Source organism: Chionomys nivalis, chromosome 6, assembly GCF_950005125.1.
Source record: "Chionomys nivalis chromosome 6, mChiNiv1.1, whole genome shotgun sequence".
NCBI classification, from domain to species: domain Eukaryota; kingdom Metazoa; phylum Chordata; class Mammalia; order Rodentia; family Cricetidae; genus Chionomys; species Chionomys nivalis.
Genome location: NC_080091.1, coordinates 20,506,630 through 20,794,987, shown reverse-complemented (window position 1 = coordinate 20,794,987; position 288,358 = coordinate 20,506,630). Strand labels below are relative to the sequence as shown.

Genomic DNA, 288,358 nt, shown 5'->3' with positions numbered 1-288,358 from the left:
CCATGAACATTTTACTTCTTTAGGTTCAATGAAATTTTATTTTAATACAAATGTACTAAGATATGACTTGCTAGTTTTTTATTGCTCTGACAAAATATGTCACAGAAACAATGTAAAGGAGAGATGACAAACATCCATAATTCACCAAATTACCAGAAACCACCCACCCCACCTCTTGGGGATATGGGTGTTGTGTTTTCTAGATTGCTTCCTGTTGTCTGGGGGTGACAACATCTTTTGGGGACCCTGAGAAAACTGGTATGATGGTCGAGTCCTACGAAAGCTAGCTGTATGACTTTTTGTTTAGTCTCTGTGTGATGGGAAAGTGGAGAACTTACCTGAAGTCTTGGCTGGATAGGCTGTGAGGCTGGCAACTCTGAAGTTGATCTAGATGCAGAATTTTGAGGAAACTGCTGATGGAGGAAGGTCATTGGTTAAAAAAATAAAGAAACTGCTTGGCCCTCATAGGTTAGAACATAGGTGGGTGGAGTAAACAGAACAGAATGCTGGGAGGAAGAGGAAGTGAGCTCAGACGCCATGCTCCCCTCTCCCGGGCAGACTCAATAGCTCTCCTCTCTGAGGCAGACACGATGCAGCCAGCCGCCAGGTCAGACATGCTGAATCTTTCCCGGTAAGACTGGTGCTACACAGATTATTCGAGATGGGTTGATCGGGATATGAGAATTAGCCAGTAAGGGCTAGAGCTAATGGGCCAAGCAGTGTTTTACAGAATACAGTTTGTGTGTTGTTATTTCGGGTAAAGCTAGCCAGGCAGCCATGAGCTGGGCTGTGGGAAGAGGCCCACAGCTCCCACTACAAACTGCAACCGAGGCATTCTGAGAGGCTGGATCACCTGGGATTCTTGTCTGACTGGTCAACAGCTGAACAGGGTAAAGTTAAGCAGGAAAGCCAAACTGAGAATGCTGGGAAGAAGGGCAGAGTGAGGAATCACCAGTCAGACACAGAGGAAGCAGGAGATGAATGTGCCATGCTAATAAAGGTACCACTATGTGGCAGAGCGGAAATAAGGAATGTGCGTTAATTTAAGATGTAAGAAGCTAGTTAGTAATAAGCTTGAGCTATTGGCTGAGCATTTGCAATTAATAGAAGTCTCTGTGTGGTAATTTGGAAGTGGCTCCCAGGAAAGGAAAACTCCATCTACAAGGATATAAAGGTATGAAAGAATTTAAAAAAAAAAAAATCAAATACAGTAAAAAAAAAAATTCCCATTCCAAAATGGAGATTAATTAGAAAATTAGAACATCAAGGAAGGCCCAGACCAAAGCACTAAAACTCAGAAGGGGCAAAAATTATGCCCTGTAACTGCCCAGCCTTCAGGGCACGTGGGTGACTCCAACTCTTACGGCTCCACCGTTTGTACCCTACACGTCTGGTGCTACTGTAGCCTGCAGTTTTTCTTGGCAGATGTTCCACAAGGCTGGCATCCAGAATTCCCTCTGCCCTCACAGATTCCCACATCGTCCTCTCAGGAAATCCCCACAGGGAACCCAACCTGCTGCATGCTCTCAAGCAGATGAAAGCCCCATGGCCTTCTGGGAAGCTCCTTCATCCCATGACCTGTAAATCCAGCATTGTGGGGAGGTCATAGCATCTAAACCCTGATGAGGCCGGATCTTCTCATCCAGGAGTCTCCAGATCTGTCCTGGACACACCTGAGAAAACAAGAGGTCATCCCCACGGCTTCCCACATTCTGCCACTTACGCTCTCTGTTTCAAGACAGACACCTAGGACGTCACCTTTCCAGACATCAGCTAGGAACAGGATCACAGAGCAGACCTGAGTTTGAGCATCTCAGGGGTAGGAATCTGAAGCACCTGCAGCTATATTCAACTGAGATCTCAGGAAAGGAAGTGGGCTCTCACGGTCTCAGTCCTAACCAAACACCATCCACTTCCAGCTCGCTTAAGCCAAAAAAGAGAAGGAAAGCAGCCTTAGGGTTTCTATTGCTATGAAGCAACACCATGACTAAGGCCAGACTTATAAGGGAAAACAATTAATTAGGGCTGGCTCCCAGTTCAGAGGTTTAACCCATTATCATCATGGTGGGAAGCACGGTGGCATGCAGGGAGATACGGCGCTGGATAAGGAGTTGAGAGTTCTGTAACTGGATCCACAGGCAGCGCCAAGAAACTGAGATGCACTGGCCCTGCATCTGAGACCTCAAGCCCACCCCCTCGGTGACACACTTTCTCCAGCAAGGCCACACCTACTCCCCCAAAGCCACACCTCCTAATACTGCCACTCTGTGTGAGTGCATGGGGGTCATATTCTTTCAAACCACCAAAGCTCACATGGCTGGAAGGCCAAGACAACACAGGTCAGGGGCTCTGGGGCTCACCTGTGTTTCACTGCCTCCTCTTCCCTCCTGCACACTTATTCTTGCCTCCATAAGCTTCCTGAAGGTCCTCAGAGAGATGGCCAGTAACTCCATTACCCCTCCATTTAATTGGGGGGGAGGGGAGAGAAGGGCCGCTTTCCTGCCATAGGCAAGGGGCACTCCCCGACCCCATGACCTGTCTCCAGGAGAAGGCAAAGCAGCAGGCCAACAATCCTCTCCATGGCAGCTCTTTTCAAACAAGAGACTCATCCCATCTCTGGGTAAACACAGAGCCAAATGCTCCAAAGTAGGAGAAGAGTCTGGGAGGTGGAGAGAGCTGCCAAGAACAGCCATCCTGTAAATAAAGTGGTTTGCTGGCACAGACGGGGCCTCCTGAGCAGCAGTCATAGCTGCTGAGGTTGCCTGCCTGCTGGCTGAGGCAGCAGAGAAGGACTAGGCTGTCAAGCCCACTCTCTGAGAGCCAGCCAAAACCGCCTCACTCAGGGAGGCCCAGCTTCCCACAGGCTTTGGGGCTCTCTCCACCAGACCTGGCCCCCTTCCTAGAGGTTACTCTTGCGACAACTCTGTCCTAGCCAGTTGCGGCTCACTCCTGCCTCGGTGGCTGTTATATGCTTTTTTTCTCCATCCTGGCCAGCAGGTCCTTATCCAGACCTCCAGGGATGTGGACCAGCAGCACCACCCTCCCCAGGAGGGAAGACACAGCTAACGTGGGCATATTCTGCACAGGGGAATTGTCGGCCACTCACCCTCCATTTTGAGCTCCTCCGTTTTGTCTCCTGAATCGGGGTCTTGCTCTATAGTCAGACCTGGCTGGTCTTGACCTGGCAGCAACCTTCCTGCCTCTGCCTCCTGAGTGCTGATACAATAGCATGTGCTATTGTGCCCGGCCTTGCTGTGCCCTTCTTGAGGCTTATATCCTTAGTATGCAGAGATACATGGAATGCGACAGCCAGCGACCACTGCGGTGGGTCAGTGTGAGGACAGGACAATAGGCAGTCAAAGTGAGAAAGAGCAGAGGCGCGGAGACCAGCAGAGGCAGTGCTGATAGGGAAGCAAGAGCTAGTCCACTGCTGAGCAGCTGCTACATGCCAGCTCTGGGCTCTACACACACTGGTGTCTTTATTTATCTGTGCATTTCAAATGTCCAAACAGCTCTCATAGTTCTTAACTAGAAATAGAACAATTGTCTTACTGTGAAGACATGCAGCACGCATTATTGGGGACATGACATCACAAATGCTAACGAGATGTGCCGGCACGGCTCTGCGATATTCCTGTCCACGGCACCTAGCCCACTCTCATCACGAGAAGGCCACAGACGAGCCCACACTGAAGAATAGTCTATGAATAACCAGTACTGGCCAAAAACATCAGTCAGGAAAGACTGGGAAGCAGATGGGAGACCAAGGAGGAAACAGAATTATATGTCACTGAAACCTTAAATATGGAGCAGAGGAACCACAGAAGGACCTCAGCGAGAAACACCGTCAAAGCCAACCACGTCTGCAGGATAAGCAATGGAGCTAGAGCCATGCTGGTTTTGCTGCTGGCTGGTCTAACGCTGATTTTGATTGTCAGCATGTAGTTAAAGTTAAGGAAAGCTGGATAGCGGTACACAGATGCTATGTACTGTTTTTACAACTTTTTCCATGTCAAAAAAATTAATTTAAAATAAAAAAAAAAAGTTTAGGGGCGACTGGAGAGATAGTTTGGCAGTTAAGAGCACTCAGTATTCTTGCGGAGGAGCAGAGCTCAATTCCGAGCATCTGCATGTCAACTCACAATTGTAACTCCAGCTCCAGGGGATCTGATACCTCTTCTGACCTACGTGGGCCCCCACAGCATGCAGTACATACATACACTCAGGCAATAGTGAATGCGCGCACACACACACACATTAAAAAAATGTTAGGGGCTAAATAGATGGTTGGACTGTTAAGAGCATACCTTGGTGCTGGAGAGATTACAGAGGTTAGGAACATTCGTTGATCTTGCAGAGGACTTGGGTTCAAGCCCCAGCATTCACAAGGTAGCTCCTAACTGTCTATTAACTCCAGTCAATGTAACACCAACTTCTGACCTCTGTGGACTCCAGGCATGCATGTGGGTGTGCGAACATACATGAAGCCAAACTCTTAGACCCACTAAATAAGATGATAAGTAAATCTTAATTTTATATTTTAAGAGCACTTGCACTATTCCAGAAGACCAGTTTGGTTGCCAGTACCCATGCTGGGTTGCTCACAACTGCCTGTCACTCCAGCTCTAGAGGATCTGACACTCCTGAACTCTGTGGGTACCTCCACACACAGCACATACATGTACACGCACACACACAGCACATAGAGAGGCACGCACATACACATAAATAAAAATAAGATGAAACTTTACATTTTAAATTACTTTTTAATTTAAAGTTTTCCAAATGAGTCACTCAATAAGGCACTTAAGACATTTATGCTCACTGGATTAGTCTACTGGTAATAAAAAAGAATCCTGGGATAAAACAACATGCTTTTTTAAATGTTCTGACTTATTACTTAAAATATGCCACAGGGGGTGGGGTTTTGTTGTTTTGTTGAGATGGGGTCTCACTAGGTAGCTCAGGCTGGCCTTCAAAGCACATACAGCCATGCACCTCGGCTGTTTGCAGCCGGCTGTTTGACAGTTCTGATCATCCATTAGCTAAGCTTGTACTGCAGGGGCAGGAGCTTCTGGAGGAAGGAGCAGTAGAGGGAGCCTGCCTGCCTTCAAGCATGAAGCCCCCTCCCTCCCAGCAGGCTCCCCAAGGGGCTGTTTTACATCTCGGAGTCTCATTGAGTAAAAAGCAAGTTCTCTAACCTTCTAGACAGCACCACTAACCCCCCCTTCATTCCTTCCACGGTGACTCACTTGACAATTTTGCAATCAGATAAATAAGGGCATTCCCCACCAAGTTTTAGCCCGGTAATATATCTGCCAATGTGCGCTACTCACTTCTCGTTTCCCACCAGACAAACAAGAATGTGAGGCTGTTGCTATGTGAGTGAGCAGCTCATGTGCACCCACATTTGATTACTTTCCTTTCCTGTGTGCCTGGGCTCCTCCAGATCACCAGCCAAGAGGCCGATCCTGCCGCCAGAGAGTCTAAGCTCTGGCCTTAGACATGGCTTGGAATGCAGGACTGCAAGAGTCAAAACAAGGCGGGGCTTGTGGCTTGTCCCGTGCCTCTGGAGTCTCTGTCCAGGTAGCTTTCCTGCAGAGTTCCCTTTGCCCGCGCTGTGCTCTGCCAACACAGCTCCCATTTTCAGCCTCCCTCCCTCCGCCACCCAGCAGCGCATACATGTTCATCTCATGGCAACCCTGTGCCGCTGTGCAGTGGGGAAGAAGGCATTCTGACCCTGACCCCCTTGAGCATGAATGAGAGCTACAGAGGATCACTAAATTTAGGGTCCAAGGAGGGCTTGGGTGAAATCAGACAAGACACGGAGACCCTGGCCACTCCCACCCACCCCAGGAAGGAGCAGTTGTACAGGTTTAGGTAACTGTGACTGAATCCTTCTCCAAGACAAGCCCCACCGACTGGGAGCAGACAGGAAGAAAGCTCTGATGCTGGTCCTTCCAGGTCAATTCCAGTTGTGAGCAAAAGGGTAACAGCAAGCAGAAGCCCATCACCCCAAGACAGTCAGAGGAGAGGCAGTTCCTCCTAGAGGATGTGGGCAGCTGACCCCGACCAGCCAGGCGCCAGCACATCAAGAACATTCTGGTCCAAGGGACACACACAGGCCCTCTCCTTAGATAACACGTTCTTGCCTTGATCTGAGGGGACGACCCAGACACGGAGTGGAGAGCACCCCACTCCCTGTCTGCCTACTAGGTAAGAACCCTCCAGTTAAGAGTCAAGGGAACGGGGAGGGTTAGTATATGCTTTCCTGATAGAATGCCTGCCTGGCATCCATGACGATCCCTGGGTTTGCAAAAATAAAAAAAAATTAAAAAAAAAGCAGAAAGCCAGACAAGTTATTTTAAATTAGAAAATGGAACTCCTTCCATCTCCATACCAAGTCTCCTCCTTGGTTACGGAGTGTGAGAAGAGACTGCTGGCCAGGATGGAGACAGGGCCAAAGAGCACTGCTAGGCTGGACAGGGACAGCAGAAAGTTCACAGGAAACAAGTGGGCACCCCCCCCGCGTGCTCCACTCTGAGTCCTTACTGAATTTCAGGAAGAAGCCAGACATTCTACAGAGGTTCAACCACCAAGGGGATGCTGGGAAGAGTGAGGTCATGAACAGAAGGGCAGGGGTGCGGAGGGAGAGCATGTGGGAGGCTTCCTATAGGGCCAACAGCCCTGAAAGGAGGACTAAACCCTGAGACTGCTTCGGGAAGGAAACACAGGAATGTTTTTAAAATGACTTTCTAGGAACTTGTACACGTCAGGTGTTCAGATATAACCTCAAGGAGCCGAGGAGCCCTGGGGTACCCAAGGATGAGGCTGTCAGTGGGACTAAGGAGCCAAGAGCAGGAACAAAGCCCCCAGATGACAGGTGCTACATCAACAAGCAGGGGCTTCCGGGTGGGGTGGTTTATGTTGGGAACCACTACAGATGTCAGGTAGCGACAAGATGACCTGAGCGCTCCCAGCTGAGCAAAGTAAACGGGGGTGGGAAGGTGCCTGCTCCCTTACAAAAATCCCCACCCATGAACAGATCCAAAGACACCCAGTGCAGGCAAAGGCTTGGCATTCTATCAACAAATGGAAGTGTGAACACTGGCCAGAAGATATAGCAGGCCTTCCCAAGGCCTTCCTGGCGTGGAGGCGGGGCATGGGAGGGGGTGAGTGGAAGACTCTTGCCTCTACCTCTGGGGCAGTGTGCCACCCACCACACCCCACCCCAGGTTCACGTGGCCCTTTGATTCCAGGGCTCTGAGTATGATGGGCAAACTCCTTGCGGACTGAACTACACCCCAGCTCCCAGAAAGTGTTTTAAAAAGCAAAACAGAGAAAGAACAAGGTCTACAGCCAGGCAGGGCGCCTCAACCTTGCAACCTCAGTGTCTGAGAAATTGAAGCAGGAAGATAATAGTTTAAGGCCACCTTAAGCCATAGTAAAACCATCAAGCAGAAATTCGATAGAAAGCTAACGTTTGTCAGGGTTCAACTAAATATTGTGGAGTAGATTACAGTAAGAGTATCTGTGTAACCTGTTTCTTAAATTAGTGTACACACTTTGTGAAGAATTGAGTCATCGATAAAGCTGTTTTAGAAAACAGCCCAGCATCCTTAGCTTCAGATGCTAACCTTGAGCATCTCTGCACTCTCCCCAGGGTTCTCCAGCTTCCTTGTAAGCAAATCTGCACTCTCCCCCCACCCCCCAGGGTTCTCCAGCTTCCTTGTGAACATCTCTGCACTCCCTCCAGGGTTCTCAGTACGGTCCATCTCCAGCCCTAGAAGGCAGTTGCCTTTCCTTCTCAGGTCCAAAACTCCTCACACACTAGAAGCCTCACCTTAGAGCATGCTTCTGTCAAGGATAGGGTAGACATGAGTTTTCTAGTCTGCATACTTCTCAACCGTTTTTAAAGAAAGAGGTGACAGAGATGGGAGCTCCAGATCAGTTATTCAAGCCAGTGAAATGGTTTAGACAATATCAGGGAGGACTCCGAAGGGTATGGGGTGCACAGTAGTTGGCAGGATGCAAAAGACAGTGCAAGTCACTGGATGCGAGAGTCTGGCCCTTCTCAGAGACACTTAGGCTGCAAGGCTCTAGGTGATGAGGGAGAGAGAGCACTGGCCAGGATGGACAGCTGCCAGGAAGCCACAAACAGTACCCTCCCAAGTCTCAATTGAGTGAGACCAGAGATGCAGTATGGCTAACCCACAGAGATAGACAGATAGTTAATATAATGGTTTCTGGGAAAGAGAGCTTGGGGAGGATGTGATAAAACACAGGAAACCAAGAAGAGAAAGGTAATTATTACACACGATGATTAAAAAATACACTCACTTTATTGCCACTTTTTCCCCAGTCCCCAATAGCACAGATGAGAACCCTCTAAAACACAAAATATTTCAAGAAAGCATGTTACTAGGTACAAGGTATAAGCAATAATTTGGCAGAACTTTATCATCTCTAGCAGTTCATAATCCCCCATCCAAATTTTAAAATTCAAAAATAAGAGTTAACTTTATTCAACGTATGTTACAGCTTAACATTAAAAACATCATGCCGGGGTCTGGATCTGGGAGGAGTTGGGGGAGGTGAACATGACCAAAACACATTGTATGAAATTCTCAAAGAACTAATTAAAAAATGAGAAAAAAAATAAAATATCATGCTCTAGTTAAATATTTCACAAACAATACTGTATACAAATAAAATATTACACAAACTATTTTTAAGAAAATGTTTTGGTCTTTGATCTGAACAATAAATAAAGACACAGGCACTTCTACACTTGGAAGCAGCACTACCCGAAAGAGCTCCTCCGTCTAAGCGATATGTGATAATATGGCAAGAGGAGAGTCCTGGAGTCTTAAGCTGACAAACCACTTAAGAAAATGCCTTCAAATTCTATCTTTTCATTTCAAGTTCACAAGTCACAAATGCCTCCCTGGCCCACACTGAACATTCGCAAACCCATATGGCTGTCGGGCTACTTCAGGCTTCAGTTGGCCATGAGGGAATCACACTCAAGATCTTCAAAATACTAAAATCAGATTAACTATCATGATGCCACCCAGCAAACCGAACATAAGTAAAAGAAAACCCTCTGCCCTTCTGGCGGCCCACGGTCAGACGAGATAATGGTGCGTGCTGCTCGGTGGGCTTTCCTCTTTAAAGAAAGTGACAGGTTCTAGTAACAATGAGAATACTGCTGGGGTGGCAGGGAACTCTGACATCAGTCCACTTCCTGGACCATTTTAAAAGTCCATCAAAATCTTAATGAAAATAAACAGAATTCCATTTCACAAAAAACACCTGATCATGCCCTGTGCAATCTTGATTAGCCAATCAGCTTATAAACCCTTGGTGTCAAGTCACCATTACAATGGGAACAGGAGCAGACCATTACAAGGATCAAAAGAGACCAAATTCTAATCGCGGCCAAATTCTAAACATGATTCTGAAGAAGGAAAAATTAGAAACTGAGGACCGGCAGCCAGAGGAAGGGTCAGAACAAATCCCCACAGTGAATTATCTTCAGCTTTTCCCTGGCCACAAAGGTGTGGAATTGAAGGGCCTGGAACCCAGGACACTACTCATCATCAAGGCTGATGGTTTCATACAGAAGTCACCCTACTGTGGACGTACAACATGGGAACCAGTCAGGTTAGGCCTTCCTGTGAAATGCAGCTCAGCTGTACTTTAGCATTTTAAAGTAGGACTTTGCAACTGAGACCAAATATCAATCATCTCTTGAGGTTTTCTGCTATGTACTAACATTAGATCTATATATGAACAAATATTTTTTTTATTTTTCTCTTCAATATCAAATGTCCTGAAGCCTTTGTGTTTCTCGGGAACAAGGCCCAGTTTCTGAAGGCACATTCCAGTATAAACATCGTCTATGGGGTAGAGGTGGACACGGTCAGTTATATTGTACAGTCTCAGGGCCAGGGGGCCGGAGTACAGAAATCCACCTCCCCCCGCATACGGTGGGTAGACCCCCGTGTAGAAGACTTCTGGGATGTAGTACTTCAGTTTCTTATCCCGATGAGGCCCAGCATTGTGGATCACATCACCTATAAACAAATCTTTGGCTTTGTTCTTGGATAAGCTATTCAAGTAATTCAGGATGTGATGAGTGTTGACAAACACGTCATCGTCGCCCTTGAAAACGAACTCCACGTCTGGACAAGAGGTGCTCACCCACCTGAGAAACAACACCTCCTTCAGAGACAGGTTGAAGAACGTGTCTCTGTAGTTCCACATGAGAATGTCCTGGTGCTTCTCACTCTCAAACTTCAGCATGTCTGAGAGGTCAGGGTGGTTGTCCTCTGGGGGAGTCTTGCCCAACAAGAAGACTCTCACTACTGTCTGGTTCCCCACGTTGGTTTCTCTGCCCCAAGATTCCCGGATGGCTTGTCTTCTGGCGAAATGCGGAATGAGGGATTTAATGGCCAGCAGCAGGAAGGGTTTCTTGGCGCATTTCTTAGGTTGGTCTATCAGCAGTGAGTAATTCCGGCATCTCAGATACAGGAGGAAGTCTTTAAACCTGTCTGGCAGACTATTAAAATCTGTCACGGCTGTCATGACCCTTGGGTCAGGCTCACAGAAGCCCAGGTGACTCGTGTTTGGAGACGTGGACCAGTCCCCCGTCTGGTTGGCCAGTCTGTTGAGGATGGGGTTGTACCACTTGTTCAGCTTCTCCTGCTCTCTGTTCCAGTAAGCCCGGGGAGGGCTGGACAGCTTCCAGAACTTCTCTTTGGGTATTATTACTCCCCCCTTTCCATTTTTCTCTTGACTACTGTTTTTGGAGACTTCCACAATCAGATAAATGAAGACATTTGCCATCATCAGGATACCCAACAACTTTATTCTCCGACGGCCAACACTCATTTCTCATATCTGGAATAAAAGTTAGGGAAGCATATTAGTTAACTCTGAATTTGAGTTCCACCGTGTACACTTTAGGTTGTTTTTTATTTTTTCAACCTTTCCATGAAAGCTTAATGTGGTGACATATGCCCTTATTTACAGCAACTCAAGTGGCAAATGAGTCACTGAGTCCCAGGCCAGCCAGGGCCACACAGTGAGACTCACTCTTTCTTCCTTTCTTATTTTTAAAGTCTCCCCATGAAGAATGTTTTAGAATAAGGACACCAATTCACTAGTTCTGGTTCAAACTAAATCTCAATTTCTCCATCTATAAAGTGGAATGGCTGTAGAAAACATGTGATGTTTGTATACCAGGCTTTTGAAATCATGCCTGGCCCACTACAACCACCATGTAAGGAATGGCTATCATCAATGTTATTTTAGATGCTCATAGGGCAGAGGCAAACATCACTAAATAAATGACTTCGCGACTGTTCGACTATTTTGCTTAATGAGGTTCGTACAAATCGGTGCACTGCAAACTAACTTGCCCATAATTCATAGTAATAAGCTTTTTATTCTGGGAACCAATATGTACACATGTACACAGTATCACTCACTATGTATTATGTTATACTACATACACTATCACGTCGTTTACTCTGAATCTTGTCACTTCTTTAAAAATGCAGACCCAACCCTGAATTATTTCCTAAGCTACCAATATAAATAAAATACAAATTAGTGGGTTGCTTTAGGTTCACTGGCTTCTAATCGCGAGTCCCAAGGTAAAAAGGATTTGTAGTGCTGGGAACGCTGAGAAACTATTTCATCATGGACAGCCCAGACCATAGGAATTCACGGTCACTTTGTGCCTCTTGTAATATTATCTAGTGGTTTGTATTGAGGACTGTCCAACAGTTCTACTACAGACAGTTTACAGTTAAGCCCTCGGCAACTGTGGAGCTGGAGAGGTACTTCAGCAGCTAAGAGCACTTACTGCCCCCGGAGGACCCAGGTTTAGTTCTTAGCACCCCATATGTCAACTTTCAACCATATGTAATTCCAGTTCTGGGGGATCTAAAGCCCTCTTCCCATCTTCTCAGGTACCAGGCACACATACGCTATGAATATATGCAGATAAACACACACATACAAAATAATGAAAAATAAAAATTAATATGTGAAAGGAAACAAGCTTGTCTGTGCCAAGCAGACAGACACTGCAGACTTCTTTTTGGTACTTTCTTAAGCAATACAGGACTACGATTTCCACAGTGTCCATGCTGTAGTAAGCAAGCATTGTAAGGAAGGAGAGATCATTAGAGCACATGGAAGGAAGCCTCGAGTGGTAGCGTGCACCTCAATTCCCAGTACTTACAACACTGGCTACCTAGTAAGCTCGCAGCCAGTCTGAGCTACACACGACTCTCAAACAACAACAACAGACCAAGCATACCCAGGAGAACGTGCTAGGTTATAAACAGATGGACCATTTCATATAAGACTTGAGCATCTATGAATTCTGGTATCTGTGGGGATCCTGGAACCAAACCTCCACAGATACCAAGGGCAACTCAGTAAGTTAAAGGGTTTATCCTAGGTAGTTTGTTTTGGGAGGCGGAGTCTTGCTGTATTGTCTGGGCCCAAATTCCAAAGCTCAAGCACACAGGGTCCCTCCTGAGTTTATTTTCATTTTCTTTTAAAACAGCTCCCACCACAAACCCCCCCCCCCAGGTCACTGCACATCCAAAAGAGCACTGCACAGGTGACACTCCAACAGGCCACGCCCCCAGCCCAGCAGAGCAGGTGATAGGCAAACAGGCCACGCCCCCACCCCAGCTCTCCAGATATCACCTATGAGCCAGCAAAAAGGAAGGCTGCCTTATACCACAGGAAGACAACCACAAAACATGTCTTACTTTTTCATAATAGTTGTAAAGCATCCCTGACCACATGGCCTAAATAGTATCTAACTGTCCACATCCTTCTCAGAACAACTCTGTCAAGACGAACTTTTTGTAAGTACATCTTACAAAATCTTGCCAGTATCAGACGCTAATAAAGAATCAATCGTTTAATTTAGAAAAGTCACAGACATCTTAAAGTTTGACTGCTTTTTGAAACAGGGTCCCACATACCTCAGGCTGACTTCCAACTTACTATATAAGCACACCAACTTTTCATTTCTGATCTCCCTGCCTCCACCTCCTGAGGAGATTACAGGGGAATGCCACCACATCCAACTGTGTCCTTTCAAAAGACATCACTCAAAAATAAAAAGTTCCCATTCTTTTGTTTTTTTAAAAAAAAATCTTCTATTTTTATTTTTGTGTTTTGAATGTTTACCTGCATGCATTCATGTGTGTCACATGCAAGCCCAATGCCCCAAGGCCAGAGAATGGCATCAGATCCCCCTGGTACGGGAGTTACAGAATGCTAGGAGCTGCCACTTGGGTACTGGGAACCAAATCTGGTCCTCTGCAAGTGCTCTTAACCACTGAGTCATCTCTCCAGGCCCCCAAAATGGTTTTCTTTACATTGGAAGTCCTTTGTGGGGCTGAGGGTGGAGCACTCGCTATGCAAGCAGAGGACCTGGGTTTGAACACCTAAACCCACATCAAGCTGAGAGCATGCAGCATGCCTTCAACCCACTGCTCCTATAGGAGGACAGGTTCAACAACACACAAGAGACCCCACTTCAAACAAGGTAGGAGACGAGGGCCAGCACTAGTACTTGATCTCGTCCTGTACACCTATGCCATGGCAGGTGCGTGTCCACACAAACGTGTGCACACAAAGAGGCCGCTTCCCTCAGAACTATTAGTCTTGTGGCCGTGAGCCCTTTCTCCTCTCAAAGAGGCAACAAGGCTTTAACAGAGAAAACTATCATGAGGACAACCTTTGGAAAGGCGCTCAGGGAAAAGAAATAATACACACAAGCCAGGTAGTGGTTGCACACATGCCTTTAATCCCAGCACTCAGGAAGTAGAGGCAGGTGGATCTCCCAAGTTTGAGGCCAGTCTGGTCTACAGAGTGAGTTCCAAGACAGCCAGGGCTGTCTCAAAAATCAAAAACAAACAAACAAAAAAAAAACCCAAAAGAATAAAAAACAGTACACACTGTGATTACAGGCAAAAGCTGAACACTTAGACATATTTCCAATTTAGAAATATGTCTAATATTAAAATATTAAAAAAATTTAAAATACCGATAAATAAAAGACACTGGATTACAGAAGACAGAGAAGTACACATACTACTTTAACATAGCAGGTCGTGAAATTCTATAGCTAATTTCCTAAGATGCAGTATAAAAAATGACTGCAGATAAACCAACAAGACACATCCAGGTTGTGAGTGCCAGGGATACTGGAACTCAGCCAGAACCACGTGGCATTTCTCCTAAGTCCATCAATGTTTCTTTTCAAAAAATATTGAATTTACTAAATATATATACTAGTGTTTTACCTACATGTATGTCTGTGCACACATTGCAGAAGTCAGAAGAGGCTGAGATCCTCTGGAACAGGAATCACAGACCGCTGCTAGCCACCATGTGGGTGCTCAGAACAAATCCTAGGTCCTCTGGAAGATCAGCCAGTGTACTTGACTATTGAGCCATCGCTCCAGTCCACTAATCCTTCTTGAGAACAGATGAACGCACTTGAAGCTCTCAACTGTGCTTGCTCAAGACAGAGCATCATCCTATTATCCCTGTGTTCTGGTACCACCGCCACCACACGCCCAGCCAAGTTCACAGGATGCCACTCTATGAGTAAAGACAATAGGGATGGGGCTGAATATCACCTAAGACTCAAGGGTGAGCCAGATCCCAGAGTGGGGCTCTTGGTACGCATTCTGGTACAACCTCATTCTGTCCCAGGTCATTGGTGAAGTCTTGGGGGTTGCACAAGAATGAGAAAGCTGGAGGCCTGGAGTCTAGTATTATACCCATCTGTGCGCTAGAGCCTTCAAAGAAAGGGAAACGGGACAGCAGAAAAGCTCCTGGGCCCTTCAGGAAACTCTTCCACTAATTTCAGACAGGCATTCTTCCAGACTTACCTGAGGAGAGAGATGAGCACCCCAATTCTAACTGCATATTCCCCCAAGGCTAGATGTTATCTGTTACTGTGGCTCAGACACTCTTAAGAGAACTTTGCTTTTAGACTCTGAAAGCAAGTGAAGTTCACAGGAGATAATAAGGCAAAGATCACATTAAAAAGAGAAAAAAACTGTGGGAAAAGCTATCTAAATAGTTAAGAATTTTGCAAACATAAAGCCCATTTGTGGTTTCTGGTGTCTTTCCCCCAGGAAGTCACATTGCTTAAAACAAATTTAAGAAACACACCAAAGTTGGAGAAATGGCATGCCTCCCCTACTATGAGACCCAGAATTTTCAAGGAAAAAAATCCTATATGCAAACATCAAAATTTTGACTTTTGCATTTCTTTGAACAGAGATGGACCCTTTTCAGAGACACCCCCTCCCCCGCCTCCCGGTTTCTCTGTGTAACCCTAGCTATCCTGGAACTTCATCTGTAGACCACATTGGCTTTGAACTCAGAGATCTGCCTGCCTTTCCCTCCATAGTACTGGGATTAAAGGTGTGCGCTACCACTCCCGGCTAGGAAGAGACTACTACACTATAATTGAATTTAAACAACAAAAAAACGGAACTAGCCAAGAGCAGAGAGAGGCATTGCAGCTGTGCTAGCCACCCAGACGCCTCCCTCAAGGCTCCAAAACACTAGACAACTAGAAGGCACTGAAGGCCGCGGTGCTGACAGGTTCCTTCCAGTTCTGAAAGATGTAAACACTTCAGCAAGCTACTGGTCAACGGACACTTGATGGTGACCAGGGTAGTCATGACAACCTGTTTTCAAGGGTCTCAGGAACAACAGTCAACCAGAGACAGCACCAGCAACACAATCAAGCCAACCCTAAAGCCTGCATCAAGACGCCTTGTGTAGTGAGTGATATTTCATTTGCATTTTAATAAATAAAGCTTTTTTCCTTGTCCGATGTCTCTCTGCAGCTGCTGTTCCTTTCTCATTAGCATTAAGAAAATTCAAGGTTAATAAAGCATTATGCAACCTATTTCTGGGGGTATTTAAGGGGGTTGGTTACAAGTTAATACTGGTAATGGTCAGGAAAAAAGCTTTATTTATTAAAATACAAATGAAGTGTCGCTACAGCCTTGAACTGCCCTCAACACTAAGGTGCTACGGGGGCTTGGATCCTAAATGTCCTGTGAAGGCCTGGTCTCCAGTCTTGCGACTGCCGAGTGCTGGTGAGACCTTCAGGAGTATGCTCTAGTGGAAGGAACTCACATCCTGATTGTCATCAGGTGACCAGCTCCCTCAGCTACATGTATAAGGGCCACCACAGGCCCAAATGCAATGTGACAAAGTGACCACGCCAACACACAGTGCTAAGAGTAAAAGGAAGGCAGGACCTTTCTCGTGAAATAGAAGCAGTCAGTTCCCCCAACCCAATCGGGCTAAGACAAGGCTAGAAACCCAACTTATGAGTGTACCCAGGGGAAGGAGTCAGAGGTCTCTGAACGGAGCCTTGCTCACTGCTGTTCAAATCCGACCAGAGAGAACAGAGAGGAGCACGCCCTGGCCTGCTGCCTCAGCCTGCTCATTCCCGCGCCCTGCTGCTGCTCCAGGAGCCTGGGGCAGGCCGCTTCTCCAACACCTTTATCTCCCATCTGTGGTTGCTCCCTGCCAGCCATTCCTGGGCCCTGTTCAAACAAACAGAGGAGGACACAGTTTGCAGCTAAGAGGTTCTGTGGGGAGAACAGCTTCCAGCAAAATGGCAGATGGCAGGTTACCAGGGAGGGCGATCAGCAGGGCCAGAAGGCCTGGGCCATTCCTAGAGTTCCGTCCTAATTGGTACTAGAGGCCTGGCCCAGGCTCTTGCCAGGGCTGGGCAGGGGAACCCCAGGAGTTCCCCACGACACCAGGATAGAAAAGTGTGCCTGCCAGTGCTTTCTGTCTGTGAGCCACGGAACAGGCTTAGTCTCAGGAATTGGTTCCTAGTTAGGAGGTTTCCCCTCCAAGTTCAAAATTAAAAGGAAAAGGTACTTCCAATGAGCCTGTTCAGTCACATGTCCCCACAGGTAGAAACACAGATCAGTGTCTCCTCTACAACCCATTATGGCTAACTGCTCAAGTGGAATTTATCATTTAAAATAAAATTAGTCACAGGACTCAGGTTTATCTCGCGGCAGAGCACCTGCCCAGCAAGGAAGAGGCCCCAAATTCTGTCTTCAGCACCACAACAAAACAAAAACCAAATCTACCTCTGTATTTACCTTTAAATAAATACAGGCAGAACATTTAGAAAAGGAGAAGAAAAATAAACAGGTCACCCTTCCCTGTCTTTAATAAAGCTGAAAAGAATTGTATAATCCTCAGTGGGAAGATTGTGGAATTTAAAAACAGTTCTGGCTAGGAGATGGAGATAGCCTAGACTTGTATTCAGGCTAAAATCCAGTCTGACACCTTCCATCAGACTTAGCAGAGCTGAGCTATTTCCCTGGCCTCTCGGCTCCTGCTTCCTTACTCTACGTACAGCTTACGGTCTACATGCCACGTCACTCAGCGGCTCTCTGCTGGGGCTCCTGCTTCAGATACCGTAGACTTCTCCAGTTTCGTCCCTCAGTGACTAAACTAAGACGTTCTCATCCACCCACTGAACCTCCAAAAGAAGGGCCCACGGTTTAACACATAACTCCTGAAACTAGTTTCAGAATGTTTCAGCTCTAAGTTTCTCTGCATTTTACATTTGCAGAATGTTGGGTTCTGGGCACGGGGGAAACCCCTGAATTTCCTTTTCTGCACCTTCCTGCTCTCTACAATCAACCAGGAGTCGCAGCCTGGGCTCCTACCTCCATCTTGTCATTCACGACTCCTCCCGGTCTCTTCTCCATTCATCGAGCCTTGCGCCCATACCCACCCCAAGAACCCAAAGTTCACCGCTCACGACAACGACCGACTCCCAAGCTGATCCATCTGCACGTGACCTCCCTGCTCATGCGGCTCCAAGTGAAGTCAAGGCATTACTGAATGCAGCCTCACTTTACGTCCGCAGCACATGCACACATGCAGGCGCACACACACGCACACACGGACACACACGCGCGCACACACACGCACACGGACACACACACACACACAAACACACGGACACATACACACACACACACACACACGGACACCAGCTCACTTTCCTCACCTGGTCAGGGCAGCCCATACAGAGGCATCTGCCCCAGGCAAGGTCTCTGATGCACCATTACACACCAGGTTCATCCTCTGACAAGGTCACTGAAAACAGTGAATATAAAGCAGAAACTGGACCATTAAATACATACAGTCTTTTCCCAAAAAGGTATTAGAAAAGCCCCTTCCATGTGGGCTAGCAAATTACATGAAATATTTAAATTACAGGAATCTGCTGCATTCTATCAAGTACTGAAGAGCAACAGGAAGCTAAGACTTTCTGGAGTTAGGGGACCTGAGCTTCAGAAGCAGCGTCAGACTCAGAGGAGATCTTAGGAAACATCAGTGTTCCTGCAGCCAGGAGCCGAAGGGGCCTGCCCTCTTCAGGAGAATTCGAAGTCATCACAGCTGACCAGAGAGGCTCAGTGTAGCTCAGGACAGTTCAGGAGGCTAGGCCACTACACAGCCAGCCTGTGGGGCCCAGGAAGGTGTGCGAGTGAGGGCTGAGGGCTGGGTACAGACCACTGTCTCTGCCTCACAGCTTCACTGTGCTGCCAGAGAGAGACACAGCCCTGCCAGGCACTGGGGAAAGCTGTGCCCTGGCAGCAGGGAGGGCGAGAAAAGCAACCAACATCTAGAAACAGAACCACATAGTAGCCACTTATAGACAGGAATTCAGGAAAGAAAATCTCTTCATCCTATCAGCAGAGCAAGAACCACCAACTTACAAAGAGAGTAAGGAAAATCAGCTAAAGGGCCCAGATCCCTTTTCAGAGGTCAGCCAACAGCCGGTGCGTCAGCAGCACAGGCGGTAGGTGAGCAGTGAACCAGTGCAAGTCTCTACACCATCAGCCCAGAGTCATCTCTAACGACAACACTGTTGCTCTTCAAGAGGCCACCAGACTTCTGCACAGTGAGTTAGCAGAGGCAGTCAAAGGCACAGCTTTAACTGACAGCAGGGGTAAGACAAGTCTTGAGGTGTCCTGTGGCAGCGCTAATTTCAGAAGCACAGGGAGCAGCAGGGTGCAGGAGAGTTGGGGTGGAAACACAAAGCAACTATAGGCAGATGAGCTCTGGAGCCTCTAAGACAGTGTGGTAGGAGCTGGTGGGCTCAGGGGTTCTCCTACTTCGAGAAACCTGCTGCTAATGGCTACACAGAGAAGCTGCGACCGGGCTGCCAGACAGCTTACAGCACTGTGTTCTCTCACACCCCGGCTTAAACGTGAAAACTGATCGGTTGTATCGTACAGAGACACGAAGTAAAGGAAAATGAAGGTCTCCAAACTGAATGTCCACGCTGCATACAAACGCAGTTGGCTTTGGGTTCACTGGGGCAGCCTGTCTCCTCACAGCTCTGAACACCCCTGACCACAGGACCAGTCCACTGCTTCACCAACTGCTAACGATGGGAAAAGGGATAACGCGCCACCTTTCCCCATCCTCTGAGTATTTCAGGAAAACGGCAAAGAGAACACAAAATTCTGAAGTCATTTAGCAGCTAATGCATGAACTGTGGCCACATCCAACAGAGGGAGAAGCCAGACTGTCTGCTGTCACACACACAGGAACACGAGGTCACCACTGACTCGGGACACTGTCCTTAACCTCACCGGAAAAGAACACGTCCCTCTGTCCATCTACCCTCTTCCTGAGTTCCCTACTGTCCTCTGCCCAGTAGTCCGTCAGGATGTCCTCACGCCCTTTCATCTTCACAACCAGCTCCCAAAGGTGAAGCGATTAGGTTGAGAACAGAGAGCTAATCCCAGTGGAGGTGAGCTTTGGCCTTTGAACCCAACCCAGAGACTCCTGCACTACCTACTACTATCAAGAGCATCACAGAGGACAGGATTCTCCACAGAAGACAGCTCCTACATGACGGAGAAATGAAATCACAGCATGTGTTGGCACCTGAAGGGGCGTACACAATTCTAAGAAAAAACAAGAACTGAGACTAAAAAAAAATACAAAACAAAACTCAAATTGAGAAAAATAACATAGCAAATGTCCAACTGAGGCCTCTGGACTGAGGCACATTGGTCTGGTAAGAGGCATCATTTATGCCATGGGTTTTATGACTCATAAGCTACTCTTGATTAGTTACTCAGTCACACGAAAGAATGAGAGACTGGCAAAGGCTTAAACTAGCCCAGCCGCAAACATGTTCGTGCAAACCTTCTGTTAGAATTTTTAGCCTTCAGCTCCCCTCCAGCAGCGAAGCCTGACAGGAGGGAACCAGCAAGACCACAACAGAGTCTTGCCTGGCCAAGAATAACCAGTCCTCAACAGAAGGTAACTAGAAGCCGTCCCGGCTACAGCTGCACACACGTTTCCCCACAACACACACAAGGATTTCCCACAGGAGCCCAGCCAACTGCAGAGCAAACAAATTTCTAGACCAGGGCCATAGAGATCATTCACCTCATTTACAGAAAAGGACCAAAGGCTCCAGGGACAAGAGCCTTGTCACCCACAGGGAGAACCAACAAGTCACTGTCAGTGGGCAGTGAGAATTACTGGTGACAAAGACTTTCTCCACCAGCTACAAATTCCGGTTCATTTAAACAAAACAAAACCCTCCATTGTCTTATGCCTCTCACCCCCCAACCCCCCTCTGGGACGGCTTCTATTGCTTCTCCCTCTGGCATCTCCTCCACATTTATCTGATTTCGGGCTCTGTGATAAAGGTCTGACTGACAGCAGGACTCTTGTCTCTAGTCAGTCTGCCACACCACAGACGCCAGCGTGTGGAGGAGAAACCCAGGCTCAGGGACAGGAAGGGACAGCAGGCCTTGGCTGCTGTTTTCAGACAGGACCTCTAGGCTGGCCTTGAGTCCCCACACAGAAATGACCTTGAGAGCGCCTGCTCCCCGGGACTTCACCCCCCAGGTCTGCAGAGCTACCAGTACACACAGCCATCACGGCTTAAAGGGAAGCTCACTCTTTTGACCAAGTTTCTAACGCCGCTCGACACAGGCATTCTTGGTTAAGTTCATACATCGGCCACGCGTTTCCCTCTCTAGTCCTTGGCTGGCTACTTGCCAACCCTATTCCTCTCCATAAGGTCAAAAGCCTCTTGGCTTTAAGGCCTCCCTTTCTGGTACTAGGACATTACCCAGTACCATCCTCAAAACAGACACCTGAAAGCAACTCTCAGGAGACAGTCACAGCTAAGTAGATCTATAAACAAACACAGGCCCAAGGGACAGGGAAAGGGAGGAGGAGGGCGATTAAAAATTAATAAAAACGCACAAGCATAGATTATAGCACTGGACTAGAAACAGAACCCCATTATAAACTGTGCAGTTCTTCTGGAAATAAGCAGGCCACACTGGCCTTGACTTGGTTATCTTGGTGTACAGATAGGCTGGGAGTTGGCTACCCATTTCTACAGACTACACTCAACTCAGTAAAAGCAATTAGGAAGCAAAACTTAAGTAACTATTAGAATGGCCACAATCATCTTGTGCTCCAACGGCTTTGACACCCTCTTCTAGGCACCCAAGGGCAAATGTATACTTACTTTCTCTCTCTCTCTCTCTCTCTCTCTCTCTCTCTCTCTCTCTCTCTCAAACACACACTTTAAATAAAAGTAAATCTTCTAAAAAAGTTAAGAACACTGGTTGTTCTTCCAAAGAACCCAGGCATCTACATGGGGTGGCTCACAACCACTCCTCCAGGGGAGCCAAAGCCTTTTGGAGCCTCCATGGGCATCCACATATGTGGCATGCATACATACACATATTAAGTAAAAACTTTAAAAATTTTATTTTTAAATCACCTATGTAAGGCTAGGCATGGTGTCACACACCTGTAATTCCAATACCTGGGAAGTCAGGAGGATCACAAGTGTGTGTAAAGACAGCCCAGGTTACCCTACTAGACTCTGCCTTAAAACAAACAAACAAGCCGGGCGGTGTTGGGGCACGCACGCCTTTAATCCCAGCACTCGGGAGGCAGAGGCAGGTGGATCTCTGTGAGTTTGAGACCAGCCTGGTCTACAAGAGCTAGTTCCAGGACAGTCTCCAAAACCACAGCGAAACCTTGTCTCAAAAGTCAAAAAAACAAAACAACAACAACAACAAAAAAAAAAACAACACCACAAACCTGTTATTCCCAACAGATACTCTATGTGCAAACTCTGTCTTTCTCAATTTTGACAAATTATATTTGGTAATTCCTATGCCCTGTAAAATAGTTTGAAGGCATCCCCATTATCAAAATAAAAGATACAACCTCTAAAACTCAGGAAAGCACTGTGTAAACAAGCTGCAAGATGGGACTGCATGGAGCACATTAATAATTATCTTCTTTGTAACTTCAATAAATATTTAAACTTATACCGACGACATTCATGGTGCTTATTTTAAGTAACCTAATAAATTGCTGCGGGAAGTCTTAACTTCACGGCTGTTAAGATGAAGCCTTCTGGTGACACATTTCCCCTAGAGAGACCATGTCCTTGGTCACTGTGAAGATGACCGATCACAGTCTGAGACTCCGGAGCTCCTGGTTTACAGCAATCTGACTCCTCTGGAAAGAGGCGTGAGAACTGAAGTTGAGTGGGATGAGCCTAGACTGCATGCAGCCCTGGATTGGCTCCTCGGCACCACACAAACTAGGGTTGGGGGTTCGCCTGTAACCCCAGTAGGAATAGATACTGGAAGAGCAGAAGTCGCCACTACATAGCAGATCCAAGGTCAGCCTGGAACACCTAAGTCTTGGCTCAAACAAGACAAACAAAACCCTAGATATGAAAACCGTAATAGAAGCCTGGTGATCCAGCACAGCAGCAGAGCGCTCGGCTAGCACTGCCCCAGACCTGGGGCTCCATTCGGAGCAAGGCAAAAGAAAATAATAAAATAAGAGAATGATGTCACTCATTACTTCGTTTATAACTTTAGTCTAGGCTTACTTTAAATAGAACATTTTAAATAACAAACTGTACACTTAAGTCCTCAGGCACTGACTGAGCGAGCATTCCTCCTAGCCATAAGTATACCAAGGGCCCAAAGAATACATAAAGCCAGGAAAGCAGACACCAAGTCTCCTCACTTTAGGGAGAATCTGGCCCCTATGATCAGAAACCTGCCTGGGGTTCCTTGAAAGAAGCAGGAGGCAAGAACTAGAAGCCCAAACGCTCTCTGCCCTCCACCCCCAGGAGCAGCACACAGGAGGATGGGGTACTCTGCCAAGGACAGGCCCTGTCCATCCAGGAATGCTACTCTCAAAGCCCCAACAGGTCTCTTGCTTCTCAGCTCGACACCATCCCTGAAGGGCCAGGCTCCATCCCTGCCTTTAATCACCTCTTCCTGGTGCCCAGCACACCACAGAGGAGTCCATACCACTGAGGAGGAAAAGATCCAGCCCTTGGATGTATATTACCTGCCAGGCCTGCTTCTCAAACAGAATGGCTCCAGGAAAGCTGAAACTGGCTCCAAGCCCAGAGAGAGGCTGTACTGTGCAGTCTCCTTCAAAGGCCCAAAAGACGGATGCTCCCCGAGCACCCCACTAGTGCTAGCACCCCATCAGTAAAAGCTTTCCGCGTGCAGCAGCCTCCACAGTGTCACCTCTCCTCCGGGAAGACATGTGACCCTGGAGCAAGCCATCCTTCCCCTCCGCTCCCATCCCTGTTCCCCCAGCCTCCTGGAGGCTGCTTAAATTTCAACTACTTACTGAGTGGTATCTGCAGACTGTTTCAGCTAAGTTTTTTTAAACATAAAAATAAAGCATATTTAAAATACATATCCTTGAAGTAGTGACATTTTGACCTTTCATCCAAAAGTCCTGTTAATGGTGGTTGAAGAAATAGTTCAGTAATCCAACCAAGACTAATGGCTACATATTTCAAGAGGTGAAGCACTAATCTGTCTTTCTCTGGCCACTTGCCAAGAAAAATTAGTGTTCATTCTGTATACGGGCACAAGGCAGAAGAGTCTGGAAATCCAGCCCGCCTCTCTTTACAGGCGCGTCACCTCAGTGTTACACCCCAGCACGTGCAGCCATCTCCAGGGCCAGCTGGCTTGCCTGCCCCACCCTACTCAGGGGCACTTCCCTCTCCCTCCTGCTTGGTGCCCAAAGCAGACAGGATATGGGCAGGGTGGGGCAAGATCAGCAGGATTGCCCCAGAGGCTTCACCACAAACGATTTCAAAGTTTCCATTATAAAGAGTTTTTTTTTTTTAAAGACAACCCACCAGAATCCTGAGAACAAAAACTCAAAAGAAAACATTCAGTTAAAAATAGGAGTATTCGTGGGAGATATTTTAAATTCCTTTGAAGGGAATAATTCCTTATGTGGCAAGAAAAAGTAAAATGGTTGCCTCTCATTTAAAGAATCAACCAAGGTACATCTGGTGCCCATTAGGGAGCAGCCCCAGGACCTCAAGGCTCTCAAAAGACCCCCCCAAAAGCCCTCCCAAAAGATGGCTCAGCACCCAGCATGCCCTACAGAGCCTGGTAGACTAATAAGTGTAAGAGGTACAGGAGAAGCTTTAGCTTTACCTTTAACTTGTATTATTATATTGTTGCATTATTTTCTATTGTATCATTTTCTATCTTTCCCCCCTAAATATTTTCCATTTTTGGTTGAATTTTTCCACTGCCGAGCTCAAAGATTCAGAGGGTGCCATCTGTTAATAAACCCACCTCATCCCTTTTTGGTGTTAGACAAATAATTCAAATAATTTGATTTTTAAATGTCACTGACAATCTAAGGTCAGAGCTAAAGGGTCCATTTAAGCACACAGGCAAGTGCACGCATGCACACACACATACACACAGTTGGTAGAGCATTTCAAAGAACATAAACACTCTCTTAAAACCCTGAAGATGAATTTTAAGTGTGGAGTTCATGGGTCACAGAATCTTGCTCGAATGTTAGCGCCTTCAAAGTCAAGACTTGGAGCGTTCATTCCACCCACCTGTGCGTGAATGTGCCCCAAAGCATCTGAAGACAGGGCCTCACTATGTAGCCTTGGCTGGCATGGAGCCTGCCTCTGCTTCCCAGTGCTGGGATTAAAGCTGTTCACCAGCCAATCTTCAGGTTTATCACGCTTTTACAAAGGGTTAACAAATACCCTTAACCTTTGCCATGGTTTCCAGGATGCTCGTTGTCAGTCACAAAGTCAAAACAACTTGAGCAAAACCTCCAGTGAGCTGTCATGCTGCCTGCCCCAAGGCCACTGTCCTAGCTGTCCATCAGACACCGCTCCCCTAGAGTCAGGGTAAAACTGCACTCTGGTGGTCACAAGCACCCTGTCCTAATCAGGCTCCTAGCCTTCCTTGGGCCTTTCCCAATCCCCTTTTCTTTCTAGATTGTCATAATTCTTGAATCCTGCTGACTTCCAGGCCCAACACTGTTGGCCATGGCCTCAGCCTTCCCTTCCCCCAAACAGCTTCTCTTTCTCCTGACTCTTGGCAGCTTTGGAAACTGGTCAGAGTCCTCAAAATGGGCCACTCAGTAGGGTTGGACCAAGTCTGTTGCTAGGCTGGGACCCTCATAGACACTACCCCAGACTCCACCCAATCTGATGTGCCTGGAGGTTCACCTTCTTCCACATCTTCTTTAATGTTGCCAAATTCCATCCCATCACCCATGAGTTGGTTTTTACACTACTCAAATGTCAAATGCAATGTACACTTTAACCTTGAACTACTCCTGGGGCCCTCAGCTTTTCCCACCCAGGACTAATGAGATAAGCGAACAAATACCAACAGGCAGTGGCTAAAATAGACAACCACAATAAAGCTGCAGCTCACTGAAGAGGCTGGTGAACATGCTGAACAGAGAGGAGTGCTAGCCAGAGAAGGGCAGGACTGACACTACTAACGGAGTGGTGGGCACAAGAGCCAAAGGCCGGGATGGGGATGGGAGGAAAAGGGGAACAAAGGTGGAGCAGTCCTGTAGGAGACACCAGAACTCTCAACATTCCCGCAGGGACCAGAGGAGTCAGCCCGAGAAGTGACCTCCAGACATTGCTATCTTTAAAGGCTCCTCAGCTGTGAGAACACACCAGCAAGGAACAATCAGACAGTCCTGCAGGGACACATATTACACCAGGCCTCTGAGCCACCTCTCTGCCTCAAGTTCATCTTCCTCAACAACTGCAAGAGCATTCAACGGCTCTCCACTACCCCCCAACTCTAACTCCTGTCTCTGCATGGTCACTAAGGCTGTGTCAAGACCCTCCTCATCTTCCCTGTTCTCCAAAGCAGAGCTGTAAGAGAGGGTGTTCCTTCACCTTGCCCACTTGAGCCTCTTGCTGGGTCCTCTCCCTTAGCTTGCATCCCTCAGCCCTCTGGATGCTTTCTCTGCTCTTGAAGTGTTTTTTGTTCATCCAGTGTAGTGCAGTCTCAATACCACTTCCTCAGGAAGCCTTTCTTGGCTGCTCCCACGGTATCTTGTAACACCGTTTGGAAGCACACACTATCGGCCAAGCACTCTGCAGACCCAAAGGCACAGACAGGACCCAGAACCTTTGCGGTTAGGCAAACATAACGACCACGAGCAGCTGTTCCCTCTCAAACTCTGCCAGGAGCAGTGTGCCAGTTTTTGTGGGCAAAGGGGTCCATCCCAAGGAGAGGCCATGGCGTGCAGGGTCTCCAGCCTAAGTTTTCAAAGCTCTCCTATCTATGTCTGCCAGGCACCCTCTAAGGCAAACCCGCAGACATCAAATGTCATCTAATCCAGCACTACTGGATTTCCTGGTCATTTCAAAACTGCCAAAATGCAGAGGTGAGCTCCTAGGAGGGTACGAAAGAAACTGGCGATGGAAGTTATCCTTAACGTGCAGGGCAACCGAAGGCCTCTCCTTTAAGGTATCTTGAATATTGCTTCTAAATAAATATAAGTAAAAAGATCCTTTTAGAAAAACACCAAAGTGTCGTCCAAGTTGCAATTTCGGAACGAGAAGTACCCATTAACAGGCAAGGGACCCGAGGGCACTGACACTCTGAAAGAGTTTAAATGGCCAGAAGGAAGCATACAATTAACACAGCTGGCAATGGGCTCCCGCTTCTCAAATGATCTACTCGCAAAACATGAAGCGGTAAATGCTGTCTGAGCACTCAGGGTGCTTCGTCAGGGCACTTCAGGGGCTCCCATCACCTCACCTTTCACAAGCTAGCTCATACCATGCAGGTGCCCAAACAGCTCTGGGTGGGACATCTCAACATGGATCAAAAGAGGTAAACAGGAGGTCATCACCTTTAAGAACACATCTTAAACTAAATGCCAAACAAGGTATTCAATCAACAGATTTTATTTCTAACTTTCAATAAAAGCCCTCCATTAGCCAAATGTGGGGGGTGCACACTTTTAATACCGGCACTGGGGAGGCAGAGGCAGGGGGATGGGAGTTTGAAGGCCTTTCCTGACCGTCCTATTGAGTTCCAGGACTCAAAACAAGACTGAAGTAGCTTTTTTTTTTTTTTTTTTTGGTTTTTCGAGACAGGGTTTCTCTGTGGTTTTGGAGCCTGTCCTGGAACTAGCTCAGGCTGGTCTCGAACTCACAGAGATCCGCCTGCCTCTGCCTCCCAAGTGCTGGGATTAAAGGCGTGCGCCACCACCACCCGGCTGAAGTAGCTTTTATAATGACATAGCTTATTTAAACAGACATGATCTAATTCCTTTAGTTATCAGCATCTCAGGTGAGGTGCTCGTGTTTTATTAAATTTGCATGTATGAGTACTTGCATGTGCTCCATCAGTCACGGCACACAGTAGAGATCAGAGGACAACTTGTGGGAGTTGCTTCTCTCCGAGATCCAGGGGTTGAACACAGTCAGGTTTGATGGTAGGCACCCCCATGCTCACCGAGGTTATCTCGCCCACCCAGGTATCTTAGCTGTATCATTTGCTTTACTTTTCCTAGCATCTCATGGTTCAGGGAGGCCAAGCAACTCACACATCATCACAGAGCTAGTGTGGTAAAACCAGGTTCAAACTCCACTGTTTATAAAACACTGCGTATGCTATGACTGATTCTAATTAACTAGAGGTCAGGTAAAAGCAACCTACAGTGCTGTAAATGACATTTGCAATGAAATCACCCTCAAGGGCGAGCACAGGAGCCTTTAGTGCAGCGGAAGTTCCTGCTTCTTAACATAAACAGGAGCTCACACTCACCAGTTCAGCACAGGCTACATTATGTCATTAACAAAAAGGAAACCCTTGGTCAACTGACTCCAAGGTCACGGTCCTAACTACCAAACCATCTTTTCACAGTTCACAGGGCCTTGCTACATTCTCAGAACTGATTACCTTGGTTAGTAAGGTTTTTGTTGGTTTTTTTTTTTTTTTTGGTTTGAAGAATCTAAACAAACCTAGTTTAAAATGTCACAGAATGAAAAGTGGAAAGTATCGATTTCCCGACTACTGGGAATTTCCTCTCAAGGAGAAAAAGCAAAACAAAACCAAAAGAAAACACCCTGCTGAAGGGAATATCTATAGAGACACAGAAAATAATCTGTGATAATTTATTACATTTACATAAAATATGGACACCTAAAAGTACCATAAATGTTAAAATACACATGATACTTAATCAGATACAATGTTGGCTCTCAAAAAATTGGGATTTTGTTACAATAATGAAGCCAAGCCAAGCAAACAAAGCTGGCAGCAAAAGTAACAACTTTACAATACTGGCAACATACAGTTGAGACTAATAGGAAACTCAGCAGGGCTAACTTTTTCCAGGAGGAACTACAGCCGGATACTCAGGAACCAGTCCATCAAACTGTAACTGCTTCTCAGGCTCTGTTCAGACTGGCAAAGCCTCTCTACCAGTAGGTGATGATGAAATGATTACATCAATTCTCAAAAAGCCTCACCCCACACACGCACACACCCCTTATCCAAACAGTAATTGCCTCTCTAGAGAGGCAGAAATTCATCCTACCATTTTAATATATTCATCAAGTACCCACTCGAGAAGGGTGAGAAAGACAGCTGGAACTACATCTGGGGTAGGGCAGGGTGAGCTGGGCCTAGGGTTAAGTGCTGTCTCCTTACCTGAGTAATTTCTGTTAAGTAATTAGGAAATATTTACTGCTTTGGAAATAGTTGAGCCTCATTCAATTTATGCTTTAATCTGTACACAGTATAGAATGCCAGACAACTGTGACCCCAAAGCAATTAGAGGAGACAAAAGACTGCTATGGTAAGTTCTGAGAGTTTTGGTAATTTATATACCACTATTTGGATGTTTTAATGGGTTCTATTACCAAATACTAGCCTGGTTGCAAAATCTCAAATTTATGAACTCTACTTAGTAACAGACTGTCTAATAAAGCTGTTTTAAAATGCCCGAAGAGTCAAATAATATGTCCATTAAATGAGTTAGGAAAAATTAATAGCACCCAACCAATGTGTCAAGACAAGTCTGATAGAGACCCAAAATTATGGATTATTTTGTTTGTTGTTGAGATAGAGTCTGTGTAGCCCTGGCTCTCCTAGAATTTAAAAGATCTGCTTGCCTCTGCCTTCTGTATGCTGGTATTAAAGGTATAGGCCCCACACCTGGCCCTAAATTATGGCTAAAAACAAAAAGTAGCCATTTCAAAGTTTACTTGAGAAACAAAGACTCATTCTTTCTCTCCTTCATTTGAGAAAGCCCCCCAAATTTCTAATATAGAGTATCCCAACTTTAAAACCAACCAGCATCATTTTAAGATGAGCAGTATTTGGTCTGGTCTCCTCTACTATAATCCTTAAACATACACACACATCTGAACAAACAGTATAGTGGAAATTCAACAGTAAATTATCCACCCCCCTTTCCCATTTTTAGCGTAACTGTAATATGTTAAAATTAGGGAAATCTAATTTTTTTTTAATTTTTTGGTTTTTCGAGACAAGGTTTCTCTGTGTAGCCCAGGCTGGCCTACAAGGTGGCGATTCGTTAGCCTCTGCTTTCCGAGTGCTGGGATCAAAGATATGGACTACCATACTCTGCTTTGAATTATGTTTTTTAAAGTATATCTTCAAAACCATAAGCCATCTCTATGCCCAGGCCTTACAAAAGCACAGGGACTAGGCGAAAGCAATTCATAAGCAAATTATGTTTGTTTTTCTCTAAGACTACCGCATTCCTTAGGTCTTAAAAACCTGCTACCTCCATCTGTCAAGCTTGGGCGATTTCAGCTAGACAAATCTGAACGGTTCCAACAACAGATCACTGTTTTTGGCAAGTGGAAGCTGAACCAGCGGGATCTTCGCTGTGATCTCTTTAAGCACTTAAGCATCCTATTCGTCTTCAAAAACAATCGTGCAAAGCAAGTACCCCATTCCTGAAACTAAGTAGGGGAAACAAGGCTCAGGCTAACTTGTCACTTAACAGCACGTGGCAGAAACAAGCCCAGTGAAGGGACTTAAGTTTAACGGAGAATTCGGCATTCTATTATATTTGCCATCTGCACAAAAACACTAAATTAAGAGCGGCAGGCAGTGTCCCGAGGGGGAAAGCAGTATTCACTCTGGAAAAGAAGTTTCAAGCGCTCGGCTGATTAAAAAAGACCACCGCGCTGGAAAGCGCGGAAATTACTCAGGCCAAGTTCTACGGGGCTCCGGCACACTTCTTTGGTCTTAAAACCTAACCAAATATAAAGAGCTCTCGGACTGTGCGTAAAAACTCCCCGGTTCGACTAGGTTTCATAATCTCTATTAAAAAGAAACAGAAGTCGGACTAGGACAGGTGGAAGTGACCAGCCGGTCTCGGGCGGGTCCCTCGCGGTGAGAGGTTTGAACCCCACTGGAGCGCACTCTGGGCTGGGCCCTGGTCCCACCCTCCTAGCTCAGTCCCGTTGTCTCCCCCCACAAACCCTGAAAGAATCTGTTATAACAGGAAGCCTATTTTCACCCACTGGCTTTGAAACCTGAAAAGCACGGCTTACGGGGGGGGGGGTTAGAGGGGCAGAAGAACAGGTTTTATAATTCCCATCAGTCTATCAAATTGGGGGTGTTGACGCGAACACCGCAGGCAAGGGAGCAAAGACCAGCCACCCTGCAGCCAACCCAGGTTACAAAATGTGTACAACACTTTTCAAGATGACCTCGCACGCCGTGACACTGAAAAGTAGCGGTCTTCACTGAACTTCCTTTCCACCCAAGACCCCACAGCTCAGGGGACCCCAAGCAAGTGCAATTAACCAGACGCTGGGTATCAGGTCCCCAAAAGGGTCCCCGCCCCGCAGGCGCGCCCACCCGCCACTTGCAGGGTCCGCTCCCCAGGTTCTGTCCTGAGTCTGGTTAATCATTCAACGCGGGCGGCGTGGAATATTTTATTTTAGAGGTCAAAGCGAATGGTTCTCCCGAAGTTTCACAGAAACCAGTCTTTGGGGACCTGAAGGTAACAGTGCCTGCGGCTTGGGGGAGGGCGCGGGTGGAAAGCGGCCGCCAGTGGCTCACAAACACCTGATCTGCCCCTGCGGCACCCGAGCCCGGCGCAGTGCGAGGGCGGGGCAGCACACCGCACTCGCCGCTCCCCCACCGCCCGGCCCCGCACCTCCCGCGCGGGGTGCAGCGCGGCCCCAGGGTGTCACTGCCCTCTCCCTGTGACAGCAGGAACAGCGGAGGCCGAGCAGGTGAGAAGGTCGGGGAGGAGGGGAGAGGGACCGGTAGGTGAGGAGGCTGGGGAAACGATTGTGCGGAGGCCAGGGAAGTGAAGAGCCGGGCGGAGGGGAAGAGGGCCCGAAGGAGCAGACACCGCAGGAGCTTCGGAGGAGCGGCGGGAGTGCAGGGCGCCCGCACCGGCCGGAACTGGCGGCGGGGCGGGGACGCCGGGCCCGTGCCCACCCACCCGGCCCTACCTTGTCCGGGGGCAGCTCCAGCTCTGCGGGGCGGAGCGGGAGACCGCGGCCGCATCCACGTCCCAGCCGTGCCTGCGGCTCAGCCCCGCGACCGCCGCCGCTCTTGCTCCATGCGCCGCGCGTGGACCGGCAGCCCGGCGGGGTCTGGGCGTCTCCGGCTCGCCTCGGCTCCAGCACTTGTTGCCGCCGCTGCCGAGGCGCCTCACTCCCCGCCGCGGCTCCTGGCACCGCCGCCGCTTACGGCGTCCCCCCCCCCTCGGCCCCGCCTCCGCCCGCCGCACCAATCAGACGCCGCGTCACCCGCGCGCGTCACCGCCGGGACGGCCGGGCCCCACCCCGTAGCCCAAGTTTGGGGAAGGCCGACCTCCCACCCTCTCGCCGGTCGGCGCCCGGGCCCGCCGGGCTCTCCGCCCTTCGTGACGCGCTGAAAACTCTCTGCTACACCGGGAAGCGCGATTTCCAAAGATGCGCCCTCCACCCGCCCCAGGAAGTAGCCTCCCCCCACCCTGCTGAGACTCAGGGTCCAGTCCAAACTCCTCAGCTCCCGGGGCCCCTCTGTGCTGTCGGCTTGGCGCTTGGTGAGAGTTTTGATGGCTCTTTCCGGCCAGGACTGGCGTGTGCCTAGGCCTAGACGGCTCCACCTTAGTAGGTGAGGAGAGGGAAACCTGGACCTAAGTGAACCTGACCTTTGCTCGCCGGGCACCCAGTCCCTGATGCCATCTGGCTGCTCAAAGCCCAAGGGTGGTGCCTGTTCAACTCCTGGTCTTCGGGTTGTGAAGACATGGTTCACATGGTTTTCCACGTGGTTCCACTCGCGCCTCCGGAAGGCAGGAATGCAAGATGGGGAGGGCGGGGGCACCCACACGGCGACGCCAGGAGTGAGGGCAGCCTGCCATTCAACGCTGAGCCCTCATAACGCTGCTGGGGTGGGCACTAACCAAACCCACGCGCAAAGCGCACGGGACCCGCGATGGTCACCCCTAACCCAACGCCTTCGCAGCCTCCCCGAAGCGCTGCCTGCCAAGGTGAGGCCCGGTGGGGAAGCCCGCGAGACCGGATGGAGAAGTCGCTCTAGTTTGCAAGGCTTGAGTAGGCCGGCCAGGCCGGCACGCCTTGCGCACCTAGTCGGGGCGCGCCTGGAAGCTCCCCCTTCATCCTTAACGCCGAGGCCTTAGAACGACCCTCTAGAGTTAATCCCGTTGAGAAATTAACACTCCACACCTGTTTGAGTTTTTGCAAAAGACTGTCAGGTGGAGTTAGCCAAAGGGAAGCCATTATTGAGCGCTGGGGGTTGAATTTCAGCCCGCTGGACCACAGCGCTTACTCTCAGCGAAACGCAGCAGCCCAAGAGTTGTTTTGGCTGCATCGAGCCGCGTGGATGGGGTGGGTCGTCCAGAAGAAGGAATTTTGAGTGGTAGCTCTGGAAATGTTGATTGGCAGCCTCCAGACCGTACTGTTTTTAATGTTGGTCACACTTCGCCTAAGAGCGACGGGAAGGCAACAAGTTGGATTTTTGTGCTGTCATACAAACGCTTCGCCACTGTAACCCTGGGCAAGAAAGGGGCGGCAATTGTATGACTTCCTTGGGTCTGAGGGTTCCCCACACACACGATTTTATTCATAATTCGGAAGGCAAATAAAACATTTGAAAAGAAGCAAATTAGAAGTTAGGTCTGTGTGTTTGATTAGCTGCCGGCCCCTGTTTTGACACATAAATACCGTGAGGAGACAAAGCTGGGTTGTTCCCTGCATCAGATGTTACTGTTTTCCCTTCACTGCGCTCTCAGTAGCCACAGACTACTTTCAAGGATTGCTAGCGGAGGAGTTTTGAGTAAAGTCAGCTGGCAAGCAACAGGGAAGTAAAGCCGGAGTCTTCCACAGCTGCCAAGAGCTAGCTGCCCAGGCCCTGAACTTTAAAAAAAGAAAGAAGGAAGGAAAATGGGAAGCATTCTGTCCGTGGTGCCATTGAGTGCCGCTGGAAGCGTGCCAGCCAGCTTCCACAGTGACTTTGGGGGAATGACTCCGTGCTGGATTCCACACCCACTTAGCTGTTGTGCTTACTCTTAGGTTATGACCGGGGTTCCAAATCCGTAGGCAGAGATACACATTTCATAATTGTGCTGTCCAACGTAGGTGCCAAGCGCAGGGCAAAGTACCAGGACAGCAAACATGACACTTTCTCTTTGAGCTCACAGCCCCTGGAGAGATACTTAATAATTAAATGTACTGAAACTAATTACAATTTTGACATGGACGAAAGGAAGTGTAAGAACAGAATCATTTGGAGAGTTCAAGGAAAGTGTCTTTTAAGCTTGGTTTTCTATTGCTATGATAAAACACCATGACCAAAAGCAGCATGAGAAGAAAGGGTTGGTTTGGCTTACAACTCATCAGCCAGGGAAACTGAGGCTGGAACCGATACAGAGACAATGAGGAACCCTGTGGCTTGCTCAGCCTGCTAGGATTGCCTGCCTGGGACAGCACTGCTACCTGTGGGCTGCGCCCTTTCATATCAGGCATTAATTAAAAAAAATGCACTGCAGACAATCTGGGAAAGGCATTTCTCAACTGAGGTTTCTCTTCCCAGATATCTCTGGCTTGTGTCAAGTTGACAAAGAGAAAAAACCACCAGAACAAGAAGTTTCTAGCTCTAAGGGTGAAGGTGTAGAAACAAGCAGGGTCTGGGTGTTATTCCATGAGACATTTGAGGTAGAAATTATATTCTAAAATTTGCACTATAGGTAAGTTATCCTCTGCAATATGAAAGGGGCAGGGCATAGGCAGAAGAGGGTTGATGGAGACAGCAGTAGAGAACAGACACCACCACCACCACAAAGGCTTGGGCAGCTGCTTAGATCTGGAGGACTCGGGGACAGCTGCTTAGATCTGGAGGACAGGGACAACTGCTTAGATCTGGAGGACTCAAAACAGCTGCTTAGATCTGGAGGATGGGGACAACTGCTTAGATCTGGAGGACTCAGGACAACTGCTTAGATTTGGAGGACTCGGGGACAACTGCTTAGATCTGGAGGACTCGGGGACAACTGCTTAGATCTGGAGGACTTAGGAAACTAAGTGGTGCTGCTTCATCCAGATGGATGGCCATTTTCTGAGTCGGGGAGTCTCGCTTGGTCAGGGCAGCTTGTGTTCTGGAGTAGCTGGTGTCACTGTATGTCGAAGAGCAGCCTCGAGGGAATTCATATGTTCCATGGTAGGAGCGTGAGGATTAGAATTATTAAGCCAAAGGAACAGAGATGTGAGAGCATCAGAGGCAGAAACAGAACAGTATCAGGAGGGACAGTCAGTGAATACTGAATCCAAAACCCTCGTTTATTTTCCACACGCTTATATACTTCACTCCGAAAGGAGAGAGGGATGCAACAGACTTCATTAACATGCCATAAGGAATAGACTTGAATACTCCGACCCTTGGTTTAGGTGGAGTGTATCCACCTCTATACCCAAAATACGGGTTAACCACACCCTAGGTCAGAATCTCTTGTTTGTAGCCACATCCGTTGTCAGCAACTTTAAAAGAGCAAAAATAAACTCCCTGACCTCCAGTCCAGGTGGAACAGGCTCACATCCGTGGGCCCTCACAACTGTAGCATGAAATACATGAGGTAGTCTAAGAGAACGTAGAGCTAGACCAAGAGGGGTCCTGAGACGCACCCTGACAACTCTGACCTCAGGCATGGACAAAGTCCGTGCCCATGGTGGGAAAGAGCAGTTGAATGAGGCAGGGAGAAAGGTAGGAGCTTGGGGAGGTGGGCATCACAGTCAGTAGAACAAGCAGACTCAGCGGGGGTGGGGGGAGACAGGAGTTAACAACTCTTAAAACGGCAGAGAAACCCAAATGACATGAGAATTGATACATGCTTGGTTTAGAGGCTTGGACGTTGTTGGGACTTTTGCAGGTCATGACTAGTGGAGCAAAGAAGGGCCTAAGGAGGAAATGAAAGAGAGAGAAAAGCACTAATGGGAGGGGGAGAATGATGGAATTAGATTTTAATTTTTATTTTATATTTTATTTTATTTTTTGTTTTTTCGAGACAGGGTTTCTCTGTAGCTTTGGTGCCTGTCTTGGAACTAGCTCTTGTAGACCAGGCTGGCCTCGAACTCCAAGAGATCCGCCTGCCTCTGCCTCCCGAGTGCTGGGATTAAAGGCGTGCGCCACCACTGCCCGGCAGATTTTAATTTTTAAAAAATGAAAAAAAAAACACAAATAAGAGCAATTACCCCCCAAAATTATTTTTATTTATTTATTTCAGAGGCAGGTGTCAAGTGTACCTAGAACTCTAGAAAAGTTTGACTGTGAAGAGTCAGAAGTAGTCAGAGGCCTGGAGAGGTGGCTCAGTACAGTTGCTCTTGTGGAGGACCCAGGGTCAATTCCCAGCTCCCACATAATGGTTCACAACTGTCCCTAACTCCAGTTCCAGGGCGTCTAACGCCCTCTTCTGACCTCCACGGATACCAGGCACACATATGCTACGCGGAATACATTCAAGCAAAACCCTCATATACTAAATACATCTTTTTAAACATGCCAGAGAGGAACGTTATGTCAGCCATGGGCGGGGACTTATATGGTCATCCTTGTTTGTAAGGTAGAGTAACTTGAGAGTTTGTAAATGCAGACAGGAAGGAGCCCACAGAGAAGAGGAAGTTAGAGCAAGGGAAAGACAGTGGAGAGCAAAGGTCCTGTACGCAAGGAGGAAGATGGAGCCAGGGTTTACGAGCAAAGGCTGCGCTCATGGATGGGGGCCTCATCTATGACAACAGGAAGGGGCTTGCTGTAAAACCTTTACACCTGATGCCAGGGAGGCTAGAGACAAGGCAAGGGCTGGTGCGAGATTTGAAGAGAGGGGGAGTGTTTGGCCCAGTTATCAGAGGGCTTGGGAGGGCCGGAATGATCAAACATCAAGAAAAGTCAGCATGACCATCGATTTGAAGTTGGTGTCTGTGGCCCTCCTTTGTGGTTTCCTCCAGCAGCTCAGCTGCTTGGTCTGGTCCAGACTCAGGTGAGGGAATTGGTAGAGCATAGGAAGAGAGGAGGGAAGAGCCTGGTCCACGGTGACACATGATCAGAGAGAAAGGGCAAGAGACCAGTCAGCTCCAGTCAAGCATGAAGGAAAGGAGGTTGGCCATGAGATCTGGATATTCAGAGGTGAGCTTTGGGGCCATGGGTAAGGCAGAAAGTAGTAGGGGAGAGGAGAGGTGAATGCCCTAGGAATATTGATACCAAGGCCAAGGAATTAAATGGCAAAGTTAATGGATGGGCCGTTGGCATGAGTGAAGCAATCTAGGATGTGGGCAGGAATAAGGAATGCTTTGTGAAGACATTGGCCCAGGAGCTAAAGTTCTAAGAAAGTAAGGGGCCTGGAGATCAGAAAATGGGGAGCACCAGAAAGGGGAAGGGATAGCTGGATGTCATTCTTCCTAAAGGAGTGTGTGCAGGAGTCAGAAGGGTGATGGGAGAAGGAAGGTTCATCCTGCCTCTGGACCCTTGGAGAACATGGATGAAAGTCAGCAGCCTCCCCTCCCTGTTGGGGAATATAAGGTTAAGATGTGCTACTTTCGTTTATGCTGCATTTAACACTATGAAGCTATTACTCTGCCTGTCTAAAAACCTGATGGGCTAATAAAGAGCTGAATGGCCAGTAGCAGGGCAGGAGCAAGGACAGGTGGGCCTGGCAGGCAGAGGATAAACAGAAGGAGAAACAAGGAAGAGGAAGGGCGATGAGAGAAAAGGAGAGGAGGACATCAGGGGCCAGCCACCCAGCTACACGGCAAGTCACTGAATAAGAAGGAAAGAAAAGTATACAGAAATAGAGAAAGGTAAAATCCCAGTGGCAAAAGGTAGTCAGGATAATTTAAATTAAGAAAAGCTGGCAAGAAACAAGCCAAGCTAAGGCCAGGCGTTCATAACTAAGAAAAAAGCTGCTGTGTGTGATTTATTTGGGAGCTGGGTGGTGGGCCTCTCAAAGAACCAAAAGAATAAAACATCACACAACATTTTGGCATCCAACATGGAGCTCAGATATCCATCTAGATCCTGAGAAAGCTGTGGGGAAAAAAAACAGCTCCTTTAAGAATTGGTACTGGTGATCCCTTGAGCAGCCAGTACCTTAAGTAGGAACAAAAAACGAAGAAGAAATGCCTGCCACGGCTGGAGCATCAGCATTCGAATGCAGTCCTGGTCAGGTACGTCCATCCGACCTGTCTGCAAGCTTTGGGCTTGGCTTTCACGACCCAACCTGAGAGCAGGCAAAACCAGCTGCTAGAGCACACGGAGGATCCAGGAACAGCTGGACAGTCTAAAGTTTTCTAGTGTCATCAAAGGAGGTTAAAAATACGCAACAGAAGAGGTCCAGATAGGAAAGAATCCTCTAAACAGGTTCCAGTGTGTTTACAATGTGTGTAGGGTTAAGAAAGAAAACGGGAATAGGCAGTCATAGAAAGAAACAGATTAAAAATAATGAAGTCTTTAAAGAGACAGTAAAAGTAATGTAAAAGAAAGAAAGGTTACCTAAAGTCGGGAAATACACAGGGAGTCTGGATCCTGTATGGGATTGTGTTGGTTTTGAATCTTTTGACTGCTGAAAAGCAAAGGACAGCTGCTGAAAGACCTGGGATTGAAAGAGGGGCTGTGGACATAAACCAGCCTAGACTCTTTAAGAATCCCTTAACTTTAAAAAGGTCATAAACTGTATTCGTCAAATGGAATTCAAAACTGCTTTGGAGAAGAGGTTTTGCTTTTGTTTCCACAGGAAACAAAAAGAGGCTGTGGATTCATACGAGGTTGACTTAGATCTGGTCTGATCAGGGGAGACCTCCTGAGTCTTGACAGGTGATACAATAAAGGCTATAACTGGTCTTCCTAGGACTTGGCTAATTTCTCAGATTTTTTTCCCTGGGGCCCTAAAAATACTTTGCCCACATTCAGCAGGAATCAGTCTAGAGAATACGACACCCACATTCCCAAGAGAAAAGGGGGCGTGGGTGGTCTTCGGTTATTTTGTGGGTTATGGATGCTGTTATAATTTGGGAATATAGAAATATAGGAATACCAGGATAAAAAGACAACTATTAACCTCAGATATTTTGCATTGGCTTGAACTTTGGTATATGGGTACAAATTCAAAGTCAATTTTGTTACTCTATATTTATGTTTTTACTCTTGTTTAAAAGACTTTTGTTTATTAATAGAAATTTAAGGTAATTTTTGTTACAACACATTGTATATATGTTTCTATTCTTGTTCAAAGGATTTTGTATATTGATACCAATTTAAGATATTTTTGCTACAACATATTGTATATATGTTTTTGCTCTTGTTTAAGGTGTTGTACCTATGCAATTCATTTTAAAATGTAACGTAAAATTCTTGTTTTTGAAAACTATCATTATGAACTGTTTAGGATAATCAAGAAGCACAGGTCAGTAGTTAGTCATCTCTAACAATCAAATTTGTAGATATGCTAAGTATGTTTTCCCAGTCACATATAGGTATATTTTAGATAGATACATGACCTTCAAATACTTCAAAGACTATAAAAGTCATTTAAAATGTTATGTTAATTTAAAGTTTGTCATGACAATGAGACATCTGCTCCTGGCAACACCAATTTACTTCAGAGAAGATATGGGCATTGAAGAAACTCCTTATGGAGTTTGCTTTCATTGTGGCAAGGTTAGCCACTGAGCAAAGGAACTGCTCTTGTCTTTGACTGCTGACTATGTGCTGTGCAGACTGGATATGCAGGACCCACCAGAAAGTGACTGCTGCAAAATATTTGCCAAAATAAGGTGGGATAGTCATTCAGGGTTGCTGCTTCACAGAAGAAACTGCCAGACATTCTGCAGGACATAGAGGAAAGTGACTGACAAAATACCAATATAGGTGAGACAGTATTTCAAATTTCCTACTTCATGAAAAGTCTGCCAGATACTATGGGCCTGTAGGCTGAAAATGGATGACCCAACATTGCAAAGGAACTTTGAGTGACTGTCCAGGCAGTCAGATGTCTCTGTCATTTCTAGAGTATTTAAAGTTGTTTGCAATGCACTTTTTGTTTATTTAAATAATATTATATCCTGCTGGTGTCTTTGATGGAGTTGAAGACTAGATAGTTATAGCTGCAGTTTTTCTTAGATATGATATAAAGTAAGTTAGATACACATTTTGAATTTACTAAACCAGAATAGATTACGGAGTATTTTCTTTAAATTTACTAGACACAAATGAATTGGAATTCAGTACATTGTGAATGTAATCTTTATTTGATAATTGTTCTTATTGTATACAGTCTTTGTTAAAGTTAAAACTTTCCGGTTTTGTTTAGAAAGAAAAAAGGGAAAATGTTGAAATATTATTTTAAGGTGTGTTGCTTTTGTTTATGCCACATTTAATTCTGTGAAGCTGTGATTCTTCGCCTGTCTAAAACACCTGATGGTTTAATAGAGCGCTAAATGGCCAATAGCAAGGCAGGAGCAATGATAGGCGGTCCTGGAAGCAGAGTGTATAAATAGAAGAAGCAAAGAGGAGAAAGGAGCAAGAGAACAAGGAGAAGAGGACATCAGGGGCCAGCCATCCAGCTAGCAACACAGCAAGCCATGGAGAAAAAAGTAAAGAAAGATATACAGAAATAAAGATAAAAGCCCAAAGGCAAAAGGTAGTTGGGATAATTTAAGAAAAGTTGTCAAGAAACAAGCCAAGCTCAGGCCGAACATTAATAACTAATAATAAGTGGGAGCTGGGTGGTGGGCCCCTCAAAAACAGAAAAGAGTGAAACATCACACAACACCTCCTAGCCTTGCAGGGAGAGCAAAGTAGGTGTTGGATTCTGAGTAGCAGTTGCTGTTGGGGATGGGTTCACGGACTCGGACAGAACAGCACGTGCCTGATGAACCAGCCTTCGATTCACTTGCTGGAGTCCCTTGCTGAGTGCAGTTTTCTGGGACCCTGCGGAAGGATTTGAGCTCGGCTACTTAGTAGCAGAGTGAGTCCCCTGCAGGAAGAGCAGAGCACTTGTTGGCCTGCTGGCGGGATAATCCCTGAGGGAATGAAAACCAAGTGGATTTTGCCTCCGCTGTTTCTTTTTGAATCTCTGCAAACCAGAGCCATGTTCCCGTCCCTTCCTTTTCCTTCCCAAGGTTTCATCAGGGCAAGGTATCCATACGTGTGTGACTCGCAAATACTAAGCTTGTCCTACCTCTTATCTGTTACCTCTTCCAGACATGTGTTACCTTCTTAGCCTTAGTTTTACTGTCTATAAGATTGGGGCATTAAAATACACCTGTCTCTCGTTCCACACTGTAAACTTCGTTCCACAGTGAGAGAGCTTCCTCGTTCCCAACCCCCAGTTTGCCTCCAGGTCCACCCACGGCTCTCCCATCGCCTTCAAAAGATCGTGAGTCTCTGCCCCAGAGGAGGTTATAATTTTGCTTCAGAGGCAGACAAACACATCCAAAACAATTAGAGAGGAATGCACAGCTGGGCCCGATTAAGTGCTAAATTGTTAGGTGCCTACAATAGGAGCTCTGAGATCAGAAAAGGAACAATTAGCCGGGATTGGGGGAGCCAGGGTTGGGGAAGCCTGGGAGGATTCCTGGAGAGGGTAGTGTGGAAGGTGCCCAGATTCTTCACCCTGCCTGAAGAGGACGTTTGTAGATGGGCCCGCTCCTTTGTGACCACAGTGTGACAAGGGTCTACAGAAAGATCTTAGACCATGGGTTTCACTCAGCCTGTTGCTACTTGTGGGTCCCTGTTCCCTCTCAGGACTTACAGCTTGGGTCACAGGGCGAATCGGGGCATCTTACACTGTGCTTCTCGTATTTGGCTTTCCTGTCACGTTTTTTTAGTTGAAGAAACCTAACAGGATTCTGCACACATTTCCTGTACACCATAGTGCCTACTTAGGATTTTTGCTTGGTAGACAAGCAAGTCACAGGCTAAAATCCCCTGGCCCTAAAGCACATGACTTGCTCCCAGAGTGACTTACACCAGAGGAAAACAGCCCGGTCAGCAGATGTAGATGCTAGGAACAAATGTCATGATTGCCAGGGGACTCCATAGCACACGGTCCTGATGGTGGAACACCTCGGAGGCCCCAGGTCTGTGAAGTCTGACCTGTACATGACATTGTGACGGTGCCCAATGTCAGCCATTTGCAGGGGTATGACTAACTGGCTGTCTCTATTAGGGTCATCATATTTGGGAAATGGAACATTCAGTAAGGAGAAAATGCAAAATCACAGTCTTAATTATCAAGCTGAAACATTATGTTCGAGAGGAGAGGCCTAAAATCGCAGCATGGAGCATGAGACAGCACTGCTAATATGATTATTGGAGCATAAGCCCGCTAGAGAGCTTAATGCCTGATTGCTGGCAGCATCCCTCGCAAAGCTCCCACAGGGTCCAGAAACCGTCTCGAGTGTAAACACAACCAGCACAAAACAGCCATTTCCAAGGGGGATAGCAAAACCCTGCTGGCCTTCATCAAACGCCAAAGCTGCCTGGCTAAGAGGAAAGGGGACTTCTGGAAAATACAAACCGGTCAACTCTAATTGGCCCTTTTGAAGAAAGCATGTCTGGCTGCAAGTCAGAGCAATACATTAGTGGATATGATCGTGAGGTCCAACCACCATAGGACATGAGCCAGCTCACACACAGTGGCCCAGGTATTGGCTGCTTCGAGTGAAAAATCATGATTCCAGGCTCAAATCCCACTTTGGGAAATTCAGTGTGTTTCTCATGGGAATGGTAACACACCTATCTCAAAGAGTTCCAGGAAAAAAAGAAATGACATTATTTGTGACTAGGCACCACTTGGTGTTTAGTGTTTCCATTGCCTTGGCCGTGGGACCATCCTCACAAGGATAAAATACAGGAGGTATCTTCGAATCCAATGGTAGACCATCTCACCGTTTGTCTCGGACCCACAGGGGAGGTGTCGATCTGTTCTCATTCCAGCAGTTTCTGCACTGTGTCGAATGGGAAGCCGATAGGCTATCCCTCAGAGGAACCACCTGTATTAGGAGGATCCCATGGCTTTTGAAACTCATGTAGCAAGTTTGTCTCACAGCGAAACTTGGGGAGATGGGACAGATTCCTGAAGCGTGACAGTAGTCAGGGGAGGGGAGAGCAGTGAACCCCTCGAATAGTCTTAGGAGAAGTACGATAATGTACAACATGTTCAAGCCACAGTGATGCGTGAAAGAAGCCAGCATGAGCCCCACATGTTCAGTTCAACACTAGTGGCCTCTGGAATAAGGACAGAATCAACCGGAAAGAAGAAAGGGGGTAGAGGATTCTGGGCTGTAAGCAGTGCTGTCTCCACTGCATGGGAACATACGTTTGTCACAACATACAAACACATGCTTCCTGGCTGTGCCTTTTCTTTTCCCATTAAAAACAATAGCCCTTTAAATTAGTTCACTGTCCTATGAACACTTGATTCATGACAAAGAAGCTAAAAATATAAAATGGAAAAAGAAAAACATTCAACAAATGGTGTGGGCATAACTGGATGTCAACATGTAGAAGAATCAAAATAGACCCATATCTATCACCATGCACAAAACTCAAGTCCAAATTGATCAAAGACCTCAACCACACTGAACCTCATAGAAAAGAAAGTGGGAAGTAGCCTTGAATGCATTGGCACAGGAGACCACTTCCTAAATATAACTAACCCCAGTAGCACAGACACCGAGAGAAACAATTAATAAATGGGTCCTCCTGAAACTGAGACACTTCTGTAAAGCAAAGGATACAGTCAACAAGACAAAATGGCAGCCTACAGATTGGGAAAAGTTTTTCACCAACCCCACATTAGATAGAGGACTGATCTCCAAAAATATACAAAGAACTAAAGAAACTTGACATCAAAAGAACACATAATCCAATTTAAAAGAAAAAAAAACAAAAACAGTACAGACTTCAACAGAAAACTCTCAACAGATGGATCTCAAAGGGCTGAAAGACATTTAAGGAAATGCTCAACATCCTTAGACATCAGAGATATGCAAATCAAAACAACTCTGAGATTCCACCTTACACCTGTCAAAATAACCAAGATCAAAAACACTGATAACAGCTTATGCTGGAGAGGATGTGGAGTAAGGGGAACACTCTTCCATTGCTGGTAGGAATGCAAACTTGTACAGCTGCTATGGAAATCAGTATGGCAATTTCTCAGAAAATTAGCAATCAATCTACCTCAAGACACAGCAATCTCACTTTTGGGCATATACCCAAAGGAGGCACACTCACACCACAAGGACATTTGCTCAACTATGGTTATAGCAGCATTATTCATAATAGCCAGAATCTGGAAACAACCTAGATGTCCCTCAACCAAAGAATGGAAAAAGAAAATGTGGTACATTTACACAATGGTACATTTACTGAGCAATTAAAAAGAAAAAAGACATCTTTAAATGTGTAGGCAAATAGATGGATCTAGAATAAAAACATCCTGACTGGGATAACCCAGACTTATCATATGCATTCACTTATAAGTGGCTTTTAGACATAAAGCTAAGAAAAACCAGCTTGCAATTCACAATCCCAGAGAACCTAGACAACAAAGAGGACCCTAAGAGAGACATACATGGATCTACACAGGAAGGTGAAAAAGATAAGATCTCCTGAGTAAATTGAGAGCATGGGGATCACAGGAGAAGGTAAAAGGGGAAAGGGGAGAAAGGGAGGGGAGTGGAGGAAAATGTATAGCTCAATAAAACCAAAAAAGTTTAGTTAACTGTATGCATGACAAACACATTTTATTGTTTGTAAATTATTCTGTGGAATAAGAATGGGAAAAATGCCATTAGATGGGGGAGGGAGTGATCACAGGGCAGCTGTGAGCTAACATTCCAAATCAACTATGGGCCGGAGGGCATAGATTGTATCCTATCTGGGCTAAACGTTTAGACTTGAGCCCCCCCATTCCTCTCCATGCAGAAAGCCTTTCATCGCCATTTCCTTCCTTTCTGCCTAAGGTCATCCTAGGAAACATTCTCAGAGTGAGTATCCCACCTAGCCAGTCAGTACACACGTCATTGTGCAAGTTCGGGTCTCTAGATTTCCTACCATAATTCTACAGGGGAAAAAAAAAGGAAGCATGGTTTTGCTAAATATAAAAGACACAAGGCTAGCCATCAAAAGTCAGGAAAGAGTGTGGGTCTTCAGGAAACACAAGGAAAAGGGTACTGACAGCCAGGTTTTTCATCCGGCAGCAACAGGCCTGGCTGCTGGGAGCTAGAACACAAGCTGCAAACTGTAAGAGCAGTTCTGTCTTTGAGCATTTGCATGACAAATCCCTTCTGTGCTCTCAAGGGGAGATTATCCCGCAGAACAGAAGCTGGAGGCGGGGTAGTGTAGTTGGATATTTTTGGGGGGCCTGCCACCCAACTCCCAAATAAACACAGGGAGACCTAGTCTTACTAATGAATGCCTTAGTGAGGCTTGTTTCTAGCCAGCTTTTGGTAACTTAAATTATCCCATCTACCTTTTGCCTCAGGGCAAAATAGCTATGTCTTTCACTATTCTATATGCCTTTCTTTCCTGCTCGCTCCATGGCTGATTGTGTGACTGGCCCCTGGCGTCTTCCTCTCCTTTTCTTGCTCTTTTCTCTAGAGCCTAGATTCTCCCCCCCCCACCCGCCCTTTTATTCTCAACCTGCCAGCCCCACCTCTCCCTCTCCTGCCTCGCTATTGGCCATTCAGCTCTTTATTAGACCAATCAGGAGTTTTAGACAGGCAAAGTCACACCCCTTTACAGAGTTAAAAAAGAATGCAACACATCTCTGCATCATTAAACAAATGTTCCACAGCATAAGCGACTATTACCCATCTTCAACTACTACCGTACAACAGAGTAAGACCTGGCCTGGCGTACGGTAACTCCGGTTCAGCACCATTTCTCTGCAGTTCTCTTGACCTTGTTTTCTTCCCACACTCCTCGCTTCCTACAGCTGCTCAGGCCTCTCATTCTGAGCCAACACTCAGCAGGACAGGATGTCTTTCTTCCCTGCCTTTTTTATAACCTCGGAAACCTATACAAGTTCCTTATCACACATTTCTTCCCATGTCTTCGGCTGGCACTAGAGTTGTAAGATTCTCCTGAAGACTATCACTGGCAAAAGGGAAGGAAGAGTCTCCCCTCTACCACACACAGCCAGAACTCATCTGGTCCAGGAAATGGAGCCTTGCGGGTAGTTTCTGGCACGCAGGGTATATAGAGAGGAAGTTTGCTGGGGACCATTCGACGTAAACACCTGAGGGTGATTAACTGCAGAGAGAAACTGAGCTTCAGTGCAGCCGTGGCCATGGCCTTAGCTGATCTTTCAGAGAGCTCAGAGTCGGTTCAAGTTGGATGAAAGAACCAGGCCTTTTTAACCCTACATCAGCCAGCTGTTAGATGTGGCTGCCCGTAGTGATGTGAGCATGACCTTAGGCAAGTTAGCGCTCTTCAACAAAGGACATTTGTCTCGGAGAGAGGCTCAGTCGATGGTTGCTGCCATCAACACGGAAGAATGATGGGGAAATTATTTCCTGCCCCTTCCCTTCCTTAGAAGATGAGTACCTCCAAATGTCAGTCTTTCCCCGGGTTTTTAAAAGGAGAGACGGCTGCTGTGTCAACTGAGTTTGGAATGGTTCCCACACCCTCAGACACAGGGGCATGATGCCCACAAGAACGAAAATCCACAGGATTGCTCTTGAGCGAGCTGAGAGCGGGCTAAGCCCTGGCATCGGCTGCACCTCCCAGATCACACACACGGGACTGCTCGGTTCTGCGGCTCCTGAGTGTGCGGCTGCCAAGCTTCCCTATACAGCTGACACAATAGGAGAGTCACAGTTGTCAGAGCGATCAGACGTGCTGGCCAAAGGAGCCTTACCTGGGGCAGCTGAAACTTCACTGTGGACAAAGAGTTCGCAAAACAGAAGGAAAGTGGGAGAGGGGGGATGTTTACGTGGAAATATTTCTGTATCACTGGAAATATTAAAATAGCACATTACCCAGCCTCTTTATGCTGGCCTGAACCCCTACCCCCATCTCCTGCTAATTTTCTAGCCTTGAACATTCCTCATCTCTATTACCAGACTGGCTGCGGGGCCAGCTCCCAGCAAGTGTTAGGCTAGGGTATCTGAAAGGAGCTGGGGAAATTACTTTGCACACTATTAATTACCTCATTGAATGCCCAAGCACGAACACTGTGTGCCTGCACAGGGCACACCGAGATTATGTGTTACCCAAACCTCACACCTTTCTTTCAGGGGGTTGTTTTGCTCTTTTCACCTCGAACATCTCAACCGCGTTATTGTACAGGACGCATTCAAGCCAAGCTACTACCGTCCTTCAGAGTTCAGCTGTGGCCACACGCCAAAGGTCATCCATGCCTGCTGGGCTCGTTCTGTTGACGCCCTCCTAGAAGGAAATGTGGGAAGGCTCCAGGACCCTGACCTGAGCATCCAGTCCATCTGTACTGCGTGTGTTTTATGCAATTCCGCCCTAAGTGCAGGTGACCTCTGAGAGGGCCAGGAGGGGCAAGGTGGGGTAGAGGAGACTTCCATCTATTAGGCTATGGGAAAACCTGCTGGGTAAAGACTTTCCAGCTCGGCCTTTTGGGGTGGGAAGAATGCACATCCTGTAAGTAACCCCTCGTCTATGCTGTTAGCAAGCCCGATAAACTCACCGGTGCCCCGTGTAAACTTTGGTGGCATAGTATCTTGGCTTGTCGTTGGGACCTTCGAGAGGCAGGAAGGTGTTACTTACGGCTTCCCAGGGAAGGAATTTTAGCAACACACGTGACTAGGCAGCCTGAGGAGCTTCAGTATTGCCAGCTGCTGTAGAGCCAGAGTTCTCATTCTCAACCTGGGGGTGCAATGACCCGTTCACGGGGTAGCCAAAGACCCCCGGAAAGTACAGATATTTACAGTATGATCCATAGCAGGAGCAAAACTACAGTTACAAAGTAACAGCAAAATGTTTGAGGTCACCACGACATGAGGAACATGGTCGTTACATGGTTGCAGCGTTAGGAAGGCTGAAGCCACTGCTCTAGATCCTCGTTCTTCTCTCTTCTTGCTTACTCCATATAGTGCTGGGGCTGGAACCTGGGCCTCAGGTATGTTTGGGCAAGCATTGCACCCCACTGAATCACAGTTAGAACTCCCGCTCTGTTTAACAGGGAAAGCTGCTTTTGACACCTTGGCCTAGCAATAGTGACACAGAATTTCCTTAGAAAGGCAAAGGCCCTGCTTGTATAGATGTAACAGTTTCTTGGTCCAGGAAAAGGGAAATGAACAATGGTCTTGTTTCCTCCCCCCCTCCTTCACACAGAGACACACACACATTCTTCCACCTCTGGCCTGACAAAGGTCACCCCCTACTCCCTACAGGCCTAAAAATCTCCTCAGCAATTCTTTCTTTTTGCTTGTTTTTGTTTTTGTTTTGCTGTGAAGTCCAGACTGACCTCAAACTCATGATTCTCCTGCCTCAGGATGCAGGGTGCTGGGCTGACAGATACACGCCACCATACAGCCCCTCGTCGCAATTCTTCTCATTTCTGTCTACTGCTATTCCTCACGGCTGCAGATTGAGTGGGGGGCGTGGTCTTGCACATGCTCCAGGAACGTAGCACTGAGCCACGCTTGAGCCCTCTTTGTGGCTCTAACGCCCACAGAGCATTAGAATACTAAAGTTGTTGCACAAAACGGCACCAAAAATCAGATTTACTACAAAAGCAGACAGTTATCTGTGGGATGGTGGCTATGGTCTATCAACACTATTTTCTGTACCCCATGTTCCATTATGTATGTGTTTGATCAAAGGCGTTGGCTGAAATACTTTAGTATGAATGTAGTAAGGCCTGAGGGTGTCTGATTACATCTCTAAAACTGGGGAAATTCTAACTCTAGAATGAAGATTGTGGGTTGGTATTGGAATCTGACAAAAAGATAAATCCCAGTTGAGGTCAGGATAGTGGGTGCTCCGGAACCAAGGCTTAGTTTCAAGGCTTGTGTTGGCAGGGAGGGAAAAGGCATTGTGTACTTCCTGCTCTGGGCACAGCGAATACCTAATGAGAACCACCTCACGTCCAGCCACCTATATACTGGTCTACAAAAAAAAAATAAATCAAAATAAAAAATCAGTACCACAACCTGTCACATCTTTTTGGCCAGAAGCACTTATTTCTGTTATGTGTATATATATACATATACATAAGACATATACACATTCATATATACATGTGTATTTATGATGAGAGAACAGTCTTTAGAAATCAAACCTAGTCAGTGAATGGCTCAAGAGGGCAAATCCAGCCAAAGGAAGACGGGAAGAAGTAGGAAAAACCCTCAGCATGAGAGGCCAGCAGCCGCGGGAGAGCCCCTTTGGCTCAGACCCTGCTCACCTCACAGAAATGATGGCCAGGAAGCAGCCCCAAAGACCTTGTCTCACAGAAGGCTGAGGACATGACCGAAGCCCATTTTATTTTCTTTTAAAACAACATTAAAGAGGGAGTATTCACTGTAGGTCCCCAGCAAAGGCATTTTCATTCACTATATCAATGCAGGCCGTAGACCAGGGGCAAATCTGCTTGCAGAAAGCCTCCCTTTGGAACCAAAGGCTGGGAGAGCACAGAAATGAGAAGTGGGGAATTTGCTCACTGCCGTGAACATGGTACTTGTTGCCAAAAGGAAGAATGGGAGATCTGGGGAATGGGGAATGGGGAAACCAGTATGCTTAGCTGAAAAGAGGAAGAGCCAGGGCGGACCAGGAAGTAGATGAATGCAATAAACACTTACCTCAGCTTTATAGATTGGAGCAATTTATAGAACCCGAGAGAAATGAAATCAATTGTACTATTTCACAAATAAAGAAAGGGGTGGGGGACCCAACAAGAGACTCTCTGCAGAGAACAGCAAAGCCAGGACTCACACGAAGGGTCAGTCCCCAGTCTGGTACTGCTTCCACTATAAATATAAAAGTTCACTATTGGCCATTCCCTCGTTTCCTGCCCATTTCCTTCATTTTATGTCGATGAGATCCGGCTAACAATAGCTGGCAGCTGTTGCCGTGTGCGGTGAAATTCTAGACACGGGAACTGAAGCTCTTCATGGCCAGTGGTGCCTGAAGGAGATGGGGTCAAAGATGAGGGTTTCCTTGCACCCTAAGAGGGAAGGGCCAAGTTCACATCAACTTTTTTATCATTAATTTTATTTGTTTGTTTTTTTTAAATACCAATCCCTTTTCTCCCTCCCTCCACTCCACCGCTCCTCCGCTCCCCTGCCCGCCCCCCTTCCCCACCCCACCCTCCATCTGCCCCTCAGGGTAAGATCTCCCCTGGGAAGTCAACTAAGTCCGTCCCATCGCCTCCACAGCACCTTTTCTATGTGTGGTGATAGAGAAGACGGCGCTCTGTTTTTCACAGTCAGCACAGCAGATGGGAATAATGATTAAAGAGAAACAAGCTCTGTCAGCGTGGCCGGAAACCAGCAGGAATGCCACCGAGAAACCAGACAAAGATCCATGGGAAACCAGCTTCCGTTTCCTTTAGGTTTAGGTTTAGTTTGATTTCAAGGTAAACTTCTTTCTCTCTTCCTTTCCTTCTTTTGTTTTCTTCTTTCCTTCCTTTTTTGCTGTTGTATTTTGCTTTTCTAGACTGAGTTTCTTAGTCTTGGTTGTCCTGGAACTCACTCTGTAGACCAGATCTCAAACTCACAGAGATCTGCCAGCCTCTGCCTCCAAAGCGCTGGGATTAAAGGTGTGCGTCACCACTGCCCGGCATCAAGGTAAATTTCTATGCAGGACCTCAACTTGGCTAGGAAGACACCACCTTTGCAAAACTTAAAAATTAGACAGTGGAAGATGGGCACGGAGGTCCGCATCTGGACCAGTATTCAGGAGGCTGAGGCAGGGGAACCATGACTCTGAGGACAGGCTGGGTCACATGGTGAGCGTGAGGCCAGTTTACTATCCAGAGAAAGACCCTGGCGGGAAAGAGAGAGGAAAACACTTGTGAAGGGAAGAAGCTACATTACTTTAGGATAACAACCAATAAAAAAGCACCGGAGTGTTTACTATGAGCAAGACAAAGAAGGAGCCAGTCCTTGCCCTTCACACATGCATTGTTTGATGGCCGCTCTGTTCTTCCGCCCTAGACTGCTTCCTCGTAGGAGACAATGGGATGTCCGGCCTTCTGAGATTCGGCATATCCTTTCCACTTGGAAAGGTTCCCACACATCCTTCCCTCAGACATTTTTAGATATATTAGTCTCAATAAGGTACCCTGTATTCCAAGATGTCAGAACTCTCAGGGGCTTGGAAAGCCACGATTTTCCCTTGTCTGTAGTCAGTGCTACACGGTTGGCCATTACATGAATGATTGTTCTTCAGATGGCCAGGCACTGTGAGAAGACCAGACCCTCAGAGTTAACAATGGAGGAAGCAATCTGCCTCGAGACCATGAAGTCCTCAGGCCTGAAGTTAAACATGTTATTCTGTGCACAAAGGGACCCCGGGCACAGTTTCTCCCTCTTTAGTGGCAAGAGCCTAACTGCTGTGTTATATCAGAAGCAGAAAGCTATTATAATTTGCTCCCAAAAGGCATGTTTAGGACTCCAAAAGGAACTTTTAATGTCTACAGTTTAGAACACACTTCCCAGTAGCCAGAAAAGACCCAGGAAGTGTGTCGGGTGTTAATTCAACTTCACCTAGATGTCCGGCTGAATCTCATGGTGAGTGAGTCTCCCGAGAACTTGAGAGTTTGACTTGGAAACTGCCATGTAGAAAGTGCAAGCCGGCGCCCTACAAAGGAAGTGATCACTTTTCGTTTCAGTAATTGTTAGCCCCAAATGTAGGACACCCAGAGGCATCTCTTCCAGAAGTTTTTCCTGTGGGCCATAGCCCCAGTTTACACCAAAGAAATTCAACCCCCCCCCCTCCCACCAGGTTCACCCAGGAAGAAAGCCTCTCTGCCGCACACGGCAAGGAAGATGTAGCTCACTCTCAGAAAGGCGGGCATTGCTCCATACAAGACTGCACAGCGTGTCATTCCTTCCGTCCAGTGTCAGCAAACTCAGGTCACTGGCACAGAATCACAGTCACCGGAGCGCTGTGACCGCACTCCACTTGCTCTCTGGCTAGAGCAGGATATTTCTTTGTTCATGGCATCGAGCCCAGCCCTGGTCAGGCCACCAACTGCTGCCAGGCATTTAGGGGAAAATGGAGCCATTGTTCTCAGCAGGATGCGCACCTTGCTAACCTGTCTCACCAGCCCAAACACGGGGTGCTTCCTCGGCCTGTGTATGGGTCAACGACATCCTCAACAAATGTCAAAGTGCTTTGTGTCTTAAAAGAGCCACACGAACAGTCATGCCAAGGTATCCAATTGTAAAGTTATTGTTGTTGTTGTTGTTATTATTATTATTATTATACTATTAGACCAGAGCCCAGCCAGCATGTTGGCCGTGAGTTCCACCCTGTCTTATATCCCCAGAATCTAGGCAGTGACTATTTTTGTCTATGTTCTAACACCTTCTGTCTTCTGCTCATTTCAGAGGCAAGTAGGCTACGAGGACATTTTCTAAAACTGACCTAATAGGAGTTGAGGGTAATGGGGAGGTGGTAGAAGGGAAGGGAATCGCTTCCTCCAGGCCAGAAAACGCAGTTAGCACTGTGGTCCACACCCCGAACTCAGGAGGAGTACAAATTCAAAGCCAACTGGGGCTACCTAACTAGTTCCAGCCTGCTCATGCACGCATGCACGCAATCACACATCAAAACCCAATAAAGATATTGCATAAGAGTCACTCCAGGAAAGCTTTGACTTGGGGGCTCCCTTCCTCCAAATGAAGTCTGGTTCCAACTTTAGGCAGGGAAGTTTTAAATCTGAAATCAAATCAGTTTGTTGGGATCAAAATGCTCTATTCTCAGTGTCTCATGACATGGTCACAAAATGACGGTCTACAAGGTTGTCAGGGTAAGAGGTCCTGGCCTGCCCTCCTCACTCAGCAGTTCACTGAGTAGCCTCTGCAGGGTGGGCTAAGGGCTCCTCTCCCATTCCACTTTCTCCCTGTAATAGTGGTGAGCTCTCAGACTGGAGGGCTGCTAGCCGTATCAGACTCTTGCAGCCCTGGTGTGAGGTTAAAAAGTAAACAGAAGCGGTGGGATTCTTTTTTATTTTACAATACTTTGCCTTCTCTGAACATAGTAATAGGAAGAAGTACATTGCAGATCTACTGAGAAGAAAGTGAGTGGGCTCAAATGATCCCAGGCTTTCTCTTGCCTCTAGTGGTAAAATCTTTTCTCAGCAAGTTGGAACATATTATCCTGTCTGCCTGAGGATCTGCCAGGCAGATTCAATAGCAATAGAAACGTCAGATTCCCTACCTAAGATGCAAATGGGAAAGCATAAGACCTGAGTTCACTTGTGCTTGCCTTTCTCCCCTTCCCTGATAACATTTAAATAAAAACTCTGTTTCTCTAGTCTTGGCTTCTGGCAGCGGCATTTAAAAGAAAGAGTCATACAACAATTATTAATTTTGCATGGGATCAACTCAGCTTTCATTCGAGATGCAGTTACATGAAAACAGACTATGTTAATTTCATCCCTCTGGGGTTGCTTGGCAACAAGGCCTTGTTCCAAACCATCTCTTCTTGGCCTAGAGTGATCTCTTTGGGGTGTCACTCAAGCTAAGGCAATCATCACCCCATCGCTGCTGCTTTTGGATGACTACCCCAATGTTGGGGTAGTCCAGAGCACTGGAAGCTCTGCTTCAGGCCCGCTGCCTGAGGTCTGTGTAAGGCCTGGCTACGTCTGTACAGAGAATGGACTGCACCCGGAGAATCTGGAATTTGTGCAATTTGGGTTAGACAGGAAAGAGAGAGCCTGAGGAAATGCTAAGGAAAATGGGCTTAAACGGGATAAAATTAAAGTAAAACAAAATACATTGTTACATTCGTATTTGAAAGTGCTTTGAGTGAGTGCTCTACAGCTCAACTATGTCCCCAGCAAGATGTACTTCTAAATAACCAACAGAAGGTCCAGTGTGCACAGGATGCTGCCTTCTGAATGTGTACAGAAAGGGAATTAAAACCTTTTACTGGATGTGGTGGTGCACGCCTTTAATCACAACACTCCGGGGTCAGATGAAGGCAGATCTCTGGGACTGCAAGCAAAGTCTGGGCTACGCTATGTAGTGAGACCCCGAGGCTGGAGAGATCAGTTAAGAGCACTTGATGCTCTGGAAGAGGGCCTGGGTTCAATTCTCAGCACTCACGTGGGGACTCACAACCATCTGTAACTTCAGTGTGCGTGTTTGTACACGAGTATGCACTTTTGTGTGTGTACATTATTTCAAAATTAAAAGTTAAAAAAGGTATTGTCAGCATTAACAACCCAGGCACATTTTGTACAAATTCCCTGCCGTTCTTGGTGATGGAAGTCAGTTTGGTTGTTTTGAACTTTCTGAGTGACTTGGTGGATGAACATTATGAGCTACAGAAAAAGCCTCGGGCTAAGAATATTAGCATTAATCAGAGTGTGGTCGCACCCATGTCCCACATGCTTTAGCTATGATTCCTAGAGATGACAGAAGACATAAACAACAGCCTCCCAAGGGACAGACTGAGTGTAGAACCATCCTGATAAGGCAGCGCTCTTCAAAGTAGCCTGACTCCTCGGCCAGACTGCGCTCCCAGTCTCTGCGGCCATTTCCTCCTCTCCTTAGATTCCGCCCCTGGAGGCTCATCACCACCATATATGGCTCTTCTGGCATATACTTTTTTCTGAATAATTTTACATGCACACCTAATTATAAACAAAAGTTCTTTGTTCACATTCTGTATTCCATCCTGGAATCCTTCAACTTCCCCAAAGATTTTAAATGTGCATATATTAAGATTTTCTTAGTCAGGCTTGATGGCCCACACCTTTAATCCCAGCACTCAGAAGGCAGAGAGGCAGGCGGATCTCTGTGAGTTCAAGGTCAGCCTGGGCTACACTGGGGCTGCGCAAAGAAACCTTGGTTTGGAACTGAATGGCTGCAGGACCAGGTGGTTGGTTTGTTTGTTTGTTTGTTTGTTTGTTTGTTTGTTTGTTTGAAAAGATTTTCTTAGGGCTAGAGAGATGGCTCAGTGGTAAAGTACTTGTTTCAAAGCATAAGGACCTCATTTTAGATCCCCATAACCCATGGAAGTTTGGATGGAGTTGTACGCATCAGTAATTCTACTGCAGGTTGGGAAGAAGAGGCAGGAGACCGCGCCCCCAGAAGCTCATGGGCCTGTTTGCCTGATGGTTGGTGTGTGCTGTGGGAAACAAGAGAGGGGACTCTGCTCCAACCACATGGAAGGTGACCTCTGACCTGCACAAGTACACTTGCAAACACACACACACACACACACACACACACCTCTTTTTAAAAAGTACTTTTAAAAGAGTTTTTTCCTTGTACTGTGAAGTTCCTTGGGCCCAGAAGAATGTGTACTGTCCCCGCCCTGAAAACACGCCCCAGTTGACCTACTCAAGCCTAACCGGATCCCCAGCCTCCGGGCACTACTACTGTGCTTGTGTTCTTAGCAGCACCCCGCACACTGTCTCTTGGCTTCCCTCACTAGCTGGATGAGTTCACTGCTCCTCCGCCTGTCGAGCAGCTCTCTGGTTTTGGAAATCTCAACTAGCAGTTTCTTCTATGGTTGATTAAATCTTCATAAGTTAAACACAAAAGTCGCTGGCACTGATTACTCGCCCATCCGACTTCTAATTAAGGCAGAACACCGTTCGTAGCTAATTTGATGGGAAACACGGAAACCTTCGAGGTCTCAATAGGTTTTCCTAAACTACAGTAAGAAGTTAGTGTACAGCTTGGGATCCTTCACTTGCTTCCTGGGTAAACGAATATAAAAAGACAGTGAGTTCTCTCGAAATAGAGTAAAGTCAGCATGTACATATATATGACTTTGAGAATAATTTACTATGTTAACATCAGATTAAAATTATATTCTAAGACGATTATCTTAAATTCAAAAAAACCAATCCCTGTAAAGACCAAAAGAACCTACAAGCTATGAGGTTACTTGATCTCTATTTTGTTTAAACAAATATGTACCACAGTGTTTCAATAAGTAAGGCGAACAACATGAAAGTGAGAACTGCTGTTTGCAGTGTACCGTGTTGCACCGCAGAGGATAAACTAGGCAGTACCGTGTTGCACCGCAGAGGATAAACTAGGCAGTACCGTGTTGCGCCCCAGAGGATAAACTAGGCAGTACTGTGTTGCACCCCAGAAGATAAACTAGGCAGAAGTGGTAGTCTTTCAGCTCAACCTTCAGCCAACGTCTGGACAAAGTTGATTTGCAGCCTCAAAAATGTTTTCTTTTCTTGATGATCTTGCCTCAAGATAGGGTTTCTCTGTGTAGCCCTGGCTGTCCTGGAACTCGCTGTGTAGACCAGGCTAGCCTCAAACTCACAGAGATCCACCAGCCTCTGCCTCCCGAGTGCTGGGATTAAAGGCGTGCGCCACCTTGCTTTTCTGTACAGTTAATGGGAATGGGTTTTCATCTCCAAGGAGCAGAAAGGCTTGTAACAAAAGAATTCAGTTTAAATAACAAAAACAAAAACTCTTCCCACAAAGGCCAGTTTTGTCTAGACCAGCACAGAACTATATGCTCAGGACTCCATGGAGCAAGCACGCTGGCAGGGAACTTTCTGTCCTCCAAACACCTTTCTCCACCCAAGCCCTTCCTGCTCTTCATCCCAGGGGATAGCTATTGTCCTCACTCCAGCTGGACTTTAAAAAAGTATTTATTTATACCACAGCCTACTTCAAAAAAAGCTTTGAAGGAATTTAAAAACTAACATATTTTCTGTATTAAGCAGGACAACAAAACTGAAAAGTAGCTAAACGGAAGAGAAAAGTAGGCGGATCCAAACAAGCCTTTGCCTTGAGGAGCACGTGTGGCGTCCAATCAGAAAGAAAGCGCTCTGTGGCCGGTGTCTGACTTTTCCCACATTATGCTGTCAGAGTTCAGTGTGTGCTGCCATGGTCCCATTTTACTCTCGTGCTTTCCAGCTACTGAGCTCTTGCTGCCATGTCTGCTTAACAAACATTTGGAAAGGGCTTTCCCAGTTGTCTGGCTCCGTGTGGGCTGGACTTTATCAAAAATTTAAGGTGATGCGCTAATCTCCATGATGGTGAAGGTGAAATGAGAGAGAGGGTATATGAGGAACCCCTCCTCTGGTATGAGGGCTGGAAGAAAAACTCCACCTGCAAACCAGGACGAGCCTTTTTAAGGAATTGAAAAGCTGGTACTGTCTAGATATCAAAACCGTGAGAAGTAAATACGAACGGTCTGAGCTACATAGCTTATGGCACAATGCTATAGCACCCACAGCTAAGATGGCAGAATCCAGCAAGGAACAAACCATACATTGAAGCACTCTTGTTAGCAAGTGCTATCTAAGGGCCTTGTGTCTCTTGTGCACTGCATCTGGGGTGTAGTGGAGACTGAAATATTAACCTAAATTTTTGAGTACTGTGGTGCTTTAAATAAGAATGGCCCCATAAGCTCATGTATTTGAATGTTTTATTCACAAGGAAGTGAAACTCGATAGGTTTAGTACAAAGTTTTCCTGCCCCAAATGCCTGCTCCCAAATAATCATTCACAGTAATAATATAAATTATAAATGCTCAGCCAATAGCTCAGGTTTATTACTAACTAGCTTTTACATTTTAAGTTAACCTATATTTCTTATTTAAGTTCTGCCATGTAGTGGAACATTTATTAACATGGCACATCCATCTCCTAGTCCCTCTATATCTGGCTGGTGACTCCTCTGACTTTGCCCTTCCTCATTCCATCTTTCTCAGTGTGACTTTCCCACCTAACTATATCCTGTTCAGGTATTGACCAGTTGGCTTGTTTATTCAACCAATTATAGCGAAATATATTCACACAGTGTAAAGAAGGATTATTCCACAGCAGATAGGGTTAGAAAGATTAGGAAGTGTGGCCTTGTTGGAGGAAGTGTGTCACTGGGGGTAGGCTTTGAGTTTTCAAAAGCCCATGCCAGACCCAGATTACATCTCTGTCTGTCTGTCTGTCTCCTCTCTCTCTTTCTCCCTTCCTCTCTTCCTCCCTCTTGGCCTGCAGATCAGGATGTAGCTCTTACCTACTATTCTAGCACCATGCATACTGCCATGATCCTCTCCATGATGATAATGGACTGACTTCTGAAACTGTAAGCAAACCCCCAAATAAATGTTTTTTTTTAAATAATAATAATAATAGCCTTGGTCATGGTGTCTACTCATGGCAATAGAACAGTGACCAAGATAGAAGTTGGTACTAGGAGTGGGGTATTGTTCTGACAGGCCTGGCCATGCTGCTTGTTGGTGGAATGTATATTTTGGGACTTTGGACTATAAAAGCAATTGAATGCTTTAAGTGAGGCTTAATGAGTCACACTAGCAGAAGCATGGAAGAGAGTGGTGCTGGAAATGATGTAGAATAATGACTGCCTTGCTTAAGAGGTTTCAGAGGGGAGTAATGTTAATGGCCTAGAGAATGTTCTTATATTTTGGTGAAGATTGTGGCTACTTTCTGTCCTTGTCTGAAAAATATGTCTGAAGCTAAACTGAAGAGTTTTTGGACTAATGGTGTTGGCAGAGGAGATTTCAAGACAACCTCATGTTGATTGTGTCATGTGATTATTAGTAATCACTCTTTTAAAAAAAATACATTTGTGTTTTTCTTATTTATGGGGGTGGAAACACACATGCAATGGCACTCCTACGGAGGTCAGAGGACCACCTATGGGAGTTGTCAGGCTTAGTGGCAATCACCTCCACCTGATAGCCCAGTAATCCTCACCCTTATGCAGATCTATAGTGAAAAGGAGAGAGCGGGACAAGGATAAATACAATGCTTATAGTTTGAGGAGAAAAGGAGCACCAGGAAGTGTAATTCCTGGTTCACAAAGAGATAAAAAAGTTTAAAGAAAAGCTTGATACTAGATGGAATATAGGACACGGTACCCTCAGGGCAAGACTGCACCCAGTTGAGCTTCCAACCTGTGAAAAGGCATTAAAGAAAAGTTTAAGCAATGAAGGAAACCATCAACAACAGAAAGAGGATATAAACCCAACTGGAAAAGGAGGCTGACTTCCAGCCCTATCAAGTAGGAGCTTTGGCCTTGAGATTCTGGCTTCAGGGTCAACAATACAAGAAAGGGTTGTGGAATCTCCCTCCACAGACAAGGAATGCCTCTGAGGCCAGCTGTGTGACAGGGGTGTTCGTAGTTGGTTTTTTCACTCTTGGGTACCACCATCCAGCTTCCAAATAAATACATGGATACCTATACTTACTTATGAATGTCCAACCTTAGCTTGGCTTGTTTCCAACTTAAATTATCCCATTTCTCTTTAACTATGCTTAGCCTCTGGGCTTTTTACCTTTCTTAATTCTGTAAGTCTTTCTTTCCTTCTTACCCCGTGGCTGGTTTGTGACTGGGTGACTGGCCCCTGGTGTCCTCCGCTCCTTTTTCTTGTTCCTCTCTCTTCTCTTCACTGTTCTCTTGATCCCAAATTTCTCCTCCAATTTATTCTCTCTGCCTAGAAGCCCCACCTATTTCTCTCTCCTGCTTAGTTATTAGCCGTTCAGCTCTTTATTAGACCAATCAGTATTGTAGACAAAGTAACACAGCTTTACAGAGATAAACAAAGGCAACATAAAAAGAATTCAACACACTTTTGCATCATTAAATGAATAGTCTACAGAATAAAGAAATATAACACATCTTTTTTTTTCTAACCCTAACCCTAACCATAACCATAACCATAACCCTAAACCCTAACCCTAGCCCTAACCCTAACCCCTAACCCTAACCCTAACCCTAAACCCTAACCCTAACCCTAAACCCTAACCCTAACCCTAACCCTAAACCCTAACCCTAAACCTAAACCTAACCCTAACCCTAACCCTAACCCTAAAAATATAACACATCTTAAACTCATATTCCACAGCATGTATCCTTGCATAAAGACCTAGAGAGGCCATTGCATCAAGCTGTGAAGGACAAATCTGGATTGCCTTGGACCCCAAGATGTTGGAGATGTCAAAGTCATATGATACCTGTTGAGAACTGCTAACAGGGAGTGGAACCAGCCCAAGAGAGAGAAGTGTGTTTCAGTCAACAAAACTGAAAGGAGTTGGAGATCTGAAGAGTACTTTGACATCAGACATGTAGGTGCAGAATTTGGAGTTTGCCCTGCTGGTTTTAGGACTTGCTTGTGGTCCAATGTTTCCTCACTATCCTCCCTTTTCTCCTTTTTGGAATGGTGATGTATATCCTGTACCATTGTATATTGGAGGTGTAGTTGGAAGGTTGTTTGTTCGTTTCCAGCTGCCATACCAGAAATAATCACCCAGAAACTATATTAATTAAATCACTGCTTGGACAATCACTGAAGCATATTGCTAGCTAGCTCTTATATCTTAAATTAACCTGTTCATATTATTTTGTATTTACCACGAGGCTCGTGGCCTACTGGCAAGGTTCCAGCTGGTGACTAGCATCTTTCTCCTCTGGTGGCTACATGGCTTCTCACTGAGTATGCCTACTCTCTCTATATATATATCTTTTCGAGTCTGGCTATATTCTGTTAAGTCATTGGCCAAAAGCAGCTTCTTTATTAATCAGTAAAAGCAGCACATATACAGAAGGACTTCCCACACCAGAAGGTATGTGATCTGCTTTTTGATTTTACAGGGGCTTACAGTTGCATGAGTCTAGAGATGTTGAACTTTGAACCTTTAAACAGTGTTGATGCTGTGAAAGATTAAGAGGACTTTTCCAGTTGAACTAAATGCATTTTTGCATTATTATATAACTACAAACCTATGGGAGAAAGGAGTGGAATGTGGCAGTCTGAATGAGAATGGCCTTCATAGGTTCAGATATTTGAATGGTTAGTCATCAGGGAGTGAAACTCTCTGATAGGGTGTGATAGCTAATCTTGATGGTCAACTTGACTACATCTAGAGTAAACTAAAATGCAAAAATGGATGGCACACCTGTGAGAGACTATTTTTGCTTGGTTTGAAGTGGGTGAATCCACCTCTAGTCTGGACCTTTGAGGTAGGAAGACACACACCTCTGATCTGGATCTTGAGGAGGGAAGACACACCTTTGATCTGGACCACACCTTTTCCTAGACACCTATATAAGGACATGGAAGAAGGAAGCTTTTGCTCTTTTGCCTGCTTGCACTCACCTTGCTAGCACACGTGCTGTGGGATATTTGGACACTACATGAAGGTGTATGGCTGTGACTGGTGTAATGAAAGGCAGAATGACCAATAGCTAGGCAGGAGGGATAAGTGGGATTTCCAGGGAGAGAGAGGAAGGAGGAGGAGGAATCTACACACGGGAGACACCAGAAGACACAGAGAGGAAATGAGGTGCAAAATGGAAGAGAGGTAATGCCACATGATAGAACGTAGATTAACACAAATGGGTTAATTTAAGTGATAAGAGCTAGCTAGGAACAAGCCTAAGTTATAGGCTGAACTTCCATAATTAATAAGAAGTCTCCATGTCATTATTTGGAAGCTGGCTGGTGGGGCAGAAAATGACTCATTACACACATACACTCCTTTACTGGTATTAGTGCCTACTTTTGGGGATTACAGCCCATATTGAAGACCAGCTGAGACACCCAGGTTCGTGGACTGAGCAACTACTGGGTTCTGGGACTTTCCATTCACTATCAACCATTGTTGGATTAGCTGTATTGCAGCCTGTAGGTCATTCTAATAATCTATATGACAGCAAGAGATTCATGCTATCAATTCTGTTCTCTAATGAACCCTGACTATTCCATAGCGTTAGAAAAATTAGGAGGTGTGGCCTTGATGGAGGAAGTATGTCACTGGGGGTGGGCATTGAGGTCTCAAAAGCCCATGCCAGTCCCAGCCCCCGTTGCATCTCTGTCTCTATCTCTGTCTGGCTCCTCTCTTCCTCTCTTTCTTCCTCCCTCCCTTCAAACAATGGAATACTAGACAATAAGAAAAAGAATCACACTATTGGTATATGCAGAAAGATAAGTGAATCTCAGATTGGTTATGACAGCTCCATGGATTGAACTGCATCTTTCTCCAAATATGAAATCTTAACTGCCAACATCTCGACTGAAACATTCTTTGGCAATAAAGTCATCGTGGGCCAATTACTAACAGTTCTTACAATTACTAAAGGTACTTAGCTCATCAGCTGTCTGTTGACAAGACAGACAACCTTGGAGAATCTCTTTAAAGAATTAAGGTTTATTTTGGCTTACAGTCCCTCAGCCGGCCATGGAGCAGAGTCTGCCGAGGAAAGCGGCTCACTTCCTGGTGAGTGGGAAGTAGAAGGGGGCACAGAATAGAAGTCAAAATACAACCTTAAAGGCTGATGGCCTCTAAGTGGATCTAGCTCCTCAAGTTTCTGCCTCTTTCCCAAAGCTCCATCGGCTGATATGCCTGAGCCTGTGGGGAACATTTCAAATTCAAATTATAATACAAGGTCATATGAGAATAAAGTGGTGCCTGGTGTCCTTACAAAGCAGTGGTTCTCAACCCTTTAACACAGTTCCCCAACCATAAAATTATTTTCATTGCTACTTCATAACTGTAATTTTGCTACTGTTATAAACTGTAATGTGAATACCTGCTATGTGACCTCTGTGAAAGGGTTGTTTGACCTCCCCAAAGGGGTCACAACCCACAGGTTGAGAATCAGTGTATGAAGGGACAGCCAGGGAGAATACTGTGTAATGACGGGGGCAGATTTCCAAGTTCCACCACTGTATGCTAAGGAATGCCAAGGTTGTTGGTGACAGAGAAAAGAATGGAACAGACTCTCTCCAAAACCTTGGAGATAGTGTGGCCCTCCCCACAGTCCGATAATGACAAGACAACAAATGTCTAATGTTTCAAGGTATCCAGTTTGTGGGATTTTGTTGCAACAGCCCAAGTGAGCTAGGATACGAAATGAAAGAGACTGAACAAAAGGCAGTGGCCTGTAAGTGCCATCCCTACGATGGGCAGACTGGCAGAGATGGGAAGGAGAACAATCAGTGGTGTCTGGGGCAGGAGAAGGGAAGACCTGTAAGGAGAAAGATGGGGTCATGATATTAATTACATAATATTAATATTAATTAATATTAATTACATAATATTACATATTAATTAATTACATATTAATTAATATTACATATTACATATGTATGATGGCATACACTGGGGCTGGGCTGGTGATGCTACTGCATGGGATGGCCTGGTGCTCACGCAATGAGGCCCCAGGTTCAAGCCCTAATACTAGCAAAAGTTAGTAAATAAATCTCTAAATTTACAAGAGTGGATTTTTATTATCTATAGATTTGTACTTCAAAAAGTCTGACTCCTCCTCCAAATCCAAACACCAAAACCAAAGAAATACTCACAGAGATCCGCCTGCCTCTGCCTCCCGAGTGCTGGCATGAAAGGCGTGCGCCACCACTGCCCGGCAATACTCTTGAACTTTACATCCAGAAGCAAAGGCAGCTGACTTCTCTCTGTTTGCTTTAGATATATTTTACGTAAGTGATTGTGGCTGAGTCATTTGAAGTGAGTTGCAGACATCAGGGCAGTTTATCCCTAAACATTTCATATACATCTCTTAAGAAGAATATTTTTCTTCATATCTAAAAAAAAGCAGCAGTAGCACCAATTAGTTAATTCCAGAGCCTAACCTTCTCTATGAAACTCAAAACGTTCGGGGCGTTTTCACTTGTCTTTTGTTTCTCTTTTTGATTCAGTTTCCTTTTTCGAACCAGGTTTCAATGATGGATCATAAGATCATTTGAAGATGGGGGTGGTGCATGTCTGTAGACCCAGCACTTAGAAGGTGAAGAGTGAGAATCATGAGTTTGAAACCAGGATGGCTGTGGGGTGGACACCATCTCAAAAACCCAAAAGCAAATATATATATATTTTTGGTTGTTATGTTTCTTCAGTCTCTTATTCTAGAGTAGCGGTTCTTAACTTTCCTAACACTGTGACCCTTTAACACAGCTCCTCATGTGTGGTGACCTCAATCATAAAATTATCTCATTATTACTTCATAACTCTAGTTTTGCTACTGTTACGAATCATAGTGTAAATATCTGTATTCTCTGATGGTCTTAGGCAACACTGTAAAAGGGTTGTTTGCCCCAAAGGGGTCTCGCCCACAGGTTGAGAACTGCTGTTCTAAAATAATCTCTGCACCTCCCCCCCCCCCATCGTCATTGGTCTGAAACAGTTGTCTTCACACCAGCAGTCTGCCTTCGTCTGAAGCCCTTCATGGCGTTACCAAATGTTACCACCCACCCTAGAGTTCTCCAGGAGACAGGTAGGACTAAGGGTTTGATCAGATTCAAGGTAGACACTTTGCTCAAGAATTAGTCAAAAGTACTAGAGACTTCTTCAGCTTCTATTATTATTACTATCCTTTTGTCTTCCTAAAGACAATTTTCCTACTCTTTCTTCTCTCATTGTGTATCTATGCAAATAAACCATGCAAACAGCCCGGCATATCAGCTAGATTCGGAGGTCACAAAGGTCGGTAAGATAGTTCCTGTCCTAGAGAAGATGAGTGGATGAAACAGCACCCCTTGTCACCCAATTAGTACTTAGTGACTGCTATGAGGAATCAATCAAGACAAACACGGTCCTTGCTTCCAGTGAATTTAGACAGACATTCATTAAAATAGGAAAATCTAGAAATAGCCTATAATATGTCGTCCTGATGAGCTTGATACAAGCTAGAGTCATCTGAGAGGAGGGAACCTCAATTGAGAAATTGCATCAGTATGACCCAGCTATAGGCAAGCCTGTAGGACATTTTCTTAATTAGTGATTAATATTGAAAGACCCAGCCTATTGTGGGTGGGGACACCCATGAGTTCTCAGTGCTATTAAAAAAAAAAAAAAAAAAAACCGAGCAACCCACAAGTACAAGCCAGAAAGCAGCACCCCTCCGTGTTCTCTCAGCACCCCTCTGTGGCCTCTGCATCAGCACCCTCTGTGGCCTCTGCATCAGCACCCTCCGTGGCCTCTGCATCAGCCCCCTCTGTGGCCTTTGCATCAGCACCCTCCATGGCCTCTGCATCAGCACCCTCCGTGGCCTCTGCATCAGCACCCTCCGTGGCCTCTGCATCAGCCCCCTCTGTGGCCTTTGCATCAGCACCCTCCGTGGCCTCTGCATCAGCACCCCTCCGTGTTCTCTCAGCACCCCTCCATGGCCTCTGCATCAGCACCCTCTGTGGTCTCTGCATCAGCACCCTCCGTGGCCTCTGCGTCAGCACCCTCCGTGGCCTCTGCATCAGCACCCCTCCGTGTTCTCTCAGCACTCCTCTGTGGCCTCTGCATCAGCACCCTCCATGGCCTCTGCATCAGCACCCCTCCGTGGCCTCTGCATCAGCACCCTCCGTGGCCTTTGCATCAGCACCCCTCCGTGGTCTCTCAGCACCCCTCCGTGGCCTCTGCATCAGCTTCTGCCTCAGTTTCCTGCTTGGTTTAAGTTCTTGTCCCGGCTTCCCTCAGGGGACCATGATTCAGGATGTGTAAGCCAAACCAATCCTTTCCTCCCCAAGCTGTTTTTGGTCATGGTGTTTCATCATAACAAATTAGTAACCTTCACTAAGATATACACGCTATAAAAAACCAGCTTGACTGTGTGGCAGGAAACTTGAACTGAAGGCCTTGCCTTGAGGACTGAAGGGTGGACGGGGATCACGGAGGTCAACGAAAATGCTGCGGAAGAGCAGCTGGAGAAGAGGGAGGAAGCTCATTGGAGGACAAAAGATTGACTACAGTCCCCTGGGGCAGAACCCAGGAGGAAGCCACCTCTGTGCTAGGCCCGAGAGGCTGCTTCCCTGAGAACAGCAGCTAAATGGTGGCGCACGCCTTTAATCCCAGCACTCGGGAGGCAGAGGCAGGCGGATCTCTGTGAGTTCGAGACCAGCCTGGTCTACAGAGTTCCAGGACGGGCTCCAAAGCCACAGAGAAACCCTGTCTCGAAAAACCAAAAAAAAAAAAAAAAAAAAAAAAAAGAAGAAGCCTGAAGCTGAGCAAAGCAGAGGGGGGAAGTCCAGGGGAGATGGTGACACCCACAGCCTAGGAGAGGGTTGCCAGAATTAAATCTGTGGAGGAATTATGTCTGAGAAAATGATGGCACGTTCTTGACAATGTTTTAATCTTACACCTAACTCCAGGTTTACTGAGGATAGAGGGATTTTACTGAGGACAGAGGGATTTTAAATCAAACCAATCTGAGGAAGAACTGTTGGCCACAGGCTCGCAAAGGGAGAATACCTGCCTGGCTTGCGCAAGGCCCTGGGCATGGTACACATGCACAAGCTCCAACTACAGAAATTTACTCAGAGAATTATTGTCTGACAAAACCAGATAAAAGGAGCTAGAGATCCTTTTATAGATCCATGGTGGTGCACGCCTTTAATCCCAGCACTAGGCAGGCAGAGGTAGGGGGAATCTCACTGAGTTCAAGGCCAGCCCGGGCTAATGAGTTCCAGGACACCCACCCAAAAGAACCATGGGTCCTTAAGAAAAGGGTGTTACTTTATTCCACTCTCCTGAGTGCTCAGGTTAGACTAAGTGGTTCAAATCAACTCTCCACTAAAGTAAATAGCTCAGTATTGTTGCTTCTAAGAGTAATTATTAGAATTCAAAAACAAAAACAAACATCATCAACAACAAAAACCTTTCCCTAAGCCTTAAGAGACAGAGTGAGAAGTCAAGCTTCTGACTCAGGAGTAGCTGCTTGCACTGCCCAGCATGGCCCAGCCACACTCCAGTAGCCTCAGAGTACTGTGCATGGCACAGTGAGTCACAGGGGTACTGTGCATGGGCACGGTGAGCCACAGGGTTACTGTGCGCGGGCACGGTGAGCCACAAGGGTACTGTCAACAGCACAGTGAGTCACAGGGGTACTGTGCATGGGCACGGTGAGCCACAGGGGTAGTGTGCGCGGGCACAGTGAGCCACAAGGGTACTGTGAACGGCACAGTGAGTCACAGTGGTACTGTCAGTGGCGCAGTGAGCCACAGGGGTAGTGTGCACAGAGCGGTGAGCCACAGGGGTACTGTCAGTGGCGTGGTGAGTCACTGTCAACGGCACAATGAGACACGGGGTACTGTTCGCGGCACCCTTGAATCACAGTGGTTCTGTCAAGTGGCGCGGTGAGCCACAGGGGTACTGTGAGTGGCACAGTGAGAGAAAGGCTTTTGGAAACTTAAGTCAATAGAAGAAGCAGAATTCTCTTTAATCTCACTAAGGCTCAGGAGAGATGTCAGCAAGAGGTAAACGACCCAGTATGAATGGTCTGGTTATTTTTAGATACTTGAAGGAGGCCTCACGGCCAGAATGTTTCCTCTCCATCCTTCTCGCCTTCCCTCAGGAAAATGGTTGTGTTCAACAAACAATCATTTGGTTGTTTGATTTGCAAGAAACCAAAGCACCTAGAACCTCTGGGAGAAGGCACAGTGGGGCGCAAAAGAGAAAAGGCCTTCAGGACAGTGAATCTGAGGGGGGCTCCGGAGGCATCAGATGTTTGAGGTGTTGCTGGCCAGAGATTGGCTTCAGTGCCGTGGCCTCCAGCCCGGTTGCACATGACCTTCAGGCTGAAGACCTTGGAGAGTTCTCAGATGTCTGTCTTTTCCATTACACTCTGGGGTGGTCAGAATGAGATCTGAAAGCCTGCATCAGCCATCACCTTCCAAGATTCGGATTTTCAGTAGCCAATTGGAAGATAGTGGTGTTAACTGTCCCTGGGGACTTCCAGTGCCTCCTGTTAAAGGCGAGCCTGGTACCAGTTGCTCTAGAGTTGGGCGGCTCCCAATCACCTATTAGCCACATCCAAAGGAGCCTGGCACCTCTGAACTCTGCGGACACTCATTCATGTGCACATCCTCACATGCAGACACTGAGACACGTGCACACATAACGAAAGTCTTTAAAAAGAACCATGCATTGCTTCGACACATTTCCAAAGCTCTTGTTTCCATCTTGGTGTCCAAAGAAGCAAGGACCCCCCACCCCCACCCCCACCCCGAGCCAGTAGTGAACAGCCATGGTAGAATTCACGTTAGACAATTAGAAAGGGCTTCGGCCTTTTCCCCATGATTTTGGGAAGACAGTTGTTAAACGTTTATCAACACCCCAGTGCCAAAAAAGCATGTAATCCACACTCTAGTTAGGCCTGAAATAGTCTCCAAAGTTTCATGTGTTCAGACTTGGTCCACAGCTGTGTGAGCAGCAGCGGGAGGAGTTGGAGCTTTTAAGGGGTCAAGCCAAGTATCATACTCATTTCTGAGCTAGTGTGGGACTATTTTATCATGAGCCTCTACATCTGGCCCCCAACATAATTCTCTCCCAATAAGGTTTGTCCTCAGGGTTAGGGACATCAATTAGGGATTAATTATAACTAGTATAGGGTTGGAGGTTGGGGTAGAAATTATGTAGGCTCAGGGATCTCTTTTGAAAAAAAAAGGGGTAAACTGGATGGGATAATAGGTAGATTGGAGTGAGCTTACTCACACTAATAATAATAGTGAGTAATAGGGTGAATATTTGTGAGCTATTATTTATAGATAATTTACATTGGTATAGATTCTTGTATATTGATACAAATTCAAATTATATTATATTGAATATGCTTTTATTTCTGTTTACAATATTTGCACATCTATGCAAAGTTATTTTGTCATGATGTATGCATGCATGCTTCTACCCCTGCTTAGGACATTTTGTATATTGATACAATTTTAGGATATATTTATCATATTGCACTATACATTTCAATCTCTGATCAAGATCCTTATACAAGCCGGGCGGTGGTGGCGTACGCCTTTAATCCCAGCACTCGGGAGGCAGAGGCAGGCGGATCTCTGTGAGTTCGAGGCCAGCCTGGTCTACAAGAGCTAGTTCCAGGACAGAAACCAAAAACTACGGAGAAACCCTGTCTCGAAAAATTCAAAAAAAAAAAAAAAAAAAGATCCTTATACATTGTTTACATTTTGAGGTCATTGTCCTCATTTGCTGCACAGTTGTTTAAAGATTGTTTAATATTCTAATATAGAGCCTTAGTCATATAGGCATTAATAATTATAGGTCAATAGTCATCCATGGTTGTCATACTTACAGTTAAACTAATCAGGTTCTTTTAGATACATAGAGATTGTATTCCACATAGATAGATAATCTTCAACCACTTCAAAGAACTGTAGAACATGGCATTTAAATAACTTAGGGTTCTGTTGACATGAGACATGATTGCTCCTGGCAGCACCAATCTATTCCCAAGAGAACGCTGGGCACCAAAGATACTCTACTTGAAGCTTGTTTTCTTGTTGGCAAAACTGGCCATTGGGCAAAGAACTGTCCCTGCCTTGACCACTGACAAAATGCATTATGTCTGGACTGGACAAGCAAGATACAAGCAAAAAGACTGTCAGAACTTGCCAAGACAGGGTAAGATGGTTTTAAATTTTTTTCCTGCCTCTGAAAATGGTCAGTCAGTCACTCTAGGCCTTAGTCAAAGTTGGTTGCCTCAATGTCGCAAATGAGACTTTGGCTTATTGCCCAGATAGTCAGTTGTCTCTGTCATTTATTGCACATTTTGGAAGTTGCTTGATCTCACTTTCTGTTTACTCAAGTAATATTGTTTCCCTTCTCAGGTCTTTGATGGGGTTGAAGACTAGATAGTCATAGTTTCTTCTCATGACTTGGCAAAGCCATTTCTAATACAAGACTTAGACTTAGGGTAGGATAATTATCGAAACATTTAGTATATGTTTCTTACTTAATATTGTTTATGCTGGTTGTAATTCTAATTTTTTTTACTTTATATTTGTTCTTATTGTATATAGTTTTGTATTGGGTTCAGAACTCTCTTATTTAGACAAAAGGGGGAGGTGCTGTGGAAACCCCTTAAGCCAACGGCCTTTGAGATGCTGGACCACTTTGGGTGTGGCCTGGGGCACTATAAAAACAGATGTAGAACCATGTGCAACCTCTCTCTCTCAGCTGCTGGATTCGGTTCCTGTTCCCTGCTTGTGCAGAGGACTGTGATCTGTGAGTCTATCCCTAAATAAAGAACGCTTTATTATACTCAGTTCTGAGCTGGTGTAGGACTACTTTAACGTGATCCTCTACAAAAACAGTGTTCTCAAAGGGGACTGTGTGCCCCAGTGTATTGGTCAGCTTTCTGTCACTGTGCCAAATTACTGAAGGCAGCCAACAAAGGAGGAACGGTTTATCTTAGCTAATGGTTCCAGATGTTGATGGCTGCCTGGTTCTGTTATGAGGAAAAAGATATGGAGGGGGGGTGGAATCTTTACTTCATAGAAACACAGAGGAGCAGAAAGATGATGGAGGAGGGTCATTTGTCTATGTGTTACTCTCATTGGTTAATAAAGAATCTGCCTTGGCTTTTTGATAGGGCAGGATTTAGATAGGTGGAGTAGACAGAACAGAATGCTGGGAGAAAGAAGCAGAGTCAGGCAGCAGCCATGGAGCCAGCCAGCCGCCAGGTCAGACATGCTGAATCTTTCCCGGTAAGCTATTACTTCGTGGTGCTACACAGATTATTAGAAATGGGTTAAGTGCTGAAGAGATGGCTCAGCGGTTAAGAGCATTGCCTGCTCTTCCAAAGGTCCTGAGTTCAATTCCCAGCAACCACACGGTGGCTCACAACCATCTGTAATGAGGTCTGGTGCCCTCTTCTGGCCTGCAGGCATACACGCAGACAGAACATTGTATACATAATAAATAAATAAATAAATAAATAGAAATGGGTTAATCAAGATGTGAGAATTAGTCAATAAGAGGCTGGAACTAATGGGCCAGGCAGTGTTTAAAAGAATACAATTTGTGTGTTGTTATTTCGGGTGTAAAGGTAACTGTGCGGGAGCCAGGCATGATGAAAAGCAGGCCTGCCCACAGCTCCTTCCTTCTACAGAAAGAGAGGAAGGGAAAAGCACCAATATCGTCTTCACAGGTATGTTCTAACATCCATCCTTTCTTCCACTGCCAACCTCCCAAGCAGTGCTTTGAGAGGCCACGCACAGTTAACGGGCCAGCCTGCCAGGTGCAGAGTAGATGTGGCCTTGGAGTTGCAGCCTTAGTTAGTGTGGTGACCACTCCTCTCCAAGGGCCTCCTGGAGGCAACAGGGACTTGCTGGGTCTTGCCCACTCACGGGTTCCTATGCTTTGCCCATAAGGGTTGAAAGTTGATTCTCCAAGGATGCGGATGAGGAGGATTCTCCAGGTCTTGAGGGATCTTCAGAACCAAGTCCCTTAGCCCTTTGCCTGCTTTCTCTGGGCGTCTATAGGGAATGAGGGGTGGCATTTGTTAGAGCGTGCATATCCTCTCTTATTTTGACAGGATACCTGCAGCATTTCTGTGTCTGAAAGGAGCTGAGAGCAGTCCTAACAACTCTTACTTGACTCCTCCAGATTATCTGTCTGTTTTTAACTCCCGACAGTGGCGTGATTTCTCCCTGAATTTCTTCATCTCAGGCGGTGATACAAGTGCAGAAGACAGCTGATAGATGGTTTAAATTTATCATATATTAACCTGTAAGAAGGTTCCTAGGGGCAAAGGGTGTTCAGGAAAGGTTCTCACTGCCTACCCATCCACAGCCACTACAGGCACCATCTTGGTCTGTGTGGGCCATCTGTCCTGGGACTATTTGGAGCCTCATCTAGCCCAGCAGTGTGGATCAGCCTGCCTCTAGGGAAGGAAGTAATGCTATACAGCTGGCTTGCCTTTTTCGGCAATTACTAGCTGCTATTGGTTAATAGGCAAACCTCAACCTACTGAGCAAAGTTCAGGGTTCTGGTTTGATTTGTTGTTGTTGTTGTTGTTGTTTGGTTTTTCTCTGTGTAGCCCTGCCTATTCTGGAACTCACTTTGTAGACCAGGCTGCTAGCTCAGACTCAGAGATCCACCTGCCTCTGCCTCCTGAATGTTGGGATTAAAGACGTGCGACACCACCGCCCATCTGCATTTTTTAAGAACTCATAGTTCTTCCAGAAATTTGCTTGGGCATTATAGGCATGAATATCACAGCTAGAATTAACTCTCTTTTTTTTTTGTATGCTTCCTCCTTTTGTGGATGGCCCCAGCAGTTCTCAGGAAGCAGGAGAGTTGACTGAAGAACACCTTACTTGCCAGCTGGGCTGGAAAGGCCACACAGCTCTATGAAGGCTGCCACATAGTTGCTTCTGGTCTCCTCCCCGGGGAGGATTCAAGCCCTGGGGGTTCACTTCACTAGGCAGCTCTGTCAGTGTTCTCTGAGCCGTTATGTTTAGCTTTGTTTGGCTTCCATGGGAACACAACTTTTTCTTTTCTCAGTTCTCTGCTTATAACAACTTGTCACTGAGAACCTGAGCTTTGTCCAATGAGCTGGACGTGATGCGCACAGATTCGTAAATACCCACGAGGGAAAAAGAAGCGTCTCCCAGGAAGACGGTGACCTCATTCACTCCTGGGAGTGTACTCCTTTCTCATTGGAAGACCCGGAGATGTTATTCCTACTCTAATTTGGTTTCTTTGCCCAGCTATCCTCAGATTTGTCCTATTTTTAAAACCTTGGCTAACAGCCGTTCTTGAAGGTCTGGGCGTAGTGTATTAATAGCACCTCACTTAGGGTGAACAAGAGACCTAGATCTGATTCCCAGGACAGAAAACCAATCAAACCCTCGATCGGTCATCAATCAACCTACTTACCTTCCTACCTTCTAAGTCAAGCACGGTGACACATGCTTGCAATACCAGACCTGGGAGGCAGATTGTACCTGGGGTACAGAGTGGACCTTTTCAGAAATAATCTGAAGCCTCTCCTGTGTCTAGGCCCCCGGTTCTGCATTGCTGAAGCCCTCACGGCAACTGTGGTTTTCACTACTGAGCACTTCAGCGGCTCCTGAGTCGGTTACCTGTGAACACTTCGCGTTGCTGGACGTAGCTCCCTGAAGACGGCTCCTAACAGCGGCAGTAGCAAACACTGCGGTACTGGCTTCCCGGGAGAGACTGCTCGGGAATGGAAGTGTGTTCCCCCACGTAGACCCAGTGACTCGAGACGGGCACTGCCGTGCTAACACTTTTTTGTTTGTTTGTTTCTGTTATTGCTGAGGCAGGTGGATCTCTGTGAGTTCGAGACTAGCCTGGTCTACAAGAGCTAGTTCCAGGACAGGCTCCAAAACCACAGAGAAACCCTGTCTCGGAAAAAAAAATAAATAAATAAGAAAAGGAGTCACAGAGCTGTTAAGCTGACCAAAGTCAAGTAGCTGTAAATAAAAGGCCAGAATTTGACCCCGTTCAGGAGCCCTTCAGTCTCCGCGTGACGCGTCGTCTTAGCTGTCGCTGTTTGCCTTTTTGAGATAGGGTCTCATGCCGCGTTGCCTAACCCTGTACATTAGACTCGTCAGCCCTGTCCTCAGACGAGCAGGTTGGGCTGCCTGAGGAGCCCGAGCAGTGCTGTGATACAGACAGAAGTCTACCGGATTGCGTTGGGCTAGGGAGGCAGCACAGCAGTTGGGAGTGCATCCTGGCCTTCCAGAAACAACACCCCTGTCGGGTGGAAGACAATCACTTATAACTCCAGCTCCAGGGGGGACCCAATACTTCTAGCCTCCTCAGGAACCTGCACACACATACGCATACCCACACATAGATAAACACATGCACATAACATTAGAACAAATAAATCTTTTATAAATTTAGCTTGGTGTGTGTGTGTGTGTGTGTGTGTGTGTGTGTGTGTGGTGCATGGTGCATATGTGTAGGTGTGCACATCTGTGCATATGTGCACAGACCAGAAACTCAGGGTGTTCTGGTCTGTTATTCTTCCCCCTTATCCTGATTTGAGTCAGGGTCTCTCACTGAACCTTGGGCTAGGTGACCCTCTCATCTCTACCCTCTGGGCATACACGGCCATGCCCAGCTTTTTATGCAGTTGCTGAGAACCAAACTCGGGTCCCCATGCTTAGATGGCAGACACTCTTCCCCACCGAGCCATCTCTCCAGCGCTCACTCTGTACGGTTCTTAATCAGTGGCTTTATGATGAAGATATTTTTGAAACAGTCTGCCAGAAATGAAGCTAAGACCATCCTGAGTATAAACAGTTGTTATCTGTCTAGGTTGTCATGAGATGTTGGGGGACAGGGGTCACACATGTCCTTGCTATCTGAAAACTGCTGGCCCTGAATGTGTGAGGGTTTCCATAGAAGAGAATTTGTAGCTTTCACAAATTTTATTTATTGTGTATCTGCAGTGGTTAGAGGACAACTTTGGGGAGTTGGTACCTTCCTTCCGTGACGTGGATCTTGGGGATGAAACAGGTCATCAGGCTTGGCAGCATGCACCATTGCTTGCTGGACACCTCCCTGGCCCTCACTGGATTCTTAGATTTAAATTGCATCTGTAAGGCAAGAGCCACTAAAATGATGTTTTGGAGGTGTATCCACACATATAACTATATAAATGCACCTGTAAACTAAAATACATACACACACTTATATGCACATATGGACATACACTCTCATATCACAGAAGTACCTGGAAACCTCTTAACCGAATGTTAAGAATAATTACTGTGGGGGGGGGTTGGTTTTATGTCGTATTTAGTTTTTATTTTATGTGTATGTATGCGCCTGCAGGAATGTATGCGTACCCTGTACATGCCTGGTGCCTACTGAGGCTGGAAGTGCTAGATCTTGGAGCTACTGTTCCTAACACTTGTGCCCTGCTGTGTGAGTGCTGGAAACTCAATCTAAGTCCCTGGAAGAGCATCAAGTGGTCTCAGCCTCTGAGCCCTTTCTCCAGCATGCTCCCCTCTACCATGTCTTTGTAAAGGAAGAAAAGGAAACTTACTTCTTGCTCCATACAATCCTGCGCTGACTTAACATTTAAACCCTTGCGTCATGAGCCGCAGGGAGCCTTGCTGGGGCACAAGGGTAGAGATGCTGCAGGGCTCACCTTGGACGCTGCTAGAACTCATTAACAGCCCAGAGCTAGGCTGTGTCCGGCAAGCCTGGTTGCCTAGGAGGGATAAGGTCAGCCACCTGCCTGCGTACAGTGGACAGCCAGGAAGCCCCATTCATGTGGTACATTGCCCTCAGAGACGGGTGCCACTGAGTGGGAAGTGAGATCAAGGGTGTCACAAACAGAACCAGGCTGTGTGAAAACAATAGCAGCCTCCAGCACAGAGCAATCTGATATGGACACAGAAAGAAAATGACTGGGCCCATGTCATGGCCTCCTGTGTCAACCGGCATCCTCGCTGCGTGGCGTATCTGGGTCCTGGCAAATACACAGATTTATTTATTCATTCATAATCACATTTCTCTGACAAGGTAGACAGAGATGGAAGACAGCAGCCCCCAAATGTCTTCCTGGCCGTCCTGATCATGCCCTTGTACAAGTCTGCTGCCAATCTATCCAGATGTTCGAGAGGATGCTAAAACAGCCTCTGCCGGTGTCGACATCAGTCATTCTGAGATCTGTGCCAATTCACAGCCTTGGTTCTGGAGAGAATATAAATAATATAAAAACCTCACATTTCTTTAGTATAAAAGCAGTTGCCTGGTGGTGGTGGCACACGACTTTAATCCCAGCACTCAGGAGGCAGAAGCAAAGAGATCTCTTGAGTTTGAGGCCAGCCTGGTCTACAGAGTGAGTTCCAGGACAGCCAGGGCAACACAGAGAAACCCAGTCTTGAAAAACCAAACAGTAACATGGCATCTTAAAAGTTTAGGTTTTTCTTTTCTTTTTGTTTTTTCAAGGCAGGGTTTCTCTGTGAGATCCGCCTGCCACTGCCTCTTCCCTGAGTGCTGGGACTAAAGGCGAGTGCCACCACTGAGCAGCTAAAAACTTAGTTTTTCTAAAACTGCCCTCAGAATCTTTTAAACTGTTTCACTTTATTCTGTCTGTGCAATCAAATTTACTTCCCCTCCTCCAGTCCTCTCCAGAATTTGAGTCTCTAATACCCACAGGAAACAGAAAACCAGTTTCAAGCAGGTGAGCAGAAACAGAGAAAGAACATCAAGACCTAATTATAGTCCCGGGCGAACAAATGATATTAATTCTCATATTTAATCATCTGCTCATGTACAGCTCTGTAGTTTACTCTGATACTTCTGTGCTGAGCTTGTCGGCGATGTCACTCGGCTCCCTTATCATACAGGAAGCAGGCTACAGTGGGTCCTTTGTAACGAAGGCTAGGTTGGCATTTCATACAGCTGTGATACACCAGAGACAATCAGTCACCTCCATATGAGGGGAACCAATCAAACTCAGGTGAAACTTGTTATTTATCTAATTTGAGGGTCAGAGTCCAGTTTAAGCTAGTTAGGTTCTGTTTAGGTTCACACTACTGTGACAAAAATCCCATCTAAGACATTTTTTCTGTAGGGGTGGGGAGCTAGGGCTTAAGGCTGGTGTCCAATCATTTCCCAGCTAACGCAAGGATTCTGTCAGTATCCTGTCCCTGGACTATTAGCTGTGCCCGCCACAAGACAGTTTCTGTCAACATTCATTTTCCTTCCATCTCTATTTCTATTCTGTTCTCCCGAGTTTCAGGCTGTTCTAAAGAAAGGACTTCAATAATGGATAGTTTGACGCAATGTCAGCTATTTAAGATTGCAGGTGCTCACGTCAGCCCCTGCTCTCTTCTGCCTTCTTGTATTTAGGGAGAATTGTGAAGCTTTTTTAAAATTCTGTGACTCTCTGAAGAGAGATTACGCAAAGGGAAGGCTATAGTGGTAGAATTTGGTTCTCAGCTGATAGGAGCCAGAACATCTGAAAGCAGTCAGACCAGAGAGTAAGCCAGAGGAAGCTCACTTGAAAGGTAGTTTCTGGCTTGGCTGGGTTGTTCTACACACGGATGCTAGGTTGACCACCACCGAAGCAGGCGTGATTCCCGTGAGGCCTGGCTCAGGCTGATAGTCCTTTTTATTTTATCCTCCGGTTCCTAACCTCAAGGTGGTCCTGGGATTACAGATGTAGAAAAGCTAGTAGGCTGAACCTTCCTGCCATATTCTTGGCCCGTCCCTCATTGAGAATGAGTGTCCCATACAAAACTCTACAAAAACAACCATTCCAGAAAATACACAGAGAGGGTACTACCCAGGCACCCAGAAGGGAGTGGCCCCGTCATACTGTCTAGAGAAAATGGCACACTTTGGAAAGCCCTCCAGCCACCCTTTCGCAGGCTTTAAAACCACATGCTCTGCTTCTGAAAACACAGGGGGAAAATCACATTTTTCTGGATTCTTCTGGCTGTCTCTGTATGTTTGCTTGATAGGTTATTTAGCTGTTTTTCTTTGTATGTTTCTATATTTTTTGGGGGAGGGGAAGCTTTCGAGACAGGGTTTCTCTATGTAGCCCTAGTTGTTCTAGAACTGGTTCTGTTGACCAGGCTGGCCTTGAACTCAGAGACCTGCCTGCCCCTACCTCCCGAGTGCTAGGATTAAAGGCTTGTGCCATCACCATCCAGCTGTTTCTATATTTTTATAATATATTATAATAAACATTGTTTATTATTGTCTTAAAAAAAATTAAAAATCGGTGAATATAAAATATACCTTGTGCAAAACAAGTTTTATTCAGACATGTGTAATACTGAAAGTGGAGACCATCTTCAGGAATCAGTTTTGTTTTCCAAAAAAAATATTTTAGAAAACTCTATGTACGTTAACAGTAGTTTTTCTAGTGGTCCAGGGTTTGGAGAATTCCTTTGAAAGCTCATGTCATTTGTCCGGCCATTGCTTGCATGGCGACTCGGCAGAGCTTCGACCCACGGCAGTAAGCAGACACGGACTGGTCTTTTTCACTTCCAGATCTCATGGCCTGTGAGTCAGCACTAATGGGGCAGCTGCAACTCTTCCTTCCAGGGCTGAAATCCCATTATCTGATGAAACCCTCTTTTCCTCCACTTCACAGCGGGACACATTACCTACATTCTAGGTTACGTGGGAGTACCGGGAAAACAGAAGACGCTTTTAGAGCTTTTTGTCCCAAACCACACACCCATTCTGGATGTACTCTAAGTATTCATTTGAAGATATTTTCTGAAAGGCTCGGGGAGGGGAGGAGGGGGGAGCAACATCTAAAGCCTTCTGGTCATTGTTTCCTAACTTCTTCCCTTTGATAAGGGAAGGGAGCCAGACGGTTCACGGGGGACACTGGAAGCTTTGAAAGTGTCTCCTAGCTGCTTTAGGAGGAAGGACTTGCAGGAGATCTGGGGTAGACGTTTTAGAGCAGAAAGGTGGTTACCATGGGCCAAGAGAACGGCATTCTAAACACATAACCCCAAACAACTACGATTTCCGAGCGCCAGGATCACATGACACACATGCTCACAGGATTAGAGTTTCTTTGCTGGAATATTCCTGGTGTTTGGTAACTGCCTGCGGAGGTGGTCCTGGTTTTCCCCAAGGGGCCATGAGTGGCCTGTGTTACTATTGGCAGAAGGAAGAACCCTTAGGAGGTGGGAGGAGCTCAGGTCGTTGGGGACGCACCCTTGGAGGAGCCTGGAACCCTGCTATTTCCGGTCTCTCCAGGCTTCCTGGCTGCAGGAAGGGTTTGGCTTTGCTTCTTATATCTCGCTTCCATGATTCTCTGTCTCACCTCAGGCCCAAAACAAGGAGTCAAGTGACCGTGGACTGAAGCCTCCAAAACTGAGAGCCGAGAGAAACCCTCCCTCCCTCCCTCCCTCCCTCCCTCCCTCCGAGGTGATGACTGCTCCAAGCATTCTGCCTCAGTTACAGGAAGTCCATTAACATACTTCGCCACAAGAACAGTTCTCATTAGACTAGTTCCTCTTTCTCTGTGATTACATGTACATTTACATGCATGTGGAGGCCAGAGGTTGATGTCAGGTGTCTTTCTCCTGTGTGTGTGTGTGCGCACGCGCACACCTGCCCCTGTGAGACAGGTGCCCACTGCCATTCCTGGCAAGCAGAGCTCAAGCCCTGGAACTCACAATATAGAAGGGAGAACTAAGTCTCCTTGTCCTCTGCCCTCCATAGGTACGCTGTGACATGTGGCCCTCTCCACATACCCGTATACACGCATTCACAGAAGATAAATGTAATTTTACAAAACTGAGTATCCCTACTCAGATGAAACCCAACCTCTAGATTTATAAAATACCAATTCGGCTCCATCAGTCAGTCCCAGAAGAATCTCGGCAGGCTCAAGCTGGGTGCTGGGTGAGACCCTAGACCTGCCCACCTCCTCGCACGGTAAAGGAGAGCTTTACCTGGAGCTGTTTACCCAGCAGCCTCCTTTGTAATCAGTGCTTTTTATAATTGTTCCTCATAATCTTTACGCGTGGGAACCTCTCCAATGGAGCAGATGTGAAAGAAAAAGAAGCCAGCAAGAGGACACAAGCAAGATTTGAAATGGAGGGGTTTTCTTTTTTTATTAAAGTCACTTTTTAAAATATGTTTTTTATTTATTCTTTGAGACTTTTGCATATGTATGCAATGCCTGTTGATACCACCAGTGGGGACACAGGAGTCACAGGGTCAGCGGCAAGGCTCACGAACACTCCATTCCAACACTCCGTCCAGTTGCACGCACGCGTCAGGCTGCTTGCATCAGCGCGCCGATGCTCTCCTCCACCTCCGACAGTCTCTTCAGGACCTGCTTGACTTTAACCTCATCAAGCTCCAGACACAGAAATTCAGATTCCTGTAAAACACAGAGGGGGCTTCAGAAACCTGCCAGATGGCCGTAGCGGCTTAGAAGAGAATGGCGCCATAGGCCCATCTATCTGTGTGTTTAGTCACCAGCCGAGCAACTGTTCGGAAAGGACTGGGAGGTGTGGCATTGTTGGGGGGTTTGTCCCCAGGAAGGGGCTCTGAGGGTTCAAACGTTCACACAAAGGCCAATCTCTCAGCTAGCTCCAGTGCCACGCCTGTCAGCTTCCTGCCCTGATGATCACGAACTAAGCCTCGAAAACTGTAGTTGAGCCCCAGAATTAAGCGTTCTTTTATAAGTTGCCTTGGTCATGGTGTCTCCTCACAGTGATGGAACAGAAAGTAAGTTGGTGCAGCTACGGCTATCTTCTGGCATAAGCAAGCTCCTGACAGAGGCCCAGGACCCCAGTGCAGTGAACCAGCCTCGGGCTTTAAACCTGTGATGCTTTACCATGCAAAGCAAATCCACACCACAGTGTCCTCGATGAAGCCCAAGCATAAACAGGGACGAGTACCACTTGATCTCATTATGAGAGGCTCTGCCGGGGTTTGATGGGCGCTGCACAGATGTAAGGGAAGTACTTAGGTGTTGCTACTTTGTGGGTGGAAGCTGAGGGCAGGAAAGGTTAGACCCCATCTGAAAAGTTTAAAATGGCACAGTCACATACTAAACTCCCGGCCCTGGCCGACTTCAGAGTTCGTGCTGTCCCCACCTTATATAATAATGAAAGAACTGTGATTAGTCCTGACCAAGTTAGTCTGGGCCAACTGTGACTCCGGCTGAAAAGGAATCGTGATAGGTTCACTGGGAAGAGCTAGGCATCTAAGAAATGACCAGATCTTGAAAGAGCAGCAGATGGTTCTCAGGGGCGACCCCACGCTGTGAGGGAAGACCTCCCTCAGGCATCTCCTCCCACACTGCATCGCCTCCAATCACTCAGGATTGGTGAGTCAACCTCGGGTTAGGTAAGTGTCTGAATCAGTTCTCTGAAGTATGTGGCAGAAACCTTTCCTGCCCCAATAAACCCTAACTCTAAACAGTCTTGGAAGAGACGGGCAAACATGGGTATTCCAAAGTGTCAATCTTTTCTATCCTTAAGAACAGTTACTGAGTTACTTTCCTATAAACGCTTAGAGGTTATATGTTATAACTGCCTTGCTCTCCAGAAAGTGAAATTAAGGTTCCAGGTATGTCAAGTGACATGCCTAGTGGCCCTTTGTCTGTTAAGAACAGAATCATGGGATTAAGACTCTTACCTGTACCTTTTCCTCTCTAAATACTAAAGGAGATCAGAACATCCTACCCCAAGAATCTACTTTGACATTGTTTGAGTTGAAGGTAACTGAAAATCAACAGTAACCTTCTAGAAGTTTCTTCTATCCAATCAAAGCAAAAAACTGAGAAATAAAGACTGGGGGAAATTTTTGGTGGTGAAGATAAAAAGTTGACATAAATTATACAAACTTACTAAATTAACCTATAACTATAATTGTGTTTCTTCCAACAACTGACTGTTCCAAGTGACTTTATTTATCACCCTTCATTAATTAGGTATATAAATCTCCAAGTCTAATGGCTTCTGCAAGTTTTCAGGGTGTGTATCTGAACATAATATTTAAAATATCAATGTCAATACTATTTGTAAACATTTTTTTCCTATTAGCATTTTCGCAGTTTAACCCACAGGAGCCCACAAAGGGCCTTCTATGAGGGAAGAGGTTTTCTCTGAGGGTGCTCCCAGCCCTGATCCGGAGTGGCCGGAGGAGTGTCAGCAAGCAGCCTTACAGGGAGAGCCGTGCTGCTGCCTGCCAAGAATGTTCGGGGGTTGACTTTGAAAACCGACTTTGTTGTTGCTGAACTGCTGCACAAACTGACAGCGCTGACCTGGAGAAAGGAGCACGGAGGGCCAGAAGAGCCTCTTGGATGGAAGCTTCCACCAGGAAAAACAGTTTCCCCACTATTGGAATCCTGTCCTCAAAATTGCACTTGGACAGGAAAGGAGCTTAGGAATTCTGTCAGGTCTTCGTCTAAGAAAACAAGTTTAAACAAGAGAAGAACATGGCGCTGAGAGTGTAGCTTGGTGGGCACGATTGCTTGCCTAGCAAACACAAAGACTGCAGTCCGATCCCCAGAATGTGTAAAATCCAGCATGCTGGAACACGTCTGTAATCCCAGGATTACAGCTTCAATATCACCCATGACTACACAGCAAGTTCGAGGCCAGCCCGTGGAACAGAAGACCCTCTCAAAATAAACAAACAAAGAAAGAAAGAAATAATAAACAGAGGCCAGAGAGATGACCCAAGAGCTAAGAGCTGGACAATCATGACGACCAGGGGTTTGGATCCCAGCACGTGCCTGCGGTTGTGTCTCTGCGCTGACATAGGGCCAGGTCACAGGTGACAGGAGGATTTCCAGGGCTCACTCCTGCCGGTTCAGCTGAGAGTGAGCCTCAGACTCAAGGACAGTGACAACAGACACCCAGCACCCTCTTCTGGCCTGTGTGTGCGCATCCGTATGCAGACGCGCGCCTGCACTCACAGACACAAATAAACATACAAACATGTTAATAATGAGACTTCCCATGTTTCAAACCAAAGAAGCAATTACTTTTTTTCATAAACATTGGGCAGTTTGGCATATGTTTGGCATAATTTGGCAAAATTATACGAGATCTAAGATTTGAGAGACTTTTATCTTTCATTCAGTTTTCCTGAGACCGTTGAGTTTCAAACATGTTTATTTAACGTTTGGCCTTGGAAATGACAGTCCGGAAACTAGCAATTATTAATGAATAAATATATACTTAGAAAACTGTAAAAGAGACTACGACCCATGTTTTCCTCCAGGGAGAGCCGGCTGCAGTGTTAACTCAGTATTATATGTGAAGACACTAGGATCTAGGATCCATCTTGGGAGCCATACCCACACACACACCCACACACACTCTCTCTCTCTCTCTCTCTCTCTCTCTCTCTATATATATATATATATATATATATATATATATATATAAAGCTATGTTATATAGTTTTCTTTAATAATTGAAGGATTTCTATATGTAAGTGTGTATGTGCACATGGCGTGTGGAAGCCAGAGGTCAGCCTCTGGAGTCGTTACGCAGCAGTTCATTGGCCCGGAGCTCACTGAGTAGGCTGGCCGGCCAGCAAGCCAAACACCTCCATCTGTCTCCCCAGCCCTGTGATTACAAGCACGCCACCACACTTGGCTTTCTTTCAGGGGTTCTGGGCACTGAATTCAGGTCCTTCCATGTACCTTACTGGCTGCCTGGCTGGCCTGGAACTTGTTATGTAGACCATGCTATCTGCCTGCCTCTGCCTCCTAAAGATGGGGCTCAAAGTGTGCACCACCACGTCTGGCCTTTAACTCTACTTCTAACTGATAGTGAAAACATAAAAAATCGTATTTATAGAGTGCCATGGGACATTTTGAAATCTGCACATATTTTTGATATTTAAATCAAGTCAAGCGCACCTATTCATTCCTTTAATGGTGAAACATCCAAAGTCCTTCCTTCTAGCCTTTCGAAAGGGCAGTGTCTTGTCTGCAGTTGCTCAGCTGTGGGACATCTTAGCCCACCGAGATTGGGGCTCACCAGTTAAACTCCCCATCTTCCCCTTTCCTATCCTCTCCAGCGTCTGGTCCACCATCACTACTCTACCTTCTGTGAAACCTACTCTGTGCTGAATCCAGGACCTGACGCAAGCCCAGCACACTCTTCTGTGACCTACACCCACAGTGAGATCAGTGCGTGTGCAGGTGTGCTCTGCCATGCCACATGTGTGGAGGGGACAGAATAACCTCATGGGTCAGTCCTCACCTTCCGGAAGTCTTGTCTCAAATGTTTTACGTACTTTTGAGGGTGGGGCACTGCTATATCACACACGGAGGCTGGGGAGGCTTGCAGGAGTAGCTTCTGTCTTTCCCCTGTGTGTGTCCTGGGTCTCACACTCAGGCCATCAGCTTGGAGGCAAGTGCCTTTACCACTGAGCCATCTCCACGGCCAAGTAGGTGCTGGGGACTGAACCTAGGGCCTCATAGCCCCAGCCTTCCATCTTGTTTTGAGACAGGGCCCATGTTTATCTGTTTTTGTGTTATTTGTGCGTGCGTGCGTGTGTGCAGCGCCAGGCTAGCTGGCCCGCCAGCATGCAGGGACTCTTCTGTGTTTCCTAATTCCCTGTAGGAGTGCTGAGAGTATAGATGCTCACGTTATGTGTCTGGCTGTTATATGGGTTCTGGAGATTTGAACTCGGGTCCTCATACTTGCATGACATGCACTTTTACCACTGAACTATCTCCCCAGCCTGAGATTAATGTTTTTGTTTTGTTTCTCTGTGTAGCCCAAGCCATCCTTGAACTCAGAGATCTGCCAGCCTCTGCCTCCAGAGTACTGGGGATAAAAGGCTGTGTCACTACTGCCCGGCTGAGACGAATGTTTTCATATGCCACTTCTGATTGGCAGGCGATACTTTTCTTCCCATGCCTGACTTGTTTCACTTAACATTGTGTACCCCAGTTCCAGTGATAACACAAATGACAGGTTTTTGCTCTTTCTTTCTTTATGACTGACTTATATTCCATAATTGATATGTTTACTTCCCTTATCCACTCATCTGCCAACATATATTTAGGTTGTTTCCATTTCTTGGTTATTGTGAATAATACTGTAATAAACACAGGGGTACAGATGTCTCTTTGACGCAGTGATTTCATTTCCTTCGGACATAAGCCCAACATTGGAACTGTAGGATGATGTGGGAGATCGCCTCTTTTCTCAGGACGTTTTCATGTATGTGTATTGTCTGATATATGTATGTCTGTCTGTGCACCACGAGCATGCCTTAAGCCTGGGGTCAGAGGAGGGCGTCAATAAGCCACGATATGGGTGCAGTGAACTAAACTCAGTTTCTCTGAGAGAATAACTACCGCTCTTAACCGCTGAGCCACTGCCCAGTCTTCTTAAAGTAATATCTTGTACGTGGTCTACACTGGTCATGAAGTCTTAGTCTTCCTGTAGCAGCCTTCGAGGTGCTGAGATTGTGGGCTTGTGACATCATGCCTGGCTTGGTGCTCTGGTGTAACCTGGAGGAAATTTTGTTAATTTGGGTAAAGCGGAGCTAGTTTTCACAGAACAATGGACATAGCACACAAAGAAAAACTGCTGGATAGTTTAAAGCCACCAAGTTGAAGGAGGAGCAGTTTCACTGAAGTCTGTGAGAAACCAAATGTCAAACTCTTAACACACTGGTGACTGGTGACCGGTGACTGGTGACTGGTGCTACTTTATCTAGAAGTTCAAATTGGGGTGCACCATCATTCCTGATGAGGTACACCTTAGGTCAAATTTACCTGCAAACAGCTTTGACAAACTGTAATATTTACATACAAGGAATTGAGATTGTTTCCTCTGCCCCAAATCAAAGCCATTCGGCACAGCTCAACCATCACTGGTGAGGGGAAGCATTATGAAGTGGCACTTACTTCTAGTGCTTGGTAATGTGCTGACTGAGATCAGGAAACACCACACAATACGTCTAAGAAAAGCCGGGAAGGAGCACTAAACGACAAATCCCTCGGCAGGGGAGGAAGGAGGAGTGGTATTAATTGAGTTAATTCTGGGAGGGCAGATTTTCTCCAAGTATAGGGATTGTCAATTTTCTCTGCCAGTAACAGCACTTGCCAGCCGCCAGGGTTCCAGTGTGGCAGCCGTGAGTTACTTACGACTAAGAGGAAACAGGCAGAGAAGTCTCTCTGTTACTCCAGAGGACACAGACAGGAGAAGGAGGGGATGAAACAACCAAGAGGAAGATGATTTTCAAATTCATAAAGTACTGATGTGGGGAGATAAAGTTTTAGTTGCCTGGGGAAAGGGGCAGGGTTGTGGGGATTGAGTCTGTGGAGCTCTCCATGTTTGCGTTCCTGTGTGAGTCTGCAGAGGGTTCTACACTACAACACACTGGGGGCCACGCACAGCACGGATTGATTTCTTGTAGCTTGTGGAGGCTAAAAACCCAAGAGCAGTCGGCTGGAAGGTCTGTTTTCTCCTAACGCCATCTTCCCCCTGACTGCTTCTCTGTGAAAGGCATCCCTGCTGTGGACATCAGACACTTTGGGTTCCAGCCCCACCTATTAGCTTCCTTTTAACTTCTTTCTTCAAAACATCGTTATTTTTTGAGGTCAAAATAAACTTCAGTATAGAATTTAGAGGGACACAATTGAGTTCATTACACTCCCCAGTGCTTAGAGGTCCTGTGTTTATCAAGGATCTGGTAATTTGTAGATGATAGGATGATAAGGTCAACAATCTCAAACTTAATTCCTAGTTTCCTGAACATATTATGTAAATATGAATTTCTAATAGCTAATTCAAAATAAGAAAGCAAGCTCAAAACAAAGCAACACCGTGCTCCCCCAAACATACACACACACACACACACACACACACACACACACACACACTGACATTCTGTGATTGACCAGGGCTACCACATTCTTACTGTCCTTTATTTTGAAGTGTTACTTAATCTGTGAGTACTGCCAGAATAAAAGCTGTCAGGAAGAGGATTAGAAAACGGCACACAAGAGTTTTCTACTCCCACTCTTAGATCTTGCGCCTTGTACCTTGCACGCATGCTGTGTTCGAATCTACACCCTTGCTCTGGCACACCATCCTCTGAGAGAAATGTGAGTCTGAGGGACAGCGAGGGCTTGCCACAGTGGGTGAAGTCAGATGGGGGCTCTCTAGCTCACACAGCTTGCTGAAGCTTTTGGAGGCAATGGGTGGAGGTGGCAGAGAGGAAACTATCTCTACTTTGAGGGTGTGTCTGACATCAGTCGGCACTGGGCCTTTGTCCAAACACAACGTGGTGTCTATAGACTGGAGACCTTTCACACACACGGCCTCACTTGATCCGATAACAGTCCCTGTTAACTCGAAGAGACAAACCCAGAAGTAAGCTACTCTGAACAATCGTAGAATTGGCAGAGTTTGCCCATCTGACCTAAAGAAGATTGTCTGAACCAAATCTGGGAAACTGTCAGAACGTATAAGGGATTTTATGGGCTGTGGTATTTTCTAATCCCACTGATAGAAAATTGAGATCTCCCATTAGCTCAGGCACAGTGTCTCAGTGGGTGGACCAACCCCTCATGGTCCTGACTTCCTTGCTCATATTCTCCCTCCTTCCACTCTTCAACTGGACCTTGGCAGCTCAGTCCAGTGCTCCGATGTGGGTCTCTGTCTCTATCTCCATCCACTGCTGGACGAATATGATGATATTCAAGACAGTCATCAGTCTGACTATGGGACAAGGCCAGTTCAGGCATCCTCTCCTCCACTGCCCAAGGTCCTAGCTGGGGTCATCCCTGTGGACTCCTGGGAACCCCTCCAGGACCAAGCCTCTTGCCAACCCCAAAATGGCTCCCTCAATTAAGATATCTCCTTCCCTGCTCCCATATCTGCCCTTCCTCCATCTCAACCATCCCATTCCCCTAAGCTTTCCCCACCCCACCCCCACTCCCCCCTCTCTCCTTCCCTCTCCCCACTCCCACCCCCATGCTCCCAACTTTTGCCTGGCAACCTTGTTTGCTTCCAATTTCCAGGAGAATCTATATATGTTTTGGGGGGTTTCACCTTATTACTTAGCTTTTCTAGGATCACGAACTATAGGCTCAATGTCCTTTGTTTATGGCTAGAGTCCACTAATGAGTGAGTACATACCATATTCATATTTTTGGGTCTGGGTTATCTCACTCAGGATAGTGTTTTCTATTTCCATCCATTTGCATGCAAAATTCAAGATGTCACCAAATTCAGCTGGACTGGGACTTAATGAGCATGTGATCAAACTGGACCCTCTGAATGTGGCTGACAGTTGGGGCTGACTGAGAAGCCAATGATAATGGCACTGGGATTTGTCTCTACTGCATGTACTGGCTTTTTGGGATCCTATTCTATTTGGATGCTCACCTTCCTAGACCTGGATAGAGGGGGGAGGACCTTGGACTTCCCAAGGGGCAGGGTACCTTGCCCTCTCTCAGGACTGGAGGGGGAGGAGGGAAGGTGTATGGGGGAACAGAAGGGAAGTGGGAGGAGGGGAGGAAGTAGAAATTGATTGGTATTATTTATAAAGTAATAAAAAAAATTGAGATCTCATTTACTTAAAACTGTCCACAACTCACAAACTGTGAAAGACAAAGGCAGCCAGCTCCTAACCAGGGAGGAACTAAGACCCTTTCCTGGCCACCATCATTCATGTAGGAGACTTTGAAAGCTTTGGAAAAAGTGGAGGAAAGAGAAAAGTTTGTGGGGGTGGACACAGGGATTCACTGCTGGCCCCTGGCAGAGAGGAAAAACTGCAGTGAAAGAAACACCAGGGCTGAGGATGTAGTTCAGCTGGCAGAACACTTGCCTCGGCGGCGCATGAGACCCAGGTTCTCACTGCCAGAGACACAGAAACGGGGGTGGGGTAGGGAGTGGGGATGGCAACACATGCCCATAACCTCAGCACTGAGGGAGTGGAGGTGGGAAGATCAGAAGTTCAAGATCATCCTCTGCTACACAGAAGGCTCAAGGCTAGCCTAGGCTACATAAGATTCTGTGATTCCGCTACCCCCTAAAAAAAGAGATAGCAGAAGGGAGGATTGTGGGAAAACGCTAGTGAATTTGAAGTTCAGAGAGAGACAAATTTATATTTAAATAATAGAAAATGGTAACTAGAGGGGCTGGAGAGATGGCTCAGTGGTTAAGAGCATTGCCTGCTCTTCCAAAGGTCCTAAGTTCAATTCCCAGCTACCACATGGTGGCTCACAACCATCTGTAGTGAGGTCTAGTGCCCTCTTCTGGCCTGCAGACATACACACAGACAGAATATTGTATACATAATAAATAAATAAATATTAAAAAAAGAAAGAAAGAAAATGGTAACTGGAATGAGCAACAAAACGCCAAGCCTTGTCCATACTTCATTTCAGATCAGTGAGGATAATTTTATCCAATTTTATAGAAAGATAAAGGATAATTTCTGAAAAGCCACAGAAGTAGAAGAGCCATTTTAAAAAACGTATCTGGCCAGGCATAGTTGTTCATGCCTATGACCCCAGCAATAAAGAGGCTGGGAGAGTCGGCATGGATTGGAGGTCAACCTGGGCTACATCATCCTGGGCTACTGAGAAAGACCTTGTCTCAAAGTCAACCAACCAGCCAAACAAACAAACAAAGCAAACTCAGTTCTGACTGGCTGGCTTTAGAACCTAAACACTTGTCACTTCACAATCTCAGTTAATATTTATACATTTATGTATAACATAAATTCCACCATTGACAGTTACTAGTGTATCCACACCTGAATGCTAGTCTCTGGCTCAGTTAACTTTAATAAAGACTCAAAGGGAAGTTCAGGTGAGGATTTAATTCTGTGGTAGAGTACTTGCCTAGCAAGTACAAGGCCCTGGGTTTGGTCCCATCCAGAAGAGGAGGGAAGAAAGGGGCGGGGAGGGAAAGAAAGACAGAGGAGGAGGCTGCAGATGGGCAGTGACACATCCTGCCTGTGTCTGAGAGCGCTGAGCATGAGAGCAGCCATTTAATGGGGAGAAGGCACAGCAGAGTTAATGTGGGCATGGGACCCAGGCTGAAAGCATGCTATAAGGAAGCTCAGTTCCTATGGCTTTTTATTCTGGCTCCTTCTGTAGTCCAACGGAGTAGGATGGGTAGGGAGGATTCACTATACAGATGTCTGTTATCATCAGCAGGAGAGCTAGAAACAAGACTACCTTTTTCTATGAACCCAAGTTCCAAACTTTTAGAATGAGATTCCTTCTCCTATCATGTCAATTTTAAGCCAGCAGAACCAGAACACCAGCTTGAACCTGGGGTGTTTTCCATCAGCAGGAAAAAGAAATCACCAATTCTGTCTTGTCATCTAAGAAAATCAAATTAGTCATTAAAACCCAGATCAGGTACTTCTGGAATGTGAGAAGACAAATGTATTAAACTGAGCTTCAACTTTTAGTAGCCTTCATCTTTGACCCACATCTATCCTCCAGCTAAGCCAAGGATAAGATGGTGGGCAGGGAGCGTCTGTGAGCATGTCTCATCACAGAATCGAGGCTTGACTGATGACCGTGCAAAACACAGACCTGGCAGCACATACACTGTTATGAATAAGAACACAGCTGGATTCCATTCACTTGTTTATGGTTTACCTGTCTTTAAGGCTAGGGAACAAACAGGTCCTCGTGCATGTGAGGCTAGCTCTCCAGCTCTGAGCAGCATCTCAGCCCAACTCCTACAGCCTTAGGAAGTTTCCTGATCCTACCCGACAAACAAGCCATCCCTGCTCTGAATGTCTAGAAAACTTGATAACTACCACATCCTCCGCCAGTGTGTGGCTCTCTGTATGCTTTCATATCTGGTAAGTAGACATTCCATATCTAGTGAGCACGGGCTCTGAAGCCACACCAACCTAAATCCAAATCTAAACCAAGATTCCACCATTTTAGAGCTGTCTCAAGGTGAACTGGTTTGTAGTTTCTGACTGCATGGCTGCAGTGGTGGTTTTGAACAGGTCTACTGCTGAGGTCTCTGAGGTAACTCAGTGGTTCCCCGAGAAGTAAGCTTATGCAGCACACCTGTCTGTTTTATTTGTATCTTACCCAACACCATAAAAATGGTATTGGTTAGTTATACACTGTTTCTCTCTTCCAAAGGGAAAAGCTAAGTACTCACTCTGACTCACTCTAGGACTCTCCAATATAGTCTGGTCAAGGTACACTGGCAGCCTGAAGTCAGCCTAAGGCTGCCTCTGATACCCTTCTGCAGTATAACTCAGGAAGCACACAGCCATCAGCTAGTGGAAGAATACCAGAGGTGTGGCAGCTGGCTGTGGCGGGGCAGAAACACAAACAAACAGGGCTCCAGGCTGGAGCTGCCAACGCCCTGCTTATGGGCTCAGCTCCCAACTCTGTTCTCTTGCCTGCCATCACTGTCAGTCTTTAGACAGGGGAGAAGACCCAGTTCAAGTATTTTTCTTGTAATCAAATCGAGAAATAATTCTAATACTCAACAATCACATAGAAAAAGCGGGAACTGAGAGTTTAACTTCACATGAGCTGGCATCCAGGGCATCGCCCACCCATGGCGTTGGTGTGATATCCCCACCCTCTCTGTTCCTCAGAAAACGCCAGTGAAGGTTTTCAGTTCATGGTAGATTGACCCTGTCTGTGTCAGAGACACAGAGGGAACAAAGCAAGGGTGAGCAGCTGCAATATTAACTGTGGAGATACCGCCCTGGAGGCTTGGGATCAAATTTATTTATTTTTGTATTATTAACTCAAATATTCTGTCATTTGTCTTTTTCCCTATCTTCAAATGAAAATCAAATACTCCCTGGGGGTTGAGAAATAAAAAGAAACAAGAAACCTCTTGTATCCCTCATTTCAAGCTGCGAGGAAGGGCCTCAAGCAGCTGCTTCCGGTTTCTATCTGCAAATCTGAAGAGAAAAATTCAAATTATCTTTATCCATGAAAAGTAAAATACTAAATATGAACTTTAAAAGGAAATTTCTTCAGAAAGAAGGGTGACTCGGGGATAAGAACAGCACTTGCTGTCTTGCAGAAGACCCAGGTTCTGATCTAAGCATTCACATGGTAGCTCACACTCATCCCTAACTCCAGCTTCAGGGGACCCTCTTTTGAATTCTGCAGACACCAGGCACACATGTAGTGTATATACACACAAGCAGGCAAACACTCAAACACAAAAAATAAAATAATATCTCTAATAAAACATTTTAATAAGAATTTCTATAATTATGTGACTTACAGGGCAGGGGATAAGGGTTGAGACCGATTCTGAGAGATACATTACAACAGTTGTGTTGGGTTTAATTTAACATCCACTGCAGGGTAAATCTAAACATATTAACAACGAAGATGTGGTACCCAGAGATATTACTAGCCTCTATTCCTTAGACTATAACGGCTTACTGGAAATTACCAGAAATATATACATGCTTTTGCAGACGTAGAGACCAGTTCTTCTCGGTTGTCTGTGCTACGTTGGGACCCAGAGCACCGGAAGAAACGCTTCTTTGAAGTTCTACTTACCTAAAGGGCCCATCTTTCAGAAGATTAACTCCCAGGAAAAAAACCAAGAGTTGCCACCACGCCCAAAGGCTTGGTGAAATCTGGCCTAGAAGACTGTCTGTTCTCCAGGCTCAGTTATCACATGTCCCTATAATGACGTGTTCCTCTACAGCTTCTTCCTCCAGAGCTGCCTACACCTCTGTCTTCCCTGGCCCTTGTGAGAAAGGTTTTTACGGCCCAATCGTCTGGTCGTCTTTTAGTCTCACACTCTGTGTGACTCCCGGTGGCCTGCGTGTTAAGAGACATGCATTCCCTTTCTTCTGTTGTTTTGGCAGATCCAGCTGTCAAACCTTCAGAGGGCAGCGCATCCTTTAGCCCCACAACTGCATTACCCCTGAGATCCGGTACCTTTCTAAGTCAGTATACATTTGGAGCATTTTGAAAGTTAGAGTTAAGAAGGAATCTAAACATGCTACTTGTGTGTTTGTGTGTGTGTGTGCATGTGTGAGTGCGTGTATGTAGTACGCTTGAATGAATCATGCTCACACGCGTGAGAGGCAGAAGTTGCTGCACCGCTCCTCAATCACTTGATTTACTCCGCAGCATTTCTAGATGAGTCTGGAATTCACCAATGTGACCTCGTCTAGTCACACCCCCACCCCCACAGGGGGCAACCCTCATCTGTGACTTTTAAATGCTAGGATAATAGGCTGCTGCCAGGCCTGTCCAGCTTTCACATGGGCTCTAGGGATGCAAACAGTTCTCACGCTTACATTATCTACCGAGCCATCTCCCCAACTCCAAATTCTATTTTCTACCCAGTTTCCCTCCACAGAGAAGTCAGGAAGTAACCTTCTCCATCTCAGGTATCCATGAAACCCAACAGTATTGGGGGGGGGGGGTCACTGTTATTTTGAAGGTTATACTGCTCTAATTTAGATGTAGCTCCAGCATTACTGGCTGTGCAATTCTGGTGGAAAAATTAATTTGCTTAAGGTTTCCAGATGAGAAAGAATGGAAGAATGGCTTCTATTTTTATGTGCCTGTCGCAAAGGCTAATTAGCAAATATTCAAGCCTCAGTATTGCATTTTGTATGCAAGTGTCTCAATGTTCTCTCTCTATCCGCCACTCTATCCTGTCTCCAGCCACATTCCTCACCAGCCTCTTTCTTTTAAAACAGGCCCTTTGCTCTAACAGTGAGAAACGGCCATGTGAGGGATTTCTGTCGCCTAACCCTGTACCTGATAAAAACAGAAGGCTGTTCTCACATTGGGGCATCAACTGCATCCGGCAACAACAAAGTCCACAGTAAATCCTGCTTTGCTTGTTTTTACTGTGTGAGCCGTGAGAGTCTATCTCCTTGCAAGGATCAGGCATACTGTTTGCTCTTTTCCTTCTTAATAGATCATTATTTAACAAACCACCCACTGGATTAGAATATGAAGAACTGGTACAGACCAGGTCCAGCCGTAAGGAAACCGGCAAGGTCTCAGGACTGAACAGTGAGGTCTTCCTGCCCTTGAGAACTGGTATTTTCATGCTTCTATTCCCCAAAGCAGCAGAGTTTATTTAAAATGTATTTTCCTCATTTATAAAAGAACTTTTTACCATGTAAAAGACAGTAACAGAAGTCTGTAGTCTCAGATTGCAATTACAAGCTAATAAAGTAGTGCTCCCTATCGCTCCCACTGTATTGTAGACAGACCCCTGGCACCACTGTAAACTCCAAGATAAAGGGACGCAAAAGTAAAGGCACTACTGGGGGGGGCATGAAAGATGCCACCCTAAAATGATGATAAGACCCAGCGTATGTCTAAAATATGCCTCTTTCACATAAAAATTTTGAGAAACACTAAACATAGAAGCCCTGAAAAACACATATATGGGGTTTCTAATTAATCAGTCCACGTATGTGAACTATACCACGGCATGTACAGAAGTTAGCCTTCTCCTTCCGCCTGGATCCTGGGACTCAAGTGCCAGTCGTCAGGCTTGGTGGCAGGCGTCTTTACCTGCTAAGTTATCTCCCTTTACATTTATATTACAAAAATTTCTTTCTTAAGGACAAAGCAAGAAGATCAAATCACTACATATTCATATTAAATCTGCATAATAAATCTTACATTTGTTTTATGTACTTTTCTTGGCTATTTTAGACAGACCTTTTTCCTACTTCCTTCTTGTTTCAGAGAACAATGGGTTTTAGTTTTTAGACCTTGTTGAGATCAGGCTGTGCCCTGTCCTGAGTTACTCTTTATTCTATAAAACTGTTTTTGTTTTTTTTTTTTGTTTTGTTTGTTTGTTTGTTTTTTAAGATTGTGCCTTGCCCTCAGAGACTCCATTTTATGAGCAACATCTGAATCCATTCTGAATGCAAAAGTATCTTGATAGACAGGTGTCTAGGACCACCCAGGAGGCACTGACTGACAACTCATTCCTAATAGTAGAAAGGATGCCGGGCGGTGGTGGCGCACGCCTTTAATCCCAGCACTCGGGAGGCAGAGGCAGGCGGATCTCTGTGAGTTCGAGACCAGCCTGGTCTACAGAGCTAGTTCCAGGACAGGCTCCAAAACCACAGAGAAACCCTGTCTCGAAAAACCAAAAAAAAAAAAAAAAAAAAGAAAGGATGCCACTGTATAAATTTATTGTTATGAATTGGGACTACAGGAGCTCACAGGCATATGAAATCCCTTCAGGAAAGTAGGCTTGAGAACTGACCCAGACACAAGACTCAATTCTCACATTATTGTCTGTCTTCTATAGTCAGTTCCAACACTGCTATCCTTTGGTAACACAAGATGACATCATTTGTTGGGAGATAATGAAGACCCAGTATAAAATTACAGAACACAAGAGGAGAAGCCAGAAGACACGGGCTCTGCACCCAATCCTGTCACATAATATCCTGGGAACGGCAATGGCTCACTTAAACTGCTGGAGCCTGGCATTCTTCATCTATCGCATTTCAGAGATTTTTAGAAAGTTTTAATGATACCATAAAAGAACACAAAAACATTTGAAAACACTGAACAAGGTAACTATAATTCCCTAATCAAATGTCGACAGGAAGACTTGAATGAGCAAAGTCACAGGAGTAACTACATTTTCTTGACCAGAATAAGTCACTGCGTACACACTCCCACCTCCCAAAGTCTACCCTTCGGAGGAAACGAATCCTCCAAATGGCCCTGTCTAGTGACTGCTCTGCTTTACTGGGCCAAACCCACAGGTTTTGACAAGTATGATATCGGGGTTGGAAAGACTGCTCATTCAGGAACATGAAGACCTGTGGTTCCCAGCCGCTGTGTAAAAGCCAGGTGTGGTGTCAACCTCTGTACACACGAACATATGCATACACACAACCTAAAGACAAATAAAATCTTTCCTCTCCTTTTAAAAATATACACTATGACAGTTTCATATCCGTGTAATAATTCTGGCCACATTCATCCTCCTGTCTTCTCTTGTCCCCTTTGACCCCTACCTGGCCCCTCCAAGTCCCTGCCCCACTTTATGTCCCTTTGTTTTCTTTTTAAAAGTCTTTTATCTTTAAAAAAATAAAATGATTTCACTTCTTGGCATTCCACTCCACAATTAAATTCCTTATTTAGAAGTTACTCTTAATTATTTATAACTGGGAGAGAGAAGTCAGTTGAAAATTCCTTTCTTAACTATTAAGACACTGCCTACTGAGCACCCAGATGACTTCTCTACTCAGATGTCCCCGTTCTGTTTTCTTGGGTAGTTACAGCACCACCTTTTTTTAAATTATTATTTATTATGTATACAACATTCCTTTCATGTATGCTTGCAGGCCAGAAGAGGGCACTAGATCTTATTACAGATGGTTGTGAGCCACCATGTGGTTGCTGGGAATTGAATTCAGGACCTCTGGAAGAGCAGTCAGTGCTCTTAACCTCTGAGCCATCTCTCCAGCCCCAGCCACCACCTTTAATTCAAGCACGTGTGGGGGCAGGCAGGCCCAGGAGTGACCAAGTCAGGCAGCGCAGGCAGAAAGCATTGAAGAGCTGGGGTAAGCAGTGAGCAGCTATAATAAAGGGATAGCTGTGTCTGCTTTACCCTCTTATGTACAGGAAAGTGAGCTTATCTTATAGGAATGCTAGGCAGGGGAAATGGGCTATTTGCAGCTAGCTGTTTCCCATGACCATTTAGGACATATGAATGCTATGATCCATGGCCAATAACATCCCTTCCAAGTCAGACAATGGGTGCTTCTCCTGTCACAGACCCCTTTGGGACATATGAATGCCAACATGGTAGCATTCTCTGACATGCGCTGTGCAGTTGACAGTCTGTAACCCCTTACAAATTGTGTGGTCAGTAGCTGATAACACTCTTCGATGTAGACCACAGGAACACACCTTGCACAAACAAGTTCCAAGCCTTCCTGGGTCTTACAAAGCAAAATCAGCCTGAAGCCGGAAGGAAGAAACACACACACACACACACACACACACACTCCTACACCTAGAGACAGGTAAGAACCGGAGGGACTTAGCCCTTTACTGAGATGAGTGTGCAAATGCTCCCAGAGACTTAGAGACCTCTCACCCACAGATCTCTCCAGTCACACTAGTCAGAAAGCACAAGCCTCCCTCCTTCCCTCTTTCCTGGGCAGAACATGCCAGAGCCCTGAGCCCATCTACCCTGGCACTGTTGCTGTCTCACTGAAATGAAGCCTCCACCCCACCCAGCTGCTCCCAAGGGGCCACTACTGAGCCTTCCTGCTTTTTCCAGCTCTTGCTCAGAAACCAGAACTTGCTCTTCACTTTTCCTGGCTGCTGGGAAGAACCCCAGTTTATCTGGCCTGTTACGTTCTTTCAAACTCCAATAAAACTGTCCTGAGTTTCCTTTAAAATGAAACAAAACAACAAAAACAACACAAAACAAAACAAAACCCTCCTATTGATGAGATTAAAAACTTGCAAAGGGGGGTAGGGAGAAGGCTCAGTGGTCAGAGCACTCGGTACTTTCGCAGGGGCTGAGTTTGGGTCTCAGAACCCTCACAGCAGCTCCCAATTGTATGCAGCACCAGCTCTCTGGGAATACTGTGCTCTCTTCCGGCCTTCATGGGCACTGCACATGTGATAAACACACATACATGAAGGCGAAATGTTAATACACATAAAATAAAAAGGCTGAATTGTTTATTTTAAAGAATACTTATTGACATTGTGATTTTATTTATTACCACTTTCTGATAATGGGGAAGTATTAAGCTGGGCCTTGCACGCTAGAGATGGGAAATACGACACGCTAGGTCGAATAAACTGAATGAGCAAAGATCTGGGGTAGAAATCTGCCTGGTAAGTTATGGGGAGGAAACAGTAGAGGGATGAGCTTGCTGAAAGACTAGATTCCTTTAGAGGAAAAGGAACACAATTACCAATCTTTAATAGGCCTGAGGCAGACAATACATTTTGCTATTTGTAGGATGTGACTTAAGAGAACACCCCCACATTAAAATGTTAGTTTACATACAGAAATATCTCTTTATCCAAAAAGTTAACAATATAAATAGCCAGTATCTCAATGAGGTTTGGCTACCAGGACAGCAGACCAGGGAATGTTTACCAAGAAGGTGCTACTTACAGAGCCTGCACTTAGGAAATAGTAAAAACAGGTGTCTGCTGTTTCAGTAAATCTTAAATGGTTTGAAGTGACATCACCTACTGCAAGTGTTTTGTTGGGTATGAAAGGCATAGAATTTCACTTAGAAATTCTCAAGCTCTGGTTATTGCTAATTAAAAAAATTTCCCAGTTGGGTGGTGGTGGTACACGCCTTTAATCCCGGCACTCAGGAGGTACAGGCAGGCGGATCTCTGTGAGTTTGAGGACAAGAGCTAGTTCCAAGACAGGTTCCAAAAACTACAGAGAAACCTTGTCTCAAAAAACAAAAACAAAAAGAAAACCCAACAGGAAAGAAAATTTCATGTCTTTAATCTTTTGACCTGAGAAAAGGTAGTGTAACAACCCTCATAGTTCTATTAAAAACACTATGGACCTGGAAAGATTTAGAAAGATAACAGACATACTTTTCCTAAATTCACCCCCACCTTTGCTTTTAACTCTGTGTGAAGCTCATCTCTCATCTCTTAAAGACCACAGCTACTTCTGTAAATTGGGGTAATGGCATTTGCCTCACCACTTCAGAGGCAATTTGGGAATTATGAAACAATATTCTCAAAGCTCTTTGAAAGGCACAGATGAAAGGTCTTAATTATCACCGATCAGGGCAATTATTCTGACATCATTTTTCCTACTTAGAGTTTTCTAAAGCCTCTTGGAAAAGCAACCAAAACAAACAAAAAATTAAAATATAAATCGGCTTATCTAACCTAGATACAGGCCAATCACAACAGTCACAGAGCACCTGAAAACCACCAGTGAGGCAAGGCGCACTGTAAAAACAACAGGCAGCAATCGGGAACACTGAAAGGGATCTGAAGACGGCGAGATTTCAACAAATTATTTTTCAAAAAGCAAATGAGTCCTTCTGTTTTGTTCTGAGGCAAAGTCTCAAGTTTACAGTCGCCCTTCTGCCTCGGCCTACGAAGTGCTCGGGTTGGAGGTGCTGGTGTGGGCCCCGTGCCTGGCAAAAGAGCCTTTGTGGGTAGAAGAGGTGATGGTTGAGACAGTGTCGCTGTAGCCCTGGCTGTCCTGAAACTCAATGTGTAGACCAGGCTGGCCTTGAACTCAGAAAAATCTGCCTTGCCCAAGGGCTGAGATTAAAGATATGAACTACCTCACCCAGACAAAAGAATCTTTTTAAAGAGATTACAAAAAAGTTTTTTTCAATTATTTTTATTTTATGTGTATAATATCTTGCCTGGATATATCTATATCTGTGTGGCATCTGTGTGGCCTGGTTAGGCACATAGGTGGAGGCCAGAAGAGGGCTTTGTATCCCCTGGAATTGAAATTATAGATGTTTATTTATTATGAGATACCGTGTAGGTGCTGGGAACTGAATCCAGGTCCTCCTGAAGAACAGCACTTGCCCTTAACTGTTTAGCCATCTCTCCAGCCCCTGAATATTTGTAAATGAATTGAGACAATATTGTTCAAGCCCTCTACTTTCCTGACTTATAACAATGAAACTGTGGTTATCAAGAAAAAAAAAATCAAAATAGCCTAGAAGCCTGTTTCATTTATTTGTTTACTTTTAAATTTACATCTTAATGTATTTTTATTGAATGAATATTTTGCTCACCATGTGTGTCTAGTCCCTGTGGAGGTCAGAAGAGGGCATCAGAGCACCTAGAATAGGAGTTACAGGTGTCTGTGCGGCACTATATGGGTGCTGGGAATCAAACATGGGGCCTCAGAAAGAGCAGTCAGTGCTCTTAACCTCTGAGCCATCTCTCTAGCCCCAGAAGCCAAAGTTTTAAATTTTGCTATACTTAGGAGAAAACAGAAAGACACTAATTAAGAATTGTAAAAACTGACATAACTTCAGTAGCTAAGCAGACTGTGCCATGCGATCTGTGAAAAACTAAAGTGCTAGTCCCCTAACTGGGAATATCTCCCCTTATACCCCTATTTTGGTCCCCTCCTCTAGGGACTACATTCTTTAAAAGCCCATGTAGCAATCACAGACTAGACATTTCTTTTCCTCTCCTGGAGCAAAACTTCTGTTTAAAACATTCATTTACAAAATGTTCACAAAATTACAAAATGTTTCACTTCATAGGACACGGACGAATGACTGACTGGTTTGCTGTGTGTTGCTGTGATAAGACACTGACCATTTCAGGCCACAGGGAAGCCAGGGCGGGGACTTGGGGTAGATTACTGAGGCAGAGACAGAGGAGCACTAACTCTTACAGGCCTGCTCCCCCAGGCTCCCTCAACTAACTTTTTTATAGAGTGCTACCCCTCCTTCCTCAATAAGCAATCAAGGAAATGCCCCAAAGACATGCCCATGGGCAAATCTGATGCAGATAAGACAACCCTAAAAACACTGGTTTAGATACAGAAAGATCCAGGAAGAAGAGACTGAGCCTCTGTAGATTAGAAGTTGGCAGCAGGGCTGGCGGATGGCTCAGAGGTTGGGAGCATGGCTGCTCTTCCAGAGGACCAGGGTTCAATCCCTAACACCCACATGGTGGCTCACAACTGTCTGTAATTCCCATACCAAAGGACCTGACACCCTATTCTAGCCTCTGAGAGCACACTATGCAGACACATGCAGGTGAAACACCCATATACAAAAATATATTTAAAAAGGAGAAGGTGGAGGAGGAAGAGGCAGCAAGGATGTCCTTTTCTACATAAATTAAATAAATAAATGAATAAATAAATAAATAAATAAATAAATGAGAAAGAGAGAGAGAGAGCGCCAGGCAGTGGTGGTGCATGCCTTTAGTCCCATCACTTGGGAGGCAGAGGCAGGCAGATCTTTGTGAGTTTGAGGCCAGCCTGGTCTACAGAGAGAGTTACATCAAGAAACCCTGTATCAAAAAACCAAAAAAAAAAAAAAAAAAGAAAAGAAAAAGAAAAAAGAAAGAAAGAAACAAAGAAACAAAGAAGCAGCAAACTTCAGCTGCTAACCAGATCAAATCTGGCTTGTATCTGTTTCCTTTATCAAAGTTTGATTGGAATTTGATTGGAATACAGTCAGGCACATTCATTTTTTATGGTGTCTATGACTACCATCAGGCTAGTATGTCAGAGACAGTGTGGCATACTAAGATTAAATTATTTACAGTTTTTTTTTCTTATAGGAAAACTCAGCTATTCAAAACTGCAAAAAAAAAAAAGTGTCTCCTTTTTCCACATCACAGAGAAATAAAAACCTCATCATTGAACTAGAGAGATGACTCAGTGTTTTAAAACACCGGCTGCTCTTGCAGAGGACCTCAGTTCAATTTCCAGCACCCACATGGCAGCTCAAAACCACCTCTAGCCGGGCGGTGGTGGCGCACGCCTTTAATCCCAGCACTCGGGAGGCAGAGGCAGGCGGATCTCTGTGAGTTCGAGACCAGCCTGGTCTACAAGAGCTAGTTCCAGGACAGGCTCCAAAACCACAGAGAAACCCTGTCTCAAAAAACCAAAAAAAAAAAAAAACCACTTCTAACTTCAGCCCCAGCAAGTCCGTTAGGCACAGGATAGGCAAAACACCCATGCACATAAAATTTTAAAAACAAAACAGCATCACAAAAATTTTTTAAAGTATACAAGCTTTTGAAATTTGTTCTTTTGTATGGGAAATCCTATATCCAATTTCAATTCTCATCCTAGTGACAATTTGTATTAAAGTCATGAAAATCTGGTTAGCTTTGAGATCCAACGATAACTATATAAATATCACACACACACACACACACACACACACACACACCAGGAAAGGAAAATTAGAGCAACAGAGATGGCTCACCAGGTAAGGCCCTTGCTGACAAGCCAGAGGACCGAGTTTAATCCCTGAGATCTACTGGTAGAAGGAAAGAACGGACTCCTGCAATTTGCCCTCTGACCTCCACATGTGTGGGGGACATGTACCTCTATATAATAAGTAAATAATAAAAATAAAAGAGCAATTAGATCCTGATTTTTTACTACATACAAACACATTTCATTAGGTTACAAATTCTGTGTTAATGCAAAAGAACAACTCAAAGAGAAAAAAAAACAAAAACTAAAAGAGGTAGGATGTAGTTGGTTGCCTTTTGTTTTTGTTATTTTGCTCTTTTCTTTTTGGGGACCCACCACCCAGCTCCCAAATAAATACATGGAGACTATTCTTTCTTACGAATGCCCAGCTTTAGCTTGACTCCGATCTCTCTCCAGATTTCTCCTTCTGTTTATTCTCTCTGCCTGCCAACCCCACCTATCCTTTCTCTGCCTAGCTATTGGCTGTTCAGCTCTTTATGAGACCAATCAGGTGTTTTAAGCAGGCAAAGTAGCACAACTTCACAAAGTTAAACAAATGCAGCATAAAAGAATGCAAGCTGCCGGGCGATGGTGGCGCACGCCTTTAATGCCAGCACTTAGGAGGCAGAGGCAGGCGGATCTCTGTGAGTTCGAGGCCAGCCTGGTCTACAGAGCTAGTTCCCGGACAGGCTCCAAAGCCACAGAGAAACCCTGTCTCGAAAAACCAAAAAAAGAAAAAAAAAAAGAAAAAAAAAAAAGAATGCAAGCCATCTTTGCATCACTAAACAAATATTACACAGTATAAACAAATGTAACACAGATTCAACTAATATTCCACAAGAGTAGGACATTTTTAGAGGGGCTCTAATATGTTAGAAGTAGAAAATCTAAAATAAATGTGTATCAAGACTGACACATTAAATAAACAAAATAAAAATCCTTCCAAAGGGGAAGAAAGCATCACTAACAAAGTTTAAACGGTAATAAAAAGCAATACCCAGGTTTAAAATTTCTCTCAAAAAAGCTGTAACTTGACAAAAAAAATTCTAAACAATTCAGTAGAAAGTAACATGTATAAGATGCAGTGGGCAACTGATAAGGGTACATGTCAGCAGAAGCTAGACATATGGCCACATACTCAGCACCACTAAGAGACAAAAGAATATAGAGCAAAATAATAATAGGAAAGCTAGACTGCTAATACCCGCAATGGTGAGGAGGGAGGCAAAAGAGCACTATGCATTGTTAATAAAAGGGAATGACTCCAACCTTCTGAAAAGCGACTCAATAACTGCTAATTAGAAATTAAAATATAGGGTTGGAAGTGTAGGCGGGGAGTAGAGCCCATGTTCATGTGAGCAAGGCCCTGGATTTACTCCACAGCCCCCAGGTAACTCCTTGCAATAAACTCTTGCTTTGGGGGCTAATAAAAACAAAAGTATCAATATGTAAGAATACACACAGATGTACATGATTTTTTTTCTGGAATGTTTGCAGTGGTGCAAACAAAGAAGAGAAATGTTAAATGTCATTAATACAAGAACGACTGACTAGGAACACAATGTATATAATGTGGCTGCTGGAAATAATGGTCGTGCCTGTATCTAATGAGCTGTGGAGTTGCTCAGAGTCTAGCACAGTGGCAAAGCAATATACACAAGCAATATGCAAAACGTTACTGAAGACACCCAACCAGACTACCAAGCCCCGTATGTTGTGTTTGTATCTGCAAGGAAAATGATATGAAAAAGATCGATATCAATGGTAGGACTTGGAGATCTTATTAATATTCTGTATGTTTTTATAGTTTTCATTCTTTCTTTTAAAAATACAGTATGAATTCTTTTGTAATTTTTGAAAGAGACATTAATAAATAACATATTCTTGTGAAAGGAGTTCTTCAACCCACTTAGTGTAAAGAGAACCGAGGTAATTAACCACCATTCCTGCTGGAAGGCAACTTCATTTATCCAATCTTATCAAATTCCCACCAATTTCTCCTCATACCACAACTAGAGAAACAGACATCTCAGACACCAATAAACAAATATCAATTGCTCAAGTTATGTCACACCCGAAGCAAACTCACTGTCAGGCAGCTCTGCCCATCACTGGGGACTAAATCATGACACAAGGTGGGCCCTACAGTACTCTTCATCCTGGAATTCTCCGTGTTTTTGTCTGTTTGGTGCTAGAGTGAGTCCAGGACCTGGTCCGCTAAATACACACCACCACTAAGCTAAAGTCCTGCTGTAGCGATAAAACACCCTGACAGAGGACCTAGGGCGAAGGGCTTATTTCTGCTCACGGTTCAAGGCTACAGAGCTGTGGTGGTTGAATGAAAATGGCCTCTCTAGACTCATACAAAGTGGCATTATTGAAGGTATGGCCTTGTGGGAGGAAGTGTGTCACTGGGGGGTGAGTCACTTTGAGGTTTCCAAAGCTCAAGCTAAACCGAGTGGCTCACTCTCTCTTCCTGCTGCCTGCAGATCCAGACGTAGGACTCTCGGCTACCTCTCCAGAGCATGTCTACTTGCACGCCACCATGTTTCCCACCCTAATAATAATGAGCTAAACCTCTGAACTGTAAGCCAGCCACACTTAGATGGTTACCTTTCTATGAGTTGCTATGGTTGCTCATGGTGTTTTTTTCACAGCAATAGTTAAGCTAACTAAGACAGAGTCCATCACAGTAGGGAAGTTGTCCCAGTATACCTTCCTGCTGTGATGCATGCCATGATCAAAAGGGTTTGTTTCACCTTATGCTGGCAGGTCACCATCCATCACCGGGGCAGGGCAGGAACTCCAAACAGGAGCTTGGAGCACAGACCATGGAACACACGGGTCACTGGCTTCCTCCCTCTGGCCCGTACTCTATCAGCTTTCTTATTCAACCCAAGACTATCTGCCCAGGGGCAGAGCTACCCACGCAGGCTGAGTATTTACTAACATCAACTAGCAACTAAGAAAACGCCTCACAGGCCAATCTGACGGGTGCAATCCTTCGGTCCCTTTCCCCAGGAATGTCAAGTTGGCAACCAAGAGTAACCATCAACAAGTCAAGGGGGCAAAAGTAGGGCAGCGGATCATATACCTGCAACGAAGAAGGAGAGTAATGCTTGCTGCTGTTCAGCTCTCTTCCTCCACATACAGTCTAGTATTCCAGCCAGGGAATGGTGTGACCCACAATGCATGGGCCTGCCCACCCTAACTAAATCAAGCTAATCCCAGAGGCCCAGCTCCCAAGTGACTCCTGATTCTGCCAAGTTGACAAGTAACACTAGCCATTATAGCTACCTTCTGAACCTTACCCTAGAACCCTTGTTAGACATTCTTTGGAAGCATATTATTACTATTTAAAGATTCATTATTCAATTAACACATTAAAAGCATTTGAAGTATGATTCCTCCAAATGACATTTCAATTAAATACATTATTTTACTATAATAGATCCATTGAGGAGAAAAAAAAAGATATTGTTTATGTATTAAATCTGATCTCAATAGGTCCTAGGTCTCAGTTTGAATACTGTTAGGTCCAGAGGGCCCCAAAATGGCAGTGCTGCTGACAATGTCTGGGCTCTGCTCAGGCGACAGTGTCCTGAATGACAGGCTGGGCTCTGGGTAAACAGAAAGACTGCTAGTGTACACACAAAACCTAAACTCAGAATCCCTCACCAGTCTTGTGAAGCAGGTTTCTGTTTGTCAGGAAAAGCCATTACTTTCCTTATCTACAGCCAGTTACCTCCAGCAAACAAGCCTGCAGCAGATCAAAGTCCTCATGCTGGTTCCTGGCTGTTCTGGCTCAGGCATCCCCTGCCCCATTTTCCCCCTACAATGCTACCTGTTCCCTTAACACTGGCAAGAGTTTTCTGTTTTTTGTTTTTTTCCTCTTCTCTGCCCCTGAGGAACAGCTTGGCAGTTTGACTCCCCAATAAACCTTTCTAGTTTGGTGGTTTCCCTGCGTCCTTGCTCACAAATTTGGAATTCCAGGTAAAGTGAGCAAGCCATGTTAACAAACACCAAGATAAACATCCTTAAAACGTATTACTTATTCCTTTTGCTAGTTTAAATATTTTCGTATTCCCTGATAGTTCACAAAGAAAATGAAAACCAGATGCAGCAGTAGTGCCTATGCTCTACTGAGAGGCTAGGATAGAAGGACTGACTGAACCTAGGAGTCAAATCGAGGGGTAGGTGTGGTGGCGCACACCTGTAATCCCAACACTCAGAAGGCAGAGGCAGGTGGATCTCTGTGAGTTCAAAGCTAGTCTGGTCCTCAAAGCAAGTTCTTGGCCAACAGGGGCTACAAAAAGAGGCCTTTTCTCAAAACAGACAAAACATCAGAAAAACAAAACCAAATGTTCAAAACCAGTCTGGGCTACATAATGGCACCTAGTCTTGAAAAAATGATAGAAAGAAAGAAAAGAAGGAAGGATGGACAGACAAGACAAATGGATGTTTTCATTAACTCATTTCCTTCACTGGTCTTCTTCTCTGAAATGGCGTCCTTGGCGTTGAGTCAAGCACTTACTATGAATATGTAGTAAGGCTACTTACTGGTCTTGCAGAGCATTGCAGTGGCTTCTCACTCATGCCCATGATATGTGTGCATACACAAACAAACAGAAATGTAAAAGAGTGGCGACATGCTTCCATCCATAGACGTGGGGTGAAACTGCATGGCTTCTCTTTCCCTGCCAGCGCTGGCTGCTTCTCCCTGCTTAGCCACGCCCAGAGTTTGGGCTTCCTGAAGCTGAAGAGTGCTCTCCAGCATCACAATGTGTGAGCATCTCCTGAGCACTCTTCTTTAGTAGATAATTTTTGATTCTGTCATAAAAGACTTGCCATTAAGCAAGAGGAAAATAAGACTTTTGATTAAATTGTGTCAGTTATGACACTAATTCTAAAGAATTATTGTTCCTTAAAGAGAGAAAGAATCTCAGGTTTCAAAAGAGTCTTGAGAGGACTTGATGTATGCCATGATGTTTCACTCTTCTTCTATGTCCCTTGGCTGTGTTGCTCTGAGTTGTGGGGAGGAGGGACATCTGAGCCATTTCTTGCTACGTGCCTATCTTTATATGAGTTATATGGCACAGACAGGCGCCAGAGCAAGTCACACAACTCCAGACATTACTACAGAAGGAGATCTGAAGTTAACTACTTACATTTCCCAGGAAATAGAATTCTTAAGACGTTTTTATTTTATGCCTATCAGTGTTTGCCTACATGTGTATGTGCATGATGTTGGTGCCTGCAGAAGTCAGAAGAGGAGGCCCTGGACTGGAGTTACAGACTCTTGTGAGCCACCATGTGGGTACTGGAAGCCAAACTCAGATCCTCTGCAAAAGTAGCCAGTGCTCTTAGCCACTGAGCCAACGCTCCTGCCCTGAGAAGTAGAATTCTTTGGCGTGATTTCTCAAGGTGTTCTGGAAAGCCTGCATCCTGTAAGAAGTATCATGCTTTAACTGAACTCTACAACAATGACAAAAGTGGAAGAAAATACACGGAAGCTTAATTGTATTGTGCAGCAGCTTCCTTCCATCTCGGATGAAACTTCTTAAGACAGGATGTTTGCAGGAAGGTGAAGCCGCAGTCTGTCCTAAGTGTAAGCAAGGCACAGTGAAATCACCAAACTGAACCATTCTGTGGGCAGAAAGAAACGGTTATTGGAGATCAAACTGTCAAGGCTGTCTCTAGGGAGACAGACAGAAGCAAAATTGTGGAAGAGCAAGCAGATTTGATGTGACAATCAGCAAGATGGGGTCTTTGCGCTGATACAGGCTGTTTAGATTGACCATTGGGGTTCCTGTAAACAGAAACCCACCTTTAGAGATTCCTAAGGAATGCCAAATTTAGACTTCTGTTCATTGTCACTAGGACTGCCATTTGGTGGTCCCTTTTGGATCTAACATGATGGTGAGATTAAATACTCCAGGGAAGCTCCCTAAAAGTAATAGCTTCAGGAAGTCCCCAAAACTGACTGGATTCACTCAGACTCTCCCTCCCCAAGAGTATGTAAATAGTAAAGACTGTAAACTCTCAGACAAGCAGGGACCAGCCAAACTGCCTACAAGAAACAAAGACCAGCAGAGCTGCCTGGAAGAGGCTTGTACTAATCGAGACAGCTGGGAAGAACACTCTATACTTGTTGGGCTACCTGCAAGTTGTGCAGTATGCAGCTGGTTTATAGCTTACACGAGCTGTCATACAGGGGTGGACTTTGGTAATGCATCTGTCTTTGATTTATGTCTGCTCTTACAAGCAGCTCCTCACCGATATTTCTGTAAATAATCCCAATAAAACTCATTAGTTTACCAAGTTGGACTTTGGTCCAGGCTCCCTGACTGAGATGAGCAGACAATGGTTCACATCTCCACAAAGAAAATCTGTCACCCAGAGAAAAATCTACGCAACTGTTTAAAATGTTGGAACAAGGCTAGGGATGTGGCTCAGTTTGTAGAGTGCTTGCCTGGAGTTTCAGCACCACACGAACCATTTATAGGCTCATGCCTATAATCCCCAAACTTCAGGTGGAAAGAAGAGAATCGGGAGTGTAAGTCTATTCTTGGCTCACTTGAAGTTTGAGGCCCCATTGCCCTCACACACACACACACACACACACACAGAGAGAGAGAGAGAGAGAGAGAGAGAGAGAGAGAGAGAGAGAGAGAGAGAGAGAGAGAGAGAGAACATGTAACAAATGTTGAAACAAGTTTCCCATTTTGGTGCCATGACATGCACAGCAGTGACTCATTCTTGCTCAAAGCAAGAACTTTCCTTTGGGATTCTAAAGCCAATTTGTTCTCTCTGATTGCGCCTTTTGGTATAGTAACGTCGGGGCTTATAGAGCTTTGTTCTACCTTGAAAATCAGCAGTCAACCCGGGAAGAGAAAAAAAAATGTGGAGTTGCCTATTCTTTGCTTCCTTGCCCCCGTCTTGTCGGGTCCAATCCCTGGAAGCTGTGCAGGGCCGCAACACCGCCCTTAGTGCATCCCGATGACAGATCAATGGCAGAGACATGCCACCATGGAGCCGGCTGCAGGCAGCTCAGTCTAACTCTACCTTCTCTTTCAAATTTGAAACCATCTGCAAATAATACAGACACGAAAAACTAAAGCAAGTATCTCTCTATGATCAGAATATTTTAAAGTTTTCATGGGGACTCTTTTTAAATGTTACTCTCTCATAGATGTTCTTGCCACTGTTTCTTTTCATTCAGATATAGATGTGTACATGTCATCTGCTATGGACATACTGGCCATAATTATTTCACTTCCTTTCAGATAAGGTTTAACCAACTTTGGTTTTGTTCTGAGACAGGGTCTTGCCATGTAGCCCAGGTCCACGTTGGTCTTGAATTCCTAATCCTTCTGCCTTCCCCTTCAAAGTGCTGGGATTACAGGTATGCACTACTTCATCTAGTTTCAGCCAGCCACTTTTTAGCCTCCATCTAACTGCTAAGGCACCCAAATTCCCCTCAAATACCCTGCCAACACAAAACTTGATTTTCTTGGCATGTGCCCTACTTTCTGGATCTCTTCTTTTCCTCTCAGTACTTTTACTTCTGACTCCCATTCTGCAATGCTTAGACCAAAGACATCCTTGATACACAATCCTCTTGGGTGCCAACCCAGCTCTCCTCCTCAGTTTGGTCTCCATCAGTGTCCATCTGTCCTTCCTTCACAAAGGCCACACTTGGGAGTATCGTTCCTCTCTCTGCTGACTGACGCATTACTTTGAATATAAAAATGGTTTCACAAATTACTGACTGACTGACTGACTGACAAAAAGGTAAGTTCGTTCAAACCCGAGTCAGAGAGAAAGAGAAGTCAAATCCACTGCACAGGCCCTGAGTGCAACTTGAGTAACCGAGACAGTGGGACGGCCACAGGACTGCACTGGTTCCTCTTATCACCACTATGACCAGATACTGAAAGAGCACCTGAGAGAAGTGTATTCTGGTCCACAGTCCATCGGGAAGCAGAGGCAGGAGCAGTTCTGCTTGCTCACATCTCTCTGGTCAGGAAGCAGAGAAAGAGGAATGCTGATGCTCAGCTGGCTTTCTCCTTTCCCTATTTAATTCGATTACACAGTCCTCAGTCCGTGGCTGGAATTTCCACCCATGCCCATAATTATCTCTCTCTGGAAACATCCTCACAGACTCACTAAAACCCTAAAGCATTTCTTTCTTTTCATTTTCCTGTTTTGTAAAAGACAGAATCATATATAGCTCAAGCTGGCTTTGAACTCGTGTATACAAGAATGACTGTGAACTTCTGATCACCCTGTCTTTACCTCTTGAGTGCTGGGATTACAAGTATTCATCAGCACTCAGTTTATGTGGTGTCCAACACCAAAACCAGATCAAACCCAGTGTAGGGAGAGGAGGAAGCCCTGACTGAGAAAAGTCCTGAGTAAATGTGTGTTGTTGACATAGGCACAGCCCATGGGAAAATGGCATGCACGCATGCGCATACACACACACACACACACACACACACACACACACACACGTGCGCGCGCACACGAAGCTCACGAGGAAAACTGAAAGACCTCTCCTTCTGGCCTATATGTGGATGCTGATAGCATGTGTAGGGGATGTCCACCATAGCTGTCTCCCCTCACCCCAGGATATTTACAGCCTGAGACTGCTCCCCTACAGAGACTGCTCCACTAATTAGCTAAGCCTGTCTCCTTCATTCAGCTGATCACCATAACTCCACCTCTGTGTTTATCTAGATGTAATAGCCTCCCCACTCTGTTCAACATGGCTGAGGCTAAGTGCAGGGGTTGAAGACCACCCCAGCCTTTTGTCTGTGTGTCCATTTGCTTGTCTTTTCTCTGTTCCTCATAGCCTGTGAGGTATGCCCTGGCACCATGCTGGACAGCAACCCAGGGTTTGGTGTAAGCTAGGTAGGCAAGCACTCTACCAATTGCCACAACCCTAAGCCCCTGGTGTTTCATAATTGCATCAAATCAACAATCAATACCGACCATCACAGGATCCTTTCCACTCTGCTTTTCTTGCAGAATTCGAAAGGAATTTGTAGCAAGAATACTGTCAGATTGAGACCATCCAGCAGTCAGAACTTCCAAATCATCACACGTGAGACAACACATACTTCATGTCAATCAGATAACGACGGCTTCACTGCTGAGTTTTCATTTCAACAGACTTTAAACATGCTAACACACTCATTGAGCAAGAAGTTATACTAGACACCTAAACAGGCAATCTTAGTATCTGAAAATTCAGTTTTCAGAATAGGCCTGGATGGAGCTCGGGATAGGTGGACAGAGCTATAACCAGTAAAAAGAATGAGACAGCCCCATGGTAGTGGTGCATGCCAGAAGCCCAGCCTGGGCGCCCTTACAGAGTACATATAGAGTGAGTACCAGGCCAGCCTGGGCGCCCTTACAGAGTACATATAGAGTGAGTACCAGGCCAGCCTGGGCGCCCTTACAGAGTACATATAGAGTGAGTACCAGGCCAGCCTGGGCGCCCTTACAGGGTACATATAGAGTGAGTACCAGGCCAGCCTGGGCGCCCTTACAGGGTACATATAGAGTGAGTACCAGGCCAGCCTGGGCGCCCTTACAGGGTACATATAGAGTGAGTACCAGGCCAGCCTGGGCGCCCTTACAGGGTACATATAGAGTGAGTACCAGGCCAGCCTGGGCGCCCTTACAGAGTACATATAGAGTGAGTACCAGGCCAGCCTGGGCGCCCTTACAGGGTACATATAGAGTGAGTACCAGGCCAGCCTGGGCGCCCTTACAGAGTACATATAGAGTGAGTACCAGGCCAGCCTGGGCGCCCTTACAGGGTACATATAGAGTGAGTACCAGGCCAGCCTGGGCGCCCTTACAGGGTACATATAGAGTGAGTACCAGGCCAGCCTGGGCGCCCTTACAGGGTACATATAGAGTGAGTACCAGGCCAGCCTGGGCGCCCTTACAGGGTACATATAGAGTGAGTACCAGGCCAGCCTGGGCGCCCTTACAGAGTACATATAGAGTGAGTACCAGGCCAGCCTGGGCGCCCTTACAGAGTACATATAGAGTGAGTACCAGGCCAGCCTGGGCGCCCTTACAGAGTACATATAGAGTGAGTACCAGGCCAGCCTGGGCGCCCTTACAGGGTACATATAGAGTGAGTACCAGGCCAGCCTGGGCGCCCTTACAGAGTACATATAGAGTGAGTACCAGGCCAGCCTGGGCGCCCTTACAGGGTACATATAGAGTGAGTACCAGGCCAGCCTGGGCGCCCTTACAGGGTACATATAGAGTGAGTACCAGGCCAGCCTGGGCGCCCTTACAGGGTACATATAGAGTGAGTACCAGGCCAGCCTGGGCGCCCTTACAGGGTACATATAGAGTGAGTACCAGGCCAGCCTGGGCGCCCTTACAGGGTACATATAGAGTGAGTACCAGGCCAGCCTGGGCGCCCTTACAGAGTACATATAGAGTGAGTACCAGGCCAGCCTGGGCGCCCTTACAGAGTACATATAGAGTGAGTACCAGGCCAGCCTGGGCGCCCTTACAGGGTACATATAGAGTGAGTACCAGGCCAGCCTGGGCGCCCTTACAGGGTACATATAGAGTGAGTACCAGGCCAGCCTGGGCGCCCTTACAGGGTACATATAGAGTGAGTACCAGGCCAGCCTGGGCGCCCTTACAGAGTACATATAGAGTGAGGAGTACCAGGCCAGGCTGGGATGCGCAGTGAGACCCTGACCAAAAGCAATAAAATAAAGTGGTAATTCTAGATCTTGCATATATTACGAAGTTTTGGGAAATTCACTTGGGAAACTCATTTATAAGTTTTCATTTTCTTCAGGTTGAAAATGAAAGAAGAATTACATCACATGATTACATAAGAATGGATCAAGGCTTATCTACCCCCCTCCCCAGACTCTAAATGTCGGTTCTCCCACCACAGACTCTAAATGTTGGTTCTGTTTTTATTTTGGAGAGGGTTGTTGCTGTTTGTTCAGGTTTGATTTAGGGGTGTGTGTGTGTGTGTGTGTGTGTGTGTGTTGAGAGAGAGAGAGAGAGGAGACTAATAAATCTCAGGCTGACCTTGAACTCACTATATTGCCAATGGTGACCTCAAACTTGTGATCCTCCTGCTTCCACCTCTCCAGTGTTAGGATTACAGCCATGCACCAAGCTCCAGGGATACAGCTTTGGTGACTTGTCACACAGGCTTTCTGGTACTGCAGCTTCCTTTCAGTCACCCACCCTCCCGTAAGTAACCCCGACAGGCTCACCGGTTCGCCATGCTGGACTTGGTAGATTGCTGCTCTGGTCTGTGTTTACGTGCCACAAGATGCAATGAGAGAGGACAACTTGTCAGTTCTCACCACGTGACGACCAAACTCAGGTCATCAGGCCTCGTAGCAGGCACCTTTACCACTGAGACATCCTTCCAGCCCATGGTGGTTTGAAAGAAAATGGCCCCAAAGGGAATGGCACTACTGGGTGTGGCCTTGTTGTTGAAGTATTGTTAGAGAAAGTGTGTCACTATGGGGGCAAGCTTTAAGGTCACTTTCTCAAGCTTCAGTGTGACAGTCAGTCGACTCCCTGTTGCCTGCAGGATGCAGTACTCTCAGCTCCAGCACCACAACTGCGGGCACACTGCCATGATCCCCTTCATGATCATAATGAACTGGACCTCTGAAACGGTAAGCGAGCCACCCTCAATGAATGTTGCCACAGTCGTGTCCCTTCACAGCGATAGTAATCCCTAACTGAGACACAGTCCTATTTACACATTTAGACAGTGCTACACTGTTGGTGTTAGAACTTGGGAACTGCCTTTCTTAAAGAAGAACAGAAAACATTTATGCCCCTGAAAGCTTATTGTCATACCTTGTAGGCAAGGAACACAATCAATAAGGCTCCATCCTCCAGGCCCTAGTAGGACGTGTTACGATTGACCTTCACCCAGCTTTTCCTTCTGAGTGCAGTATTGGTTGCTGCCGTCCTCTGTGGACTTGGAGCTCCAGCTTCTTCAGCCTCTGAATGCAGACTCACACTGCAAAGTCTTCAACCTCAGAAGAGGGATGCACTACGAGTTTCGGGCTCTAAGATAAGCAGCTATTGGTTCCTGCAGCTCTCTAACATGTAGGTGTGCACGGTTGGGTCATCCAGCCGCTGCTTGTGGCACCCAAGCTAAATTATCTCCCTTTATAATCATCCATTCTATTGCTTCTGTCTCTATAGAGAACCCTGACATCTACAGCCAGTTTGTAAGGGAAGATACTCTTTATTTTCAATTGGTAAATAAATATATAAGAGAACTGAGTCATAAGGTGTGTGTTCAGCTCCACAAGCTTACTGCCACAGCCTGTAAGCTAAGAAATTCAATCTATAAGGGTTTGTCCTTCAGGCTCAGCGGCCCACACCTTTAGATATTTGGGAGGCAGAGGCAGGAGGTTCATAAGTTCAAGGCCAGCCTGGGCTACAAAAGTCTGCTTAAGAAGAGAGAAGAGGCTCCAAATCATTTCAAACTACTACTATAGCATATTCCAGCTGGACCAGGAATGTATAAGAGTTCCCATGGCTCAGCACAGTCAGCACTGGGAGAAACAATTTCAATGGTTCTAGCCATGCTAATGGATAGACGGTGCCATGTCCTAAAGCCTGACGATGCTGAGATCTCGTGTGTGTGTGTGTGTGTGTGTGTGTGTGTGTGTGTGTTCATCATTTGTGCATCTTCTTTGGTAATTTTCTTTACCCATTTCTCCCTTTGCTTGATATTACTGAATTTTGACAACTCCTTATTCAGTCTAAATTTTATATATGTTCTCTGCAAATACCTTCTCCCTATCTTTGATTTTTTCTCTAATAGATATCTCACTTTGATGACCCTGTGACTGGTCCTCCTGTGTAACTGTTCTGGGAAGGTCTGAGAAGGTACATCTTTTCACTGTAAAAACACAACCACCATGTTTATGAATATAAGAACTTAGCATTTCTTTTATGGCTCATGGGGTTTTTGTTCTTTGATATCTTGGTTTTCTTTTCATAAGATCAATCTCTCTTTCTCTCACGCACACACACACACGCACAAGCACATGCACACACACGCGCGCGCGAGCGCGCGCATAAGCACACACATACCCATCCCTGTTTCTTGTCTTACTCTGCCAAAGACACCAAGAGGAGAATGAAAAGCCAAGCCAGAAACTGTGGCAAACACTTAGAAGAGGCTTCATGGTTTATGACCCTTTTGAACTGGCTGTTTTATGCGGTTAAAGGTTCATTTTCTTGCCATCACACAGATGGATATCAAATTGTCTCACCCTCATTTCTTAAAAAGAAAAACATTTTTCCACTGAATCATCTTTGTGGAAAATCAATTGACCATGCATCTGTAGAGTTCAATTTTGGACTCTAATTCCTCCCCCACTTCCTCTCTCTCCCTCCATTTCCGTCCCTGTTCTTCCCTTCCTCCCTCCCTCCCTTTTTTCTTTAATTTTTAATTTACATTTACTTATTTGTGTGTGGGGTATGCTATGGTGCATACATGGAGGTCAGAGGAAAACTTGCAATTGTCAGTTTCCCCTGTGGGTCCTCAGATTTGGCAGCGGGGCCTTTACCTGCTGAGACATACTCAGCAACCTAGTTTCTCATCCTCTCTCCCCACACGAGACTCTGCGTGTGTGTATCAGGTGCTGTTCCAGTATTACATTTGACTGTCAGATGCTGATCCAGAGGGCTTCACAGATATGACCACACTCTCCCTTGGCTCCTCTCTCCTCTGGGTATCGATGAGGAGTGGTCAGGCCACAGTCGGATGTGACCCTCCTCTTCCCACAGCTCTCCCAAGAGCCAAGTCCCCCTCGACAGCCACTACAGCCAGGTCCTTAGAGGCAGCAGAGCACAAAACAAACAGGGTTACAGTGACCACAGTCTCCCCACAAACCCACCTCACCCTGGTCCAGGAACTGTTCTCTCCACAAACCTCATCTCACCCTGATCTAGGAATGTCTTTGGGCCTTTAAACACCCACTTTAGTCAGAAATACAAGAAAACATTATGTCTCTAAGTCTACATGGGTGATATCAGATGACTTTGGACCCATGTCCTACCGACACTGGTGCATATCCCCCCCTCCCACTCCCTCACAGGGGGCCTTAAAAGAACTAATTCTGCTCTCCCTGGGCAAGGCAAGCTTTCCTGGAGACCCTGCTGTTTATTTTGCCAACTCTAATAAACCTTTTCCCTGATGGTCAATCTAATCCCCCGCCCCGTGCCTCAAACGAGGTCTCTCCAACCCTAGAATCTAACCACTATATACTAGTACAAGCTCTAAAACACTGATGACCATGTCTAGCTCAGAACTCCCTGGCACATGGAGCATTCGAGCTGGAGGAAGATGGGGAAAGCCAACAGCAGAGCCTTCTCTGACCCTGTGTCTGTGAAGAGGGCAGGTTTCCCGCCAGGAGGAAAGAGGATCCACAGAGGCCAAAACAGTCTGGAAAAGGCAGACCATGCCCAGTCTGTTCTTTTCTCCCACTTTCGTCTAATTGTGCTTCTGTGAATTCCCTTTCATCACAATTATAAATATAAACACACAGTTCTCTTGGTTTTAGGTATTCATTTCTGAAATACAGTCTTATGGTTTTCTGTTCCGAATTTGTCTTTTATTTTATTGAAGCATCAGAAATGAACCTTGCGATGGGTGAGGAAACCTTTCTGCCTTTTCTTCTCAGAGATCACACCCTTTCCAAAGGCCTTGAAGAAAAAAAAAAAACAATGAAGACCGCTGAACGCGAATGGAAAAAGCAACAAAACAAAACAGGCCTTGAATGGATGGATTACATAAATTGACTCATTCATTCTGATCTTATATTTAGAAAACTAATGGCTATAATCAGCTAACTTAGTGCTGTTGTTTAGTACACTGCTCAGAGAGTGTATAGCAGTGACAGAGAGCCCAGCAGGCCGATTTTAAATGACTAAGTTCAACCGCCTTCTCTACCTCTCGAATATTGAAGCTTGAACCCGAGACTGCAGCAATAATAAACCCTCTTCAAATCTGTAGATATTCCATCTTGATTTGCCTCCCTGAGCAGTCATTATGTAAGTAAAGCAGCTGTAGTCAAATCTCCCCTCACCATCCCCTGGGAGTGCAGGCATTTTCATAATCACTTTCATGGAGACATTCTGCCCTTTCCTTCTTCCTCAATCTACTGCACAGATATTTAAATGCTAAACAAAGCTCTTACTAACTGTTAGAGCACAGCAAAGAAGACTGTGCAGAGCCTGGGGGAGGGTTCTTATAAGTAAGTCATTTTAGGAAATAACTGTGAGATCAGAAATGATAAATAATTCAAGAATCTCCAATTTTATCTTTCAAAAGAAACGAGGACAAGAACCCTTAGTCAATTCAAATGAAGCCTAAGGATGTCGGTTTCCTCGCCTCTCATCAGCCGTACTGAGTGGGAAATTCTGCTGCCGTTCTCTCGTGGGCGGGAAACGGAAAAAGCCAGCGCAGACACCTGGGCACGCCAGAGGCTCCTTTTATTGCGGCTAGTTCCTGTTTTTATTTCTCTCTTTTTCTCTTATTTTCTTTTGCAGCTTTTAAATTGAACTTTAGTAATTAAAGTGCAGAATCCAAATCATCACAGTGTCGGTTAGTTAAAGAGCTGTTCTTCTCCTCAGTTATCCTGGGACAGCAGGTTAATTGTTGCCTTGAGTTACTCCATCACAAGCTTTACCCATAAGACTTGTTAAAAAACAAATGAACAATTATACTAAATATCATTCCATCATTTAAATGCTGTTCCCCAAAGGACATCAGGAATAAAAAGGAACAAATTCCAGGCTCCCTTTCAGGCTATGCGTTAGAATATCCCTGCGGCGCTCTTCTAGGGCGCAGCGTAGAGAGGTAAGTAGTTGTGATTCGCATATTTCAAATCTTGGCACCTTATTAATTAAATCAAATTTTATTATATACTTGCCAGGTAAAACAGTAAAGACCCCAGCACTTGGGAGGCAGAGGCAGGCAGATCTCTGTGAGTTCGAGGCCAGCCTGGTCTACAGAGTGAGTTCCAGGATAGCTAAGGTTGTTACACAGAGAAACCCTGTCTCAAAAAACCAAAAACAGCAACAACAAAAACAGAATATTAAATACTTTCGCAATGATGAGTGCTTTAAAAAATAAGCCAGGTGTGGTGGACAGGACTGTAATCCTAGCATAAAAGTATACAAAAAAGGGTGGTCTTTATTTTATATATGTGTAGCCAGCTGTGCAGAATAGTTTTAATAATACTATCTTGGTTAAAATAACTAGAGTCGTAAGTTTCTGAAATCATAATTATGAACATCCCCTGAAACATGCCTCTTACAAATGTTGGATAAATAAAACACATACGCTTTTGAATAAATGGAAAAGCCACAAAAAAAAAACAAGTCTAGAGGGAGGAACCGAGAGGGACTAGAAAGAGAAAAATCATTAGAGTTCCTGACCATCCAGGCAGATGACAAAGCCTGAGGCCGGCAAGATGGGGGTAGAGGCACCTGCAGCTCAGAGACGTCTCAGCAAGAGATGCACCTGAAAGTAGCAGAGATCTCACAGTGTTCAATCCAAAATTAAAAGTGCAAGCAGCAAAAGAGCTGCTCTTAGTGAGATTAAGGAGAAACTGACTCAGACCTCCCAGCTCCACAGAAGGAACCGTCAGTCAAACACCCAAGAGCAGCAGCTAATTCAGAGAGGTTTTGAAAGAGCCAAATAAGATTCTAAGAAACAAAAATATGGTCACTAAATTCAAGTGGCTGTTCTAACCTCAAAGAAAAGCGCTACAAATGCCCCCCACTGAAGTGGGAGCTTATCCAAACAAGCAAGCAGCCCGAGTACTTTCCCAGACAACGCTGGCCAGCAACGCTGCTGTCAGGACTACCGTTCTGAGCTCCCGACAGGAAAAGCCATCTTGGTCACTTCTTCTGTAATTTAAGAACTATCCACTCTGTCCTCCTATGCTCTAGGCAAGTATCTTTTTATCATCTGTCAATATTAAATAGAATTGGTAATTCTCGGTTGAAAATAAGAGTTCAATTTTTGGAAGGTCAAGCTTCAAATAGATCAAATGACAATAAACATAAGAAAATATGAATACTGTCATATATGAAAAAGCTACGTGGAAATTTATGAAGCAAAGAAGCCTTGTCTCAATTTCTGACTTGTTAAATTGTAACACCCCTTGCTCTCTTCACTTCATACAAAGTATGAGGCTAATACCAAAATTTAAATATGCTAAGGAGATGTAAGGAACTGGCCAAATCACATTTTTAAAAGAAAACAGAACACAAGCATAAACCAACCCAAAATATGTTCAGGTGATCTGTCCTGGACCTGTTGGCTATGTGAAATTATGTCTTAAAAGAACGTATAGCACACCAGCATTGCGAGGTGAGTTCACACAGGCGCTCTGTGTGTCTGCAGAGCTTGTGAGCAGAGGTGTGAACCGCTTTCGGAGACATCGGCACAATGAATGGTTTTGGGAGACAGAGGTGTCAACCTTCAGAGCAGAGGTCAGATTCTCTGCCAAGGCTCCGGGCTCCTTTCCTGCAACACCCAACTGTGAGTTAAACCTCTCTGCACCACTCTCGCAGAAGTGGGGCTCAGTCAAAAGACGCAGATGCAAATGCCACAGCTGCAGCTACAACTGATAAACTCACTCTTTCCTCCTCCTCCTCCTCCTCCTCCTCCTCCTCCTCCTCCTCCTCCTCCTCCTCCTTTTTTGGAGACAGGGTTTCTCTGTGTGTAGCCCTAGCTATCCTGGAATTTGCTTTGTAGACCAGGCTTGTCTCGAACTCACAGAGATTGCCTGCCTCTGCTCCTAAATGCTGGGATTAAAGATGTGCACCACCACACCCAGCTAAAATCACTCACTTTTCTTCTAGATAGTGTCTACTGCTGCCCCAACTTGCCTACATACTTACTTGAGAGGCCCATCAAGTTCAGCCTGCAGCCAGCATCAAATCACAAAAATTTGGTGCCCACTTAAGTTTATAAAATGAGCTGTGACCACTGAGAAGAAAACAGCAGTGTGCCACAAATCACATCTGCCAGGTTCTGGGAGATCTGAGTATGTAGATTCATCTCACAAACACATGACCAGAAGCTAAAACCCAGAGACCTACAGGTGTCCGTCACACAACTCACAGTGCAGTTCTCCACTAGAGGAAGCCTATCACCCGGGGGCCGTCCAGCTGTGATGAGTTTCACCTTGACTCAACAGCTGGCTGACAGGCGTGTCCTTCACGGTCAATGCTTTACTGTCTAGTAGATAAGGGTGACACAAGAGTACAAGAGGCGGCTGCAGTACGAGCACAATGGCCCAAACAATGCTGAAGACCTTAACAAATCTCATAGATTCATAGGCTCTGCCGCCCCTCCCCTCCCCCACTGTGAAACAAGCTTAGGCTAAAGACTGACTTGACTGATATTAGCAACATCCATCCAAGTGACGGGGTACACACGCACTTGGGAATGGTGAGGCTGTGGGCACCCACAATACTGTGTTGTTTCTTCTTCAGAGAGTAGTTTCTACTTCCCAATATTCTACTTCTCACTTCTCAGTAGCTACTTGTTTTTCCTATTGGTCTAACTAAAATCCTACGATGTATCAAAAGCTGTTTCCACACCAACACAAAGGCCACAAGGGGCTCAGCGCCACAGTCCCCAGGACCACAGAACCAACAAATGAAATTAATTAACATTAATGTAACCTCAGATTTTAAAGAAACACCACAATACCAGAAGGCACATAGGTAAAGCCAAATGACAATACTGTGAAAGCTGGCAGTTCAAACAACACATTTCTAGAGCTTCAGATGAAAAAAAAGTTATATTACCTAGAAATTATAAAAACTATTTGGTCGGCGTAAGAAAAGACAACAGTTCGGATCTCTCCAGCCTGTGTCCAGCCTCTCTAGATTATGCTGACATCTAACTCTACTTTTAAAGATGGATGCAAACACCAATATTATCCATGTTTAGAGTTAACCAAAGGACACAGCGGCATGGCATATAATCAACTTATCTTCCACAAAGGAGAGCTATAAAAATTACAGATTCAGTATGCACTGCGTCTATTGACCAACTTAACCTAATTGACGTTTGTAAAATACTAGCCCCATAAGTCCACAAAATCTAGCCATCTCACTCCTGGTGCCTACTTCTGTCTTAGTGTGGGTTTTCATTGCACCCATGTAGCAACTTACACCATTTGTAAATATAGTTCTAGGGACTCTGACGCCCTCTTCTGACCTCTGCAGTCACTAGACAAACATGGGTGGTAGGACTCAAACTCAGGACCTCAACAAAGAGGAGCCAGTGCTTTAATGTAAACTGCCCGCATAATCCATAGGAAATGACACTATTAGGAGGTGTGGCTTTGTTGAAGCAGGCATAGCCTTGTTGGAGGAAGTATCACTGTGGGAGCAGGCTTTGAGCTTTCTTATGCTCAGAATACTGCTCAGTGTCTATAGACTTTCTGTTGCCTGCAAGATGTAGGACTCTCAGCTATTCCTCTGGCATGTCTACCTCATGCTCCTCACCATGATGATAACGGACTAGACCTCTAAACTGTAAGCCACCATCTCAATTAAATGCTTTCCTTATAAACATTTGATGTGGGAGTGATTTCTTTATAATCTGTTGCTTTCATTGGTTAATTAATAAAGAAACTGCCTAGGCCCATTTGATAGGCCAACCCTTAGGTGGGTGGAATAGACAGAACAGAATGTTGGGAGAAAGAAGCCGAATCAGGGAGTCGCCATGATTCTCCCACTCCAGACAGACACAGGTTAAGATCTTTCCTGGTAAGCCAGCTCGTGGTACTACACAGAATATTAGAAATGGTTAGATCAATATGTAAGAGCTAGCCAATAAGAGGCTGGAACTAATGGGCCAGGCAGTGATTAAAAGAATACAATTTCCATGTAATTATTTCGGGGCATAAAGCTAGCCATGCGGGTGGCCGGGTGCCGGAGACGCAGTCCTGCCGTTCCTATTTACTACAGAGTGGCGCCCAACGTGCTAATGAACTCCATGTAAAACCTGAGAGGGCTTAAAAAGGAGAGAGAGAGAATTTAAGACAGTTTTTTGCTGTTTGTGGGTTGTGTGCCGCAAATAAATTGTCCTGACTCAACAGCAGGAAAAAAACTGGCTGTTTTAAAATGCCAGCTTTCTGCACTGTGCCGCCATTGCAATCTCTGTCTGGCTCCTGCGGGAGAAAGAGTCTTTGAATGGAGCATTTGGAATAAAGTGCTATAATTTGTTTGATGGCAACTAGACTCGCTGTGTGCCTAAAAGGAAGTCACTGTGTGCTGTGGCTCAGGGGCACCAAATGGCTCTGAGGCAGGAGCGGCTCAGCTCCGCCATGCTGAACTGTGCTGGTCTCAGGCAGGAACTACTGTAATTATGTAATAACAGCACAGTTAACGTTTCAACTGGGCAGGACACAGGTGGTACCATATTACCCCTACATGGTGCAACTTAAGTTTTTGAGAAATGCTTAACATTTTAAAAAATGCTCCTGGATAGTAAAAAAAATTACAGATTCACAATAGTACAGATTCAGACACTGTTGGATGAATGTACGTAGGCTTGAGAGAGAGAAAAAAATATATAAACAATAAAGTTAATGTCTTAAGAAAAGGGTAAAGTCTTTAAAGAGACAGAATACAGATAGTTATAGATTAAAAGAAATAAAGAAAAATAAGCCACGTAAAAATGGAAAATTCACAGAGTCTGGATTCTTTGTATTATTGTGTTTTGTTTAAAATTTTTGGCTGTAAAGGAGCTAAGTGCAGAGAGACATTTCATTATATGGGCTGCCAAGCTAAACCAGAATGGATATAAGGGTATTATGATTTCAGAATATGGGTCTAAGGATATGATGCTTTGGAAAGGAGTTTCTTCTTTTGTTTTCACAGAGGACGAGACCCTGTTGATTGTTTCTATCCCAATATGGTATGATAGACCACACCCTCCTCAAAGGTTGCTGTGAACACCCTCAAAAAATTACTTCACTCAACTGCCAACTGAGATGACCCTGGCACACAGGTTATACCATGGAAGACCTAATTAACGACGCCCCCATTCAGCAGGAAGCAGTTTGGAGAGAAAAAACTGCACCCATGTTCCCAAATATAGTTTATAAATGTTCTTTTACATTTAAAGGGGGATATGATATAGATATGAATAATTTGCATTGGTGTGGATTTTAAGGTTAATTTTGTTATAAGTATATGTATTTCTGATATTAATTAAGGTATTGTGTAGTTCATTTAAAAATGTAACGTATATAAGTTGTTAATGGATAATCATCAATAATAGTCAAGCTTGTAGTCATGTTATTTAGATTTTCTAGATGTGCATAGATATATTTTAGATAGGCATTCTTCATATCTTTCAAAGACTGCAGAATATGGCATTTAAAATATTTTAATAACTTAGGGCTTTTCATGACAATGAGACACATCTGCTCCTAGCAGCACCAATCTACTTCAAGAGGAAGATGGGCATCGAAGAGGCTCCTTATGGAGTTTTATAGCCATTTGGGCAAGAAACTGCTCTTGCCTGGACTGATGCATAAACTGGACACAAAGAACCTGCAGAGAGGACTGCTGAACTTGCCTAAAGGTGAGATGGTCTTTCGGGGTTCCTGACCTATGAAAGAGTCTACGAGACATTCTGCAGGACACAGCAGAAAGTGAGTGAACTGCCGGGCGACGGTGGCGCACGCCTTTAATCCCAGCACTCGGGAGGCAGAGGCAGGCGGATCTCTGTGAGTTCAAGACCAGCCTGGTCTACAGAGCTAGTTCCAGGACAGGCTCCAAAGCCACAGAGAAACCCTGTCTCGAAAAACCAAAAAAAAAAAAAAAAAAAAGTGAGTGAACTGCTTTAGAATTTCCTGCTTCATGGAAATGTCTGCTGGATACTATGGGCCTGAAGGCCAAAGATGGATGCCCCAACGGTACAGAGGAACTTTGGGTGACTGTACAGGCAGCGAGATGTCTCTGTCATTTCTAGAGTTTTGGATTTCTTGTTTACTTAGGTAATATTATATCCTTCTGGAGTCTTTGATGGAGTTGAAGAATGGTTAGTTATAGTTATAGTTTTCCATTATTATGATAGAGAAAAGTAGATGTAAATATTGTAACTGTAATTCTTGCTTGATTACTGTTTTGTTATATGTAATTTTACTATGTTAAAGTTAAAGCCTTTCTTTTTTGTTTAAACAGAAAACGGGGAAATGATGTGGGAGTGATTTCTTTATAATCTGTTGCTTTCATTGGTTAATTAATAAAGAAACTGCCTAGGCCCATTTGATAGGCCAACCCTTAGGTGGGTGGAATAGACAGAACAGAATGTTGGGAGAAAGAAGCCGAATCAGGGAGTCATCATGATTCTCCCACTCCAGACAGACGCAGGTTAAGATCTTTCCTGGTAAGCCAGCTCGTGGTACTACACAGAATATTAGAAATGGTTAGATCAATATGTAAGAGCTAGCCAATAAGAGGCTGGAACTAATGGGCCAGGCAGTGATTAAAAGAATACAATTTCCATGTAATTATTTCGGGGCATAAAGCTAGCCATGCGGGTGGCCGGGTACCGGAGACGCAGTCCCGCCGCTCCTATTTACTACAAACATTGGTTTCTAAGTTGCCGTGGTCATGATGTCTCTTCATAGCAATAAAGACCCAAACTAAGGCAGGAGTTGGAACCAGGGGTGGGGTGTTGCTGTAAAAGGCCTCACCATGACATTGTTTGGAGGAATTTGGACTTTGGTACTTTGGATTTGGAAACCAATGGAATGCTTTAAGTGCGGCTTGATTGACCATAGTAGTAGAAGTATGGAAGACAGTGGTGCTGAATGTGATTTGGGGGGCTTGCTAAAGAGGTTACAGAAGAGAAGAGTTTTAAAGTGTTGCCTAGAAACCATTCTTGTGATATTTTAGTGAAGAAAGTGACTGTTTTTTGCCCTTGTCCAAAGAGTCTGCCTAAGACTAAAGTGAAGAATTTTGGGTTAATTACATCAGCAGAGGAATCAAAAAGCCTAGTACGGACTCTGTCGTGTGGTTGTCAGTGTTAACTCTAATGCAGATATATAATGAAAAGGAACAAGCAGAGCAAGGAAAAATATTTGAGAAAAACAGCACCAGAAAGTGGAATGGAGCTAAATTCTATGTTAAAGGAGATAAACAGATTAAGAAATGGAATAAAGGAGTGGTGACCTCAGGGGAAGATCAAACCCAGCTAAACGTCCAACTTGTAAAAAAGAACTAAAGAAAAGTTTAGAGCCAAGTGTCATGGGGCACACCTCTAATCCCAGCACTGGGAAGGTTTCAGGCCAGCCTGGTCTAGAGATCCTGTTTCAGGCCAGCCAAGCTTAGTGAAGAACAGAAAGCTGGTAAAGATGTAATTGAATGAGTGGGCCATGTTCCAGCCCCAGTAAGCAGCAGAATCTGGCAGCTTCAGTCATGTGGCTCTGGCTTTAGAGTTAAAAATAGAAGAAGCGGGTTATAGAATTTGCCTCCACACCTAAGAAAGCCGCTGAGGCCAGGCATGTGTCAGGGGTGTCCCTGAATGGAGGCCTAGAGAGGCCATTGCGTGAAGCTGTGAAGTTGAAGCCTGGACCGCTTTGGAGAATCCAAGATGTTAGAGATGCCAGAGCTGTGGGATAGCTGCCAAGGAGAGCTGCTAACAGGGAGTGGAACCAGCCCAAGAGAAAGAAGTGTGTTGCAGTCCACAAAGCTGAAAGGGGTTGGAGATCTGAAGAGCATTTTGGCATCAGACATGGAGATGCAGAGTTTGGAGTTTGCCCAGCTGGTTTTGGTCTTGCTTTGGCTCAGTATTTCCATACTGTGCTCCCTTCCCTACATTTTGGAATGGTAATGTACATCCTGTGATCTCCTTTTTTATTTTGATTTTTACACGTGAATACAGTTAAGAGATTGCATGAATCTCAGAAGAAACTTTGAACTTTGGATTTTAAAACACTGTGTAGACTATGAGGACTTTTGAAGTTGCGCTGAATATATTTTGTATTATGATATTGTTACAAACTTATGGGGGCCAGGGAGTGGGGTGTGGTCACTGGAATGTAACTGGCCCCCATAATCTCACAGGGAATGGAGCCATGAGGAGTGTGGCTTTGTTGGAGTGGGTATGGTTTCTGGAGGACGTGACACTGAAGGGGCAGGCTTTTTATCCTATGCTCAGTATGCCACCCCGTGTCTCGGTAGACTTCCTGTTCCCTGCATGTAGGGCTGTCAGCTGTTCCTCCAGTACCACATCTGCCTGTATGCCACCATGCTCCCCACCATGATGACAATGAACTGAACCTCTGAAACTGTAAGCTGTCACTTCGATTAAATGTTTTCCTTATAAGAGTTGCCATGGCCATGGTGTCTCTTCACAGCAACAGCAACCCTAACTAAGACCGTCTCTCTGGTCTCAAGCTCTTGCCCCTTCTGTAGTGCTGGGGTTATGGGAGTACGCCAACAACATGTGAGAATTAGTGTACATTAGAGCTGGCTATGCAACCTATGCGCTAATTTAGTCATCTGGAGAATGGACTACTGAGCCGCGGTGTGTTCAAATAATGGGATATACAGTAACTTCATAAACAGACAAACTACAAAGTCTTCCTCTATCTGGTTTTGCTTTCTCAAGTTTGAGTTACTGGCAGTCCCCAAATACAGAAAACTCCAGAAATAAGCAATTCACATGCTCCTAGGAATAGCATGATACCTCCTGCCATCCCACTTCTCCTGCCAGGGATATAAATTATACCTTTGATCAGAGCATTAAATATATATGTGTTAGTCACTTAGGCATCCTGGCTATCAAATCACCTACTTCAGTACTGCAGTGGTTTTTTTCAGTAACTCTTACTTTGTTTAACACTGGTAAGAGAGTAGTGATGGTGACAATTTGAATGTAGTACATTGTTTAATTGTCTATAATTGCTGTTATTGATCTCTTACTGTCCCCTAATCTATTATAGGTTTTTATGTATAGAAAAACACATTATACATATGGTGTGGTATGGTTTTAGGGTAGGGATCATGGGACATATTCTTAACAGATACTAGTGTATTGATAAATACAATATACATGAACCTCAAACATGCTGCGATAACCCTTTCACGAAACAATGCATATTGTGCAAACTTTCCAAGGTAATAAAATGCTCTGTACCTTGATAAGGGTATACTAGTATGTCCACTTCCCAAAACTTATGAAAAGATATATCTAAGGTTTGAGCACTTTATTGCATGCAAATTTTACCTTTAAAATCATAAAGAAAATTCCCAGCAACCACATGGTGGCTCACAACCATCTGTAATGGGGTCTAGTGCCCTCTTCTGGCCTGCATGTATTACACACAGACAGAATATTGTATACATAATAAATAAATATTTAAAAAAAAATCATAAAGAAAAATCCAGGTGGTGGTGACACGTGCCTTTAATCCCAGAATTTGGGAGGCAGCAACAGGTGGATCTCTGTGAGTTTGAGGCTAGCCTGGTCTACAGAGTGAGTTCCAGGATGGTCAGGGCTGTTACACAGAGAAATCCTATGTTGAGACAAAACAAACAAACCAAAAAGAAGGAAGGAAAGAAAGAAAGAAGATCTATACCAGGCAGGCATGCAGCCCGCCAGTAATGTGCTTGCCTACCATGGGAAAGGCCTTGTATCTCCCGCACAAAAAAAGAGGAAAATCAATTATTTATTCAATAAATAAGTAAACAAACAAAATAGGGGTGGTGAGAGGACTAAGAGAGGAGGAAGTCCTCAGAGGGGAAATGTAATGGTGTCTGCAATTACTTTTGAAGTGTAAGAAAACAGTAAGAAGTGTTGGCAGTGAACAGACAGACGGGGAGACAGCGACAAAAAAATCGAACAACTATAGTTATACAGGCCAGGAATATACTAGTTATGCCATAATTCTTTGAACTTTCTTGTATTTGAAATTTTTTCATAAGAAAATATAGTATGGAAATTCCTCTTTTTAAGATAAAAAAAGGGGGGGAGGCTAGAGAGATGGCTCAATGATTAAGAGCACTAACTGCTTTCTAGAGGGCCTAGCTGGGTTCAGTTCCCAGCACCCACTTGGCAGCTTGCACCTGTCTGTAATTAGTTCAAGGAGATTTGACACCCTCTTCTGGCCTCTGCAGACATCAGGCACACAAGTGGTGCAGGCAAAAAGCCCGTACAGGCACTCACTCACCCACCCACCCACTCACTCGGGTTCAGTCTTGGGTCTCCTTTCAGTCGGATGCAGGAGGCCCTGGGCTCAACCCCCAGCAACATGAAACTTCATCAGTGACTGGTACTGAGTGCTGTTTGTGCCCACTAAGAAGCTGGCTCTGGAAGTGAGGCTGCGCTACCTCCAGCCCCTCATTTCAAACCCAAGTATGTCTGTCTCCTGTCCTTAAAGACCTGGTGTCTAGAGATGAGCTGGCCAAGAATAAGAACAGTGCCTTTGAAAAGAGCTGGAAAGCAAGCCATTTCCAGTAGATGTTGCTATTGTTCATCCCACGGTGCAAAAGTGCCTATGGTGGGAAAGAGAAGCCATTGGAGGTGCATCCAGCCTCAGCTTCCGCAGTCACTTTCTGTGGATGCTGTGAGTGCCACATTTATGCCCTTATTGTTATCTGTTTGTTCTACCTAGAAGCCTGGCACAGGGAACACACTGGCCGGCCAGGAACTCAACCAGAAACTCCAGCTAACTGCCTCAACCATGTTTCTTCAATTGGTTTCTGCTGCAGATTTTGAGAATTCAATTTAAGATATTCTGTTGTCTACCTATTCCTCCCTCCCTCCATCTCTGATATTTAGTCTTTTATTTGGGCTTGCTACATGCTTAATAAACTCATATAAACCCAAAGTAGGACTATCATAGATCATTCTCTGGACAGTACAGGGCAGTCACTTCTAAGCAAAGCAATTTTTTAAAAAGATCTTTTCTGCATGTAATAATACTAAATACATGATATGATCACTTTCAGAAAATTTGTGTGTATGTGTGCATGTGTACTTGTGCATGAATGTACATGCCTGTGTATGCATGCATTTGTGTGCATGCATGCATGTGCATGTGTGGTGCTGGAGAGCAAATCCAGGACCTCATGCATACAAAGCAAGCACTCTACCCTGAGTCCTGATATGTGTCAAAGATAACTAAAAGAAAGTTTATTATAAATCATTTTACATTAATAAAATCACTAAACAAAAAACCCTGCAGAGTTCAAGTGAACTGCTTGTCAGGCTAGAAGCCGACCAGGGAATGTGCCGTGGTGGTTTGAAAGAAAACCCCCAAAGGGAGTGGCACTATTAGGAGGTGTGGCCTTGTTGGAGTAGCTGTGGTCTTGCCCGAGGAAATGTGTCACTGTGGAGGCTGGCTTTGAGGTCTCATATATGGTCAAGCCATGCCCAGTGAGTCTGACCACTTTCTGTTGCCTGTGGATCAAGATGTAGGACCTCAGCTCCTCCAGCACCATGTCTGCCTGTACATGGCCAGACTCCCAGCCGCCATGCTCCCAGCCATGATGATAATGGACTAAACCTCTGAAACTATAAGCCACCACCTCAATTAAATGTTTTTCCTTTGTAAGAGTTGCCATGGTCAAGAGGCCTGAACTAGGCCCCCTGAATACAAGTGACAACGCGGGGGCGGGGGGCAGTATATGTGTCCACTGGCAGTGGGACCAGGATCTAACTCTAATGCATGAATTGACTCTGTGGAGCTCATTCTCTTGCTCAGCCTAGATTGGGGGTGGGGGCTGGTCCTTCCTCACAAGGTGATGGGACAGACTTATTTGACTTCCAGGGCCTTACCCTCACTGAGAAGTAGATGGGAATGAGAGGGGGAGGGGAGAGCGGGAGGACAGGAAGGAGTGAGAACTGGGATTAGTATTTTAAAAATAAATTAATTAATTAAAAAAAAAAAGAGCTGCCATGGTCGTGGTGTCTCTTTGCAGCAACAGAAACTCTAAGACAGTGCCTAAACAAAGTAAGATTTAAAAAAAAAAAAAAAAGGCACCATATGAAAGCACAGAACACAGGTAATTTTTTTCTAAAAGGGTTACAGCTTTCTGACTAGGTGCTAGCAGAGTTCTCAATCTGAGTTGTGACACCCCCCCCAATATAAGATATCCTCCTGCAAATTAGATATTTACATTATGTTTAGTAGCAAAAACTACAGTTATGAAGTATCAGTGAAATAAGTTCATGGTTGAGGTCACCACGGCATGAGGATCTGTATTAAAGGGTCACAGCTTTAGGAGGCTGAGCACCACGGTGCTGGAGTTTGCTGTGTTTTGGTGTCGCTTGGTTGGCGCTACTGGGCTGTGGTATAAATCTATGGTATACAACGAGAAATCTTTGGGTCACTGGTATTTGTCCTTGAAAGATAGAGAGACCTCAGTCTCTTCCTCTCTTTAGATGCCCCTTCTTCCTCTCTCCCTCCCCCCTCCCATCTCTCCTGTCCACAGAGTGAACAGTCTTGCTCCACCGTACACCCGCACGATGATGTGCTGTGCCGGCTGATTACGGGCCCAAGCCTCTACAACTGGAAGCCACAAATAAACTTTCTCTATAAGTTTATTATCTCATTATTTCCACATTAAGTAGAGAGAAAATTAGGTTTCTGAAAGTATTTAACTCCTAGATTTTTGAGTAAGCTATACAACAAGTAATACCTGTACTTTATGTTTGCCATACATAGTATAATAAGGGGACTAACAAAGAGACTAATCAAGAAAAGGTCTCCATAGTTGAGAAACGTTTGGCACAGGAGGGATGGAAGGAACTGGTTACATTTCTCAGGCCATTCACAGGAAGAATATTAGCACTCCCTCGTTCTCTTATACCTGTTTCCACCTTTATTTCAAGTTCTCTGTACTTCAAACCTTACCTTATTCTGAATTTGAACAGTTTGCATCTGGGCAAGAAAGAGAAAACTACAGCTGAGTCTGTCTTCTGCCATAGTGGCCAAACCTTTGGCTGGTAAATTTAGTTATTCTTACCTTCCAAAAGTAAAAATCAAGTTAATTCAAATTTGACATGAGGACAGAGCAAACATATGGGGTATTACTAATTATGAACACAAAACATTTTAAAATTCTTCTTAACGACATTAAAAATTATTCCAAACATATTTGGTTATAAAAATTGAGATATAAAAAATAAAGGGAAATCCTGGTAGGTGGCACATGCCTTTAATCCCAACACTCAGCAAGCACAGGCAGGCGGTTTTCTGTGGGTCTGAGGCCAGCCTGGTCTACATGGAGAGAGGACACCTAGGGCTACACAGAGAAACCCTGTCTCAAAGTGAGAGGGCCGTAGGGAGAGGACAGCTAACAAACAGTATGAGATGCAGAGCCAATCTGCAAACCATTTAAGAGACCCCTAGAGCGTGGCATAAGAAAGTAGAGCGCTTTCTTCAGTGAGTAGTAACTGCAGTTCTTAATCTCTAACTGGCCAAAATATAAACGATTCTCTTCGTCCAAAGCCACCTCCAATGTCACCAGCTTGGTGGCCATTTCCAAAGGCTCTGACTCACAGGCCAAGTGCATCATGGTGATGAAGCTTGGCACCTTTGAGACGAGCAATGAACATTAAGTAGATAGAAGACTGCACATTCATGTCTTACTCCAAAATCAGAGGATCCTTGACGCTCTTTTCAGAAAAATAGGTTTGGAGAAATGCTTGGCCTTAGAAATGAGTGTTTCCACTTCCTATGAATACCTCTGGAGGGAGGGCTTCTGCTAGCCTATCAGTCAACCTAGGCCAAGGTCTGTTTTCAGCCAGGTCACTATCATCCCAGTACTAGCATACAACATGCATTTAAAAACTCAGTAAGAGCCGGGCGGTGGTGGCGCACGCCTTTAATCCCAGCACTCGGGAGGCAGAGGCGGGCGGATCTCTGTGAGTTCGAGACCAGCCTGGTCTACAAGAGCTAGTTCCAGGACAGGCTCCAAAACCACAGAGAAACCCTGTCTCAAAAAACCAAAAAATAAATAAATGAATGAATGAATGAATAAATAAATAAATAAATAAATAAATAAATAAAACTCAGTAAGAGGGCTGGAGAGGTAGCTCAGAGGTTAAGAGCACTGGCTGTTCTTCCGGAGGTCCTGAGTTCAATTCCCAGGAACCACATGGTGGCTCACAACCCTCTGTAATGAGATCTGGTGCCCTCTTATGGCCTGCAGGCATACATGCAGGCAGAACACAACATGCACAATAAATAAATAAATAAATCTTTTAAAAAGAAAACTCAGTAAGAGTCGGGTGTGGTGGTGAGCGCCTTTAATCCCAGCACTCAGGAGGCAGAGGCAGGAGAATCTCTGAGTTTGAGGCCAGCCTGGTCTACAGAGTGAGTTTTAGGACAACTAGTGTTACAAAGAGAAACCTTGCCTTGAAAACACAAGCAAAAAATTCTATAGCTCTCCTATACACAAATTACAAACACACTGAGAAAGAAATCAGAGAAACAACACTCTTCACAATAGCCATAAACTATATAAAATATGTTGGGGTAATTGTAATGGTCTGTTCTGTCCCTTTAAGAGACAAGCCTGCCCAGTCCCCTCCATCCTCCCAGGCAAGGTGATCTTCCTTCTGCTTCTAATCTACTGTCTTCCTTCTCCAAAGAGGTAGCTTCTCTCCACCCCACGTCCCGTTTCTTTTCTCTTCTCCTCTCCACCCTTCTCCCTCTCCCTCCCTCCTTCCCTCTCTCCCTCCCTCCCTCTCCCTCTCTTCCCTTCCCCCCTCCCTCCCTCCCAACCTCCATCCGTCTCTCCCTCTCCCTCTTTTCCCTTCCCTCCCTCCCTCCCCACCCCCTCTCTCTCTCCCCCTTCCCTTTTACTGAATAAACTATATCCAAACTCACTCTGCATGGCTTGCCTATCTGTCTCTGTCTCTCACCCGCCACCACTTCTTGTGGGACCTGGCTGCCCCTCGTGGCCGACTGCCACCCCTCGGGGAACTGTGCGGAGCTTTATCTAAACTATTACAGTAACCCTAACCAAGCAGTGAAAGACTTGTACAACAAAACTTCAAATCTTTGAAGAAAGAAGAAGTTACCAGAAGATAGAAAGATCTCCCATGTTCATGGATTTGTAGAATATAGTAAAAATGACTGTCCAACCAAAAGCAAACTACAGATTCATTATAATGAATAATGCAAACCCCATCCAAATTCCAACACAATTCTTTACAGACTTTGAATGGAGGCCATTCATATCCAGACCACCATAAGAGGCTTGGCTGATTTCCCTTGCCCTCCCATTCACCATTTAATTAGAATAGCTCATAAGCTGCCTTCCATAGAAGATTTATTTGAAGACAGGCATCTGCATTTAACTTTGGAAACAAATGGGTTAGACAGAAATTTAAGGTAAGAATTGTAAATTGCCACCCTACTGTGCAGTGCCTAAGAGTGCTTTAGTGACAGCCCCCAAGTGCAATAATGCATGTGGGCTACAGCTTGTGTTCCATCACTAACTAAGAAAGCCTTAGATATGGAAGCTGTGGAAGTGGTCATTTTATTATGTTTTAGTCTCAATGTTTAGATTGGGATTTCATGGATTTCCTTTGGGAAATGAGCCAGGAAGATAACCTTCGATGATATTTTTACAGCGTGAAGCAATGAGTTTCTTTAAGGCACCCATCCCTATCTTGTATATTTGTTTAAACTGTATAGCTCGTGAACTGAACAAAGGTAATATTCAGAGAAGTCTAAGCAACTCTTGCAGCTTTAAAGACTCCTTTCTACCCGAGGAAGTATCCAAATGGCCTTCCTTAGAGAAGGTGACTCCCTCAGGAGCTCTTGCTCCAGCTGACATGTTAATTCACTAAGTCAGCAGACGCCAATCCCTAACATGCGACAGGGTTCACCTCGGAACGTCTTTTATTCATAGCTGCAGTTTATTTTAAATGAAGCTGTTTATACTCCATGGATAAAATTCCAGGTCTCTTTTTTTAAACTTTAATTATATGTGTGTGTGTTTATGTGTTTGGTGTGTGTGTGACTGTGATGTCCACAGAAGAGGGTCTGGAGTCCCTGAAGCTGAGTTAACAGGCAGCTGTGGTTGACCGCCATGGGGCGGGAACCAAATCTGAGTTCTCTGTAAGAGCAGTAACCACTCCTGATCATGGAACTGTCTCTATGGCCTCTTATTTCTTTATAATAAAAAATACTTCCAGTTTTCTTTGCTTGAAAACTTACATTTGTAGAGTTGGCAGGTTCTGTTTTGTCAGATTACATACTTACTGAGGTTTTTTGTTTTGTTTTGGTTTAGTTTTTTGTTTATTTATTTCAAGACAGGGTTTCTCTATAACAGCCCTGGCTGTCCTAGAACTCACTCGGGCCCAGTGCTTCTCTCTTCGGCTGCCTGTGCTTCTGGATGTAAAGCTCTCAGCTACCTCCCAGCACCATGTCTGCCTGTGTTACTGTCCTCCAGGCCATGATGACAATGGACTAAACCTTTGAAACTGTAAACCACTCCCAAGTAAATGCTTTCTTTATAAGAGTTGCTATGGTCATGGTGCCTCTTCACAGCGACAGAACAGTGAGGAGACACCCCACCAAAGCCCAGCACTCTGAAACACTAGACTGGGAACACAGCTGACAAAAGTAAGTTTATTCTTGAAATGCAAATGGTGAATATCATACGATGCTAATGGGCTAGCATCTGAAGCAGACAAGCACGCAAATTCCAATTTATATGCACAAGCAAATGAACTCAAATGCAAAGCACAGCATAAATTTCCTGTCCACACCACAAGAGCAAAGCATTATACATCACCATTTCACACATAGCTCATAAAAATAAAATATTATTCTAAAAACTCTTAGCACAGACTTTCCAGGATTTAAACATCAACATCCAGAAAACTGAGTTTATTAATCCCATGTGACAAATAGAATAAATCTCAAACTTAGAAGTACTTTACAAATAAACTTTAAATTCAAAAGATAAGTGGAGATTATTGACAGTCTGCACATAAAACCATATACAATGAGCGATAATACACCATATCTTCAAAGAGCATCAGGAAAAATTAGAATCAATGTCAAGTTTAACTCATATAAGACAAGGAGGCATCTGCCACAAAAAGCTTACATCCACTCCGCTTTAAAAAAAAAAAGATTACTTTTGATTTTTATTTACATGTCTGCATTCACGCTTGAGTATGCACAGGTGTGTACAGGTACCCACGGGAGCCCCTGGAGCTGGCCAGAATTACAGGTGGTTGTGAGCATCTGCTAGCCTGGGTGCTGGAGCTGAATGGGGCTCTGTGCAAGGACGGCAAGTGCTCTCATGCTGAACCGTCTCTCCCATCTCCCTCCACTTCCTTCTCACTACCAAACACATTCACCTACTAAATTAGCTTTTGTACCCCAAAGTTTACCTTGAAGTTGTAACACAAGAATTTATGATAAAGTGACCTTCACAGAAAGACAGTGAACTGAAACATTTGTTTCCCTCTAGCTTAAGCAAAATTACTCACTGCTCAAGTAATATCTTAATCCTCATTTATTAAAAAATTCTAGTGCCTACCTTTCCCACAATACTGTTGTAGTGACAATAAAATAACGTATACAAAGTAGAATTTAAGTATGGTACTAAATATCACGCAACTTGTGATGCAACACTATCAAAGTTCCACTCCACTACCCAATCACAACAATTAAGTTTAATTTGTACAGCTAACAGAACTTGAAAAGATTCCTTATTGACCAGTGCTGATGCAGAGAGAAATCCCTGGCCCTTATGCTAACTAAGAAAGCATCCTATCTGGAGAGTTACATGGTGTACGTGGCAGGTAGAGAACTGAGACTCCTCATCCTCCACAGGTCACTGTTGCTAACACGTACTGAGGTAAGTGGGGTACACTGCAAACAAGGCAGAGTTTTAAATGAGAGGGCCACCTTTTTTTTAATGTATCAACATACAAAATGACACAATTAGTTTAATCTGAATTGCCTATTCCACTCTGTCCCAGGCACAGAGGTTTGTGCTGGACTGGTTTGGGCCTACAAGCAATCAAACACAAGTGTTTAACATAAGGTACATACTCCCTGCATGCTTGACTGGGGAACCAAAGAACCGAGAGGTGAGATGCCCTCAGTAACAGGCTTGGGTTATTTACAGAAGAGTCATGACAGAGCGTGTGCGTTACAGATATCTGGGAGCTGCCATGTGGGTTCTGGGAATTAACCCAGTCCTCTAGAAGAGCAGGGCTGGAAAGATGGCTCAGCAGTTAACAGCACTGGCTGCTCTTCCAGAGGTCCTGAGTTCAATTCCCAGCAACCACATGGTGACTCACAACCACCTGTAATGAGATCTGGCGCCCTTTTGAGGAAGATACCTGGTCAGTCGTCCTCATCAACTTAGACCAGGGAACCCAATAAGGACACGTTCAACAGAACCACCATATACGGGCTGCCCGTGCATGCTTCAGCATTGCCAAGGCATAATTTTCAAAAATTTTTCATTTCCTCTGGAAGAATGGCCAGTGCTCTTAACTGTTGTTACACCATCTCTCCAGACTCTTGGATACATTTTCTAACTTTAGGTTACATCACAAACACAGAGTACAAAGCGGGCAATTGCATTCTTCTCAGGCTTGTGCTCTATAATGTGCTAACATAACATATTCACTAACTGAAGAGCTAGCATGTGAACAATGGGCACAGCAATCCAAATAAATGCTTCAGTTCCTACACTATGTCAGACAGTTCGAAATAAGTTTAAGGGAGCTTTTTTTCTGGTTTTCCTTCTCAAAGCTTGCTTATTAATCCAACGGTTTTCCAAAGGCATGTGGCCCTGTCCATTAACTGAGGAGAAGCAGGAGGAAGCACGGCTACAGCATTACCTTATCAGTCAGAGGAACCTTAGTTCCTCATTCGTCTCTGTACACAGTATCCTTTATACCAGATATTCTTGTTTTCAAAGGGAAGGGGAGGTGTATCTGATCCTGTAAAACTCCTGTCTTATGACTAAAGGCATGGACCACATGCAAAAGTACTTGCTGTGCAAGTTCAGAATCTGAGTTCAAACCCAAGAAACCACATAAAAATGACCGACACAGGGGAACACCCTTGCGATCTCAGCACTAGAGAGAGCAGAGCAGAGCAGGGGACCCTGGTCTCTATGGGCAGCCTATCTTACGTGGTGAGATGCAGACCAATGAGAGGACATTAGAAAAAATAAGGTATACAGAACCCAAGGAACAACACCAAGGTTAGCCTTTGGCTTACTTACGCGTGTACGCACACACGCGCACAGACACACACATACACACGCACACACATGCTCACTCACTCTTTACAAGTTAATAAAATATAGTGGCCAAATACAGGAGTCATAAATGGCCCGGAATCTAAACATAAGACTTAAGGTAACATGTTTACCTACATCCTGTTTTAAAGAAGCTAAGTCAATACAAAAAACTGCCAAGATGGCGGCAAGATGACTCAGTCAGAAAAGGCAAGTGCCACCAAGACTGGTGACCTGAATTCCATCCCGGAGGCCCTAAAGGAGGAGAGAGAAAACTGACTCTAGCAAGCTGCCCTCTGACCTTCATATTCAAGTCATGTCACACCTTACCTCCAATGAATACATAAACGTAATTTTAAAGTTTAGGAAAAGTTTCAAAGAACAGTTTGGGAAGTAGAGATGAGCACGTTGGGTTTCACTGAAGAATTCTCTATTTCAACAAACACACTAGAGGCTTTGAAGACCAGGTATATGCTTTTACTCTGAACAAATTAATAAGATTCATACACAGTGTCAACCCTTAATTACATAGCAATTTAGCACAGGCATATTCTCATTCTTTTCTGTATGCCCACACAGGAAGGGGAACGTCACACAGGCTCCCGGGAAGCAAAATCTTCAGAAGATTTCATGAAAAGCCCAGACGTTCTTCCTGGCTGAACCAGCACAAGAAGTCTGTTTAGTTTCTGTGGGGTAGGACTGTGTGAATGGCAGGGGCTGGGGCTATCAATCACTGGTCGAGAACTAGCCTAGCATTTGGGAGCTGTGGGGTTAATTAATCTCCAGTACTGCGATGAATCGTAACAAATACAGCAAACTGCATGTGTATAGTATATTTATCCCCAGACTATAATCATGTTATAAAAAATTCCTTAGGGTTATAGTTAACACTCTGCCAATCTTGTAGGCATTTTATTTAGTTGAGAAAGATCTTAGGTCTAGCTTCACTTCTAGCTGAACACAAGGAAATTAAAATAGTGCCGCCAACAGATGTAAGTTCAAATACAGTAGTACAAAGTTCATCACAGAGCAGCAAGATGGCTCAGCGGACAAAGGGACGTGCGGCCAAGTCTGGTGACCTGAGATTGATTCCCAGGACCCACATGGTGGAAAAAGAGGACTGACCCCTGAATTTGTGCTCTGACCTTGCCATGCGCGCACACTGTGACACACGCGTACCACTGTCACCCACCATCCTACCCACACAATAAACAAACATTATAGGGAAGGAACAAAGGGTTCAGGGGTGCACAACATGCACCCCTCTCGCAGAGGGCCTGAGTTCAGCCCCAGCACCCACGACAGGCAGCTCACGATTGCCCATAGCTGCAGCTGCAGGGACCTGACACCTGCCCTGCAGCACCTGTGCTCAGCTGCACTGCTGTTTTTAAGGTTTTAGTTACATTTTTAGTAATTAAGGAAAATGGACAAGAAATTTTTATACAGAAATTGCTTTGAAAGGTGCAGAGAATAAGAACTAGATCTCTCTTTTTTTTAAATATTTATTTATTTATTTATTTATTTATTTGTTGTGTATACAATATTCTGTCTGTGTCTATGCCTGCAGACCAGAAGAGGGCACCAGACCCCATTACAGATGGTTGTGAGCCACCATGTGGTTGCTGGGAATTGAACTCAGGACCTTTGGTAGAGCAGGCAATGCTCTTAACCTCTGAGCCATCTCTCCAGCCCCAAAGAACTAGATCTCTATTACACAGACATAACCACTATGAATATCTTTCATGTTGCCTCCTCCTCCTTTCCCTGCCCCCCACAACACTCCCAGCCTGACCAAAACTCATCATGCAGTCAACGGTGAACTTCTGATTCTCCTGTCTCCATCTCTCAAATACAGGCCTGTGCCGGGCGGTGGTGGCGCACGCCTTTAATCCCAGCACTCGGGAGGCAGAGGCAGGCGGATCTCTGTGAGTTCGAGGCCAGCCTGGTCTACAAGAGCTAGTGCCAGGACAGGCTCCAAAACCACAGAGAAACCCTGTCTCGAAAAACTAAAAAAAAAAAAAAGAAAAAAAAATCAAATACAGGCCTGTGTAACTATGGCTAGTTTATATGGTGCTAAGAACCAAACCCAGGGCTTCACGCATGCTAGGCAAGCATTCAACCTGCTAAGCCACAAATTCTAAAGTGCCTCTTTCATGTACTTTCTTTGCTGGTGATGCTGTCTTCCTACTTAAGCACGTATCCATTTGTAAAATTTGAATTATGATGCTTGAACATGATTTTGAATGTGGTAACATAGCATTGGTGGTTTTAGGTTATGTGTCTTCTTATAAGATCTTATTTATTTTTATTTTACATGTATGGGTATTTGCCTAAATTATGTCTATGCACCATGTGCATGCATACCTGAAGAGGCCAGAATAGGGTGTTGGCTCCCCTGGAACTGGAGTTACAGAGTACAGGCAGTTGCAAGTGGCCATGTGGGTCCGAGAAGTCAAACCCAGGTCCTCTGGCAGAAAGCCACTGCTCTTAACGACTGAGCCATCTCTCCAGGCCCATGTTATGTGTCTTTTGCAAACATAGAAATTTAAACTTGGATTATATCACATGCATACAATTCTACATCTCTGTTTCCCCACACTGAACATTCTCCTTTGGACATTTCCCATTAAGCAGTCTGTGAAAACAAAGGTTTGTTTTTAACTCTTCTGCCACACGAGCACACATGCTCCCGTCTGCCCTCCCATCTTCCACTGTGCAACAACACAATGGCCTCTCTAGATAACATTCAAAACACAAAGGGGGCTGGAGAGATGGCTCAGCGGTTAAGAGCATTGCCTGCTCTTCCAAAGGTCCTGAGTTCAATTCCCAGCAACCACATGGTGGCTCACAACCATCTGTAATGAGGTCTGGTGCCCTCTTCTGGCCTGCAGACATACACACAGACAGAATATTGTATACATAATAAATAAATATTTAAAAAAAAAAACACAAAAAGAACTCATACAACTCAACAACAACCAGATTTCTTTAAATAAAGTCACAGACTTGAACGGACTCTCCATTAATCTTTAAGCAAAACTCCAGAGAGGTACCACTACAAACATTAGGATGGCAAATATTAAAAACAAATCAACAACAACAACAAACAAAACAAAAAGGGGCTGGCAGGATTGCTCAGTGGTAAGGGCACTTGCCACCAAACCTGACAACCTGAGCTCATCACCCAGGACCCACATGGTGGAAGTTGAGAACTGACTCCCAAGGGTTGTCCTCCAACCTTCATAGTGGTGCTGGCAAACACGCACACACATACAAACATACCCAAAATTTTTAAAAAATAAAAATAAAGAAGCCCAGAAAACAGATTTTTCAAATGATTTATCCTGAGAGACAAAGAGAAAGCGAGTGTATGTGTGTCTCCATAGGCCAGCATAGGACACAGACACCTTAGAAACGGGGTAACAGACACTCGTGAACTGCCAACTCTGCTCTCATGAGCACCAAGTGATCTTAACCATTGAATCCCCGCAGAGCAAGTGTGTAAATTTTGTGGGGCCTGTTTTTGTTGAGACATGGTCTCATTTTCAGGCCAAACTGCTGGAATTCAGCTTAGGCTGCCATCACACTCCTGGGTGATTCTCTTGCCTCAGTCTTCTGAATGCTGACATAGGTGTTAGCCACCAAGACTAGATAGAAAATGAGTGTTTGCGAGGAAACGCGGGAATTGGAACGCTCGTGCACTGTGGGAGAAAACGTAACATTGTACAGTCAACTGTGGAAAACAGTTTGGCAGTTCCTCAAAGTTAAAACAAAACTGTTCCATGATCCAAAGTCTATTCCTAAGTATATGCCCAAGCAAATTAAAGGTGCAGACTCGGATACGATTTTTTTCTTTTTTGGTTTTGGGTTTTGTTTTTGTTTATGGGTGGTTTTTTGTTTTTTATTTTTGTTTGTTTGTTTTTTTTTCCCAAGACAGGGTTTGTCTATGAGGCCCGGGCTATCTAGAATAGGCTGGCCTCAAACTTACAGAAATCTGCCTGCCTCTGCCTCCTGAGCACTGGGATTAAAGGCATATTCTACCACGGCCTGGCTAAATTTGTTGTTTAATGGACACTGAATTACTATGCTCATTATTCACAGTTACCAAAAAGTAGAAGTAACCCAAGTATCCCTCAATAAACAGATAAACAAAACGTGGCAAACACAAGCAATGGAACACCAATCTGAAAAAGGAATTAAATTCTGTACATGCTAAAACATAGCTAAACCCAGAAAAATACTATCCTCAGTAATAAGACAGTGTGGTGGCTAGTCTCGGTTGTCAGTTTGACTGTATCTGGAGTGAGCTACAATCCAGAAATGGAAGGTACACCTGCGATCAGGATCTTAAGACAAGAAGACAACTCGCCTTTAGTCCAGATCTTGAGTCAGGAAGGCACACCTTTAATCTGGGCCACACCTGCTGCTGGAAGCCTATATAAGGACAATGGACGAAGGAAGGTCCATTCTTTATCCATCAGCTTGCCCTTGCAACCAGTCAACATCTAAGACAACTCATCAACATTGCAGGCAGGCACAGCAGCCCCAACTCTTGCCTTCTCAATGCTTTATTAAAATAGCCTCTACCTTCTGTGACATATGCCTAACATGACACATGGTAAAAGCTTTTTTTAAAGAGAAAAGTCTTACGTTATGTGTAAAGGTGTTTTGCCCGCATGTGCACCTGTGTACCACATGCATGCCTGGTGTCTGTAGAGAGAGAGGAGGTTGTCGGATTGCTTGGAACCAGAGCTATCGACAGTTATGAGCCACTGAGAACATGAAACTGGATCTTCTGAGAGAGCAGCAAGTTCTCCTGACCTCTGAGCCATCTCTCCAGCCCTGTAGAAGCCTTTGTAATTGGTCTTTCAGCTTTATCCCCCACTTTCAATCAATTTTAATTGGTTATGCTTGGGCCTATCAACAAATTTTGGAAGATACTATAATAAAATTTTAAAAGGGAATTATCCCAAACAAAGATGGAAGTTTCAGAAATCCATGCAATTCATTTTCTTTTTTAAAAGCAGAATATTGGATACATCTGTTTATGAACATCTATATCTTGTTAGCAGAAGAATAAAGTTCTTTAATATTTTATTTTTGACCTTGAGGTCCTGTGGTGGTTTGAATGAAAATGACTCCCAAGAGCTTATATATTTGAAATTTTCATTTGTTTCAGGTTTTTTTGCTGTCCTGGAACTCACTCTGTAGACCAGGATGGCCTTGAACGCACAGAGACCCATCTGCCTCTGCCTCCCGAGAGCTGGCATTAAAGGCGTGCGCCACCACCACCTGGCATATATTTGAATGCTTAGTTCCCTAGTTGGTGGAACTGTCAGGAAGGATTGGGTGTGGCCTAGTTGCCGGAGGCGTGTCACAGGGCTGGGCTCTGAGAATTCCAAAGCCCTGCCATTCCTGGTCAGTTCTCTCTGCTTCCTACTTTGCTATAGGATGTGAGCTCTAAGCTACTGCCCTGGAGCCGTGCCTGCTGGCCTGCTGCCATGCTCCACAGCCATGATGGTCATGGACTCTAACCCTCTAAAACTGGGAGCTCCAGTAAACTCTGTAAGAGGCCCTGGTTGTGGCGTGTTGTCACAGCAACAGGAAAGCAACTAAAACTTCCTATCAAATGACAGCCCGGAGGCAAAGGAGAAAAGTGTTTAACATGCAGAGAAACAACTGAAAGTAGCAGAACACTTGCCCTCCCCTCTGAACCTCAGCACCCTGACTTCTGTCTTGACTCAATCCATTCTCTACAATGAAATCAAATGATCCTATTACAGCATTCCCTGTGTGAAGCTTTCTGATGGTTTCCCATTATCCTCTGAATAAAATTCAGATTCCTTACCAAGGTTAACTTCTCAGCTTGGCTGTACCTGTATCTATGAGTTTTGCCTCCCAAATCTTCCTAGGACTGGCTCCTTCCTGCTAGTCAACACTGGCAATCTCCTCAGATCAGCCCTCCCTACTCTACCTGACGCAGCAGCCCTCGCGTGGGATGGAGTCCGGCAGCTGTAAGCTTCAGAGCCCCTCGGCGAGTCTGACACAGGGGCCATGAGAGTCACAGCAGCTTGCTTTTGCTTGTGTTGGCTCTTCGGCCAACTTAACTACTTCTTACTCCTGAGAGTTGAAAATGGAAGAATAATGTACAGGTGAAAAAGAAGTGGTGATTCCCAGAAACCTTTGCTAAGTCACTGCCAAAAGTGACAGCCACATAAATGCAGGGTATAAACCCAGAGAACTGGTTCTGTCTGTAGCGACTTCTTAATTTCCTAACTCTCAGCTCTGGATCAGAAAGCTGCAGTTTTCTGGAAGAAATCTGATGCAGGTGTCGGCTCCCAGAGTTCTGGAGCAGGTTTTGCCCACAGCATCGTGTGCAAATGAAGAGTTTACTCACAGGCGGCCAAGCGGGAGGAGACGGGAGACCTAAGACTGACCCTCTCCAAGGAGAGAATGGCTGTGGTTTACGGAAGGGAAACAACGAGGGGTCCATCTTCCTAGCTCCTCCTAAGACGGATGCTCAAAACACAGAGCGCTTGCATGAGTTGAGGGTGGACTGGGGCCTCCTGACTTTGAAAAAAGCCCACACAGGCCCAAGTGAAAAGTCTTTGTTTTAGACAAAAACAGTCACTGAAAAATAATCTAGGCTACACTCCCACCCTGTCTCACATGTCAGAAGTACAGGATACAGCAACGCTAACAGAGACTGATATTACTCCACTGCTGACCTGTACAACCTTCCAGATGAGCAGTGGAGGGAAGGAGTATCTTGTATACAGGGTCTCTCTATGTAGCCCTTGCTGTTCTGGAATTCTCTAGACCAGACTAACCTAAAAATCACAGAGAGCTGCCTGTCCCTGCCTCCAAGTGCTAGGACAGCAGGCGAGCACCCCCAGGCCCAGCTACACGAGTGATTTTTAAAGTGACCACAACCAACAGAAACTAGAAGGCTTGGTAAGGTCTTACCCAGTGTCTCTCACAACTGCTTTCCTTAATGTCCTAAGTAAGGACAGCTATTTCTTCAACCTGGCCTCAACCGCACGATCCTCCCGCTTCAGCTACTACGATGCTGGGATTACAGCTATGTCCAGGCGAGAAGCCATTTTTTTTTTAATTTTATGTGAATGGGTACTTTTCCTTCATGTATATCTGTGTACCACGTGCATGCCTGGTGTTCACTGACGCCAGACGAGGGCAATGGAGTCCCTAGAACTGGAGTTAACCAATACTTGCGAGCCACCGTCTGGGTGCTGGAGTCAAACCTGGGTCCTTTGGAAGAGCAGGTAGTGAGTGCCCTTAACGGCTGTCCCATCTCTCCTGCTCCACGGAGCCATTCTTAAAAGGCCCCTGCTGATTCAGCAGCAGTGAGATCCGGAGGCAAACATCCCTCCCTGCACAGTCCATTCTGGAAACCCACAGCAAGTGTCATGGGGCCTAGTCTGCAGTGCCTCTAGCTAGAGAAGAAGTCTTCTAATGAGAACCAGTCTTATGGAAGGTGTAAAACTCTCTTGAACTGTAGACTGTAGTGAACCATGCAGAGATATGCCCAGCACCCCAAACCCACACGAGACTCCTCCGACAGACAGATTTAAACCTACCACAAATTAAAAATACTTAGACAAAATATCTATATCAAACATTTTCAGACTTTGTTATTATTCCCTAACAATTCAGTATAACAAAAATTTACATAGAATTTATAGTTTTAAGAATTATAAGTAATCTAGAATTATTTAAAAATAAATGGGGATATATGTAGGTTATATGTAAAGGAATTGAGCATGGGTTTTGGTATCTGTGCAGGGGGACATGGTGTCCTAAAACAAATCCTCTTAGTGACACTGAAGAATGTGTATATTGTCAGAATAAAAAGTAAACAACCAGCAGGGCGATGGTGGCGCATGCCTTTAATCCTAACACTTGGGAGGCAGAGGCAGATGGATCTCAGTGAGTTCGAGGCCAGCCTAGTCTACAGAGCAAGTTTTAGGACAGCCAGGGCTATACAGAGAAACCTTGTCTCAAAAAACCCCCCAAAAAAAAAGAAAAAAGAAAAAGAAAGGAAGAAAGGAAGAAAGAAGAGAAAGATATTTCTAGAAGATAATATAATGATAGCACTTATTTGGTTATTTATGGGAAAATAAATGTAATTAAGTCAGTGGTCTGGACAGTCTCTAGTTACCAGTTTCTTTCCCCTCTTCCCCTCAGAAAATGTGAGCCAGGTCACTGGGAGACTAATCTGACATCTGGAGCAGAGACTAAACGGCTCTGAGAGAAATCACAGACACTACCATCTGTTATGATGACTGGAAGCTCACAGGAAAGCAGCGCTGGTCCATAGTCAAGAGCAAACTGAAAATTATTTGTGAGCTGAGGCCAGCGATGGCATGCTAGGTCTCCAGAATAAACATTAGCATGATTAAGATATCGAGATACGTCACCTCCCCTACCGGAAGACCACACAGGTGACCGGCCGCAGTGTGTCTGCGCTAACTTTAGCTAGCGTTCCCTACCCTACTGTCACCTCGAGACTGCAGCACAGGAGGCAACTCGGCTCTGAGACAACTCAATGGTCCTTTATAGACTCTGCTGTAACTGGCGAGAGTTTCAGATTTTTCACATGCATTTCACAGGATTAGATTATGTACAAACACTGTTAAGTGAGAGTAAAATGGGCGTATGGGCTAAGTAGTGAAAACACATCGTTGAACTCACCTGCCCACTCTTCCCAAACTCCAGCTCTACAATGGCAGCAGGGGTGTGTATCTGAGCTGCGTGCCTGGACTGCGACTTGCCGTCCACTCTCCAGCTCAGGCCCCGCAGTCCGTTGTCCCAGCGGCTCTGGTTCAGGAGGCTTTCTCGGATTCTTGTCTTGTGGCTCTTCCAAAACTTGGAAATGACTGCAGCTTGTTCACCGGTGATGCCACCCTGCTTTTTGGTCTGAGCAGTCAAGAATGCCTCTAACTGGTTGAAATCCATGTCTGCGGATGCGATAGACTACAAAGACAACAGAAACAGCAATGTGTGTTTGATTGGTAGACAACTAGACAAAGCTGCCTGCCTATAGAGCGCGTTTTGATTGACCTTAATCACTGACTATGCTTTCAAAAAGGGTCATCAAGTGACAAGAAAGACAATGAGTGATGATTATAGTACAAATGCAAAACATATTCCTTTTCCAAATAAGAAATTCTCTATCAAGAACAAGAAAATGACTTTAAATATGCACTTTCAGATGGCTGGAGAGACGGCTCAACAGACAAGAGTACTTGCTGCTCTTGCCAAGGGCTCAAGTTCAGTTCCCGGCACTCACTCGGCAGCTGACAATTGTTCATAACTCCAGTTCCAGGGGATCTGAGGCCTCTTCTGATCTCAACAGGCACCGAGCATGAACATGATGTACATACAAGCACTCAGGCAAAATACTCATACATATAAATTCAATAATTGTAATTTTTCATATCCAGCTTCATAGTGGGGAAACAAAAAATCAAATTAATTGGTTCTCTGATAAAATCTTACATAATTTATTGTCGGTAGACCTGGTTTGACATGTTCCAGTGATACCATGAGCTGTCCATTAGACAACTAAGTAAGTGTCGTTCAGTGGATGTTACTTGAACTTTGCAGTTACTCCGTCAAACAGCTCAGGAACACTACTTGACACTGCATGCTACATCACGCTTTCCTTACACTTTCAAACCTTAACTACCATTGAAGCTAGGTTCTCCACTCTAGCATTTAAGAACACACAGTAACCAGATGTGCTGGTTTGATATTTCATCAATGTTGACACAATCTAGAGTCATCTGAGAAGAGGAAACCTCAACTGGACTGAGAAAATGCCTCCATTAGATTAGCCTGTGTGCAAGCCTGCGGGATGGTTTCCTTTTTCTTTCTTTCCTTTCCCCCCTGAGACCGGGTTTCTCTGTGTGTAGCCCTGACCGTCCTGGAACTCACTCTGTAGACCAGGCTGGCCTTAACAAACTCACAGAGATCTGACTCCCTCTGCCTCTGTCTGCCTCCCGAGTGCTGGGATTAAAGGCATGAACAATGATGGGTTAGTTTCTTGGTTGATGATAGATGTAGGTGGGGTCCGTTGTGGGCAGTTCAACCCCTGGGTAGGTGGTCCTAGAGAAACAGAGCAAGTCAGGAGGAGAAGCCAGAAAGTGGCATTCCTCAATGGCCTCTGCTTCAATTCCTGCATCCAGCTTCCAGCTTTGGCTTCCCTCAGTCCACTGATGATGGACTGGAACCTGTAAGCCAAATAAACCTTTTCCTCCCTAAGTTACTTTGGATCATGGTGTTTTACAACAGCAATAGAAGCCAAACTAAGACACTAAATATAAGTATATTAAATGTAGAACAAAGAATCTTAAGATTGCACAGTACTCTACTTTCAAAGAGTTTTCACATCTATGACTTCTATTGAAACTCACGGTCTGATGGAGGAAGGTCATTGGTTAATTAATAAAGAAACTGCTTGGCCCTCATAGGTTAGAACATAGGTGGGTGGAGTAAACAGAACAGAATGCTGGGAGGAAGGGGAAGTGAGCTTAGACGCCATTTCCTCTCCTCTCTGGGGCAGATGCAATGAAGCTCCGACCCAGGATGGACGTAGGCTAGAATCTTCCCGGTAAGCGCACCTCAAGGTGCTACACACATTAATAGAAATGGGCCAGGCAGTGTTTAAAAGAATACAGTTTGTGTATCGTTATTTTGGGGCATGAGCTAGCCAGGCAGCCAGGAGCTGGGTGGCAGGAACGCAGCCCGCAGCTCCTTCAACAACATTCCATTTCAAAGACAACATGGTAGACAGAAGCACTGATAAGTGTTGATCATAGAAAAGCCACTGACTTCCAATAAAGTTCAATGAATTGGAGTCCTGACTGTTAAGCCACGGTTCTCTGATGTACTGGCTAGTTTTGTGTGTCAACTTGACATAAGCCAGAATTATCAGAGGAAGGAAACTCAGTTGAGGAAACGCCTCCATGAGGTCCAGTTGTAAGGTATTTTCTTAATTGATGATCGATGGGGGAGGGCTCAGTCCGTGGAAGGTGGTGCCATCCCTGGGCTGGTAGTGCTGGATTCTATAGGAAGGTGGGCTGAGCAAGCCACAGGAAGCGAGTCAGTACACAGCGCCCCTCTGTGGCCTCTGCATCAGCTCCTGGCTCCCGGTTCCTGCCCTGTTTGAGTTCCTGTCCTGACTTCCTTCAGTGATGAAGGGCAATGCTGAAGTGTGAGCCAAATAAACCCTGTCCTCACCAACTTGCTCTTTGGCCATGGTGCTTTATTAAAGCAATAGAAAGCATAACTAAGACACTGGTTAGTTGTCATAAGAGACTACACGGAGAGTTAGATACTGACATCACGATAATAATAATAATAATAGTAGTAGTAGTAGTAATAATAATAATAATAATAATAATAATAATAATAGAAAGTCAAATTGGAACTTTCTACCAATAATGATGCAAAAATGGCCCCACCTAACCTAAGGATTAGCTACAATGCTAAGTTCATTATCCTTCAAAGACTAATTACCATTATTATTTATTTTTAACTGTTTCAAGTGAGAAATTTGTGCTATTAGAAATTGCCCAACTAGTTCTATTTAACAACAAACAGAAAAACTGAGAGAAGCCGGGCGGTGGTGGCACATGCCTTTAATCCCAGCACTTGGGAGGCAGAGGCAGGCGGATCTCTGTGAGTTCAAGACCAGCCTGGTCTACAAGAGCTAGTTCCAGGACAGGCTCCAAAACCACAGAGAAACCCTGTCTCGGGGAAAAAAAAAAAAAAAAACAAAAAAACCAAAAAAAAAAAAAAAAAACTGAGAAAAAAAAATGAAAAGACAGTATAGAGTCAAAGTAGTGTGCCAAAACTCAAGACATGGTTATACATAGGCCATAAGGAGCCACAAAGGCTGGGCAATTGGGCAGTCAATTATGATGCAAAGTTAAACCTGGACACTAGAAAGCTAGATTTGAGAACACACCCAGTTGCGGTAAAGCGGGGAATCCCAAAGCCATCCTTTCCTTTGTCACTATTCTCCCTTCGCCACAGAGGCTGCTGGCAGGAGCACTACACCAGACAAATCAGAGCACCTCTTTTCTCGGGGTACACGGGAGGTCTAGGTCAGGGGATAAACGGCACTGCCCATGGGGATCGCAGTGCCAGCACAATGTGAGACTGGGATTGTGGACCCCCAGTCTCTTGAACTTTTTGGCAAAAAGTTGAAAAGAAAAAAAGAGGAGGGGTAGGGCTAAACGGGAAGAAGAGAAGGGGTTAGGAGAGCTCCCTGAAGCCCAGCGAGATGAAAGGGCACTCCCAGTATTGCCCTGTTCTTATAAATTGTCTTTCAATTGTGTATGCTACCTCAGCAACCTTCCAACTGCATGCACCTAAAACTTCCTCCATACCTTTTCTATTGCTTTGATAAAACCCCATAACCAAAAATCTTACAGAAGGGTAAGATTATCTGTCTTACAGGTCCAGAGGATGACAGCCTATCAGCAGGAGCAGGAGGCTGAGAGAGAGCCTCTTATTTACAGGTAGATACTCTCGCAGCCCATCTCCAGAGGTGGCTTCCTCCAGGAGGGCTGCACCTCTTAAACCTCCCCAGACCACCAACTGGGGTTCAAATACCTGAGCCTATGGATGACATTTCTCGCCCAAACCACAACTATTCAAATGATTTATACCATAGTCCTACCAGTTGGACCCACAAGCTGTCACTAAAACAGGACACCAGCAGGAAGAGCGAAGGGCTGTAGAGGCAGGCAGAACAGCTAGAGACAAGCTGCATTTCACTTCTCTATTAATAGCAAAACTTTCTGATAGATTATATTTCATGTTACACTTGAACACATTTGTTGCCTATTTACAAGATAACTGATCCAAAATCTCTTGCTGTGACTCGGAACAGGAATATTACTTCAAAGCCCAGCCTGGGTGGCACAAGGCTATAATCCCAGCACTCAAGAGGTAGAAGCAGGTGAGCAGCCGAAAGTAAATCTGGCCTGCCTGTACAACAAACCGTTCTAGGACAGCTAGAGCTACACGGCAAGACCCCCGGGGGAGGTGGGGTTACTTTGTATATTCTACTACAATCAAGTTAAATATTTCTATTGCATCTTGCTTTACACACAGACGGCCTGTATCATTTTCCTCATCATACAAAGAGACGTCTATTTTGAGATGTGTGCTGATGCACACGTGTACTAACAGACCCTGGGATTAGGAGCTACGTAGTGGATTCCAGGACAGCACATCTTTAAAAAGCAAACAAACAAAAAAACGATTCTGATACAACTGTGCCTATGACAAAAAAGTTATTTTGGTTAGATTTCAATCAACATCTTGTTATGTGGGAAGTCCTTCTGTATGTGTTGCTTTTATTGGTTAATGAATAAAGAAGCTGCTTTGGCCTATGATAGGGCAGAGTAGAGCTAGGCGGGAAAACTAAACTGAATGCTGGGAGAAAGAAGGTGGAGTCAGTGAGAAGTCATGTAGTCCTGCTGGAGACAGACGATGGACACGGGATGGAACTTTACCCAGTAAGCCACAGCCACATGGCGATACACAGATTAATGGAGATGGGTTAGTTCAGGATATAAGAGCTAGCTAAAAATATGTTTAAGCTATTGGCCAAAAGTACCGCAAATAATAAGTTTCTGTGTGATTATTTTGAGTCAGGGCAGTCGGGAAACGAACTAGTGGCCTCTGCCAACAATCTTGAACTAGGGTCAATTCATCTAATTTTAACACAATTGGAAAATAAATAAGGAACTGACTTTGGACTGAATTCAAAGTCATGAATTCTCATGTAATATCAGTTTTCATTTAATTCAAGAAAAGCCCTGATAAGCTTTGTTTCAGCTTTCTTCTCATTTTTAGACAACTGAAAATATAAAAAGCATTCCCAGTTTATGGACTATATAAGCACAGGAAATCTGGCCAACCCCTGCTTAAGAACATTCCCCAGAACAAACTGGCGCGTCACATGATTGCGACACCCCATGTGACAGAGGAAACCTGTTTGCAATCACTGGAGACTGGAAATTGACTCCATTTACATGAGAAAGTACTTTTTAACAGCTTTAATAAACACTGAATTTTTCAGGGATGCAACAAAAATAACTTGTACTTTGGTTAGGTTTCCACTTTATAAACAGGATGCTGACCATTTGGGAAAACCATTGCTGAGTTTAAAATCTGTGAGCTGCCAAGACAGCACAGCCGTATTAACTGCATTTGCTGCTATGTGTTCACAGTGATTCCACATATAGGGTAAATATATGCATACAATAATGCTTAAATACTTAGATCATAAAACATCTCAAATTACTTTGTTTTCATTTACATTTATGTCACGTTGATATGTCTTAAAAATACGAACTATGTATGCTTTGTGTGTGTGTGTGTGTGTGTGTGTGCATGTGTGTGGGAGTGATGATGCATGTTTGTGCAAGTACATGTGGAGACCAGAAGCCAACCAATGTCAGGTACTTTCCTTAATCGGTTTCCACCCTATTTTTTGAGGCGAGGTCTCTCACTAACTTCGAGCTCATGGACTAGGCTAGGCTGAGTGGCTAACGGGCTCCAGCAACCTGTGTGCCACCACTACCATCGATTAGACACTGGAGTCACTGGTGCGTTCTGCTGTGCCTGGCTGCTTACATGGGTGCTGAGAAACCAAACTCAGTTCTTCATGTTTCAATAGCAGACACTTTATCAACCGAGCCATCTTCTGGCCTCACAGACTTACACAGCAACTTATAAGGATATGAGAGAAGTCTTAGAAAATGTTTACTATAAAAAGTAAACATGGCTGGAGAAATGGCTCAGAGGTTAAGAGTGCTGGCTGCTCTTCCAGAGAACCCAGAATTCAATTCCTAGCACCCACATAGCAGTTCACATCTGTCTGTGACCCCGGTCTCAGAGGATCTGACACCTTCCCCTAGCCTCTGTGGGCACCAGGCATGCAAATGGTGCACAGACATTACATTCAGATAAAACACTCATACAGAAAAGAAATAATAATAATAATAATATTTTTAAATGAATAAACAATGAGCTACAACAGGTATGAGAACTACTGAGCATCAGGCCCAAGCTCAACAAACCAGGTCCTGGCCTATCTTTCAGTTCTTATTGACAACTTCCTGCCGCCCACAGTGAAGTCAGATAGCACCGACCTGTCTACACTTCCACACCTGCATTCTCAAAGGCCGTTTCTCTCTGTGTGCATCTGCGCCTAACACGTCCTCCTGTCGCCACCTCACCTCATCAGCTACTTTCTGTTCATCCAGGACTCTGTTCAAACACATCTTCCCCAGTGTGTTTTTCCCCAGCAGGGTAACTGCCCCCTTCAGTTCCCCAAATGCCCTAAAATCCCTATCACTGTCCTGACCTCGGTGGAATGAAATGACCCATTTCCAAGTCTCTCTACCCACTGATTCTAACCTTTGAAACTGTCTATACACATACAGCTTCTAACACAGTTCTCTGATAGAAGATTCAAATTCTAGCAGGCGCCTAGGTACCAGAATAAGAAAGCCTCTCAAACTGTAAATCTCACAGCTTTTATTAAACTTAAAATGAAGCACAAACTCATAGAAATGCATAGCTGTGTCTCTTAGAAGTGTATACATAGAAAAGAAAACGTCTGGGATCTAAGACTACGCAGAGTGTCCTTTGACAGGACAACAAAAGGCATAATTCAAAAAGAAAAAACTGATATATTTGCGCTTATCAAAATTGGCTTTTCCTCTGAGGAAGGGAGGAGGGAGTGAGCTTGCTCCCTCAGAACATACACAGCACACATACAAAAACTGGAAGAGAGGGTGAGTGAACTGTGAAGACGCAACAAAGGACTAGCATCTAATATGTAAAAGTCAGACTCAACATAAGAAATATAACCAGGGCAGTGGAGACCTTTAATCCCAGCACTTGGGAGGCAGAGGCAGCTGGATCTCTGAGTTCAAAGCCAGCCTGGTCTACAGAGTGAGTTCCAGGACAGCCAGGGCTACACAGAGGAACCTTGTCTTAAAGAAAAAAACAACAACCCACAATCAGGGCAGACAAGATGGTTCAGTGGGTAAAGGCACTTGTGGCACAAGCCTGGTGACCTGAGTTTGATGCCCAGAACAAACTCCACAAAGTTGTCTTCTGACCTCTACAGGCTTGCTGTGGTACGCACATATATAATGCACGCATGGTATATTTCTTTTAATTTTTAACTGCATTCCGTGTGTCTGGGTGTTTGGCCTGCATGTATATCTGTGCACCACTTGCATGAAGAGGCCAGAAGAGGTTATCACAAGCCCTGGAACTAGAGTGCACCTTCATGTGGGGGTGCGAGGGATCCAACTCGAGTTCTCCAGAACATTGCTCTTAACCACTGTGCCATCACTCACATCACAATCAAATTTTTAAAATTACCAAAAAGATACAATCTAATTAGAAGATAGACAAAAGGCATGGCAGAGATTTCACCAGCAAGAACACTTAAGTGGTAAATAAGTACATAAAAAATGTTTCTATCATTAGCAATTAGAGAAATGTGCATTAAAACTACTATGGGCTATCACCACTTGCTTAAAAAGTAGCCAAAATTTAAATACAATGACAAGCCCAAATGCTGGCAAGCCATGGATCATTCAGTCATTGCTGGTAGGAATGGGAAATGGTGCACCCACACAGGAGAACAGTTTAACAATCCATACAGAAAATAAAAATATAATTACCAAATGATTCAACAATTATACTGTTGTCATATTTAGTCCACATCCACATACAACCTACACATAAATGTTTCTGGTAATTTTTCTTATGATAACCCCAAACTAGAAACAAACTAGAGTTCTCTAACAAATCAATGGCTAATAAACTTTTATGTATGCGTGTCAACTTGACACAAACTAGAGTCTTTTGGTGATGTGGGATTTCTTTTGTACACTGTGAATATGTTTTGTTGCCACTGGTTAATAAAGAAGCTGTTTCAGTCAGTGGCTTAGCAGAATAGAGCTAGGCAGGAAAACTAAACTGAATGCTGGGGAAAAATAGACAGAGTCAGAGAGTTGTCATGTAGCCAGCGCAGGAGACAGACATCCCCAACGGAACTTTGCTAGTAGGCCATGACGTCATGGTAATGCTCAGATTAAAAGAGATGGGTTAGTTTAGGATATAAAGAGCTAGCTAGAAATATGCTTAAGCTACTGACCAAACAGTATTGCAAATAATTAGTTTCTGTGTGATTACTTTGGATCTGGGCAGCCAGGAAACAAATCAACAACCTCTGCCAACAATTTGGGGAAAGGGAACGTCTATAGAAGCATGCATGGGCAGCTATCTTTTTTTTCCCAACCTCTATAGAGAAAATGCCCCCACCAGACTGTTTTGTGGGCAAGCTTATGGGCAATGTTAAAAGATGACTGATGTGGATGGGCCCACCCCACTGTAGGTGGGACCTTCCCTAGGCTGGTGGTCTGGGATGTATAAAAAGGCAAGCTAAGCAAGCAATGAGGAACAAGGTATAGTAATCAGCACTCCTCTGACCTCTCCATCAGTTCCTGCCCTGACTTCCCGGAATGATTCCCTATACCACACGCTATAGGATGAAAGAAACCTTTCCTCCCAAGTTGGTTTTGGTCATGGTGTCTACCACAGCAATAGTCATCCTAACTAAGACAATATTCATTTATGAAATGTCACAAAGACACTCAACTTCTCACAAAAAGAAAAATTCAAAAGTGGGGTGGGGTCACTGGGGATGTCACTCAGTTGATAGACCACTCACCCACCATGCACATAACCCTGGGTTTGAGACCTGGCACCATGTTAAGTACTCCCAACACTCAGGAGGCAGTCAGGAGGGTCACAAGTTCAGGTTCCCCTTCATCCACATTAGTGATCTCAAGACCAGTCAGGGATACATAAGACCCTGTCTCAAAAAGAAAGAAACAAAAAAGAGCCAAGAGTCCAGCTCTTTGGCAGAGCACAGCTGAGCACCTGTGAGGCCTGGGTTCAAATCCCTATGAGGGAATAAGAGAGGGGTAGGAGTAAAGACCCTTTAAAGACTTTTTTGGCCTCGAGATTTAGGCTCTAATTCTTCACTGTGATGCCCACGGCCAGTAACTGTCAGGGCCTCTCCTTTTCTAGGAGATTTATGTTTTAATTCTTCACTGTGATGCCCACGGCCAGTAACTGTCAGGGCCTCTCCTTTTCTAGGTCTCTTTCTCGTCTCCTCATACTCATACTCTCCTACTCGCTCCTCTTCCCTCCTATGCTGGACCCATTTTATCTCATAAAATCCATCATTCTATCCACATCTAGGAACCTTTGCCTAAGCTGCTCCCTCTGCCTAGGAAATCCTAGCTGCTGTTCCTTTATCCCCACTCCTTGCTGGTGTCATTTAATCCAGGGCTTTACACAAGTCTTATTAAAGCCTGGGATAGTGGTACCAAGGCCTATAATCCCAGCACCTGGGTGTTAAGGCAGGAGGATTAGGAGATGTAGGACAGCCTGGGCTATGTGAGTCTCTGTACTAATAAAACAAGACAAACATAGATCTTATTTTACATAGGATACCTTCCCTGAACCTTCAAACCTGGGATCGGGGTCTCTTTCTAGACTTCACAATAAATCAGGGGTATTTACCATTGATATACATATAGATGTGTGTGAGTGCATACATACTGTCAGGCCTACCTAGATCTTGCTCAAACATACATGTTTTAAGAGTTTAAGGACTCAGTCAGGCACAGTGGCGCACACCTTTAATTCCATGGGGGGGCAGAGGCTGGCAGATCTCTGAGTTTGAAGCCAGCCTGGTCTACAGATTGAGTTCCAGACCAACAGAACCACACAGAACAACCCTGTCGAAAAAGACAAAACAAAAGAGTGTAAGGATCCTGCTCCAATTTTTATCATTTAATCTCTGTGTACAGCAGAGTGACTGACTCAGAGTAGGCACCTGTGGAAAATGAAAGATAATAAAAGGGTCAAAATCAGATGAGGTCCAGGGGACGTTTAGGGCAACCTTTATGCCTACCAAAATCCATAGAATGCTCTGAAGTGGTGCCACCCACCTTTAATCCCACCCAGCACTTGGGAAGCAGAGGCAGTGGATCTCTGAGTATGAGGCCAGCCTGGTCCACAAATCAAGTTCCAGGCCAGTCAAGGCCACACTGTCTCAAAAACTAAACAAGAAACAAAGAAACAAACCCTAAAAGAATGAGCCCTAAGCTGTAGAATTAGTGATATGTGATATGTTGGTCCATTCACTGTAATAAACAGCACTGTGGTTAGAATTTTAGCAAAATAGAAAGCTAATGGGGGCAGAGGGGAGGACAGGAGGCATTTGTGGACTTTTATTTTCTTCTTAATTTTGCTGTGAATACAAAACAGTTCTAACAAAATCTGTTTTCAAAAATGAGGACTGGAGATGATGGCTCAGCAGTTAAGTTAATGGCTGCTCTCCGCAGAGGACATGGGGTTTGGTTCCCAGTACTTACATAGCTGCTCACAATACCCATAACTCCATTTCCAGGGATCTAGCACCCTCTTCTGACTTCCTGAGGCACTAGACATGCACATGTACATATACACACATACAAACAGATAAACTGCTCATACACATAAAACTAAAGAAATAAGTCTTAAAAACTGTAAGTGAATTGGGAACTGGAGTTGTGCCGGCACATGCACAGACACTGAGTTCAGTAATATGACATATGCATGGCACACGCACAGACACTGAGTTCAATACACGGCACTGTACAAAAAAATGAAAAAAAGCAGAAGTGATGCTATAACAAATTTCTGGCTCACATTTTTGGAAACCTAATAAACACTTCTTGAGTGGCTTACTCACAGAGTCCAGTCTCAGGGACTCTCAGTCAACTACCAGAACCAAACTGCTGGCTACCTGGAAGGGGTGTTTTTGGAAGAGGATCCCCAAATCCCCATGTGAGCACACATCTTATGGAGAGGACCTCCCTGTCTGAGTTCTGCTAAAATTCAAATTCGGGAGGTAAGCAAAGGACTGTCCGTTTTTTGAATAAAAGACTAAAAGTAAACTTAAGGTAATGATACCTTTTCAGTAAACTGTTTAAGTACCAACTATACGACCTGTCCTCATAAGGAACTGAATCAGTCCCCAACCATTTCACACTTCTACATGGCCATCAACAGCCTCTAGCTGCTTGAAGAGGATAGTACTTCATATCAGTGCTGAAAACAAACCATAGTCAGCTCCTATTCTGCTCCAGTGACAAACACGGCTTTGCATTCCGCGTCTACGGTACAGAACACCCTCAGAAACCACTGAGTCCCAGAGGAGTTTTGACTAGGTTAATTTAGGCAGTTTAGAGTTCATGGGAAAAGTGAGCTGAGAGTCCCAACAGACTGCCTTCCTAAGCTAGCACAGCTTTCCCGCCAACATGGGAATCCATGCACTGCACTCGCCATGGTGAGGAACCAACACTGCCATCACTGAAGTTTCTAGCTTGCACACGACTCACTCTAGGTGTACAGTCTGCAGATTTTGACAAACGTAGAGCAACATGTATCTTCTACTACAAAACCACATAAAATGTTTTCTCACTGCACTGCTCCATGTCTTCATCTCTCCTACTCACTCCCAAAGCTTCTCTAACATTCAGTTTGCTCTGGTTGATCAGCCGTACTGTCCGACTGATTCAATAATATCCGTACTGATTTTCTGTCTGATAGATCTGTTCTTTCCATACAGAAGTACTGAATCTCTAACTTTATTCATTAATGAGTTGCATTTTTTTCAGGCTGTTTTGCTGCTCTGTGTTCAGGCACACACCTGTGAAGAACTGTTATATTCTCCGAGAGAACTGACCCTATTTATCATCGTTGACACAGGGAGCAAACCAGAGAGGACCATGCAGACACAGTTTATAGTCAACTGAAAGATGGTGTGGGATTCCCCTCTGTATGCTGTGAATATGTCTTATTATCATTGGTGAATAAAGAAGCTGTTTCGGCCAGTGGCTTAGCAGAATAAAGCCAGACGGGAAATCAGAACAGAGATAGAGAGTAGGTGGAGTGGAAGTGACACCATGTAGCTGCCGAAGGAGACAGATGTCAGATCCTTACCAGTAAGCCACAGCCTCAGGCCGATACACAAATTAATAGAAATGGGTTAATTTAAGAAGTAAGAGTTAGTTAATAAGAAGCCTGAGCTAATAGGCCAAGCAGCGTTGTGTATATATACAACAATATAGTTTCTGTGTGATTATCTGAATCTGAGAAGTTGGGAAATGAGCAAGCAGTCTCTGTTTACAGAAAGCAGAATAGAAGTCTTTATTCCAATCAGCTGGGACTACTAAGTATTCAAGGAACCCAGGTATATCCCCAGTGTCCAGAACATGGGGTTTTGAAGATAGAAACCACATCCTGGTACCTTGCTCATAAGCTACAGTGGTGTGTGTGTGTGGGTGCTTCATAGAAGCAAGCAGCTTAACAGAACAGAAGCTGAGAGAAGTTAGCTAGAACACCTTTGCTTCCTAGAACAGAGCTGGGCAATTTTCCATAGGATTCTCCATCAAGGAGACCAAATTTTCCATAGGATTCTCCATCAAGGAGACCAAACCTGAAATGGCCTCAGCAACAATACAAAATGGAGGAACCTTTACCTGTCTTAGCCTCTTACATTATGAAATGTCTTTCTATATACTTGACAACTTCCATTGCTCTCATCTTTTATAAATATTTATTTTATGTGTTAAGGGTGTTTTGGTGGCATATTCATGCCTGCACAGGCCAGAAGAGGGTGCTGGATCCCCTGGATCTGGAATTTGAGTTACAGATGGTTGTGCTCTGTCACATAGGTGCTAGGAATAAAAGTCAGGTCCTCTGGAAGAACAGCTGGTGTTCTTAAATGCTGAGCCATCTCTCCAGCCCTGCTCTGAAGTCTTCCCCATTTGAAATTGTTTGACACACAAACGAGTTATCTGGAAGATAAACACTAATTAAGAAAACTCCTTACAGCTGAATCTTATGGAGCTATTTTCTCAGTTAAAATTCCCTTCTTCCAGATAACTCTAGTTTGTGTGTCAAGCTGACATAAAACCACCAGCAAAGTGTTTATCATAGCAATAAAAAACTGACTAGGACAAGATCCATGCTGGGATGCAGCTGGCTATTTATTACTGCTGAGGAGCCATAAACATAGATGGCATTTGAATCCGTCAGCAGTCCAGACACCGGAAATAACATGGATGAGAGCACTATCTCACAAAAATCTAGCCAGGCGGTGGTGGCGCACGCCTTTAATCCCAGCACTCAGGTGGCAAAGACAAGCAGATCTCTGTGAGTTCAAGGCCAGCCCGGTCTACAAGAGCTAGTGGACAGCCAGAGACCTCTGCAAATCTAGACATTGTGGTCAGAAAAGAATAAGAATGTAGGCAGAGGAGGAGGAAAGATTTACAGTCAATTTGGAGACGGTGACAAGGTGTCTTTAGTTGGTAGGCTTGGCTGGGAAGGTGGTTTTCATTCCCAATAGTGTCAGATTCCCAACCAAAGTTAAATGGAAGAGAAAGACAAAGGGTTAATCTCCAGTGCTGCCTGGAATTTCTATAAACGTAAAAGATATAATGGTGAAAGAGAATATTTTCTGTTTAGTGGATGTTTTGCTTTATTTATAATCTAACAAACCTTCAAAATAACACAAACATAATCACAGCTGAGCTGATGGCTTTACCCAGAGAAATGGATGAGGTGATCATGGGGATCCAGAAACATATACCTTGTCTACAGAACTCCCAATTTCCAGTGGAATCACCTAAGACCTGGGCAGTCTGGAATGTAAATTACCTAGCTTACACTGTCTTCCCGGGAAAGGCCCCCAGTCTTTCACTAATGATCCTAAGGGTTTGGAATCAGATTTGCAAAAACTGACAAGAGTAGAAGCCAGGCCATCTGGTCAAAGACATCACAGCCCCAAATCCCCTATACAAAACTTCTCTCATTGGGTAAAAAGCACTTGCTGTGCCAGTCGGGCAAACCTGAGTTTGATGCCTGGAATCCATGAAAGCAGAAGGAGAGAATTAACCACACAATTGTCCTCTGATTTCAACACGTGTGTGATGGCACGCACACACACACACACACACACACACAGGGATTAGAGCGATGGGTCAGCAGTCAGGAGTGCTGTTGCTTTTGCAGAGGACCTGAGTTCCTTTCCAACAACCCTCTCAGGCAGCTCACAACTGCCTACAACTTAACTCCAAGGGACCAGTACCTCTAGCCTCCTCCGGCATCTGCATTCACATGATTATAACTATACATAAGAACATATAACTAAAAATAATAAAACAGATATTTTAAAAATAAAAATAATAGATTTGTTTAAGCAATTAGATCCTTAGCAAAACCTAACAGTTCAGTGGTGAGAAAAGGCATTAAAAATCTGTAAGTCAGGCATGGTGATGTACACCTCTAGTCCCAGCACTCAAGAGGCAGACACAGGTGATCTCTAAGAGTTTGAGGGAGGCCCAGTTTATATAGCAAGGATGTCTCAAAAAAACAAATAAAAAAAATCCATGATGAGGATAGATAGCTCAGCAGTCAAGAGCATATGTTGCTCTTTCAAAGAACCCAGCATCCACATGGTAGCTCACGGTCACCTGTAACTCCAGTTCCAGGGGATCGAACACCTGCCCCTTCTGACTTCCAATGGTACCAGGTGCATAGTACACATACACACATGCAGGAAAAATATTCATAGATACAAAATAAATCTAAAAAGAATTTTAATAAATAAATCCATCATGATTTACCAGGACAAATACAATGTACCCTATGAAGAATTTGCTGTGAATATCCTAAAAATATACATTGATATTTGCTAGTATCACTGCCCCTTCTTCAAAGCTGAGCATCATAAAGCCTGTATGACCTCATCTGAGCTTCTAGAATAAGGAGAGCCGACAATCTACTCCCTTCTTCTACCATCTATGCAAAAGCTCTACTCTACAAGGAAAGATCCTTCCTCTCATTTTGAGACAAGGCTTCACATAACCCAGACTTGTCTTGATTGTTATTTAGTTGAGGATAAGCTTCAACTCCTGATCTTCCCACCTCTCCCTTAAAGGCATGTGTCACCTTCACCTGGCTTTTAAATGGCAGGATTCTGAGGCACTAAGAAAAGCAGGTGGCAATCCTCACCTCTGGGCACTCTCCTCAGTTCTTCCGCAATGAAGTTCTTAAATAACCATAGCTTCCATTTCAAATTCTAACCTGGGAGCTCTTATCCTGCAACAAGACCTCTTCCATTGCTGACTGGCATCTATGCTGAGATAAACACCACAACCAGAAGCGGTGTAGGGAAGAGAGACTTCAGTTTACAGCTGTTTTTCAGTAAGTTAGCTGAGGCAGGAGCTGAAGCAGGGCCATGGAGGAACACTGTACACCGGCTTGCTCCCCATGGCCTGCTCAGCCTGCTTCCTTATACAACAGCTCTACCTGCCCAGGGTTGGCACTGCCCACACTGGTCTGATCCTCCCACATCAATCATTAATCAGGAAAATACCCACAGACTTGCCCACAGGCCAACGTGAGGGAGGCATGTTCTCAATTGAAGTTCCTTCTCCCAGATGATTCTTAGGTTGCATCAAGTTGACAAGCTGAACACCAGCCAGGACACTGACATAGTATGTTAGCAATCTTTTTGTTTTGTTATTTTGAAAGAGGCTCACTCTGTAACTCAGATTGGTTCAAACTTGAAATCCTCCTGCCTCAGCCTCACAAATGTTGGGTTTACAGAGATGTACCACTATGCCCATGAAAGATTTGCTTTCCAATTGTATTGGGTTTGTTTTGTTTTCATTTTTGAGACAAGGTTTCACGTATCTCGGAGTAGGCTAGAACTCCCGACCCTCCTGTTCCTGCTTTCTCAGTGCTGGGACACAGCAATGTAACACCACACTCCACTCATAACATATTCTTTTTTTTTTTCTTCTGGCAGAGTTTTTCTGTTTAACAGTCCTGGCTGTCTGACTATCCTGGAACTTACTCTGTAGACCAGGCTGGCCTTGAACTCACAGAGATCCGCCTGCCTCTGCCTCCCAAGTGCTGGGATTAAAAGCGTGCGCCACCACCTCCAGACTCATATCATATTCTTACTGTGCATGAGAGAATAAAACAAACCACAATAAAGAGAATTTTTGTAAATTTCAAAGGAACTAAAAGAATACAAATAAACTGTAGCTTTAGAATTTTTGACATTTACTAGTTGTTGTCTGTGCGTATGTGGATATCAGTGCGCAGTCTGCCAGAGTCAGTCAGTTCCATCCTGCCACCACATTGGCTTCAGGGAGCAAACTCAGGTCACCAAGTCTGACAGCAAATATTCTTACCCACTAAGCCATTGTGCCCATCCTGTAATTTAAATTTTTGAAACTATCGGGGCTGGAGAGGCAGCTCAGCACCTAAGAGCACTGGCTAAGAGAGAGCCAGGTCTGATGCCCAGCACCCACATCATGACTCACGACAGCCTGGAGCTCCAGCTCCGGGGCAACGCCCACGTCTGACCTACACTACACCAGAGATGCATGTGCTGCGGACACACATACTGCCAAAGCATCCGTACATATAAAACTAAAATAAATGTTAAAGAATTTTGAGCTATCATTATGTCTTGATAACTGTTCTATTGCTGTGATGAGACACCATGAAGATGGCAACTCTATTATAAAGGAAAGCGTTTAGCTGGGGCTTGCTTACAGTTTCAGAGGTTCGGTCCATTGTCATCGTGACGAGGAACATGGCTGCATGCAGGCAGGCATGGTGCTGGAGAAGTAGCTGAGAATTCTACATCCAGATCCACAGGCTTGGAATGTGCTTTCTGAAACCTCCATCTGACCCCGGTGACACACTTCCTCTAATATGGCCACGCCTCCCCTGGGGACCAAGCATTCCAATCTAGGAGCCTACGGGGCCATTCTCATTCACAGCACCACACATTCTGAAACAATGTGACTTACAAACCATTGTTTTAAGCGTTATTCATGTTGTAAGCATACAGTCTGTAAACCTCAATGCAGCCCACGTCCAAGTTCTTCTCAACCTGCCCATGTGCCTGAATATGATCAAACCTATTACTTGACATGACCAAATATAAAATTCTGTGACTATGATAGCAAAAGCAAATATCACACAGACTTCAAAAACACTCTGGATTCTACCTAACATCAAGTCAAATATAAGCCCCTTTAACAGTTCTAGCCAACCTCTCTCTTACCACAAACACTATAATGCTAATGAAGATCAATCTCGTGCCCACGTCACTTTAGCTCCCCTCCACCTGGTGTCTACTTGAGATGGTAATTACAATTATAATACATACATAGTTTCAAACTATATAAACATTTTGTGACGGCTATTCTTGGTTGTCAACTTGACTATATCTGGAATAAACCACAACCCAAAAATCAAGGGCACACTTAAATTCCAGAGCTTGACACAGGAAGACAACTCGCCTTTAATCCAAATCTTGAGTCAGGAAGGCAGGCACACCATTAATCTGGACCACACCTGCTGCTGGAAGTTTCTATAAGGACAACAGAAGATGGAAGGTCTATTCTTTCTTCACTGGCTTGCCCTCACCTTGACAACACATTCATTTCCTCACTAGCACTGGAGCTACTTTCTCAGAAGTCCAGCGTGTACAGACCAGCGTGTACAGTCCAGTGTGCACAGTACAGCGTGTACAGACCGGCGTGTACAGTCCAGTGTGCACAGTACAGCGTGTACAGACCGGCGTGTACAGTCCAGCGTGCACAGTACAGCGTGTACAGACCGGCGTGCACAGTTCGGCATGTACAGACCGGAGTGCATAGTCTGACGTGCACAGACTGGCGTGTACAGACCGGCGTGTACAGTCCAGCGTGTACAGACCAGCGTGTACAGACCAGCTGAGACACCCAGCCTTGTGGGCTGAACAACTACGCATTATTACACTTGCCATTCACAGCTAGCCACTGCTGGGTTAGCTGGACTGCAGCCTGAGAGTCATCCCAATAAACCCCTGATGTGGGAGAATCTTCTGTTTTGTGTTGATTTCACTGGTTAATAAAGAAACTGCCTTGGCCCTTTAATAGGACAGAAAATTAGGTAGGCGGAGTAGACAGAACAAAATGCTGGGAGAAAGAAGCCGAGTCAGGCAGTAGCCATGATTCTCCCACCCGAGACAGATGCAGGTTAAGATCGTTCCTGGTAAGTCACCTCGTGGTGCTACACAGATTACTAAACATGGGTTAAAGCAAGATGTGAGAATTAGTCAATAAGAGGCTATAGATAACGGGCCAGGCAATATTTAAAAGAATACAGTTTCCATGTAATTATTTTGGGTAAAGCTAGCCGTGCGGGAGCCGGGCGGCAGGAAGCAGCCCACAGCTCCAACTACAAACCCCATACACACACGCGTGCGCACACACACACACAGACTCATCCCATAAATTCTGTGGCTCTAGAGAACTCTGACTGATACACATTTAAACACATAAAAATTTACATCTTAGGCATTTGCAATTAGACTTTATTCTGAATAAATTAATAAATTACTATCTGTGTCAAAAAATATATTAGATAAATAATTATTGCACAAAGCCAAGTAGTCTCTAGGACTCTAAGAAACAAGTCATCAAATCAAAATTTAAGATCAAGCCGGGCGGTGGTGGCACACGCCTTTAATCCCAGCACTTGGGAGGCAGAGGCAGGTGAATCTCTGTGAGTTCGAGACCAGCCTGGTCTACAAGAGCTAGTTCCAGGACAGGCTCCAAAGCCACAGAGAAACCCTGTCTCGAAAAAAAAAAAAAAATTAAGATCAATTCACAAGCTCCAATGGCCAGGATCCATAATAAGGTCCACCAAAAGCAGATGAGAATGTGGAGGCATGAAAATTCTCTTTGCAAAGTAGTACAACTGCTTTGGAAGACAGTTTGGCAGCTTCTGACCACCTGTTCAAGCCAATGCTTTCCTTGGCATTCACCCAAATGAGCTGAAACTTCTGTCCACACACAACCTGCACAAGAATGCTTACAGCTTTATCTTAGTTACCAAAACTTCTAAGGGACCAAGATGTCTTAGCGCCAGATAATGGAATTGGTTTGTTCACTTGTTTGCTTGGTTTTTATTCTTGGGATCAAGCCCAGGCTTTCTACTACTGAGCTAAATCCCCAGCTCTCAGACAATGGAATATCATGGGCTATCATGGCATTAAAGGCTACAGAGTGACTATTACTAACTGAAAGAAGCCAGTCCTGCACACTGTATGGTTCCAACTATTAGGTCATCCTAGAAACGGTAAAAAACGGGAAGACAATAAAGAGATCTGTGACTTCAAGGCAGAGGGGGAGGAAGGAAGGGAAGGGAGATGCATGCCCAGAGCACAACCAATTGCGAAGGTCGTGAAACTACCCTGTATAATCCTATGGGGGACACCTCACCGTACACCTGACAAAATCCACAGAGCGCACAGCACCAAGTGTAAACCTCAAAGTGAACACGGACTTTGACCAACAATCTTAATTTCACCTATTATAATAAATATACAAGTGGCATATTGATAGTGGAAATGGCATAAACTGCTGCCAAAAATAGTCTAGCCGGGCACAGTGGTGTACCTCTTTAACACCAGCATTCACCGGCAAAGGCTGGCAGATCTCTGTGAGTTCTAGGACGGCCGAGGCTGTATAATGAGACCCTGTCTAAAAAGGAGAAGTCTACTTACTCTTTTAAAAAAGTAACAGCAATGTGCTCTGTGATCTTATTTATCAGGAGAGAGAAAGACAGTCCATCAGTTTGCATACCAAGAAACACTGGCCACAAAAAATTTTAGTCTTATCTTTGAAGTGGGCAAGACACAGTTGTCTCTCTAGATCTGACCTCTGTAGCAGAGCCAAAATAAATAGGACAAACCAGTACCAAAGCGTAAGCATGTCCAGTCTGTACTGTTTGCTTATTCTTTTTACAAAGAACAATGTCGATTCAGAATGGCACTTCAGCCTCCAGCACGAGAGCATCCAACACATTCTGATTATCTGACTCTGAAAAATGTCAAACTTGTTCGCTGAAGACTGTTCACAGCTGGAAGTAGTGACACACAGCTGTGGAGGAGAGCACTCAGACCAGCCTGTGCTACACAGCAAGCTCCAGCCTGGCTAAGCCACACCGATAGACTCAACCTCAAAAAATGGGCCAATCAGTTTATAATTGAAAAACTAAACAGTAAGCATAAATAATGGCTAATTTCCTCTTCAAATCTGTACTGCTGAAACAACCTGCTATCACGGAGGAAAAGAGACTCTAACGTATTACAAACAGATCTGCACGCCCTTCTCACATTCAATTCTTTTTTTTTTTTTTTTTTTTTTTGATTTTCGAGACAGGGTTTCCTCCATAGCTTTTGGTTCCTGTCCTGGAACTAGCTCTTCTAGACCAGGCTGGCCTCGAACTCACAGAGATCCGCCTGCCTCTGCCTCCCGAGTGCTGGGATTAAAGGCGTGCGCCACCACCGCCTGGCTCACATTCAATTCTTATCTGGAAGGGTTTGGAGGAGAGGCTGTGAGAGGTAATTAGTATTAGAAGCTGTGCGGTCAGGACTGTTATAAAGCACCAGGCAGCTCGTTTTCTCTACCGCATGCACACAGGATCACGCAGAAAGATGGAGGCTACCTGCAAACGAAAAGAAGCCTTAGACTAGAACCTACCTTACCAGCTCCCTTTAGACACATGAGAAATAAGTTCTCCTGTTTAAGCCAAACAGTCCATAGGATTCTCTTACAACAGCCGGAGTAGACTCAGACACAGTAGAAACTAAAAGCAAGGGCTGGAGAGATGGCTCAGAGGTTAAGAGCATTGCCTGCTCTTCCAAAGGTCCTGAGTTCAATTCCCGGCAACCACATGGTGGCTCACAACCATCTGTATTGAGGTCTGGTGCTCTCTTCTGGCCTACAGGCATACACACAGACAGAATATTGTATACATAATAAATAAAAAATTAATATTTTTAAAAATTAAAAAAAAAATTAAAAGCAATTATTACAGCCTACCTCAATTAGACACAGACCTAAACTGACTACCGTGACTTCCACATATTCACCCATCTGTTCTAAGTGAATTTGGTAGAAAAGAGTATAAACTCACAGCAGGACAGGAAGAAGCACAAAGACAGCAGACTACAAGAAGGAAACCATGTTGGGGGCGAGGGGTCAGCCTTTGGCCTTCTTTCTGCACCTGCAGCTCTGTGCCGCCCACTGCATTCAGTGTCCATTATCTTACTGACCAGGGCCTCGGTAAATGGCAGGGCTGGTAAATTCATATTAACCAACTTGGATACCTGTGGGCCACTTCTATTCTTTTTAATTTTACTGTTACTATCAGTGTGAGGGTAGGGCATACACACCACGGTGGACATATGGAAGTCAGAAGACAACTCTTGGGACTTGGTTCTCTCCTTCCACCTCAGTGAGAAGGCTCTCTTGTCCTTGCTCTGCTGGATACTCCAGGGCAGCTGGTGCGGGCTTCCGGGACACTCTTGTCTCCACCTCCCATCTTGCTGCCGGAGCCCTGGTATGACGTATGCACACCACCACATTTTCTGACTTTCTTACATGGGTTCTGGGGGTGAAACTCAGGATATCAAGCTTGCACAGCAAGTACTTTTACCTGCTGAGCTATCTCAGTAGTTTCAATTTTGATATTTTTTTAAGTCATTACAGGGAACTGGAGAGATGGCTCAGTGGTTAAGAGTGCTTAATGCTCTCGTAGAAGACCAGAGTTCAGTTCCCAGTATCCTATCAGACAGTTCACAACTTCTGTTATCCCAGCTCCAAGAACTCTGACACCCTGAGGCTCCTATGAGCACCTGCACATACATAGCACATATAGACTCTCTTACACACTTACACACACCAGATATAAATAAATCAATCTTTTTAAGTCACTATGAGCCATGTGTGATAGTGGACTCTTAATCCCAGCACTCGGGAGGCAGAGGCAAAAGGATCTCTGTGAGTTTGAAGCCACACTGGTCTACAGAGTGAGTTCCAGAGACCTTCTCTCAAAACAATCAGACAAAAATCTGCCACCAACAACAAAAGCCATTACAGTGTAAGATTGTGATTTTCAAAATACTTCTGACTTTAAAAATCAGAGGAGGCATGAAATGAGCTTCCCGAGACTGAGGAGGCTGAGGCAAACACCCGACGCTGGAATCTGTTACAGCTGGAGAATTACTGTAAAAGGCATTCTCATAGCAAAAGGTAAGCTTTACATGTATGTAATGGTGCTCAAAAGGGGCCAGACTAGGGTACCACTGCATCCTCTGCCACTTGTCACCATTTCTCCTAAGACAGAAATTTTTATAGTTGGCTAAGAAAGTTGGAAATTAAATCTAAGCCTATTTAGTGATGAAGTAAGAGGCCAGCCTGTCTCCTAGCAGTAAGTAAACTCATCTGAAATGCCATGGATCTACGTTCAAAACAGTCATGGTTCACGTTACTCAAAATATTTTCTCTCTCTCTTTTTTTTTTTTTTTTGTTGTTGTTGTTGTTGTTTTTGTCCAGACAGACCTTCTCTGTATAACAGCTCTGGCTGTCCTGAAACTTGCTCTATAGACCAGGTTGGCCTCGAACTCATGGAGATCCTCAAAAAGTCTCTTATAAATGTGAATTTTTGCTATGTGCCCAATTCAAACTTTTCCCTAGCTCCTTCTTCCTCACAAAACAAAACCCGGATGTCACTGGTAGAACGTTCTTGATAGTCAGATGCCATTGGTAGAATGTCCTGAGTAATTAGATGCCGTTGGTAGAATGTCCTCAGATGCTATTAGTGGAATGTCCTGGGTAATCAGATGCCATTGGTAGAATGTCCTCAGATGCTATTGGTGGAATGTCCTAGGTAATCAGATGCCATTGGTAGAATGTCCTCAGATGCTATTGGTGGAATGTCCTCAGTAATCAGATGCCATTGGTAGAGTGTCCTCGGCAATCAGATGCTATTGGTGGAATGTCCTCAGTAATCAGATCCCTTTTAGCAATTCCTACCTTACTTGTTTCATTATGACCTTGATGTTCCTGAGCTCGCTACACTATTCCATCTTAAGTATTAATGCTGCTCCCCATGCAGGTAGAACCTCCTATTTTGTCAAAATTTCATCGTCAGGAACCAATAAGTCAGCTCAGCAAGTACTTGCTGCCCATGCCTGATGACCTGACCAGAACCTATATAAAGGTAAAGGAGAGAATCTATGCCAGAAAGTTCTCCTCTGACCTCTGTTGCAGGACATCTGATCACTGTGAACCCCGAGATTGCATTATTTACTGGAAAAACCTGTGTCTAGCTGTGGTGTGGCTCAGTCCTAGCACACACCTCTAATCAAGCTTTCTGCTTGATTACTATAAAGAGGATTAAATAAAGTCAACCTTATGTCAAGAGGCGGCACAAGCAACCAATTGACAGGAAACAACCATAGAGAGTAAGAGGAAGTCAGGAGGGCAGAGAGATGCACACAGAGGAAGGAGAAGGGAGGGATATCTGGTTGGAGGAGTTTTGCTTGAGAAAACATAGGAGAAAGGCCTCTTTCTGGGAGGAAGGAAGGGGAAGAAGTGGTCGGGTGCTTTCCCTGCCTCTCTGAGTTAGCAGGTTTTCACCCCAGAATCTGGCTCCCAAGTCTTTATTGATAAAAACAGAATGATAGAGACCTCATTAAAACAAAAGACCTCTACTCAGCTACCATGGCACACAAGTGTCCCAAAGTTTCATCTTCAAGGACAGAGAGACGGTGGGTAAAATGCTTGCTACACAGGTGTAAAAACAGGTTCAAACCACAGCACCCAAGTAGCGTGTGGTGAGATAGAAGGCAACGGCAGGAGAACCCTTGGAAGCATGCAGGAGTGAGACCCTGTCTTGAACAATGTAGAAGACCTGGACCAACACTTGAGGCTGTCCTCTACCCTCCACGGATGTACTATGGCATTCACACACACATGCAAACACACATAATATACACACAAAGATAAAAATTTAAAAATTTAGGGCCAATAAAATGGTTCCATAGGTATAGCCCTGGCTGTCCTGGAACTCGCTCTGTAGACCAGGCTGACCTCGAATTCACAGAGGTCCGCCTACCTCTACCTCTCAAATGCTGAGATTAAAGGCGTGCACCACCACTGACTGGCCTCAAAAAGATAATTATAAGAATTGTTTTATTTTTTGTGTATGTACACGCATGCATGTGTGGAGGTCAGAGAATAACTTGCAGGAACTGGTTCTCTCCTACACTCTGTGGGTCTGCGGGATCAAACTCAGACAAGCACTATATTACCTGCTGAACATCTCATTAGTCCAGAAGTCCAACCTAAATGTTGCTATAACCTACAACTCACTTGTTTGGCTTTTTATTTGCTTTCAATTCTTACCATTTGCATCACTTCATTGTCTTCTAGTACACTGTGGACTCTTTGTTAAATACACAGTACCATACTGGTCTTTATATACCCTAACATACACTATTATAGTCTACATATGAAATACACCAACAAAGGCTTTTTTCCGGCTGTTGGCACTATTAAGAAGGGAAAGGGTGCTAGAAAGATGGCTGGGTAGTTAAGAACATGTATGCTCTTCAGAGAACCTAAGTTCAGTTCCCAATCCACGTCAGACATCTGACAACCACTGTAAACTCCAGTTCCGGGGTGACCCAGTGCTTCTAGCATCTATGGGCACCTGCACACATGTGCACATACCCATACACACAGAGACACACATAAACATACAATCAAGCATAAAATAAATTATTTTGAAAGAGAATAAATCCTAAGGACACTAATCTCATCAAATATTTCATGAGATCATAGTTAAATGGGCTATTGAGACATGAGAAAGGCTGCTGGAGAGATGGCTCAGCTGTTAAGAAAACTGGCTGTTCTTTCAGAGAACCTGCATTCAATTCCCACCACCAACATGGAATTGTCTGTATCCCCAGGTCCAGGGCATCTAACACCTTCAAACAGACATACATGTAGACAAAATACCAATGCGCATAAAATAAAATAAATTTCAAAAAAAGACATGAGACAGGGTTAGAGAAAGTAGCTCACTTGAGCCATGCCTTTTCAAAGTGTATCTTGTCCTCTCTCTCAGCCCCTAGTCCAACACAAGATGAGCAATGATGCTATACTATATGTTCCCACCACTGTGACATTCAGTCTTGTATCAAATCTGAAAGCAACCAAGAACTGAAAACTCTGAAACCCAATGCCCAAACAAACTCTTTCCTTGTTTGTCTCTGGCATTTCATCACAGAGATACAGTGAGTCTTTCTCCACTCCACCAGCCAGCTCCCAATTCACTACATAGAGACTTATTAATTATGAAAGTTTGGCCGATAGCTTGGGCTTGTTTCTAACTAGTTCTTATAACTTAAATTAACCATTTCTATTTATCTGTGTGCTGCCTGAGGCTTGTTTACCTCATCTTCATATTGTCCACCTTGCTTTCCTGCTTCCTTCATGCCTCCTCCAGTCTCTGTCCTTTATCCCAGCATCCTCTGTGCCTAGAAATCCTGCCTAGCTATGGGGCACTCAGCTTTTCAATAGCCAATCAGAGTAACATTTCTTCAGAGTATACAAAAAGATTATCCCACAACACTGTGACAAGGATTTGACTAACACACTTAGCACAATTTTGTATACAAGAATGAAATACCCCATATTTTGTTTTGTCACGTGATTAAAAGGAACACTCCAGTTAGGTTTACGAATGACTACATCTAGCCAAACAGAATGTTGAAGGAACTTTGCACTTAATAATGAAAAAAGGTGGTAGCTTCTGTCTTCCACTCCGCTAGTCAGACCAGTTTTCCCATCTCAACATTGTGAATATCTAAAAGAACAGCTTAGGGGCTAGAGAGATGGGTCAGTTAAGAGCGCTAGCTGCTCTTCCAGTGGACCCCGGTTCAATTCCCAGCAACCACATGGCAGCTTACACCTGTCTGTAACTCCAGTTCCAGGGTATCAAACACCCTCACACAGGCATGCATGCAGGCAAAACACCAACGAAGACAAAATAAAGCTTTAAAAAAAAAAGAACAGCAGCTTAATATCTGCTTCAGCAAGTTCCCAAGGCTAGATATCTTGAAATTGCTGTCTTCCACATTACCTAAGTCTAATTACAGAACATTACATTAGGATTATATTAAATTACACTGTTATTCAACAAAATGATTTATAATTTTAGTCATTCTAAAACTAATTCACAGTTAACCTAGACATCATGAAAAATAAAGTCAACTGTAATTCAATGAATTTGATTCTAACTTTCTCCTCCAAATGTGCCTGTCCTCAGCTGATCTCTCCTAAAGGAGACATTGTATTTCTGGCCAGAAGCTAAGGTGATTTATTTTTGTCTTGTTGCTTGAATCAAGGTCTCATGCAGCCCAAGCTGGCCCTGAATTAGCTACATAGCTGAGGGTAACTCTGAACTCCTGGTCCTGGGCCTCCATCTCCCAACTGTTAGAATTACAGTTGTAGGTAACCACATTTGATATAACATAGTTTTTTTTTTATTCGCATTTAATTTTGCTTGTGCATGTGCTGTGGAACAATCTTTGTACACTGTAAATATGTATTGCTTTCATTGTTAATAAAAAGCTGATTGGCTGGTAGCCAGGCAGGCAGTATAGGCAGGACAACCTAACCAAGAATGCTGGGATGAAGAAGGGCAGAGCTGGAAGAGTCAGCAGGAAAGACAGAGAGAGCAAGACATGCTGGAGGACAGGTAAAGTCACAAGTCACGTGGCAATATATACATTAACAGAAATGGGTTAAGTTGCAAGAGCTAATTAGTAATAAGCCGGAGCTATCCAACAAGCAGTTGTACTTAATGTAAGCTTCGGTGTGCTTATTTGGGAGCTGTGGGTGGGGCAGAAACTTGCGCATACATGCATGTGCACACATGTAGAGGCCAGAGGACAATTTACAGGAAGGGTTCTACAGATTCAGAACAGCAGGATTTGTAGCAAATGCCTTTACTTGCTTTGCCTGGCATTGTTATTTGAAACAGGGTTTCACGTAAGCCAGGATGGCCTTGAGCTCCACCTGCTACTCCTCCCAAGTACTATGATGCTGGAATTACAGTGTGAGTCACCGTGCAAGCTCTAAGCTCCAAAAGAACATTTTTGCTAACTAGGACATTTAAAGGTAGAAAAGTCTCCAACAATAATTACTAAATAAGAAAGAGAATCTTCCTTCCCCCTTCATTTTTAAAAGTACTACAGTACTTTCAACAGTACTTCTAGACTTCGAAGAGAATACTTGATTTGTGTGTATAAACTAAAGAACATGAATTAGTATTTGTGTCCTTTATGTTTATTTCATTTTATGTGTATGTGCGTACTGAGTATACTGGCAGAATTAAAACGACCATTAAAGAACTAGGAGAAGCTGGGTCTGGTGGTTCATGTCTTCTAGAGGCTGAGGCAGGAGGACTACAATTTCAAACTAGCTTGGGCTACATAGCGAGACTTGTCTCAAAATGACTACTCTCCTCCTCTTCCTCCTCCTCTTACTAATAAAAATAACAATAATAAAAACTGCCAAGCAATGATGACACATGCCTTTAATTCTAGCACTTGGGAGGCAGAGGCAGGTGGATCTCTAAGTTCAAGGCCAGCCTGGTCTACAGAGAGAGTCCAGGACAGCCAGAACTGTTTGTTACACAGAGAAACCCTGTGTGCGTGGGGTGGGGGTAGGGGTACAACACATGATGGAACTAAGAGAAATTCCGACTTTCTACAATAGTAATTCAGAGACAAGCAGGACAGGCACTGGAGGTGTTTGCAGACCTGGGGATAGAGCAAACCTACAAAAACAGGCAACAAGGAAGGCCTCGAAAGTTTGACAAGGATAGGAAAGTATAGAATCTGGGAGCTCTGGGAGTATAGCTCAGTAGCAGAGCGTGTACCTCACACGCAGGAGGCCCTGGGTTAGATCCCCAGCATCGTGGGAAAACAAGGAAATCTCTCTTTAGGGAAAATATATAAATTTATCTAATTATCTTCTTTGCAGCTGCTAAGAAAACTACTTCATTATGAAAACAATTCAAAAGAAACAGACCTGAGGGCACAGGTACCATGTTACAGTCTGTTCATCATGAAGCACAGAGCCACCATCAGCTGAACACACTCATCAAACCATTCTATGAACACACAAAAATGGTTTTATGCTCAATAAAAGAAATATGAGAAAAGAACAGCTCAAATTTGAGCATACAAAATAGAGTCAGATATGGCAGCGTGGCTGGAGCCCATCAACCCCTAAAGCTGAGGCTCATCCTGTGAGATGTGTGTGTGTGTGAGTGTGTGTGTGTGAGATGTGTGTGTATGTGTGTGTGAGTGTGTGTGAGTGTGTGTGTGTGAGATGTGTGAGTGTGTGTGAGTGAGTGTGTGTGAGTGTGTGTGTGAGATGTGTGAGTGTGTGTATGTGTGTGTGAGTGTGTGTGAGTGTGTGTGTGAGATGTGGAGTGTGTGTGAGTGTGACAGAGCAAGGGGAAGGCCAGCTTGGGACACATAACAAAATCCTGTCTTGAAAAATATAAGGTCGGCCAGGCGGTGGTGGCACACGCCTTTAATCCAAGCACTTGGGATGCAGAGGCAGGTGGATCTCTGTGAGTTCGAGACCAGCCTGGTCTACAAGAGCTAGTTCCAGGACAGGCTCCAAAGCCACAGAGAAACCCTGTCTCGAAAAACCAAAAAACAAAAAAAGAAAGAAAGAAAAATATAACAGAAAAAAACAGGATGCCTATTAACAGTAGAACTGCCAACACACTGAGGTGTATTCAAACTGCAAGATTCTTAACAGGCTCTGGGCATTTTTTCTATAAAAAGGCCAGACGTGAATATTTTAGACTTTGTCATCCAGTCTCTGTTCTAAGTGCCCAATTCTGCCCTTAGAGGGCAAAAATAAGACAATGTATCATACTGACACCGGTCATTCACATCATTTGCATGGGTTGCTGCAGAGTTTTTAAACATAAAAATATAGAAAAGCATCTCTCCAACCCTATGGCTGACTTTAAGAGATCTAAAAGGATTATTAAAGAATTGGAGGGATGGTTCAGTGGTTAAGAGAACTTACTCTTCTAGAGGTCATGAGCCTGATTTCTACACCCGCATGGTGGTTCACATCCATCTGTAACTTCAGTTCTAGGAGATCTGACACCCTCTCCTAGCACACATGTGGCACATATACATACAGTCAGACAAAACATTCAGACATGTTGCCAGGAGTGTTGGCGCAGGCCTTTAATCCCAGCACAGGCAGAGGCAGAAGCAGAAGGATCTCTGCGAGTTTCAGGCCAACCTGGTCTACAGAGCAAGTTGAGTTCCAGAACAGCCAGAGCTAAACAGAGAAACACTGTCTTGGAAAATCAGGGGGAAAAAAAACTATAGAAAATATGAACAATAGTCAAGCAAGGAAGGAAGGGAGAGTGGGAAGAGAGAAAGAGAGAGGGGGAGAGAAGGAAGAAAGAAAAGAGAAGGGGAGAGAGAGAAGAGAAAGAGAGGAGAGAGAGAGAGAGAGAAGAGAGAGAGCACACATACCAAGGGCTGAAAAGAAAAGGTATTCTTCAAAAGCATCCCCAGTAGCCTACTTCTTTCAACTAGGCCCCATATTATCATGCATGCCCACCTCCTCTGGACAGCTCATCAGACTGGGGTGCAAGCCTTTAGAACACGGACTTGAGTGATGTGGTGGTCTGAATGGGAATGGCCCCCACAGGCTCACAAATTTCAATCCTTGGTCATCAGGGAGTGGCACTATCTGAAAGAATTGGGAGGTGTGACCATGTCAGAGGAAGTGAGTCACTGGGGTGGGCTTTGAGGTTTTACAAAAAGCCCATTTCAAGCCCAAAGTCATTCTCTTTCTGCTGCCTACAGATCCCAATGTAGACTCCGTTACTTCTCCAAAATTCCTTGGATTTTATTGTTGTCACTTTGGTGATGGTATTTTTTTTTCCTGTTCCAGAAAAAGTATCAGAGAGCACAGACTGTAGTCAAAGATGACCTGATCTCCCAATCCCCTGCTTCCACCGCCCAATCCTGGGACTACAGACATGTACAGTCACTATGCCTGGCTATACAAAATTTTCTGCAATTTTTTTTAAATGAAAGAATTAGTTGAAACAATTACTTTTTAGGTTTTTCGGTTTTTTGGGTTTTTTTTTTTTTTGGTTTTTCGAGACAGGGTTTCTCTGTGGTTTTGGAGCCTGTCCTGGAACTAGCTCTTTTAGACCAGGCTCGTCTCGAACTCACAGAGATCCGCCTGCCTCTGCCTCCACTGGGGCGTGGTCTCTCAGCAGCTATTGGCTGAAGGAGCGGAAGGACCTCCTGCAGCACCTCCCCCTTTTGTTTAAGTAAGAGAGTTCTAAACCTACTATGAAATTATATACAATAAGTACAAATATCCTATTCTAACTAGCTTAGGTCTTGTATAATAAATAACTTGGCCAATCATGAGAGAAAAGTAACTACATTTATATAGTCTTCAACCCCATCAAAGATCTGAGGAGGGAAATAATGTTACCTGGGTAATTAGGAAGTTCAGTAAAACAACTTCCAAAACATGCAACAAATCACAGACAACTAGCTACCTGGGCAATCACCCAAAGTCACGTTTGCAGCGTTGAAGCAACCAACTTTGGCTAAGGCCTAACATAACTGACATACCATTTTCAAAGGCAAGCAACTTTTCAAAACTATCTTACCCTGTCTTGGCAGGATATGACAGTTCTGTTTTATCCATTGATGCACGCTCTGTATCTCTTTCAGTGGTTGAGGTATGGGCATTTCTTTGCCCAAAGGCCAGTTCTGCCAAAAAGAAAGGCTCGAGGTGGAGCGTCTTTGGTGCTCAACATTCTCTCGGGAATAAATCGGTGTTGCTGGGAGCAATTGTGTCTCACTACTACAAAACTCTGAGTTAGATTAAAGGCCATTTTCTACAGCTCTTTAAAGAGGTTGAAGATTACCTATCTATACTGAGTATAATCTCTATGTATCTAAAGAACCTGATTAGTCTAATTATAAATGACAAACTTAGATGACTATTGATCTATATAATTCTCAATATCTATCTAACTTAAAGATTAAGACAATAAACAACTGTAACCAATGAGGATAATGACCTCCAAATATAAACAATGTACAAATATACATTGCAATATGGCAAATATATATCAATACACAAACAATATATAAGTATCTTAATCAGAGGTAGAAATGTACACTGCAATATGGTAAATATATACAATATATATCAATACAATATATGTCAATACATAAAAAATGTTTTAAACAGAGGTAGAAACAATAGTCAATATAATTTAACTCTGTATCAATATACAAGAATTGATACCAATATATTTGTCTAAAAACAGTAACTCACAATTATAAATCTATTATCCCATCATCCAATTATCCCTCTCTTTTTTTTTTCAAATGATCCCTGAGTGTACCCTCAACCGTACACTAATTATAATCAACCCCTAAATGATGTCCCTAAACCCAAAGGCAAACTCGTGCTGGGATTAAAGGCGTGCGCCACCACCGCCCAGCTTGCTTTTAGTTTTTAGATGTTTACTTCACATGTATGAATGTTTGCCTGTGTGTGTGTATGTGCACCATTTGGTGGATGCCAGAAGGACTCTGTTCCCCTAAAACTTTGGTTCAGATGGTTGTGCACCACCATCTGAGTGCTGGGAATCAAACCTGGATCTTCCTGAAGAGCAACAAGAGTTGTTTTTTTTTCATTGTTTTGTTTAGTTTTGCATTTTGTTTTTCAAGACAGGGTTTCTCTGTGTAGCTCTGGCTGACCTGGAACTCACTCTGTAGACCAGGCTGGCCTTGAACTCACAGAGATCCACTTGTCTCAGCCTCTCAAGAGTTGGGATTAAAAAAAAAAAAAAAGAGTTGGGATTAAAGCCACGCGCTAACACCACTGCACTCCCCACTTTAAATAATAAAATTCTACTACATTAATTTATTAATCTGTATGTGGGCATGTACTTGTCACGTGCTTGTGAAGCCAGGCATTACCACCACCCCGCTCAAAATAAGAGCTCTCAATCAATGAGCCATCTCTACAGTCCCATTGAAACAAAATTTATTTTAAAAATCATTTCTAATTTCAAAATACAAAGCCAAATGTTTAGATTTCTTTTTGTACACAAAATTCTTAATGTTGAATAGCGAGCAAAAGCATGTTTCCAACTAGAACATTCCAGAAAGAGAAAACATTTAAGCATTGTGTGTCTGGAGTTCTACAGCATATCAGCAAACCAATACTCCACTGCCACCTACAGTAGGAAAATGAAACTACAGCTTATAGCTAAAACCTAGAGGTGTGCCCTCTTCTATATATAAACCCATATTTAGATCAGGACATTGCGTCATGCCCACCCTCAAAAGACAGATGCAAGCAAATCATTGCAAGTTCAAGGCCTGCCTGGACTCCCCAGTGAGTCCCAGGACATCCTGCTGTAAAGAAGGAAACCCACCGATGGTGGTGGTGCACACCTTTAATCCCAGCATTGGGGAGGCAGAGGCAGGCGTACGTCTGAGTTCCAGAGCAGCCTGGTCTACAAAGGGAGCTCTAGGACAGACAGAGCTGTTACAACTGAGAAACACTGTCTCAACTAAATAAATAAACAAAAATAAATTTAAAAAATTAAAAAAGACCCTATCTCAAATAATTAACTCGCATATTTTATTGATGTTTTATTATATTATCCAAACCGTACAGCAACAGTAAAGTCTACTGTAACCAGGCCCCAGACCTTAGTACAACTGACTCCATGATGGAAGTGTCATTCAGGCTGTAAACTCAACATGTAGACAACACCACCTGCCAAAAATGAAAACAAATAACTAAACCTTCCAAGTTCTTAGTTATGGGAAAGTCTCTTGTTTTTTGGTTTCTGTAGAGTGGCTTCCGGCTTTTTTTGTCAACTAACGTATGTCAATCCAGGATATAGCTTTTGTGCTTCTGGGGACACCGTTAGGAATTTAGAATGTGAACGTCATGTGATGGCAGTCTGCATAGTAAAATACAACTTTTCCTATACTACAAGTATCTATCTTCTTGCTTCCAACACAGTGGCAGGCAGATCTCTGTGAGTTTGAGGACAGCCTGGTCCACAGAAACCAGAAAGAATTCCAAGACAGCCAGGGCTATACGGAGAAACTGTCATAAAAACTTAAACCCATGTCCGAGCAGTCTTCTCTCGTGAATATCCCGAGACACAACATTACACAATGCAAATAACAAAACGCATTCGATGCTAAAAAACCATTCTAGAAGGGAACCGGGCTGGAGAGACGGCTAAGTTGCTAAAGCCCTTGCCAAACAAACATGAGACCTTCATTTCTATCAGCACACCCATAAAGGAGTCCAGGAGGGTGGGCTGCGGCACCCAGGGCTCCTGAACAGGAGGGAGCAACCCCCGGGAGGCGGAGACTCAAAAAGCCGGAAGTAAACACAGGGAAGCGTGGCCACAGGGCTGCGCATTCCAATCCACAAGCCGGCCTTTGACACCTGCGCGCATGCGCACAAACCTACTGGTGCACTGCGCTCACGGGTGTGACTCAGACAGCTCAATCCTCTAGTCTGGTGAGGAAAAAAAAGTCGGTTGAGCCTGACAGTGCCAGCTTGTATTCGCTGTTCAGAAAGGCAGCTTTAAAAAGCAGAACAATTTAGCAGTGGGTGAGATTTTTCAATCCACAGCGTGGGGGAAAAAGATAATTATCGCGAGATCTGGGAAGGGATCTGCGTTTTGTGGTAAGATGGCAACCCAAGAGACAGTGTTTCCTGAAAAACTTGGCCACAAAAAATACAGGGCTGCCCTTAAGAAGGAGAAACGCAAGAAACGTAGGCAGAATATGGCTCGACTGAGGGACCTTGCAGCCCCTCCGGAGGAGGACGATGATGTTTCTGCTGATGAACAACTTACAGAGAGATTGGAGATGGAGCGACAAAAATTACATGAAGAGTGGCTGCTTAGGGAGGAGAAGGCACAAGAAGAATTCAGAATAAAGAAGGAAAAGGAAGAAGCTGCTAGAAAACAGAGGGAAGAACAGGAGAGACAGATAAAGTTGGAATGGGAAGAAAAACAGAAAAAACAGAGAGAAGAGGAGGAGCAGAAGCTACAAAAAAAGAGAGAAAGAGAGGAAGCGGTGCAGAAGATGCTGGACCAGGCTGAAAATGATGGCACTTGGCAGAACCCAGAACCACCCAAGGAATTAAGACTGGAGAAATACCGAGCGAGCTGTCCCTTCTACAGTAAAACGGGCGCGTGCCGATTCGGTAACAGGTGTTCACGGAAGCACGACTTCCCCACGTCAAGTCCCACGCTCCTGGTGAAGAGCATGTTTACGACCTTCGGAATGGAGCAGTGCAGAAGGGACGACTATGACTCGGACGCCAGCCTGGAGTACAGCGAGGAGGAGACCTACCAGCAGTTCCTGGACTTCTACTATGATGTGCTGCCCGAGTTCAAGAACGTGGGCAAAGTGATTCAGTTCAAGGTGAGCTGCAACTTGGAACCTCATCTGCGGGGCAATGTGTATGTCCAGTACCAGTCTGAAGAAGAATGCCAAGCAGCCCGCTCTCTCTTTAACGGAAGATGGTACGCGGGACGACAGCTGCAGTGTGAATTCTGCCCGGTGACCCGGTGGAAAATCGCAATTTGTGGTTTATTTGAAATGCAAAAGTGTCCAAAAGGAAAGCACTGCAACTTTCTCCATGTGTTCAGAAACCCCAACAATGAATTTCGAGAAGCTAACAGAGACCTCTACCTGTCTCCAGCTGGGGCTGGCTGCTCTGGTAAGACCTCCTCAGACAGGAGGGAGAGGAAGGACCACCATGAGGAATACTACAGCAAGTCAAGGGCCTCCCACTCTAGCCCACACCGCTCCTCCAAGAGAAGCAGGGAGTCGGAGAGGAAGAGTACTCACAGGAGGAAGAGATCTCACAAACAGGAAGCACAGGGTCATGAGAGGCACAGTTCCAGAAGAGGAAGAGAAGAGGACAACAGTCCAGGCCCACAAAGCCAGAGCCACAGGTCCTGAGCCAGGCATCACTTGGGCCCAAGAATCTGAGACCAACCAGTCAACCCCAGTATCCTTCAGATACCCCAAGACGCTCAAAACAAAACTGATTACGAAGGAAAGGCATGGTGACTCAATCTAATTCCCAGCCAAGTTACAAAGTCTTGTGGCTTTAACAGAGACAGAACCAGGTATTATTTCTTAGTCTTTTGATGTTGTAATTCATGTTATTGGCGTTATTTTCCGTACAGTTTAAACTAGCTTTTATATGTTGAGTTTTTGTTATTGATGTTATTTTCCATACAGTTTCATGTGTTGTTTTCTTGTGATAACTAAGATTATATTAAACTGTGATATTTTATTATACTAATTTATTAACATTTTATATCCTGTGAATATGAACAAAATTTCCAAATATAAATTACATCTATACTTTACTAAGAAAGAGCACATAGGAGTAAAGAAACCCTATGTGTTTTTTTTTTAAATATTTATTCATTTATTATGTATACAATATTCTGTCTGTGTGCATGTCTGCAGGCCAGAAGAGGGTGCCAGACATCATTACAGATGGTTGTGAGCCACCATGTGGTTACCGGGAATTGAACTCAGGACCTTTGGAAGAGCAGGCAATGCTCTTAACCACTGAGCCATCTCTCCAGCCCCCCCCCCCATGTGTTTTTGTAGACAGACTCTCCCACTGTAGCCCTGGCTGGGCTGAAACTTGCTATATAGACTAGACTGGCCTTGAACTCATAGAGATCTGCCTGCCTACTTGTCAGCTGCTGGGGTCTCAGGAATGTACCACCACCACAACCTAATGGTAATTTTTTTTTAATTTTTTGAAACACAGTTTTTCTGTGTAGATTTGGCTGTCCTGGAACTCACTTGGTAGACCAGGCTGGCCTTGAACTCACAGAGATCAGCCTGACTCTGCCTTCCAAGTGCTAGGATGAAAGGCCTACACCTTTTTTCTTAGTTTTTTTTTTGAAGGGTATGTGTGTGTGTGTCTGTGTGTGTGTCTGTGTGCACTCACATGAGTGCTTTAACCTCTGAGCTATCTTTCCAGCTCATAATGATGTTATTTTTTTAACCAAAGATCTCAAGTCTTAAGAACAAGTTAGTGAAATTTTTAGTTATCTACCAAATAACCAGCTTCTAAATATTATTTACACATGTCATTTCCAAATAGTGACATTGTAAACTTAAGAATATATGTTTAAGATAAGCATCTTTATGTAAATGTCCAGATGTTAAATACTTTAGGCTTTTAATATCAAATAATATTGTCACCAGGTGGTGGTAGCACATACCTTTTATCCCAGCACGTGGGAGGCAGAGATAGGTGAATGGATCTCAGTGAGTTCGAAGCCTGGTCTACCAAGCGAGTTCTAGGACAGCCAGGACTGTTACAGAGAGAAACCCTGTATGAGCCTGTTATTTATCAAAACCAGAACAACGGGGAATGTACTGAGCTGCAGAGCACTTGCCTGGCATGCCCCTGGCAACGGCCATGGGTTTAATAACCCCGAGTACCACCAAACAAAGCTATCAGAACAGTAAGGATGTGGCATGAGTGAGGAGCAGAATGGGGCATCAGGCCAGATTAGTCCTACAGCCATAATTCACTACCCCTGACTTAGTATTTTCTGTTCTCCCCACACAGATATTTCGCATTGCCCACCAAGCTCATGAGTCTCCTGCCTCAGCTTCCCGTAGTTAGGACTGCAGGCACATACCACTGTGCCCAACTCTGTTGCCTTTTCAATGCAGCTGGCACATTCAAGCACTACCCATCCAAATGTCCTACAGATGTCTAACAAGTGCCTACCACATGCCAGAAATAAGTATTAAATAAAGTATATAATAAAGTTCTGCCTTCTTTACAGATGTACAAGGTAGTAAGTATATTATAAAAAAATCACATAGTATTATTGATTCTTCATACCAAATTATAAACGTAAGCTGAAAAAATTAGACAGTGTGCTGTCGCTGGTGGTCCACATCTTTAATCCCAGCACACTCTACAAATCCAAGGCCAGTGTGAGCTACAGAGTGACACCCTGTTTCAAAAAAGCCAATAGATACTGGCTGGAGAGATGGCTCAGTGGCCAAGAGCACCAGCTACACATATCATGACTACCTTATTAATTTCACAATTCCTTGGGTGCTACGCAGAAGTCAGAACTGTAGTGGTGGGGCCAGCAAGCACTGGGTAAATGTGCAGGCTACCAAGATGGGCGTTTGATTCCCTGGACCTACGTGGTGGAAGGACAAAACTGACTCCTATAAGTTGTCTTCTGACCGCCACATGTGCACCATAGCACACGTGTACACGTGTACACACACACACCATAGTGTGAATGAATGGGCTGCTTTATATATCCATAAGCAGATGAAATGGTTGCCCTTTGTGATTGACAGGTAAAGCTAGAGTGCTGTTGTCCCAAACAAGGACATCATTCTACACAGTGATGAGTATGCAGTACAAATGTCAGGAAAATAGTAGGTAACATTTGGAAACAGTGTGAAAGTGAGGAATCTGAACCATGGTAGTTGGTAATAAGGAAACTGTTACCTGGAGTCAGGCTTGGGTTTAGCTCAGCATTGCCAGCTTACCTAGAAGTATAAGACCCTGGGTTCAAGCCTCAGCACATCGGAAAAGGAGACTACTAATGAGTGCCCACTAGGAATTCCACGTCTCCTCATGTTCTGTCCTCTGTGTCTCCTTTTGCCATTTCTATGCAGAACATGATTTTCTTTCTTTTTTTTTTTTTTTTTTTTTGGTTTTTTGAGACAGGGTTTCTCTGTGGTTTTGGAGCCTGTCCTGGAACTAGCTCTTGTAGACCAGGCTGGTCTCGAACTCACAGAGATCCGCCTGCCTCTGCCTCCCGAGTGCTGGGATTAAAGGCGTGCGCCACCACCGCCCGGCCAGAACATGATTTTCTAGGTGAAAGACATGACGTCTACTACCATCTGTATGTTAAGTGTATGGCCTACTTCAGAGCAGGAATGAGAGCAGAGTTAAAGGAGTAAGTGCTTCACTTTTTCTTGCCTAATCCACCAAATAGTCCTTACTCCATACCCTAATATGACCAGATTGGACAGTTCACCATTTGTGCGTGTGTGTGTGTGTGTGTGTGTGTGTGTGTGTGAGAGAGAGAGAGAGAGAGAGAGAGAGAGAGAGAGAGAGAGAGATGTGTGCATACACATTCACATATGTGACTACGGGAGTGTGTGTGCCACAGTATCCACACAGAAATCATCTTAGTTTGAGATGGGTTTCTCTGTTGTCTTTCCACTCTCTGTGCCAGGCTAATGGCCCTAAGCTTCTGAGATTTTCTGTATCCACTCCCATCTCCTCAAAATGTAGACACTTACACTACATGACCAGTTTTTAAGACTTTTTTAAAAAAAGATTTATTTGATGTGTACGAGTAATTTGCCTACATGTATGTCTGAGCACCTCAGGTGTACGGTGCCCAAGGAAGCCAGAAGAGGGTGTTGGATTCTCTGAAACTGGAATTACAGCTAGTTGTGAGCCATCATTTGGGTGCTGGGACCCAAACCCAGATCCTCTGCAAGAACAAATGCTCTTAACTGCTGAATCACCTATCCAGCCCCTACACATGCAGTTTTTATGTGGGTTTTAGGGATTAGAACCCATGTCCTCACACTTGTGCAGCAATCACTTTCACCTACTAACCTATCCCCAGCCTAGTTATCATCCCTTGAACGTGGTCTACATTTTTCCTACCCCACATCTGCTCTTAACTTTGACTATCCCATAATGCTGACCCTTATCTAAGTCTAAAAAAATCATTATGTTCAAAAGCAGCAAAATAGCATCTTAAGAAGCCTGCCAGAGGCTAGAGGGGGGCACACCTTTAATCCCAGCACTCAGAAGGCAGAAACAGGCAGATCGCTGTGACTTCAGGACCAGCCTGGACTATACAATGAGACCCTGTCTTAAGGGGGTGGGGAGGACTGGAATCTGGCAGGACAGCAGGGGTCTTACTGTGATTACACAGCGTACATCTTACCCATGACTCGGTCTGTGAGGAAGACACTGCAGCCATGGGAGACAACAGGAATGTGAAAGACATCCGATGAACAGTGGCTGCACCACAAGGGAGGAGACCTCCAGCTCCACTCTCTGCCCCTCCTCCTGAAGGGGTCACCATCCTACCTGCCCCATCTCCCGGGTCCTCCTCACTCTGGTATAATGCAAGCACCCAGTGGGCTTGCCTCCTCCTGGCATGATGCCTGTGGAACCTGTTCCTATGATGAGGCCACACATGGGAAACCACACGCCCTTGAGGCCCAGGCCTCCTAAGACTGAAATGGCAATCCTGCCTCCACAAATTCTCAGAACGAGACTGAGCTGAGACCTGTCTCCTCCCGTCTTATATTCCTCTCCAGTGCTGGGATTAAAGGCGTGCGCTCTACTGCTTGGCTTCTGTGGTGAACTAGTGTGGCAAATGGGATTAAAAGTGTGTGCCACCACTGCCTGGTCTGTATGGCTGACCAGTGTGACTGTTTTACTCTCTGATCTTCAGGCAAGCTTTATTTATTAAAATACAAATGAAATATCACTACATTTAAACTCAAACGTAGCACGAATAATAAAAGCCAGAGACTGATATTGGGGTTCAACCTGAAGATCAGGAAAGCAAAGCAGCCAGCCACTGGCTGGCACCTGAACAGGGATCCAAGAACAGAGGATTCTGGACACTCTTAAAAACTGGAGGAAAGTTCACTCTCAGGGTAAGGAGACTCCAGGATTGTCAGGGCTGCGGGGAATTTAAACTCCCCATTTCAGGAGCAACAAAATGTACAGTTGCTAAAATGCTTGTCAAAACAATAAGCAGATCATTTGTTATGTTTCCCTCTGATAGTTTTGAGACAGTTTGATGTATAATTTCGTTCATTTGGTAAATACACTCTTCACCATAAAGTAGATTCTTTAATGGTGTTTACTCCCGCTAATCTAACCGTATCTCACTAACCACCTCATTACCACAACGCAGGAAAGCTGGCAAGCGCGCTTTCACTCTCTCTTCAAACAAGGGTCTCACTAAGTAGCCATGGCTGGCTTGGCTGGCCTGGAACTCACTCTGCAGACCAGGCTGGTCTCGAACTCACACAGCTCTCCGTCTGCTTCTGCCTCCCCAGTGCAGAGATTAAGGGCGTGCACTACCACGCCCTGCTGCAACCCATCAATCTTACAAAAGTCCGGGACGGAGAAAACTCGAATATACTACAGGCACAGAGAAGTCTTAAAAAGCCAAGAGTTCGTGGGTATGTGTCCGTCCCTAAAGCAAAGAGCGTCGCAGAGCGAGGGCCACGGCTCCGGAGGAGCCGCACCGGGCAGCGCCCGAGGCTGGGGGCGGGTCTGAGGCTGAGAGGTGGGCAGCGCCGCCAGGTCTAACCGCAGTACCTTTAGAATGCCCCTCATCTTCGCCAGGAAGGGGCGGAACTCCTCCGGCGGCACTTCCGGATAGAGTTGACTGTGCAGCAGCTCCTCGGTGATACTCGAGTTTCCGTGGAACGCGTTCTGCGCCAGCCCGCTCAGCAGCCCGCTCAGGGGCTTGCAGCCCTCCAGCTCACCCGCCATGGCCAAGGCGGCAGCCGCCCAGCGGCTGAGCTCGGCTCGGCTACGGGGGCCGAGATGGGCCGTAACACCTAGCAAAGGCACCGTCCGGCCGCGAAGCCGGGCTCCTCCACTAGTCGGAATAAGCAGTTCTCGCTTTTGTTCTGCCACACACATCCACTGTTTCGATCACGGTCCAATCCGCTGAGTTTCCCTTTGGGTCGCTGTGCTTTCGCTGTTTCCTTTTTCACTCCGAAAGGCACTCAAAGATGGCTTGGTGAGATTAGTCCTATGAGCTGTAACTCAAGAAGAGCGTCACTTTAACTCTTTGGTGGCTGTATCTCGTTCCAGAGTTTGCCGTGGTGTCTGCAGAAACCCCACACAAATGTTTTTTTTTTTGTATGTTTGCTTGTTTGTTTTTGTTTGTTCGTTTGTTTTTGAAACAGAAACTTATTATATACCCCTGACTGGCCTGGAACTCACTATGCAGACCAGCCTGTCCTCATAAATATCTACCTATCCCTATCTCCTGAGTTCTGGGATAAAGGCGTGTGCCATGCCTGGCTCAATCATTTTTTATATTGACTTTTCAGACCTAATTTAAGAAATCGTATTGTCCCTGTTTGTGTACCGTTAAGTCCTCAATGAAGGGTACATTATCCATGATTTTCTAAAAGGCAACTTGAGAAATGTTTTTGTGCATCCATGAAAAACAACCTTGAAGCAAACTATACTTGTGTGTTAAATGTTCCTATAGAGATTGCAAAAAGGCCAGGTGTGGTGGGCACACATTTACTCTCAACACCCAGGAGGCAGAGGCAGTGCCAGCCTCTTCTACATAGTGAGTTCCTCGAAGCCAGGGCTATATAGAGACATCCTAGCTCAAAGAAAGCAAACAAACAAAAGAGGTTGCAAGGAATGGATAGAAGAGAAAAGAGGGCAGAAAGGTAGCAAGTGGGACAAAACAGCACTCCAAGCACAGAACTTCTAAATCTCCCGCCTGAAAAGTCGAGGTCAAATTATTCTCTGTGGTGTTTGTCATCTGACACATAGAAAAAGTTTTCTTGCAGTTTTTCGTTTCTCAAATTTTTGTTATGTTTACTTCGTGTGTGTGTGTGTGTCCCTACATGCCACAGCATGCATGTGGAAGTTAAAAACCAAATTACAAGAATGGGTTCTCTTCTACCACGTGAATCCCAGAGACTGAACTTGTTAGGCTTGGCGGCAAGTGCCTTAACCCACTGAGCCATCTCTCTGGCTCCATCTCTTTTCTTTTCACTAAAGATTTGTTTATTCATTTTATGTGTATGGCCCTAATGTGTGTGTGTGTGTGTGTGTGTGCTCCACCTTCTGTGTGTGTGTGTATGTGTGTGTGTGCTCCACCTTCAGGCAGGTGCCTGAGAAAGTCAGAAGAGCGCTTTGGAGCTGCTGGAAATGCAGTTACCAGAGGCTGTGACCCACCGGATGTGGGTGCTGGGAACTGAACCCAGGTGCTCTGGAAGAACAGTGAGTGCTCTTAACTCCTGAGCCGCCTCTCAAACCTGGCCCCATTTTTTAGGTTTTGAGAGTGAATGCTACCTGGATATATTTTGGCTGCCTGTATTCCTACTTATTTACCCATTTTCTATAAAGTTTCTGTCACTTCAGTGATTGCCAAGAACTGGGTTTTTTTTTTTAGCATTTATTTACTCTGTGTATGTATATATGTGTATGAGTAGCTGCCATCATATATGTGTGAAGAGATCAAAGAAAAAAGGAAGTTCGTTCTTCTGCCACCAGGGGCCGCTATTGTCACAGCTGCTGCTGCAGGTCGGCACCAGCTGCATTTTAGAGTGCTTTTCAAACAGAAGGCTCAAACTACAGCCGTCTTTTATCAAATTTCAAGTCACAGGTATTTCAGATGGCAAACCTTGACACAAGGCTATCGAGAGAATTTTCAAATGCAACAACTAAGACAAGACCCAGTAGCTCAACTCCAGGGAAACTTCAAACCCTGTGAACAACCCTTCTAGGCAAGGTTCCCTTCCATCATGGCCAAATACGCTAGTCCAAGCGAGCAAATGGTTCCAGGCAAGCAAGTAATCATTTTATAAACATTAAAAATGTAAACTGGGTGGGCGATAGTGGCGTATGCCTTTAATCCCAGCACTTGGGAGGCAGAGGCAGGCAGATCGCTGTGAGTTCAAGGGCAGCCTGGTCTACAGAGTGAGTTTCAGGACAGCCAGGACGTGTTGCACAGAGAAACCCTGTCTCAGAAAAACAAAAAACAAAACAAAACGTAAACTGGGAGCCGGAGAGACAGGTCAGCAGTTTAGAGCACTCATTGCTCTTACAAAGGACCCAGGTTTGATTCCCAGCACCCACACAGATGGATTCCAGCCACCTTACTGTAACCCAGCCCCACAGGTTCCAACACCCTCTTCTGACCTCCACAGGCACTGCACATATGTGTGGTACATACATACATGCTGGCAAAACACACACATATGTAAAAATAAATAAACAAATCCTTTAAAAGTGTAAACTAGAAGGTTAAAGAGATGGGCTCAGTAGTTTAGAGCATTTGCTGTTCTTGCAGAGGACCCAGGTTCAATTCCCAGCACCCTCATGGTGGTTCATAACCATCTGTAATTCCAGTCCCAGGGGAATCCAGTGCCCTCTTCTGACCTCCAAGGGCCCTGAGCATGCATGTGGTGCACGCAGATACACACGCGCAGGAGAAATACATATAAAATAAAGTGAATGTTTAAAAATATAAACTGACTGGGGCTGGTGAGGTGCCTCAGCAGATAAAGGTGTTCGCCAACAAACAATATGACCTGAGCGGGAAAGAACTGACTCCAGAGAGTTGTAGACCAGGCTGGTCTCGAACTCACAGAGATCTGCCTGCCTCTGCCTCCCAAGTGCTGGGATTAAAGGCGTGCGCCACCACGCCCGGCTCATAGAGTTGCTTTCTGACTTCCACACACATGCAGGACATGCAAGCCTCCCCTCCTCGTCACACACATATGCACCCAGAAATAATACCTGTAATGTGAACTGACAATGCAGATGCAAGGACCCTGTGGTTTTGCAATAAACTCTCCCTGCCTCGTCTCATCTCTACCTTTTCCAACTCTGCCTTTATTACTGCTTATTCTTCTCTCAGCAGTTTGTGCTAGCCATTCTACTAAGCTGCAGAGGATACAGAGATAAATGGTCTTGTCTTTAAAGCATATATTTTTGTAAGAAAAAAATTACATTCAAAGAAATTAATTCGAGTACAACGTCTTAGGTTCTTTACTAATTAGTACCTAGAAGTAGAGACTAATGAGCTTGCGCAGGTTATGGACACAGTGAAATGCTGTCTCCACACGGAGGTGTGAAACAGTAACCTTGAAGCTAGTGTAGGTAGCATTGCAAGAGTGGTAATCCAGGGTAATCATCTGAAAGATGGAAAAGGACTAGGTAATATATACATTCAGAAATCTATGTAATGCCAATTTTTATACTTGACCAATAAGAAGGAACAAAATCCTCTGGTCATGTTGGGTTCTTGGATAGAACTTTTTTATTTTTATTTATTTATTTTTTTTGAAGACAGGGTTTCTCTGTGTATCTCTGGCTGTCCTGGAACTCACTCTGTAGACCAAGTAAGTCTCAGAGATTCACCTGCCTCTGCCTCCCAAGTGGGTCACCAGGCGGGCTTTGGAAACAACTTTGTAACAAAAACAGATAAATAAAGAAAAACATAAATTTAAGTTTTACGGGACATAGAAGACTTTAGGAGAAAACGAAGAACAAAAAATAGTTTGAGCCAGACAATCCTATGCTAACTAGACAAATTGTAAATTTCAGAAAAGCGACGCGTGACAAAGGGGTTTGAGCTAAGGCCTTTTAAGAAGATAAGGAAGTTGAAGATCACTTTAACAAGGTTTGTGTGTTCAGACTTCACTCAGCTTCCGGGTTCCAGGTCTCCTCCTGAAGGCATAGTGAAGGCCCCTTTCGTACAACACTTCTGGCTCCTGCTTTCGGGGTCAGGAGACATCAGAGGGCCTGTGGTGGTTACTTTTCTGATGCTGTGCTAAAACACCAGGACCAAGGCAATTTATAGAGCAAGGGTTTTATTTGTTTGTTTTTGTTTCTGAGGGGGAAAGGATATGGTTCCAGAGGGCTAAGAGTCCATCACTGGCACTGCAGGGAAGCTTGGCCACAGTCGGGCACAGCGGCAGGAACGAACAGCGGAGAACTCACATCTCAACCTGAAAACTGGAAGCGGACAACAAACTGGGAATGGCCGGTAGCTTTCAAAACAAACTCTGCCCCTAGTGACATATTCACTCCAGCAAGGCTACACCCCTTAAGCTTCTCCAATCAGAGCTGCCAGCTGGGGACCAAGCATCCAAATATCTGGAACTATGGGAGACATCTCGTTCAAACCAGCACCAGTAACTGTTCCCCTCATATTACAGCAGTTGTTTCAACAACCATAGAGTATTTGTGTGCTGCAAGGGGTAAACTGGTCTTTGGAAAAGATGTCTCCACTAGGGGCAGGCTTGAACACTTCATCTCTTAGTCCTAATAGCCTGAATGCATGTAAAAGCTCCTCTTGATGGCAGGGGCTAAGTCCATGAAACAATTCTTCCTTAACCTACTGCGGGCATCTGGCACCTTACGGGCTCTTAATAATTAATTGTGAGCTAATAGTATCACCTATATGAACTGCCTTAGTCAATGATAATGGTTATAGGAACCTGGCAGCTTACCTAAAGACGGAGTTCTGGTTCTGGCCTGGCTTTTATTTGGGATTCAGCTTCATCATCCACGAAGACGATGGCACCCATTTCGTGGGATTATGATGAGGATTAGTTAAGGTAAAGGGTGTAAAGACGTCTCACTTTGCTTTTTTTTTTAAGATTTATTTATTTATTTATACAGTAGTCTCAGTATTCGTCTGCATGTATGCCTGCAGGCTAGAAGAGGGCACCAGATCTCATTACAGATGGCTGTGAGCCACCAATGTGGTTGCCGGGGATTGAACTCAGGACCTTTAGAAAGAGCAGGCAGTGCTCTTAACCACTGAGCTCTCTCTCCAGCCCAGACGTCTCACTTTGTTTAGCAATTAACTGCTAATCGGTTATTGGATGTTTATATTCCGTATGTTTACGGGTTTGGCAGGCAGTCTCCACAACTATTAAGATTCGGTGCCATTTATTTAACCAGTGTATGTATGTATATTCCTAGGTAGCCAGAATGAATACAAAACAAAAGGGGAGAATCTACCCACTGCAAATCTCTCCTCCGATACCTTTACAAAGTGAATAAACTAGGAATAAAATTTAGATTTAGACGTCGAGAAAAAGCCGACTGCACCACACCCACTCCGGAACAAAGCCAGGGCTGTCATGGCTTCGTCAGCACACCAGCATGAGCTAGAAGCCTCACATCCATCCGCGGAGGATGGGATGAGGAGACAGCAAGTCCCCAACCACGCCTATAAGTCCTCCCGCTCCCTCGCAGCGCCCAAACTCAGGGCAAGGTGGGCAGTCCGCAGGCCGGATCTCCGCGCGCAGTTCCCGCACCCGGCGCGCCGCGGACAGCCTCTTACGTCACGCCTGAGCCAGGAGCGGCGAAGGCCCCTTTCTCGGCTTCCGCCTCCTCTGCCGGCGTCGCTTTCTGGAAGGTTCGTGCAGGAGGAGGCGGCGGCCAGAGACCGTTACTCCGCAGCGGGCCGGAATCCGTGTCCATCGGTCCTCCTAAACCCGCGCCCACGTCGCCAAGGTCGCCATGCCGGAGAACGTAGCTCCCAGAAGCGGGGCGCCCGCCGCGGGGCCGGGCAACCGCGGGAAAGGCGCCTACCAGGACCGCGACAAACCGGCCCAGATCCGCTTCAGCAACATCTCGGCGGCCAAAGGTATCGCCCTCCTGGCGGCCGTGCGGGCCCGGGGTGCGGGGCGCGTTCCGATCCGCGCGGGTTGTTCCGCCCTGGGGAGCGCCTCTTTGTGCCGAGCGCTCCCGCCCGCGAGCGTGGAGGCCTTTGGACACGCCCCGTCGTGGGTCTGGGTGCCCCATAGTTTTCTCCCGCGGGCTTGTGCGGTGTGCGTCACGTGGGTGCGGACAGCAGCTGCCTAAAAGCCGAGGGCTGGGGCGGTGATCTTGAGATCTGACTCTTGTGAAGCAAAGTGTGACTGTTTGTTAGGCCTAGTGGTAGACGGTGCCGTATTTTTTTTCCTTTTAACCATAGTCTATGAAGATGCAATTTAAATGGGCTTTGCTTGGTTCGGTGGTACTGTCTGGACCGTAGTGTAAGTGGGGTGTGTTCCGTTGAGCTGGCAGGTGGAGCGCTATCACGGAACTCATGGTGAAAACCAGACAGACCTGAGTTTTAGTCTCTGCGTGTTGTTATTTTATGTTTTTTAGATTCTGAGCCAAAGTAGTTCCCTTACTGCAAATTCGGGGAAGATAGCTTTCTGTAGTTGTAAGGATTTAGAGAAACAGCTGAAACAGAAGGAAAGTGGAAGTAAAGTTAGGAACAGAGCCTTAGAGGGCCTTGCCTGGGTATGTCTGGAATGTAGTTGTTTGGGTTGGAGAAAAAGAGGCATGGTGTGAGAAGTGAAATTGCAAAAGCCCATGCCTTGAAGGACCTGGGATCCTGGAAAACGTGTGGCTCTGTTTCCAGTACCACCTTAAATGGGGTGAGGTAACAGTTCATTTGTCGGGTTGCTGGGAAGATGAAATGTGAGGTGTGTATACCTCGCAGGCATCGCAAGTCACCAGCCCCGCTGTAAGAAGAGCGGGCAGGAGGATAAAAGGAAGTCAGTTTGATCAGATGGGCGCTTGCAAGTTTGGAGAGGCTACCTAATACCTGGAAATCGAGTTCAATAATTACTTAAGTAGTGGTGGAATCTTGAGATGTTGAAAAATAAAGTCTAGGGCCATCTGAGTGCTGTGAGGAAGCACCGGTGACCAACACTAACTTGGGGGGCGGGGTTATTTGGTCGGAACTCAATTGGCAGGAACCTAGAGGCAGGAGCTGATGCAGAGACCGTGAAGAAGTGCTGTTTACTGGCTTTCTCCTCGAGGTTTGCCCAACCCGCTTTCTTACAGAACTCGGGACCACCTGCCCAGGAAATGGTCCCATCCACAGTGGGTTTGGCCCTCCTCCATCAATCACTAATTCAGAGCATTTCTTACAAGCTTGCCTGCAGCCCAGTCTTAATTGTAATTTCTCAATTGAGGTTCCCTCTGAGATGTCTTTAACTGTGTCAGGTTGACAGAAACTGTCTGACACTGTCACCTTTCAAAGGCGAGGTGCACCAAAAAGTTCAAACAGGACAAATGAAGCCATACAATTTGGGGGGGGGGTCACCCAAATTGCCTGTCAACCTAACTAGTTATTCAAAGAGCAAGGGGCAAACTAGTTTTTCCAAAACAAAACCCTAGGAAGTGAGAAAGGCTTCTGCCAGCTACAGCTTAAGTTTAGTTCTGGGCACTAATTTATTTTGGTGTTATCTGGTTAACTATCCCCTTATCCTCAAAGACAATAATACCTGCTAATGATGAGGAAAATTTCACAGACACAAAATACTGGTAGCTCAGTGTGAATCATTTAACAGTCTCTGTCTTGTACTTAACTTGTGCTACAGATTAACCTTCTAGAAATGTAGAGTCTGAAATACTGTATTTCTTTCGGTAGTGAGTATCTTGAAGCCGGTCCGCTAAGATTACCTGAAACTGATACTGACTGCTAGACCAAAGTCATGAAGTACATGAGACATATTACCGCTCATACTCTGTGTTTCCTGTTAAATTCTCTACTCTTTACCTGATACAGGCAAAGGTATACTAGTTGTGGAATACAGAAAATTTATTAGACTATGGGCCCTACAAATGTGTTTCCAGAGAGAAAGCAGATGAGTGAGTTGTGTACTGTGTTAGGCCGTCTAACTGTTCCCTTGCTGCTTGTCCTGTTTTAACCAATAAAGGAAATAAAACTCTCAGAACATAAGACTAGATTGTGCCAGTTTGAATCTCACAGGCATAGGCATAACACATGTGAAGTGTTCTGGTTTATACCATAATCTGTAGGACAGATTTGAAACAAAGCACTTTGCTTTTTTAAGTCTTGGTTTCTGTTTTTCTTCTATTTAACAGCGGTCGCTGATGCCATTAGGACAAGCCTTGGACCTAAAGGAATGGACAAAATGGTATAAATAAATAAGTTATTCTTGAGAGCTCCTGTTTACATCCTGAGGTCTGATGAAAGTTTGTGCTGTCTGGGGCTGGCACATAGTTCTATGGTAGTGTGCTTGCCTATATGGAACAAGGTGGAACCCTTGCATGTGCGCCCCCTCTCCCTCCTCGAATCCCTTCAAAGTGTTAGAATTCATTAAAAGGAGAGATTACTTAGATAGCATTTAACTATATAGTTTAGTTCTTTTGAGTTGTTTGTTATTTGAGTCAGACTTAGAAATATCTGAGACTGTCCTTGATCCTCCTGCCTCTGCTTCAAGTGTAGGCATCACAGGCTTGTACCGCCATGTTTGGCTCTGTATTTATTCCTTTATAGGTGCTAGGATTACAAGTATGAACTGCCATGTCCCATTCAACTTTTCAGATGGTCGTTACCCCACCCCACTCCCCATGATCCTGTAGCCCCTTCCCAGCCGCCTTTCTTCTAGTCCTTGGACTCAAACTGTTTTCTTAATTGACTGGCAGTATAAGACAGATACAGTGTAATAACTTTGGACTGATGTATCCTCAAATTTAAGAGGTAGATCTCTGAGCGCTGCCCTCAGATGTGTTATACTAATGAAAGAAAAGAATTGAAGATTAAGCAGTATGTATACATTAACTTGTTTGTAATAGTAAATGGAATAACACTTGTAGAGTACTGGATTAAATTTCTCAAAAACAAATTTTCTAGATTCAAGATGGAAAAGGTGATGTGACCATTACAAATGATGGCGCCACCATTCTGAAACAAATGCAAGTGTTGCACCCAGCAGCCAGAATGGTAAGTGTAAATAAGTGGTTTGTTTTGAGACAGGATGTTCACTATATATAGCTCAGGCTAGCCTTGAACTTGGCAGCAGTTCAGCTTCATCCTCTGGAGTACTGCAGTTATAGGCATGGGTATGTGCTATCTGGTTAAACTGTATTTGTATAATATTTAATGAAGTTGAAATGTATGCTATTTAAACAGGGAGGGGATTTTTTTGGTTTGGTTTGTTTTTTTTGTTTTTTTTTTGGTTTGTTTGTTTTTCTGAGACAGGGTTTCTCTGTAGCTTTGGAGCCTGTCCTGGAACTAGCTCTTGTAGACCAGGCTGGCCTCGAACTCAACAGAGATCCACCTGCCTCTGCCTCCCAAGTGCTGGGATTAAAGGCGTCCACCACCACCGCCCCGCAAGAATTTTTTTATCTTTACTAAAAATATGCATTTTTAAGATACTGTTTTTTTGAGTATGAGGTATCCTATAAGAGAACTAATTTTGTTTGCTTATTCTGTGCTGTAGATTGAACCCATGGCATTGTAGATGCTCACCAAACACTACTGAGCTACATCCACAGTTCCTAGAATATAAAATCATTTTAGTCACATGCTAGTTTTCACTGGTGTTTATTAAAAAATAATAATTCAAGAGTCACAATTAGCCTTATGGCGAGAAGCTGTGTTTGCAATAATGTGCTTTAAGAATTGCTATCTTTTAAAACATACTGTTGGCACAGCAATGAGTTTCTGTAATCTTAAGTGCTCTGGATGTGAGGCAGGAGGATCATTAGAGCCTGTTAAAGACAACATAGAACCCTGCTTCAGAAAAGGTCCCTTATTTAAATGTGACTTGTAAATGGGTAAGATCATGCTTACTGTGGTCACTTGAGAAAAACTTGGCAAAGGTGTTTATACTCCCACGTGGAATGACTTCATGTGTTCTCCATCTACATAAGATACCTATGAGACCTTACTGCATTTTTTTAAGAAAGGGTATCTTTTTGGCCTAGACTAGTCCTAGAACTGGCTGTGTAGCAAAGGAAGGCCTTGAACTTGATCCACCTCCTAGGTCTTGGATTTAAATGTGCACCACCACACCTTCATTATGCTGGTTTGGGGCTCAAACCCAGGGCTTCAGGGGTTCTAGGCAAGCACTCTTCCAACTGAGCCACATCACAAGCCCTAAGTATTGATGCTTTTGGATAGGACTTTAAAGAGAATTTTCTGAGAACTTCTCTGCACAATCCACAATGTAAACTAGAGACCATTATAAGAATAATTTTGTGTACCACAGTTTGTCTTTAAATGAAGCCCAAAGTAAACTAAAAATCAAATGTCAGGAATGTATTAAATTTTGTAATTCTGTGTTAGTGACATTGGTGTGATGGTTTGAGTTAGATGCTGCTGGGTTCTCGTTTCTCAGCATCTTGGCATGTTCTGTTTACATAGCTGGTGGAGCTGTCTAAGGCTCAAGACATAGAAGCAGGGGATGGCACCACATCGGTTGTCATCATTGCTGGCTCTCTCTTAGACTCCTGTACCAAGCTTCTGCAGAAAGGTATGTAGAATATGCTTGCTTACTAAGAATGACAGTTTTTTTTAAAGGCAAAATGCATAAAAGCCAGGTTATTAAGTAATGTGGAATTTAATATTTAATTTGTTTTTTGTTTGTTTTGTGTTTTGTTTTGTTTTGGTTTTTGGTTTTTCGAGACAGGGTTTCTCTGTAGCTTTGGTGCCTGTCCCGGAACTAGCTCTTGTAGACCAGGCTGGCCTCGAACTCCCAGAGATCCGCCTGCCTTTGCCTCCTGAGTGCTGGGATTAAAGGCGTGCACCACCACCACCCGGCTTTTAATATTTAATTTGAAGTAACTACTTTTTTATCAAGAATTTTTATTTTGCTTTTGATTTGCAAGACTTTATAGAAATTAGAGTTGTGCTTTTCAGAAATCAATGGTAGTAGTGTTACTAGTCTAAGGCTTACAAAGACGTCTTAGATGATAAAATAGAACTCTTACTTTGATAAGTAGTGTTTAATCATAGTAACAACTCTCTGGTCACCCTGCTTTAATTTTACATAAAAATATATTGATCTATTTCAAGTAGAACAAGTAGAAGTTAACTGCTGTCCATAACCAGCAATTATTTAGCCATTCTCTTTACAATTGAATTATAAATTAGTTTGAATGAAAAATATTTGGAGGGGCTGGAGAGATGGCTCAGAGGTTAAGAGCATTGCCTGCTCTTCCAAAGGTCCTGAGTTCAATTGCCAGCAACCACATGGTGGCTCACAACCATCTGTAACGGGGTCTGGTGCCCTCTTCTGTCATACAGGCATACACACATTGTATACATAATAAATAAATAAATATTTAAAAAAATATTTGGAGCCTCGTAGTATAGTGTAGTAGTTTTTATATTTGCCTAGCGTGCTGGAGGCCCTGGGGTCAACCTGAGGAAAAAGGAGGAAGGGAAAGTTTTAAATTACTTTGACATTTTAATGAGTAAAACATTTTAAAATATGACATGGTAATTTGTCATAATTAACTTGGTTCACAAATGACAGGTATCCATCCGACCATCATTTCTGAATCATTCCAAAAAGCTTTGGAAAAGGGTCTTGAAATCCTTACTGACATGTCTCGACCTGTGCAGCTGAGCGACAGAGAAACTTTGTTAAATAGCGCAACCACTTCATTGAATTCAAAGGTGAGACTATCACTAAGGGACAATTAAATTACAGCTAAAGGTGTCTTATGGTATTGTCATAAATGATGTACTGCATCTAACATTGCCTCAAGAACAACTGGGTGGGGCTGGACAGATGGCTCAGAGTTAAGAACACTGGCTGCTCTTCCAGAGATTCTGAGTTCAATTCCCAGCAACCACATGGTGGCTCACAACCATCTGTAAGGGGGTCTGGTGCCCTCTGCTGGCCTGCAGGCATACACACAGACAGAATATTGCATACATAATAAATAAATATTTTTTAAAAATGTCGGGGCTGAAGAGAAAAATATCCATACACATAATTTTTTTAAGTTTATAAGCAAGAATTTTAATAAAAACTTTTCATGTTACCATCTGCTCTATCATTGTTTCTCCAAGTGCATTTCAGTTTTTTGCATTCATTTCCTCTAGTTACAAATCTAAATGGTACATAGAACATAGTAACAACGGTGTCTTTTTAAAAAAATTATTTATATTTTAAGTACATGGGTGTTTTGCCTGCATGTATGTCCAGGTGAAGACATTGGATCACTTGAAACAGGAGTTAGAGCCAGTTGTTAACTGCCGTGTGGGTCCTGGGAATTGAACCATTCCTTTGGAAGAGTAGCCAGTGCTCCTAACTCAGCCATCTCTTCAGCTATGGTGGGGGGACATCTTTAACCATTAGTCTCCTCTGGGTACCTTCTAGCTACCATATCCAAATAGGTGGTAACAAGCCCTTGCAAAGCCAAGATTGTTCGGTTGTTTTGTCTTTTTAATTACCATGTCTCTGAAAGTAACTTTCTGTTTTAAATCTAGGTTGTGTCTCAGTATTCAAGTCTGCTCTCTCCAATGAGTGTCAATGCGGTGATGAAAGTGATTGACCCAGCCACAGCTACCAGTGTAGATCTTAGAGATATTAAAATAGTGAAGAAGCTTGGGTAAGCATCTCTAATTTCAATTCCAGTGTTACCCAAATGAGATTACAGCTAGGTGTGGTGGTTTAGGCATGAGGATACCTGTGAGTTCAGGCCAGCTTGGTATATTATAGTGAGTGCCACATCAGTCTGAGCTAGAGTGAGGTTCTATCTCAGAATTTTTTTGTTTGTTTGGTTGGTTGGTTTTGGTTTTTCGAGACAGAATTTCTCTGTGGCTTTTGAGCCTGTCCTGGAACTAGCTCTGTAGACCAGGGTGGTCTCGAACTCACAGATCCGCCTGCCTCTGCCTCCCGAGTGCTGGGATTAAAAGCGTGCGCCACCATCGCCCGGCTCCTATCTCAGAATTCTTTAAAACAAAGCACAACAAATAGATTCTTAGGCTGATCACCTTCCTGGGCCAGTAGATATAACATGGGTGAAAAATAACTTCTCTGAGAATAAAAATTAGGAAACATTTGCTGGCTTGAACTTTTTTGGTATGGTAATCTCAAAGGTTTGCATTTACTTCCGTATGGTGGGGTGGAAGTGTATTCTGGGAATGGGCTCTGAGAATGAAACCGAAGCACTTTTCATTGTTCTGATTATTTTTCATAGGGGGACAATAGATGACTGTGAGCTGGTGGAAGGGCTTGTTCTCACCCAGAAAGTGGCAAATTCTGGCATCTCAAGAGTTGAGAAGGCCAAAATTGGTCTTATTCAGTTTTGCTTATCTGCTCCTAAAACAGATGTAAGTACAATCCAAATTGGTTCCTGTTGTAACTTCATAATAAGATATGTTCTTTTTTTTTTTTTTTTTTTTTTTTTTTTTTTTTTTTTTTGGTTTTTCGAGACAGGGTTTCTCTATGGCTTTGGAGCCTGTCCTGGAACTAGCTCTTGTAGACCAGGCTGGTCTCGAACTCACAGAGATCCATCTGCCTCTGCCTCCCAAGTGCTGGGATTAAAGGCGTGCGCCACCACTGCCCGGCATAAGATATGTTCTTAAAGATAAAAATTGAAGATACTGTATTAGTGATGTCTTTAAAATGTAGATCTCAAAAGGATTAATTAAATCGAGACAAAAATAAAAATTGTAGCAGCTACAACCATCACAGAAAACCCATGTATATGTCGTATTCACTCCTTGTGTTTCCATATTGTGTTCAGCTGTCAGTACGCTGAGACACCACTTACTGGAGCCCACAGGGATTGTATTTTTGTGTGCAAGTAAGCCTTAGACTAACTTGATAGCCAAACTATAAAAATCACTTCATTCTTAAGATATCCCTGTATTAGTATAATTCCCAGCAACCACATGGTGGCTTATAGCCATTTGTGGTGAGATGGCATCCTCTTCTGGCCCGCAGATGGAGCAATACATAATAAATAAATCTTTAAGAAAAAAGTTTCAGGCAGTAGAGCCTGCTGTGGTCCACACCTATAATCCCAGCCCTCAGAGGTGACTGGATGTTGAATTCAAGGCCAGCCTGAGCTACATGATGATGCTTTGTCTTTCAAATATACAAAAATCAGTTGATGGGTATGCTTAAAATTTCATTTAAAAAAAAAAACAGCTTTAGCCAGGTGGTGCACACCTTTAACCCTAGCACTCTTGATTTCCTGGATGGCTTGGATGATACTGAGAAACTCTGTCTCAAATAAAATCTAAAAATAAATAGGACCAGCCTTTTTTTATATATATATTTATTTATGCATGCATGCAATATTTTGTCTGTGTGTATGCCTGCAGGCCAGAAGAGGGCACCAGACCCCATTACACAGATGGTTGTGATTGCTGGGAATTGAACTCAGGACCTTTGGAAGAGCAGGCAGTGCTCTTAACCTCTGAGCCATCTCTCCAGCCCCCCAGCCTTTTTTATATATGTTTTAGGCCTTTTTTCTGTGCATGGCTATTTAACTGTTTGGTGTGAGTTGGTCTTTTACTTTCTATTAGAATCTCTTGCTGTAAATAATTACTGTATTCTTCTGATCAGATGGATAATCAGATAGTAGTATCTGACTATGCCCAGATGGATCGAGTGCTTCGAGAAGAAAGAGCCTATATTTTAAACCTGGTGAAGCAGATAAAGAAAACGGGATGTAATGTCCTTCTCATACAGAAGTCTATCCTAAGGTCAGGGACTATTTATTTTCTTAATCCTGAATTTATAATTGGTTTGTGATTCCTACTAGTAATTTTTAAAAACATTTTATATATGTGTGTGTGCCTGAGTATGTACACTACATGTGTACAGGAGCCCTTGGAGGTCTGAAGAAAGTGATGAATGCCATGGAACTAGAGTTTATAAGGCAGCTAAGATCTGCCAAATAAACAGTTGTTTAGTATCTAACGCATGGAAAATTTAGAGTTAGCATTGTGGTGTATCATATTTTCATTAATAAAGTTATCTCTTGATAACTTGAACATGGAATATATAATTTTTCTAGATTTTAAGAAAATGAAGGCTGAACATAGTTGTCCATGCCTGTAATCCCAGTGCTCAGAAGGCTAAGGCCAAAGGATTGCTGTGAGTCAGGCCAGTCTAGGATGGAGTAAGACCTTTTTTAAAAAAAGAAAAAAGATTAGAGAATGGCTGGTTTGTTTTTTATTTTTGTTTTGTTTTTGAGCTCACTTATTGCTTTGGGACTCAGGTTTGTTTCCCAGCATCCACATGGCCTCACATAGAACTCCAGTTCCAGGGGGTGACGCCCTCTTCTGAAAGCCATGGACAACAGGCAAAGCACTCATACATATAAATGTAAAAAAGCCACAAGTAAAACAAGCATGGCATAGCTTTTAAAAAACTATTTGTCCTAAAACTAACTGGTTGAGTCACTAGTGTTTGCTTATGTGCACAAAGCCCTGGTTTGATCCCCAGCATGACAAACTGGATGTGGGATCAATACTCCTAGCAGCAGTGGTCCGTAGATAATAGAATTCTCAAATTTGAGCTCTTCTTACCCCCTATTTCTGGAGTTTATTTTGCTTTTTAAATAAATAGACACATTCCCATTTGCACTGACGATAAGCTATGTCAGAAGGTACCATGGGGACACAGATTCCTTTTTTAGAAGGTAAAAGGCAGTTCTGATCCCATCATTTACTCACTCTGAGTAAATTTTTCCCAAAACTTGGTTTTTGCTTAACTTTGATCAGTGATGGAAATATCTTTCTTGCTAGCATCACATGACTACTTAGTTCTGTCTAGGATTGTTTCCTAATGTTCACTCAAGAAAATGCTCATTTATTAAGAATAGTGATGAAATTACTTGTGTTGTATAGTTTTGTGTTATAAGTTTCCTGGTAAAATTAGAAACCTTCAGAATTTGAACTTCTGGGTGTAATGACACAAGCCTTTGATCCTAGCACTTAGGCGGCAGAGGTAGGCAGGTTCTGAGTTCCAGGTACAACAGGGTACATAAGGAGACTTTGTATCAAAAAGAGAACTTTGAACTTTTAAATGAATATCAAAAGCGTTTTCCCTCATAATTAACCATTTGAATAGCAATAAAATTAAAATCTTAACTACAGAATAATAAAATTCTTTAATCTAACGTAACACTTTATATTTCAGAGATGCGCTTAGTGATCTTGCATTACATTTTCTGAATAAGATGAGGATTATGGTGGTTAAGGATATTGAAAGAGAAGACATTGAGTTCATTTGTAAGGTAAAATAGTAATGTATGTAAAAATGTTCATTTGCATGTGTGGGGTTATTTTGAGTGCTGCACGTATGTCTATGCACCACATGGCACCCTCAGAGGCCTGCTAAACTTAATATGGGTCTATGAACTGCCGTATGACTGCTCTAGAAGAGCCCTAGTCGATTACTGAGCCATGTTTCTAGCCCCAGCAGTGGGGTTTTTTTTATTTTTTATTGTTTGTTTTGCATGCTGAATATTGGGTCCAGTGCCTTGAATAATATACCAGACAAGTGCTTGTTCTACTATTGGGTTCTGTCTCCAGCAATGTTGTCTTGACTAGTGGATGTATTATCTTTTCCCAGACAATTGGAACCAAACCAGTTGCTCATATTGACCAGTTCACTACTGACATGCTGGGTTCTGCTGAGTTAGCAGAGGAAGTCAGTTTAAATGGTTCTGGAAAACTGTTCAAGGTAACAACAGTATTACAGTTAAGTTTTAGTATTTTTCTTCTCTCTCGTCCCCCCCATTACCTAATTTGTAATTTGTTCACTAAAGATTACAGGTTGTTCAAGCCCAGGCAAAACAGTTACAATTGTTGTGCGTGGTTCTAACAAACTGGTGATTGAAGAAGCTGAGCGCTCCATTCATGATGCTCTCTGTGTTATTCGCTGCCTAGTAAAGAAGAGGTAATGACAGTTTTTGAATTTTGATTACATTTATTGGGGGGGGGCATGTGGACATACGGCATGTTTATGGAAAACAAGTTGAGAGATCTTTTCTTCCATGTTGAAGGTTTAGGGACCAAGCTTCGGTTGGTTGTCAGGCTGAGCATCTTGCTGGCCCTGGTATTTTGAAGACTAGTTTGAGGTCCTGGGATGTAGTTGTTCGGTTTATAGTACTTCCTAGTTGTGCAAAGGCCTGGGTTCAACCCCCACCCAGCACTGCTTAAACTGTGTGTGGTGGGGCACACCTATATAATCCTAGCACTTAAGAGGTGAAAGAAGAAGGGTCAAAGGTTCTGTTTCTACCTCCAGTTAGTGCAAGTCCCAGGCTAGCCTGAATACATGATACCCTACCTTTTTTTTTTTTTTTATTATGTATACAATATTCTGTGTGTATGCCTGCTGGCCAGAAGAGGGCACCAGACCTCATTACAGATGGTTGTGAGCCACCATGTGGTTGCTGGGAATTGAACTCAGGACCTTTGGAAGAGCAGGCAATGCTCTTAACCTCCGAGCCATCTCTCCAGCCCATGATACCCTACCTTTAAAAGACAGCTAAACTGTTATATTTTAGCTTTTTTTTTTTTTTTTTTTTTTGATTTTTCGAGACAGGGTTTCTCCGTAGCTTTTGGGGCCTGTCCTGGAACTAGCTCTTGTAGACCAGGCTGGCCTCGAACTCACAGAGATCTGCCTCCCTCTGCCTCCCGAGTGCTGGGATTAAAGGCGTGCACCACCACTGCCCGGCTATATTTTAGCTTTTTAAAGTTAAACAATAAATTGTTATTTAAATAGCTTCCTTTGGGGTAAAATATGCTAAAATTATTTGTGAATTTCAGAGCTCTTATTGCAGGCGGTGGTGCTCCAGAAATAGAGTTGGCCCTAAGACTGACTGAGTACTCACGAACACTGAGTGGTATGGAATCCTACTGTGTTCGCGCCTTCGCAGATGCCATGGAAGTCATTCCATCTACACTAGCTGAAAATGCTGGCCTGAATCCCATTTCTACAGTAACAGAACTAAGAAACCGGCATGCCCAAGGAGAAAAAACTACAGGCATTAATGTCCGAAAGGTAATTTATGCTTGTTGGAGAGAGGGTTGGTGAAAAGAAACATTTATCGTTTTGTCATTGTTGGTTGGTTGAAAGGCTTTGTAGTTAAAAGTAGTGTGATTTTGTGCATGCTTTTAATCCCAGCCTGGTCTACAGAGCAAGTTCTAGGATAGCCACGGCTACACAAAGAAACCTGGTCTTAAAGAGAGCAAAATACAAGTAGTATAATTCTGAATTGAAACCTGGAAAGATGCTAATATCCTTCAGAGTAAAGATGATACCATGGAAATAGCGTTCAGTAACCGCCATTTACTAACTTCTAGGAAGTTAGTCTGATCTTTAATTTCCTTAGCTGTAAAGATACAGCACGTGATAGGTCTTTTGTGGGGACGCTAGTTAGGCACGTATGTGTGCGTGTGAATTGTTTTTTCTCTTTAAACATCCCTGTTAGCATGCCAGGAAATTACAGGAGAGTGACAGCTGTCCCCTTACTAATTGTTTGATTGAGAAGACAATACATGATGGGAAATAATGAGCCTAGATCCTAGTCCTTGAGTGTACAGCACTCCAAAGAATGTCACTTCCAGGTTTGTTATGTGTGGTCGAATACTGAAAGTGTCTGCCTCTCTACAGGGTGGGATTTCCAACATTCTAGAGGAAATGGTCGTCCAGCCTCTGTTGGTGTCGGTCAGCGCTTTGACCCTCGCCACTGAAACCGTCCGGAGCATTCTGAAAATTGATGACGTGGTAAGCAGATGGGGGTTGACAATTCCCTGGGAGGTCAAAAGGGCGCCCTTGGGAGTTTTATTTTTTGCTTAAAAATGTGCTGCCCAGGCCGGGCGGTGGTGGCGCATGCCTTTAATCCCAGCACTTGGGAGGCAGAGACAGGTGGATCTCTGTGAGTTCGAGACCAGCCTGGTCTACAAGAGCTAGTTCCAGGACAGGCTCCAAAAACCACAGAGAAACCCTGTCTCGAAAAACCAAAAAAAAAAAAAAAAAAAAAGCGTGCTGCCCACCAAAATGATAACAATTTTTATCTTAATTTTCTTATCTGTAAAAATGAGAGAAAATTTAGATAATTACCTTAAACACGATACAACATTTTATGTCATTACAAGTTTTGAAGCCTGTTATTTTTCTTTCTCTTATCAGGTAAATACTCGATAATCTGGATAAGGCTGACTGGCTGGGAGCATGTGGACTGTGTCTAGAATGGAGATGACCACCTTGGTGTCCATGTCTAGAAGCGTGCTTCTTCAGAGTTTTTGGACATTGTCTCCCAGTTGGCATTTCTTTGAAATTGTATTGAAACAATTGAATGAAAATATTAAATATTTGGTTTCAGACTGCATATTAATTTGTCACTTTCTTTTTTTAATATTTATTTATTATGTATATAATATTCTTTCTGCGTGTATGCCTGAAGTCCAGAAGAGAGCACCAGACCTCATTACAGATGGTTGTGAGCCACCATGTGGTTGCTGGGAATTGAACTCAGGACCTTTGGAAGAGCAGGCAATGCCCTTAATCGCTGAGCCATCTCTCCAGCCCCAATTTGTCACTTTCAAATATTGGTTTTGGTATTTTGGGGAAAAGCCTATAGGCAAACTATACCCCGCAAAATTTAATCTTTACGTTAAGTTAAATCTTACTATGCCTTAATCCTGTGTATTCTATTAACTTTCTTGTTCATTTATGGTTGTGTTATATCCTAGGCCAGTGTAGAACTCACTATTAGTATGACCTTGAACATTTGATCTTGTGCCTCCACCATCCAAATGCTAGAATTAACAGGTGTGCACGCTAGTGCTCCCACCCCCACCCAGTGCTGAGCATGGAACCCAGGGCTTTGCACATACCGGGGAAGGACTCTACCAACTTGAGCTGCTTCCCTCCTCTGATTTGGACTGTTGTTTTATTTTTGAGATAGTGTCTCATACAGCTATATCTGGAACTTGTCACATCACAGGCACTATCTCAATTCCTCCTCCTCCCACCTCAACCTCTTGGATGCTGAGATTACAGCAGCCAGATGTAAGGTTTTTGTAATTGTGTCTTCGGGAAAAGCATACTTGGTTATAAGAGGACAACTTGAAAAATCGGTTTTCCTAACCAGGTGGGTTTCAACAATCAAACTTAAGTTGTCAGGCTATCTTGATGACCCCTAGGTGTAAGTTTTTTTGTGAACTCCAGTATTACTTTTTTCTATTACTGTGGTAATACACCATGGCCAAGGCAATTTATAGAAAAAAGAAGTTTATTATGTACTTAACAATTCCAAAGGGTTGAGTCCGTGGGGTGGAGGGAGGGAACAGGGCTGGCTGATGGCCTCATCACCAGGTTCAGTTCCCAGCAGTCACAGGGCAGCTTACTATTGTACTCAGTTCCAGGGGATCCATCACGTTTATACAGACACAGGCAAAACAATCCACAGAAAAATAAATTTTTTTAGAAAGTCCAGAGTGATGAGGCTGAAGAGACCTGGGTTTAGCTACCAGCAAATAGTGGCTCACAGCCTTTCCTAACTCCAGCTCCAGGAGTTATATTTCCATTCTGACCTTTATAGGTACCATGCATGCACATGGTACACATGCAGGCAAAACGTGAATACTAATTTTGGGGGGGAAAGACTATTCCTTTAATTTCAGCAATGACACTAACAGCACAAGGAGGAGGGTGTGGAAAGAGAAGATTGGGTTTTCTCTCCCTCACCAGCCTGGATCTGAACAGCAGAACCCCAGCAGCTTAGGAGCCACTCAGTGAAGAGGAGGGAGTGGCTGGAAACCAAGGCTTGAAACTTAAATACAGGATGGCAAACTGGGAGAGGCCTGTTATTGAGAGGGGGTTGATGGCTGAGGAGCACCAGTACAGGTCCTTAGCCCTGTGCAGGATGGAGTCTTTGGCTGCATCATAAAGATGTTGCTTATGTGGGATCTCCAGGACAGCTGGCATGGAGCACTGGTGGGTGTCGGGGGCATGCTGAAGAAACATCTCTGCTAAATACTGGTTGGTGAGAGTGATGCCAGCGTCATCCCTGTTCAGAAACTACCTGAAAGTGTCTTCGATCTCATTGACAACAGTATCCTTCTCCACTACCAGGAATTTAGGATGGCAGTTCTTTTTAAATTCCTATGCCACCCAGCAGGAAACCTGTCACCAGGTCCTCTCCAAGCACAGCTATTAGTTTACCCCTACCACCATTATGTCTGCAGAGCAGAGCACTCACCAGACACCTGTGGTGTTCTACCCCCACAGCTGCCAAATACTAATTATTAATTTTTAAAAAGTCTATGGTGGCAAAGCAGATATGGAAGCTCAGGGCTTACGCTTTGAACCACAAGTACAAAACAGTAAAAGCCAGTGGTGCCAGTCTTTAAACTCTCAAAGCCTTCCCTCCCCTAGGAACATGACAAGGCCACACCTTTTAAAAACCTACTCAAATAGCACCACTGACTGGGGGCTTGGTATTTGTATACCGGAGACTATGGGGGGCTTCTCATTGAATCAGAAATAAAAGAAGCATGTCATTACCCATCAGTCTTTCTTTAGGGTAGTGCTAATTGGGTTTCCTATAGAGTATTCTGGTCTAAGGGATGGCCCAATGGTAGAGATCTCTGAAAGTTCATTTTCATTTTGTCTCCTAGAAAGCAAGTGTGTGCATTGTGGCACATTTTGCAGAATCAAATGGTCTTAACTATAAATGGAAGTTTCTGCCCGGTCCCCCAGCAGCTTTTAAAATAACCACTTAGAGACTTAATCATAAACGTTTGGCCAGTGGCTCAGGCTTATTACTAGTTAGCTCTTACATCTTATTACTAGCTAGCTCTTATATCTTAACACATTTCTATTAATCTATGTATTGCCATGTGGTCATAGCATTACCTCATTTTCTACATGTCTTCTTCAGGGACTGGCTGGTGTCTCCTAGACTCTGCCCTTCTCCAGTATTTGGATTCCCACCTGGCTCTATCCTGCTTTGCCTAGGGAAACCAGGAATGTAAATCACACAGAGCTGTTCCTTCAAAGGGAGAGATACATATTATGTTTTCCCTCAAAAGGCTGGGAGCAGACATGCTTAGTAGCTTGGTGACCCTTGCACTATCTGTGTGGTCAAGACCACACCTGTCCTCTAGGGGATTAATCTGTAGAACCCATCTTCATGGAAAATGTCTTGTGTACTTTTACACAGTTTCGATGTAGTCTTAAAGTACTTTCTAAGAACAAGGGTTTGTTATTTTTTGTTTTTGTTTTTTGAGGGTTCTCCATGTAGCCCTGGCTATCTAGATCTCCCTCTGGAGACCATGCTGGCCTTGAACTCAAAGAGATCCTCCTGCCTCTGTCTCCAAAGTGCTGGAATTAAAGGTGTTAGCTGCCAACACCCAGCTATAGATGTGGTTTTTGTTTGTTTGTTTGTTTTGTTTTTGTTTTTTTTCCAAAGGTATTTTCAGTGTGTGTGTGTGTGAGTCTTGGGAATGTACAGCACCATGTTGAACACTCACTGCAGCATCCGAGACCACTGATGGCAGCAGCTCAGTAGCAAAGGTGCTCTGTGTCACAGATGCCATTTCCCTGGAGCAGCATACAAGACAATCCTGCAGAGTTCATAAGAAATAGCTTTTCTGCCATGTGTGGTGCACGGGCCTTTAATTCCAGAACTCAGGAGGCAGAGGCCACCCTGGTCTACACAGTGAGTTTCAGAACCACCAGGTCTATGAAAAGAGACCCTGCCTTCCACCTCCACTCTCCCAAAAAGAAATAACATTTCTTTTGATGAGGTATTTTTATTTTTGTATCTTTGGAAGGAACTAAGAAATGATACTATATCCTCACACAGAATTTGTGAAGATCAAATGTGGATTGTTCTCTCAGCACAGATAAGCCTCTTTCTAAATTATTTTATTTTGAGACAGGATCTCTACATAGCCCTGGCTGTTCTGGAACTTACTATGTAGACCAGGCTGGCCTCAGACTCACAGAGATCCGCCTGCCTCTGCCTCCCGAGTGCTGGGATTAAAGGGGTGCACCACCACACCCAGCATGTTCATTGTAAATCAGCTGCCACCAGAGATGGGCTATAAATACAAAATCAGCAAAACTCAATGAAAATTCTCAATGGACGATCACTTGTGAGGAATTTATAGTGAAGATTGTGTGCATCATTGCTAAGGTATGTGCTACAATCTTTTTGTCAGAAAAATTAAACTTACAAGAAACACACACAGCCGGGCGGTGGTGGCGCACGCCTTTAATCCCAGCACTCGGGAGGCAAAGGCAGGCGGATCTCTGGGAGTTCGAGGCCAGCCTGGTCTACAAGAGCTAGTTCCGGGACGGGCACCAAAGCTACAGAGAAACCCTGTCTCGAAAAACCAAAAAAAAGAAAAAAAAAAAAGAAAGAAACACACACATAGCAGGCTGTTAACTATTAGCACATGACTGGCTGACAGCCCCCAGTCATGGAACTGATAGTATCCTCCACAGTATTCCATCTGAGAACAGGCCAACTCCAGGGCAGTTCAAGTCCAGTGATGGAGATAGCAGTGCAAGCAGGATCTGTCCATCTGTTTTGCGGCAGTCTTGGTGCCGGGACTCTGCTCTGAACTGGCTGAGGCTTTCTCTAAGTTTCACTAGGCTTTGAGCCTCTTTCCATCTAATTCTTCTCGTTTTCCCCTCCGAAAGTATCCAATCGTGTTTTTCCCTGAAGGTTTTCCTACTTTGCCTTTCAAAGCTTTTCCCACAACAAATCTCATACTTTTAACTTTTTCTAACAGCTGCTTTCTGGAAGACGTAAATTGATAGAAAAAAATGGGGGCAAGGCTCAACCAATAAAAAGGAATAAACAGATAAATTTTAAAAACAGGCCAGGGAGCTGGGCGGTGGTGGCACACGCCTTTAATCCCAGCACTTGGGAGGCAGAGGCAGGCGGATCTCTGTGAGTTCGAGACCAGCCTGGTCTACAAGAGCTAGTTCCAGGACAGGCTCCAAAACCACAGAGAAACCCTTTCTCGAAAAACCAAAATAAATAAATTAATTAAAAAAAAAAACAGGCCAGGGAGAGACAGCTCAGCAGGTAAAAGCAATAGCTACACAAGCCCAGCCACCCAAGTTAAATCCCAGAATCCATGTAACAATCTGGATGTGATCATGGACCTTTAATACTAGCAGTCCTGTAAAGAGGGGGAAGACAGAAACAAGACAATCCAGAAGCCAGCCTGGAGTGCATAGGCACAGTGAGCAGAAATAACAACAGAGATTTGGCCTCAGAAATGTAGAAGGACAATTAATCCACTGAAGGCTGTTCTGTGACCTCCACGTTCCCACCATGGTGCGCACACACCACACCTGCACACACATTTTGACAGAAGTTTCTGTCCACCCGGTCCTGCAGCCATTCAGTTCCAAATAAACATACAGAGGATTATATTAATTATAAACTCCAGCCTATAGCTCAGGCTTATTACTAACTACCTCTCACAACTTAAATTAACCCATAATTCTTATCTATGTTTAAGCACGTGGCTTGGTACTTTTTTAGTAATGCATTCTCATCTTGTTTCCTCTGTGTCTGGTTTGCGATTGCATCTCTGCCTTTCCTCTTCCCAGAATTCTCCTAATCTGGCTGCACTCCCTATATTTCCTGCCTGGCTATTGACCAATCAGTGTTTTATTTAACCAATATGAATGGCAAATCTTTACAGTATACAGAGCATTATCCCATGGCACACATACATACACACACCATACACCTGAGCGTGCACGCGCACACACACACCATATACCTGCACGCACACACACAGCACACATCTGCACACATACACCACATGTATGCATGAGCGTGTATACATACACACACAAATACAAAATTTAAAGTGACATGAAATGTTAATGATGCAGATTAAATTTAAAACCATTGGCTGGGCAGTGGGAGCACATGCTCTTAATCCCAGTATTTGGGAAGCAGAGGCAGGCCGGATTTCTGTGAGTTCAAGGCCAGCCTGGTCTACAGAGTTAGTCCCAGGAGAGCCAAGACTACACAGAGAAACCCTGTCTTGAAAAAAAAAAAATTAAAACCTTTACATAGAAGTGAATAGCACAGCCGGGCGGTGGTGGCGCACGCCTTTAATCCCAGCACTTGGGAGGCAGAGGCAGGCGGATCTCTGTGAGTTCGAGACTAGCCTGGTCTACAAGAGCTAGTTCCAGGACAGGCTCCAAAACCACAGAGAAACCCTGTCTCGAAAAAAAAAAAAAAAAAAGAAGTGAATAGCACAAATTTCAGGGAAATTCATCCAGTGTTAGAAAATATTCTGAGCAAAAATTATTATGTAGGAACTTAAAAGGAATACAACGCATACGTGAATCTTTTTTTAAAAAAAGTTGGCCAGGTGGTGGTGGCGCACGCCTTTAATCCCAGCACTTGGGAGGCAGAGGCAGGTGGATCTCTGTGAGTTCGAGACCAGCCTGGTCTTCAAGAGCTAGTTCCAGGACAAGCTCCAAAACCACAGAGAAACCCTGTCTCAAAAAACCAAAATAAATAAATAAAATAATAAATAAATAAATAAATAAATAAATAAATAAATAAATAAATAAAAAGTTATGCAGAACAAAAGTAACTGAACACGGCTGCAGATGCGCCTCAGTGACAGAGCGCTTGCCTGTTGTGTGCATTGTGTGTGCTTGGGGCCCTTGGTTTGATACAAAGCCCGGCAACACCAACAACAAAGAAGTAAAGAAAAAAATGAAAAAAATAATCCTGGTCGAAAAAAGAACGATTTGGACCAGGGATGGAAGGCTAATAAACTGGGGGTTAGGCAAGAAATTTGTTTGTTTGTTTGTTTTAAGACAAGGTTGCACTATCTAGCCTTGGCTGACCTGAAACACTCTACGTAGATCAGACTACCCTCAAACCCACAGAGATCCGCCTGCCTCTGCTTCCCAAGTGCTGGGATTAAAGGCGTGCGCCACCACCGCCCAGCTTTACTTCACTGTCTTATATAGTTACATTTCAGTACAAAAATGAAAAGCAGTTCGTCCACAATGGTGCCGTTTTCTTGGAGATCTGCTCATTTCTGCTCCACATTCTTTTTAGTTGTGTTATTAGGTGTCTGCAAATTTAGCACACTGCCAGTGAACTGAAACTTCCATGTTCTATGTACAAACTCATGCCCTTCCTACCCGTTATTTAATATTTCCCTTTCCTCAAACCACCCACCTACAGGGCTTCAGGCTGTAGATCTGTCTTAGTTTTGAATTGGCTTACACCAAATTCCATCACAGAACCTGTTGCATGCATGTGGCTGACAGGAAGCCACTATCCGGTCAGTGGGACGACTATGGATCCCCCCCACCTCTGGCTCTTCAGTTCCAGTGGGGGACTCAAGCTCAGCCGAAACAGATGAGCCAAGGAAGGTGAGGTAACGGAGACTCCAGAGGTGCTCGTGCATAGGCAGGGGAACAAGGAAGGCCTGGTAGCACGTGCGTGAGGGACAGGTTCTGTAGAAGTGTGCCGCATAACGCGGAAACTACTGGAACCTCATGGCGGGCACAGGGGCTGTAGCTGCGCTTCTGCAAGAAGTGTTAGGTCGCAGGTGGCTGAGACTTCACCACGTCCCCCGTCCCCGGAGAGACGTCCGACAGGGCCTAAAGCCGATCGGAAGGTTGGTAGGGATGAGTTGGGAGGGTGTGGTCCCTGTGGGCTCTCGTCCCCTCCTATCCTGCTGCGGTTGCTGTAGAACCCAAGCTACCCTGTCAATCACTGGTTGGCGGAGCTACAAGCACTTTCCATGTCTGGCCTCTTACTGGTCAACCGAGAGAAAAGAAGGCGGGATAACTAAGTATTCTCCTTCTGATTGGTCAACTCGTGCCGGTTCTTGTCTATTAGAGATGAACCTTGTTCTCTGCCATGTTGGATAGCTCGCTGCAAAGCCTGTCCTTTTTCTGGGGTGGTCACACAACACCCGATGCTTTTCTGATCCGCTGTGCCCCAATATGTTGATCCAGTTAGTAAAAACGCGTTCTCTCCGCTTCAAGTTCGTATGCCATGAGAAGTCCTGGTTTAGATGGTTAGACCTTAATAAAGAACCAGGGAAAGGCTCATTCCCTAGCCTGGGAGCTGGGTGTCAGTCACGTGAATCTGTAATTAATCTCGGGGTCGAAGAGCGACTCGCTTCAAGATTACGTTTTATTTTGGCTTGCTGTGGTAGTCATGTGTGTAGCTTCTAGAATACCCGTTAACCTCAGGCTTGTATCGGAAAACATCATTGGACTTTTGTTGGATAGAAGGCTGGGGTTTGTGACAGTGAGAGAGGACATTGCAAGTCTTTTGGACTCTCTCACCTCCTGTAGCGTCCCTAGCAACCGAGCCCCTAGTAACCGCCCGCCCCAAGCCAGGATCTGCGAGGTCGGGGGCGGCGCCAGCTCACCCGCCCCGGGCCGGCGCGGGCGCTGGGGCTCGAGGCGGGGTGATGGCTTCCCCGCAGCGGGCAGCCAGGCAGGCGGCCGCCAGTCTCCACCTGCCGGTGAACACCACCACCGGAGTCAGGGTCGTTCAGTACGAACGCGAAGACCCCTTAGAGTCCTTGGTCGCGGAGGCGTTGGCGGCAGCCATGGAGGAGGAACTGAAGACTGGGATGCGGCAGGCGCGGGCGTCGGTAATGTGGGAGCCAGGCGGGGCGGGAGGGCTGGCCCGGGTCCTCACCGGCGGGGACCCCCTGGAAACGTGGTGCCCTCTGCAGACCCTCCCTCCCTGCTCTCTGCCCCAACTAAAGATTGCTGCAAAACTTTCTTGGAGAGCGTTTGTATGACTGTTTCTAGAGCGTGCAAAGAACAGAACTTCCTATTCTCCAGCATAGTTTGGGAATAAATAATTCTTTAGTTCTTTGATTTTTATTTTCTTTTTACCTTGAGTAAAACTGATGTGCCCATAGTTTTCATAAAACCTCAGATGATAAGCTGTACTGAAAAGTGTGTTTTATCACCTTAAGGTTTTGGTTAGTACTGGATTTTAGCACGGTTCATTAGAAGAGCGGGTTTGAAGTTCTATGGATAGATGCGCCACAGATACAGAGAAATATCTAGATAAACAAATCGCCGAAATCCCAGTGTTTCCTAAAGGGTCATGAGGGTGCAGTGAGGTTTTGTTGTTGTTTTTTCACAAGCCATTTTGAGTATTACGTCCTGGATACGTTTCCAGCAGAAAGGCACAGTCTGTCGTTTGTTCTCTCTACTTTTTCTCAGCAGTATATTTTTACTCTTTGAGAATTTCATACCGTGTATTTTGAACATAATACCCCCCCTCCTCCATCTGTTCTATTCATTGTATTTGTTTGCTTTTAGATTTATGTGTACCACGCAAGGTTCTGGGAGTTACAGATAGTTGTGAGCCACCATGTGGATGCTGGGAGCCAAGCCCAGGGCCTCTTGCAAGAGCAGTTGGTGCTCCTAACAGCTGAACCATCTCAGCTTCCTCATTTTTGTTTGTTTTTTGAGACAGGTTCTCTCTCTGAAGCCCTGGCTGTCCCGGAACTGGCTATGTAGACCAGGCTGGCCTCAAACTCGCAGCACTCTGCCAGCCTCGGCCTCTGCCTGAGTGTTACATTTAAACGCCATGCCCAGCTTCTGGTCACTTTAAAAGTCCGGAACCTGGAGCCTAAGCTAGCACTGTGCTGGTACAATGCACCAGGTACACAGGCTTGTGTCTGCCCCACACTTAGTTTTCTAGTGGTGCCCGCCGGGACTGGATGAAGGCTTTGTTTTGTGCTTGGTAGGCGAGTACTGTACCAACTGAGCCACATCCTTGGCGTTTTTGTTTTTATTTTAGACAGGGTCTCATTTGGTCCAGGTGGCCTCGAACTTGCTATTTATGGCTGAGGATGACCTCACGCTCCTGATCCTCCTGCCTCCATCTTCCAAATACTGGGATTAAAAGCATGAGGCACCATGCCTAGCCAGTGGCAAAACTTTCAAGAACAACTTGAGGTTATCTAGAGTAAAGCAGAGGGAGACCCTGAACACGAGTGAGGTTCAGAAGCCTAGCAGTGGTTAATACTTGATAAAGCTACTGTTCAACCTACACTGGAATAGGGTACAGAAGACAGAATATTGGAAGGTGGGAAGTACTTGGATTCTCTGCTCCTCCCTAGGTGATTTTAGGACTTGATTTCTATTTCCTTATCTATAAAGGGACTGTAATTGTCTCCATTTTCACCTCAATTCAGCTGTTAATAAGAACCAAAAGAGAGAATGAGTGTTATTTCTAAAGAGTAATTTACATAAATTAGTAGTAATTATAACAACTGCCAGTTTGAATAATTCACTCGGAAACTAATTTGTACTTTGGTTTGCTGTGGTAGAAAAGTCCATTCTGCTATAGTTGTAGTTAGAGTCCTGAGTGCACTGTTAACTGGAGATTTATGTTATAAACTGAGTCTGGGTTTCCAGGATCCAAGTAGAAACGTGCTGTGTTGGCATTTGTCTGTGATCCCAGTGTGTGGGGGGTGGGAGATGGGCAAACCTGAGGAGGAGCGTGAAAGAGAGAGCGAGAACGAAGCTCAACATCTGGTAGAGAAATAATAGACAAAAGAGATTAAGGATCAGCCACGGTAGGAGGACTAGGGCAAGGGCCGAGAGGATCCCACGCTAACTGAGGGACAGCGGAGGTATGTGTCAGCTGCTACATCAGGTCCCTAAATGTGAAGAATAGAGAAGTGTCCCCAGAGGGGCGTTCTGTAGGTGGGAAGCCGAGCGGCTGTCCCTCCGGTGGCTTCTGTTTTCCTGAAGAAATAAAAGGGTCAGGAGAGCAACTGGCGGGTAGGTGCAGGAGCAGCCGGAGGAGCAGAGGAAGCCAGGCGTAGTTGCCGGGTGGTGGGAGCCATTTTCAAAAGGAACTCTAGGTGTTGGACAGGCCAGGTGTCTGCTAGACATTGCTCGATGTCTAATTTAGAATTGTGAGTTTGAGGGGGGCGGGGGCTGGAGAGATGGCTCAGTGGTTAAGAGCACTGACTGCTCTTCCAGAGGTCCTGAGTTCAATTCCCAGCAACCACATGGTGGCTCACAGCCATCTATAATGAGACCTGGCGCCCCCTTCTGGCTTACGGGCACACATGGGAGGAATGCTGTACACATAATAAATAAATAAATATTAAAAAAAAAAAGAAAAAAATAGAATTGTGAGTTTGAGACCAGCCTAGACTACGTGGAAAATTCCAGACCTGCCTGGACAGTGTTGCAAGACCTTGCCCCAAAACAAACAAGCAAGCAAACAAATAAATAAATCTCAAACATTAGCTGGGTGCAATTACTTGGGAGGATGAGGTGTGTGTGTCTTGTTATGCCCAAATCTGCGAAGTCCCCCAAAAGCCAACAAGGAGACCGAGTCTCGTATGTAAAAACAAAGAGCCTTTATTTTAAGCAAGTTTGCAAACTCGGTCTCTCTGTATGTCCAATGTATTGGAATAAACAGAGAGCCCCGAGCTCAGTTAGAGTTGGGTTTTTATAGTAGTAAAGGTTGGGGTGAGGGGTTTCTGAGGTTCAGGACCCCTGATTGGCTGACATTTGTCTGGGGTGTCCTGGTGAGGTGTACTGGCAGGTGATCCTATCTACAGTGGTTGGAACGTTAGGCATTTCCTTTGGGTGGTCTGTTCTTGGGTGGTGCTCAGGTAATCTCAGTTTGTGGTTCTTCCTGCAACCAGGTATTGCTCCAGGGTAAACTACTGAGACTCAGATCATATTAAACTTATCTATGGCTGAGTCCTACACTGGCAGGTGATAATGGTTGGAAGTAAAGCACTTCCTTTGGGTGCTCTGTTCATATTTAGCTTACCATGGCTGGCTTCTACATATCTCAGTCAACATTGTTGTAAAACTCCTTCCTTCTTTCCTTCTTCTCTCCCTCCCTCCATTCTTCCCTTCCTTCCTCCTTTCCTCCCTTCCTCTTCCTGTTCCTCCTCCTCTTCCTTCTTTTCTTCTTTTTTGGAGTCAGGGTCTCACTGACCTGGAACTCGTGGAGAAAGGCTGGGTTTCACAGAGATTTACCTACCTCTGCCTCCCAGATGTTGAGTTTAAAGGCATGTGCCACCATGCCTGGGCCCAAAGGATCACGCGTAGAACAGGCTGGCCTCAAAGTCATTGTGTAGCTCAAGATGACCTTGAACTCAGGGTCCTTCTGTCTCTGCCTTCTGAGTGCTGGGATAGGATAGGTGCCACCAGGCTCAGCACTGAAAAGAAGAAAAAGTGGTAAGAATTCCAGAACTTCAGTTAAGCTCTGTAGAGCATGACACAAATAATCTCATGTGGTGCTGATGTTAGTATTGCCTCAGGGCAGAGGCTCGGTTCATCCCTAAGTGGGTCAAGCCAGTATCAGGATTAGCATCTTACCTAGTGGTGTTTACCACTGGAAAAGCTTAACTCTCAATGCGTGGGAAGAGAACCGAGAGTGTTTGTGGTGTTCAGCTCACTAGGTGGTCCTAGGGCAGAGGGCAAAGGTGGAACTAGAACATTCATCTAAACAACCAGGAGTGTTTCTTTGGGACGTTTAGCCTGTGTTGACAGTGAGTGGCCATGTGCAAGCTCCAGTGTGTGAGTGCGCACCCTCAGGCCTCCTCCGCTCCCACGCTGCTGCTTCTCGCCTTCGCGGAGCTCATCCAGACCACAGTGTAAATGGCATAGACCCTTTGAAGAGATTCTCTGGGGGAGACAATCAGCCCAGGGGTGTTCTGTCTGAAAGCTGCCCCCCGTTATCCTAGAGGGCGTAACCCAGAACACACTGGCATTTTCACAGCCTGATTCTCAGGTTTTCATTTATGTTTGGAATGTGAGCCTTTTCCTTCGGCGTGGTTCTTCAGCACCCTGTGCTTCTAGTGGACATCCATTCTTGGCCAGGTGCCTTCCTAGGAGCCGGGAATACAAAAGAACATGCACACAAACTCTCGCCTTTTACCGCTGACTCTGCAGCCGGGGCAGCATGGATGTACAGATCAGGATGGGGAAGATGGTTGATGGTTAAATGCTTGTGTAAAAATACAGCAGAAAGGAGGACTCATGGTGAGTTGGAAGGACTCAGGGTGAGTTGGGAGGACTCAGGGTGAGTTGGGAGGACTTGGGGTGAGTTGGGAGAGCTGTCATTTCAAAGAGGACAGTCAGGGAAGACTTCTGAGGTGGTGTTTGAGTGGAGGGTGAACCTTATGCTGTGCAGTCTCCTGGGGCATGAGCATTCTTGAGAGAGGGGCAAATGCAGGGCCTTGGGGGAATTCTCCCTTCCCTCACCTCCTGGGTCTATTTTTATTTATGTGGGGAGGTGGTCTATGTGAGTGTGGCATGTGTGTGCAGTGCTCATGGAGGCCAGAAGAGGGCACCGGATCCCCTAGAACTGGAATTATGAATTGTGAGTCACCGTGTGAATGCTGGGAACTGAACCTGGGTCCAGCGACCCAATTCTCATTAAATAGCACTTTGGTCCTATGAGTTGTTGATAACAAGTTTCTACTTATCGGTTCTACTGAAGATAAATTGTTTTTTTTTTTAAAGATTTATTTATTATGTATACAACATTCTGCCTCGATGTATGCCCGCACGCCAGAAGAGGGCGCCAGATCTCATTACAGATGGTTGTGAGCCACCATGTGGTTGCTGGGAATTGAACTCAGGACCTCTGGAAGAGCAGCCAGTGCTCTTAACCTCTGAGCCATCTCTCCAGCCCCAAGATAAATTGTTTTATTTTGTTTTCTTGAAGTTATCCCAAGTGGGACAACAACATAAGCCTTTCAAATACTTAAAAAAAAATAGCAGCAAAAATCTGGGACTAGACAGATTGCTCAGTGGTTAGAGCACTTGACACTCTTGCAGGGGACTGGGATTTAGTTCCCAGCACCCACGCTGGGCAGCTCAACGTCATGTGTAACTCCAGGTTCTGGGGGTTGAACTCTCATTTCCGGACTCCATGGGCACCTGCACTTACCTATGCACACATAATTTAAAAATACGTCTGTCTGTCCATCCATCTAGCCATCCTCCCCTCCTTTCCTGTCATGGTGGGAATGAACCCACTGCCTGGTATGTGCTCAGCAGACACTTGGCAGCCGAAGCTGGTTTTTAACAGACTTCTTAAGTTTCCCACTGGAGAGGCTAAGCCGACTTATTCTGTGAAATCAGATCGTTAGGAGTCTAATTTGGGAACATACTTTGTTTCGTTTTCAGCCTGTTCTAGATGGTAGGCTAAATTTAAAACCATGGTTGGCAACCCTTTATGCGTGTATCATACATGATCTCAGTTTTCTCAACTGAGAATATTAAAAATTTTATTTATGAAGAAAGTGAGGGGCTTGGGGGTATATCATATGTATTTGTGTATACCGTCTGTGTGTTCGGGCACACATGTGTGTGTGCATAGAGGCCAGAGAACAACCTCGAGTAATGTTCGTCATTGTTGTTGTTGTGGTGATATTTTTGAGAAAGGGCCTCTCACTGGAACCCAGGACTCACCCATGAGGCTGCAGGGATCCTGTCTCTACCTCCCCAGTGCTGGGACCGCAAGCTTGTGCCACCATGCCTAGCTTTGTTATGGGTTAAGGGACTTGAACTCAGCTTCTTACGCTTGCATGGCAAGCACTTGACCTGCTGAGTTGTTGGCCCAGCTCTAGAAAGTGAGGTTTTTACCTCTGTAGTTGAGTCAGTTAAAGGGGTGAGAGAAATTCCTGTCCAAACCTCTAGTCCTGACTTGTATGTGGAGCGTCTCCAACATACAAGTGTACATGCAGTATTCCTGCACACACTCTTCCCGTGCCCAAAAGTGTCTGCCACCCGTGGGTGTTATTCTCCTTGCTGCCCACAGCAATTGTCTTCTGAAACTCTCTTTGCCCTGTGTCCTTTTCCCCTGCAAGGTCAACCCAGCCTGGGTCCCTGGTCTCTCTCTCTCTCTCTCTCCCCTCAAGAGCTGGCGCTGTCTACAGGAGCAGCAGTCTCTCTTTTCTCAGCAGAAATGCACAATTCAGAAGAGGCTTCTGGTTGGAAGCCTTGTGCCCATGTTCCAGTCTGTCTGCTGCAGTGCTGTGTCCTGACGTGAGTGTTTTCTGTCAGTTACCTAGTAACCTTCCCGTTATAAAATGGACTGAAGCCAGGCATGGTGGAACACGCCTTTAATCGCAGGCATCAGGAGGCAGAGGCAGTCAGGCCACTATTTCAACTGACTTGGTGTATGTAGTGAGTTTGAGGCCAGCCTAGGCTACATCGGGGACCTCTGGAAGAACCAGCATTTGTATCAGCATCAATTAATTTGTTACTTCATTTCAAATACCATCTAATGGGGTTTCTCCTCGCACCAGGCTGGCAGTAACCGCTCTCCTGTGGAAAATGAAGGTGTGACGTTCCAGGACATCATGAACTTTTCTGATATTTACCGCTCCAATGAAGAGTATTTCAGGAAACTCAAAGAGCTGAAGGCTGCCCATGTAGAAACCATGGCAAAATTAGAGAAAATGTACCAGGACAAGCTAAATATAAAAGACATTCGGCCAGTGGTCATCAGGGAAGAGTCCTCTAGTGTCTCCTCTAGGTAAGTTTGAGTTCCGTGTCAGCTGCAGACTGACCTAAGGTAAATACTTTGGGTAACTGTGGAGCAGAATAGCCCAGAGAATTCACCTCTAAACGTAGGCCCTCAGCACACAGCGAGAGCCTCTCTAACAGGCATTGGGGGGTTGATCCCCAGAATTTTCTGGGGGCAAAAGTGAACTTAAGTACGACACTTTTGTTGAAAATGCTTTCCTGCCTTCCACGAGCAACTGAGCGTGACCAGCTGCTCCTGTTTCTGGGTGTCGTGTTGTCCGCGACCTCTTTGGGGGTGTCAGATCTCAGACAGGCCTGGCACAGGAGGTGCAGACTAGGTCCTTCCTAGTATTAGTGATATGTTGAGGTGGGATTTGTTTGTTTGTTTGTTTGTTTTTGACAGGGTTTCTCTATAGCTTTGGATCCTGTCCTGGAACAAGCTTTGAAGAAGACCAGGCTCGCCTTGAACTCACAGAGATCCACCTGTTTCTGCTTTCCAATTAAAGGGATTAAAGGCGTGTACCACCATACTTAGCCAGGCTGGGCCTTTTTAAGTAATGAAAATTAAAGTTCAATTTTAAAAATGGGTTAACATGAGTTCATTAAAGATACAAGTTTTTGGTTCCTGTTTGTTTTTTAAACAATCTAGCTTCAAGGCTCATTTTTACTGTGAACTTGCTTTTTTGAAACTGTAAACTGATCCTTTACCTAATCCAGTTGGTCAGCCGTCCGTGCATCTCCTGTGGCTCAGTTGCTCGTGGGAGGCAGGAAAGTATTTTCAATAAAAGTGTCGTACTTACGTTCAATCCCCCCACACCCAAAGATTCTGGGGATCAAACCCCTGATGCCTGTAGACAGGCTCTCGCTCTGCTGCTGAGATTGACCTTGAACTCCACACCCTCCGGGCTTGGCCTCCCTCAGCAGGCGCTAGCACGTTCAGACTTGGAGCAGGACTAAGGAACAGCAGATCCAGGAGACAGGGAGTAGCCTCCAGGGAAGAAGCAACCGTTTGTACACAGGCATGATGGGAAAAGAAATCAGAAGGGCTAGAGCAGGGAGCATTGAGACTGCCGGGTGAGCAGGGTCAGTCCTGATTGATGAGTGGTCCAGGAGTGGTCAGACATACTCAAGCTTGTGAGTCTGGGAAGCAGAGGGACAGAAGGAACAGCTGACATCTCAGGTCCCGTCTCTGAAAAGTGAGAGAGTTGATGAGAGAATTTATAGTCCCCTCTCAGCTCTATTCTAATAAAAATGATACCTTTCATGATCCGTATACAGCTAGTCTCTTCTAACTGGTTATACCTTCATCTTAGAAAAACCTATAGTCATCTAAACGCTAACGTTTGGCCATATAGAATTGAAAGCGTGCCCTAATTATTTTTTCCTTAGTTCTGCATCGGAACAGAACTGCGCTCACCCTGTCATGTTAGTGACGTCGTTTTCAGAGCCTCAGATAGGCCGGTCGCCCTCGCTGTCCACTACTTCTGACGAGGATCTGCCCAGCCTGGAGAGAGAGACTCCCAGGGAGAGCAGAATGGCAGCCTATGCGAGGGAGCTCATCAACAACATGTGGGTTGGCTTTTCCGTAGAAGATTACATTCAGTATGACTCTGACGTCCAGAGAGCTAAGAAAACAAGGAAGAAACCCAAATCCTGGGTGCCCACGATCACAGTGCCTGTGCCCTTTCAGATGACAGTCAGAGAGCAGAAGAGGCGAGAGGAGATGCTGAAAGCAAGGTCAGGTCTGGAAAGTCGGCAGAAGCTGCCCAAGAGGGACGACGATGAGGACGAGGCTGAGTGTAAGAAGAAATTTCGAGCCAACCCGGTCCCCTCTTGTTTGCTCCTCCCCCTTTATGAGGATCTGGTCAGACAGAGTGAAGAACGGAGGAGGACCGCCAGGGAGAGGAGCAAAGCCGAGCTCCTGTCCTCCCAGAAGCCTTTTAAGTTCATTGCCAGGGAGGAACAGAAGCAAGCAGTCCGCGAAAAGCAGCTGAGAGACCTTTTTAAGTCGAAAAGGAAAACGAAGCGGTTTAAAGCCAGACCTGTGCCTCATTCTATTTACAGGGCAGCTGCAAATGACAAGTCAAAGGAGGAGGAGCTCGGTAGGAACGCCAGGACGCAGTCGAGGGACCGAGAACTGCTGCCGAATTCCTCCGGGCGCTGTAGGCCGGCTTGCAGACATTTACGGGACCCCCAAAGTACCGAAAAGCCGAGGGGTAGACACAGGTGTAGGTGCCTGAGCCCGAATGATGGAGACTTGCCTGAGAAGCACCCGAAGGCGCCGTACTCAGAACACAGCTTTCAGAAACGCTCGACTCTTCGTAAACAGCGTGGTCTTCACGAATCCCCGTGTGACTCTGCTAAAAGACAGAAAGTCTTGGCAGACGTCGGATCTGATGAAGAAAATCGGAAAGAAACATGCTGGCTTTATCTGTCTCCAAGGCGGAAGTCACCAGTCAGGGGTGCGTGTGCAAAGCCCAGGCCTTGTCAGAGCAACCCTCCGATGTCCACCCAGTCTTCCCGAGGGCGGGAACAAGCCATCAGGTGAGGCCCTGGGATGGCGCTGTCTGGCATGTGTCCCTGCCCTGGCATATGCCCCCTGCGGGTTTTAGCCTGGTAACTCTGAAATTACTAACTTCTCTGTAAGGTATGTACTATATGGTAGAGAATCGTTTGCTAGGAATGCTATTCTAAGAAACAGATGTGAGTTCTGTGTTTCCTTGGGAATAGACAAGCTTACACCGTCATCAGTGTTCCTTGGACTTCCAATTTCACACGTCAGATTTTGGTCAAAAGGTTTGCCTTTTTTCAGTCTTTGAATTATTTCTTGTTAAATCTTTGCTGGACAACTTTCTCCTTGGCTTAAAGTGAATTAAGCCTTAGTTTGTTGCCCTCAGGAAATCACTTGAGGAAAAGAAAATGTTGGAAGAAGAGAGAAAGCGGATCCTAGCTAAACAGAAGCAAAGAATGAAAGAATTGCAGAAGCTCCTGGCAACCCGGGTTAAGGCTTATGACTCACACCAGGGCTTAGCCCAGATGTCTAAATCCAGAGTAAACCATCTCAGGTACCACGGGACAGTCCCGACACCCACCGTTGGCTTCCAGGCCCAGTTCTTTTCCTTCCTTGCCTTTTCTTTTCCTTCTTTTTCTTTTCCTTTCTTTTCTTCTTTTTAACTAGCGAATACCTAGATATAAAAATGGTGTGGCATCTTAATTTATGCATTTAAATAATCTTTGACTGTTTGTACTCAACTTTTACATACATATATGCACACATGAGCATACGATGAGAATCAGGGTACACTCACCTCCATAGCAAGAATCACAAGACCATGTGGAACAGAAACATTGTCTGCTCCAGCCATAGTCAATAGCTGTGCTTAAACTAAAACCCTTTTGTTCATTTATAAATTACATAAACACTTGGCATATGCATACATATATACACGCGTTTATATGGTACTGGGCTATGTGGGTCAAACCCAGGACCGCATACATGCCAGTGAAGCGCAGACTCTACAACTGAGCTTGCCTTGCCTGTGTTGCTTGTGATTGTCCAGTCCCTCATTGAAAACAGTCTCTAGCACTGAGCTACATCCCAGCCGAGAATATTCTTTTTCAATTAAATAATTGGAGGAGTTTTAAGTTTGTACAAAGTGCAGTGGCTCGAATGATTGCATTGTGGGTACACACTGCACCTGTGACTGTTTCCTGACGACCAACAGCAGCTGCAGAATGCTCTGTTCTCTTGAGCAGAGTTGAGAACCAGTGTTGCAAACATTGCGCATACAAATGGTCATGTTTAAGCAAGAAAATCTCTCCTCCAAAGTTGGGTAAGTAATATGATTTATTAACCTTTAATATGATTTTTAAGAACCAAATAAACATATTTGCTCTTAATTACAATGAATATTCCTTTATAGTATAGCAATAGCCCACTAATAGAGCCTCGTTTGAAATCAAGCCAAAAATTCCCTAGGAATGCAATATTTACCTATGGAAGTTAGTAACTCGCTGTAAGTAAGCATAACTATTGTAAAATATAATTATTTTCTGTACCCATGAAACTCTCTTGTCTTGGTTACTTTTAGTATATTTTACATAGGGAAAACAGTGCCCTTTAATTCGCTGTGGAATCTGCTCCAAAGAATAAGTACAGTGATATTCATCCGGTGTTGCTGCTGACCTTGCGGCGATCCCCTTTGCGGGAGAAAAGAAAACCAGAGTCTTGGTTTGAGAGAATTTTCTTTAAAGATCGTGGATTTGGACCAGATCTTCTTGGTTTTGTATACTTATAAGTAAGACACTTTCCGGGCCAGTTTCAAGGTGTTTTTTTATACTGTCTGTCTTGAAGAATTGAAATCAAAGTGCCCATGCTGGCCCCAGGTTTTCGCTCTGAACCTACGAGAATCTTACCAGTCTAGAAATGGAGCCGCGCTGAACTGTGTGCTCTGGATTCCTAGTTCGTCTTCTGAAGTAAATGTCCTAATGTAGCTTCCACAGCTGACCTTTTAAAATGCCGTTCCCTTTATCTGATTCTAGAAAGAGTGAGAAGGCAAGGATGAAAGAATATTGGCAAGAACTGGAAGAGCGAGCTGAGAAGCTGCAGAAGAGGCCGCTGCTGTTTGAACGAGTTGCCCAGGTGGTGTTTGTTGGCATCTAGAACATTCCCTGCTGTCTGTTTCTGTGCCTCTAGCTCCCAAGCTTGGGCTTCATCTTTTCTGTGTGTCCTGTTATTGTTGAGACATGCTGTTTCCAGGGCAGCTTCACTGATCCAGTTCACCAAGGAGGTAATTTTGCTTAAGATCTGAGGAGGCTCGTAGCTCAATAAAGAACATTCCGTTAAACCAGCGTACCTCCATTAACCCGGCGTACCTCAAGACATTCTTGCCACAGTCTGCGTTAGTGCCTGGTGTTTCTGAGACAGGGCTTCTCTGTAGCCCTGGCTGACCTCAAATTCACAGAGATCCATGTGCCTCTGTCTCCCGCTAGGGTTGAAGGTGTGTCCCACTTCACCTAGCCAGTGCCTGTACTTTTTAGTCATCCTGGTTCTGTTGTTCCCATGAGGCTTTAGGATATTGTTGGGAGACCTTTGATGAATTGATCCATTTGGTTGGAGCCAGTGTATGCAACACAGTGAGACCCTGTCTCTTAAAAACATTTTAAATTTGATATTTATTTATTCATTTAAATTATTTTATGGCTTTGAGTGTTTTGCCTGCATGCGTGTCTGTACATCACGTGCATGCATTGCCTGCAGAGACCAAAGGGCACTGGATTGCCTGGAACTGGAGTTGTGAGCCACATATGACTGCTGGGAATTGAGCTCAGGCCTCTCTGAGAACAAGCGCTCTTCAACTTCAGCTAGCAAGTTCTCCTTCAACTCTAGTTAGCAAGAACACACTGCTACCTCTTCTAGATTAATTCTACAGAATTTGATTTCCAGCCAGGCAGTGGTGGCACATGGGAGGCAGAAACAAGCAGATCTCTGAGTTCAAGGCCAGCCTGATCTACAAAAGCTAGTTCCAGGACAGGTTCCAAAGCTACAGAGAAAGAAACCCTGTCTTGGGGAAAAAAAAAAGAAAAGAACAAGCGCTCTTAACCACTGAGCCACCTCTCCAGGCCTAAAAGCATCAAAAGGCAAAATGCAGATCTTTCTGCTTTTCCATTCTCCTGTCAAAATGGGTGCGAGTTGGTCCACCTCGACAGCAGTGCCGTCGTCCATTCCCGTGGGTCCCATTCCTCCCTGTTTTCAGCTCTCAAGGCTCTTATCATTGACATCCCCAAGATTACCTCTGGAAGGGGAGGGAATCCTATAACTCAGGTCCAAAGAAGGGGGCTAATCTGGTTTATAGTTAGCAAACGGTAAACTGGGATCAGAATCTGAGTTGCTCAGCTTCCCTTAGCCCTTCCTCCTGTGGCATGACTTCAGTTGGTATTAATAATAAAAACCCAGAGTCAGATACTGGGGTTAATGCTGAAGCTCAGAAAAGCAGAGTACCAGCCGCTAGAGAGTTCTTTCACCTCTACCAGTGCTCAGACCACAGGGGTGACCCTGGGTACCCTGTCCTCAGACTGCATCCTCAGACTGCAACTGTCTCTACGAAATCTCAGATGCAGTCAAGCTCCTCTCTCCCCCTGCTTTACATTCCTCTCTCGGCCCAGCCATATCCCTTCTGTCTCCACCTCCAAGTACTGGGAGTAAAGGTGTGAGCCACCACCGCCTGGCCTCTAGTTGCTACCTCTGCACTCTGATCTTCAGAAACAAAATATCACCACAGCTCCCAAAGGATGAAATTCTAGGTCGCAGCACAGAGGTAAAGTCCCCGTGCTTCTTCTAGCCTTTGTTTTGGAGACTGGTCCCATGTATCTCAGGCCTCAAACTCCAGCAAAGCCAAGGTGAACCTGAACTTGTAACCTCTGCCCTGAGTGCTGAAATTACAGGTGTGTACCACCACAACTGATTTTCTGTGTGGGGTCAGACTCAGAGCTTCACGCCGGCAGGGCAGACAATCTGCTTCAGCCCTGTCCCCAGCCATCCCGTGTCCCTCTTCACTCTCCGAAGCTTTCCCTTTCCCTGTTATATCCTTTACCCGTGGCTCTGCCAGACTGACAGATACCACCCTCTCCTTTTTGGATTTTTGTTTGTTTGTTTGTTTTAGACAGGATTTCTCTGTGTAGCTCTGGCTGTCCTGGAACTCACTCTATAGAGCAGGCTGGCCTCAAACTCAGAGATCCACCTGCCTCTGCCTCCCCAGTGCGGGGATCAAAGGCGTGCGCCACAGTGCCCAGCCGTAGTTCTCAGTCTTAGATGCCATGACATTAGATCATTAAAGATAAAATCATCAATACTGTTCTCTTTACTTCATGGAGAAAAAAAAGGAACATTTACAGCAAGGTCTTGTCTGAAAAAAAGAATAAGGCACCATTGCCACAAGTTAAAGTCAGTCTTTTTTTTTTTTTTTTTTTTTTTTGGTTTTTCGAGACAGGGTTTCTCTGTGGCTTTGGAGCCTGTCCTGGAACTAGCTCTGTAGACCAGGCTGCTCTCGAATTCACAGAGATCCGCCTGCCTCTGCCTCCCAAGTGCTGGGATTAAAGGCGTGCGCCACCACCGCCCGGCTAGTCAGTCTTTTTTTGAGGCAGGTCTCAAGTAGCCTAAGCTGGCCTTGGACAAAGCCAAGGGCGACTTTGGGCTTCTCATCTACTGCTGCCTTCTGAGAGCTGGGATTGCAGAGTGTGTAGGCACTCCTGGTTTACATGGTACTGGGGACTGAACCCGGGACTCCGTGCTTCCTAGACAAGCCCCCTCCCAGTGGGTATTCCTGCTTAGTCCCGGGATGTTCTCAGTGCGTTGAAGTTGTTTGGCTTCATTCACTTCTGTAGTCTCCGGGGCACAGTTCTCATTTCTCACTTGGTTTTCAGTTCATCACAATTTCTGCACACATTTTCATTTCTTTGTACATGTGTGCATCCGTGTGTGTGTGTGTGTGTGCGTGTGTGTGTGCCAGAGGTCAATGTTAGGTATCTTCTTCCATCACTCTTCATTTGATTTTTGAGGCAAAGTATCTCAGTAAACCCAGAGCTCATGAATTTGGTTAGGCAAATACAGTGGTGCATGCCTTTAATCCTAGCATTTAGCGGGGTGGGCACAGAGACTGGGGGAATCTCTGTGAGTTTGAGGGTAGCCTGGTCTACACAGGACCAGGACAGACAGTACTACACAGTGAGACCCTGTCTCATTTGCATTGTTTAAAAACATTGGTAGTTTACCAGAAGTTTTAAGCTGTGTGTCTTTTTCAGTCTCCCAAGAGTATCTGGGAAGCCATGATAATCCCTCACAATTGATCTTGCTATTTTGTCTTCTGTGGAACCCTAGGTTGAACAACCGTGGTTTCCTGTCTTCTTGGGTGTTGATGGGTGCTGTCTCACACCCTGCATATGGGCTGCTATTGGTCCGCGGGAGCTGGGCTGTTCCTTGCGAACCTTGCTTTAGGCGGATTGGAGGTTCGTTGGGAATTCTTGGCCTCAGATCTCCTGTAAGATCCACTCAGAGGCACAAAGATTGGGCTGAAGCCAACCAAGCACCTTGTCCCCATGTAGCTGGTTGAAGCCTGTGGGCTCCTGGCCGCTTTTCAACTTGTGACAGCTCTGCCGTGTTTTTTCCAGTCAGGATCCATGCTGTGTAGCCCTTCCTGACTTGGTGGCCAGGCTGTCTACTTCACCTGCCGTCTTCTGGGGTTGAAGGCTTTTTGTTTTTAGGTTTGGAGTTTTTGTTTGTTGGTTTGGTGTTTCTGTGGTGGTATTAGAGATTTAACTCAGAGCCCCAAACATGCCTGTATAAACACCCCACCATTGAGCTACACCCCTAGTCCTCACGCCTGTATAAACGCCCCACCATTGAGCTACACCCCCAGTCCTCATGCCTGTATAAGCACTCCACCATTGAGCTACACCCCCAGTCCTCAATTAGCTGCAACCGTGAAAGGATCATTAACCCCCCTGTGGACCTCCAAGGAGTGACATTCAAGAGATTTGAACTCGGCTCTAAATATCCCCCTTTTCTCACATAAAGTAAAGATGACAGTATGGATGATTTCATCTTTCATGGTCTGATGTCATGGCATATAAAGACAGAACTACACCGGTGCATAGAAGAGCCGATCAGCCACTACCACGTGTGCCTGCATTCCGAGCTGAAGCAGACACATGACCTTTGTTTTTTAGATAGGTCTTGCTGTATATCCCTGCTGGCTGGTCTGGAACTCACTATGTAGGCCAGGCTAGCCTTGAAATTGTTTTTTTTTGGGGGGGGGCGGGGTTTCTCTGTGGTTTTGGAGCCTGTCCTGGAACTAGCTCTTGTAGACCAGGCTGGTCTCGAACTCACAGAGATCCGCCTGCCTCTGCCTCCCAAGTGCTGGGATTAAAGGCGTGGGCCACCACCGCCCGGCTAGCCTTGAAATTGTGTTAACCCTCTTCCAGCCTCTGCCTCCTGAGTACCAGGATTGGATCACATGTGGCTCATTCTCTGTCCTTACTGATCTTTTCTGGGGGGTAACTTTTGCTAAAAGTTTACCACAGTGTAACAAGTTATTGCAGATCATCCCTCTGCCTCCTCCTCTAGAGGTCACCGCCTCTAACCTGGGATCAGCCTTGCCTGGTTTGCAGCTTTTCCTGTCTCTGGACTTGCAGTGACTGAGTCTACTGGTTGTATTCTTTCGTGTTCTTCTGAGTCTTCCTTTTGCGCACTGTTACATGTCTGAGTTTCTTGCCAGGCCATGGTTTAGATAACTGGTCTCCTTATATTCATTGGTTCATTCTTTCTATCTGTGACTGTAATGTAGCCTGCTTGCTCATCCAGATGTTGACTCTTTGGGCTGCTCACAGTTTGGCTATTACAGACAGTACTGGCTTGCACATTCTTGTGCCTGTCCCCTGGGTCCGTGCCTAAATGTGTCAGTCACAGAAAAAGCATGTTTCAGTCGCCAAGACTGTCAGTCTTAGTTTTCACTGGTGCTCTGAAATCCATACCTCTTAACAGAACGTCATGGCTTTTGCTCCCGTCTGAAAAGGTTTGTCTCTCCTGTAGAGGAATGCAAGGATAGCAGCGGAAAAGCGCTATGCTAACACCCTAAAAGCACTAGGACTGCCTGAGGAGTTTGTTTCAGAGAAAGGCCGTGGTGGAAAAGTGCCTGAGGACTTCACCAGGCAAGAGCTGAGAAGCCGCACGTCGGATAAAGAAAGGTAGCATGCTGTGGGGAGGCATGTGCTGCGTGGATGCATTGCTGCGGGGAGGCATGTGCTGCAGGGACGCATGTGCTTTGGGGGCGCATGTGCTGTGGGGTGCATGTGCTGCGGGGACGCACGTGCTGTGAGGATGCATTGCTGCAGGACGCATGTGCTGTGCTTTTTGTTGTTTTAAAGCCTTTTACTTAAGGGAGCACGTGGGAACCGTTGTAAAATATACTGATATTTACCATATTTGATGCAATGTAAGTATTACACAGTGATAAAGCATTTTGTTCTTACAGCAAGTGTATATTTCTGACACATTATAAATGTGTGTGTGTGTGTAGCCTGCTTTTGTTTGACATATAAGGAGTCACCAGTCAGTGGTGCACACCTTTAATCTGAGCACGAGGGAGGAAGAGGTGGGTGGATCTCTGTGAGTTCGAAGCCAGCCTGGTCTACAGAGTCAATTCCAGATCAAACAGGGCTATATAAAGAAATCCTGTCTCATAAAACCAGGAAAAAAAAGAAAGAGAGAGAATAAAAAAGAAAGGGAAGGAAAGAAAAAGAGAAAAAGAAAGAAAGAGATAAGGAGTCAAGTTTTAGAATGATTTGGTTGTCCGGGAACACTTGAGTTTCCCACTGGTGCTTCCGTAGTTCTCCTGGTAGCTGCCGGAGCCGGCCTTACGTGGTGGCACGGTAACACAGGGCCGTGTACCTTCAAAACCTACGTGTTTTTCCTTTGATAGATTGATAACATTTCTCCCTATAGCTCTTATGAAGAAGAAAAAGAGAATGAGGATGAAAACTGTTTAAGTGATGCCAACAGCCAGGATTCTTGCAAGGAAAACACTGAAGATGTTAAAGAAAGCAGAGAAGAAAATTCCGAAGACTGAACCCGAATCACAAGGCTGCCTCTCCCTGAGCCTTTCTGTGTGCAGCCTCAGGGTCAGGACCTCAGCCCTGCCCTTGTGGTGTCGTGAGCATGTGCTGGGACAGCTCGCACACATGTAGGACTGCTGAACCAGGACATCATGTCTGGGACAGGCTGAGTCCACACAGCGGGTGACTGTTTGCTCGATGACAGCTGTGCCCCCTGCAGTGTGGAAATCGCTCTGTATGCTGCTTGTGGTTCTGTTTGTGTTTTCGAAAGTGTTTGCGGATTAGAGAGCCACAGCCATCACAGGTGGATCAGTTCTGGGAATGCACATTCGCATTTGGTAGGGAAGAGTTTGGTATTGAGAGACCTATTAGCTTTTGAAGATCTATTTTTAATTTTACTAAGTATTTTCAATTTTCTCTGAACCATTTTTAAATATGTAATATACAGAAAAAGATAGGTACTTAGAAATTCACAGTAATTTCTGCACTGAAAATCTACTGCTAAATTGTCCACACTATGGCTACGTTTTCTTCCTCCCTCCCTCCCTCCCTCCCTCCCTCCCTCCCTCCCTCCCTCCCTCCCTTCTTTCTTTCTTTCTTTCTTTCTTTCTTGATTTTGCCCTTTTTTTGGTGGAGATTAAATCCAGGGCTTACACATACTTCACATGAATTCTACCATTGAACTACACCCCTAATGCCCCTAATTTTTTTGACAGGTAAAGTATTAAGGTAATTTATGTTACTTTTAAAAATCCTGTGTATTATTGCATATAGAGTCATTTTGGCCTTGGTGTGTGGTAGTCTGTTTGTTTGTTTGGTTTTGGTTTTTTTGTTTTGTTTTTTTTTTTTTGTTTTGTTTTTCGAGACAGAGTTTCTCTGTGGTTTTGGAGCCTGTCCTGGAACTAGCTCGGTTTTGGTTTTTTGATACAGGGTTTCTCTGTGTATCTCTGGCTTTCCTGGAACTTGTTCTGTAGACCAAACTGGCCTCAAACTCAGAGCTCCGCCTGCCTCTGCCTCCAGAGAGCTGGGATTAAAGGCAGCACCCCCACTACTCAGCGTGTGTGGTAATCTTAACTGAGAGATACAAGCCCCTGTTCTAAATATGCTGAAATTGTCATCCTAATTTGCCAAAGGAAAATCCTAAAAGTAATTCAAATTTACTGTTTTTATTGCTAACTTACTTGTGCTTAACTATGTACACACTGTTGCAAATTTACTGTCACTGTTCAAGGTTTAATTTGATCTTGAGTCATTTTTCCCTCTTTAAGCACATTTCTGTTTTGGAAATTAAAGCTCATCTTTAAAATGCTTCAGGGTAAGACATTGCGTGTCTAACAATTAGCTTTACAAAGGACGAATAATAGAGGCGGGTGAGGGCCTCTCCCAGCCACCTCAGTACGCTTGGTAAGGTGTGTTCTCAGCTGGGGCGCTTGTTCAGTCACTCGCCAGTATTTTTAGATCGCAGCATTTGAGAAGAGTTGCGTTCGTGTTGCATTAGCGGCTCACGCAGGGTCGTGCATGCGGTAGACAACTTAATGCAGGTCTGGATAAGTGGATGAATGGCTTCCAATTATAGCTACTTCAGAGTGATTTAGAAACATTTCCAACTTACTGAGGGCTTGTAAAACAGCCCACAAACTGTCATATTTAGAAGGTTACTTCTCTCGATTTCATGGAGAGAGTGTGGTTTGAGGACAGTAACGACTTCAGGATCGGTCTTCAGTTTTCTTACCTGCTGAGATGTGGAAATCTGTAGCAGCCTGCTCCTAGTGCAGGGGAGGAAACCCGGGCAAAGCCCCTCCCCAGCCTCTTTGTTGTTTTCTGTCGTTTGGCTTTGCTTGTTTGTTTGAGAGCTTGCTTTGTAGCCCAGATTGGCCTCAAATTTTCAATCCTATTTTAGCCTCCAGAGTGCTAGAATTACAGATGAACAACCCATCCCCAAGACTTTATACTTTTTCCTTCCTTCCTTCCTTCCTTCCTTCCTTCCTTCCTTCCTTCCTTCCTTCCTTCCTTCTCCTCCTCCTCCTCCTTGTTCTCCTCCTCCTCCTTCTCCTCCAGGGTGTAGCCTTGGCTGTTCCAAATCTTATTCTGTAGACCAGGCTGGCCTCAAACTCAAAGATCTGCTTGTCTCTGACTCTCTGTGTACATCTGTGTGCAGGTATGTGAATGTGAATTCAGGTGCCTAGGGAGGTCAGAAGAGTGTGTCAGCTTCCCTGGCATTGGGGTTCCAAGTGTTTTAAGCTGACTGCTGTTGGGTACTAGAAGCCAAGCTTGTGTCCTTTGCAGGAGCAGTGCATGCTCTTAGGCACTGAGCCGGCTCTCCATGTCCAACCAGCTTGATACTGTAATTGCAAAATTATCATTAGGTCTCAGGAATGATCTCCAAAAAAGACCAAGAAAAGAATATGGCTCATGGTTTGGTTGGCAACTATTTTCTTCCTTTTTTATAATTTTTTTTAGAGATTTATTTTTACTTTATGTGTGGGTTTCTGCCTGCATGTGTCTTGTCTGTATACCATGGACAATAGAGTGCACTGGGAATAGGGTGTCAGATTTCCTGGAACTAGAGTTGCCATTGGTTGTTAACCTCCTGAGGGTGTTTGGAATTGAACCTGGGTCCTCTGGAGCGGCCAGTGCTCCCAAAGGCCTCTTACTGTGTTTTTATGTTGCTGAGGCTGGCACTGTGCTCAATGAAGACAGAAAGAAAACCCTCTATTCTGAGCTTTCCTTGCAGCTAGGAGGGTGTATTATACCATATTAGCCAGGAAGAAGTGAGCTTGGGAACCCTCTGGAGGGTCTTAATTCAAGAGATGTAGCTGGATCCTTGTCTCCACTGTCTGCGATGCCGAACATGCAGCGAGAGTCATCATTTACTGTTTGAGGACTGCTTACTTTTCCAAGAAGAAAGGTAACTGCGTTAACCTGTGAGGATGGAACCACAAAATAGGCTGTCAACGTGGAGCACAGCACCGGAGCCTTGCTTGAGTAATATTTCTGTTCTCTTTGGACTATTAATAAAGAGCATGACCACCTCTTCTTGGGGACTGTTGACTGTTAAGAGTCACTTGGGAGGGGTGCCATTGCTGCTACGGGCCTGTTGTAAAGAAGGGGTCCTGAGGAAAAGGAAGGTATTGAGGGTGAATATAGACCTTGTATGTGTGTGCACAACCCAGCAGGTAAAGGAAAAGAGCGTGGTGTAGTTTGCCACAAAGATAAGCTATCTCATCATGCTTTAGGATGGAAGAAACTACAGCTCCCATCTGCCACCCCTGAAGGCTGTGCCAAGAGATGTGTGGCAGGAAGCAGGGCAGGAGAGAACCAAAGAAAGTCAGTATTCCAGACATGATGGCTCAGCTCCATCTTGTAATCCCAGCGCGCAAGAGGCTGGGGCAGGAGAATTGCTTTGAGTTCAAGGCATCCTAGGCTACATAGAGAGTTTCTGGGTTAGCCTGTTTATATCTGATCTCAAAAAAAAAAAAAAAAAAAAAAAGATAAAATAGTTCATTAAAGATAATAATCTGAATACATACAATACTGTGAAATGCATTTTTCTTGCTATTCATCCCATATCAATTTTTCAGAACTTTGTTCCTCCACAGTTTGGTGAGATTTTATAACTCTTATTGTCGGGGCTGTGGGGACCAACCCTGCTCGGCCTCAGTTTCCCTTTCTCACGAGGATGCTGCGGATCAGTGTTTCCTGTCATGAAGCTGTCAGGTTGCTTGTCTCTGTCCAGCTGGGAAAGTGGGATTGGCTAGAAGGGGCAGTTGTTTAATTTCAGAGTCATCAGAGGAGTGATTTCTAAAGAGAGGATTTTGGAGAATTTAGATGCACACATGAGAAGAGCCACTCGTCTCATTCCCCTTAGGAGCTTACTCTGTGGGTGTGCAGTGTTTGCGGCAGCTCACATTTTTCACTGGCGTCTCATCCAGGCTACAGGCAGGTCGTGTGTCCCTCCCACGTCACAAGGCAGGAAGGATACAGGCTAGGGAGATGCCACGGCCTCGTCTCTTACCGCAGCGCGGAAGTTTATTTGCAATCTTGAGTAGAAGTACTCTATTAAATCTTTTCGTGTTGGAGGCATAACTTGGGTCGCACGCTTGCCTAGGATGCCCAAGGCCTGGGTTTGATCTCCATCCCCGAAGAGAATAAAATAAAAAACCCAAGGGCTTATAGTGATAAATAATACACAAGCAGGAATGCACTACACACGTGGTTGGTTTATCTGGTTTCTGTCGGGTCCAGAAATACGTGCTATCTTCTGGAAAAAATATGTGAGCAGGACTCAGTGCCGCCACAGTCATAGTTAAACCACTGCAAATCACATCAGATTGCTTTCTTTTTCACTTTCGATTTTGAGGAATTTCAAACCTACACATTTGAAGGAGCCTATCCATGTGTTTTAGCCTGAGTTGTTACAGTCACTCAGCGTTTTGCCAGGTTTGTCCTCCGTACACGCGCGCGCGCACACACACGCGCACAGCGTGCGTGCGCGTTTCTCAGCTCAAGCGAGGGCATTATGATAGACAAAGGTTGCTATGCCTCAGATCTACACCCTCGGCCCCCACACCCATCCTGTCATCCTCTGAACCATTTGACAGTGTTTGCTTAATCGTGACATTTTTACCCTAACTACTTCAGTTGTATTCTGTAAAACCACAGAGCCATTATAATGCCTGAAAAATCTAATATACCAAGAACATACATATGTGTGTGTTTATATTCTTTTCTTGGTACTGAGGTTGTATCCCTACCACTGAGCTGCATCCATGACCAAAAATATCTAACATTGATTAAATACTTCTCTCTCGAATACAGTCTATCTCCAGTTTCCCCAAATATTATCTGACTTGGTTTTTCTCCCAGTTCTGGGTTCATGGGCAACAATAACATACTGATAATGTATACACTTTGTGGGGGCATTCCGTGAGGAGGAGGCACAGACGGTCTGTTTCTACCATCTCTGTTGATACTGAATTTGATCACTTCAAGTGTTACTGTTACATGCTTGCATTGTACGGTCTTCTGTGTCTTTCTGATAACACGGTGGGGTAGGTGTGAGTAATGCCTTAATACTATAAATATCTGCCCTCCAGCAGATTTCTCACCCAGTAATTTTAATAGCCATGGATAATCTTCCCTGAATGTGTTGTGATTCTGGGGCTTGTAAAATGGCCATTTTCTGATTGTTTATCCCTTCTGGATTAGAAGGCTTCCTGCTTCATTATGTGAGGTGTCACCATGGCTGAGGAATTCATTTTTCCGTGTGTTGTAATTATCGTCACTAAATTCTTAGACTTGTGCTCAGGTTGTCCTGAATTTGGCCAGCATGAGGCCCCAAGCTGGCTCCTCACCAGTTGGCTTATTTCCTCACCTTCAGGCACAACAACAGTTTTAAGAACCAACTTATATTTCCCTGCCCAGATCTGGAATCGCTCGTTTCTTTAAGAAGTTCAAAAACCATTTATGGAGAATGGTGTTTCTCCGTAATGTAACGAGACCACTGCTGGGCCTGCCTTGCAGATGCTAATGTGACCAACAGACCTAGTAAGTTCAAGTAAGACTCAGAGTTTGGAGACTTTAAATCCTATTAAATGTGTACAGTAACTTCTGTATGTAAAACCTTTGATATCTATACACTTAAAAACAAACAACAAAAATCCCAGGCCATCACTGGATTTGGTGGCCAGTCTTAGTACACAGGAGGTGGGCCCAGGAGGATGGAGAGTTGGGACTAGCTTTGACTGTGTAGCAAGTTTGAGGCCAGCCTGGGTTAATCAGCCCCTAAGTGTGCGCGAGCTGGGGATGTGGCTCAGGTGATGGAAGAACCTGGCGTGCGTGTTGTCCTGAGATTGACAGGCAGCACCATTTGAGATTGGGCACTGTGGTGTGTACCTGCAATACCAGTGCCTGGGAGGTAGACGCTCAAGGTCACCAGGGATAGGAGTTCAAGGCCAGACTAGGCTGTGTCACCCGCCCCACCCCCCCACCCATCTTGAAAGAAAAGAACTCAGATGTGATGTATAGTTAAGAAAAATGCTACAGTCCTGATATGAAAGCCACCATGAGAAACTTATAAAAAATTCTATTTTACAATCATCCTCCATGCTCACATTTAGAACTCTGAATAATATAGAAAGGCCTAAATTTTATTTTATTTGTAAGGGTGTTGGGTGTTTTGCTCATGTAATCCACTCGCGTGCCTGCTGCCCTGGGAAGCCAGATGAGGGCATCGGGTCGTCTGGAGCTGGAGTTACAGGTGGTTGTGAGTCACTGTGTGGTTGCTGGGAAGTGGGCCCAGGTCCTCTGGAAACTGCAGCCAGTGCTCTCAACCCCTGAGCCATGTCACCAGTATTTTATAAAGATCTGAGTGTGTATTCTTCCCCAGATGGGAGATGTAGCAAGATGCAGCCCAGATGTAGAGCATTTGCCCATAGACACAAGTCCCGGGCTCAGTCCTGGCACTGCAGGAGGAATGAGAAGCAGTTACAGGTGTGTGATATTATAGTGTTTAAAATCCACACTTATATAACCTACAGGTCTATACTTTTGTCTCATAAATTACACTTTGACTTCCTGCTCCTGCCACCATCTACTCCGTTCTCTGAGTCGCCCCTTTGCAGGCAACCTCCCCTCTTTTGACTTCTAGACTTCGGACCCTTAAACACTTCCTTTCTACCTCAGCTGGCCAGTCCCCAAGTCACTTTTTAAAAGCGTTTAAGTGTATGGGTGCGTATCTCTGTATGGGTGCGTGTCTCTGTGCCTGTGCAGGCGGCCATGGAGTCCAGAAGAGGACACTGGCGCTCTCGGAGCTGGAAGTCCAGGTGATTGTGTACTACCCTACATGGCTGCTGGGAGCCAAACGCTGGTTCTCCGCAAGAACATCAAGTGCTCTCTATCACGGAGTCCTCTCTCCAGCCCCTCACTCATGAAAAAATTGCACTCGCTTGCTTATTCGTGTCTGTGTACCATGGGGGCATGCCTATGCCCTGGCGCTGATGGAGGTCAGAAGAAGACTCAGAACTGCTTTTCTCCTCCCAGCGTGTGGTTTTCAGGGAACAAGCCCCTTTCCTCTGAGTCATCGCGCTGCCCCCCAAACCGCTCATTTGAACACTGGCTGCCGCTGCACCTGGTTCCAGCCGCTGCTGTTTCCCACTCGCATCGAACTCTAGGAGACTCCAGATGTGTTTCCAGAAACCTTCGTTTCTCTCCTTGCCCCCACTTTGTCCTTGTGGATTTACGGCCATTTTGGTAGATCTTCACACGGTCAGAGCAACCTTTCCACGGTGTTTCCTCCTATGCTGGTTTTCTGCCTCTGTCTCCTGAGCGCTCCTAGAGTGCCAGCCTGCGCTGCTCTCCGCAGGAGCCGGACGCCACTCTTTACTCCGAGCATCCAGCACTGAAAACGCCAGATTGCGGACCTCCAAGCGTTACCTTTTAAGAACAAACACATCTCACATGCGATGCATCCAAGCAGGCTTCATTCTCCCTGCTTCCTCCTAAGGGGCACTGCTCTCTTCCAAGTAACTCAAGACCAGTGTTGTGATTGGTTCCTGCTTCTCTCTTCCCTCCTGTATCCAAGTCACTAGCCAGTCCTGCTGTAAATCCCTCAACAGTATAGCCATGACCAACTTCTGTTTTCCTTGTCCACTGTTCCTCTCCAGGTGTGGTCACTGTCACTTCTTTCCTAGATCAGTCAGTGGATTCTGCCTTTTTATGACTGAAATTTGAGCATTTTCAGTATTATCGTTTTATTATTATTATTATTGGTTTTTCGAGACAGGGTTTCTCTGTGGTTTTGGAGCCTGTCCTGGAACTAGCTCTTGTAGACCAGGCTGGTCTCGAACTCACAGAGATCCGCCTACCTCTGCCTCCCGAGTGCTGGGATTAAAGGCATGTGCCACCACCGCCCGGCTTTTTTTTTTTAATATTTATTTATGTATTTATTTATTTATTTATTTATTATGTATGCAATATTCTGTCTGTGTGTATGCCTGCAGGCCAGAAGAGGGCACCATACCTCATTACAGATGGTTGTGAGCCACCATGTGGTTGCTGGGAATTGAACTCAGGACCTTTGGAAGAGCAGTCAGTGTTCTTAACCACTGAGCCATCTCTCCAGCCCTATTATTATTTTTCTTATTATTTAATTTATTTACTTATAGACAGGAGCTCACTGTGTAGTGCTAGTTGGTCTGGAATTCACTATGTAGACCAGGCTGGCTTTGAACTCATAGAGATCCACCTGCCTCTGCCTCCTCAGTGCTGATAACAAAGGTATGTACCCTACTCCTGGCACTACAACTTTATTTTTGAGGCACGGTTTCTCTTGTTATTTCTGCCTGAGCTTCATACACCAGCTTCCTGCCCACTCTCTTGAATCAGGAAAATTTCTCTTAAAGGAGCTGCGATATTCCGCCAGCAAAAGGCAAAAAGCTGTGTTAAGCTCTCTCTGTGTCCTTCCTAAGCCCTCTCAGGTTTTTAAGTGGATTTAGTCCATCACATTGAGGCGCTAATCTGTAGTAAGACAAGCGGTGGGTTGTGTCCTGCCGCCCAGCTAGCTTAACCCCGAAATAACCACACAAGAATTGTATTAATTTAATTGCTGCCTGGCCCATTAGCTCCAGCCTCTTCTTGGCTAATTCACATCTTGATTAACCCATATCTAGTAATCTATGTAGTACCACGAGGTCGGTCATGGCTTACTGGGAAAGATTCATCATGTCTGACTCTGGTGACTCCATGGCGGCTCTCTCTGCCTGCCTTCTTCCTCCCAGAATTCTGTTCTGTCTCCTCTGCCTGCCTTCTTCCTCCCAGAATTCTGTTCTGTCTCCTCTGCCCACCTAAGGGCTGCCCTATCAAAATGCCAAGGCAGCTTCTTTATTCAACCAATGAAATCAACACAAATACAGAAGACCACCACCTGGGTAAGTAACCCAGCAGACAGCTACGACTTCTCCCAGTGCTGACCTTCTTCCTGAAATTCCTTTTCTTCCTTTGCATTTTATTTCTCTTATTTCTTCACATGTACACGAAGAACATGGTGACCTCCCAGAGAAGTTAGATTTTATTTGTTTGTTTGATTTTTTGACACAGGGTTTCTATTTGTAGCCTTGGCTGTCCTGGAACTCACTCTGGAGACCAGGCAAGTCTCAAACCCAGAGATCTGCTTTCCTTTCTTTCTGAGTGCTGGGATTAAAGGCGTGTGTCACCATAGCCTGGCTAGCATATACTTTTTTTTTTTTGTTTTTTGTTTTTTGAGACAGGGTTTCTCTAGCTTTGGAGCCTGTCCTGGAACTCCCTCTGTAGCCCAGGCTGGCCTCGAACTCCCAGAGATCCGCCTGCCTCTGCCTCCCGAGTGCTGGGATTAAAGGCGTGCGCCACCACCGCCCGGCCTAGCATATACTCACTCTTAACTGCTAATCAAGCTGTCCAGCCCCTTTGTTTTGTTTTGTTTTGTTTTTTGAGACAGAAATTGACTCTATAGCCCAGGCTGTTCTAGAACTCACAAAGTATGTCATGCTGACCATTGAAGTATTAATCTAATTAATCTTTATCAATAAAAAATTGGGAGTCAATGTCAGGGTAAGAACATGAAAGAGTTGGGGTGTGCACACTTTTAATCCCAGCACTTGGGAGGCAGAGGTAGGCAGATCTCTGTGAGTTCGAGGTCAGCCTGGTCTACAAAATCTAGTTCCAGGACAGGCTCCAAAGTTCAGAGAAACCCTTGAAAAATCTAAATAAATAAATAAGTAAGTAAATAAATAGAACCTGCAAGATGAGAGAAGCAGGGGCAGCCACCAGTTACCTCCTACCTCTTCCGTTCCTCTGTCCAAAAGGGAAAAAAAGGGATCCTCTCTCGGCCCTGCGTTACCACTTCCTGTCTCCTCCCTGTCCACAGTCCTCCAAATTGTTGTCAACTGTGACACACTCCTCCAACAAGGCCACACTTATTAATCCTTCCCCAGCAGTTCTACCACATGGGGACCAAGTATTTAAACACATGTGCATTCTCATTCAAACTATCACAACAGGTGAAGAATTTAGGCTGGACTCAGTTGGATGACTCTTCTGTAGTCTTGCTTGGGTTGGCTCCGTGGCTACAGGAACCTGGCTGCTTGATTTGGGTGAATGGTTTAAGGTGGCCCCTGATAATAGAATTGATCTCAGCTGGCTGCTTTAAGAGACTTCAGACTGGATGGCTCATACACTCCCACAACCTCTTCCTCTTCCAGTAACCCAGACTGAACTTCTGCACAGGCATCATGGTGGCAATCCAAGGGCTTTCGTGAGGCCTGGTGTCAAGTTCCACAGAGCCACTTTTCATCAGAGTCACAGGGGCTGGACCAGAGTCGAAGGGTGACACAGAGATTCCACTCCTTTGTGAAAGGAAGGCCTGTGTCTCGTTGCCCAGATGCAGGCACACGGGAAGGAAGGACATTTAAACCATCTTTGCAAAACAGTCTGACCCATCTCTTCCACGTCCCCAGACTGCCACTTCCCTCTTTGAGTCTGTTTGGGGGAATCCAGACAAAGCTAGGGGTGGATGAGAACCAAAACTACTACAAGCAAGCTGAGTTTGAAATCCTTACTGAAGAAATCTAGATGGGGGTTTTTATTGTTGTTGTTTTGTTTTTGTTTTTTGAGATAGTTTCATGGCGCCCAGACTGGATTTGAGTTGCTGATTGATTCTCCTGCTTCTGCCTCCCTAGGGCTGGGCTTGCAGCCATATATCATGATATCTGATGAAGTGGAGATTTTGAATTGACAGGCAGATATACTAGTCTGAAATAAAGAATAGTGAGCCACTAAATGTGTGTATTGAAGTGATGGGTCTGTGTTAGAGCAGATAAGAAGTGTGTGAGTTGAGAGAAGACTTAGCCATGAGCCACCAGGTCAGTGTCGAAAGGTTCTAGGGTGACAGTGGACCAAAGAATGAATATTTCCAAGAAAGGCGACAAGCTGTGACAGGGAGGAGCAGTCCATACTCTCTCCACACAAAGTGACCCACGTCATTGCTGCCAGTATGCCTGCATCATGTCTCCTTCCTTCTTTCATCCCTCCCTCCCTCTCTCTCTTCCTCTCTCCCTCCCTCCTTCCTTCCTTCCTTTTTTCCTTCCTTCCTTCCTTCCTTCCTTCCTTCCTTCCTTTTTTTTGCTTTGTTCTGTTTTTCAAGAGAGGGTTTTGCTGTGTATCCCGGGCTGTCCTAGAACTCACTCTGTAGACCAGGCTGGCCTCAAACTCAGAGATCTTCCTGCCTCTGCCTCCCAAGCACTGGGATTAAAGATGTGTACCAGCACACCCAGTTAAATTAAACCTTTTTAATATTTATATTTAAAAGGAATATAAGGGCTTGAGAGATGGCTTAATGGGTAAGAGCACCCATGTAATTTGCTCACAACCACATGTAACTCTGGACACATGAGTGGCATGTACACATGAATGTAAAGAAAAAATGAGACAGACTCTCACTATGTAGCCCTGGCTGACCTGGAACTCACTCTGTAGACCAGGCTGGCCTCTAATTCACAGAGATCCACCTACCTCTTACTCCTGAGTGCTGGAATTAAAGGTGTGTGCCACCACTGCCTGGACCAGAAGTCCCTTTCTTGTGCAGCTTTCTTTTTCAGGCTTTTTCTTTGCCTACTTATATTCTCAAGTTGCAATTCCAAAAGTATCAAGAATGCGCTTGCTTGGTTTTTGTCTCTCTGGGTCTTCATTACTTCATTAGCTTGCATACTTTCAGGAGGCCTGCTAATGCTTCAACTTCAGCTAGCAAGTTCTCCTTCAACTTCAGCTAGCAAGAACACACTGCTACCTCATCTAGATTAATTCTACAACTTTACAGAATTTGATTTCCAGCCAGGCAGTGGTGGTGCATGCCTTTAATCCCAGCACTTGGGAGGCAGGAGTAGATGGATCTTTGTGAGTTCGAGGCCAGCCTGGTCTACAGAGCGAGTTCCAGGACAGGCTCCAAAGCTACAGAGAAAACCTGTCTTAATATATAAATAAATAAGTAAGTAAATAAATAAATAATTGATTTCCACAATAGAATGTGACAATCATCCAAGACAATTTAGGCAGCAATTACACCTGACAAATGGTAAAGTCGATTCTCTCAGCCATGAAAAGCAAAAATTGCTTCCGTGTGAAAAAGCAATACGCACAACTTGAGCTTTTAGTATCAACTACTCATAACACCTTCCACCCCCTAGACTCATTTCTAAATAATGAAGGCCATTCTGCATGACAACTGATCACTCAGAATTAGTACAAGAATTTCAAGAGCATGAATTCCTTATTTGATTTGGAAGCTGCTGCTTCGTCCTCCCCTTGACATCTAAAATGAGCGTTCACAAGGACGGCGCAGAATAATGGGGTGACTGCAGTTGCTGCCACATCGGATGACTGTTTACTGTAAAGTAACTCCAGATTGTGAAGCTGAAGCTATAAATAAAACGTGGGTTTTTAAAACAGAACTTCAGTCTGTGGTGCTTGAAGCAGTGACGGCTCTTTCGAAGGAATGGGCACCGTCTGCGCCGAGGAAGCCTTCGTGCTCTGTGATTTCTCACTCCTGAGCCTGTCTTCTCTGAGCATCTCCACCGTGCTCACTACTTCCGTCTTAGAACACATCAATTTTAAAAAGCTGACAAAGTAATCTGACAACAGGTCTAGTGAATCACAGGGTCAGCAAACTAGTGGGCTGGAGACAAACTGCCCGCCTCTGCGGTGAATTTGTAAGCATCCATGTGTTTCGGGGCGGCAGCAGCATCCCTGGCAGCTTTAACACCACAAGGCATGGGCTGCTACCGAGCGCCTTACACAGTGGTTGCCCGGTCAACACTGGTGAAATAAAATCAATAAATGTGTGCATCGCAATGCGGCTAATTGAAAGTGCCTGCGGAAGGACACTAGTCCACTGAGCAGGTGGCTCTGGCCGGCCTTGCTCTTCTCCGGCTCCCCCAGCCCCCCACCCCCACTCCCAGCCCGCCTTCCTAAACCATTAGACTATACTCCTAAAGCTAGCCACCAACGTCCATTCCCTTATTTGGCCAGTCCCTCCTGAGGTCGACTATCACAGTCCAAAGTATTGAAGTCCAGCAAACAAAAGCTCCCTTCGGCTGCCCTAATTAATATGCCCAATTAAAATTAAACACCTCATCCCAACATGGGGGTTTCCTTTCTTATCTTCACAAACCATCCTTTGCCTATCAGCCATGCCTCCTCTCTATGCCTCCAGGTCAAACCTCCCCCCCACCCCCCCACCTTGCTCCCTTCCCCTCCGCCCTCCTTATCTTCTATCTCCTGTCTTTGTCTCTTATTTCCTGCTCTCCGTACTGAGAGCTTGGGCTTGGGAGGCCTGAGTGGATACTTTTCCCTTCACCCGCCACTCAGCTGAACAGTAATTTTAAATAGTTCCCACTGTGACTCCTGTTGCCACCAAAGACTGCTCAGATGCCTGAGATCACGTTGGTGTCCGAGGGCTATACTGATCTGGGTGACCTGTGCTGCCACAGGGGCCTTGGTGACATCTGGGCCCAAGCTGCTGCTTAGGGCCATGACTGGGTCTGTGTTCCTGCTGCAGCTGGGGTCTGTAGAGATAGCTGTGGCCTGTGTTTACGCAGGGGGTCATAGGAACCAGGCATGTTGAAATCCAAGGGCCATATTAAGCCAGCCCTGCCCCTCATCACAGGCATGGGAATGGTGGCCCTGATGGCATGAACCTAGGAGAGCTGGCTCTCTCTCTCTCTCTCTCTCTCTCTCTCTCTCTCTCTCTCACCAGAGGTGGGTGGTCCCAGTGACCCAGACTCAGCTACCACCCAGGCCCACATCCTGGGTTTTGGGTTGACCCACCCTAACACCTACCCCATCTATGACCTGCTGGAGTCCGTGAAGAGACGGGTCCTGCTGAATGACAGCGGCAGGATCTCCATGACTGGAGACAACAGGATGTCCGAGAGGAGTTTGGGTGAGGGCCCAGTGGAGATGGTGTGCAGGGGCCAGAGGCCTTGAACCAGACCAGTGACTCACTGCAACCAACATTTTGTGGGTGGGGCAGATTGGACAAAAGGGTACACTGTGTGACACACTGCAGCTCCCAATGCCACTAGGATGGTTGAAGAGGTGTTGGAAAGATGGAGGAGAGAGGTAGATCTTTTAAATTGATTTTTTTTTGAGGGGGTCTTTTTTTAGGGGGATGCTGCAGGGGTGAGGGGAGGATATAGAGAGACTTGGTGTTGAACAGGATTGGGATTCATGGTGTGAAATTCCCAAAGAATAAATAAAGAATTATGCTATTTAAAAACAAACCAACAAACAAATCAGTCCCAGCCAGGCAACGGTGTGTGCCTTCAATCCTAGCACTCAGGAGGCAGAGGCAGGAGGATCTCTGTGAGTTCAAGACCAGCCTGGTCTACAGAGTGAGTTCCAGGATAGCCAGGACCTGTCTAGAAAAAAACAAAAAGAAAAAGTTCCATAATTCACAAATAAAGCGATAATCTATTAGTTTAATAATCCTATTAATTAGGAACTGTTCCAAGCTCCTCCATCTTTCTCTTTTCCCCTCTCTCTGGCAGGTTCTCACTCAAGATCAAGCTGACCAGTAACTCCTTCTGAAGTTCAGGCTGGCCTTGAACTCACAGGGATCCTCCTATACTATTTCCTTTAACATAATACCATCTTCTAAATATACTCTGTCTGCAAAATATAGAAGCAGGTTTACAGCAATTCTGTTGGGCACACAGGACAGTATTGTCCCTGTCTTACAGACGACCACATTGGGATGTGGAAGAGTTAAGCAATATTTCCAACATTAATGTCTAGTTGGAACGCTCACTTCTGCAGGCTAATACTCATTCATCTCTACTGAACCATTGGGAAGGCTGGGCAATACCCATGGCACTGGAATCAATTCATCTCTGAAGGTACAGAGGCTGTATGGATTCCTGGAGAAGCTTTCTGAGTTTTGAATTAGTTCATTTCAAAATAAAGAATTATGAGCAAGGCATAAAGCTTGTTTTTGTTATCTTGTTTTAAAATGTAAAGATGGGGCCAGGGAGCTGGCTTAGAGGGGTTTACAAGCACTTGGTGCTATTGCAGAGACCTGGGTTTGGTTCCCTCCACCCACATGTAGATCACAATCTTCTGTAACTCCAGTTTCAGAGAATCCAGTGCCATCATCTGTCCTCTGGGCATCAAGCCACACGGTGCACATGCATACATGCGGGAAAAACACACATACATACAAAATATAATAAATCTAAACTATACAGATATATTTCTTCCTGGAACCCACTGTACGTTTTCTAAGTTTCCTACTAACACTGTTGAAGAGAATCTCTGAAATATAGTCTATGCTTTTCTTCCTTCCTTCCTTCTTCTTCTCTCCAGAGCTGAGGACTGAACCCGGGCCTTGCACTTGTTAGCCAAACCCTTCTACCGCTGAGCTAAATCCCAACCACTCGTCTGTTTTCCTGTGTGTGTGTGTGTGTGTGTGTGTGTGTGTGGTTGTGCATGTGTGGTGCTTGTGCGGAGGTCAGATGACAGCTGTTGGCAGTCAGTTCTCCCCTTCCACCTGTATGTGTGTTCCAGGGACTGAACTCAGGTTGCTAGGTTTACATGGCTGTCATAAAGCTCCTTGGGCCCCTTTCATAAAGGCATCGATTCCATTCATAAGAACGTCACCCTGTGACCCCCCAAAGTTCCTACCATCAAACCCCATCATTTGAGGCTTTAGAATTCTAGCATGTGATTGACACGGGGAGTGGGTGACAGAAGCCTTTAGTCTGTTGCAGGCAATGACTGTTTTCATTATAACAAGAAGAACTGTTCATTCCCATCCTCTTCCTCTCTCTTTCTCTTTCTTTTCTTTTGAGGCAGGGTCTCGCATGTCTTGGACTGGCCTTGAACTCACTACAGCCAAGGGTGGCCTTGAAATTCTTGTACTCCTCCTCTACCTCTTCAAGTTCTGGGGTTACAGGCGTGTACTACCACCATTTGGTATATGCAGTGCTGGAAATCAAACCCAGGGCTCCACGTGTACCACTGTGTGGTACACAGTAGAGCCAGATCTGCGACCCAAGCACTGTATTTTCCAGGCCTGGGGATGAAGGTTATCAACAGAGTGCTCCACCTGCACACACGGGCCTTGTGTTCAGTTCTTATCACCATTAAGAAGGAGAGGCACCCACATGATGTTGTATACACCTATAAGTGTTTGGCTGAAACCTCCAGCTCATTCCTGCTTGATCTGGAAAGACCCACTCCTTTCTCTCCAAACCCCATCCACTCAGAGAATCTCCAAACAAAGGAAAGTCACCCAAACCAGCTCATTTCTGCATTCTTGGTGGCTATGGCGGTTCCTCACCTGAAGTTGCAAGCAGCCCAGGTCCCAAGCATTCCAGCTTTTGACCATTCTTGGGCACAAACCCAGCCTGTGGCGGATACATCATCGCTCCTCGCCTACAGACTATATAAGCTCATGCTTTGGTTTGGGCATGTGACTTCTCCTGCCTCCATCTCTGGGCCTGGAGGACTCACCTGGGAGGTGCTTTGCTCAAATAAACCTGTTCTTTTTCTTTTTTCAATTCGGCTTGTATCTGACTTACTGCGTCAGTGGAGAAACCTAGTATCAGGGGACAGAAAACCTGTTAATAAGTGCAGCACTTACAAGGCTGAGGGAGAAAGACCTGGAGCTAAGACCAGCCGAGGCTGCACAGAGAACATTATGAGACTGTATTGTATATATACATTCCAGAGTGTTTCAGTATTTGTGGCTCATAAAGATGTCTGCTTGACTTCCATTAAAGCACTCCTGCAAAACAGGCATTGGCGTGGATTGCCTTAATCCCAGCACTCGAGAGGCGGAGGCAGACAATCTCCAAGTTTGAAGTTAGCCTGCTGTACAAGGTGAGTTCCAGAATAGTCAGGGCTATACAAAGAAATCATGTCTTGGGAAAATAAAGAGAGAAAGGAAGGAGGGAAGGAAGGAAGGAAGGAAGGAGGGAGGGAGGGAGGGAGGGAGGGAGGGAGGGAGGGAGGGAAGGAAGGAAGGAAGGAAGGAAGGAAGGAAGGAAGGAAGGAAGGAAGGAAGGAAGACACACTTCTTTAGAATTAGGTTGATGCACAGTGGGGATGGCAGAGCCATGCTCGGCTTTGGCTTCTTCTTCCCTGTGCTACCACACCCGCCGTGAATCTATGGACAGAACAAAGAATGTTGGTATTCACAACTAGAGGCATGATCACCGGTGACATCACAGATCAGTCTGTGGCCTGAGTCCTTGCCAGATGTTAATGAGCGGAGCAGTATCTGGTGTCCGGGGGAATAACAGTAGCCTTTGGTGTCTGAGAACTTCTAGGAGGAAGGGACAAGACATCATTAACAGTAAGGTCTTTTGGGCATGGGAATTTAGTTTGTAGTCATTTAAATATTGATTTTCCCAGAACATGAGGAAGATGAAGAAAACATTCTATAACTTTAGTCAAGTAAAACATTTCTACAACTTCTTTCATGGGGATGAGTGGGGAATTGTAACTGGAGGTTTCTCTCCTGCCCACCAGTTCCTGAATAACCACTCTGAGGCTTAAATATTAATTGCAAACTGTTTGGCCTATTAACTCAGACTTATTATTAACTAGCTCTTACAACTTAACCCATTTCTATTAGTTTATATTTTACCACAAGGCTCATGGCTTCTTATCTCACATCTTGCTTCTCTAGTAGCTACTGGCATCTCCCAGACTCCACCTTCTTTTTCCCTGGATCTTTGCTTGGATTTCCCACCTGGCTCTATTCTGCCAGGCTATTGACCAAATCAGCTACTTTGTTAACCAATGACAACAAGACAGCATACAGAAGAGCATACCACATCAGGAAATATTTAAATTGGGCCACATTGGGCAACTTTTGAATCATTGTATAATTGTATAGCCACACTTATTTTTTTATTTTTTGAAAAAAATTTTTTTTTTGGTTTTTTTTGAGACAGGGTTTCTCTGTGGTTTTGGAGCCTGTCCTGGAACTAGCTCTTGTAGACCAGGCTGATCTCGAACTCACAGAGATCTGCCTGCCTCTGCCTCCCAAGTGCTGGGATTAAAGGCGTGCGCCACTACCGCCTGGCTATTTTTTGAAAATTTAACTGCTTTACTGATTCTTTGGGAGTTTCACATCATGCACCCCAATTCCTCTCACCTTTTAGTCCCCCCATATTCTCCCCTCACTCCTGCAGCACTCTCTCCACAAAAGAAACAAGACAAGCAAACAAACAAAAAGAAGAACAAAACAAACAAAAAAAAGAAAGAAAAAAGAAAAACCTCTCCACTCCTCCATCTTTCCTGTCTCTCCAACCCCTCTTCGTTCATCCTGGTAGCACCGGGAGCCTCAGTTTTACTAGCTTTCCGCTAATGTTCATTGCAGTGAGTCAGTCACTGGCTCAAGGTCTCTGGTTTCTGGTCCATCATCCTTACTGTATCCTCAGAACTCCTCTGCGATACACCATGTCTTCCCTGAGTCATTGAGATCCTGCGGGTATCGTTCCACAGGACCAGTCCCTTCCTGAGCTCCAGCAGGTCCTAGATGGGGTAGATGTCAGGGCGAGCCAACCCAAGCTGAACTGGTCAGTCAGGGCCCCTTGGGCCGCCCACCTCAATGGAAGGGATGGAGTAAACTCCCCTATGTCTATGCCTTCAGCTTCACCTTCCCTTGTGATGGGTGGTGAACCCAAATCTCCTGAGTGCAGGGCCAGCTCTGCTGTGAGGGTCAGGGCCAGCTCTCGTGTGAGGGTTGAGCTGCAGTGGCCAGCGACAGGCAAGTCCAGCTCTCCCTGGGCCAGCAAAGAATGGGGCCAGCTCAGCATGACCCTTTGATTTCATCTTGCACGGTGCCTATGTCCCCCGGAGGTGTCATGGGCCATAGACATCCACACAGACCCTAGATGCAGCAGGACCATGGACCCAGACATGGCCCTCGGGCAGCAACTTGGGCTTAGATTGACATCCTGGCTCCAGGTGGGAGCACTGGCCACTCAGGTCGGAATGGTTCTGGCAGCAGTATGGCTCTGGAGACCACCAAGCCTCAAGTTGTGACCTCAAGTGTGGGCTTCTATGTGAGCTTTGGTGACAATATGGGACTCGAACTTCAGCACAGACCCTAGCCACGGTCCTCAGCAGCAGCTGGGTCTGGATGTCACCATTGCCCCAGGCGGCAGTTGAGGCGGCTCAGATTATCACGGGCCCCAGCAGTAGTGCGCCATTGGACACCAACATGGCCCCAGAGTACAGGTGTCGGCATGGCCTTTGACGGTAACAGGAGTCTTGGACATCGACTCAGACTCTGGCTGTTTTAGGACCAGGGACCAAGACATGGTCCTTGGCACCACCATGGCCCCGGGTGGCAAGCAAGCCTGCAACATCAGCCTCCTCCTCCTCGCCTCCATTTCTTCCTCTCTGCCTCTCTTCACAGCTCACGAACTGTAACTGGTCTGCTTCTCTTTCTCTCCCACGTCTCCACCACGTATTTGCTCAGCGTCAGGGACGCACCTGCCTGGTGCAGGGGCCGGACCATAACTGTCTTCCCATCAGCCAGGGCCTTGAGGACCCCGGCTGGCTAGCCCCTGCCTAAGAACTCTGTATTTGTTATTATTATTATTATTATTATTATTATTATTATTATTATTATTATTTTAAGACAAGGTTTCGCTTTCCGGGAACTAGCTCTTGTAGATCAGGCTGGCCTCGAACTCACAGAGATCTGCCTGCCTCTGCCTCCCGAGTGCTGGGATTAAAGGCGTGCGCCACCAACGCCCGGCTCTACATTTATTTCTTAATAGTACTTTTTAAAAAAAAAACTGGTATTAGGGATTGAACCAAGGGCCCTTTTCTCATAAAATAAACAAACTTTTATAACTGCATAAATATTTTTTCTTAAAAATACAAGGTGCTTCATATGTGATATTTTATTTGTCCTTGCGACTTGGCATTAGCTGTCTCGCTCTGTTCTGCTCTAGCACGGGGATCAGCTCTGTGGGTAGAGTTGTGTCGTGCCCCCACCCCCCACCCCTTACTGCTTAGCACCAAAGAACCTGGGTTACCTGGATTTGGGTCCCCAGCACTTCCTCCTAACACTGGGCACTAGAACTCCGGCTTGTCATCCCAGCAGGAGGGTCAGGAGTTCAAGGTCTTTCCAGCCCATACCAGCCCCTGGCCTCCCAGCTTACAGGACACCCTGTCCCAAATCCATAGCCACAACAGAAAAGTTAGGTCTTTGCTCTGAAAGACATCTGCCACCATGCCTGCCTGACACGTTTACTAGAAAGACTGGGCATATGCCAGGCACAGCAAGACAGGGGATAAATGAAACAAGACCCTGGCCCTGCCTTCAGGGAGCCTGCGGGGCAAACGGGCAGATGTTCTCACGGACACGGAGACGGCAGGCGGATCCAGGATGCCACCAGCAGGACTGTGACGCAGGGTGAACGCCTCAGGCTGGGGCCTGTTCTGAAGTTAGGTGGAGGTCTGGAGAACCAGTAAAAGTTAGCCGGGAGCTTCAACAGAAAGCCCTATGAGCGTGCATGGCCGCCCAGAAGGGAGAGATGGTTGCCTTTTAATCCAATCCCACGTAGCAGGGGTGAGTGGGAAGGAAGAAAATAAAACGCTGGGCCAACCCCTTGAGTGGCCCCATAAATTTCTGAACGTTTGGAGTCCAAAGACGGCTGAAGGATTTCTAAGCCAGGCCACTGTAGCTGTGACCGCACGAGAATGGAGGGAAGGCTGGCAAGATGGAGGTGGAGAGTCTTGGGATGAGGAGAGTTAACAGGCAGGCAGTATGTTTACCTGCACTAGAGTTTACGGGGCAGAAACCGGCAAAGAAGGTAATCCCCCAGTAGCATTCTCCAAATACAGTTGGTGCTTCTCTGGGAGCCATAACAGAGGCCCGGGGTGAACGAGTTTTCAAATTGCCTGTCTATATACACCCCGCCTTGTGCCTCAAATCTCGCCTAATCCGTCTACACAGTAAACGGATAAACCCACGTCAAAGACCGTTGCCTGGGCTGTCCCTGGAAGCAGATTCTAGAGCAGAGGCTCGGAGCCCCACCCCGCTCACCCCCAACCCCAATCTGACAGGTGCGGACTGTAGGGTTCACCACAGCCGCCGCGCGGTCAGAAAATCCTCTTCTCCCCAATCTACACGGCACCCGCATTTCGTCAGCCTTGGGGAGAAGGGAACCTCCTCCAACCCTCCAACCACGGTTGCAGAACAGGTTTGCCCCCTTAACGAAGTGCTCACCTGCACTTGTTTTTCTGTCCAGCGGGGGGCAGTAAATACGTACCAAAATGGCAGAGGGAACGCCTCTCCACCAGAAGCCTCAAAAGGGAAAGAGTATTTAACAATTTTAATTAAATGACAACCTTTGAATTATTTAAGTTTTGTTTAAGTCATCGTAAAACGAGAGTCGGACAAAAGCTCCTAAAGCTGCAAACAATTGACAAAAGTAGATATCTTAATTTTTAAAATAAAAGTAAAATCCTTAATTGAACAGGGTGGTTTTTTTTTTTTTTTTTTTAGCAGTCAAGTTTTATTTAAGGCGTAATTAAGTTTGTTTTATCCTTGAAGATACTTAGACATCCACTTGGCTCACACAATTCCATTTTCTCCAACTGGGAACTGCGTTGGATCCATTCCCATTTTCTTCATAGAGACAGCAATGTCAAACAGGTAGTCATAACACACATGGTTTTTGCTTTCTCCCACGTCTCTCCCCACACGTACACCCCGTGACGCCTGACGAGCACCGCACAGGAGTCTGGGTACTCATTCATCGCAAGAGCCATTCGTTCTTTGAGGTCTTTCTCTCCAGGTGTGTTCTCAATAATGGGTACCACTAATACGTCATCATACCTGTAATACCCTCCTGAGGTACGTTTCCTTATTCCTTTGATCATCTCTTGATGTATAATTTTAAACTCCTGTCCTGGAAACAGGAGGGTGGCCAAGACAGCAGCCTTAGAGTGGGTATGGATCACTGTGCCTGCTCCTCTCATGGTATAGGCATTCATGAAGAGAGGAGTACACTGGCTTTTTCTGAGCATCTTAGATGCTGGAGGTCCACTTATGTCCTGTTCATTGATGTCACAAACAAACATTATCTTCTGGCTGAATGCGTTCCTTTTGCACGCCTGAGGGAGCAATGTAGATTTCATCGCCATGCTTCAAGCTAATTCCTCCTCCGGTGCCGGTGACCCAGTCCAGATGGTAAAACTGTTTGCAAAGTTCTGGGATTAGGAATCTGGGGTGTTCCTTGTCCTGCACACTGCACGGCCGCGAGCAACAGTCTCCCTGAGCGTGACAGCCAGACATGGTTGCGACCTCGGCTCGGTTATCCGCTGCGCGCTCTTTCCAGTCCTAAGCGCACCGTAAGAACGCTGTTAGGTGGCAAAACGGGAAGCCTGGGGGCGGAGCAAGAGAGAGCAAATAGTCTTGAGGGTCCCAGGGGACACCTGTAGGGCACCAGGACAATGACTTATCTGAAACCAAGGGTCTTCCTAGTTCTTCCAAATCCAGCTCATCGTAGCACAGGTGGGTTCTCCCTTGCAGCGGGAGAGGCTGTGACATGCCAGGAGGCCAGGCACGGGCAGCTGGTTTTCTTGGTATCTAAGCCCAGACACTGTGACATAATGGTGTATGTGGACACTGTGGACAGGAAGGTTAAGACCCTGGTCTCACCAGACACAGCCATGTGTGTGGACACTGTGGACAGGAAGGTTAGGACCCTGGTCTCACTAGACACAGCGATATGTGTGGACGCTGTGGACAGGAAGGTTAAGACCCTGGTCTCACCAGACACAGCCACGTGTGTGCAGAGGATGGTTAAGCTTTGGCCTTGAGTCTTTGTTTTCTCACAAGAGTGGCGGGATGAGCCTTTTGCTGGAATGCTCACTTATAATGTGTCCCTCAAAGCCCGCAAGTCTCCTGTGCCTTCTCTTGCAGACCCTTGGCTTGTAGTGTTTAAGAAGTCTGTCCTTCATATGACACTGGGTATTCGCCTGAGCCCTGCAGCAGGACAAATAAGCTTAGAGTTCTCCCAAGACAAGTGTCAGGCATTGACACTGTCATCTCTCTTGGGATGAAACCGTATAGAATGGAACAAGCATCATTCAGTAGCAAGAGGACAAAGAAAACCATGGTCCATTTTCTTGTGGAATGCCATTGAATTTGGTACAAGAGTCGAGACACCCACAACTTTCACTTTCCCGGTTGTGTTCTTAGATGAGATTGTCACCACATATCTGAACTGGCCTTGAACTTGTGGCGCAAGCAACCTTGCCTGCATTTGAGTAGCTGAGCTGAGTGGCATTGGCCCCTCTTCCTGGTCTGATTTCTCTGTTTTTACCTACAGCGCCATCAGTAGTTCAGCTGATTTGTAAAACTGACTCCTCCATTTACTTCCCTACACATCTATGGGAAAAGGCAGGTTTGTTTGCTTAATGCTCCTATTTCTATACACGTGTGATGAAGATACTGGAGAAAGGAGATCCTACACCCTGTGACATCCACTTACATTGTCTTCTGTGCTTCAGAATGAATGAATGGATGGATTATTATTTACTTATTCAGTGTGTGTGTGTGTGTGTGTGTGTGTGTTTGTGCATGCGCGCTGTATGCATGTGAGCATGTGGGGCAGAGCCCGAGGAGTAGCAGGTTGTCTTTCTCTATCACTGGCCACCTTATTGCCTGAGACAGGGGCTCACTGGACTGGACACTCGGTGTTTTGACTAGGCTGGCTGGCCAGTGAGCTCCTTAGGTCTGAAGGCACATGCATCCACACCTTGTTTCTCATGTGGATGGTGGGGATTTACACTCAGGTCCTCATGCTTGAACAGAAAGCACTCTTACTCACTGAGCCACTCCCTAACCTCAGGTCCTTATCATTTGTATGGTACAACAATGTACCACGACTTCATAACATCTTATGTTTGTTAAAAAAAGCTTTTATTTTTGGTTTACATAACTGAAAATTTGAGAAAATCAGTCTCTCTCTCTCTCCCCATCTCTCTCTCTTCCCGTCTCTCTCTCTTTCCTCACCCAGTATTTTTGTTATTCCTACCAATATTCAAGAGAGTGCAGACACAGTTCACATACAAGCTCTAGCATTAAGTCCCAGAACCACAATAATAATAATAATTATGATGATGATAATAATAATACTAAGTCAACAAAATGAATAGTAAGGCAATTTTACTGATTTACAGTGTGCATGCACCTAACATGAGATGTTTGGGTAGCTAAACTAGAAAAGACACAGGAAGCAGAGGAAGGAATTGCTTGTTATCATACGTCAATATCTTTATCCCAGATGCCCCAGGAAGTGCTGCAGAACAAGAAGAGAGTTACAAACACCCGAGTGTCTCAGGATGCATACCAGTGTCTCCTGAAAGCACCCACGGCCACAGTGGAAGAGCAGACAGAGCAGCCTGTGCACAGATCACCCTGGAATGCGGGTCATGGGGTTTGCTAGTAACGTCGAGGACTCCGCGTGTCTTTTAGTCACCCATGGACTCAATTTCGTACATTTTCACTGATAGTCTTAGCATCTGAAAATTACACAAAATCTTTACTTTGTGTTTGCTTGTTCATTTAGAGACAGGCTTACTGTGTAGCTTTGGCTGGCTTGAACAAACCATGGGGACTAGGCTGGCCTTGAACTTAGAGTAAATCACTGATAATTTTTTTTAAAGACTTATTTATTTATTATGTACACAGTATTCTGTCTGCATGTATGCCTTCAGGCCAGAAGAGGGCACCAGATCTCATTACAGATGGTTGTGAGCCACCATGTGGTTGCTGGGAATTGAACTCAGGATCTCTGGAAGACTAGTCAGTGCTCTTAACCTCTGAGCCATCTCTCCAGCCCAATCACTAATATTTTTGTATTAAAAAAAATCTAAATATATCTGCGTGATGGTGGCAAATGCCTTTAATTCCAGCACTCAGGAGTCAGAGGCAGGAGGATCTCTGAGTTCAAGGCCAGCCTGGTCTCCAGAGTGAGTTCCAGGACAGTCGGGCTACTAGAGAAACCTAATAGGCTTTCTGTATCCCAAAATATGTTTCTCCACTGACTCAATAAATCAGATCAAGCTGAACTGGAAAAGTATAACAGGAGAACCTCAGAGATGAAGGTCAGAGAAGCCTTGCCCACAAGCGAAATCAGGGAGACTTTATAGGTTGTAGGCAAGGGCTGATGATGTGTGCACCACTAACTGGGTTTGTGTCCAAGTATGTCAAAAGCTGAGCACTTTAGGCAGGGACTTGGGCAGTTGACAACTTCAGGGAAGGAAGCTGCAGTAGCCACCGAGAATGTGGAACTAGGCTTTCTGACACATTTCCATAGAATCTGGCAGCCTCTGCTTCCCAGTGCTGGGATTAGAGGTGTATAACACCAACTTGGTCTTTTTTTTTTTTTTTTTTTTAACTTGTAGACTTGGACTGACATATGGAATTCTATTATAACCTGCTTTTCCACTGTACAATTTATCCTAGGCATCTTTCCTTTCATTAGTATGTGTGTGTGCACATGCATGCACGAGTGTGCACACCTGTGTGCAGATTTCTAACTTTAAGTACGTTGTATTTTATATGTATGTCTTTTGCTTTGTATACATGTTTATGTATTACATGTGTGTCTGGTGCCCATGGAGGCCAGAAGAGGGCACAGGTCCCCTGAGATGGAGTTACAGGTGGCTGTAAACCACCATGCTCAAACCCAGGCCCTCTGCAAGAGCAGCCAGTGCTCTTAACCACTGTGTCATCTCTCCAGTGCTGATTTTTGAGATGGGGTTCCACTACATATCTCAAGCTTGTCTGGAACTCATGATCCTTCTGCCACAGCTTCCCAAGTGCTGGGATTTCTGGCATGTTCCTTCACCCTGGCCTCTTCCTATTCTTTTAACAAATGCTATATTTATGGGTATCTACATTGTTTTCAATATCTTGCCATTCTCATCAACAGCCTACTAAATATCCTACACATAAGTCTTGAATGTGCCCTTGAATGGTTATTTCGTATTGATTATTTGAACAATAAAAGTAGAGGTAAAATTGGTGGCTCCAATAGTGTGCTCAGATTTTTAAAAACTATTTATTTACCTGTATGTATGTCTGTGTGAGGGTGTTAGATCTTGGAGTTATAGACAGTTGTGAGCACCATGTGGGTGCTGGGAATTGAGCCCCATTCCTCTGGAAGAGCAGTCAGTATTCTTAACCACTGAGCCATCTCTCAGACAAATACTTAGATTTTGACAAGCATTGCTGAGTGGTGCCCTGAGGAGGCTGAATGACGTCTGCTCTTATATAAACACTCTCAAGGTTAAGAACATTTTCAGATTCTGTCACATTGGTACCCTTCTCTAAATGAAGTTTTCTTCAGAATATAAAGGTAAAGTCAAAAGGAGCCTTGTTGTCGTGGAAGCTGGTACAGGGTGACACCATTAGCTCATGTGGCGCTTCCCTTAACCCCTGTGGCACCTTCATTGTGGCTTCCTGGAGCACAGGTCAATACAGGCAGTTCCCTTTCTTTCCTAACATAATGTACACTTCAGGATATTTGACTGGGTAGGGCAGTGGCTGAAGCAGGTGGATCTCAGAGTTCAAGGTCAGCCTGGTCTACAAATGGAGTTCCAGGACAGCCAGGGCTACACAAAGAAACTGTCTCAACAAAACAAAAACAAAAACAAATAAAACCAAGCCAAAAGTTATTGTGAAATTTCCAAGTACATCTCTATTTCAGTCAATTTTCAGGAAGTTAGACCTAGCACTTTATGTTTAAAATTTAATTGATTTATTTTTGCGCATATGGGTGTTTTGCCTGCATGTACGTGTACTATATGTGTGCCTGGCGTCAGAAGAGGGTCTTGGATTCTGTAGTTGGACTTTCTCTGGGCTGCCAGGTCCCAAATCATGACACAGATAATTCTTATTAATTATGAATGCTTGGCCTTGACTTACACTTAAATTAGCCCATTTATATTAATTTACATTCTGGCATGTGGCTTGTTTCCTCTCCTTCTTCCTGTCTGTCCAACTTGCATGAGGCTCGCTTGCCTAATTCCACGTTGCCTCAGACTCTTCCCAAGTTCCTCTCTCTCCTTGGAAGTCCCGCCTATTCTCTCCCGCCTAGCTATTGGCCATTCAGTTCTTTATTAAACTAATCAGAAGGCATCTTAGGTAGAGACACATCTTCACAGTGTACAAAAGTTTATCCCCCGGCCGGGCGGTGGTGGCGCACGCCTTTAATCCCAGCACTTGGGAGGCAGAGGCAGGCGGATCTCTGTGAGTTCGAGACCAGCCTGGTCTACAAGAGCTAGTTCCAGGACAGGCTCCAAAGCTACAGAGAAACCTGTCTCGAAAAACCAAAAAAAATAAAAAAATAAAAAAAAAGTTTATCCCCCGAAAGGATCCCCTGGAATAGGAAATACAGAGGACTGTGAACTGCCGTGTGGGTGCTGAGAAGTGAATCCAGGTCCCCTGGAAGAGCAGCCACCCCTCGGGCCCTGTCCCAGCACTTCTGATGTATTGTTGCATTGGTTTCTTTTCATTTATAGTGAGCTGCTGACTATGGCTGAACTCTTTTCCTCCTGGGTAGCTGGCTGCATTAGAGGAAGTCTGGATCAATGGTGTCAGTACTTTCCTCTCTGGTCCCCCTCACTTTTATACGGGACAAAGCACAACAAAACATTTAAACAATGCCCATTATAAACTCATCAACAAAAACAGTGAATGCCACCAAACTGTAGAGGTTGGCTTATCAATACCATGATTTTAAAAACATTTATTTAATAACTATATGTGTGTCTGAGTGTGAGTGTGGCATCGAGTGTGTGAAATACCAGTGGAGGTCAGAAGAGGGCATCAGGAGCCCCTAAAACTGGAGTTAAAGGTGGTTGTAGGCCACCATGTGGGTGCTGGGAGAGGAACCTGGCTTTTCTACTAGAACAGTTAAGTGCTCTTAGCTACTGAGCCACCATTTTAGCCCAACTGTACTTAACAGACTTTAAACCTTTAATGCAGTAGCCAGTATATATAAACCTGAACTGGATGAGAAGAAGCTGTTACATGACTGCGTATGTAAATAGGACACATATTCCATGGTGGCACAATCCTTTCTTCTCGAGAACCTGGCCTGCAGGTGCAGGAGGAACTCAAGACTGCCCTGGGCTGCATAGCAAGCCCAATCTAAAAACAGAGATGTGCAAAAGTAGGCAAAATCAGAAGCCTGCCCATGGATAGCATTGCAATAGATAATTCTGTCCATGGTTTCCTGGTGTCTTTTCTTTTTTTATTTTCGCCTTAGTCATTGTAACAGACTTTAACAGGTCTTTCTCCACCCTTCAAGGCAAGCAATAAAAAGATACTTCACCAACTTAAAAAAAAATACATAAGCCAAGGCGGTAGTGGCTCACACCTTTGGTCTTAGCACTTGGGAAGCAGAGACAGGCGGATCTCCAAGTTTGATGCCAGCTTGGCCTATAGATTGAGTTGCAGGACAGCCGAGGCTACACAAAGAAACTCTGTCTGGAAAAATAAACAAAAATAAACAAACTAACTAACAAAACCCTCCCAATCAAAAAAACAACAAAACCAAGACACTCCTCCCCGTCCCCCAAAACATAAATAATCATTTGTTGCACTAAACCTCAGAGTCCAGGTCCTCTTACCAGGCCCTCATCTAGCTAAGCTTCGTTAGGATTTTTCTGGATGGAAGCAGAGGGACAATGGTTTTACCCTGTAAAGATTTGTTTCTTATACTTGTTTGATAAAATGCTGATTGGCCAGTATCCAGGCAGGAAGTATAGGCCTAGGGACCAGGCAGGAAGTAGAGGCGGGGCAATGAGAACAGGAGAATTCTGGGAGAGAAAAGCTCAGTCTCCAGTGGTTACCCAGCTGCAGAAGAAGCAAGATGTGACTGCCTCACCAAAAAAGATACCAAGCCACGTGGCTAATATAGACAAGAATAATGGGCCAATTTAAGATGTAAGAATTAATAAAAAGCCTGAGCTATTAGGCTAATCAGTTTATAATTAATGTAGACCTCTGTGTGTTTATTTGGGACTAAATGGCTCTGGGACCTGGTAGGACAGAAACCTCTGCCAACAGATGGAGACCTCTGATTCCCCATGATCCAGAAGACAATGAGTAAGTCAGTCTGTCTGTCTGTCTCTTTCTCTCTCTCAACCTACCTGTCTGTCTGTCTGTCTATCTCCCTCCCCCCCTCTCTTTTCACCATTATCCTGTTTTGTTTTGTTTTTCAGACTGAAATCAATCAATCAAGGCTGATTTCAAGGTTGCTTCACGTAGGCAGAATTAGGGTTTATTATTTTGAGCCAATCAGGCATAGTCCTTTTCTGATAATAATGCAAGGCTTCTTAAAAACACCCAGAGATCCCGGCTCCTAGAGACAAGGGTAGAAGACAGCCGATGACCTGAAGGGGCAGACCTCAATCAGATGCCCATTGTGAAGGAGGCGAACAACTGGAACGGAAGCACACACAAAAGAGGCTCGAATGTTTCATGCACTGATCTAACACGTGCACACAGCCCCCGTGAAGCTGAGTGCTAGCTGCTACAGGGGTAAAACTGCACAAACCACCGCGGGTACCCCAAGTTTACCATCTCACTGGGGGAGCAAGGCCTACCCACGCAAAATTTCCTTGACAATATAAACATGACTAGACGCGACATGTGTTACCCAGATTATAATTGCTTCAGAAGTTCAACCCTTCCATATCCTGGGCTCAACCTGTCTTGTGCCCATTGTCCAGTCTAGGCATCTTACACAGCCAGTCACGTGCTCACTGTCCTGTCTGGGTGTCTCACGCAGTCACGTGCCTACTGTCCTGTCTGGGTGTCTCACGCAGCCAGTCACGTGCCCACTGTTCTGTCTGGGTGTCTCATGCAGTCATGTGGTCACGTGCCCACTGTCCTGTCTGGGTGTCTCACGCAGTCACGTGCCCACTGTCCTGTCTGGGTGTCTCACGCAGTCACGTGCCCACTGTCCTGTCTGGGTGTCTCATGCAGCCAGTCACGTGCCTACTGTCCTGTCTAGGTGTCTCATGCAGCCAGTCACGTGCCCACTGTCCTGTCTGGGTGTCTCACGCAGTCATGGTGTCTAGGTGTCTCACGCAGTCACGTGCCCACTGTCCTGTCTGGGTGTCTCATGCAGCCAGTCACGTGCCCACTGTCCTGTCTAGGTGTCTCACGCAGTCACGTGCCCACTGTCCGGTCTGGGTGTCTCACGCAGTCACGTGCCCACTGTCCTGTCTGGGTGTCTCTCACAGCCACTCCACACTAGCATCAGAATCTTCTGTTCAATCGCCTTTCCGATCTGACTGGAGAGCTCTTGCCAGGGTGAGGCAAGCGCCACTGTCTGCTTTCACCGCTTGCTCTCCCAGGGAGCCGAGAACTGCTGAAGATAGCCCTGGGTTTCCCTGACTTGACTTTCCCGGACTTTCTGCGTAATATCTCGCAGTAGTTCTTCCATGTTTCCGACTTTCCTGGAGTCTCTGATCTCGGCGGAGAATTAGTGACCAGTGTCAGAGAATCACTGCACTGCTGTCTGTCTGATTTCCTCCACTGCTGAGGGAGCGGGAACGTCTGGTTTCAAAGTCTGTGCGCCTCGGAAACATTCTGATCCCATTCTTCCCTTCCAGAACCTATCTACTGCCCAGCCCCCAGGCCCGGTGACCCTGTCCCTTCCCTTCACACTTCACCTAGTCTGTGCATTTCCGCATAACAAACACCACAAGGCTGAATAGATTAGAACGCCATTATTACCACCGGGCTCTTCACAGACTTGAGATCTGTTTCTGGAAGAGGTGCTGACTTCCGCTCCAGCGAGACTGCAGGGACAGCCAGGACAGTAGTCAGCAGGAGGCCTAAGAGGGCTGGAGAGCCCGTGTCCAAGGTTGAACACGGAACTGGGGATCACCAGAGCAAGAATACTGAGAGAGTAAACAGGGAGGAAGTCCAGAGCCTCTGAAGATCTGTTCTCAGAGGTACACACCATCACCATTGCCTCATTCTGCTTTCTACAGGCTAGCGGGCACAGATGGGAGTGCCATTAATTCACATCTCTTTAAAAAAGAGCCATATGTTTTTGTGGATATTGTATCCACAAATATATATACATATATATGTGTGTATGTGTGTATACACATATATATGTACATATATATTTTATATATTGCTTCTTTGAAACTGGGTTTCTCTTTGCAGCTCTGGCTGTCCCGGAACTCTGAAGATCAGGCTGGCCTCAGGCTCACTGAGATCCACCTGCCTCTGCCTCCGAGTGCTGGGATTAAAGGAGTGCGCCACCATAAGCAGCAATGGCCATATTTTAAAATTACCACATTTCTCAAGCCAGTTTTTCAAGGCTACTGGTCTTTGAAGCTTCACCTCTGTTCTCTTCCCAGTTTCAGGAACACAGTCTTCTGGTCCCTTCCTTTAGGTTCTCACTCGTCACCCAGCCGCTGGAGCCCTAACTGAACACAGCTGCCGTGAGAACACGTCCTGGTGGGGACAGTGTTCACCGCTGCACAACCCCAGCCACGGCCCAGCTTGTCATCTCAGAGTTCTCTTCACACCTCTGCAAGCATGACTTCAGCTTTCTTTCTTGACTCTGGGTCGTTGCTTAGACACCTGCCCTCCCCAGGCCAAGACCCTCCCTTCTTGTTTGCCAAACCCTGTTCAAATCCAGAGTCCCTGGTTCTCCCTCCTTTCCCTCACTCCTTCCAGAGCAGGACTGTTGCCTGACTGTTGCCGCCTGTTTGTCATTGTGGGTCCTGGTGTACATCTCTATGTTCCTTCCCACATCCCAACAGACTAAGTCCTTAATCTTTTTTGACTGAATAAATTTACCTAAATGATTAAAATTTAATTTTGCTTTCATCAAAAGGCAAATTAAAGTCCCTGTAATCTCCAATTCTATTAAATTAATACATCGAGCTAAGGGAAATTGCAGAATGGTCTCTGCTTTAGAAGAATACAGATCTCTTTTCTATTATTTGAACAATTTTAATGGAATGATTAAAATTAAATCATGGTTATTCACCGAAAGGCTTTGCTTCTGAGATACGTGTGCTTATAATAAGTATTCTTGCGATTCCTGGTCAACATGGAATTTCCATGGAAACAGATCTCACACACTGGAGAAGAAAGGAACTGGGTTGTGTTTGGACTGCATTTTGTCATTTCCATGGAGCTACTAGTGAGTTCAGGGAAACTGTAATTTAATACCACCTCAATAAGGACATAGTATCTAATGCTTTTCAAAATGGCAGAATCTGCTATTAATTTAAAATTTTTATTAACGTGGTGGCAATATAAAAGGAACTTTTAATATTTCTTGGCTCACGTTCTAATTTCAGCAAGTACAAAGCCTTTTGTCTCTTTGCCAGTGCAGAAAAAGAAAAAAAAATTAAAAGTTCCGCGCAGAAAGGACAGCATTGCTATATTTAGCCACAGGTAAAATAAATTTGCTCTGGATGTCAATCGACATGTTTTTTAATTTTAAATTTTACTTATTTATTTATTTAGTGAGATAAAGTCTTATTATGTAGCCCTGGCTAGCCTGGAACTCACTATGGAGGCCATGAACTCACAGAGATCCACCAGCCTCTGGCTCCAGAGTGCTGGGATTAAAGGAATGTGTCACCATGTCTGGTCAATACTTGTTTTTAAAAAATATCTCCAGGTGACATACATTTGTCTTGCAATGAGGTGCCAAAAAATTTTGATTCCTGATATTATTAACTGAATAAAGACCATTTAAAAAGCATGTCTAGAGGGCTGGAGAGATGGCTCAGTAGTTAAGAGCACTGGTTGTTCTTCCCAGAGGACCTGGGTTCACTTCTCAGCACCCACATGGCAGCATACAACTGTCTGTAATTCTAGTTCCAGGAGACCCAACACTCATGGCAAAAAACACCAATGTGCATAAAGTAAAAATAAATAAATTAAAAAAGCATGCCTAGAAAATATTTTTCACTGCTTCATGGTACACTGAATTGTGTGTGTGTGTGTGTGTGTGTGTGTTTTGTAAGCACTGTAAAATATACCCAAGTTCTCCCAATCCTTAGAAAGTCTGTATCCAAGAATTCCCCTCCTCTGTGTGCCTTTGGAATATTAATCTACATTTGTAGAGAGGATGTTCAAGAGCCATCATAGGGACCACTGGATTTCCTTAAGATAATTTTTACGAATTGCTTACCAACTGTGGACTTTCATTTTTACATTTCAATAAATATATGAAAAGCCAGCGTATCAAGGCTGGACGTGATGACGCATGACTTTTATCCCAGCACTCAGAAGGAAGAGGCAGGAACTCTGTGTGTTCCATACCAGCCTGGTCTACATAGAAAATCCCATGCCAGCCAGGGCTACACAGTGAGGAATCCCTGAATCCTGTGTCCAAATAACAAAAACCAACAAAACCCAAAACAAATAATACCAGATAGAAGGGGAGTAATTATAAAGTTCACAGATATTTTCCCTAGAGGCACATAGACTGCTGCCCATCATGAGCTCAGCTCACACTGCTTGTTTCACAGCCATAATCCCTGCTTGGTTGGTTATTTATTTATTTATTTGCTTTGTTTTTTTCAAGACAGGGTTTTTCTGTGTAACAGCTCTGGCTTTCCAGAAACTTGCTTTGTATACCAGGCTGGCCTCAAACTCACAGAGATCCCCCGACCTCTGCCTCCTGAGTGCTGTAATTAAAGGCGTGGGCCACCACCACCCAGCGGGGCCTTCTCTTCCTCCCTCTCTTCTCTCTCTCTCTCTCTCTCTCTCTCTCTCTCTCTCTCTCTCTCTCTCTCTCTCCTTCTCCTCCTCTTCCTCCTCCTCCTCCTCCCTTCCCCCCTCGCTCTCTCTGTTTCTCTGTGTGTGTAAAGCTGAGAACATTCGGGCTGGAGAGATGGCTCAGAGGTTAAGAGCACTGGCCGCTCTTCCAAAGGTCCTGAGTTCAATTCCCAGCAACCACATGGTGGCTCACAACCATCTGTACTGGGATCTGGAGCCCTCCTTTGGCGTGCAGACATACATCGAGGCAGAATGTTGTATACATAATAAATAAATAAATCTTTAAAAAAAAAAAAAAAGCTGAGAACATTCTGCTGAGATTAGTGGCTTCAGGAAGCTGCTCTCAGGCGCACCCTCTCCCTCTCTGTACGTTACATGCAGCAGGAAGGCCCTCACCAGACATCAGCATCTTTATGTTGGACTTCTCAGACCCTTCATTGGTAAGAAACACATCTCTGAACTTCTAAATTACCCAGTCTGTGGTATTTTTTTAAGCAACAAAAAATGGACTAAGAAACACTCTTTAGCAGGAACTAAACGAATCAAGAGTATACCACTCCTCTATAAGTCAGTTCTCTCCGCCAAAGCTCACTTTGAACAAAAGAACCACACCCCTTACTCTGCCAGCGCAAAACCTGTTGGAAAGTAAGAGGTGGCAGAAAGCTATGGCGTAGCCCTTTTATTTAGGCTGCTTTCAGTGCCCTTCCGGAAGTTACACGCCAATGGAGATCTGAACTAGCCTGGGCAGAATGACGTCTGGTGATAACTCCTTCAGTGAGTGTCGGTCTATCAGAATACCAGAGACTACTTTATAATAAATCACCACAGGTTAATTTATAATATCCAGAAAACCATTTGGTTCATGTTCTGGTGCAGTGGTTCTCAATCTCCCTAATGCTGCGACCCTTTAATACAGTTCCTCAGGTTTTGATGACCCTCAACTATAAAATTAATTTCATTGATACCTCACAACTAATTTTGCTACTGTTATGAGTCATACTGTAAATATCTGATATGCAACTCCCAAAGGCTGAGAACCACAGTTCTAGAGACTGGGAAGTCTAACAGTATGGCATTGGCATCTGGCAGGGTTTTCTTGCTCTGCTTACAAGACAAAACACATCCCATGAGACAGCTGCAGGGGGCTGAACGTTTATAACAAACCCACCGTCTTGCTAATGAGTCCACCCAGTCCACCCTCCAAATAACTAATCCATAATCTTATCACTTACTTTTTTGTTGTTGTTCTTGTGTTGTAGGTTGTACCTGGCACCTTGAACATCCACAACCACTGAGCAGGCTGTAGCAAGCACCTTGAGCATGGGCTACCATTGAGGAGGCTGTAGCAAGCACCTTGAGCATGCACCACCATTGAGGAGGCTGTAGCAAGCATCTTGAGCATGCGCCACCATTGAGCTACCTCCATAGTCCTTAAATCACCTGTGAAGTTCTCATCTCTCAGTATTTTGGCACTGATTCCTAGTAGGTGAATATGAGGATCACATTCAGACACCAGCGAGGTGGCTGGCTTCATGATCAGCCACTTTCTCTAGTCAGTGAAGTGCTACCTCCCAAGACTATGATTCTATTTGTGTGTGGAAACATTTTGGACTCCCTATGTATCCACCTAAATACCTGGCAGCTATTCCTACAGGGATAAGACTACATGTGGACTTTGTCCCAGACACTCAGTCTGTCTCAGCTGCCCTTGTCTGGCTCTGGTTGGAGTAGTGAGCAGCTCAGAAGCCTGAGATGATTAAGCACTGACTTCTCAAGGACTGTGGGATTTGGTGGTGGGGGGGGGGGTGTATGTAGAGGGTCTGTTCCAGGAGCTAGGGACTGGATAGAGATGTGCACTTCCTTGCTCCTCCCTGTGTCGCTTAGATGACCACTCATATACATTGATTCTCTTAGAATTTCTTATGAGGATAACTAGTCCCTCCTGGAAGGGTCTGTCTAGGGAATGCCAGAGTTTGTGCAGGCTAAAAACACATTCTAAAACTGAGCGGTATCTAAGACTCTGTATGCACTTTAATAGGTAGTAGAGTGAAGATCCAAAAGAAGAGCAAGCCTAAATCCAAAATGGGGCAGAGCAAAAATGAGTAAAAGCTACTTAGGCCTGCGAATGCACTTCAATTAAGCCAATGAGTCTCTTACATACGGAAAACAATCATTACCTTCAGATACACCCTTCAGGCTTCTCCACCCTCCTCTGTCTAAGGTGGGTCCACAGGGACTGTGTCCCTGGGCATCCTTGCCCACTGGGTAAGTGGCCAGTTGTCCACTATTTTTTTTTCTTGTGAGTATCAACCTGGTTAGTAAAGAAATAAGGAAGGAGCATTTATTTCTCTGGCTCCCTTCTCGCCACATAGTCATGGGCTGGTTCTTTCTCTTCCAAAAACTATAGCCCGCTTGGTGACTTCCACAACAGTTCTCTCTCCAGTGTTTAGCTGCCCCCCCTTTCTCAAGCCCTTTTAAGTTTAAGGCTGGACTAGGTGGTGTTGGCACATGGCTTTAACCAGTGTGTCTGACTACCTCCAGTTCAGGTTTCTGGGTAGGGTGGTGGTGGCACTTGGCTTTAACCAGTGTGTCTGACTACCTCTGGTTCAGGTTGCTGGGTTTTCAACCCTGCCTTTCTGCTGTCCACGCCTCTCCCATGGACTCTTGGCGGTGGGATTCTGGATCACTTTACAGCCAAGGTTACACTCATGGTCAAGTGAAAAGGGAAGGAGAGTGTAGAGTTTAACACAGGCCATGCCTGTAAGTAACCAGCACAGTGATGCTTCTGTTTTTCAATAAACTGACATTCTATTTACAAATTAGGCCATCAAATTAGTTAGCCAAGGCTTTCAATCACCCCACATAAACTTGAAAACAGTGTTTTCAGAGCTAAAAGCCTAAGGTTAATATTCTGAAAACAAAACAAAACAAAAAAGAATATTGTAGGCCCATATTTCTGCAAGGCCCAAAAACCATAGACCCGATCTGAGGTGGTCACGTAGCTCTGCAGACAAGCTGTCTCTGCCTAACAATAGTCGGGATGTGCTGCTCCTTTCTCTTTTGTTATAAATGTAGATCACCAGAGGAGAGGTGTTGGCTGAAGCTGGTAACCTAGTAGTCAGGAGGTTTGGTGCTTTCTTCCTTTGTAATTTGGAGGATATCTTATAGAGATGTTAATTCAGGCCTATGTGACAGCTAGCATACAGGTAGATACAGACATGAGAGAAGGCATTCACCTGGTTACCTACCAGACAGCCTAATGTATTTTCCCGCTCAATTGAGGTGATGGTATATAAACTGTTTGAATAATAAACGTGGGAGATGGGCAGGAGAAAAGACCCTGAAATGCCCTTCCATCATGACCGTGTAAGCTGTATCTAATTATTCCTCGCGATTCCATTCCAGTCCAGTTAGGAAAAAGAATTATCTGTGTTGGAGCAACATGGGCCCCAACATAATGGCATCCAATGTGGGCATGACTACTGAACCCCAAGATTAAAGACAACATGGTGCTGACCACTAAACTCTAGGATGAATGCCGGAGAAAGAACAAAAAGTACAAAAAAGAACATGGTGCTGACCGCCGACCTCCATAAAAAGCCGGAGAAGGGACTAGATGAGAGAGATCGTAAATGTTGTCCACTGAACTTCAAAAACAAAAACAAAAACAAAAAAAAAAAAAACCAGACAAAGGACGGAGGAGAACGTGAGGCTGATCCGTACACCCAAAAAAGCAAGAAAGAAATGAGGAACCCGCGAGAAAAAAAATCAGTGGATGCGTGAATAGTGAGCGCTCAAAACTAGAGATGTAGAATTCAGACTCCAGCAAAGACTCTGTCAAGAGATTATCTTAATTGTTCAAAATTGAGAATTAAAATAATGGAGTTAGTAAATGTACTCTCTTGAGCAACAACTATGTACCAGTCATTTAAAATATTTAATTCTACAAACTCTGAATGTTTGATATTTTGTAGCACAAATATATTATTATATTCTATTCTATATTATATTTTATTATATTATAAAATATAATGAAAAACCCAGAGACAGATGTTTGGATTCAACCTGAAGATCAGAAAAGCAAAGCAGCCAATCACTGACTCTTACCTCTACCTCAGATGGAAAATGGGTGATATTCTGTCTCCACAAATCCTGAAGATGCCACATCCAACTCTCCACACTCCACTGAGCTCCTGTCTCCTCTTGCCTTATGTTCCTCTCTGTGCCCAGTCATATCACTCCTGTCTCCAGCTCCCTAGTGCTGGGATTTTAAGTGTTGGGATCACCTTTGTGTGAGTTCCATTTCTCTTTTAGATAGATTCAATCTTGTGTAACCCAGGGTGGCCTTGGACTCACAGAGATCTGTCTGCCTCTATCTCCGAGTCCTGGGATTAAAGATGTGTGCCACCACTCCCTGACCTGTATGGCTGCTCAGCCCTCTAACCTTCAGATAAGCTTTATTTATTAAAATACAAATAATATACCACTATAGTATGATGTGAGATTTCCCTCTGTAGGCTGTGAATATGTTTTATTACCATTGGTTAATAAAGAAGCTGCTTTGGGCCTATGGCAGCACAGAATAGAGCAAGGTGGAATTCCAAGAAGAGATAGAGGAGAAAAGAAGATGGAGTAAGGGAGCCGCCATGTAGCTGCCGAAGGAGACAGATGAGGAAACCATGAGCCTCGTGGTAAAATACAAAATAATAGAAATGGGTTAATTTAAGATGTAAAAGTTAGTTAATAAGAAGCCTGAGTTAATAGACTAAGCAGTGTTTTAATTAATATAGTTTCTATATAATTATTTCAGGTCTGGGCAGTCAGAAAGTGAATGAGCAGGCTCTGTCTACAAAATGGCACCAACATGAGGCACCTATGTCCACATAAAACCTGAGACACACACACACTCAGAGTTTAGCATAGCTTCTTGGTAGCTGCTTGGGCTCTGTTTGCTGGTGGTGAGCAGGGGTGCCAGGGGTCCTTTAAGGGAAGTCATCCTGACTCAGCATTGGCAGTGAAGGCTGTGTGGATTCTTCAGGGGAGGGCTTCCTGGTTCATGCTAGTTGCATGAATAGCTCTGGCTCTTTCAGGAGGCCAAGCTCTTAAATGGGGTCTGTGAGCAGCAAGTTACAAATTGTTTAATGGTGACATAGACTTACTACAACCCTGGAGCTGTGGCAGTGAACATGCCTCTGCCATGTTGGACTGGGTGGAGCCAAAAGGCAGTGCCTCAGAGTTGGTCCTACCCACACCCACTTAGCATCTAAAAGAAAAAAAAAGTGTTCTTGGTCAGAAAATAATTACAGGTACACATGAAATAAAGACAAATTTAGATATAGAAAACCTCTAAATGGGTCATAGTGTTGGATAGTGTACATAGGCTTGAGAAAGCCTATAGACAGTTATAATATAAAAGAGAACAGACAGTCATAGATTAAAGGAGTGAAGACGAAATAAATATTAAACTTGTAGAAAAAAGTAATAGAATAAGAAAAATAATCCACATAAAGATAGAATATACACAGAGAGTCTGGGTTATGTATATTATTGTGTTTTCTTAGAATTTTTGACTGTAAATGAGCTAAGTACAGAGAGACACTTCATTGTATGGGCTGCTAAACTAAACCAACATATAAATTTTAAAGGTATCTTGATTTCAAAATTTGGGTCTAAAAATATGTTGCTTTGGAAAAGAGGTTCTGCTTTTGTTTCCACAGAGGATAGAAAGCTGTGGATTTCTTCCTTCCTGGTTAATATGGTTTGATCAAATAAGATCCCCTGAAGCAATGGCCCAAATTGTCCAATATCCATGACAGCTTCAGGACTGCTGGCTGAGATGGACCTGCCACAGAGCATACCCCATAAAAGACCTGATTAACAGCACCCATAATCAGCAGGAAGTAGTCTAGAGAACAATGCGCAAATTCCCTAAATGATTGTTTATAAATGTTTGTTTATATTTAAAGAGGTATATGCTATATAGATGAATATTTTGCATTGGTATGAATCTTGGTTTACTGATACAAATTTAAGGTCAAATTTGTTATATTGTGTATATGCATTTCTGCTCTTGATTAAGGTATTGTGCTTGTGTAGCTCATTTTAAAATGTAATGTATTATTAAGAAATACAGGTTAATAGATAGTCATCTATAATAGTCAAGCATATAATCATGTTAGGTTTTCTAGATGTACAGAGATATATTTCAGATAGATAGATATTCTTCAAACTGTTCAAAGACTAAGATAACATGGCATTTAAAATGTCTTAAAAACTTAGTACTTTCATGACAATGAGACACATCTGCTCCTGGCAGCACAAGCTACTTCAAGAGGATAATGGGCATCAAAGAGGCTCCTTATGGAATTTGCTAACCATTTGGGTAAAAAACTGCACTTGCCTGAACTGCTTAATGGTATGCTGTATGAACTGAACATACAGGACCCACAGAAAAATGACTGCTGAATTTGCCTAAAGGTGAGACTGTCCTTCAGGGTTCCTGATTCATGAAAGGATCTGCCATACATTCTGCATGATACTGACAAACTGCCAATAGAGATGAAACAGTCTTTGAAATTTCCTGCTTCATGGAAAAACCTGCTGGATACTATGGGCCTGTAGGCTGAAGATGGATGCCCCAATGTTACAAAAGAACTTTGGATGACTGTCCAGGCAGTGAGATGTCTCTGTCAATTCTAGAGTTTTTTTTTTATTAATTAATTTATTTAATTATTAAAGATTTCTGCCTCTTCCCCGCCACCACCTCCCATCCCCTCCCCCTCCCCCAATCAAGTCTTCCTTCCTCCTCAGCCCAAAGAGCAAGCAGGTTTCTCTGCCCTGTGGGCGGTCCAAGGACCACCCACCTCCATCCAGGTCTATTAAGGTGAGCATCCAAACTACCTGGGCTCCCACAAAGCCATTACGTGCAATAGGATCAAGAACCCATTGCCATTGTTCTTCAGTTCTCAGTAGTCCTCATTGTCCGTTATGTTCAGCGAGACCGGTTTTGTCCCATGCTTTTTCAGTCCCCGGCCAGCTGGCCTTGGTGAGTTCCCGATAGAACATTCCCATCGCCTCAGTGTGTGGGTGCACCCCTCGCAGTCCTGAGTTCCTTGCTCGTGCTCACTCTCCTTCTGCTCCTCCTTTGGATCGTGAGACTTCAGTCCAGTGTTCCAATGTTGGTCTCTGTCTCTGTCTTCTTTCATCGCCTGATGAAGGTTAATATTCAGGGGGATGCTTATATGTTTTTATTTGGGTTCACCTTCTTATTTAGCTTCTCTAGAATCACGAATTATAGTCTCAATGTCCTTTATTTATGGCTAGAAACCAAATATGAGTGAGTACATCCCATGTTCCTCAATTCTAGAGTTTTAAAAGTTGCTTACAATGCACTTCCTGTTTACTTAGGTAATATTATATCCTTCTGGGGTCTTAAAGAGTTGAAGAAAGACAGTTATAGTTTTCCTTAGTTATGATAAAGGATAAATTAGATATAGACTACCTCTTCTGTTATATGTAATTCTACTGTATTAAAATTAAAACCTTCCTTTTTATTTAGATAGAAAAGGGGAGGTGATGTGGGATTCCCCTCTGTATGCTGTGAATATGCTTTATTACCATTGGCTAATAAAGAAGCTGCTTTGGGCCTATGGCAGCACAGAATAGAGCAAGGCAGGAATTCCAAGCAGAGATAGAAGAGAAAAGAAGGCGGAGTCAGGGAGATGTAATGTAGCTGCCGAAGGAGACAGATGCCAGGAACCTTACCAGTAAACTACAAGCCTTGTGGGAGAATACAAAATAATAGAAATGGGTTAATTTAAGATATAAGAGTTTGCTAATAAGAAGCCCGAGTTAATAGGCCAAGCAATGTTTTAATTAATATAGTTTCTGTGTGATTATTTCAGGTTTGGGTGGCTGGGAAATGAACGAGCAGTCTTCATCTACAATAGTATTTCACTGACAGCTGGGACCGAGAAAGGCCAACTGCCTCAGGACACACTGGGAAAACTGGCTTTTGAATGCAGGCTTGTTTTAAAAGCTCACCTTATACTAATATATCGCTCTATAGATGATGGAATATTGGGAAGTCCTTTGAACAACAAATTTGATGAGTATCCATATAGAATAAAATGTCAATTAAAAGTTAAATGCAGTATAATGTTAAACATACATATTTGGGTAAGAAAACACAGAGAAAAACTGACTCTTTAGAGCAATGAGGTTTTCTAGGAATTTTTTTGCCCAAATAGTTTGCATTTGGGGAAGATATTGCAAATATTTTACATTTTGGTTTTCAATTCACTAATGGCATATAAAATATTTGTGTGTGTTTATGTGGTACGTGCATATATACAAGTTTATGTGCATGATGCATGTGCCTATGTGTGCACATGTGTATGGAGGCCAGAGGTCTTCCTCTATTCGCCCCACTTTATTGTATGTCTATACTTACACCCACACACACGTCGGGTGTTTTGTTTTGTTTTGTTTTGTTTGAGCTAGGGTCTTGTTATGTAGCACTGGATTGCCTTGAACTCTGTATGTAGACCAGGTTGGCCTTGAGCTCACAGAGATCTGTTTGCTTCTGTCTCCTGTGTGCTGGCATTAGAGGTGTGTCCCACAACACTGGGCTCTACCTTTTATTTTATTTATTATTATTATTATTATTATTATTATTATTATTATATGTATTTTTGAGACAGGGTTTCTCTCTGTAGCTTTGGAGCATATCCTAGAACTCACTCTGTAGACCAGGCTGGCTTCAAACTCACAGAGATCCTCCTATTTCTGCCTCCTGAGTGCTGGGATTAAAGGTGCGTGCCACCACCGCCCAGCTCCACCTTTTATTAACAAGAATTCTTTGGCTTTATTTTGTGCATTGTGCACCCTGTGTATGCCCGGTTCCTGTAGAGGTAAGAGGAGAGCATGGGGTCCCCTGTAACTAGAATCAGATGGTTGTGAGCTGCCATGTGGGACCTGAACCTGCAAGAACATCAGTGCTCTTGAGTCAACTCTCATCCACCTTGTGTTTTGAGATTGGATCTATCACTAAGCCTAGGGCTCACTGATTCAGTAAGACTACCTGACTACTGAGCTGTAGAGGGTCCTGCTGTCTCCATCTCTCCATCTCTGGGGTGCATGCCACCATGGTTGGCATTTACATGGGTTCTGGCAATGAAACTAAGGTGCTCCTGCCTGCACGACAGTCACCTTATCAACAGAGTCATCTCCCCAGAACAGCAGCTGATTATTGTGTGTTGGGAGTTATGCTCTTTACCACACTGAGCTCACCAGTTCTAGATTTGTTTTAAGACAGATTCCTTGGATTTTCTGTATGGACAGAAGTATCGTTTCCACATATGTAAGAGTTTCATCTGCTTGTTTTTTTTCCCTTTACAATCTACATTACTTCCCTGTTCCCTTTTCCTGTCTCCACTGGTCTGGCCCCAATTGCAGTCTGAAGGGAGTTACAGCCTTAGGGGAAGCATCCAGCTTTTGATCACTCACAACTTTAGCTATAAGCTTTGACTAGGTCCTTTTTGAGTTCTTAGTTTGGTGAATCTCACCAAATCTATTTTTTCTGGACATCTGATTTTTAGAAATTTTCTACACCAGCCAACTGTGTTTGTTTGAAAGAAAAAGGCCGGGCTGGAGAGATGGCTCAGCGGTTAAGAGGACTGACTCTTCTTCCAGAGGTCCTGAGTTCAATTCCCAGCAACCACATGGTGGCTCACAACCATCTACAATGAGATCTGGTGCCCTCTTCAGAAGTGCAGGTACACAGGCAGGCAGAGTATTGTATTCATAAAAAAAAAAAAAAAAAAGGCCCCCAAAGGAGCTGGCGCTATTAGAAGGTGTAGCCTTGTTAGAGTAGGTGTGAACTTGTCGGAAGAAGTGTGTCACTGTGGAGGTGTGCTTTAAGGTTTCTTTTGCTCAGGCTTCGCTCAGCGTGACATGCAGATCACTTCCTGTTGCCTGCAAGATGTCTAATTCTCAGCTACTTCTCCAGCTCCATGTCTGTCTGCATGCACCATGTCCCACCATGATGATAATGAACTGAACCTCAGAACTGTAAGTAAGCCACCCCAATTAAATGTTTTCCTTTATAAGAGTTGTGGTCATAGTGTCTCTTTACAGCAATAAAATCCCTAAGACAGCCAACATATTCATGTGGTTTTCCTTCTTTAGGCTGTTAAAATAACAGATTGTATTGATTTTCAACTATTAAGTCAGTCTTGGACTTGTGAGGTAAACATTACTTGGCCATGATGTATCATGTGTGTGCACATATGTGTGTATTATATATATACACACACACACATACACATATGCTGTTAGAGTCCTCAAGAAGTCCCACAAAAAGACCACCATCCATGTATGCAATCAGCAAGAGCATCTATTATCTCAAGAACAAAGATTCCAGCATGCTGGGGTTGCGCGTCTAGAACAAAGGTAAAATGGTGACCCTGCAAAGAGCATGCAGGCTCATTTAAGCACATCTGGGGGAGTTTCAGGGACAGTTAGATCATCTCAAACATAATTGGTTAAGCAAGCATCAGTTACAGGAGTACATTTCTGATTGGCTAGGACTGGCAGCTAGTGTGACTATAGTTCTTCCATCTTTGGTCATGTTTGGACAATTACCAGGACCTGTCCCTGTTTGGTTGTTGCCTTGAGATACCGTCAGGGCTGGTTCAGGTCTGGTTTGTGTTGTGTCCCTCGTCTCTGTGTGTGTGCAATCACTTTCATTGTCCTTTCAGGAAACTGAAATTTAGGTCCAGTTGTGAAGTGAGGAAACGTCTTCAGACCTTTCAATGCACACCTGACTGAGTACTCAACTTTTTTTTTTGGACAGGGTTTGTCTGTAGCTTTGGAGCTGTCTTGAAACTAGCTCTTGTAGATCAAGCTGCCCTTGAACTCACAGAGAGCTGCCTGCTTCTGCCTCCTGAGTGCTGAGATTAAAGGCGTGTGCCACCACCACCAGGCAAGTATTCAACTTCTTAATAGTGTGTTTAGCTTGAACTATATAGGACAACAGTCTGTAGTGTTTTTGTAATGCCTTTGCTTTGGGTATCAGGGTGACAATGACCTCCTAAAATGAGATGACACCTGAGCCTTCTTCATCCGTATTCAGCCCTCCTTATTTTAGCTTGGAATTTGCAGGGAATTGATCCTTTATTGTTGACTTTATTCAGTTTTGATAATACTATATTACCTAATAAAATATGAATTGCTATAATTTGTAGATTACTTTTTCACATTCTCCTACTGTCTGTGGAGGGACAGGGGACAGCAGGACCCTGCTTTCCAGTCTGAATGCTGGTAACTTGTGTCATCTCTTTCTGTCTTGTCAGTCTTGCTAAAAGTTTGTCAACTATTGCCACAAAAAGGTATTTTTGTATTATTTCCTTCATTTTTCTATTTTTCTGATTTTTATATTATTATTTTTCCCCCTTTGCTTTCTTTGAGCATATTTTGCTTATGCATCGTAATCTCACATAACTGGGCTGGCCTTGAGCTTGTTGAACCAAGCGTGTATGTGTGTGTGTGTGTGTGTGTGTGTGTGTGTGTGTGTGTGCCAGTGCCACAGAACACATGGAGATCAGAGGAGAATCCTCAGAAATTGGTTCTCTTTCCACCATGTAGGTGCTGGGGATTGAACTCCAGAATGTTAGGCTTGGCGGCAGGTGCCTTTAGCCCTTTGAGCCATCTTGCCCACACAACAATCAGAATTCTTTTTACTTTCTTTCCTTGTTTTGGTTGAGATAGGGTCTCTCTACAAGTTCTGGCTGCCCTGAAAGTTGCTATGTAGACCAGGCTAGCCTCAAATTCACAAAGTCTGCTTGTCCTTACCTCCTGAGTGTTGGGATTAAAGGAATGTGCCCACACTCAGCTAGCGATCATAATTTCTAATGAACAAACTCCATTATTCTTTTGAGCTTGCCCTCACACACACATAACCAGCTGCAAGAATCTAAGTAGAGCCTCGCCGTGAGCTGCACCTGCAGGATGGGCCTTAGACCCAGGACTTCCTCTACTCTGAAGTCTACTTCGCTTGACATTCACACAGTCATTTACATTTTCTTTTCATGTGAGTTTGCATATTATATCTTTTCCAGTTTAATTTCTTTTTTAATATTTATTTAGTTATTTATTATGTATACAATATTCTTTCTGCGTGTAGCCTGAAGGCCAGAAGAGGGCACCAGACCTCATTACAGAGGGTTGTGAGCCACCATGTGGTTGCTGGGAATTGAATTCAGGACCTTTGGAAGAGCAGGCAATGCTCTTAACTGCTGAGCCATCTCTCCAGCCCCCCCCCCCCCCGGTTCAATTTCTATGTCATATTTGAAGTATGACTGCATATGGTCATGGGGTAGTTAGTTGGTATACTGAAGTCAATTATACAATACTGAGGTCAGTTTCATGGTAATTTAATATTACTGTTGATATATTTGGGCTAAGGTCAACAATTTTACCATTTGTTTTTGGCTTGATTCCACTCCTTCCTGTTGCTCCTATCTGCCTTCTGTTCTTCATTTGAGCTTTTTAGTGTTCACTGTATCTGCTGAGAATTTACCACACTTCTGTCCAGTTCTAGTGGTTCCCGGAGGGATCACAGTAAGCGTAGCTTTTCAGCATCTACTCAGACTCATATTATCACTGTAAGCTGAATGGGAAGACCTCATCCCCTATGTAGACCTTCTGAGCATGTACCGAATCTAATCATCAAACCCTATCAGATTTCATGGAGTTTTGCTCTTGAGAGAACTGTCTAAATTTGCCATAGATTCTCCATAGCTGCTGCTTTCCCTTTCTCCCTTGGTTTCATGTCCTTGTCGTGGTATTTCTCCTTTGCTTAAGACTTTCTTGAGTGATTTTCAGAACATGTCTTCTGGCAACAGACTCTTTCCATTCTCGGGGGAATGTTTTACTTCATGTCAACCCTATGATGTTTAGCTGCATGAAGAATTATGGACTGAGCTGGGGTTTTTATTTCTTTTAGCTCTTTAGAAAATATTTTGCTGCCTTCTGTCTTCATAGTTTCTTAAGAAAAAAAAAACACCATTGAGTCTGGGGAGATGGCCTACGGCCACCTTTCCCACCCCTTCTTATATCTTATTGGCTCAAACTTGGGTCTATTGATCCTTGGCCAGGGAAGTACCAGGCTGTGATTTGTTTATAACTGGCACTTCATGTGACTAGAGGAATAGACTGTCGCATTAGATGAGCAGATTAGAAATGATCTCTAAATATTTACAATGCAGTCTCTAGAACTAGATGGCTGAACACACACACAGACACACACACATATACAGACACACAGACACATACACACACAGACACACACACACACTATTTCCACAAGATTCAACTAAGACACACACACACTATGTTCACAAGATTCAACACACACACACAATTTCCACAAGATTCAACTAACACACACACACACACACACACACAATGTCCACAAGATTAGCATAGCACCAGAAATATTCAGCACTTAAAAAGCTGGAGTCCCAGATGAAATTAGTTAACTCTGTAGTCCAAAGTAAGAAGACAGGAATCCAGGGCTGGGTTGTGGCTCAGGGGCAGAGGACTCACCGAGCATGTGTGAGGCCCTCATTCCACCTCCAGTACCACCACTTTCTCACAAATAAATAATAACATAGACATTCTATGAAGAGTAAACTTTCTAACGAAGGTGTGTCCATAGACACTTTTGCTGAGATAATAGATATGTTTATTGGTGATCATAAGCTAATCAATGCCTAATGTCTATACTTCCCTTTAATATCCTAATAAACTTTCGAGATATTAGACTAGGCTAGCACAAAACCATACTCGCGTTCACACAGTGATGTTCACAGTACCATTTGCTATTATTTCAGTTTATTTGCTCACTGTGCTGAAGGCGGGCAGTAAATAATTTAGTCACACTAACTTGATGCTGCCCTCTAAGACTGCGGTCTTTATGTGCTGCACTGCAGACTACTGACTCGTCGCTGGTGTTGCCTCTTTGTGTCTCCTACACAAGGATTACATATCCCCTTATTATGGTTGACTTTGAAGTCAACTAGCTACGGATTACAAGTTACTCACTTGAGTAGGGAGCCTCACCTGAAGAATTGTCCTAATCGATAAGACTCGTTCACCCAGACTGTGGGCAGCACCTTCAGGTAGCAGTCCAGATAACCTGAGGGTATGTCAGAAGGGGGTTTACTCTGCCTTTGCTAGCTTGGCCTCCCACTCTTGCCACCACATTGATAAGCACTGCTGCTTCTGTAGTTCCTGCTGCTACTGCTCCTGCTGCTTCTGCTTCTGTTGTTCCTGCTGCTGCTTCTGCTACTGCTGCTCCTGCTGCTGCTGCTCCTGCTCCTGCTGCTGCTGTGACTGCTGTTGTTGCTGCTGTGACTGCTGTTGTTGCTGTGACTGCTGACTTTTTGCCAACAAGTATATCAAAGCTCTCATTGTGGAATAGGAACCAGTGGCTATCCCAGAACTATCCGTGCTCCTGGCATCAGATTGAGATTATTGAAGCTGACCTTGTGGACTAAGTGACCATCAGGCATCCCGTCCCCAGTGAGAGACAATTACTGCGGGACTACGCCGACTGTTGAAGCATCCAGCCTCAAGAACCGAATACTGAGTTCTCAGTGTCTCGGGTGTGATCTGTCTGTTTTATTATTTTAAAGCTGACCTGATCAATTTTGATCTATACCCCCTTGGTTCTGTTCCTCTAGAGAACATGCCTAAAACATCCATCTTGCTGAAATCTAGCATGATTATTATCTCTGACCAATGAAATGAAACAATTTACTCCAGTTCTGAGTGGCTTTACTAAGAGTTTCTCTGCCATGGCAACCAAGTGTCCCATAGCAGCATGAGGGAGAAATGAATCTGTGATTTTTGGTCCCTTGTATTTGGCAAGCGTTTCCTCGCCTGATGGCTGCCTTCCCACAATCCTGCCTTCAGTAACTCGGGTCAGGAATACAGACAGAGGCACACTCCTCCACTCTCAGTATTTGGGAGACTGAAGCGGGAGGGAGCCCCGACTTCACGACCAGCCTGGGCTATACAGCAAGACCCTGGCTCAAAGAAAAAGATGAGACAGTTTGGGCAACATGGAGACTCAAGGATCTTCTTGTCCTAAAGAGCTTGGACACCTTCTAAAAGGAGTTCTTGGCTGGAGCAATGGCCCAACAGTTAAAAATACTTGTTGCACGAGTGAGAAAATTACTCTGAATGGGCACTCATGCTCCCTCTCCCAATAATAAATGATTTTAAATTTGGGTATAACTAGTTCCTAGATAGAAACTTGAGCACGAAATAAATGCTTAGACCTAGTTAGTATTACAAATGTTTGCATTCAGGGGCCGGAGAGATGTCTTAGCAGTTAAGAGCACTGGCAGCTCTTCCAGAGGACCCAGTTCAATTCCTAGTATCCACATAGCAACTCACAACTGTCTATAACTCTAGTTCCAAGGGATCTGACACCTTCACACCAATGCACATAAATTAAAAAAACAAACAAATCCTTGCATTTAGGTTTCATTTGTTTGTTTGTTTGGATTTCTTTGACAGGGTCTTGCTATGTAGCGTTGGCTGCTTGGAGCTTGCATATAGACTTGGCTATCTTGAATTTGTAGAGATCCTCCTGCCCCGCCTCCTCAGCACATGAGGAGGCATGAGCCACCATGCTTGGTGAAACAATAGGACTCTTCCTTATTTTGGAAACATAAACAGAAAAATGCGAAGAAAACGTCATTGCTAGTCTCAGAACTAGGAAAATGCCCCAAAGACAAGTCAAGACCAGCCAGCCGAACTGTGCAAAGGTGGAGCGACACTGGTGTTGCCCAATTTTGTGGTTGAAGGATTACCCAGATAATCTGGCTTTAGAGATGGCTCTTGTGACTTTGCTTTGATTCCTAGGATTTAGGTGGTGGCCTTACCTCTCTTCCTGACTCGTGCTATCTATAATAAAGCATCACTGCTGGGGACAATCTGGACAAGTCTCCATGGCTGGCACACTCAGTAGTCTCTACCTGTCTGGGGCGGGCATCTGTTTGAGGCTCTCGCTGATGCCTGACTGCCTGACCAGCAAGGACTACTTCCGACAGACACAGTAGGCAGCGTGACATTAACAGTAACAAAATAAACACAGCTCTGTGCAGCCCCACAAACTCATCTGAATATGATCACTCTGTCCAAGTGCTAACCAGCCTGACCCTGCTTAGCTGCTGAGATCAGAAGAGATCAGGTGCAGTCAGGGTGGTATGGCCGTAGACTGGTCTTTTAAAATATAAAGGACTGTATTGTCCTCACCCATCTTGTGATAGGAGGCGATATGGCACCGATATGTCGAGATCAAACGGGGTGAATGACCAGCACTTGTGACGAACTGTGGCAATCACTTTGCTGTTTAAGTTCATTTCAAAGTGAACTGAAGTTCGGTTTTGTAGCACAAAATTCTATTTCCTCCTTTACAATTTCTGTTTGTTTTCCCAAGTCAGGGCCTACCACAGCCCAAGGTGGAACTTGCTATGTAGGGAAAGATGACTTGGACCCTTGATGCTCCTGCCTCCAATTCCCAAGTCTGTGATGTCCTGCATAAACCACCATGCCGAGCCTTTACAATTTCAGATAGAAGATTTGTAGTAACTTCGGTACACAGTGTTTTTCTCTCCTTACAAAGCCAAGAGTGCCTTATCACTTCAAGGAAGCCCGTCATGGCTTCTCTTTGGCATATTCAAACAGTCAGAATCACTACTCATGAACACTAGTTCTTAAATACAAGCAGTATGTTGCCCTAACAGCTGATGTGATAGCAGAGACAGACGAGACTGAGGCAACCCTGAAGAAGCCCTTATTTCACTCTCTTTTAGTGACTTGCTTTGGGTTGACTTTGAAGTCTGGAATGAAGGCACCATGGCACACACCTGTCATTCCAGCACTCGGGAGGCAGAGGCATGCAGATTGCAAGTTCCAGGGTAGCCTGGGCTACATAGCGAGTCCTTGTCTCAAAAAAAAAAAAATCACTCATTTTAAGATGACAAACATTGTAGGTTCAGTATTGGAAGACTGGGAGGTTAGCAAGTGACCTAGCTGAGCAACACAGCTAACTGACCAAGGGAAAACAGCATCCGCATCATGGACATGCAGGATTAAGGAAGGATTCACAGCCTGCAAAGAATGGGGCACAAGGCGGGAGATCCTGCCATGCTATACAGAATGGTGTAGAATTTACAACTTATGAATCATTTATTGCTGGAGATTCTGATTTAACCTTTCAGACTGAGTTGAGCGTGGGAGATGAAACCACACACAGTGAAATGTAGAGGAGAGGGTCCGACTATACGAAGCAGAGAGAACGCTTTAGCTTTCCAGAAAAGGTTGGAGTGACTCTGAAAGCCATTTAGTAGTCTCTAGGCTGTCACTCCTTCTGAGCCCAGGGACAAGGAGGCTTCATCTAGTTTCCCGAAGGCAGGACCCACAGAGAGCGGTGAGGCCTCTGTAAGGACCTCATGAGTAAACAGGTTTACTACTTAAATTTACTACTTTAGGGCTGGAGAGGTGGCTCAGAGGTTAAAAGCACTGGCTGTTCTTCCAGAGGTCCTGAGTTCAATTCCCAGCAACTACATGGTGGTGTACAACCATCTATAGTGAGATCTGGTGCCCTCTTCTAGTGTGCAGGCATGTATGCCAGCAGAACACTGTATATGCAATAAATAAATAAAATTTAAAATTTACTACTTTAAAGTAATACAAAATGGATGCATGCAGGGCACCAGGTCATGTTGTTAAATACTCGAAAATGTCACCTTGAGGTGTGGAATCTGAGGCCTGTGTAGAGGGGACTCTCTCTGGCTGTGTTCTGCATGGTTATTGAATGCTCCTAAGAGTAATCGGTAGGAAAAGGGTTGGTCTCATTGGTCAGTATACAGACTTCCATTTGATCTGTTTTTGGTTTTAAAACCTGGGCCCTCGCCAGGCGGTGGTTGCACACACCTTTAATCCCAGCACTCGGGAGGCAGAGGCAGGAGGATCTCTGTGATTCCAGGCCATCCTGGTCTACAGAGCTAGTTCCAGGACTAGCTCCATAGCTACTGAGAAACCCACGGCCCTGCACGTCACAGGTCAGTGCTCCGCTAAAGAACCCCATCAACGGCCTTAGAGACGTCATTTTACACGGGATCTAAGTTGCCCGACTGTTCTTGGACTCGTCATCCTTTTGCCTCCACTCATACCCAGCCTAAACGCTTCACTTCTGACACTCCTTGTGCTGTACATTGTATGAAAATGTATTGCTGTGATTTGTGTGATAAATGGACAGTGGCTAGACAGGACGTATAGGCAGGAATTCTGGGAAGAGAGAACTCGGAAGAAGGCAGAGTCACCAGCCAAACATGGAGGAAGCAGCTTGGGCAGTACAGAGAGATGAGGTAACAAGCCAAGCGATAGAATATAGATTAAAATAAATGGGTTAAGTTGTAAGAGCTCATGGGACAAATCTAAGCTAAGGCCGAGCTTTCATAATAATAAGTCTCCGTGTTATTTGTGAGCTGGCGGCCTAAAGAAAAACCTTACACCCTTACACTCTGCTTAGATGCCATTTCTTTTTTTTCCAAAAAGACTGTTTTAACATCTTTATCCACTGGAGTGTCTTTGCCACTCTTGGGGCTTGAGGGCTTTTGTATTTTCTCAGTTTAGACAGCTTTCACAGGAAACAAGCCCATGTGTAAGTGTCTCAAACCGAATCAAAATTTCATTTGAAGTGTATGTTTTTTAAATTGAGAATTTTGGCTGATGAGATGGCTCAGCAGGTCAGGTGTTGGCCACCAAGCTTGACAAGCGATCCAAGCCCAATATGCAGACTCCGCATGGTGGAAGGACAGGATCAACTCCTAAAAGCTGTCCTCTGATGCACACGTATGCGCATAGAAACAGATGTTAAAGAAATATTTTAAAATCAGTGATGTAACTATACACTAATTCACAAGAAAACATATTCATAATATATTCCTTTCTTTTCAGTATCTTTGGTTTTCCTGGTTGAAAAGGAAAAAATACATTTAGGGCTTGGTGTTTTTTTTTTTTTGCAAAAAGTTAACGAATGCGCATTTGATGATAATCCAATTGATAACCATGTGAGGCCCGCATAATCCTAACCTCCAAACATGTCGGCTTCCGCTCCTCGATCAAATCTGCCATTTACTGATTCCATATTAATAGAAATATGATAGAAAAAACAGGATATTAATAGACATTAACTCTGAACAGGGCGTTCATGACTTCTCCTTAACAAGCACTTTCATGTATTTCTATTTTTGCTCCGTTATTTTTTATTTATTGTGTGTAAGGGAGGGTGGATGGCAGAGGGCAAACTCCAGGAGTTGCTTCTCTCACTCCACCACGTGGAACCTGAGGATTGAACTCAAGTGGTCAGGTTCAGCCGCAAGGCCTTTTCCTACTCGGTAATTTCACCCACCCCTTCCTAACATTTCTAAAATTACTAGTTAATTTTGTTTCTTAACAATTTTAGAGAATTAACCCTTATAATAATACTAATACTAATAATAACAACAACAATAATAATAATAATAAACATGTGTAAGTGTGTCTGAGCACATGTGCGTTGCGTGCCTGACCTGGACTAGTAGTACAGCGTTTTGAGCTGCCCTATGTGGGCCCAGGAACCCGACCTCGCCTCCCTCCACCTCCTATCAGCGCGCGGACCACGAACGCGCGCGGAGATTCACGGCAGTCCCGTGTCCAGCAGGGTACAGGGTCGCGGTGCACACGCCTCTCCCACTCCGGCGCGAAGCCCACCCCGGCCGGCCCGCCTCTGCGCACGCGCACAGGTCGCTAACGCGGCCGCTCTAGGCACGCAGCGTCCGCCCTCCTCGCTGGCACGGGCGCTCCCGCCGCCCACGGGTCCGCAGGCGCGGGAAGTCCGGTGCCCGGGTGTCTCCGCGCAAATACGGCGCGGTCCGCGCTCACGAGAACGGGAAGCGGGACCGCTCTGCTCCAGAAGGCTAACCGCTCCTCCCTCGGCGGGCCCGGCCTCCGTCCGTGGGCCCACAATCCCCCGCCCGGGGCGGGTTTCCGGTGGCGAGGCTCGGAGCACTGCACCTTTCCTGCGCCCGCCGGGCCGGGCAACGCTTCTCTCTCTGCAGAGAAGAATAATGCATTAAAAAAGATTCCGGTTTGTTATGCGAGCAGCATCCCAACAGTACACAATTATATCCAAAATAGCTACTCAATTAAAATTAAAAAAAAAAAAAGGTTGGGCGTGGTTGAGGCAGGAGGATTCTAACTCCAGTCTGGGCTACATAGCGAGATTCCGTCTCAAAAACCACGGAGGGGAAAAACAGTGGAGTGGAGTAGTCCGTCCATTTGGGAGGCCTAGGTGGGATCGGTGTTTCTTGAGGCGGGCCTGGGCTACCTGGGGTGGCCCTGTCCCGTTGGGTGTGGCAAGGAACTCAACCCACGCTGCTGTCTTTATAAATGCAGTTTCCGGATAAGCACACAGAGGTGTTTGGGGCATGTCTCTCCTGGTCTTGTATACGTTTTTAATGATGGTCTGTTTCCATTGTTTAGAGAAGCCCAAATTAGTGAGCTTTTAAGGTATTTACAGTTTTTCAGCCGTGATAGGTTGCTAGATCAAAGGGAGCACACCTTTGTTAGATTCCGAATGTTAACAGTCTCCTTAGAAGTGTTTTTATTCAAGTGCACTTTCCCAGTAAGAGTATTAGAATGCTACGTGAGAGTGTACCGCATTCCATTGTGAATTAAAAGCCCTTGTATAAATTTGTATTTTACTACCTAGGTGTAAAACCGAGTACTTTTCATGTGTGTACTGGTTCTTTGTGAATTCCTGTCTTATAATTTCTATTTATTTTAAATTGGAAGTATTCACATTTTTTAAAATCTACAGTGCTTTTGCATATTAGCAACATTAGCTTTTTATTTAACTATTGCAAAAATTGCTTGGTTATAAAATGTCTCTTTTAAGATAGCCAGTAGTGTTTGGTTTGTGAAGGACAGCTTTAACTTTTGTGTGGGCTTGTCAGTCCTGTTTCCACCTCTGCTTCCTACTTAACTTGCTGCATTTCCTTGGTAGCTGCAAGGATTTTAATATACATGTGCACACACACTGTCTACTCCATCTGAAGTGTACTTAAAAGGAGCAAGATTAGGTGGGTGGTGGTGGCGCACACCTTTAATTTCAGCACTCGGGAGGCAGAGGCATGTGGATCTCTGAGTTTGAGGCCAGCCTGGTCTGCAGAGCAAGTCAGGGCTACACAAAGAAACCCTGTCTCCAAAACCAAACAACAAAAAAGAGCAAGTTTTAAAAGGGGGAGAGATAGCTTGGTAAAGGCTCTTGCTGCAAAGCTTAAGGTCCTAATTTTGATCCCTGCAATCCACATGGTGGAAGGAGATGAACGACTCTGATATGTTGTGATATACATTTCTTCTCACATATTAAAAAATGTAATAAAATTTAAAAGGAGCAAAGAGCGGCTAGAAGTACATTAGCTAGAACCTTTGAGACCCCAGATATGGTCTCAGCATTGCCAAAACAAAAAGAAAAAAGGGAAGAGTCTTAACACCCATACCATTTATTTAATGGATACTCAGTCTTCTCTACGGATAGAAAATGCTGCCTTAGCCAGATGGTGGTGGCACATGCTATTAATCAGGAGGCAGAGGCAGGTGGATCTCTGAGTTTGAGGCCGGTCTGGTCTACAGAGGGAGTTCTAGGTTAGACAGCCAGGGCTACACGGAGAAATACAAAAGCTTGCCTCACTGGCCCTGTCTAATGTGCCTTTGTTTTTAAAGTTTCAGTGGTGTGAGTCCAACGCTAAGTCTTAAGAACTAGACAGGTGGAGTCACAGCACTTCCCAGCACTTGGGACACAGAGGCAGGTGGATCTGTTTGAGTTGGGGCCAGCCTGGTCTATATAGAGTTCCAGGAGAGCCAGGGCTAAGGCGTGGGACCCAAGAGTCACACATTTGATTGGAGTTTGTGTTAGTTACTTTTCTCATTGCTGTGATCAGACACCTGAGGGAGGCAGCTCAGGGAGAAAGGCACATTCCCGGTCGGATTTCTGTGGATTATTTTGAAATTATCATTTTTTTTTATTATTGCTTAAATTTATTCATTATAATTGCTTTAATTTTATATTTATTACATCATAAAATATAGAAATATTTTTAATTTATATAATTATATAATTATTTCTATAAATAATAAGTTACTTAATTGTTATTAAAATTATTTCAAAGGGATACAGGCCATCATGGTGGGGAAAGGACGTGGTAGGAGTGTGAAGCAGCTGGTCACGTGACACATGCATCCAGGAAGCAGAGACATGAATGCTGGTCTCAGCTTCCTTCATTTTATTCTGTCTGGGCCCTCAGTCTATGGGATGTTGCTGCCATATCTCAGGTGGGTCTTTCTCCTTCCGTTAACTCAGTCTAGAAAAATTACTGCTGCCATCGAGAGCTTGTCTCTTCCAAGTTGACAATCTAACTATCACAAGTTCGTCCCTTGTCAACTTAACAACCAAACATACAGCCTTTGTGTCATGACTTCTCATCCCTTGTGGCCACCGGCTCCCGACCAACTCATGATAAAGGCATTCAGTCCAACTTTGCGTTCCACAAGGTGGGCTCCTCCATGGCTGCCCTCAGGACACCCTTCCTGCTGTCCCGGGGCAGAGCTCCGGGTTTCTCTTTAATTGCACTAATCTTGTTAACAATTATGGTGCTTTCAGGCATAGCATGTTTATAATTTTAAACTTGTTCACACTTGCCCCAGAATTTGGTCTCCCTAACTGACGATCCAGACAAGACCAGCAGACAGCACTCATGACACAGCCTGGCTGCAAGCTGGCTTTGAATTTTTTACCACCAAAAACATTAGTCAGTTGCTTTTGAGTTTCTGTCTATCAGATTCTCTGGACATGGGCAGAATGGAGTCCTTACCTCAGAAACCTCGTGCGCTGGGTCTCCCCTGCCACATTTCCCTCGGCCTTCCGCTCTTCCGGATTCCATGAAAACGCCCCACTAAGTTCTGCTCACAGCTCTA

At 44.9% G+C, this 288,358-nt stretch overlaps 5 protein-coding genes and 1 pseudogene across 11 annotated transcripts; 3 read left to right on the top strand and 3 right to left on the bottom strand.

Annotated features, from left to right (window-relative positions):
- Positions 1 to 8,339: 8,339 nt before the first annotated feature.
- B3gnt2 (UDP-GlcNAc:betaGal beta-1,3-N-acetylglucosaminyltransferase 2) lies at positions 8,340 to 32,653 on the bottom strand. 2 transcript variants are annotated; one of them, XM_057771973.1, is made up of 2 exons: positions 32,596 to 32,653; positions 8,340 to 10,905 (listed from the first exon to the last, which is right to left on the bottom strand). In XM_057771973.1, exon 2 carries the CDS (start codon positions 10,894 to 10,896, stop codon positions 9,703 to 9,705), a length of 1,194 nt encoding a protein of 397 aa, XP_057627956.1. In that variant the 5' UTR covers positions 10,897 to 10,905; positions 32,596 to 32,653; the 3' UTR covers positions 8,340 to 9,702. The 2 variants fall into 2 exon arrangements, with proteins under 2 accessions (XP_057627956.1, XP_057627955.1); XM_057771972.1 differs by lacking the exon at positions 32,596 to 32,653 and adding an exon at positions 31,910 to 32,145.
- A 46,760-nt stretch (positions 32,654 to 79,413) lies between these two features.
- Commd1 (copper metabolism domain containing 1) lies at positions 79,414 to 186,521 on the bottom strand. The gene is made up of 3 exons (XM_057771574.1): positions 186,110 to 186,521; positions 145,248 to 145,529; positions 79,414 to 79,699 (listed from the first exon to the last, which is right to left on the bottom strand). Exons 1-3 carry the CDS (start codon positions 186,437 to 186,439, stop codon positions 79,592 to 79,594), a joined length of 720 nt encoding a protein of 239 aa, XP_057627557.1. The 5' UTR covers positions 186,440 to 186,521; the 3' UTR covers positions 79,414 to 79,591.
- Positions 179,203 to 183,003, top strand: LOC130875566 (U2 small nuclear ribonucleoprotein auxiliary factor 35 kDa subunit-related protein 1). 2 transcript variants are annotated; one of them, XR_009057247.1, is made up of 2 exons: positions 179,203 to 180,860; positions 182,336 to 183,003. XR_009057247.1 is itself a non-coding variant. In XM_057771573.1 (1 exon), the coding sequence occupies exon 1, from the start codon at positions 179,407 to 179,409 to the stop codon at positions 180,688 to 180,690; it is 1,284 nt and encodes a 427-aa protein (XP_057627556.1). In that variant the 5' UTR covers positions 179,203 to 179,406; the 3' UTR covers positions 180,691 to 181,039. The 2 variants fall into 2 exon arrangements, 1 of the variants encoding a protein (XP_057627556.1); XM_057771573.1 differs by lacking the exon at positions 182,336 to 183,003 and having other exon boundaries at positions 179,203 to 181,039.
- Positions 186,522 to 191,885: 5,364 nt separating the features above from the next.
- On the top strand, positions 191,886 to 205,627 carry Cct4 (chaperonin containing TCP1 subunit 4). Its single transcript, XM_057773125.1, has 14 exons — positions 191,886 to 192,155; positions 194,396 to 194,448; positions 195,168 to 195,257; positions 196,683 to 196,791; positions 197,797 to 197,939; positions 198,759 to 198,880; positions 199,472 to 199,604; positions 200,848 to 200,987; positions 202,429 to 202,525; positions 202,864 to 202,974; positions 203,060 to 203,190; positions 204,063 to 204,297; positions 204,910 to 205,023; positions 205,429 to 205,627. Exons 1-14 carry the CDS (start codon positions 192,029 to 192,031, stop codon positions 205,441 to 205,443), a joined length of 1,620 nt encoding a protein of 539 aa, XP_057629108.1. The 5' UTR covers positions 191,886 to 192,028; the 3' UTR covers positions 205,444 to 205,627.
- Positions 205,628 to 213,695: 8,068 nt separating this feature from the next.
- Positions 213,696 to 234,850, top strand: Fam161a (FAM161 centrosomal protein A). 5 transcript variants are annotated; one of them, XM_057772223.1, is made up of 7 exons: positions 213,696 to 213,920; positions 220,587 to 220,816; positions 222,196 to 223,350; positions 223,704 to 223,871; positions 225,349 to 225,448; positions 230,393 to 230,547; positions 231,305 to 234,850. In XM_057772223.1, exons 1-7 carry the CDS (start codon positions 213,735 to 213,737, stop codon positions 231,426 to 231,428), a joined length of 2,118 nt encoding a protein of 705 aa, XP_057628206.1. In that variant the 5' UTR covers positions 213,696 to 213,734; the 3' UTR covers positions 231,429 to 234,850. The 5 variants fall into 5 exon arrangements, 4 of the variants coding, with proteins under 4 accessions (XP_057628206.1, XP_057628207.1, XP_057628208.1 ...); XR_009057261.1 differs by lacking the exon at positions 230,393 to 230,547 and having other exon boundaries at positions 223,704 to 224,639; positions 231,305 to 231,333; XM_057772224.1 differs by lacking the exon at positions 223,704 to 223,871.
- An 18,195-nt stretch (positions 234,851 to 253,045) lies between these two features.
- Positions 253,046 to 253,774, bottom strand: LOC130876513 (methylthioribulose-1-phosphate dehydratase-like; annotated as a pseudogene).
- Between the last annotated feature and the right edge of the window lie 34,584 nt (positions 253,775 to 288,358).

Coding starts and splice junctions, on each gene's coding strand:
- Fam161a (XM_057772223.1), top strand. CDS start 213,735: ATGGCTTCCCCGCAGCGGGCAGCCAGGCAGGCGGCCGCCAGTCTCCAC. Junction 225,449..230,392: donor TGTTTGAACGAGTTGCCCAG/GTGGTGTTTGTT, acceptor TCTCTCCTGTAG/AGGAATGCAAGGATAGCAGC. Junction 230,548..231,304: donor CGCACGTCGGATAAAGAAAG/GTAGCATGCTGT, acceptor TTCTCCCTATAG/CTCTTATGAAGAAGAAAAAG.
- LOC130875566 (XM_057771573.1), top strand. CDS start 179,407: ATGGCAACCCAAGAGACAGTGTTTCCTGAAAAACTTGGCCACAAAAAA.
- Commd1 (XM_057771574.1), bottom strand. CDS start 186,439: ATGTGTGTGGCAGAACAAAAGCGAGAACTGCTTATTCCGACTAGTGGA. Junction 145,530..186,109: donor AGATGAGGGGCATTCTAAAG/GTACTGCGGTTA, acceptor TTGTCTTTGTAG/TCTATCGCATCCGCAGACAT. Junction 79,700..145,247: donor AGTTTGGGAAGAGTGGGCAG/GTGAGTTCAACG, acceptor TGTGTTTTACAG/GAATCTGAATTTCTGTGTCT.
- Cct4 (XM_057773125.1), top strand. CDS start 192,029: ATGCCGGAGAACGTAGCTCCCAGAAGCGGGGCGCCCGCCGCGGGGCCG. Junction 200,988..202,428: donor ATACAGAAGTCTATCCTAAG/GTCAGGGACTAT, acceptor TTTATATTTCAG/AGATGCGCTTAGTGATCTTG. Junction 202,526..202,863: donor ACATTGAGTTCATTTGTAAG/GTAAAATAGTAA, acceptor ATCTTTTCCCAG/ACAATTGGAACCAAACCAGT.
- B3gnt2 (XM_057771973.1), bottom strand. CDS start 10,896: ATGAGTGTTGGCCGTCGGAGAATAAAGTTGTTGGGTATCCTGATGATG.